This window comes from Diceros bicornis, chromosome 2, assembly GCF_020826845.1.
Source record: "Diceros bicornis minor isolate mBicDic1 chromosome 2, mDicBic1.mat.cur, whole genome shotgun sequence".
NCBI classification, from domain to species: Eukaryota; Metazoa; Chordata; class Mammalia; order Perissodactyla; family Rhinocerotidae; genus Diceros; species Diceros bicornis.
This window is the reverse complement of record NC_080741.1, coordinates 22,103,594-22,391,951: the sequence shown is the minus strand read 5'-3', so window position 1 is coordinate 22,391,951 and position 288,358 is coordinate 22,103,594. Positions and strand designations below refer to the sequence as shown.

The following is a 288,358-nucleotide window of genomic DNA, read 5'->3' as shown; positions in this document are numbered from 1 at the left end:
TGTATACACATCAAATCCCATCAATCCTGGCTGTAAGCTACTCCCGAGGAAGGGTAGCATTAATGCCCTGATCCTTTTGGCCTGCAGTGTGGGCAGACAGAGAAGCTTCCCATAGTTTCAAAGAAAGCTCTCAGGCAAGAATTGCAGATACCGGCAGTTGGAATTCAGCCTGAGGCACAATGAAGGCCCTAAGGAGATGGTAGAGACACTCCCGTAGATTTTATTCTTGTCCAAACCAGCATCCCAATGGGCTGGTGAACCATGTTATTGAGAAAACTAAAGTTGAGCTTGAACAACAAATGATCCAGGAGTCCAGGATATCACAAGAGACACCACATTAAAATAAAAGCTTCTAGAAAACATTCATTCCTCATCAGCAGGTGCACTGCTGCCATAAAGGCAAATTCATCATCTGAACGGTCCAGGGAACTCCATATGGGATTAGGATCATTAATGTTAATAAATCTGGCACCAAAATGCAAGTGCCAGTTAGAGTGATGGCCCCTTACTCTCTGAAGGCAAATTTAAAGCTTGGTATTATGTCTGGGCTAAGGGTGCCTGGGCTAGTTACAGGCGGGTGGCCATCTTTATTGTTTCCGGCATCCAGAGAAACACTCTACTCACAAAATAAGCTCCTGGACTTATGTTCAGGACTCTTTCTTCAATCTCTGTGGTGCCTTTTGCCTGTCCAGGGCCAGGTCAAGTTCACCACTCCCTACCCATCAGCCCTGCAGAGGGCACTTCACCTGAACTTTCACTCAGAACACCATCTGCTCTGGCAGCTAACATCAGTGCGACACAGCACAGCAAGCAAGAGGCTGCTATGGAGCCCAGCTGAGACACACAAGTCCTTCACACCCGCCCTCCTTAAAATGAGGGTGGGCTGCATTAGAACTCTAAAGTCTTGGTCTCCCCTGAAATGTCTGCTCTTTCACTTATGTTATTATTGCCTTATATCTTTTCTTAACTCTCATTATTATTCAAATATCCCCGCATATGTTTTGTCTCTACAAAGCCATCATTAACTCCTTGAGGGCAGAGACCATTAATTCTATGGTTTGGGGTACCGGATAGCTATTCCCTCTTCTTCCTTGCCAACAGAGCTCTTTTGTTCAGGTGGCGATGTGTCCAGTTTTGCACAGTGAGACCTACAGGTAAGTCTGTTGTGAGGGCTTCTGGGAAAGCTTTTGCCTTCAATAAAAAGAGGCAGATAATAGTGTTGTTGTTCCCCCTTTCTACTTTGTTTTCTTCTGTTTTGCTTTAAATAGAGATACGATGGCTGGAGCTGAAACAATGGCTTTGTAACCATGAGGGCAAGTCTGAAAGAACTGCACACATGCTGATGCTGACATTGTTGAACTCATGAACCAACCCAGCAATTGCCCATATCCGAACTTCTTGCTACGTGAGAAAAATTAGCTCCTGTTTGTTTAAGCCACTCTAGATGGGTTCTTTTATCATTGGCAGCTTCACAACCATGCTTGCCAGAAGAAAGAGTGGAAACAGTAGGAACACAACCTCCACCTCACTATGTTCATTTCCGCTTCCCAAATCCCACGCATGTACATCCACTTGGCAAAACTTGTGTCTCATGTGAAACCTGCACTATAAATGGGTGTCTGGGAGATAAGGAAGTATCTTTGGCTTTCTACTATTTTGCTTACACAGTACAAAGGGGTTGGGATGGAGTTGAGCGAGCCAGTCTGCGACACCTGCCACACCGTCCACGACAAGTAGGGAAATGGAGGCCCCCAGGCAGCACCCCTAATCACCGCCTGTAACACGCTAGCTGATGTAATAGACAAACACCAAAATCTCAATGGCTTAGCACAAAAAAAGTTTATCACTTAACCCTGTAAATTCCAAAATGGGTCTCGGTAATTGTGGAAGGGGGATGGAAGTGCCCTGTACTATACAGTCATTCTGGGATCCAGGCTGACTTCTTCAATATTCACCTAGGAGATAGGAATAAAAAAAGTGAAGAGGGCATGACCACTTCTGAAAAGTCTTGACCTGGAAGAGACACATATCGCTTCCACTCATATTCCATTGATGAGAACTCACCACGTCACTCCTACCTTACAGGTGACAAGGGACATGGTCCCTGGCTTGGCAACGACTTCCCAGTAACAACTCTACTCTATGGACAGAGAGAACAAATCTTTGGTGGACACCTAGCTCTCTGCCATCAGCCACACTTGATAAAATCACTATGGATGGTTTCGTCCCTAACATAGTGTATCAGGGCTCAGTAAGTCCTTAACAGATAAATGGATGAATGAATGAATCTTTGTATCTCAACTCAATTATTAAATTTAAAGAGACATTATAATCTTTTAAACATCAATGTCCATAAGAATAATTCTTTTCCGTTAGAAAATATTCAATGTCCATAAGAATCACTTTAAATTGTTGCTGTCAAGTCTTTTGAAGCAAGGGAAACATTTATTAATAAACTTAAATATATCTTTTTAAATTCCATTTATGCCGTTGGGGTTCTTGACCCAGACAACCTGTGAAGAGAATTCAAGAAGTTTGTAAACTTGGATAGGAAAAAATTTACATCTTTATTTTCACTAAACTGTAACTGAAATTTCACATTTTCTTCAATTCTGGAGGTAGATAAAATACCATAAGAATGATAGCAGCACCCATGACTGTCACTGAGTGAAATTACAGATATTTCTATATTATATTACAGAATTGTAGATATCTTGAAATATTGCTTATGCTCATCATTGATTTAAAACTGCTGCAGACAGTGGATCTGCTTCTGGATCTTGATATTTTGTGTATAAGTAAAGAAGAACATTTGTTACCATATTAGATTTCAAATATTTTGTTAGTTGTACTTTAATATAATACTACGTATTATGTTTTATGCGTTCAAAAATTTATTCTGCAAAGGAGTCCAGAGGCTTCACTACATTGCCAGAAGGATCCATGGATCCGGTAAAATTAAGACCCCCTGCTTTAGAGTGTGCAAGACTATTAGTGCAAACAGCTTCCCACCGTCCTTTTAAGTAACAGTTCGTTTTCTTTTGCTCCTTCCCCCGAGCCTAGCCCCTTTCTTCCAGTTTTTAGGGGCCTTCGGATGTCCTGGGCTCTTCTCGGAGGCTGGTGGTAGGACCTGTGGTTATGCATTCAGAGCTCATTAGGGCCTGGACCAGGCGGTGCCCCTAGGGAACGGGAAGCAGGGAAACTTGCTCCTGTCTGACTCCTCCATCTCACATCCCATCACTTCACATGCCTGAACCACGTGGACTCGCTTCAGATGACTGACTTGAGGGCACTGGAGCAGCCTTCCAGTTTCAGCCTCATTCTTCCCTTCCAGCAAACCCAGCGTTTTTCACCTGATCAGACAGGCTTTTGCAATGAAGTGCACAAGGGTTGCTTTCCTGTAAGTGCTATTAATTGGGGCCTGATTTGCATGCCTTATGGATTATTTGTGGTATGTAGCTAATAGGGATCCAAGCTTGCACATATCACCGCACCCCACCCACCCCTGCAGGGGCCTGAGTACCCCAGTCTGCTCTTCTATGCTTGATGAGAACGAGGGAATAGCAGGTTTATCGTGCGAGGACCAGGATGCCCCTGGAAATGGAATTGACACACTCCCCCCAACTCCTGCGTGACACAAAGGAAGCCCTTCCACTGTGCATGCTTGGGAGGATGGCTGCCTGATGTAGGGCGCAGGGAACTCTGTGACTTAGTCTGTGGTAAGAGATTTTTGCTGGCACCCCTGCCCCCAAACCATGCAATCACAAGCATGCTGGCAACAGAATTCTGAAGAGGGTTTTTTCCTTTGGGTTTTTTTTCTTTAAATTGTAGCCTTTAAAGGCTCTTTGTGTTTATAATTAGTCGTAAGCCCCGGAATGGCTCAATTCACATCACTGTGCAGGCGCTCACCCCCCTTGCTTGCTCAAGTGCTGTTAATTAGCCCCGCAAAGATAGGCAAGCCTGATTGGCAGCAGCTTTTGCAAAAGGCGCCCAGCCCTCTCGGCAACAAAGAAAAACGTCTCAGCATCTCGGCATTATAGATGTCACCCGGATTCTTTGCTTTTTCAGTCTGCCTCTGATGATGATTTCATGGATGCATTTATTTATTTTGAAATGTTAGCACTAATGTTTTGGTAGAAAGTTGTAAATCTTGTATTTGAGAAATAATGCCGTGGATGAGACATGCCACAAGTCTAAGAAGGCATAGCGTGGGGGCAGGAGAATTCATTCTTAGATTAAGAGCAGGGCTAACCATTTGGAGAACTGCTTGGCAGTATCATGAAAGCTAAACATAGACATACCCTATGACCCAGCAAGTCCACTCCTAGGTAATTCCCGCAGCGGTCCACGGAGCAGCAGCATCAGCATCACCTGGGAGCTTGTTAGAAAACGCAGAATCTCATCCCCTAGGCACTCTAGGCATGGTGCCTAGGGCCTAGAAGGGTCTTAAAAATCCTATGAAAAAATTTGAGGGTTTCAAAAAACATATAATGACTCCAAAATGCAAAACAGAAAATTACATAATCAAAATCAATAAATGTTTAGTTAAATATCTACAAAACATAGCATATGTCAAGTAATTCAGTGCTTCTCAAACGTTAATGAGCATACAAAACATCTGGGGATCTTTGACTCCAGACTCCGATTCAGTACTTCTGGGTGGGGCCTGAGTTCTGCATTTCTAACAAGCTCCCAGGTGATGCTGATGCTGCTGGTCCATGGACCACACTTGGAACAGTAAAGAAACAGTTAACTGCAGCTCAACTCAACTCTTACATAGTTATAAATATAATAGGTACCAAAAATATAAAGTGAATATTTTATTTTACAAAACTCAAAATAATAATTTTTTATTGTGGTAAAATATACATCACATAAAATTTACCATTTTAACCATTTTTAAGGGTACAGTCCAGTGTCATTAAGTGCATCCACATTGTTGTGCAACCACCATTACTAACCATCTCCAAAACCTTTTCATCTTCCCAAACTGAAACTCCATACCCATTAAACAATAACTGCCCATAGCCTCTTCTCCCAGCCTCTGGTAAGCACTATTCTGCTTTCTGTCTCTATGAGTTTGACTACCTTAGGAACTGCATATAAGTAGAATCATACAATAATTGTCCTTCTGTGTCTCACTTATTTCAGTTAGCATAATGTCTTGAAGGTTCATCCATGTTGTAGCATGACCAGAATTTCACTCTTTTTTTTAGACTGAATGATATTCCATTGTATGTATAGACCATATTTTATTTGTCTGTTCATCCATTGATGGACATCTTGGTTGTTTCCCTTTGGCTATTGTGAATAATGCTGCTATGCACATGGGTTTACAAATATTCATATAAGTTCCTGCTTTCAATTCTTTTGATTATCTACCCTGAATTGGAATTGCTGGATCAGATGGTATTTCTATGCTTAATTTTTTTGAGATCCCAAAATAATAATCATTTTAAAATTTGTAGTAGACTGTCATGTTGATGACCGAGATGAACAAATCTCCCAGTATTTATGCCCTTGTGTAGTTCCCACCCTCATTAACTGTGGGTGGAGCCTGTTGCTGCTTTGCTTTGACCAATACAGAGGAAACAATGTTATGCCAATTCCAAGACTAGACTTCAATTGATCTGGCAGCCTTTGTTTCCTCCCTCTTGGAATGCTTACTCATAGGACAGTCCTTCTTGGAACTCAGCCACCATACTGTGAGGCTGCCCAAGTAGCCACATGGAGAGGCCCACATGGAAAAGAAGCAAGGCTCCCAGCTGCAGACATTTCAACTTCAGCTGAGCTCCTCATCAAGCCTTCAGATTATTGCAGCCACCTGCTGTCCCAAGCAGCCTCACTTGGGACAGAAGAAGCACCCCATGAAAGATGATACATTGTTTTAAGCCACTAAGTTTTGAGGTGATTTGTTACACAGCATTAGCTAACTGAAACAAAACTCTTTCAAATATTTTAGAGCAAGAGCAAAATGCATTATACCTAATGTGGGATTTGGGTTGAATTTAAGATATTTGATACAGAGTGAAATAAGTCCAGAGTCTTCAAAGACCTTAAATATCCCAGGTCCTAATAAAAGAAAAGATGCACAGCAGCTGGTGGGAGATGGACTCTGAAATAACCCCAGCCCCTGGAACTCACTGCTGCAGCAGGATTTTTGTAGCTGTTGTGGCCGTTGTTGTTTTGTTTAAGTTAAATGCCTGGCTGGCCCAGAGCAGGACTCCAGTTAGCTGCTATCATCCTTATACTAAAGAAGGCACAGGGGATTGCTCCACATATGTGGCTTGGCATATGGTTTCCGGGGGATTTGAGCTCTTAATTAGAAGCTTCCTTTTGCCCAGAAATTATTGTGCAGCTGAGTGACAAGAATGAATTCATCCAAGTCTGATCTCAGATTCCCATAAGCGCAGAAAATAAGCAGTCGGAACATGAAGCCTTGGAAGCAGTGGCTGAGATGTGATGCTCACTCACCCAGTCCCTGAGTCCCCGAGCCCTCTCTCACTGCCAGATACTACAAGGAAACCAGCTTCTGCCTCGCTCTGTTCTCCCGAGCTGGTGCCCCATGGCCCACACCTGCAGGGACTGCCCTGACCTTGGGAAGAGGAATGGTGAGCAGTGGTTCGCTCATTGTTCATAATACATCTTGAGGGCGTACTATGTGCCGAGCAGGCACTATGCTGGGCACTGGGCACGTGTTGGCAAATAAAATAGACATGGTCCCTCTTGTCATGGAGAATGCAGCTCAGTGGAGGAGACAGATGATGAACAGGTAAACACACAAGTACAATACAAATGCCACATTTGCTCCTGCCTCAGGGGTCCTCTGCATGATTTCATCTTCTTGAAGTTGCTCTTTATTCTAATATTTTTGTCATTAGGTGTCAGCTTAAACATAACCTCCTCACAAAGACCTTCCCTGCCACCCAGTCACTTTAGTACATCCCTCTGGTTTCATTCTGTGAGTAGCACTTACTATTATCAGATATTTTCTTATGTATTTATTGGTTTGTCATCATCTCTTTCTCATCTACAGACGGTAAACTCCAAGAGGACAGGATCTTATCTATCTGGTTCATTGCTGTGTCTGGAGCCCCTGAAATAGTGTCCAGCATGTAATCAGGTGCTAAAGAAATTTGGGTGAATAATTGAATGAATAATGGCATAAAGCTGGAACCTCACCTTTTCGCCATGAAAAAAATTTTTATTTTTTATCATGTGCAATTTAGCTGGTAATTTTACTTACTTACTCCTCCTTACCAAAAAAGAAATTGCACTCAAGTGATAATTTGCACATTTTTTTTGAAAAGGACAAGTATATACCAAAAGCCAATTATATCTTCTGTTCCTCATGAAAAAACTGGGGTCGTCAGAACGGATTGACAGAATTCCATCCAGAAACAATGCAAGTGGACATTTTTGTCAGGGAGGGTTTCTTAACCTTGGTGAATGTGTGATATCCAACGGGCATTTGGAAATCTTGAAAATAGTGCACAGGCCCGCATTATGATTGTCACAATCTCCAAGTGGGCATGATTGACTTGAGGAGTTCCAGCCATCATGCTAGAACTCATTATCAAGTATTTCAAAGTCGTCCGTCCAGCCATCCACTGAGCTCCTGCCTGCTTGATGTAGACCAGGCACTGTGCTAGACACGGGTGTGTAAAGATGAACAAGACACGGTCTCTGACTTCAAGGTGTTCAGACACCATGGAGGAGACTGAGACCAAAACCAACCAATATTATATATTTTGATACATGCAGTGTTGGAGCTGGGCAGAGGAACACACTGGAACGACACTGAACACAACCAGGGAGGGTCAGGGTGGGGGCTGCCTGGGAGAGGCGTTTCCCATGTTGAATGTTAATGGAGAGGGGAAAGGAATGGGGATAGCTGGCAGAAGGGACAGCAAGGGCACAGAGGGGAGAAACAGCCTGAGTAGTCAGAGAGCAATGAGCAGCTGAGGGTGCCGGAGCAGAAGAGGAGGAGGAGGAGGTGGAGGATGCGGTTAACCTTGTGGCAGGAACCGTTTGGTACGACACTGGCCCCCAGGTCTGATGATTAGAGCCTATCTTGTTCCTTCTATCCTCCCTGTCTTAGCATCCCACCTGGGACCTAATAACCTGCTGTGTGAGAAGCAGGATCCAGATTTATGAAGAACAGCGTGGGCATTTTTGTCATTGTTCTCCATCTCTTTAGGAAGAATTTTTTGCCTACGTTGGAGAGTCTGAAGGTAAGCATTTTTCCTTGTACTTCTTTTTGCCCCTGGTAACAGCTAGTTTTTTTTAAGTCAGCTATGTCCATTAACTTTGAAAAACTGCAGCAAAGAATCCAGGAAATTTCCATTGTTTGGGCAAGTGGCAAAGAGAATAGCTTTCTCCCAGGGGCCGGCAACAGTTTCCCCCATACTGCAATTAGATAGAAAGATAGAGAGAAAATTAGAGGAAACGATTAGCATTTAATGGAACCTGTTTTTTTCTGGTTTATTAGAAACCTTTGAGACCCAAATTTTGGTTTCCCCTTCCACCATGAAAACGTGAATATTTCCTGTGGTTTCATCTGCTTTGTTAATCAAGAAACTTGGCCACTCCAATAGGCTCCGTGACACTGTAAAACCTGAAAGAGGAATTTTGGGAGAAGCTCTTAAGGAGTAAACCTCCAGCTACCCTGCCAGGCTGCTCAATCCCTTTAGGGGCAAATTAAATCTCTTTTAACATGAACTGCTTAGCGAGAAATGTTTCGCCCGTGTTTAAACCCATACCTAGAGTCCCCTTTTAGTCTCAATATCTGTCTGTCACACTGGATTTACACACACTCACACCATGAGTGCTTAGAGACTTGGAGGCACAGCCTTCTGTATTGGGGGCTATTGAGCACATTGGGGATAGAGGGGCAGGGGACCTCAGATGAGTGTGTAGCATCTCCTGTGACATGTGGCCCTGCAGTTGCCTGGGGCTGGTGACACAGTGGCTTTGAGGCCTAGGGGACTGGGGGCAGGAGGAGGAGAGCAGGAGGAGAGGGCAGTATTAATGCCAGGATTGTGGCCATTAGAAAGGACCCCTTTGGGCCCACAACATGACCATCAGAGATGATGGCAAGTTCTGAGATGAAAAGAAAGTGTGAGAGGTTGATCTTGTAGCAGAGTTGCCAGATTTAGCAAATAAAAATACAGGATTCTCAGTTAAATTTTTAATATAAGTATATCCCAAGTATTGCATGGGATATACTTATATTAAAATTTTTTCCTGTTTATCTGGAATTCTAATTTAACCAGAAGTCCTGTATTTTATATGGCAGCCCTACCTCATAGGTCTCTGACTCACCAGCTCCTCCTCCCCTACGGCTGGTATTTTCTTTCCCCTTCCCTCCTCTCTGGCCCTCCTTCTGCATTCTTCCCCATCAATACAAGAAAGAATCTGACAACAGTTCTCAAATAACTGATGTTCATTCCATGTCAAGATGTTCTCTTGCGTCAGTTTGCATGCTTACTTCCTGGTGGTTGTCAAAAGTTTAAAGACTTTATTCCCTGCTAAAATTACCCCAAGCAATATGCAACTGGTGAGGGGAGAATTAGGGGCAACCTACTTTAACAATTCCAGTAGACAGCTCTCAAGTGCTAGGGGGTTTGAGCTGTTCTTACCAGGCCCTCTACTATGTCAGCACCTCCCTTAAGAAATTCCGTTCACAGCCTCCAGGTCCCATTGCTGCTACCTAAGCCTGCTGCTGCTGCTGCTTGTGTGGGGAGCGGGAGAAACGGAAACCACTGGGAAGAAGGAAGCAGAGACAAGGCACCCAACTATTGCATGCTAATATCTAGGATCTGTGTTGTTTATGTGAGTGTCAGAGTTTGCATGTGGGGTGATAATTAAGTGGTAGGTGGTATCAGAGAAAACTATCAACATGGAGGCTGATGATAGATACTGGCGACCTAAACAAATGAGAAGAGAAAAGTTAAATGGGTTTGGCTGTGTAGACATGGTACTAATTACAGTCATTTCGGTGAGCCTTCTACCATGGATGCCTAATTACCATATAGTGCCATGATACTTATGTGTATCATTATATATGCCTTAAATTAACTTTGTTATAAAGTATCATTCGATTAGGACAGGAGACTCAACATATAATGAATTGAGCCTTCATAGTTTGTGTCTCATGCAGAATGGATATCTGTCAAAAATTTAGTGCAACGGCCTGAGTCACAGTGAGAAAAGCGACTGTGGCAGGCAGCCTCTGACATGGCTCCCAATGATCCCTCACTTCCTGGTGGTCATGCCTTTGTGTCATCCTCTCCCCTCCATTGTAGACAGGACCTAGTGACTCACTTCTAACAAATAGAACACAGCAGAAGTGATGAGGGGGCCTGCCCGGTGGCATAGTGGTTAAGTTCGCATGCTCCGCTTCGGCTGCCCTGGCCTGGGGTTCACAGGTTCAGATCCCGGGCATGGACCTATGCACCACTTGTCCAGCCATGCTGTGGCAGGTGTCCCACATATAAAGTAGAGGAAGATGGGCACAAATGTTAGCCAAGAGCCAATCTTCCTCAGCAAAAAAGGAGGATTGGCAACAGATGTTAGCTCAGGGCTAATCTTCCTCACCAAAAAAAAAAAAGAAGTGATGGGATGTCACTTCTGAGATTGGGTTAAAAATGCCTGTGACTTCTGTCCTTCTTGCTGTCTTTCACTCTCTCTTGCTCTCTTGCTTGCTTGCTGTGGGAAAAGCAAGCTACCATGTTGTGAGCTGCCCTGTAGAGAGGCCCACGTGGCAAGGAACTGAGGGAGGCCTCTGGCCAACAGCCAGCAAGAACCTGAGGCTCGCCAACAGCCATGTGAGTGAGCTTGGTAGAGGATCCTCCCCTAAGTGAGCGTGGAGATGCAGGCAGCCCTGGTGGACACCTTACTGCAACCTTGTACGAAGCTCCGAACCAAAGGCAAACTGACCTAGAGAAACTGTGAGATAATAAATTATTATTATTATTATTATTAATTTGTTGATAATAAATGTTGGTTGTGTTATGCTGCTAAATTTTGGGATAATCTGTTACACAGCAATAGATAACAAATACAGTCACTTATTCAGGACTGTACTTATGTGGTATGTCATTGAGAGAGGCGGTTGAAAGTCTAACCATTGTATTACAATGCAGACACAGCAACGAAGGAGGAGTCTACAATGTGTGTGGTGGGCGGGAGCTAGGTAGGAAGAAAGACATGGAAACTGGTGGCTTATTGCATCAATATTGCCGGGTTCTTAGTAGCTCTAGCAGTGCTCCTGCGTGTCACTGAACGTTCTTGAAATCTTGCTGTGATAACTCCGAGTTGCTGATCCTATTTGCAAACTGAATTTCCAGTCACTGGCTGGGCCTGGAATTGTTGTCTTGCTTCTGCCTTTGACTTGTTTTCTTGGGTCACCCTCTGCTGGCCAGGTCACAGGCCATGTCTTTCTGTGACTCCATGGATATGGACCCTTTGGAAGGTATGCCAGTTATTCAAAGCTCTTTTCTCTCCACTGCAAACCTATCCCTCTGTACTCAGCTTTGTGACTCGGGGTGGGGCTGGGACTTACCAAACCAAACTCCAGCTTTGTCAGCTGCTCCCTGCCAGACCTTGCCAATAGGGGGCGTTCGAGGGCGATTGCTAGGCTGGAGGAGGAGGCAGGGACTTGCTCCCTCTCGTTTGCTTCCCTTTTCCTCCTGTGCCTGTAAGCATTGTTCCGGCTGCAGCGGGCGGGCCTGCATCAGCAGTTGAATACAATTTGTAGTGTCTTCAACACCTATAGAGCCAGCCTCACAGGGGCCCCCAGAGACACCAGCACCAGCTGAGTAGCACCCACTTCTCAGAGGTTTGGGTTCCAGCCGCCAGGACCTCCTCTGACTTTCTAAGTTCTAATGTCAATCTCTTCCTTTTGTGGCCCCAGCCCTAGGAGTGGCGGCTGCTTCCTGCAGTTGCTACCTCCAGGCTACCTCCTTAGAGTCCTGGTTTGCCATTTCACTTACCTAATTAACAATTATGCCTATTAAATTCTTTCTGTTATGAAAACAACCTGATTTCTGTCTCCTGACTTTACCCTGGCTGATACAGGGGTTACCCCGCTACTCCCAGCCTCTGGACAGGCTCAGTGCCAGCTTCCCATCTTACCCTCCAGAGACAGCGGCCCTGCCTGCACCTTCACGACCCTACAAGGGAATCCTCCTGAGGTTGTGTGCCCTAGGCTCCTGCTGGCCTCACCCTAGTCCCAGCCTGCCCTCAGGAGACAGCCAGGGAAGTGTGGATCAGAGACGCCAGCCATCCTCAGAGCCAGACACAGCGACAATGGGGAAGGAAGAGGGAGGGCAGTGCAAAGAAGCCAGAGCCCAGCTCAGGGATCACTGGTGCTGAATATGTCCAGCCTCAGCTGGAGTCACAGGTGAGAGCAGGTGGCGTTGAGGAGCTGTGCTGGGCCACTGGGTCTGAGGACCACGGGGGGTTATGGTTCACCTGCTGCTTGTTGGTTTTTCTTCTCATGCTGTACCTCCACGGTTGGTTCTGCCCTCTCTTTCAAAGGGCCCAATGTCACAAGTTTCCAACTGACAGGTGGCCCTGAGGCCAAGGAAAGGACTATATTTTTTAATATTTTTGTGTGACTTAGCTGGCCCTTTAACACGATTGCTTAGGAGGAGAGACCAGAATCTAAACTTAAATTTAGATGTGAAACTCAGTATATCAGGCAGAGTCTAACTGGGAAAACAGAACTTTAAGTATTTAAACAGATGGGAATGTAATGCGGTAAATTGGTTACACAGGTGATGCAAAATCTGAGTGTCCAAATGGGGCATGGCGAGGCCACCCAGAGATTAGCACTAAAGGAAGCCGCTAGCCTTTGAAGCAGGAAGGACAGAGGGAAGGAGTGGTGTTGCAGGTTGGGTTCTCCAGAAGCGCACACTGAAGCATAATGTGGGGTGCAGGACGTTTGTTAGCGGCCAGCCCCTGGGAAGGGAAAGGAGAAGCAGCAGGATGGCAGAGGAAGAAGGCGCACAGTGACGCAGACGAACTAAACCTCGGCCACGTATGGCGTGTTGCCCACCAGTGTCCACATCAGGCCAAAATGGCTGGGCCTTTAATACCCACTTCCTCACTCACTGGATGTGGGCTGCTTCAGGAAAGGCTGACCCTGGAGGAGCTGACAGCTGGAGGCTGGCTGCTGGCTGCACCCCCTGCCGTTGGGCAGCAAGCCCTTCCTTGAAGGAGACCAGAGCACCTCGTGTCTACCACAGTAGTGTCACCAGAGCCAAGGGCTGAGGGTCCCTGATGGAGGCTGGAACCATACTGGGACTGAACAAGGGAGTTGGAGCCAGGAAGAGACATAGCTGCTAATGGAGATCCAGTCCAAGGCAGAGAAGAAGGAAAGAAATACCTGGCCTCTCCCTTCCTCCTGCTTGTAGTGTCTGATCAGCTCCTACTGGCCAGACCTGGTCAGAAACAGCTGACAGGGAGCTTAAGAAGGAAAGAGCCAGTGAGGGGAAAGGACCCCATGAGCAATTAGGCCCAGGAAATCATCTGAGCAACTTTTCCTCTTATCTTCTCTCCAAAGCAACAGGGCTTAGAACCCGGGCCTACTGACCATCCACCCCCAGCCTATTGTGCTCCCCATCACGACAGGCTGCTTTGTCTCACCGTGATGAACACTGTGCTGACTCACCCAGCAACTCCCTCAGGAATGAAGGACTCACCCCCTCAGCAGCTGGGAGTACCGCTGGCAGATAGGCCTCAGCTGTGACCCGCTTCGGGGATGGCAATGGCTAAGGAGAGCCATTGCACCCAAGGTTGTACCCCTTCCCGCGGTGGCCAATGCCTGAGGTGAGGCAAAAAGGTCCAGCCCCCTCGCCCCAATTCAAGACCGCTCTGAAGTGTCATCCAGCTTCAGAAGTCCCCAAGGGTTGATGGACACCTCCACTAAGACTGCACCACAGCTCAGCTTTTTCCTCTGCCCAATCTCACTGTCCTCTTTTCCCCACAAGCACTCCCTCGCAATCCTCCTATACAGGAATCTTCATCTTGGAGTCTTCCTGGGGAACCTGAGCTGGCATTCACGTTAAATTCTGTCATTGAATGAACTTTGTTTCAATCCTTTTGGCCTTTGAGGAATCTTCCTGTCATACCAGGGAGTGGGGAGCCCTCTACCTGGCCTCCTTTTGGTCACTCATACATTCATACTGGGAATGCTCTTCCCCAGACAATCAGCAGCCTCAATCCTCCACCTCATTTAGGTCTTTGCTCAAATGTCACTCACCTGTGAACCATAGCTTTCTCTAGCGCCACCCTCTGCCTTATTTTTCTTTATAGCACTTATTATCATCTGATCAGTTATTTACAATTATTTGAAGTGTGTCTCCACCCACTCAAGAGCAGGGAGTTTGGTTTTGTTCATAGCTGTGTGTACACAGTGCCAGTGCTTAGTACACAGTGTGAGTTCAATTAAATTTACTAATGAATTCATTCATTCATTCATGTGTTGAGTGCCAAGCCCTGTGCCAGGCACTGATGATGCCTTTGGAAATTTCTGGTCTAGGGGAAATTAGACAAGTAGAAAAATCATGATAACACGATGTGGCAAGTGCTGTAATTGAAGCATAGTTGTCAACTGTTGAGAGCAACTTAGGCTGCCAGACAAAGCCTCAGAGAGCAGGTGATGAGGGATTGGCGCTACAAGGAGGAGCAGCAAAGACAGGCCCTGGAGTGGGTGGGACCATGGAGTGGTCTGGGCAGGCAGGCAGGTGACAGCAGAGGTCTCTAAGACATCAGTGTCAAGAGGATAATGAGACAGGGAAGGCCAGGCGTGCCCTAAGATCCAGCACTGCCTCTTCTGGAAACTTGTTCCTCAGAACCCTAGTGTGAATGTGCAGAGATTCACATATAAGGGAGATCACTGCCATGATGGTTACAATGGCAGAAAATAAGGAAAAACATAGATGTTGATCAAGAGGGAAACAGCTAAATAAAGAAAGAAACTTCCATACTATGGAGTATTGCAGCTATTAAAAAGAGTTACATCAGTCTATATGTACAGACTTGGGAAGACTATATGTACATAATATAATATTAAATGGAAAGGGAGATTACAGAACTATGTTGACATAGTCATACCCATTTTGTTCAAATATATACACACACGTGTGTGTGTTTATAGAAACGTAGAAGATCATCCGGAAGGAAATTCAACTGTTGACAGCGGGACTGTGTGATTGGAATAGACAAGGGGAGGCTTTCGCTTTTTGGTATTACCTGAGTTTGTTAAAACTGGCATGCATTAACTTTCAGATTAAATGAGAGAAAAGAAATTCTAAGGAGCTTATGGTCACCAGGTATCAGGGACAAACTGAAGGTTGACAAGTCCAAATAGGTCAAGATAATTGATCAAAGCAGGTCAGAGGGGTTAAAGCAAATGAGAGCCAGGACTCAGGAAGGTGAGCTAAGACCAAGATTAGGTCATGGCAGGGCAGTGGGGAGGGCATGAGACATAGGTGACCTGATCCAGGAGAGCCACTGTTGACCCTCTGGCCTCGAGGCCACTTCCTGCAGGCCTTACACGTGTGCGGTAGGCCTCAGCAATCAGAAAGAGCCACCTGCAGTTACACTGTGACTCTGATAGGGGCAGGAATAGCCCATCTCAGATGATGAGGAGGTTCTCATAAGGCAGGCCTTCTAGCTTTTCTAACCCAGCCCTCCTTTCATATATCCCTAGGAAAGAGAAGATGGAACATCTCCACCTTTTCTCTCCAAAAAAGTTCTTTCTTCTTTGCTCCTTCCAGGACCTCTCATAGCTTTTAGCAAGCTTATATTTTGCATTGCAAATCTCTAAGGGGGGATGCCATACACAGTATTTCCAAATAGTGTTTGACCACAGAGCACTCCTTCATTAGGTACTATATTTTAATTGCCATCAAGTTTTGTGTACGCAAGTGTTACGTAAGTGTTTTCCCCTGGTAAAGAACTCCAGGCTATCTTGCTGGAGGGAAAAGCCACATGGAAAAAGAGAACCTGGAGAGGATGAGACACCACATGGAGAGAGAAGCCATGCGGAAAAGGTCTGAGATGCCCTAGCCTTGAGGGTGGGGCCATCCTGACCCTCCAGCCCAGCCCAGCTGAATGCAGCCACATGAGTGAGCCAGATGGTCCTATGTGGAACAGAGGCAAGCCAGCCCTGCTGAACCCTGCCTGAAGTCTTGACCCAGAGAATCGGGTACAATATCGTTTTTTGCTTTAAGCCACTACGTTTTGTTGTGGTTTGTTATGCAGCAATAGATAACTGATACATTCTCCCATCTCATCCCCAAAGTGAATCTCCCCCTCCCCCAAGGAAATATTATCTTGAAATTTGTTTTTATCATTACTTTGCTTTTTTAAAATAATTCTATCAAGTATGTAAATTTTTTTGCAATCTATTTTGAGCTGTTTTTGAGCTTTATAAATATAGACTCATGCTACCTGTATTGTAGGGAGAATGGAATTGTGGAATACTCACCCAATGAAATATTACTACAGCAGTGAAAATGAATGTTGCCACACGAAATACCATAGATGGACAAAGCTTAGAGCCATAGTGTTGTATTGAAAACAGCAAGTTACAGAAGACAGCAGTGTAGATCATTTATCTTTTCATGTGATTATTGGGCAGTTCTTCTTTGAGGTTCTGGTTCATTTTTCTTTTTGGCCATTTTTCTTTTGGGCTGTCTTTTTCTTCTTTTTTTTTATAGGGGAAGATTTGCCCTAAGCTAACATCTGTTGCCAATCTTCCTTCTTTTTTCTTCCTTTTTCCCCCCCCAAAGCCCCAGTACACAGTTGTGTATAGTTGTAAATTCTTCTAGTTCTTCCGTGTGAGCCGCTGCCACAGCATGGCTACTGACAGACGAGTGATGTGGTTCTGCACTCGGGAACCGAACCCGGGCTGCCGAAGCGGAGCGCACCAAACTTGAACTGCTAGGCCCTCATGGCTGGCTCATCTTTTTATCACTGATTTGTTGGAATTCTTTATAAATTTTAAGAAATGTTCCTCCACAGTACAATACTAGGAATTACTTGAACCTTGAGAAACATTTCCAAGAATAGAGTTTAAAATTACCAAATCAAACAAACGAAAAAACACCCTGGAAGGTATTGAAAAAAAGAACGAACAAAATTAACAACAAATTAAACAGGCTCTTTGACTTCTTGGCTGAAAATGCCAAGGATCAGAGACCTAACAGAGCCTCTTTTGCTTGTGCTCTTAGAGGCTATTTACAGAAATCCACAGTGCACAGAGGTTCTAGTTCATATTTTCTTTGCTATCAGTAGGAAATGCATCATTTAACTTGAGATATGGCCCCCCTTTTAAGCATTTCCTAGGCTAGACCAATGAATTACTGTTCTTCCCAGCAATGAATTTATATTGCACTAAGGAAAATAGACTCCTTTAACTCCCGAAGAGTCACATTTCTTTCACTTAGGTCACTTGATAGGGCCATTATAGACTCAGATAAGACATGCGGGACTCTGTTTAATATCTGGCAATTTTCTTGTGCCTCTTCATTTATTAAAAGAATGTATCCATTAGCAGTCATTAGTACATTCTGTCAAGATGGGGGGCTAAATTATCCTCCATGGCTTGAGAGAAAATGCTTTTTCAAGAAAAATAATGGCATTAATTGCTCAGTGGGATAGATATAGCTTTCTTTGTCATAACCTCTCCCTCTTTCCCCCAGCGGAATTGGACGCTGCTCACTTCTGTCAAAGATCCAGGCCACTTTCTCCCTACGCTGTGAGTCAGCTCCGTCCTCCAGCCTGTGGCCTCTCCCGTGGCCAGCCACTCTCCACAGGGAATAAATAGAGCCCCTTAGTCCATCACAGCGAGGAACCCCGGATTGATTCCTCTTACTCTCTAATTTATCCAAGAGAGAAGCAGGAAGGAGACGCGTGACTTAGCATACAATCTCATTTGAAGGAACTCTGTTTTAGCAACAGGAAGCAAATGACATTAGAGAAATAATCATCCTCCTGTAGCTCCAAACTGAAACCGATCTCCTTTTTGACCTTTTGTCTGGGACATACACTCTCTGGAGAATGTGGTTCAAGGAGGGAGGTTGCAGGACTGTGCGTGTGTGTATGTGTGTGTGTGTGTGTGTGTGTGGTATGTTTTCATGATTAAAACAAGTTTTCTATGTAGCTTTTTTATTAAAAACCTTGAAGTTTGATATCATCTCCAAAATATGGGTATATCTTCAGGCTTTTTCTTTCTCTTATTCTCTCTCTTTCAGGTCACATGCATTCTCACAGGCATTAATAATTATATCTATAGCAGTAAGATATCTTCAGGTGAAAGTAATAAAATACTGACTCACAGTGACTTATATAACAAAGACATTTAATAAACTTATGTGTAACAAAAAGTCTGGAGGTAGGCCATTCCAGACTTTGTCCAGCAGATCGACAAGGGCACCAGTAACCAAAAGTTCGTACCATCTTTCTGCTTTGTGACCATCAGTGTGTCAGCACATCTCTCAAGATGTCAAGCCATATCTCTCAAGCCACATCTCTCCAACAATCCCATTCTCTCCTGACAGGGTCATGAACAGGAAAGGAGATAGAAACAAAACAGTCCCCCTCCTCATGGAGGTCTTTTTTATTAGGAAGATAATCCTTCCCAGAAGCCCGTTAGTCCCATTGGCCAGAACTGGATCGCATGCTCACCCCTTGACCAATCAAAGGGAAATGAGTTACCGCATTTGGACTTAGGCCCTTAGGCCCATCGTGATTTATCCTCTCCGCCTGGTCCAACCCAAACACAGGTGGTATTCTATTCAGAAGGAAAGAGGAATTGTTGAGGAGGCAACAGCTCCCAGATCCTTATTTTCGGCCCTGACTGTTCTTCTCACCTCCAGTTAACATCTTTCCAACTGCCTGCTGGGCAGCACTACCTCATTGTCCTGCTGTCACCTGGAACTCAGTCTGTCAGAGAACAAACTCCTTTTCTTATCTCCTAATACCAGCTCTCTTTTTTTTACATTTCCTGACTTTTCCAGTGGTAGTTTCATCCACTCATCATGGAGGCTGCAAACCTCAAAATCACTTTCGGTGCCTTCTCTGTCTGGACTTCTTTATCCAGTTGGGCCCCAAGAGGAGTCAGGTTTTTGTCTTTCTAACATCTCCCACTCGGGCTTATCATCTCCACTCTTCTCACTACTCCTTCAGTCATGCTGTTCCAGCTGCACGTGGACCACTTCATTTCATCCGAAATGGGCCCCAGCCTCCAAGGTCACACACTCTGCAACCGGATTCACCTTCTTAAAGCCTACAGTCCTCATCTCTCCCTTGTCTAGAACTAGGCTCCCATATGTCTATAGGAGGAAAATCCAAACTTCTTAGTTTGTGTTTTAAGCTTTTCTACAACATTACCTTTTGAAAAGGACTGCCCCTTATTCTCTGCTCCAGCCAGACTGGTTGACTCATTGTCCCCTGAAACATGCTTTATGCATTCCCGTCACCACACGTTTGTCCACACCATTCCCCCAGGTAAGAAGACCTTTCTGCTTTCTCTCTCCTGTCTGAATCCTACCTGGCCTACTCATACCTCACTGTTGACATCTTCTTAAACATCCTAGGCTACAATGACTGTTTTCTCCTCTGAAATTCTACACGCTTGTGGAATTATAAGTCAGTTTTTAAAAAGAAAATTTAGGGTTAAATAATTAGGCAAGTGTAATTCTGTTATGGCTGTATTACCAGTGCTTTGCGATGCACCACAATAATTCTCTCACATGGTAAATAATGATAAAATACCACTGTTGAATGGAAACTCTTTCAACTATTCCATTCTAATTATTAAACTTCAGAAAATTCAAAACTCTTTTAAAAGATAAAAGCAGTAGCACTCTAAACCAGGGCTGCAACAGGTTCTTCAAAAGAGTACCAGTAAATCTATACAATCCGATGTCATCTATCAGTGGGGACACCATTCGTTCATTCTTTCATTTGTAGCCAAGAGGTTGAAATTTTATTGCCTGGTAACTGCCATCAGAATTCTTGGCAAGAGAACTCTCTATATTTAGGAAAATATCCTGACAAATTGCTTTGGGATAGAGAGTGAGGTTCAGACAGAATCTAACCACACTGTTTGTATCCGGGTGCCATGCTCATGTCTAGGTAAGTGGAGGACTTATCTTCTTAACCATTTCCTCATAAAGAAACACCAAACCACTTAAAGAAAAATGGCAAGGTTATCAAGACAGAACCTTGCATAGAAAACCAGAAGACACACAGAACTATTTTCTGTTCAGATATTTTCTAAGAACTATAGCAAAGAGTAGGAGGCCTTGGGTTGAGCTGTTAAGACTAGGTGGAGGTGGATCTGGGACCAAGTTGCCCACAGGGCTTCTCTGAAGGACCTTGTTAAAGTATAGCTTTTTGTTGATATCTAGGATTTATAAACCTAGCAGGAATTCTGGTTCTGCCCTTTAGAAACTTTGTCAAAACTCTTGGAATTTATTTCTTCATTTGGAAGATAGAAGAGGTGAGGCCTATACTACATCCAGGCTTGTGCTATATTATATTTTCCATATGTACTCACACATTTGTGTTTATCTTTTATAAGACTGAGTTCTCATTTTTTGATTCATATTTCTTTGATAAAATTGTCTATATCAGTAGTGACACTTTTGGCAGCAAATAACAGAAAACTCCATTACAACTGGCTCATTCCTTAAAGCGTCTTTATTGGTTCATGGAACTGAAGAAGTTCAGATGCTGGGTAGCCACCAGGTGTTGTTCCATCAGCCTCCAAATCTGCCTCTCTCTGATTTGTTGGGCCCCTCCCTCTTCTGTGGGTTAGCACTGTACTTAGGCTAACAGTAAGGTGACTGTAGCATTTCCTGGCCTTGCAGTCTGGCCAAAACAACATCCAAAAGAAGAGGGACCATCTCGTCCAGTAACACGGCTCCTAAGAGCAGGAACCCTCTTACTGAGAAATTCCTACCAAATCTTCCATTTCATCTCATTGGCCAGAATTCAGTCAGGTGCTCACTCCTGAACCAATCCCCTTGGCCTGAAGAACGCCATACACTGATTATTCTAAGATCTGGATTCCTAAACAAATCTCTGTGGCAAGGGGGCAGGATTACCCATAGACCAATCAAGCCCACACTGCAACTGGAGGTGGAGTCAGCTTCCCCAAACCTCAAGCCTGCGGGAGGGTGGAGGTACCCTGAGCAAAAATCAGGGTGCTGCCAGAAACAGGCAAGAGGAAATGGATGCTGGGTAGGCATCTTCAAAGTTCATTCCATACTAAATATTAGAATACCTATTTCATCCTGGAGACCACTGAACAGGATACAGCTATATCTGATAACCAAAGGCTGTAACGTTCACAGAGTTCAAGTCTGCCAGATCTTTATCTAACAATGTCTAAAAATTCCCACAAGGAAATGAGAAACATGTAAACAATTACAGCTCTGTGGGTCACTGTACACCAGCATATGTGAAACCAATTGTTTCCATGCCATATGGGATAGTAATCAGCTTAATTACATGGAAAAAAAACAACTCAAAAGAACCAAAACTGCTCCAATGTTTCATTAAAGGAAAATGAAAGAGGATGAAAAATATACTTTCTTCCAACAGAAAAACAGGCAAAATGTTGGAAAGGATCAATCAGAAGTGAAATGGTCTTTAATTGCTATTTTTTTCACCAGAAGAACACAAAAGAAGTTGGAAAATGTACTCTTCAGATAGAAAAAAAGAAATACTGTTGGAAAAGATCCATCAGAGGCTGAGCAGTTTTTAATTGTCAATCCTTAATATCCATTTTTATTCTGCCACCAAGTTAACATTCAGAATTTATTTAATGTTTTCAAAAGACTATGTTTATCAGTTTTGTGGGTGTGGTGAGCAGTCTGTCAACCCCTCCTTGCTTTAGGCTCAAATTGACTTAGAAGTACAGTTGATCCATTCTTCCAACAAAACATCTATTGAGGGCCTCTCATGTACCAGGCTGCCCTGTGCCCGTAGCATAGTCACGTGGTCAGACAGCTGCTTTCCTTCCCTTTCAGAGGAGAAGGGTGTCGTGGAGGCCATCATTCAATGGCCTAGGGACATTAGATCCTTCTTCTGAGCAGCCTTGATCCTTCCTCTGATGTCAGCTCAGACAGGTCACTAACTTATTGAGCTCCCTCTACCAAGAAAGAACAGTACAAAATGCTGTGTGGGAAGATAAGAGAGAAATCACTGACAGCTCTTTTTCCTGAGACCCTCACAACCTTCCTGGAGATATAACACCACCAGGAAAAAAAGAAGAGCACATACATTTCAAAGAGTTGATGAATCGAGACTCAAAAGGTAGGTAGTATAGAAGTGAAATATGTCTTCTAATTCCCAGGTTAACATGGTATGTGTGCAGGATGGGAAGAGAGACCACCATGAATGGAGAACTGTGGGAAGGAAAGAGTAAAGGAAAGGCTACATTGTGGAAGGCCTTGGAAGTCAGAGATAGAATTAGACCCAGTGGGCTAAGAAAAAGGGAAACAGTCTACATCTCAAAAGCAGGGGTGTTATACAGGTGTTTTCTTCCCACCTCCCAAAAATTTATGCCTGTTGAAGCAGCCAGTGTGGTGTAGTGGAAAGAGAAATACTTATGGTGTCCAACCAACATGGGGTTGAATCCTGGTTCAACAGCTTACCAGCTCTGTGGCCTTGGGAAAGCAGCTTATCCTCTCTGTGGCCTCAGTTTTCTTATGTAAATAAAGAAATGAAGTCTATATTCTAAAGTTGTGCTGTCCACTGTGGTAGCCACAAGCCCTTTGTGGCTATTGCACTTGAAATGTAGCTAGTCCAAATTCAGATGTGCTGTAAGTATGAAATATACACCAAGTTTGGAAAACTTAGCATGAAAAAAATAAAAGGAAGAAAAATATGTCATAATTCCTGATTGCATGCTGAAATGATAACATAGGATATATTGCGTTAAACAAAATACATTATGAAACTTAATTGTATCTGTTTCTTTTTACCTTTTTTAATGTAGTTACTAGAAAATTTGAAATTACCTAGCCATAGTTCTAGATAAAGCAGGAAACAGTTCTTTTTCTCTAATGGAAACTGGAAGTAGGATTTTGTACCCTTAATGTCTTTAAAATCAGTGAGCGTAGTAATTTGTGAACATGGCCACAAATTCTATCCATGCCCTTTGGCTGTGTCCTCCCACTGTGCCTCTGGGCTGGACTTGTTACTTGCCTTGCAAATGGGAATTAACAACATGACCCAAGCAGAGGCTGTCAAACTGCTTATGCATCAGAGCTTGCTCTCTTGGGACCCTTGCTACCACCACTAAGTGAATAAACCCAAGCTAGCCTTCTGGATGAGAAAGATACATGGCCAAGTTTTCCCCATTGCCCCAGCTGACATGGAGTCAACCACCAGATATGCAAATGAGGCCATTCTAGACCATCCAGCCCCAAGTGAGCTGGTCCAGCTGACCCACAGAATCCCAAGAAATAATAAATGTCTATTGTTTTAACACAAGTTTTGGGGTGTCTTGTGCAGCAAAAATTAACCAGTAGAGTGTGGGTGGGTCCATGAGAACCATGATATTAGTAGAATCTTCACCAGAGTCTGGGGAAGAATGGAGACTAGTAAAATCCAGTTAATCTGTCTCTATTAAGGGATGAGCTTGCAACTTCATCATACACACACATACACACAGATACACTGACATACACCCCCCTACACACACACGCCACACCACACACACATACACACACCACACAACTCATGAGAATTGGAAATGTTGGTCCAGACAAATTGAAGATTGCACACAGGATTTTCCACCCCTTTGGGGCATAAAGATCTCTTTTTCTGATGGCCACTTGGACACCGGTACTCTGGTAGTTATTTATTAATATCTATCTGTTGATTGAGAACATATATAATGTCCATAGAGCCCCTGCTAGTATTTACATGCCTTTATGAAACTGAGGTAAAAGAGGGCTTCTAGATGGATCAATTAGAAAATAGTGCCACTTCTTCTCAGGGACGACTCAGCCCCAAAGTAGGACAGATGGCTCATGGGGCTGGTTTTCAGCCCTCGTATGAGCCCCTCAGCTGGGTGCCCTTGGCCAAAGGACAATGGATGCAACCATAGGGAGGACCTGATGTCCCCAAAACTCTGTCGATTCAGTAAGGCTTTGAAATAAAATTGTATTTGGTTCATAAAAACAGTGTCTGGATGAATTTGAAAAATAGTCGTTCTTTATTCTACAGACAAGGCAAAAGAAAAAAAGCTTTGAGGGTTGAAATGGAATCAGAGACTTCTTACTATCACTTGACCCCTCTCCAAGGGTCTGTACCCCACGGCCGGGTTCAGACCACTCAAGGCCACAAGGGGGCAGGAATCAAGAGTAGATATTGCCTCTCTCTGGCCCAAACTCAGTTCACAACTGTAGATCAAGTGTGAGAATTGGGGAAGGCAGGAACATGGCACCTTACCACTTTGCCCCAACAAGTAAATCACAGGATTTGGTGCTAAATGTATCCTTTTACATTTTGTTCACATGTATTTTTCTGTGAAAAAAAAAAAGGCCTACAAATGAATAATCTTAACATAAAATTCTGAGTTATTAATAACACTTAGTTTTAGCCATGAGTTAATTTAGCCACTCAAGTATCCCAGCATAACCAAAATGTGCCACCTTAAAAACTGCATCAGGGGCCAGCCCAGTGGCTCAGTGGTTAGGTTCCTATGCTCCACTTCGGCAGTCCTGGGGTTCGCAGGTTCGGATCCCAGGCATGGACATACGCACCGCTTAGCAAGCCATGCTGTGTCAGGCGTGCCACATATAAAGTAGAGGAAAATGGGCACAGATGTTAGCCCAGGGCCAATCTTCCTCACCAAATCAAACAAACAAATAAACAACAACCCCAACAGTGTGCGGAGTTTTCCCCCAAAAGGGCACAGATTCCAGATATGGGCATTGGAACACTATCCTCTCACTCCTCACATCCAGCCAAATACTAGGTTAAAGGAAAATAGCAAAATCGGCCTTCATGTCTGTTGACTGTTCTCTTGAGACTCTATGAGGCTTTGTAACAATGCCTTGCGTTTATATAAGGTATTCACTTTTTTGAAGCCCTTTCATTAAACCATAAATGATAAACCATAGAACTATTTTTAAGAGTTAAAATAAGTTTTTGTTTTCACAACAATCTTATGAGACAACAAGGGCAAGCATTATACTTTTGCCTGCTTCAGAGATGGGGGAAATTGAGGGACAGAGGTGGTATTCTCAAATTATTTTCAGAACTAGTCAATGCAGAGCTCTCTCCACTACATGAAGCTGCTTTATGTAGGGCAAGGCTAAATCATGAGTACCATATTTTTCAACTTTTGAGTTAACCCAAGCCAGTGGTGTAAGGGTAAATGTTTAACAACTGGATCTTCAAGTGAAAAAGCTCTGATTTGTAACATTTGCCAATTTCCATGGTGTAAATACTCCCACTGTGGCTGATTTCCAGCTGCCACATGATGTCATGGAACGTAGAGATGGGAAGAGATGTGCAGTAGCACACCATTATTTAGTATTTAACCATACAGATACAATAGATATAAACCTCAAGAACATGATAATAGTAAAATGTAGTAAAATAATTGGGAAGTTAAGAATTTTGAGTATTTATTACCTTTATTTTTAAATATAATTTATTTAATTGTGAGTTTATATGATTTAATTTTTAATGATGGCTGTATTTAATAAGCAATGAATCAAATTCCTGAAAATTTAACAATTGACTCTCACCAGTCAGTAGGAGCCAACTCTGCATGCCACTGACCCAAGCCCTCCTTTCAAGTTATTTAAAATTTAAAATAAAATAAATATGACCCCCTAGGGGGCACAACTAGTTGTACACTTTAACACCAGCCTCCCCAGCCAACACACATTTTGAGAATTTTTGGATTGCACTGGTGAATATATCATCATGAGGCAAGAGAAGGCACAGCACTTTGTGGATGGCCTGGGCTAAAACTCAAAGAAAAGCACTGGAGCCGGCGGGCTGAAGACTGTTGACATAACTAAGGTAGAAGGTGATTGAGCATTATTTATACAAGCTTTCTGAAGTGCAGAACAAAGAAAATCCACCCTCCTGTTGCAGAAAAAAAGAGCACTTTTGGTCTGAATTAGTCAACGTGGCTATTCACCAAACTCAACTGGATAATTAGAGTCTTATTTTGACTGGTTCTATTTTGGTCTAAGCTTTAGGTTTGGGACATAAAGTGTTAGCAGTGGGAAAAATAGTAGACAGGCAAGCCCATCTTGTCATTTTACAGATGAGAAAACTGAGCAGATCAGGGACTAGAGGAAGACAAGTGAGATACCTGGAGGATAAAATTTAAGGAGGCACGTATTCTCAGGATCAAGCGCAGTCAGCTTTGAGAGTGTCTCCTTAAATTTTGCACCCTAGCCGCCTCCCTCATCTCACCCTTGTCTTGGTCCTGAAACTAATGCCCAAAGAGGCCAAGTTCATCTGGCTAGTTGGCATCAGAGCTGGAACTAATACAGGACCTCTAACTCCTGCTCTGGAATCTTCCTCCTACAGTAAGCTACTTCCAGCTTTGCCCACCCTTCTGAGGAAAGACCTTCAAAACTAAGCAGGAAGCTTTATGCACAGCTAGAAGAGTGGTTCTTAATCTAGGTGGCACGTTAGGAGGGAATCTTAAACATTTCTAATTCCTGGTTCCTACTCTCTCAGATTTTAATTCAGTTGTTCTGGGATGGGCCCTGACATCATCTTTGTTTATTTGTTTTTAAAGTTCCTCTATAATTACATGCAGCCAACATTGAGAACCATTGCATAATAACAATAACAATAATAATAACTGTGCTAGTAAAAGACCATAGTAGTTAAGGAGGGGCAGGTTTTGTTTATGCCCCTCCTTATGATGTTATGTTGAGCATTAGTGTTTGTGTCTTTTTCCATTGTTATTGTTAATTCACTGTATTGTCTGCATCCATAAAGAACTATCTTGTTCAAGAAAAAAACAAAAATAAAAATGAGCAGGGAGCACATTAGCCTAGATAAAGACCCTGGGCCCAATTTGCTCATGGCACTGTGACCATAAGAGGATGGCAAGACCTTACCCACCGCAAGGTAATCAGTGTTCCAGTAACTGGACTTTTGTACTCTCAGTGGGAAAAATGCTTGTAAGGCAAATCAATGTGTAAACAAGGGAAATGTTTATTATTCTTAAAAAGGAAAGCCAACAAACTATTTTTAAGTACTTGTAAAATTATTTTGAATAGACCCGGTTGACCAAATGATGACTTTCCTAATTTACAAATCACTCCTCCTATTGATTGAAACACAGAAGATCCTCCAAGGTATAGAGTGATTCCAGCTTTTACATCAGTGTTAGTCAGGGATTTGAGAGGAAGAGTTCTGCATTTATTCAACAATATTCTAAAATATAGGCTTTCCAATAACACAGGTATACCCAGAAATCCCCATTTTACTCCAGAGAAATGTAAAGTCTATTGATAATTTGTGGTGGTGGTTACCTGATTGTATACACTTGTCAAAACTCATAGAACTGTACACTAAACAGGAGTGAATTTCACTATACGTAAATTATACCACAATTTTTAAAAAATGAACACAGATATGGGTGCAGATATTGAATAAATGTTTGGTAAGGAAAAAAGGACAGGGAGACTTTCTTTTTCATTTTGCTAAATTGGAAAGTTTTCACTCTCTAAATAAAACAACTAAGTTAGTCTCAGTTATTAAAATAGATTTTCCCAGGGCATCATTTGTATTGCAGTCCAGCATCTCCTCAGCTCTGAAACTAAAAACCTACTCAGCTACAATCATGGGTGTCCTGTTCTAAGCACAAGATATTTGTCATTGAGAACCAACAAAATCTAATGTTAGAAATCATGGCATCACATAGCAGAATAAATACCTTGTGAATTTAAATGCAACAATAATAGTTAACAAAAAACAAATGCTTGCCATGTACCAGACACTGTAATACACACAACAATCCTATGAGGTGAATGAAATGATCTAACTTATTTTTCAACAGGTCCACTCTGGCTACTATGTTGAGAAGAGACTATAGGTGGTGGTGGGGGTGGGGGGGTGGACAAGGATGGAAGCAGGGAGACTTATTAGGAGGCTATTGCAATATCAGGTGAGAGATGATGATGGCTTAGTCTGTAGCAAAGGTGGTGGTGGCGGTAAGACATGGTTGCATTTTGGATGTTTTGAAGATTGAGTCCACAACCTTTGCCAATGGATTGGATTTGGGGTGTCAGAGAGGAATCAAGAATGCCTTATAGGTTTTGAGCCCCTGAACAACTAGACGGATAGAGTTGCTGCTTCCTGGGATGGGGAAGATGGAGAAGGAGCGATTTCAGAGGACAAAACGTCAGGGATTCAGCATGTTAAGTTTGAGATGTCCACTAGCCATCCAGTAGGGTTTTCAAGTGGGCAATTGGAAAGACGCGTCTGGAGTTCAGAGGAGGGGTCAGAGCCAAAGGCTGGTGATCTACAACCAAGACACTGAATAAATTACCATCCGGTGAGGGAGGTAGGAGAGAGAAGAGGCTCAAGGACTGGAATCTGAGACACTGTAATATTTGGAGGTCATGGGGGTCAGGAGGAACCAGCACAGGAGACTGAGAAGGAACAGCTAACAGGTAGGAGGAGAGGGTGTTGCCCTGGAAGCTGCAGGAAGAGAGAGTATCATTAAAGGGAAAGATCTGCTGTGTTAAAAAGGTCTCAGAGGTCACACCTCTAGTGAAGCAGCCAGAGGGTTGAGTGGCCAGATCTCCCCGGGGCCCCGGTCCAAGAGGCCACTCTTCCTTCCTCCGTGTCACCTTGCCTGTTTCTATCTCTGTCATATATCTTATTACACTCCCCAGTAATCAGCTGCCTGTCTATCTCGAGCTCCTCTTGGTCATTGCAGTATTTTCAGTGCCCAGCGGATGCTCAATAAATGTTTGTTGAATAAATAAAAGATGAATGAGTGAGTGGTTATTGCACAGGTTAAGGATGGGGGGTGGACCTAAGAGAAGTTTAAATGCCTCTCATCCCTACCTCCCATCCCCAATACCCCAGGAAAATGTGGTCTTTTGTCTTCAAGTGCCGCAAAGGTCAGGGGTAAGCTGCTTGTATTGGCCTAAATGAACTACTTGTCAAATTTTCAGGAATTCTGAGAGCTGGCTGTTAAACACAGCCATAATTCAAAATTAAACTTACACCTAAATAAATTATATTTTTAAACAGTAATAAATACTCAAAATCCTCCACTTCCCAATTATTTTACTACATTTTTCTAATATCTACCCTCTTGAGTTTATTTCCATCTGTTGTATGTGGATGGTGGAAACACAGTAACATGGTGTGGGCACCTCTTCCCAACATCTCGTTCAGTGACCTCATGTTGGCAGCTTGAAACAGGCTGTGGTGAGAGTGTTTACGCCATGGAAAAGAGCAGTTTCTACAAATCAGGGCTCCCTCCTCCCCCGAGTCTGCTGTGACATTTGCCATCTCACCACTGGTTATTCTGTATCTCCCACAAAAACCTCCAGTAATCAACCTTTCTTCAATGGGGAAAAAAATTCACTCAATTCTCTAGAAAGCAGCATTTTCTTCTCTTAGTTTCTATCTTTCACTTGTGTGGATTCCAAGTGGACAAAACAACCAGTGGATTAACTGAGTTTTTCTTTCTTTCCCATCAGTGGTTTGACGGTGTGCAGACAGCTAGCGTTTAGCGCCATCAATCAAATGGGTTTCGACATCGCCACTGATGACTTCTCCCCCATTACCACTGCCCTGCAGCCTCTTCCGCTGGGTTCTTCTGAGAGAAAAAGTTTAGATTTATGAAAATCATTCACTATTATTTAACTGGGTCGGCAGTTGAGTTGGTTATGAAACATGTGTCTGGATCAGAAATGTGGGTATTAACTGCCAGACTTTAAAAATTAAAGAAAAACGTATATGGTAAATGTGGAGGAGAGGAGGATTATTCCCTTTAAAAGCTACGACTCCAGCCTGATTCCTCTCGGGGTTCCTTTCCAGCTCCCGAACGATGAATTCGTCTCCCCACTGGAGTGCATTATGCTCTCTTTAAAGACCTGGAGCTAATGCAATGCCAAGAAAATCCATCCCTTCTTATTATGCAGGCCTGCTGTTTGGTAAATGGAAAGCAAATTCTTTCTCCTAAGTAGGCAGAAATAAGCCCTGGGAGACACCTTGGTTATATCCTCCACATGTCCTGAATGAGAGTCCACATACCATATTTGTGCCTAACACACACTTAATTCGAAAAGGCCAGGTGCATATCTTCTCATAACTCAAAGGGAAGACAACTTTTTCCCTTTCTGTCTCTTTCTCCTTCTGTCCTATGCAAAGGGCACATATCATAATGTAATGCTTTTTGAAGAGATGTATTCAATTGACATAGAACATCTATACTATTATCTACCATTTATAAAGCATTTACCATGTGCCAGGCATCGTGTTTTAAGCATATTTTTTTAACAACAACCTTACAAAGTAGACTGTATTTTTATCCCCATTTTACAGTTCAGCAAACTAGGTGAGGTAAACAGACCGAGGTCACTACAAGGAGCAGAGTCTGGATTTGAACCCAGCTCTGTTTGAGTCAAACATTAAACTCTTTCTTCCATGCTAATGATCATGTCTCAGTTAGAACTAGAACCAAGTGAAAGATATGAGCAGTTTCAGGCTTAATATAAGGATCTCTGCTCAGAGGGAGAATACATCACCTTGTAATAAGTTAATGAGCCCCCCGATGTTGGAGGAATTCAAGGAGAAGTTGAAAGAAAACTTCCCAGCAAAGGCTTCCTAGTACAGTAGGGTTCTTATTCTGGGAGGAATGTTTGATCAAATCTGCTGCTTCCCAAAGTTGATTGTTCACCAGGGAAACAGAGAACATATTTTTGGTAAGAAAGCAGGCTCGTTCTACAAAACTAGATTAGAAATGAAGGACAAAATGCAATGATTTGGGCCCTGGTGAGAAAGGACTTCTTTTAAGTCCATGCTGTGGACTAGGCTCCTCTGGGAATAATGACCTTCTCACCATGAGGCTGTTTATGAAAGAGCTGATGACCACACACAGAGTTCTTTTTGCCTCTACTCTTGTCCAGGACTTCATCTCTCACGTGGAATTTTGCCCCAGTTTCTTAACTGATCTCTCCTCCAGTCTCTCCCCAGCCTCGCCCATCCTTACAAACTCATCTGAGTTTTCACTACCACCACCCAAACCAATCTGACTTTGCATTCTCTTGCTTAAAGACCTCTTAGCTCATATTGGCAGGTTGAGTTCCCAGGGAAGCAGAATGAGACAGAGATTAGCATGCAGGATGTCTATTAGGGAGGACCCTTGAAATTAACGCCTGTGGAAGGGAGGGAAGGAGGCAGGACTGGACACACAGAGAAGTCATTGCAACAAGGCTTCAGCTAACCCCAAGAGGAGTTCTGAAGCCAGGATGACCCTTCAGAGTTCTCCTGAATTGGAGTGAGATGACAGAGCCTTTATACTCCTGTGGAGACCAGTCATTGGATGTGAGCTGCCCCAGAAAGCTGCCATGAGCTTGGGCACGGTGGTTATCTTCAGAAAGAGAATGGAAGAGGGCTGAGAGTAATGGCTATCTGCCAGCAGCAATCCCTGAGTCCAGGAGAATCCGCCCTTCAATCCTGAAAGGGAATCTGGACGGCACAACCTGGCGTTCACCACACTCCCCTACACCAACAGAATACTACCCAACTCCTTTGCATGACTTGTACGGCCCTTCACAATCTAGCACCTGCTAACTCTCCCATCTCACCTCTCTCCATTCCCTGTCCCCTAACCCAGACGCACTAAACTTCTCAGGGAATTCTTGAATGTGCTGCCACTTCCATGATTTGTACACACTATTCCCTCTTACTAGGATCCCCTCACCTGCTGTATTAGTTTCCTATGGCTGCTGTAACAAATTATCACCAACTTGGTGGCTTGAAACAACACACATTTATTCTCTTACAGTCCTGGAGATCAGAAGGCCAACATCAGTTTCACTAAACTGAAATAAATGTGTCAGCAGGGCCATGCTCCCTCAGAAAGCTCTGGGGAAGAATCAGTTTGTCTTTTCCAACCTCTAGAGTTGCATTCTTTGCATTTCTTGTCTCCTTCCTCCATCTTCAAAGCCAGCAGCCTCAAAGCATCTTGCTTCATTATCACCTTGACTTCTGCTGCTGCTAAATTTACCTTTGTTTGCCTCTTATAAGGATATTTGTGATTGCATTTAAGATCCACCTGGATAATACAAGATACTCTCCCCATCTCAAAATACTTAAATCACATCTGTAAGTCTCTTGTATAAGGTAACATTCGCAGGACCTGGATATCTTTGGGGGCCATTATTCAGACTACCACATCTGCCTTGAGCCACCTCTCTCTCTTTCAAGTCTCAGCTCAGTTGCCACCTCTTCTGTGAAACTTTCCCTGACGCTTTCAGGTGGGTTGAATTGGCACCCCCCTTTTTTATTCCTCAGCACTGCGTCCATGTCTTTATTCTATCGGTTGTCCTATTATGCTATAATTCATTCATGAAACAATGAGTTCATTCATTCATTGAGCACCTTCTTTGTGCCAGGCACTGTCCTTAATTCTTGGGGTCAGAGCAGTGAACAGATGGGCCAAAGAGCCTTGCCCTTACCTAGCTTGTATTCCAATGAAGGGAGACAGACAACTGAAAAACAAAAATGAATACTGTGTTAAAAAGAAAAAAGGACTAAAGCAAAGAAAAAAAAACAGGGTATAGGAGTTTAGGATTGTAGTAGGGGAAGATGGAGGTAGTTGCAATTTAAAACAGGTGGTCAAGGAAGCCCTCATTGAAATGATGACGTTTGAGTAAAGCCTTGAAGGACGTTTGGATGGAGATCTAGCAGAAGAGGCTTCTAAGTGGAGGGAGGTGCCAGTGCCAAGGTTCTGGAGTTTAAGCACAGCTTACGAGTTCAGAGAACAGAGACATGAGATCCTGGAGAGTTTTGAACAGAGGAGTGATGTGATCTGAATTTAGTAGAATCGCTTTCCCAGGGCTGTCACGTACAGTGATACCGGGTGTGCATTCCACAGCACAATCTAGAGGGTTCCATTTACATAGACTATACGTGTAACATAGCAACTCCAATGGCTACTGTCTGAGAAAAAAATGGAGGAGATGCCAGGGTGAAAGCAGGGAGACCAGCTAGGAGATCTTTGTAATAATCCAGGCCTGTTTCTTCCCCAGCGCCTGGAATAGTGTCTGGAGCATAGTTGGTATGCAAAGAATGAATGACGACATTTTGCACCACGGTGTAAGCTAGTCTTGAGGAACCAAATCTTCTTTGTATTCCCAGGGCACTCACTGGTTACTTCCTGGATTCGTGGATCTTGAATGAAGATGATTTTTCCGATCTAAAATTCTGTCAACACAACTGCCATCCGGGCCTTTCCATTAGGAGGTTCCACGGTCATCTCCAACTCTATACGTTTAAAGCTGAATTCCCTTTCTCCCCTCCGCACCTGAAACAGCTTCCTCCTGGCTTCCTTCATCTGTTCGTGGAGGCATTATTTTCCTACCTAGGTTTGAAACCTGTCATCTTGACCAATCTTGTCCAGGTCCAAGTCCTCGGATACCTTCTCTTTCAATTCTGCTGCCCAAACTCCAATCCTGCCCTCAGCACATCTCCTACAACAGCCTCTTGTTCTCACCCCCATTCTCTATCTGCTACCAAGTTTCTGCATCTTTCCATCTTTCTGCACTCCTGGGATGCTCTCATGTCCTTTACTTCACCTCCAGGACCTACCTCCAAGCCCAACTCCTTTGTTAGTCTTTACTGGCCCCATCTCTCTACGATCTCATCCTCCTCAGAATTCCTCTGCCCTTTATGATCTGGCTTTGGCATAGAGGGGAGGTAATGTGCAGGCAAAAGAATGCAAGCTTTGGAGGCAAACAGATAGGATTCAAACCCCAGCTCAGCCACTTCTTAGTGCATGATCTTGGGAATTCCCTCACCCTCTCCGGACCTTCGTTTCTTCATATTAAAACTTTTTTAAAAGATTAAAATTTAAAAGTCTACTTCATAGACCTGTGAAATAATCCCAAGATAATGTTTACAAAGTATCTGGTATGCATTAGGCACTCAATAAATGTGATTCCTTCTTCCCTGTCTGCTTGTCCCTTGCCGGCAGTTCCACTACCTGTAGTTGACATTTTGATTCCTTTCTCTACTGCCTTATTATATTGAGTTAAATTTTTATTTATAAATATATGTTAATAACACATTTATTCCAGGCCATAGCAGCCCGGGTTAGACCACAAGATTATGGGAAATCCTTTCTCAGTAATTACCTACCTGGATGTGATCAAAATAACCTGTATAATTGTCCATGTCAATTTTAACTTATTTGAATATTTTCAACCATACTCTACAGTAGAAGAGAATGGTATAATGAACCTCCGTGTGCCTGATACCCAGCTCCGATAATTGTCAACTCTTAGCTAGTCTTATTACATCTATCCCCTACTATCAATCTTTATTTCTGGAGTATTTTAAGGAAGTCTTATATTGTCTCATTCATAAATAATTCAGTAGGTATCTCTACTGTCTATGTAAGGACTTGTCTTAGTTTGCTAGGGCTGCCATAAAAAAAAAACCATAGGCTCCGTGGCTTAAAAAAGAGAAATTTAGTTTCTAAGAGTTCTGGAGTCTGGAAGTCAAAGATCAAGGTGTCAGCAGGTTTGGTTTCTCCTGAGGCCTCTCTCCTTGGCTTGCAGATAGCCACCTTTTCTCTGTGTCCTCACATGGCCTTTTCTCTGTGTCCATTTGCCCGTGGTGTCTCTTCCTCTTCCTGTAAGGGCACCAGTCCTATTGGATTCAGACCCTACCCTTATGACCTCATTTAACCTTAGTTATCTCTTTAAAGGTCCTATATCCAAATATAGTCACATTGGGGGGTTAGGGCTTCAATATATGAATCTGGGGGTAACACAATTCGGTCCATAACAGGACTTTTAAAAAACATAACATCATTATTATACCTAAAAATAATAATAATACTTGCTTAATACTATCTAATATTCTGTCCATGTTCAAATTTTCCTAGTTGCCCCCAAAACATTTTTTTAATAGTTAGTTTGTTTAAATTAAAGTTCAAAGGGTGGAACATTCTTTTAGAAATACAGATTCTCAGGCCCTGCCCTGGAGTTGTGATTTACCTTCCTCGTTGCTGCCTCTTCAGCAGGCAGTCTCTGTGGGGTCATGATATATTTTACCCCAGTGGAAGTTTGACCATGAACATTTTAATCAGAATTATGCCAACATTGATATATTTCCATCAAGAAAGTAATTTCTAGAAGTGTCATAAACAATTAAATTTGTTGATCAATTGTCCCTAGAGCACAATTAGTTTCCAGTTTTTACCATTTTTATTATAGTTTATCAGAATTATTCTCATTGGCATCAATTCTTTTTCTGTTTCAATTTTACAATGAAATTTGATTCAGTATCAGGTTTTTGTACATGTCATATTTTACCAATTATAACATCTGCCTTTGCGAGTTTGATTTTGTGACCATTATTTCTCCCAAATCCGATTTTTTCCAATCAGATCTGGATATCTGCAGTTTGTCAAGATTTGATTCTTCAGGGAATTTTTAGTCAATAACCTTTTTTTCCTGTATGTAGTTTTAGCTGTTGTTAACCTTATTTTGTGTTGATTATTTCTATCGGTAATATTCATTATTACTTTGATAAGAGGCTGAGAGCTTGGATTTATTTCTTTACTTAACCACGAAAAAATGTTATGTATCTAAGACATAGCAAGGAAGATAAAGCGTGGGAGTCAGAAAATGACAGAAAGACACAGGCAGAGGGAGATGGAGACAGATTGAGAAAGAAGCTGCAGCTGTCTCAGGATAGTGTTTGCTAAGCTCTCTGAGCAGTCTGAATGTCTTGGGGGTCAAAATGACAAGATTAAAACACTATGGAGGCTGCAATATGGTTGGTGGGCATGGGCTGGGCAAATAGTTCCAGGACTTTAAATCCTCGGAAGTTAAACACACAGTTGCCATCTTGCCACCCCTTTCTCTCCCCCCTTTTATGACTTTTTATTTTCTTCCTATCCCTGCCCAGTCAGGAACTGAATTTCAGTCTGCTCTTGTTGAACTTCAGACTGACTACTGCCCCCCGGAACCTTGAGTCTCCCCTTCCATTACCCATAGCGGAGATGACCTCCCACTTGGTTTTATCAGTGCCTAGCACAGAGCCCTGCGTGCCATGAGTGTTCCATAGTTCCCTGTTGACCGGTTTGTCTTAAAGTATCACCTTATGATTTAAATTCCCATCAGCGAGGCCACTGTTAACAAATCGAAACACATCTCACTCGACCTACCACTTCCTGGGGGTAAGTGGGTGGATGGAGCCCGATTCGGCAATTCTGAACTGTTGGGAGGCCTCTCAATCTGTCTACAGAATTGAAGCTTGAAAAGTTTTATTTTTTGCCGACGTTCCCTAGCAAATGCCTGCTGCACACCCACACACTTAGCCAGCGAGAAAAAAAAGAAGAGCTGCTGCAAGAATTATTCCCTCTGGGACCAATAATCACAGGAGCAGCCCTCCCTGGAACTTCCGTCCAGCCTCACAGCAGCCATAGGCTGAGGCCCAGGAGGAGGCAGGCTTTGGGAGAAGGTGCAGGGAAGTTGTAGCCCCTCTGGGGAGAGTGAGGCCTTGTGGGGGTGACCCAGTGAGGCCAGGAGGAGGGACGCAGAGACCCAGCCTCCTGAGACAGAGACAAGTGGGTGAGGAGGGGACTATAAGGCTAAGTTTTTGCTGATGTCTTAAATGGCTTGGAAGGGCAGCACCCTAAATGTGCACTCTGCGATTACAGTGTTAAAACCCAAGGATTAGCAAAAAGAAAACAGAAGAAAAAGGAAGATTCTGCCTTCAAGAGAATAGGAGAAATGAGAGGGAGAAGGATTTGACCCAATGTTTCTCAAACTTGGCTGCAGGTTGGAATCACACAGGGAGCCTTAAAAAGACTAAGGCCTGCCCCCCTCCACCTCCCTAGACTGATTTAATTGGTCTAGCGTGGGTTCTGGGCATCCAGATTTTTTAAAAGCTCCCCAGGGAGTTCTAATGTGCAGCCAGTCAAGACCAACTGGGCTGGGTTGAAGATGGAAAAGGAAATAGGATCTTCCCGTGTCTTCTGTGCAAGAGAGAAGGACATTGGGCCTGACCACCCACTGGTGTCTTATGGCAGGCTGTGTGGCTCAGTGGAAAGAGGTGGGCATGTGCATCTCAAGGTCTGAGTTCTGATTTTGGATTGACCACTAACTAGCCACTGTGTGACCTTGGACAATGATGGTGCTGGCCAGAGGAGACCTGAGTTCACTCATTTACCATGTGCTGGGCTGGTCACTTCCTCTCCCTGCTTTCGGTTCTCTCATGTAACCTCCAGCTCTAAACCATTCCAGATCTCTACTTTCATTAAAATAGCCCAGTCACTTCTAGTTCAACAGATTTTTTTCCATGAATTATTCAAACTTGAGAGTTGAATGTTGAAAATAACATGTTCAAGTTGTCCTCATTAGGAAGCTTTTAGCTGTGAATCTCCTGTCTTCCACTATATTTACAAAGCCTGATTTCTGCAGAGTTTTGAACACAGTCAATCATTTACAAAGTCTCTAGAGAATGCTACGTGGAACTAAAGTAAGTAATAAACACCTACACAATAAACAGAGATGGTATAATGAAGGGAGCAATAGAGAGCAGCTGTGGACACTCAGAAGCGTTGGGCTGGGCTTCCATTTCAGTCATGTGCATGATCATCTATTTCATGCCTGCCTCCTAGAAGAGGACTTAGATGACTCTTGCCCTTGAGGTGCCCAGTCTGGGGGATTGAGGCAGACGCTTAAACAGCCAATGATGACAGAGAATATGAACATAAGACAAAATGTGGCAGAGGCTTTTAACTTCTGGCTTTCTCTTTGACTTTTAACCATGAAACAGGAAATTCAGAATAAGCAGAAAGTAAGACCAAGTGATGACACCCTTTGGAGGGGACCAGAGTCTCTGCCTGTGGGACATCACAACACCATCACGGATGTTGCCACGTTCCAGACAACACAGGGCTTCATCATAACTGCTTCTAGAGATGGGATTGTTAAGGTGTGGAAATGAAAACCTAGTGATTTCTATAAATTTTTTGTGTGTGTGAGGAAGATCAACCCTGAGCTAACATCCATGCCAATCCTCCTCTTTTTGCTGAGGAAGACTGGCCCTGGGCTAACATCTGTGCCCATCTTCCTCCACTTTACATGGGACGCCGCCACAGCATGGCCTGACAAGCGGTGCATCAGTGCACACCCGGGATCCAAACCCAGGCTGCCAGCAGTGGAGCATACGCACTTAACTGCTACGCCACCGGGCTGGCCCCAATTTCTATAATTTGTAAGAAAATTATAAATATATTGTAACTCCAGAGGAAAGGTATTTCTACAGAATTGAAGTGAGATCAGATTCATTTACCTAATTTTCAAAATCATTCTCCTTATTACTGCTTCATGATTAAACAAATCCCACCCAAGGCCGTGGGGAGAGTTATACCTGGTGACTGTGCTCACGCATATCTCTGCAAGAATCAGCAGACAAAAATGTCTGGGCGTATTCACAGTATATGTCAAGGAGGTGAGGAATTTTAAATGCTAAGACATTTACGTTTTCATTTTACTTTGTGTTGGAAAAGATGATTGTAAGCTGTTATAATGTAAACCAGTAATTCCCAGACTCTAGTGTGCCTTTGAATCACAGGTAACATGGATTGCTGGTCCCAACCCCAAGGTTTCTGATTCAGTGGGGCTGGACTGGGGCCAGAGAATTTGCATTTCTAACAAGTTCCTAGGTGATGCTGATGCTGATGCTGAAGCTGCTGATTAGGGACTACACTTTGAGGACCACTGATATTAACACATAATTTCACTATTCAAAACGCTGTTCAAAGCAGCAAATAAAGTGCATTTGAGGACTCTCAGGCTAGTGCTCCTTCTGCTCTACTGTAGTGTCTCTCTTCATGTCTATTTGTGTTCTGACTTAGTTCTCATAACCCATAGCATTGATCCGTGGCTGAGCAGCCATAAGAAATGTGTCCCTCCTTGGCCACCGTCACCTGAAATTGTCATTGGTACATAGCCACTATTGTAAAATCTGAAACTCGGCTCATCCATGCAGATTATTTTTCCTTCCAATTTCTTTAGCAGCAAATGAGATGATTTTTAAAAACTTGCCCCAGCCTGAGATCCCATGATTTTGTGAAGCAATGATTTTAAGAAGCACTGTCCATTTGTTTTGGAAGGAGGAAAATCACTTTTCTACCATATCTGCTTATGTACTGTCTCATTTAATTCTCCTATAGCCATATGAGTTAATGGGCATTTTAGAGATAGAAGTTCAGAGCGTCTAGGTAACTTGCTCACATGGCCCAGCTAACACGTGATGGAGCAAGGTTGGAACTCTGAGCCCTCCTTGTTCTGTCCAGCATACTTCAGGCTTTCCTGCTGCCGGGGGCAAAGTGAGAATGATGTCAGGGAAATGCTTCCTCCCACAGACTGCTCTTCTGCCTCCAAACACCACTGACACGTGGGTGTTTCCACGTAAGAGGGAGGCTTTGGCACCAGGCCCCCTTGTTTACAGATCTGGAATCCCACACATATGAAAAGTGAATGCAGAGCCAAGAGGGAGTGCAGAGGGCTAGGCCAAGCTTGGATGACACAAGTGTCAACACAGCAAAAATACAGGGAAAGGCAAAAACATTTCAAAAATACAATCACAGCCATTTTCTTCTTGCTAGAGCCGGTAGCTTTGACCCTCTATTTGAATAGGCTTTTATTTTCCTTGAAAAAAAAAAAGAAAGAAACTGCTATTTGCAGCTCTCCTACTGACAAGGTCGCAATGTTCACAGGGCTGATAGGAGGAAACCTCTCTGTGACACAAGTGGACCTTGCCAATCTTAACATCCAGTGATTCAAAATCACAGGCCCGAGTGAAAACTCTGGGAGGAAAACGGATCTCTTCCCCAACTCTGACCGTGAGGGAAAAGGAAGTGAGAGCTGTCAGCTCCCACTTACCAAGGGTCCCTTAGGGACCATCTAGTTTTGCATAAGCAGTCTTCCAATTATTTGCAGAGACACAAAGGTCAGCTCAGTCAGTCTCAGAGGCTGCTGGAAACTGAAACAGGTGACTTCTTGGAGAATTGAAGCAGGAGCAGCAGATGCTGAAGAGGAATTTAAATGTTTGCCTACACTGTGAAGGAAGCAACACCAGAGCCAATACATGAACTATAAGGTTTTGGGGGAGGGGAGTGGCAGTGGTCTAGCCCAGTGCTTCTCAAACTTGAATGTGCTTATGAATGACCCTGAGATTCTGTTAAATGCAGATTCTGATTCAATAGGCCTGGAGTGGGGCTGAGATTCTGCAGTTCTAACAAGCTCCCAGGTGATGCCAATGTTGCAGGTCCACAGACCACACTCAACCACATTTTCACACTCAGTTCTTTGATTTACCTAGAATTTATTGTTGTGTACAGTGTGAGGTAGGAACCCAATTTTTTCCTGTATGTACATCCAATTACACCATCTATTGAATGGTCTATACTTTTCTCACCAATCTATAATGCCAGCTCTGTTGTATATAAAGTTTCTATCCATGCGTAGGACTACTTCTGGGATCTATTCTGTTCCACTGGGTTCATTTTTTTAAATCCTTTTTTCCTATGGCTTCTTTCCAACTATGCCAGTGTAGGGAAGTCATACCATTATCCTTATCTTGGCTAAAGGTTTTGGGGGATATCTGGTAACTCTGTATCTACCTCATAGCATTAGTGTAAAGTAATCAAACAGGATATTACATACAAAGTGCTTAGTAAAATGCCTGGCACAGAGCAAGCCCTCATTAAACTGTAATTATCATTACTATGGTACCTTATAGTGTCCAGAATTTACTTTCTTTAGCATCACAGTAGGTAGATTCCCCAAAAAGTAAATTATTTGAGCATCTTTAGGGAGAAGCCAGGCCATTTAGCATAAATTGCCTGATTTATGCCAATAAAACTAATTAAAGGAAAAGAGGCGTTAAGTTATGAAAAAAATATATGTGTGTATCATGAGGAAGGATATGAAAAGTAGAAATGGGCTCCTTTGCCAGTGACAAGCCATGCCAGATCTGAGAGTGTTTGAAAATTTCGTCAAGATTTAAGTTTTAAAGCATCTTATGGGTTGTGATGGTTTTAAAATATGTCCACAAATCCTTTAACACTCCTCTCTTCAAAAGGTGGAAAATAATTCCCCTCCCCTTCAGTGTGGGCTAGACTCAGTGGCTTACTCCTACTAATTAATAGAATGTGGTGGAAGTGATGTTGGTGTGACTTCCAAGATTAGGATCTAAGGTGTTATGGCTTCCTTCTTGCTCTCTTTTGACTCACTCGCACTAGAAGAATCCAATTGGTGTGTTGTGAGGACACTCAGGTAGCCCTGAGGAGAGGTCTGAGGTGAGGAACAGAGACTCCCTCCAACAGCCATGAGAGGGAGCCATCTTGGCAGCAGATCATCCAGCCCCAGTCAAGCCTTCAGATGACTGCAGCCCCAGCAAAACCTTGACTGCAACTTCATGAGAGACTCTGAGCCAGAACCACTCAGTTAAGCTGCTTCCAAATTTCTGACCCCCCAGAATCTGTGAGGTAATAAATATTTGTTGTTTTAAGCCACTAAGTTTTGAATTAATTTATGACACAGCAATAGATAATTAATACATGAGTTCTCCACAAGAACGAGGAGCTGGGATGGAGAAGACAGTGATGAATATTCAGTGAGGAAATGACTTGGTGTTTGAATCCTGAATGGCCAGGGAGGATAGAGGTTTCTTTAGTCAAATGATATTTGCTTAAAAGTAGAAGAGATACTCTCTCATTTGTTTATTTTGCTTATTTTAATGAGGAAGGAAGACCAATGACTTGGAATTAACAAGAGAGTGATAAAATGCTTCTGGACTCTGTGGCAAATAGAAAAAGGGAAAATGAGTGGATTGCACTCCCACTTCTGTACAGCAGTATGTACAGAAACGGAGATCTGCCTGAATTTCGATTAAGGTGAAGAACAATTGTTGTATACCAGGCACATTTAAAGCATTTTAAGTACATAATGTCATTTCATCTTTATCAACAAATATCTCCATTTTACAGATGAAGAAACTAAAACTCAGAATTACACAACTAGTAAGTCGGGGGAGTCTGCTCAACTCCACAGCCCATACTCTTAAAATTTATGTTATACTGGAATCTTCTATGATACCATAGTCAATTTGATCATAGAATATTTAATTTCTACCATCTAATTTTATGAACACTTATTGAACACCCACAGTGTAGCCACCTCACTACCCATTGTGATCCCAAATTGAAATCTGGGCCAGTCCCTGCCTTTGAGTTGTGCATAATCTCAAAATATACCTAAAAGCTGTCCACTTGTCTCCACCTCTGCTGGCACACCTTAGTCCAAGGCACCACCTTTCCTCACCCAGACCTCTATAAAGAGCATCTCCTGACTAGTTGCCTTGCTGTGTTCGTGCCCCGCTACCATCTGTTTTCCATGTAACCAAAATGATTCTTGTTAAAATACCATTTCAATCATGCCACTTACCTGTTAATACCCACCAATGGCTTTCCGTGGCTCTCAGAATAAAATCCAATCCCCTCATCATGGCCTGCAAAGCCCCACAAACTGTCCCTGATCCCTCTTTCTGCCCCACTGGCCTCATTCTCCAGCCACACAGGCCACTTCTCCGGTCCTCAGTCCTATCAAGCTCCCTTCTTCCTGAAAAACTTCTCCCACTCTTCCCCTCCTTCAGGTCTCAGCTTAAACGTCACCTCCTCAAGGCAGACTTTTCCAACCACCCTATCTCAGTTGGGCCCCCCTTACTCCACACACCTTTCTGTCTCACAGCACATCCTGGGTTTCCTTACAGCACTTAGCACAATTTTATGCATTGATACATTTATTTGTTTGTTTTCTGTCTTCCTCACTGGAATGTAAACTCCTTGAGGGCAAAAACCGTGTTTATCTGGATCTCACTATTTTATGTCCCACCTAGCTCTGTGCCTGCATAGAGTGGTGCTGAATAAATATTTATTGAATCAATCAATCCATCAGTCAATCAAGAGGGGGAGAGAATCAACAAATATTTACAACACAAGTGTCAGTCATTATGGTTACCATTTCTCAAATGCTCCTGATGAGCCAAGCAATGTATTCATGCATTAAAAATCTTGGTTGATTGAGTTCCTATACTGTTCCAAGCCCTTACAAATACCATTTCTTATTTCCACAAAAACTCTGCAAGGCAAATACTATCATCCTTATTATTACAGATGAGGAAACTGAGGCTCAGAGACGTAACACAATTTGTAAAAGGCTACTAGACCAGAAAGTGGCAAAGTCAAGATGTGAGCAGAGCAGCCTTGCTTCAAAGGCTGCATCTTTGCCTTATATCAAATCGTCTCTCTAAAACTTGGTAACTTACAAGAAACATGGACTAAGATCAAATCCTTGCATCACTCTCACCCTATGCTAACCAAAGGATAAAGAACCAGCTATAACCAAGGGATGTACAAAGTGCTATAGAACTTCCTACACTCAATGAAATAAGATTATATACATTAATGCATTTATATATATGAAGTGCTTAGCATAGTGCTGGCACAAAATATTCCCTCAACTAATGGTTACTATAACTGGGAGATAGATTCTCAAGGTGGTTAATGGCATGGACTTTGGAGCCAGACTAGACCTGAATTTGAATCAGGTCTCTTCAAATTACTAGTTATATGACTTCGAGTATGTGACTTACTGGCCATGTGACCTCTCAACTCTGCACCCTAGTTTCTTCACAGGTTTGTTGTAAGAATTAAATGCATTTCAAATGCTTGGCACACTACCTGACACATGGTAAACAGCTAATAATCAATAATTTTCCTTGTGTTGGCTACTGAAGTATCACAGAGGAAGGTCAAAATGTGTTTAACTCTCCTTGAGGCAGCTATGTGCTATGTTACCTGATGTTAGCACCTCTGCATCTCAGGGGGTCACACAAGCCTGGAGCCCATTGACGCTGCCCCATTTATCTGGCTGTAGGGCTGACCCTGTCTTCTTTCAGAATGTCTCTTGGTAATATGTTGTATTTATTTCTCCTGGAATTCTTTAACTTGTGTTGTGTACCAAATAACACAAAAAAAATGGTTTACAGTTAGAGTGACAGAAAAATTTTAATTGCAGAAAAAGGAGACATTGATGAATTTAATAATGTGATAGTTTTAGTGAAAAAGAAGAATGTTGAAGTAAAAGAAAACTGACTTCTAATATCAGCTGTGCCTAGCTGTGCGTGCTTGGGTCAATTAACTTCTCTGAGTTTCTGCTTCTTCACCTATAAAAAGAAAACGAAAATGAAAATGAAATCTACTTTGTTAGATTATGAGGATTGTTTGAATGTGTGCAAGTCACCTGGAACAGTGTCTTGTGTACAGTAGGTCCTCGATCCATGGCAAATAAACACATTTGCTGATCCAAAAAAGACCCAGACTCTAAGTTAGATATCAAAACTAAAAAAAATAAAATAAAATAAGGTATCTCCTTCATCGTCATGGATTCTAGAGTATGGACTGCAAATTGATGGTTTCATTTGGATCACATGAGTATTAAAATATTTTGAATCTGTTGCCAACATTTAAAAATTGGCAGATATGTTAACACTGTTGGGTGACTTCCACCCTCTTCAAGGTATGTTTCACTAGAAGCAACAGAAGAGGCAAGTAGGTATTGTCTCCTATAAATTAAACATTATTGTAATAATTTACTAATTTACAATGAAAAATGTTAACTTCAGGAATCAAGACTCAAGTCTTCCCTCATCTGCACATTCTCTTCTAGGAGGAAATGTGCTTGGATGGCCAGATTGTAGATAGAGGATTTCTCAGGGGAGAGGAAATCAGAACAAGGGGAATTTTGAACAATCCCAGTGGCCATGACACCAGTCTATGATGAGCTCAACCACTCATATCCTTCACTAGGGGCTCCCAGGGGCAATAATTTTGAGTCTGTTCCTCTCTCCAAGGGACAGCCCTGAAAAACACCATTAACTTTTTACTCTCCTGTACCCTTGACTCTTTTGTTTAGGCCCCATGCAGATATAGTTCAGTACAAGCCCTCTTATTTATCAAAATTGAGAAATATAGTTTGTTAGTAGAATATTTTGAAAAAGTAAATTGAAAAATAGTTCATTGGAAAAAATGAGGAAATTATAAAAAAGAATGCATTTAAATTTTATTCTAAAACATTTAAATGCACCTTTCTGTGCCAATCTTTTGATATATGGCTAAGGCCTTTTACTTAAAATCGACCTCCTTTCCCTTGCATAAAGCCCACCCATAAGGCATCATCTACAACTTCCAGTCTAGGTTTCTTTAAAGTGGAGCAAGAATATAAAGACCCCTATGAAGCAATATGAGGGCAGAATCCTTCTAGATTTTTACAGTTTTCATCACCAAGTTGTCTCATTTACGTATCATTCAATAGCAACTTTATTTTAATAAAAACACCTTTGTCAAGTTTTTCCACAGCACCCAACTTAATTTTCATAAAAACAAGAACTCGATATTTTCTTGGACTCATTATTTTACTGGTTAACATAATATTTTATTTAGCCGTATAATTACAAATTAGCACAACTTGCATAAACAGGTTTGAGAACAAACCCAACTGACACTAGGAAAGCCTATAATGTAATTGATAAGCATACAAGAGACTGGACTACTAGCCAGAAGTTTTTAGCGAGATGTGGGCATTCGTCTGGATGTCTTACAGAGAAAACAGCACATCAGCCAATCTGGCTAGTCTATCAAGCAGGGGTCAGTTAAAAAAACACATTCTATAAACATATTTTTCAGATCATATCTTTTATAACGGTTTGGATCTATGCTCTCTTGGACATAATCACAATCCGTTGTTGCCCACCTGAGACTATACCCACCTATTTAGCCACCCAAGGAATGATTATAAGTCAGGGAGATTCCCGTCTAGTTTATCACAAGCTCATTTTGTAGCTCCAAATTCGGGATTTACCTTGCTATAGCCACTATGTGCTGCTTCCAGGATCTGTTGTAAGGATCAAACAAAAGTGTCTCTGTGAAAACACTTTGTAAATTGAAAAGTCCTAATCCAAAGGGTAAGTCCTTCATTCTGTGTATATTCATCCTACTAGTTTGTGGGTTCCTTGAGGACAGGAATAAAATCCAACTATATCTCGTACAAAGCCAGCATAGTATTGAGCACATAGTGAGGACCAATGTTACTTGGGGATTGATTCTGTATGGATATATGCAAATCTGCCTTGTTGTTCTTATCTGCCAAGTACAAACACACAGACTGGAGAGAAGATCCTGTCAATTCTGCCTGTCGCATAAGTACTGAAGCATTGTCAGTGATTGAGAAAATAATGAATTTTACAGGGTCCTCCACTCAAGAAGGAATCAATTGGTGGCAGCTCCTAGGAATTATCAGGGATGACAATGGAGATTGACAAGGAGGATGAGCGGGTGGTTTTGTGTGAAAGGAGTGGCGGTTTCACATAAAAGCACAGCTCAATTTTTTGTGACATTTTTCTTTGCTCTCTTCCTATTCTATAAAAAGTCTGTTTTTGAAATCATTGAATGTATTTTTAACAGGCAAAGTTTATGTTTTTTCAGGAAGGGTAACAACCTGCCATTACTGATTTATATTTTTCTGGTCACTGATAAATATCTTTGTGGTGTTTCTGTTCTTTTCTTTTTTTTTTTTTTTTTGGCAGAGGGGGTGGGTGGTAGCAGAAGAGTATAAAGATGTGTCTGTTGTAGATAAAAAGCATGAGTTCTTGATGTCCCAAAGGAAGCCAGAGCAAGTCTTCTAGGCTCAAATATCTTACCACAATGGTTCTCAAGCTGTAACCTGCATCAGAATCTCCTGGAGGGCTTGTTAAAACACAGATTTCTGGACTCCACCTCCAGAGTTTCTGATTCAGTAGGTCTAGGGTGATGCCCCAAGAGTCTGCATTTCCACCAAGTCCCCAGCTGATGCTGACACTACAACTCCAGAGACCAGGCATTGAGAATCACTGAACACTAGTTCAGCTACTATATATTGAACACCTACAGTGTGCCAGACCCTGTGCTGGGGACGCCAAGATGGGCGAGACTCAGCTCATGCCCATGAGGAGCTCATTGTCAAAGTGGGGCAACAAACAAACATATACATTAATTCGTTTATTCATTGAGCGCTGCTAAGAGAATACAGCATCAACGTTCTTTCTTCGGGCCTCAGTTTCCCTCCCCACATCCCAGGCATCTGGTAGTACCATCCTAGTGCTCTTTTCAACACTAGCTCTTCCCTTCTCTGATTTGGAGAGCTGTTCCCAGAAGGTCACATTTGAAAGAAAAAGAACCTTGGTTTCTTCAGGGGTGGGTAGAGAAGCCTGAGGCTAGTTTCTTTTTATTAACATGTCAATGCAGCTCCCTTCTGGGCCAGGAAAGCCTGAGGAAGGATCCAGAAGGGCCTGGACACAGGTCAGCAGCACTTTGATGTGGAAGGCAGAGAGGGTACCTCAGAAATTACTCCCTTACCCAATCTCTAACCCCCAAATCCTTATCTCTTTATGTCCAGATGTCACCATTAATTTAAGGCTTGGCTTAGATGCCACCATTTCTATGAGCCTTTCTCAACCCTCTACCCTCCACTGTCCCCACTGAGACCCCATCTTTGAACAGTTACAGTATTTTATTTTTGTCTCCTCTGTGGCAGCTGCTTCTTCCTGCCTCTTAGAATAGTCTAGTCTTACCTCGCTGGCTGGCTGTGAATTCCATCTTTTCTCAGAATTCTCCATCATACATGGCCCTGTGCCTGACACAGCATTCAATACACGTCAGAGAATTAAAGAATGAATAAACAGAGAGTTCATGGTACAGAAATCACTTCAATCCCCAAACCCACAATGTGAAGGAAAAGAACGCAGAAGGAAAGTTTGGATAGAAAGAGATAGGAAATGGAGCAGGCCAGTTGGCCGGTCCAGAATTCAGCTGGAGGCTGAATTGAAATGATTCCAGGCCTTGCCAGGGATGATGATTAGCTACTAGAGGATCGCAGGAGCTCCAAGATTCACTCACTCTTTCATTCATTTATTTACTTAGTTTTCCCTTTGTTCTTTAGTAATCCTAGAGTGGCCAGGCTCCCTTGGGCAGCATCTGCTCTTATCCTGAGCCCTCCTTGAAACAGAACTTAGCATTTGATGTGTTCCTCAAAACAGATCCACAATGCACTAACAGAAGAAATAAGTTACTGAAGATTTTGTTGGAGGAAAGGGAGAGGGGATTGACTTCACACACCATAAAGCAAAAATTTCTTAAATTCCTCACTGAATATTTTGGTTCCCTTCAGAATCCTCTTCCAGTCAGCCCCCTCACCTCTCCCTTTTGTCTTCCCCAAACAGCCTCTAAAACCTTCTTTGCTGCCCCAAGTACTTCAGATCTTCTCAAATGCAATACTTCACTCTGCAAAAAGGAAGCGTAAGAGTTAGCCAACCACAATTACCTGTGGCTCTCCTGAGCAAGCCCCTTGGGGGCCCCAGAGCATCTGTCTCTCACGTTCAGTCTACACAAATCTATGAGCTCTTATTAGCCAGCCTCTAAGCTGCTCCCCCTCAATGATCATGCCCTTATGTAATCCCCTCCCAAAAAGAATTAGAGCTGGCTATGTGACAAATAGAATCTGGTGGTAGTAGACTGTGTAACTTCAGGACCTAGATCAAAATGGCCTCAAAACTTCCACTTGATTCTTTGGAACACCGGCTCCTGGAGTCTTGAACTGCAATGTAAGATGTCCAACTATCCTGAGGCCACATGCTGGAAATATCACAGGAAAAGTCTCATAGAGAGGCCTTGAGACTACATGAAGAGTGAGATCCCAGTCAGCCCTCGGCTGTTCCAGCCCCAGCCATTTGAGTCAGTCCAGCTGAGGCCCCAGATACGCAGAGAACAGAGACAAGTCATCCCCTCAAGCTCTGCCCAAATTACAGATTCCTGAGAAATTTCTGTTGCTTTAAGCCACTAAATCTGTAGATAGTTTGTTATATAGCAACAGATAACAAGAATACCCTCCTCCTTAACAGCCAGCTCACTGGGCACTGGGAAAGCCAGGAAGACACCATCTCTCGAGGCTATTGACACAGGATACACCTTGGGAGATCCTCCTGCTGTCCCCTGAATACCAAGTCAGCTCCAGGGGCCCAGACTGAAGACAGCCCTATTTGCCTGCTTGTCGTAACCCTCTTTGCCCCATCACCCCTCCCCAAACTTCCACTCTAGTCCTGTGGCAAGTCAAACTCCCTGCTTAGAATCCCCAGTGGGTTCCACAGCTCTCAGAATAAAATCCAGACTCCTTACAGTGGCCTAAAAGGCTTTGCATGATTTAGTCCCCGCCTCGGTCTCTAACCTCATCACAAGTACTCCATGTTTTCTCACTCACCACACTGGCTTTCTTCAGTTCCTCCAACAAACCACACTCTCTTCCACCACAGGGCCTTTGCCCACACTGTTCCCGCACCTGACTGCCCTTCTACACTGTCCCCAGGGCTGGCTCTTTCTCTCATCTTATTGGTCTCTCTCAGCTTAAATGACACCTCTTTCAGAGAAGTTTTTTCTGAGTCTCCATCTAAACAAGTTTCTCAGTATCTCAGTCCTCATTATTGTTATAGCACTTATCGTAGCTCAAAACACATTTTAAAAGTCTACCTATCATCTTACCTGCTTTTCGTCAATCAACCCCACTAGAATGTAAGCTCCAAGAGGTCAGGGACTGTACCCATCTTGTTGGCAGCACCCAGGAGCATGCCTCACTCATAGTAGGTGCTTAATAAACATTTATTGAACGTTAATGCCAAGAACTATTCTTGCACACGCACACACGGAAGAACAGAACATTCTTGCCAAGATCCCCCTTGCTTGTAAAGTCATGTTGCTGTCAAAAACTATAAATACAGTAGGTTGGATTCCTAGATACTACTAAGTCTAAGAGAAAAAGATTTTTCTAGTTCTTATAAAACCATTATTAATTTTTTAAACTTTTTATTATAGACAATTTCAAGTATTCACAAAAATAAAGAGAATAGTACAAAGAAGCCATGCAAACCCATCACCAGCTTCACCAACTATCAGCTCAGACCAGTCTTGTTTCATTTATTCTATCACCCACTACCCCTCATATTATTTTGAAGCAAATCCCAGACATCATATCATTTCATCTGTAAATATTTCAGTATGTATCTGAATAAATGCTCTTTTTTAAGGAAAAAACATAGTCACAATAACTTGATCACATCTAAAAGAAATAATAAAAATTCCTTAATATCATAAAATATCCAGTCAGTGTTCAAATTTCCAATTGTCTCATAAATGTCATAAATAATGTAGTTGTCTCTCTCGGGCTCTCTTTTTCTTCTTTCCAGTTTGTTTAAATCAAGATCCAAATAAGGCCCATGCATACGATTGGTGGATGTGTCTTTTAAGTCTCTTTAATCTTTAGAGTCTCCTTCTATCTCTGTCTCTCTCTTTCTTTTTTTCTTTTTCTTGTTGCAATTTATTTGTTGAAGAAACCAGGTTGGTTGGCTGTCCTGTAGAGTTTCCTACTGTATTAGTCTGCTTGGGCTGCCATAACCAAATACCTCGGACTAGATGACTTAAACAACAGGCATTTATTTTCTCACTGTTTTGGAGGCTCCAAGTCCAAGATCAGGTGCCAGCAGGTTGGTTTCTGGTAAGGCATCTCTTCCTGACTTGTCGACAGCCACCTTCTCACTGTGTCATCAGATGGCCTTTTGTCTGTGTGTGCATGCAGGAAAAGAGAGAGATATCTCTGGTGTCTCTTCCTCTTCTTATAAGGACACCAGTCCTATCGGATTAGGGCCCCTCCTTTATGATCTCATTTAACCCCAATTACTCCCTTTCAGGGCCTATCTCCAAACACAGTTACATTTAGGGTTAGGGCTTCAATATACGAATTTGGGGGTGGTGGGAGGAACACAATTCAGTTCATAACACCTATAGTCTAGATTTGGTTGATTGCATCTGCAGGGTGTCATTTACCATGTTCTTACATTCTCTGTATTTTCTGCATCTTGACAGTTGGATCCAGAGACTTAATCAGATTAAGATTTAAGTTTTTGATAAGATATTTCATAGTAGGACTGTATACCTCCATCTATAGTAGTTGTTTATATAAATGAATCCAATATTCATTAATAGGCTTATAGTTTCATTATCCAAAAATAGAATCCAATTCCACAAGGTAGTCAAAATACAGAGTATATTTTCTTATATAACCCTATCAAATTTTTCCAAGATGAAATCATAAAACTCAATAATGAGAGCTAATATTTAATGACCACCACATGCCAGACACTTTGTGTTTATTCTTCAAAACAATCTTGTCATGCAGGAATATTGTTTCCTAATTTTACCAATGGAGAAAATAAGATTTTAGGAAATCTTCTTAAACTGGGTTTTTAAAACATCTTGTAAATATCTAGTTAAACACCAAGTGAATTTAATTCTCTTTTGGAAAAGCTTTAGATGGGAATTGGATGGGGCATTAAATCATAGAGATTCTCCCCGGGAGAACTAGAGCAAGTTGTCAATAAATATTCACCAATTTAGTGATGTCAAGTTTCACCACAGCAGTTTGATTCATAGTGACACCAAAATGCAAAAATACATGCAGATAGATACACTCCCCCTCAAACTGATTCATTATATTTTCTGTTATTTGTTTGAGTTCCCCCTACCTGCCTATGATTCCTTCTACTTTTACATATTTTCATCAATTTTTGGTAAAAATCTTCGTTTGATTGGACACTAGCCCTGCAGTTTTTAAATTTTGTTTTTATATGGTGATTACTGTATATTGGGTTCTAAAGTCCACTTTGTGGATTAACTCAATTAACTCTCACAACAACCATATCAGGTAGGTACTATTATTTTGTAGATGAGAAAAACGAGGGTCAGAGAAGTAGAATAACTTGCCCAAGCTCACCCAGCCAGTGAGTGGTGGTGTCTGGATTTGAATCCAAGCAATCTGGCTCCAGAGTCTGTTCTCACAATGTCAAAGGCTTCACATGCTTAGAGCCTCCTTTGACATTCAGATGCCCAAGGCGTGGACCTCACAGACTGTTGTTCTTCAGAAGGCAACATCAGTCTCACCACTGCCTCTCAGAATCTTTAACTTCTTGTCCTCCATCACCCAGGCCTGGTTCACACTCAGTTTCACACCAGAGCAACACGAATTCCTGAAAATCAGCTTACACATCCAGAAAGTTGACTCTCAAACACACCAGGATCCTCCTGTTGGCGAGTCTTTCACTTTCCTCATAGCTGAGAAGCCTCTTTGGAAAAAGAACTTTGGGTCAGAAAACTCAAAGCCAAGGGAGTGAATGCTGCAGGATTGGAAACCGCAGCCTGGCGCGTGGAATTGAAGTGGGGAGGACAGAAGAGTGTGCCTAGTGTTGGTGGTGTGGAAGAAAAGAACCAACATGATGCTGTGCTGGCTGTTCTCTGCCACCACCCGCACCCCCCGCCCCCGCCACTCTCCACCTTTCTCTGCCATGCTCTGTGCTCAGGGAGGCTGATCCCAGCAGACTACATCAGCCAGGATCCCTGGTCGGCTGGCTTCTGAACAGATGCCGCAAAGAGAGGCACTGGCAGGAAACTGGAAGGTGGGCGGAGAGAGAATCCAGAGCATTTCTTCCCCCCTCTTCCTCTTTGCAGCATTTCTCTGGCCTTGGCTGTGCCCCTCCACAGCTACAGCTCCTCAGTGGCTCCAGTTCACACAAGCTCTGGTGCTACTCTCTTCCCCTTGCTCCTTCCAAGCCCGAAAGTGTGGTAACAACTTCCCACTGTTGCTAGTCTCTGGGTGCCTCAACATCCCATTTGTTCCCTTGACCTACCTCACACCTCTATAAGCAGTTCCTTCATGAAACTCTCTTCAGTTGTACCCTTGCTTTCATGCTGGGACTGATTCAGGCACCAAAGTGATGCACATGGGCTAGGCCAGGGTGAGGCAGAAGACCTAGTAAGGGGCAGACTGGGGAAGGATTGTTTGGGAGCTGGCCCTGCACCAAAGTGTGTCAGATACTCTCCAGACATGGTGCCGGCTGGGCCCAATAGATGATTTTAAAAGGACTTTTTTATCATCCACCTGTTCTGATAGCCTGGCAAAACCTCTCTTCCTATATGAGAATGATAATCCCAAGCCTCTTACAGTCTTCACTGTGGCTGGCCAGGACACCATTATTCTAGGACAGGGCTGGAGAAATCCTCACAAATACTTGTGCTGTGGCCCCAAACATTGCAACACGCCCTTTCTACTGTAGAAGTTAGATGCACCTGTGCCTCAGTTCAGACCCTGGCTCTACCCCTTGCTAGCTCTGTAAAATGGGGAAAAGAATGGGGCTGAGGAAAGGACTAAATGACCTACTACATATAGAGCTCTTAGCACAGTGCCTGACATCAGCAAATACTCAAAAAATGTTAATATCTCCACCCCTTGTGTAGCCACGTGACCTTGGGCAATTTACTTCACCTATCTGTGCCTCCATTTCCTCCTCTATAAACTGGAATAATAACACTGACCTCCTGGGTTGTGTGGAGACCAAAAGGAAGAAAATGTCAATGAAAGTATTCTAGAAACTGTAAAACATCTTATGCATGTGAGGTCTTTTGAAAAATACATAACAATAATTTTCACAATTGAAAAACTAGCAGGGGCCCCTAAGAAATGTTTCAATAAGTCTTCACACCAATATCCATAATGAGATAGAGGAGGAAATTTAATAATAAGGCACATAAGAAGGTTTTAGATAAAAAACTAAAAGGGGCACATATGTATGGTGACAGATAAAAACTAGACTATTGGCGGTGAACACCATGCAGTCCATACAGAAACTGACATGTAATAATGTACACCTGAAATTTATACAAATATATAAGCCAATATGATCTTAATAAAATAATTTTTTTTAAATCACTTTTTAAAAAAAAGTCAAGAGAACTTTGAAGAAGTGGATTTGATTCGTTCTGAGGCTAACAACTTAAAAGTAGCTGCTGAAAAGTAATTTCTACCTCAATATATTATCCAAATTAACCGATCGTTAAGCCAAGTCTGAACAATGACTAAAATACATTGGATCAGATGTATTAAAATGAGTAAGTCACCCCAGGAGAACTGTCAGAAGGCACTCTCCACCCCCCAAGATCCAGAGTGGGCCACTCCCCTCTTCAAGGCAGCATACCTCCCTGCCCACACCTGCCCACACCTGCCCACACCCAGGAGGGCAGACAGCCACAGTCCAGGGTCCATGGCTATGACTGTGGAAGACTAGACTCTCAAACTAGACTATTTTTGTTTTCCTGCGCTTCATTCTCTGTCTTTTCCTTCACAATAATAAAAGCATTGACTCTGTGGTGAGGGTTTTAACCTCTTAATATTCAAAGTATGGCCTGTAGACCAGCAGTATCAGCATCACCAGGAGCTTGCTAAAAATGTACAGTCTTGGGCCCCACCCCAGACCTGCTGAATCAGAATCTGCATTTTAACACCATCTCCAGGTGATTCATACGCTCTTTAAAGTTTGAGAAGCACTATTTTAATCTTTCTGAACCTCATACTTATCTTGCAAGGTTATTGTGAGGATTAAACGTATTCAAATACATACTTGCCTGGCAAGTAGTAGGTGCTAAATACATTGTTATCATCTTCCTTCACCCGGCACCTGGCACTGCCGTGCCTCTGTGCCTAGTCTCCATCTGCCTGAGCCCTTCTCCCTGGCCTGGACTTCTGAACGCTGACTTAACTTGCTTATTCAAGACCCTACCACTTGGCCGGTGCCCCAGACTGACCTCCGCTCTTTCCCTGGAGTCCCCGGCAGGCTTGCTGGGGCCTGTTGCTATACTTCTCAGAACTCCTCGCTGACCTAGATTGTCCCGAAGCCCCACCTCCCTTGGCCTGTCCCTTCTTGTGGACACCAAAAGCGCTGCAGCAGCACTTATTTTAGTCATGTTGCCACGGCTCAAAACGGCCTTAGAACTGGTCCTTGGAATTCGCCTTCACAGCCTCGCACGGTGCCTGGCCCAGCATAGGCAGTCAACTAAATATTCCTTAAGGGAATGAATGAAGAACAAGGATTTGCTTCACACTTCATGGTATTAGGATTTATATCTCCTTTTGGGGATTCAGTCTCTTTGCTTTTCATTTTTCTCAATTTTCTTTGCCATACAAGAAGTGTGATGCAGAAGGCAGAGATTTCATGTCGCTCCAGGAAGAAAGGGCCAAGGAGAATGCACGACACGTTAGGATTTTAGACCTCAAAGTTCTATGCAAGGGAGCCCTCCTGGCCCCAGAGGGTCCAGCTCTGCTCACTATGATTTCATATTGAGGCTTGAGGCCAAACTCAAGCCTATTGCAGAAGGTAATAAAGTGTTCTGGTCCTGGCCTGGTCCTCTATACTTAGGTTGCTACAGGCTGTGAGTGTCCTGTTCAAATGTCCTTCCCTAGCCAGTACGCCATCTCCCAGCTACTGCGAGTGCTCTGGCTAAAAGCTTCCACCTGTGACCATCTTCGGACAATTGCTATTGGATGAGCTGTACCACTAGAAAATTTTGGGATGTGTCACCTCCACTCTCTCCCAAGCAGCCAATGATTGATGGATACAGGGGCACAAAGGACTGGTCCCCTTGCCTCGAAGCAGGACTACTCTGTAGCACAATTTACATTCCAGAGTCCCCATGGATCGGGCCAAGGCAAGAACTGCCCTGAGGGGCCGGCCCTGTGGCGCAAGCAGTTAAGTGCACGCGCTCCGCTGCGGGGGCCCGGGGTTCGCAGGTTTGTATCCAGGGCGCGCACCAACACACCACTCTTCAAGCCATGCTGTGGCGCCGTCCCATATAAAGTGGAGGAAGATGGGCATGGATGTTAGCCCAGGGCCAGTCTTCCTCAGCTTAAAGAGGAGGATTGGTAGATGTTAGCTCAGGGCCGATCTTCCTCACCAAAAAAAATAAAAATAAAAAAGAACTGACCTGAGCCCACGTCTCTGCTGGGCTTGTTCTCCTGCCTATCCTGCTTCCCTCACTCCCTTACAGGTTTCTTTCCAGGTCATCCCTCAATAAACTGTGTGCAGCTGAAACTCTGTCTCAGGCTCTGCTTCCAGGGAACCTGACCTAAGACAGTGCTCTAGGGATTTAGTGGATAAGTGGCAGGACAGTGCTCCCGTGTTCAGGATCCCCAGTGCTCACCAAACACCATCTCGACACCAGCTCAACATGACTTACACTGGAGTCTCCTGCCCACTCCCATCAGCCCACAGGGGCCCCAGAGCCAAGTCCAAGGGAGAAGGATGAGAGTCTAGAGCTGCGCTGTCTAAAATGGCAGCCTCTAGCCACAGGCGGCTGCTGAGCACTTGAAGTGTGGCTAGTGCAACTGAGAAACTGAATAGTTGATTTCACTTAATTTTAATTTAAAAAACGAATACTCAATTCAGTTATTGGAAAACTATTACACGTGTGGAACAACTTGGGTGTGGAAATCTACTTCTTTTCCAATTGTAAATTTTATAAAATCTAAATATGGGTCAAGAATTTCCAATGAAAATTTAGTTTTCAAATTGAGATGTGCTGTATGTATAAAAAATGTACACTGGATTCCAAAGATCTGCTATTTAAAAATAATGTAAAAGATATCATTAGTACTTTTAGTATTGGTTACATGTTGAAGTAATATTTTTATTTATTTTGTTAAATAAAATTTTATTAAGATTAATTTAATCATTCTTCTTTTTACAAGTATGGCTACTAGAAAATTTAAAATTACATATGTAATAAAAATCAATGCAAGGACCACAGGGGTCAGGTAGGGCACTGGAGCCCAGAAGGAAATGTGGCTAACAAGGGACTTGGAAACACTGAGCCCCAGAGATGTTGAGATGTCTTAGTTGCCCATATATCCTCTCAGGAAACCCCCATGTCTCAAGTGGGGTTCCCCAGAAACAGACACTGAAATGAGGATGAATGTGCAAAGCAATTATTAAGGAAGTGCTCCGAGGAGAAGCTGGTGGGAAGTGGGGGAGGCAGGACAGGGAAGGGGGAAAGCCAAGCGTGGTGTGATTCCAGCAGTCCTGCAGAGGGTAGCTTCGGCCTGATCCAGATGGAAAATTCTGGAATATAAGTTGTACTTCAGAGGCTGTCCCAAGTCAAGGTGAGAGAGGTTAGTTTTCACAGTCACCCACCAATCAGTCCTTGGTCAAAGGCCTGCTCAGTAGGGGACATATACTCCTAGGTACCTCCTACTTGCTATACTAGGTAAAGCAGCTCTAGTAGCCCAAAGAGATTTCTCAGAAGAAGAGTTATTGGTACAGACAAAAAGCACAGTGAAGCCAGGTGTAGGGTGACCAGAAACAGTAAAGAAATTTGAGAATTCTGGGCAGTGCATCAACAGTGTCCACTGTCCTCCACCATGGAAGGTCACCTGGGTACATCTCTTCCCTGCAGCCTGGAGACTATATCTGGATCAATGATCTTATGTTCTGTCTTCAATTGATCTTATGGTTTTCAGACTGTTCTCTACAGAGTTTCTTCTTGGGCTGCCATAAATTCAGGAGAAGCCAGCCAGTAAGTGTTCCATGCCCTCTACCCAGCTACAAATGAAGCAGTTCTACCTTTATTTGTTTTATACATTAGGCTTCCACATGTGCTTTTGCTTAAATATAGGTCTCCACAGCTAAAAGAAAGGCTTGAAAACTACTTGGATAGACCATGATCAAAATGAGTGTATTAGTTATCTTTCGCTGCATAACAAATTACCAAAAACTTAGAAGCTTCAAACAACACACATTTTTATCTCATGGTTTCTGTAGGTCATAAGTCAGAGCTCTGCCTCTGCTCAGGGTCTCACAAGGCTGTGATCCAGGTGTTGGCTGAGGCTGTGGTCTCATCAGAGGCTTGAGTGGGGAAAGATCTGCTTCCCAGCTCCTTCAGGTCACTGGCAGAATTCATCTCCTTGTAGTTGTAGAACTGATGGCCTGTTTTCTTGCTGGCTGTCAGTGGGGGCTGCTCTCAGCAAATACAGGCCGCCCAAAGTTCCTTGCCATATGGCCCCCTCCATAGGCCCTCTCACGACATGGTAGCTTACTTCTTTGAGGCAGTAATGGAAAGAGTCTCTCTAGTGGATGCCAGCAAGACAGAGCTATATATGCATACAATAACACAATCATGAGAGTGACATCCCATCACCCTTGCCCCATTCTAGAGCAAGTCCCTGGTCCCACCCACATTCAAAGGGAGGAGATTGTACAGGGCATGAAAATGGGCCCATACTAGGGTCTCTCTACTACAATGATTATGGAGGAAGGATGTTTAAGAAGAGGACACTCAATAAAAGATGCAAAAGCCTTCTTGTGGTATAGGAGAGAGAACTGCTTCATTCCTAATTCTTCCATTCATACCAACCTGGTCTTAAGCAAGCAAGGTCTTTCCTGTGCTTACTCTGAATGATTTTGATCTACTTCTTGCTTTCTAACCAGTCAGATCTGTGTGCATTTTGACAACACAGTCTCACCTGTCTCTGGACCACTGGTTCAGTCTTGGCCTCTCCCTGGCTTGTTATGTGGCCTTGCCCTATCTCTGCATTCTTACAGCTATTGCCTCCGCTAATAACCTTTTCCCAGTCAATTTCCTGCTTCAGTTTTCATATATTTGATCATAACTCTCATAAGGGAAAAGGTTAAAGCTTACTGGATCAAACATAATACATTATAATTATTAGGGGCCAGCCCGGTGGCGCAAGCGGTCGGGTGCGCATGCTCCGCTGTGGCGGCCCGGGGTTTGCGGGTTCGGATCCCGGGCGCACACCCACGCACTGCTTGGCAAGCCATGCTGTGGTGGCGTCCCATATAAAGTGGAGGAAGATGGTACGGATGTTAGCCCAGGGCCAGTCTTCCTCAGCAAAAAAATAGAGGTGGATTGGCAGATGTTAGCACAGGGCTGATCTCCTAACAAAAAAAAAAAAAAAGAAAATACATTATAATTCTTAAACAAGTAAATTTTGGTTAAATCTCTTTAGATAAAAAGCTATTTTAGATTAATTATGCTGACTGCCTTGACAAATTTGACATCATTTAGATTGCTTTTTTTAGCCTTGTGATAATTTTTTTTCAAAACCTATAGGACACCAGCTTTAGGAAATTTGGCTGGCATTACTAAAAATCACATTTTGCTGAAAGCTTGTTGGATTTAGAGCTCACGTTTTGTGTAAAATTGGAGACTTTGATGCTTAATAGCTCCAATCTATTATCTATCTTTTTAAGGTCTTAAAGTGTCATTGTATTTTATTCCACCAATGAAAACAGTTTATAGTAAACATCAGGGAATAAACAATAACATGTTATTCATCCAGCATTATCAGGAAGAAAAAACAAGAATTCTCCAGAGAAACAAAAGGAATTTGAGAGCTGAAGACCATTTCAGAGACTGAATAATCAGGGATGGCAAATATTTAGCACAGACGTCTCAACTCCTCCAACCTTGCCCATGACAGACATCATCAATCAAACACTATATTCTTCTGCTGAGTCTGAATAGAGCTTTAGAGTTCTTCTCAACTCCTGGAAACTACTACTGATTTAAACAAGGCTCTTCAGTAATAAGTAATAGAAACCAACTTGAGCAAATAGGAGAAATTTCATACAAACATACAAGGGTGTCCCAAAAAAGCCAAGCACAAGAATTCAGCTAGGTCTCAGGAACCAGGAAACAGAAAGCCATCAGGTCTGTTACTTATCTCTGCATGTTTCTGCCTGCTTGTTTCATGTTTTCTTTCTGTAGTCAGGCTTTCTCTACATCTCCAAAGTGCTGGAGGTCATGTGGCCACTCATAGCATGCATGTTTGTTTATTCCAGTTACAGCCTCCTACAGAGACTGTATCTGAATCTCAGCACCAAATTCCTGAGGGAGAGACTCTGACTGACTGCGCCTGCGGTCAGGTGACCACTCCTGGCCCAATCAGTCATAATCAAAAAGGAAGTGAGAGCACTCAAAATGGCTACCTGATGCCCACTCCTGTGGAATGAGGAGCAGTTCTTGGAGAGGGTAAGGATGGCTCACAGCCTGAGCAGACAACCCAGAGATGTTTTCCATTAGTATTATCAATCAATAGGCAGTGGCACAAGAGATGAAACCTATTTTCCCATCAGGATCTAGATCAGTGCCGACCGATAGAACTTCTGTTGATAATGGAAATGTTCTATATCTGCACTCTCCAATGGGACAGCCATCCACCATATGTGAGCTATTGAGCACTTGACATGTGTATGAGGAACTGAATTTTTAATCTTATTTATTTTTAATTAATTTAAATTTAAATAGCGGTACATAGCAAGTGGCTACCTTATTAGACAGTGTAAATTTAGGCCTTTCCAGTTTAAAGATAACGAAACTGAGCTCCCAGACCACCTAGCTAGTTAATGACACAACTGGAACTAAAAGCTTGGTCTCTCTCTCTTTTTAATTTTCCATCCTATTAATTGGCATTGAGGAATCTGCATAAATGATTTTCCCAGATAATTCAAATTTGTCATTTTAAACGTCCATACCTAACCATTCTTTGATGTAAAGCTTTCTGAAATGTATTGCACACATCCCTGACTTGGAAAAAAGCCATGTGGTCATAATTGTAGACTTTTCTTAATAACACAAAGTTATAATTGTGAACCTCACTTGTCATTCTGGGCTATAATAATAAGACTCTCAGAACAGGGACTAGGGAGACTTACAGGGCTGTCTTCCCCACACTTACGTCTCTACAGCTGGGAGTGATTCGGCTGCTTCCTCCCTCCTTGACATGTCTTGATGTGGTAGCTTCTGAGAGCATCCCACCTCTCTTCACAAGCTTAGCAATGAACCAAGTACAGGAAGTTGATCCATCAGTGGCTTAATTTTACCCACAGTTCTAAACCATAAGGCCTGGGGGAGGTACACAGGATTTTGTACAAAATTTTCCACGATACATAGCTTTTTCTTAAAGGTCTATAATGATGCAAGTCTCATAAAAGCTGATTGTGGGATAAATTAGTATGGTGTTTTATTCTACTTTGTGCCACTCTAGATGTGTCAATATTGTGATGTCTAGGGTACAAAGGCATGATATGATTGTGCACAAAATATTTTGAGAAATGAGACTGAAACTAGGTATGGATTATTTTAGATTACTTTGTCCATAGTGTATTCTCAGGTCATGGAATAGAAACAGTTTTATGAGTCTTCTGGAAATATTCAAAAGCCAAAGTGAATTTTAAGAGCACTAAGAGAAATAGTAATAAATTACTGTCAGTACTTTCTACTCATATAGAGGCCAGACTTGCAGTAATTGTATCTATGCAAAATATATTTGAGTGCGTGGGAGCCAGAAAGGGCTCAAAGCAAGGGGAAAAGTTGTCACAAAGCCCATGCATTAGAGCCCGTGGCCTGTAGCCAGGGAAACTAGACACTGATGGCCTACAGCCTAGGCCTCATGCTCCGCTCCTGGAGCCTGGACTGAGGGTGCGTGAGAGGGTGGTTCAGAAGGAAATCTGGGTTCTGCTTGCTGGACCACCAAAAGCCAGTAAATGACTAGGCACTCTGTTCACAACCTCTGGGAAGAATACAATCCATTTTAGAAAGATTTCTCTTACATAATTAAAATGTTGGGGTTTTGGCATCTATGAGAGTAGCTTTCAGTTATCTGGAAAAATTGTTTATGTAAAGGCACCACCACCAAACAGGTGTTCTATATTTTTACTTGGCCTTCTGGGACAGCTTGATGATTTGCTCAAGGGAAGCACTCATATTGCCTATATGCTGCTGTAGAAAATTAACTTCACTAACACGTTTATGGTCCCATTAGTTATTTATAGTCAAGTTTTGATTATCCACGAAGCAGGTTCCTGGCACAGTTTGCAGCTCTCTGTTTGCCTTTCTCACCTCCCACCAACACACGCTTGCTGCAGCTTGTAGCAACTAGAATTTCCCCTGAGTCACAGCCCCCCTGCCCCCAGTGCCAGCTCAGCCGCACCCCCCAAGATGTCTACAAACCAAAACAACAGCTACTTATCTCTCCCCAAACCTTTCCCAAGAATGGTATGAAGTCACCAGAGAGAACTCGGGGGACCCATGGACTGGGGCTGCTGGGCAGCAGGCAGAGAGCCCCAGAGTTTATGTGTGCCAGCAGCCCAAATGCTCGAGAGGGGTCACTACCCAGGGCCGGGCCAGGATATTCAATAGCTTCCCATCTCATTTCACAGCGTGACATTGTTTTGTTGTTTGAAGTGTTATGTATTCCCAGGACACGTAACGTACCCTCCTCTCCTCAAATTCCAGAGGAGTACGAAAACAAATTCCTAAGTGCCATCAGAACTCTTTCTATTCTGTCTGCACTTTGGGCCTCAGTGACAGTGGCACCGGCACTTTTTTGTACTGAGGAATATCTTCTAGGGCTCCTAATTCCCCAGCCAGAGCAGTTTCCACGCCAGCTTAGAGCAGCAGTTCTCAATCTTGGAGCTCTGATGCCTAGGCCTTAGCTCCAGAGATTCCGATTGTAACTAGTCTGAGTTAAGGCCTGAACAATGGGATTTTCAAACAACCCTCGAGTGATGCTAATGTGCAGCCAAGGTTGAGAACCACTGGCTTAGAGCCTCACTTGTCTAATAGTGATTTCGAGTGCAGCTCTTAAATTGGATGGCCGTGGCTCCACTGCTTTAGAATAAATGTTTGAAAAGGAAGGGGAGAAGATGTGCATACACATAGAACAATTCAGGAGCTATGGTGCATTGCCAGGGTCAACATTTCATTCACTCATTCATTCAACAAACATTTACTGAGTGCTGCTACTAGGATGGGTGGATGCAAAAATGCATGATGAAGTCACTGACCTCAAGGACATAACAACACTCTGGGAGAAGCATTCAGACATGTCTCTGGACCCCCAGTGTCCCTCTAGCCCTCCCTCCTTCCTTGTTTATGCCCAGTTAGGGACTCATAATTCCCCTACACTTGCACATGATTTGACTGAACATATATAATCCTGATGCCTCTGGTCTCTGGTTGCTCTACAGAGTGCAGTTGCTTGAATTATAACAGTTATCTCTGCTAATAAAGTGCACTTTTTTACCGCAGAGTTATAAATACATATGTAGCTTGTATATTCGAGGAGGCATGTGGGAGGAAACGCTGAGCTGTGGGGCCCTTGCAGAACAGAAGCCACTCCCTGGCACCTGCACATACATAACTTTCCTGATACACCCAAAAAAGGCTCGTCTTCAGGGCTTTCTTATAAAAAGGATTTACCATAAACAGCCCCGGTGAGAAAAACAGAAATTAGCATCCTTGACATTTGCATTCTTTCCTTGGGCTCCCAAATGTATTCCCAGCCCTCAGCTTTCCTTTTCCCAGGAGAAACTGGTCCTACAGTCTCTGAGGAAACTGGAGTGGCATTAACTGGGATGTAAAACAACAGAAAAATGGAGATAAGGAAGATGAGCAGCAGAAAGGGGGGATGGCCGATCTTGTAAATTTGAGCCGTGCAAATAAGTTCATTAAATCTAAGAGGTGCTCGGGATGCTGGTAAGGAATATAAAGAAGCAGCAGAAAAATGAATTCAGGCCAATTATCTGGAGGAGAAGAGCTAATGGAGGAATTTTCTAAAAGGAGCTTTAACTTTTAACTACATGCAGTAACACTGTAAATTGCCAATCAGCTGACTGTAATTTTACAATTTAGCCTAGAATTTGAACTGCTTGCAGGGAATTGTACCTTGTGGGTAATAACAGGTATGCACGGTGAATGTTATATAGCATATTTCCTTAAAATACATAGCTAGCTACTTTGGTAACAAATATGTTTATTTGCAAAGAAAATTACGATTATGGTGTGAAACAGCATGTAGCAGGCACAGCTGGTTGTCTAACCAACAGCTTTTTCCTCATTTTCCTTGCTAGTCAAGCACTGATTTGGGAGGGGGGTAATGGGTTTCAATCCTCCCCCATGTGACATAGTTGAGAGTGATTTTACCCTACCCCCAGGATCAAAGAGAAATCCTATGGGCCTAAGCCAATCCCCATGGCCTGTTCCCCTTTGCTGGGGCTGGTTTAAGGGTAGGTGTGCTGGATTGTCTGCTGCCAGTGTTGTACCACCACCATTCCTTTCTAAGTCTGGGAACCATTCCTCCCAGAATCACCATCTCTGTCCCGTTCCAGATTATTGCTCACAAGAGGAACTCAGGGCAAGATTTGCAAAGAGGCTGGTGTTTTTCCTCTAGAGATGGTTGGAGCTGTATAGGTGGGCAGATGAGAGATTCCCAGCAGCTTCCTGGCACAAACTTGAGGAATTATACACTTAGGTGTTTCAGGCTAAGATCTTTCAGGGTCAACTCCTCTGATCTTCAAGGATAGAGTTTCTAAACTCTGTTCCCCTGGCTCTCCCAAAAGTCGTGTATGCCCTAAATTCTGTGTTAAGTCTTTTATATCCAGAAGGCATAGATTGGCTTCAGTTTTCCATTCTGAACCCACGTGGCCCAGTTCTGGCCAATAGGCTGGAGGGCTACTCCTTACTCCTGAGAAGGAGACTCTGGAAGAGACAGCCACGGTCTGCCTCTGGATGACGTGGCATTTCAATGTGATGCCTGGTACAGCTGTCACAATTTGCTGCCAGCCTGAAATCGAGCCAATATGCAAGCAGAAGGCAGAGCCAAGAGAAATGCCCAGCAAGAGGAGCTGGAGTCCTGATGCACTTGCAGCCAATGGCCTTCTAATTGGTGCAGACTCATTCCTTAGGGAAGCAAAAGTTAAGATAGTTTGACATTGGCTGCCACGTTTTCTGAGGATGAGACATTATATAGTGATTCACATCTGTTATCCATCCTCTCCTTTTTATATTCTCACCCTCCAGGCAAACGACTGGCAAGACCCAGATAATCTCTGTCTTGAATGTATCACACACCTTTGAAATAGCTATGGGAGTTATTGGTTTTCATTGGCAGATGTGTCTACAATATTATAGCACCTTTTATCTTTTTTCAAGCTCCAATTATACTTTAAAAATACACTTACATTGCCAAAGCATTAGTACAGTTCTATCATTTTGTATTTCTTATTTTACTCATATACAGGCAGTCCTCACTTTCCATGGTAGTGCAGGAGCATAAAAATGATCATGCAAGCTGAAACTGTGCAAAGCAATCTTAATAACCAATAGGAAAAATAACAACTGTTCCATAAAAATGTTTGCCAAAATATTAAAAACTCTTACTGTCATTTATAAATGTATAGGGATAGTTTAAAATTGGTAAAACTAATATTTATTTGGTAGATTGTTATTTAAAACATTAGAAATGTTGATAAAATGTTTTCTTTGTAAAAATTTTATGAGTAGTTTGAACAGTGCTTACCTTCAGAGCATCTTTTCTAATGCCTTCGCAAATTGTCATAGCCTTTCTAAGTTTAGATCAGCTTCCAACATTTTATCCTTTGCACTTCCAGTGAAATATCTTGAGAGTTCCTTTAATGTGAAATTTTTGCCAATGTCACTTCCTCTGAGACACCATCCTTTTTGTCATGCCACTCATTTATGTTGCTAAATTTGCCTTCTGGCTGTGTCAAGTTTCTTGAGTAGCAGCAGTGTCAACATCCTCAATATAGAAACATATATAATATTTGCAGCAAAAATAATCCTGATACAGGAATTATTATTACTATCATCGTTGTAAATTCCATACAGAAACTTCCTGGTGAGCTCTAAATCAGATATAGTAGTAGAAATTGAAGAGAACTGTATACAAACCTCTGGAGCTTGCCTCTGGAAAAGTAGAAAAACATCCTATGAATTCTCCCATCTTATTAAATATTGACTTCCTAATATGCCATTGCTCTTCCCCAGCTCCCTCTTGTGCACCACAAACCTTCTGGATTGGTATTGGAACCTATCTACTCTTCTGGGAAAAAGAAAAGAGGGTTGTGAGGTCAGGGTTTCACCTGAGGAAAGGCAGCGGGACAGGGAGAAAGGGCAGTTTTGTTAGGCCACTATCATCCAGACCAGCAAATCATCAGACTCTCACAGGTCAAGTGGCAGTAGCTTCCTGGAGCACAGTGTTGAAAGGACTTTGAGGCTATGTCTAGAAAAGAGCACTGCAATTGATTAGCAATATCGGTCATAGTTAAGGGACAAGAGAGTGAGCACATGGGCTCTGTACAGGCCATTCCTGATCCAGAGCCCGGTTCTTAGTTGGTAAGGTCAGATATTCAAGGTTGCCAGCATATCAAAAGGTATTTGATTTCTCAGGGATGAACTTGTGCCAACCAAATTCATAAGACACTGATTTATAAATCAGAAGGACAGTTTATTGATGAATTAGAAATGAAACTATGAATGGGCACCTGTTATTAAGTGGGAATCTGCATGGTATAATGAAGAAAATCAGTCTTTGGAGTCAGGCAAACCTAGTTTTGCACCATGGCTGCATCTCTCACTAGCTACATAGCTTCTCAGAGCACTCTGTTGATAGGGACATTGATGCCACGTCTGGGATCAGTAGGAAGAAATTTCCTGATTAGTTAACTGTGTCTGAAACAGTCAAGGTGAGGGAAGTGGGAGTGGCTATCATTGGTTTGTATTGTTATGTGTTCTAGTTTGCACTAATCAATGCATTTTCTCTCAATAGGAAGGTCTATTTTCTAGAATTGAAACATTGCTTTGTGAATACGGATAAAAAAAAAGTTTGCTGCATGATTTTTATGGCTGGTATCAGTGAGCTATCTTCACAATATAAACACAAATGACACACAAATAAGAAATGACAATTTGTGGTTCTGGACAGCCACTCTCTTTGGAGGAAAAAATGGTCAAATTTTGTCTCCTACCCACCCTCCATTTTACCTTATAGATCAGTGCTGTCTAATAGAAATATAATGCAAGCCATAAATGTGAGCTACATAGGTTATTTAAAATTTTCTAGTAGCCATATGAAAAAAGTGAAAAGAAATAGACAAATTTTTATAAAAATTTCATCACACAGTTTTATTACCTATTATGCCTTGTACTACATGCCCTCACTCTCAGAGCATAATCTTTATATTTAGCTATTGGCCTCAGGTATCTGTGGTCAAGGATTGGTATTTCAGATGAGACAGGGGGCTTGGTCCCCCCAAGCCTTAGATCTCTCTAGTCTGCTCTAGTGGCAGTGTAGTGGCAGACAGCAGCTGCCCAGCCTGGCGTCCATGGTTCTCTTTGTGGAGCACTGGTCTCTCCACAACCACTGCTTTGTCAGGCACTCAGCCAAGCTAAACTATTTTTCTGCCTTAGATCTCTCTAAGTTTGCCCCATAATTAGAATTTCTTTTTATTTGGACAAAAGACAAGCTTCTTTCTTCTTTAAACTGCATTTATAGAACACTTACTGGTTTTCTCTAAACCAGTGACTCTCAAACTCAAGTGAGCATCAGCGTCCCCGGGAAGGCTTGTTAAAACACAGGTGACGGGCCCACCTCCAGAGTCTCAGATTCAGTAGGTCTGGGGTGGGGCTTGAGTATTTGCATTACTAAAAGTTCCCAGGGGATGGTGAGGCTGCTGGTCCATGGATCACACATTGAGAACCACTGATATATGTCATTCATTTCAGTGGAGGAAGGAGACGAGAAGCGTCAGCTATTTGAAAGTGAAAGAATTTTGTAAAGTGAAAAGCATCAGGTTACATCTTTCATCCAAAATAAGCCAAATCCAATTCTGTGGTTATTCCTTCCCCAGAACCAACATCTTAGCATGCTCCAATACCTCCTCTTCCAAGATTTCTCCCTCAATCTCCTGCTAGAGGCAGAGGAACCAGGCCCCTCCTCTGTCCTTTCATAGACTTTGTTACAGCCCTCGATTGTTCCATGGTGGTGTAAGCATCTGGCCATACACGTTGATCGTCGTGTGCAGCAGGGCTGGAGACCTCTTCCGGCTAGCAGAACCCTCTCCGTAACACCATGACCCCTCATAGTAGTCACTTGACCAAAGAGTGCTGAATGATCGAGTGACTGAATGATACATGTTTGGAAGAGAAGGAGACTATTCACGTTAGTTAAAACTTTTCCTAAGTGTAAGAGACAACAATGACGCAAGAAATTATTAAAAAACAAAAATATTTGCCTTGAGAGCTCATTATAACTTTAAAATCACATGGTGTCAATCACACACAGTTCTAAATATTCAACATGGTTTTACAGATACGATTTCCGTTTGACATAGATGCTGTTACTTAGAGTGATGGACCTAAAGTGTGTTATTATGAAGAAAATGGAATCAGTGCCCTTAAAATACTGGATCACAGAGGCCCTTCTTTTTTATTTTGGAAAATTTCAAGTATATACAAAGGGAAAGAAGACAATATAATTAACCTTCATGAACCAATCGTCCAGATTCAATAATTATCAACTCACAGCCAATCTTATTTAATCTATAACTTCACTCACTTCACCAATCTATATAATTCTTTTTTTTTTTTTTGGTGAGGAAGATCAGCCCTGAGCTAACATCTGTGCCCATCCTCCTCTACTTTATACGTGAGATGCCTGCCACAGCATGGCTTGATAAGTGGTGCATAGGTCTGCACCCAGGATCTGAACCCATGAACCCCGGGCCACCGAAGTAGAGTGCATGAACTTAACCACTATGCCACCAGGCCGGCCTCTATGTAATTCTTTTGAAACAACTCCCAGTGTCATATGATTTCATCTATAAAAAATTTCAGTGTGTATTTCTAATATATGAAGACTTTTAAGAATAAAACCACACTATCATTATCACACCTAAATCATTAATATCATCGAATATTCAACCAGTGTTTAAATTTTTCCATTGTCTCATAAACTTTTTCAGTTTATTTATTCAAATCAGAATACAAATAGGTTCATAAATTGCAATTGGTTGATATGCCCCAAGTTCCTCTTTTTAATCACTACGTTCCCATTCCATCTCTTTTTGTTTTCTTTAAATTTTATTTGTTAAAGAAACCGGGTTGATTGGTCTATAAAGTTTCCCACAATCTGGAGTTTGCAGATTATATTCCTGTGCTATCATTTACCCCATTCCCTCCCTCCACTTATAGGTAACAATTTATTTTGAAAATTTTATATTTTATCCTTTAATTAAAAAAAGTTAAATAGTAGCATACCATACACACTTTTCTCTGCCTTGCTTTTTTCACTCAACCTTACATCCTGGTGATCACTCCATGGTAGTTTACAGAGATTCCTCATTGCTTTTTCACAGCTGCATATCACTCCATCATGTGGATGTGACATAGCTTGTTCAACCAGTCCCCTGCTTCCCCTGTTTCTATTATAAATAGTGCTGCAATGAATAACCAATACATCTCCGTATTTTTGCCAGGGTATCTTTCAGATAGACTCCTAGAAGGGAAACTGCTGAGACAAAGGATAATTGCATCTATACTTTTGCTAGAAATTGCAGAAGTTCTGTTTTTGGTTTTGTTTTTTTTTTTTTGGTGAGGAAGATTGGCCCTGAGCTAACGTCTGTTGCCAATCTTCCTCTTTTTGCTTAAGATTGTCCCTGAGCTAATGTCCATGCCAATCTTCCTCTATTTTGTACGTGGGATGCCACCACAGCATGGCTTGATGAGCGGTGTGTAGGTCCGTGCCCAGGATCCAACTCGTGAATACAGGGTCGCCGAAGCCGAATGCGTGAACCTAACCACCATGACGCTGGGCCAGCCCCAGCAGCTCTGTTTTTAAATGCAATGTATTTCTAGAAGTTTTGTCAAAAATGGATCCTGAAACAGATTCTATTTTAGTTATCTATTGCTATATAACAAATCACCCCTAAAAGTAGTGGCTTAAAACAACAACAATTTATTATTTCTCATGATTGTGCAATTAGGGTGGGGCTCCCCAGGGTTGCTCCATGTGGTTGGCTAGAACAGCTTGGCTGAGGCTGGAGAAACCAAGATGGCTTTATTCATGTTTCATACCTCAGCTGCAGTGGCTGGAATAGTTGGGTGTTGGCTGGGCTTCTCTCTCTCCATATGGTCTTACATCATCCAGAAGTCCAAGCTTCTTAAACACGGTATCTAGATCCCAAGGCAGTAAAACTGGAAGTTGCAAGGCCTCTTAAGGCCCAGACCCAAAAGTCACTTGACGTCACTTTTACTGCCTTCTATTGGCCAAGGCAAGTCTCAAGGCCATGCAGATTCAAGGGGAAGAGAAACAAACTCCATCTCCTGTTGGGGGAGCAACATGCACATATAGAGAAAAAAGAAATTGTTGATGGCCATCTTTGCAGACAGTCTACCACAGATCCCAACTGCATATATGCATATTATACAGACCATAAGTGCATGCCCTCTTCTTATCTACTTCAGCATCAGCAGAATCTGCAGAAAGAGTCCATAAAAGTGATGAGAAGTGAAACACCTCTTTATATTGCAGTGTTAACTGTGTGTAGTGGTAAAGGTCAAGGAGACCAAAGTGGAGATAACACCTACCAAGGAAAAGAGAGAGAGTCTTGCTTTGAGCAGGGTACTGGATCACCTATCTAGAACATAAATCTATAACAGCTATTGAATTCATTCATTCTATTTGTGTCTATTTAAGAGCACTGTTCCAGGCTCAAAGAGTATGGTGATGAACATAACAGACAAGGTCCTAGCTCTTGTGGTACTTACATTTTAAAAGGGGAAATGCAGAGCAAGATAAGGGAGAAAGATAAATAAGAGAATATCCTGCCCTCAAAGAAGTTACAATGTAGTTGAAAGTGGGGATGATAAGCAATCATGACCTAGCTAGAAGCAAACAGAGATAATGGAAAACAAACACACTTTGTATAAGTGGAGGGAAACAAACACAGATGAGAGAACCTGCTCGGCATAAATAGCTACAACATCACAGGAATGTCTGCAGAGGTACAGACAATAATGAGGAATAGAGCAGTTCAGAGGAAAATGGAGGAAAAGCAGATCACTGCGGTTGGGGGAGGCAGGGAAGACTTCGTGACGGGAGAAAGGTATGGTGGGGACCAGAGGCTTTCCCTCTGTATCTGATGACATATTGGCGAGTCCCAGGGGATGCTGTGCGATTAAAGTTTCTCACCAACATGGCTTCCCTGCAAGCTGGCCACCCACTACTTGCTGAGAGAGGGAGAAAGACAAAATGGGATTTTAAAACCGACTGATTGACCTGGTAGGTAATGCAGTTCTACATAAAATATCATATTGTTTGAAGAACCAAAACTGGAGTCTTATGACAGACATTCAAGGCTTAGTCCTTGGCTCTCATACCTACATGCTCTCCCTTGGTGGTTTCACTCAGTCTTGTGGCTTTACATAGCATCTAAAAGCCAATGACTCAGCTCTGACATCTTGCCATACTCATATACCAGCCATTTAATCTCCCTATCCACTTGGAAGTCTAATAGACACCAGGAGCTTCACATGGCCAAAACTAAATCCTTGGTTTTCCCTGGAAAAACTCTGCTCCTCTTCCAATTTCCCTTTCAGTTAGTGGCACCGCTGGCATCAAGTTACTCAAGCCAAAAAACTGGAGTCTTTCTTGACTCCTCTCTTTTTCTAACACCCCACATCCAACCAATCAGTTTGTCCTATTGTTCTACCTTTAGAATCTATCTCAAATTCAACGACTTCTCAATACTTCTTCCTCTGCGCCAAGCCACCATCACCTCTCACCTCCTAACTGATCTCTTGCTTCCACTCACCCTCCCCTCAGTCCTCTACCCACACAAATGCCAGAGTAAACTCTTAAAAATAAAAATAAGATCATGTAACGTCCCTCATTTAAACCCTTCAATGGCTTACCACAGCAATTAAACTTAAATTCAAACTTCTAACCTTGGCTTACAAGGCCCTACATTATTCTAGCCCCTGACTCGTGCTTCAACCTCACCTTAAGTTATACTCTTCCGCCCTTACAATTTTTCAGCCACAATGGCCTTCTTTATGTTTCTTAAACATGCTGAACTTGCTGCTTCCTTGGAACTTGACACTGCTCTTTCCTCCCCATCTTTGCAAGGCTGAAAACTCCTCATTTTTTAGGTCTCAGTTCAGATGGCACCTCCTTAAAGACACCTTTCCTGACAACCCTATCTAAAGAAGCTCATAGCTAAAATTCACTAACCAAGGCACAGAGGGTACAGTGATGAATATACCAAGTCCTAGCTCTTGTGGTACTTACATTCTAAATGGAGGGAATGCAGACCATGGTAAGGGACATACCGTCACCCTGTTTTTTATTCTTCATAGCATTGATCATACTCTGAAAAATATCTTACTTATTCATTTTCTTATTTATGTCCATCTCCCCCATTCAGTATACATTAGCAAAGGGAGATAGGACAGGGCCCTTAGCTATCTTGCTTTCCACAATACTTCCAGCCCCCACAGTGGTGCCTAGCATATAATTAGATCTCTAGTATTTGTTACCTGTATGACTGAATGTGCTTGCAAATATTCAAAAATACAGGAGTAACATTACAGTTATAAAGAATTTGTTTATTCTTCAGAGGAAAAACTGTTTATATGCCCTTTACCCCACTTATATCCTTGTAAACTTTGACTTCCAATCCCACCCCAACATTACGCTGATGTCAAGGGTTATTGGACCCATTCATTACATTTGCCACCAGGGAAATGCATGTCAGCCTAATTACTCCAGAGTGACATACACTTCCTAGAGGGCAACATATCTCTTTGCTTCCTGTAAAAATTTATTTTTTCAGGGCTATGTTAAACATCAGTGTTCCAGTTACGGGTTCTGATGGTATTTTCTTTGCTCTTTGACATCAGCAATCAGGACCTAACCAGAACCAAACAGAGATAATGGAAAAATAAATATAACTTTGTATAAGTGGAGGGAAACAAACAGATTAGGGCACCTACTCTGTACTCTATGATTTAACACAAACAACAATGAACTTGACTTAGTCTAATGCTGGACAAATTATGTGGTTCTTCATGGTTCAATTTCCTCTTTCAATAACATCTGGAAAATTGTGCTTATTCTTCCTAACTTCTTTGTGAAGTGTATTATTTTATATCATAGAATTAAGGAATGTTAGACCCTGAGGTATGCTGGGAATCATCTAATCCATATCGAAATGTGGAAACTGAGGCCTGGTGAGGTTAAGTGATTTACCCAAGCTCTATATAATAATAACTAATTATTGCCAGGGCTGGAACTAGAACTCAGATCTTCTGACCCTTAGGCCAGTGTTCTTTCTGCTTCACCATACAGCAATGTTTGCTTTGCTGTTTAGCTTTTCATGGGTGTATGTATTATCTTCGAGTTAGCTCATACACTTCTTGAGGAAGGTGATAATAATTTCTCTCTCCCACAGTGCTTAGCTGGTCATATATAATATATATATTATTAAATGAAGGAATAATCTGCCATCAGTCCATAGCACCCTCAACCCCTCCCTGTTGCAATTATCTGTAACTTTCCAGTTATTTCTCCCCATTTGTTGAAAATTTTAGCAGCTGGCTCACTATCTCTTTCCACGTGACTCCAGTTATTCTTGGTGACTTCGACAAGCTCATAAATGATATATCTGACACTCTGGCCACCCAGTTTCCTGAACTCCTCACCTCTGCTGATCTTTTTCTCCTCCCCACCTCAGCTACCCATATCCATGCTCATATACCTTAACTCTAAATCTTGATTTTAAGCATTCCATTGACTACCACCTCTTGTCTTCTAGTTCACCTGTTCTAATACCCCCACTCCACATTCTTCAACCACATCAGGAACTCTCTGATCCTTTGGCCCCATCAATTTTTCACTGTCCTTCCCCTCCTCACTCTCTTCTTCATCTAGCCTAGATTCCTTGGTCCATCACTGTACATTTTTGTGTACATTCACAACTCCCTTGCCACTTTCTTTCTCCATCATACTTGCCTGAAAAAACTCCAATCCTGGTTAAAGCCAACTCTCTGCCTACCCTGTCACTACCCTCAAGCAGTGGAACAAACCTGGTTAAAACAGTCATAACTGTGCTGTTTAAACTTATGATCATAAATTATAGGAAGGTCCTCAGCAGTGCCCAGTAATTCATTTCCTTAGTCAACCCTGTCTCACTCTTCTACACTTTATCTCTCTTTAAACCCCACACTCTTGATGTCTGGTCCTTCCTTACTCTTATCTGATACTCTCATCTACTGATACACTGGAGAAAAAATAAAATTAAGCAAAACAGAGCTACCAGCATCTTTTCCAATAATCTTATCTTCCTCATTCCTCCAACCTCCATGCCTTAAAACAGATGAAGTGTCCATGCTCTTAATTAAGGCTAAATTCTCTGTTGAGACAATTCTCCACGTGTCTCTCACATTTCTTTTGTTTTAGGCTATCTTATCAAGGAGATTTGTATGGTGAACAGCCTTGGAAGATATAGTGTCTCCCTTTGGAACAAACAGCAGTGATGCTTACTGTCCACTAAAATAATGTCTCTCTCTCTGGAGCAAAGGACAGGCACATTTATTGCCCAATATAAAAGATTCAGGTTCACTAAGCTCAGATTTCCTCACTTGTAATGCAACCCACTGCATGTGCAGGTGTCACCTGGCCCTCTTCACATTGCTCTGTGGGAAGTGAGGTTCAGGAAACTGATGCAAGAAAATTCTGATACTTTGGCTACTGCTATTGCTATGAGAAATGAAATCCTTTGTCTCTGACCCAGGAGTCTCATGTTTTCTGCCAGCATCCATGAAATTGTGGCAGGCTAACTTGCTAACATGCAAGTAGGATAAAAATCACAGACACTTCAGAGTTCTTACACTGTACTTCTGAACTGCATCTCATTTCCTCTTGCCTTCTCAAGGACTTTGCTCCTGCAGACATGTGCTCTCTCTTTTGCATCGTCAACTTTCCCCTTTCAACTGTATCACTCCTCAGCCTATATGTATCATGTAATAACTCCCAGCTTAAAAAACAAAAACAACTTCCCCTAGGCCTCTCATTCCTATCTACTGCCCCATTTCTCTGCTGCCCTTTATACTAAGACTCCTTGAAAAAGTTGTCTGTATTTCTTTTCTCCACTTCTTTACTTCTCATTCCAATCAGATTTTTAATTATACCATTTTCCTGAAACCCTTCCCAAGGTTGTGAGCAACCTCCATATGGTCTAATCCAATGGTCAATTCTTGTTTCTCTTTTTATTGGATTTAGCAGCACTCAACTAGTTGGCCACTCTCTTTTCTGGAAATACATTCTCTCTCGGTTTCTGGTTTTTCTTATCCCACTCAATCTTCTTTGCTGGCTCTTCCTATTCTACTGAGAAGATTATGTGGTTTTTGTCCTTTATTCCATTAATATGGAATATTACATTAATTGACTTTCAGATGTTAAACTAACCTTGCATTCCTGAAATAAATCCAACTTGGTCATGGTATAAAATTCTTTTGTTATATTGCCGAATTTGATTTGATTACATTTTGTTATGGATTTTTTGAATATTTGTTCATGAGTGATATTGGTCTGTAGTTTTCTTTTCTTCTGATATTTTTCCCTGGTTTTGGTATCAGGGTAATACTGGCTTCATAAAATGAATTGGAAAATGTTCTCTTTGATTTCTGAAAGAATTTGTGAAGGGTTGGTAACATTTCTTCTTTAAACATTTGATAGAATTCACCAGTGAAGCCATCTGGGCCAGGGCTTTTGTTTGTAAGATTTTAAATTACTAATTCAATATCTTCAATTATTATAAGTTTATTCAGGTATTTTGTTTCTTCTTGAGTCAGTTTTGATCCTTTGTGTACCTCTAGAAATTTTTCTGTTTCATCTAAGTTGTTTAATTGGTTGGCATTAAACTGTTGATAATATTCTCTTATAATCCTTTTAATTTCTGTAGGGTTGGTATCAATAACCTTTTTTTCTGATTTTGGTAATTGGTGCCTTTTTTCTTGGTCAGTCTAGTTAAGGGTTTGTCAATTTTGTTAATCTCTTCAAAGAACCACTTCAAAAAAATTTTTTCTCTATTATTCTTCTGCTATAATATTTATTATCTCATTCCTTCTGCTTGCTTTGGGTTTAGCATGCTCTTTGTTTTCTAGTTTCTTAAGGTGGAAGCTTAGGTTTTTAAGACCTTTCTTCCTTTCTGATATAGGCATCTAAAGTTATACATTTCTCTCTAAGCACTGCTGTAGACACATCCCATAAATTTTAATGTTGTATTTTTGTTTTCATTCAGTCCAACTTATTTAATTTCCCTTGTGATTTCTTCCTTAAGTCATGGGTTATTTAGAAGTACGTTGCTTAATTTCCAAATATTTGATGTTTTCACAGATTTCTTTCTATTATGGATCTCTAATTTAATTCCATTGTGGTCAGAGGACATACTTTGTATAATCTCAATCTTCTTTATTTTATTGGGACTTGTTTTGAGCTACAGCACATGGTCTATCCTGCAGAATGTTCCATGTGAACTTGAAAGGAAAGGTGTATTCTGCAGTTATTAGGTGGAGTGTTCTATAAATATTAGTTGGTTGAGAGTGTTGTTCAAGTCTTCTATAGTTGTTCTATCAATTATTGAAAGTGGAGTATTGAAATCTCTATTTTTGTCTGTTTTTCCTTTCATTTCTGCCAGTTTTTGCTTCATATACTTTGAGGGTTGGTTCTTAGATGTATATATATTTATAATTGTTATATTTTCTCAATGTATTGACCTTTCATCAAAAATGTCTCCAGTAATATTTCTTGACTTAAAGTTTGTCTGATATTAATATAGCTACTCTAGGTCTCTTATGGTTACTGTTGGCATACTGTATCTTTGCCATCCTTTACTTTCAATCTACTTATATCTTTGAATCTCAGGTGTGTCACTTGTAGGCCTGTGACAAAGACTTGGGTCTTGCTGTTTTATTCAGTTTGATAATATCTGCCTTTTGAGTAGGGCGTTTAGTCCAACCACATTCAGTGTACTTATTGTTACAGAATTCCTTTTACCATTTTGACAGTTGTTTTCTAGATGTCTCATGTCATTTTTATTCCAAAGTAATGGAATCATGAAGTGCCAATATTTGGAAGCTATGTAAACAGTTTCTCACTAAACAAAATATGCAAAATACATAAAAATAGAAAAAATGACTCATACTTCTGTCATTCAAACATAACTTTAATTGCAGTATATTTTCTTCCAGTCTTTAAAAATTTTTTTCTATTCAGATGTTTGCTTGCTTTTTTGTTTTTTTACAGTTTATATCATACTGTGAATACAATTGTTGTATATTTTTATCTTAGCAGTTCATAATATGTATTTTCCATGTATATTAACCACAGAAGAGCTGTCACCAGCAGATACTTGAAGCAGCTAAGCAGAGATCCTATCAGAAGAGCTTTTGACTAAATGAAACGGTTCTGAATGGCCCTGTTGTTGAAATCATCGCACTCGTCAGAAAAAGTGGATATGTCAGAGGGTTAGTTTGGAAGACAGGGTGTCTGAGAAGCACCTGGTTAATCAAGTCTTGGTTATACACTTGGCTTTTAGCTTTCTACTTTGTGAAACAAAACAAAGGAAAGGCATTTTCTCCTGTATGTTTGGTAAAATTCACCTGTAAAATGCTGTACTTAGTGTCTTGGAAGAGTGGTGTGGACTATTTTTTATTATTGATTATGTTTGGGTATGTGTGTGTGTACACATACATAATCTCACATAATATCAAGCTTATTAGTTTTATGGTATTCTAACCTTTTACTTGCTTGTCTATTAGTTTTTGATGGTGCCCTTACCAATTTCTCTATGTAGTTCCACTTTATATGGTTAAGTGCACACAAGTTCACGATTGTACAGTCAAGTTCATGACTGTATGTCATGATACAATAGATAATTGGTAGCAAGTTCCTTTTATAATTGCTACATATTACCTCTTTATCAATCCTTCTTGCCTTAAATTCTTATGTCTGACATTAATGTTATAAGATGAACAATTTTTAAGCTAGTATTTTCTTGGTATATAGTTTTTTTAAATCACCTTTCCCCAAATGTTCTGGTAATATGTACTAGCCATATATTTGCAAACAGCTCATAGCTGGGTTTCTGCCATGGGGCTGGCCCCTGGGTTTCTTTTTTTTTTTTTTTTTAATTTTTATTTATTTATTTTTTCCCCCAAAGCCCCAGTAGATAGTTGTATGTCATAGCTGCACATCCTTCTAGTTGCTGTACGTGGGATGCAGCCTCAGCATGGCTGGAGAAGTGGTGCGTGGGTGCACGCCCGGGATCCGAACCCAGGCCGCCAGTAGCGGAGCGCACGCACTTAACCGCTAAGCCACGGGGCCGGCCCTGGGTTTCTTTTTTTAACATCCAGTCTAAGTGTGTTTGTTGTATTGTTGATGTTTTTTAATAGACAGGCCTAAACCATTTATGTTTATTGTAATTAATAATATACTTGGACTTCTCCCTACAATCTTGAGTTTTCTATTTATCATACTTTCAATTTGCTTTTCTTTTTCTTCTTTATTGCCTGCTAATCCAGTAATTAAATTTTTCCTAGGTCATTTTTTTCCTCTTTAGGTTTGGAAGTTATGAATTCTATTTCTCTTATTTTGGTGAATACTCTTCATGTTTAATAAGCATATCAGTAACAGACTGTCATATTCAAGGCTGCCATAATCTTTTTAAATAGCCTTTCTATATTTGGGATAATTCCCTGGTTATAGATCTCAATTCTCTAATATAAAATACACAACTCAAATTTCCTGCCCCCTCCTTGCAGTTAGGATGCAGGCCTATGACACAGGTTCTGCTAAACAGAAGCACCCATAGACTTGTGAGGAATATGCGGATACAAGCTCTGCATATAGCTTCCATTTTCCTGGTGCAGGTAGAGGCAGAGGCATCCAGTTTGTGGAGGTGGCAGTGGTTGCACGGTCAAGTTTCTGATACAGAACTGGGATTGATGCTGACGGCAGTAGCAGATGAAGAAAAGTTGAGCTCCTGGCATTTGGTGCTTGATGGGAGCAGCAGCAGTTTCTTTACCATGCCAGTTTCTTGAGTGGTTTAGGGTACTTTGTTTTTTTTAGCTCTCTCAATGACTCTGGGAGCTGATGAATATCAATTCAAGAAATTCTTGCGTGGATTCTGTTGTTTGCCACAAAGACCCTTAACCAATATAAATTGTCAAAGTCTAGGGTTGAGGAATATTTCACTCCTTCTGAATACAAGTCTAGTTTTTGACTCAGAACTCCCTTCTGCCATCATCTACCATATTTTTAAGGGCTAATATTTTAATTTCACCTGGTTTTAAATTTCCAAAATCTGGCACTTAAAGTAAATACCACTGATATAGATTAACCAAGATATTTGCTAACTTGTTTATCCTTCCTTTTCCCATCTTGCTTATTCCTTTTGGGTTCAGCTTTTTTCTTATTAGAGTATATTCTTCAGCATTTCTTTCAATAAGCATCTGTGATTCCTAAATTTTGAAAATGTGTTTATTTTGTTCTTTCTCTTGAAAGATGGGTTAGCAAGGCATAGAATTCTAGGTTCTCAGTCATGGACTCTCAATACTTTGAAGATATTTTCCATTGTCTGCTGTAACGTGTTGCTGATAAATCTGCTGACAGGATGATCATTCCTTTTAGGATAATTTGACTTTTCTCAACGGTAACTTTTAACATTTTCTTATTGTACTTGGTATTCTGTAATTTCACTACTATGTACAGGTCTTAATTTTAGAAATTTATTCTGCTTGAGCCTTAGCATCTTCCAAGGAATCAGGATTTTCTTCAAGTCTGAAAAATGCTCACACATTATCTCTATGGATATTGCCTCTCCCTTATACTATATTTTCCTCCAGAAACTCTTCTAGATGTGTATTGGATCTTCTAATTCTATCCTCTAGGTCTTGGAACTTGTCTTGCCTCCTTTGGCAGTTTCTTATACGCATTTTCCACATATTTCAGGCTCTTCATAAAAATCACTTTTATAATATAGGGATTACCTGGCTGGAAAATCATTAATAGTTGTCTATTTCCTACCACATAAGCTACTCTTCTGGCTTTCAAGGCCCTCATGGATTCAGGTCCTGCCATTGATTAGTTGGGTAACTATGGGCACATATCTTCTTTGGGCCCCAGTTTCCCAACACAAAGACATTATTGAGGTTACTGAAAAACTTAAATGAGGTAAAAGATACAAGGTGCTGACAAGTGCTCAACACATAGTAGCACAGCAAATAAAACTTGATTTGGTTGCCTAGCTCACAGCAATTTCCCTGGTGGTCACATCTGTATGACACCTTTCTTCCCACTATTTTAGACATGATTCTGAATGGAAGCTGTCATCAATTCTAAGACCTTGCTTTGGTTGTAGTGATTGGCTGAGGTATGGGCACATGAGTATAGCCCAACTGATTAGTCACTCCTTGAGACTTTTAAACTTTGAGGTGTCCTTTACGACTGCAGAGTACTTAAAATGTGAGTAGAGCTGCTGGCTGTAGTAAGGGAAAATGAAAGTGACATTTAGATAGGGTGGGAGAGAAAGAGATTGCTGACAACATTTAAGTTCCTGGCCTCACTGGCTTTGATGATACAGGACTTTTCAATACTACAGATTCCTTTAATATTGGAATATTTTATAGTAGGTAGGAAAAAACCTTATAATAAAGATTTAAAAAATATTATCAGAATTTGAATAGGAATCTTATTTCATTTTATTGCTCAATTATATAGATTTTTTATTCCTATTTTTCAGAATACTTGTTACCTTCTCTCCACCTATGGAAATTTAGTTGTTGTAATAATTGAATGGTCCTGCAGAGTTCCTACAGCCTTTCATATCATTATCTTGACTGTGTGACATGAGTAGGTCAGGTAATGTTAAGCTTAGTTTTTACAAATGATGAAATTAAGACTCAAGTTAGGGGCCGGCCCTGTGGCTTAGCGGTTAAGTGCGCGTGCTCCGCTACAGGCAGCCTGGGTTCGGATCCTGGGCGCGCACCAACGCACCGCTTCTCCGGCCATGCTGAGGCCATGTCCCACATACAGTAACTAGACAGATGTGCAACTATGACATACAACTATCTACTGGGGCTTTGGGGATCAAAAAAAAAAAGGAGGAAGATTGGCAATAGATGTTAGCTCAGATCCAGTCTTCCTCAGCAAAAAGAGGAGGAGTAGTATGGATGTTAGCTCAGGGCTGATCTTCCTCACAAAAAAAAAAAAAAAGACTCAAGTTAAATGGTGCTCAGGGTGGAGAAGGATGAGAACTAAGCTAGGTGTTAAGCATCTTCTAGTAGGAGAGCTTGGAGCCTACTATTTGCAAGGTTGTCAAAGACGGTGCATTACAAAATATTTTCATTAATTATTGTTAATTAAAAAATTTCAGAAGAGCCCTGAAAAGTTTCATTAGCTCAATCATAAAACATTGAAATGCATACTCGATGTACAATTTAAATTCATACTCTCAAATGCACTTGTGTTTTCCTAAAAGTTAATTTTCGCCATGTCCCTAATCAAGTTCTTGTGTTTTTAAATTCTAGAATTTTAACCTATAGAAAATATAATTGGGGGTGGGGTGCGGGAGAAGGGGATGTATTAATTCCTGGCTAGACATCCACCGTGCTTAACAGGCTCATGTATGAATGAGGGTAAATTCTTATACCCCTTGACTAAGATAGAACTCCGTATTGGAGATAGCACATGGGTAACTACTTACAAAGGTGACTTGTAATCACAAAGACCCCCTAGTAATATTATCACAGCTCCTCTGCTTTGAAGAACTCAAATGCTTTCACATTAACTCATTCACCCTCACTGAACAGACAAGGAGAGGCTGGGTGACAAACAGAATTAGCTGGAGTTGATGACGTAAAGGGGAGTGAGGTACTGAAGATAAATGCAAAGCAAGAGTAGTTTGACTTCCTTTTTAGCCTCAGCATGATTGTTACTTCGCAGTTATGAGAATCCCTCCATTTTAAGTAGAAAATATAATTTATGATGAGGAATGTAATTTTAGATAAGAAACTGTTTTTATAGAATCAAGGCATTGATGTGTCAAAGAATATTGGAACGATCACACTATTGGCTAATTGGCAGTGGTTTTCATTTTGTACTCTGATATTTTCATTTTTTATGGGGCTAAAAGATAAGCTTTTGTTATAAGTGCAGCATTGTGATAAACTGACAGTCCTGGCACAGGTCCCCTTTTCCCCTGACTGTCATTAGACTCAAATCGATCCTCTAAATAAAGTCTGTCCCAAGAGACACAACTGATGCAGAGAAAAGGGGACTTTTAAAAATTGAGCCTGACGTCACACATTTGCGTTCTAACCATCTGTACCTTTTATTAACCAGAGGCTGGAGCCGCCCAGGCGGATAGACACAGGCGCACCACAGTCTTCTCCCACACAAGACTGGAATGGTAACAGTGTGCGGCTGCCGAAGAAAGAAAAGCCGTTTCAGAGCTGTGGGGTGGCGTGGGGGCGTGTGTAGCAGGGTGAGGGAGTCATTCCTCTTCTCTTCCATCCAAGGATGCTATTTATTGGAAATCCAGCAAGTCTTTTTTTTTTTTTTTTAATTGATTTCTCTCGAGTGGGAGGCCAGATGCGAAAGAAGAAAGGAAAAAAAAATATGCAAGCCTCGGAGGAGAATTTTGCAGAGAAGAACCACAGCCTTGCTTCGGATTGAGACTGCGGGCCGAGAAAAGCTCGGGCGTCCACAACCTGTTTGGCTGCAAAGATGCCGCCTTTCCGCCCCGAGTGCCAGCATCGGCCCCCTCCCCCACGGCTGCTGCCCCCGGAGGGCTGCAACCCCCAAACTTCAGCTCTCACACCCTTCGGTGCCTCCTCCAACCTACCCAAGTCCAGAGGGGCGTGTGCCGGGGAAGGGCACTCATTTTTCTACGACGTGCAAAACCCGGCCAGTTCACGCTCCCCCTCTCCGCCTTCCTTTGGCCCTGCCCGCCATCCCCGGGAGGGCAGCAGCCTCCGGGTGACCACCTCTCACCCCATTCCCTTGGCTCCTTCATCCTTCTCAAACCCAGGGGCGCATTCTCACTCTCCCTCCACGTGCGAGGCCGGTTCGCCCCTCTCCCCTCGCCGCTCCCAGGAAGGCAGCAGCCCCCAGGTGCCCACCTCTGACGCCCCTTCCGGCCCCTCACCCCGTTCCTTCATCCTTCCCTGGCTTTGGGGAGCGTCTGCACGCTACCTCCACGTGCGAGCTGGGGACAACTGCTCCCCCCTTCCCGGTACCCACCACCTCCACCCCCGGGCTCCGCCCACCGCGCCCGGGGCGCGCGCCCGGGAGCACCTGGCCGCCCCTCCCCCGGCTCTGGCCCCTCCCGACTCCTCCGCCCCCCGTGCGCCGCGGCTCCGCGCCCACCCCTCGCAGCTTCCTCCTCCCCGCCCCCTCCTCTCCGGGGGGCGGGGGGCCCGCGGACGAGCGCGGCGGCGTGGCCAATGGGCGCTCGGCTTACTCTGGCCTCTCCCCCGCGCGGCCGCCAATCGCGGCGGGCGGTGGTGGTAATATTGTAGAGTGGAGTTTGGATGCCGCCGCTGCCGCGGGCTGGAACAGCTCGACCGCGGGGGCTGCCAGGGTGTTTCGAGAAGGGGGCGTGAGGAGGCGGCGGCGGTGCGGCGGTGGCGGCGGCAGCGCGTGGAGGCAGCCGAAGGAAAGAGAGAAAGAAAGGAAGGAAGAGGGCGGGGAGTCCTCAGAGGAGGAGGCGGGACCGGCCGGGCTCCTCACCTCTCGGTAGCGGCGGCGGGCGGCCCGGGAGGCGGCGCCGCCCCCCGCCCGCGGACTTCTCAGCGCAGCCGGCCGCCGACCCGCCGGCCCCGGGCAGCGGCCGAGGCTACAGGGGCGGGAGCTGTGGGCCGGGGCGGCGGCGGAGGCGACCGCCATGGCGTTCCTCAAACTCCGTGACCAGGTAGGTGAGGGGCGGCGGGGAGGGATCGCGCCGAGCAGGGAGGACGGGAAGGAGGGCGGGCGGGCCAGCGGTGTGGGCCGCCTGGGCGCCCGCTCGGCGGGGCGGGTGCGAGGGAGGCGGGGTGACTCCACCGGGACGGGCGCGGGGCGGCCGGGCCGGGGGCCGCCGGCGAGCCGCCTGTCAGCGCAGCCCCAGCCGGGTGAAGCCCACGTGCGGCTGGGGGGCTCGCCGCCACCTCCGGCCGCCGCCGCGAGAGGGGCGGGTCCCGCGCTCGCCGCCTGGGCATCCGCGTCCGCCGCGCTGCCGGGTCTGCGCCTCCGCTCTCCTGCCAGGTGAGGCTCGGGCCTAACAGGTGGCTTCCCGCTGCCGAGCCGGGAGCGGGGCTGGCGGCCGTGACCTCGGGTCACGACCTTGCACGCCTCTTTGCTTCGCCGGATAGTTGGAGGCACGCTCTCTCTAGGTTCACGGCGGTGGATTCTGTTTAGGGACTAGTTATTCAACGTGCAAGTTCCCAGATTTCTTTTGACGTTTGTGCACCATCTTGGTTACTTTTTTTGACTTAGGAAGAGCTGGTCAAAGAATACCTGAAGTGCCGCAAAGAGTCGTGACTCTTCTTGGATTGAAAAAATACTGTGTGTTCAGAAACGAAGTCGCACCTATAGCAGAATGATTTGTAAACCTGAAAACATGGGAAGATGAGTAACAAGGCTTTCAGGCACTGCAGAGGGTTCCAAACATTTGTGTCTCTCCTTGAAGGAAAAGGGAGATTAACGTGTGAAATTTACCGAATTTCAGTAGACTTCTCAGTGCTGAGAATTTATTTTTGCCATTTTTTTTTTTTTTTCTGAACAGAGGATACTGAACAGATTTGAAAGGAAAGGAACGTGTGTCCACTGGGAAACTATTCCGAAAGTGAGCACCCCTTTTGCAAAAGCAATGGGGAAAACTTGAGATGTATTTTTTGATGTTGTCTCTTAGTGAATTGTGTACTTTAAATTCTGAATCTAAGTAGTATCGTGAATTCTCATTTCATAAGAGAGTTTTGTTGTGTATCATTTGGTATCCGGAAGGTTTTAGCGGTGTTAACGTCATCAGGACATGATACTTTGAAAAACACTACTGTTTAGTCAGGTTTATACATTGTATTTCAAATTTTAGAACTGCATTGCCCATTATGATAGCCCCTAGCCACATGTGGCAACTTAATTAAAATTAGATTAAAAAATTCACTTCCAGGGCCGGCCCCGTGGCTTAGCGGTTAGGTACGCGCGCTCCGCTGCTGGCGGCCCCGGTTCGGATCCCGGGGGAGCACCGACCCACCGCATCTCCGGCCATGCTGGGGCTGCGTCCCGCATACAGCAACTGGAGGGATGTGCAGCTATGACATGCGGCTGTCTGCTGGGGCTTTGGGGGGAAAAAATAAACAAATAAATTCTTAAAAAAAAAAAAAAATTCACTTCCTGCTAGTCACATTTCAAGTGCTCAGTAGCCACATGTGGCTATTAACTGTGGTAATGGACAGCACAGAAACAGAACATTTATATCAGAAAGTTCTATGGGACAGCACTGTTAATAACAGTTAAAGCAGAAACCAATTCCTGCTAATTCCTGTACAGTTAACTGGATGTTATACTCTTAATGGTGTGAAACTCAAAATCTAAGTTCTCCACTAATCTTTACCAATCTAATGGCGCTTTGTGCTTCCGTAAGTTATAATTGAGGTAACGATTGATGTTTGTTTTGTTTCTTGTACTACACTTTTGAAAAAGTTATTTTTGCAACTTGGATCATTGTGTGCGTTAGGTATTTGGTGAACTTTTAGGAGAGCATCCCATTTTGTTCACCATCAGGTTTAAACAGGATTGTGTTTTCATTCGGACATAAAATCCAACTGCACCTTTGCATTTGTGTGTTTAGGAATTGCAATTATGAAGCAATTGGGATGCTACTCCAGTTTTATGTAGTATCTATTCATACTCAGTGGTAGTGATGATAATGTAAAATGTCACCTGTAAACTTGAGGCTACTTAGACAAGTTAATGAGGTGGCATGGCTCAGAGTGAGGAAAGAACGTTGAGGTTTACCTCTAAACTACTAATTGGCTCGTCTGGTCCCTCTTTTGGGAGACTGAGAAATGAGTTTGTTTTTTGCCTAGTTTAAAGGGAATAACTGCCTTTAGAAGTCATCTTATATGTTGATATTTTATTAGCTATTAGAAATGATGGTAAAATTGAAATGGAATGCAAATACTATTTTAACCTTGCCTATCTACAGGAAAAGCAGTTCAGCTAGATGAATTATTTTATTTGGAGGAAAGGAGAAGATCTGGATAAGTACACAGAATTCTAAAGCTGGAAGTTACTTGACATAGCATTTAGCTCAAACCTCATTTACACTTGAGATAGGAAGTAGTAGAATCTACTTTTCTATGTTATTTCCATATTCACCTTGTATTTTGTTTTCTTCTAGCTTTGTAGATACCATCTAATATGTAGAAGCTATAGTGGATAGGGGTTGTTTTTCTTTGTGCGCGTAAGCATCAGGGGGTTCTAGATGGTTTAAACATAAAATCAGTGATAAAATATAAAGCAAATTTGTTTTCATATGCAATCAATGAGCTGAATAAGACAGCTTTCTCTCATTTTGTGCCAACACCTTATATGGGGGTGAGAAGTTACTACTGTACTGCTTTCTATTAGTAGATGAAAAGTTTTAATTGTAAATGAAATGAAAATTTGTTTTCTGTTTGTAGGATTAGAAACATGAACTTTTCCCTTGATGTTTTTCACCTTAAAGTGTTTATACATGGGGGCCGGCCTGGTGGCGCAAGTGGTTAAGTGTGCGTGCTCCGCTGCGTCGGCCCGGGGTTCGCTGGTGTAGATCCCAGGCGCGCACCAACACACTGCTTGGCAAACCATGCTGTGGCGGTGTCCCATGTAAAGTGGAGGAAGATGGGCACGGATGTTAGCCCAGGGCCAGTCTTCCTCAGCAAAAAAAGAGGAGGATTGGCAGATGTTAGCACAGGGCTGATCTTCCTCTCACACACGCACGCACGCACACACACACACGTTTATACAACATAAATCTGTAACAGTTGCAGGGTTTTATTCAGCAGGTGTCACTGTCAGGATCTTATCTTCGCAGTTAGTAAAATGTAATCATACGTCATTGTGTTTAAAATTTTTTAATTTTATTTCCCAGCTTTATTGAGATATTATTGGCATATATGTAAGGTGTACAACGTGATGATTTGATACATGTATATATTGCCAAATGATTACCACAATTAGGTTAGTTAACACCTCTATCCCCTCACATAATTAATTACCTTTGTGTGTGTGTGGAGGTAACATTTAAGATCTACTTACTTAACTTTCAAGTATATATATAATACAAAATTGATAATTATAGTCACCATGCTGTACATTTGATCCCCAGAACTTATTCATCTTATAGCTGGAAATCTGTACCCTCTGATCAATTACATTACATTTTAATTTATCAGCAGTGATTCATAGTATACCCCAATAAGAAAGGTAGACAGTCTCTGTTTAGATCAGGAGTAACAGCTCACAACTGGGAGGCTTAAATGGCAACTGACACTTGGCTTCAGTATCTAGAAGGCCATAGGGAGTGATGGGAGATCATGGCAAATAGGAGCAGGTATCTTAGTGCTGCTCAGGTCTGGGCCATTGTTGCTGTGCAGGTGTGCCTAGTATTTTTAGAAGTCCAGTATTTTTTAGGAAGCCAGAAATCCAGATTCTTACAAAAAATCTCTCTTTTTATAAATGTTGGCAAGTCGATAGTTACCATTGATAAAAATTGAAAGTTGTGGCTTTAAAAAAGGACTAGTAGGGGACCAGTTTGTAACTGCTAGTTTAGATCAACTTGAGAAAACAAACTACAAAATAAGATTCCCCAAAAAACAATTTTCTTTGAGATAAAATAGCCAAAATGGTCATAACCTTTAAAAAATTGAGATATAATTTCAATACCATAAAATTCACCCTTGTAAAGTGTACAATTCAGTAGTTTTTAGTATATTCACAAAGTTGTGCTACCATTACCACTATCTAATTCCAGAACATTTTCATCACTCCCAAAAGCCATTAGCAGTCACTCCCTATTTTCCCCTCCCCCCAGCAGCCACTAATCTACTTTCTGTCTCCATGAGTTTACCTATTCTAGATATTTCATATAAATAGGATCATATAATATGTGGCCTTTTAGGTCTGACTTCTTTCACTTAGCATAAGATTTTTAAGGTTCATCCATGTTGGAGCATGAATCAATTGGTCATAAACTTTTCTATCATGTTTTAAGAGTTTCTAAAAAAAAAAGTTCCTATACTTTCATGCCATTTTACTGCCTTCTGTAGTGTGCATGTGTATAATCTGGGATGTTGTTTGTTTCTATTTTCTGAGTTTGTTTTATAACTGGAGTTAAACTTTGTTTGCAGTAATACTAGAGGATAATAGCTTTTACATTTGGATTATTTTTGTATAGAGGCCATCTTTTTTCTCCATTCTGGGTTAATGGTCATTAGGTACAGATCCTTGGTATGTTGAAGGTTTTTTTTTTTTTTAACGGGGTTGGCATATATCAGTGAGTAGGTATTGGATGGATGAGAATAACTTAACCACTATTTTGGATAGTTGGAAAGTTCTCAATTTATCAAGTGTCCACTAAAGGCAGAGCATTATTTGACCTTTCAGTAGGAAAAAAATAGGTGATCCATGGAAAATCTTATAATTGGGGGTACAGAATGTATGAAATGCCCAAAGAACACGAATGCCCAGATATTCAAGTATTCTGTATCGAGTGTCCCCTTGCTTTGTGTTGGAGACTACACAAAGGTGTAGTAGCTACCGTCTCTGCCCTTGAGAATCTTATTGGCTAGAAAAGAAGAAAAGACACATAAATGCACAGTGTCTGAGATACTTCACTTGAAAAGATTTAGAGAAGTTGAAGAAAACCATGGAGCATATTATTTGGAAATGTAACTAACATATAATTCAAAACTAAGTGTGTCTTATGTTTCCTGATTGTTTTGGATACCTTTTATAATACAGTGTAGAACATGGAGAGCTCCATAAGAGATGCAGAAAACATGTTTCAGAATTCAGAAAAGATCAGATGATCTGATTGTAGGCAGAGAGAAACCATCATGGCAAGGGAGGTATTTTAGGTTCACAGGAAGGCTTTATTGAAAGCAAACAGTTATGCAGGAAAGCAACAAGAGGGAACTGCGAAACCAAGCCCGAAAAAGAGGATGGTCTCTCTGTGTCGCAGTAGTGAGGAGATAGTCCTGATTGGTATGTGTAGTTGGAAAGCTGGGAGGAGACAGTTTAGCTAAATTAACAGTGACTATATTATGAAGTACTTTGATTGGTAGGTGATGGGAAGTCATAGCTGGGCTTTCTTAACCTAGGGTCTGTGAAGGGCTTCAGGAGAAAAATGTGTATATGTACTTTTCTCAAGAGAATTCATAACTTTTATTAGATCAGAGCCTCTGAAGGGCTCATGACACCCAAAAGTTAAATAACCACTACATTATAGATTTAAGAAGAGTAGATTACAAAAGACAGATGGGAACACTGAAGACCAGTTAGGTGGCTACTGCTGTAATTCAGAACATATGTAAAACATTTTAGTACAAACTGAGCACATTAAGTACTAAGCAACAGTTTGAATGGTAATGAGAACATCTTTAAAGGATCCTCATAGCTATGTGAATGGCTCACTTATGTGTACAATTGAGAGGGTCTTATATTCATATGACAATTGATAATTTTTTTGTTGCATAGTCCCACTAGGGTAAATCAAACATGAAAATGCAATTAAATGTTGATTATGGTAGTAAAAATAAAGAGCAGATAATCTAAATAGATTTGAGTTGCATTAGGTTTTTCAGCATATTATCTTATTTCCTTTTTATTTTTCTAGTCTAATGTAAAATTTATAGTTAGTGAATACACTGTACCTGAACTAGAGTGAGATGCCCCTGGAAAATATTCTGTGCCTGGAGAAAATAGTTTAGGATCAAGTCTTTTTCTTCTGGATAACGTATCCTATGGACAGTTCACATCAAACCAATCACACAGTAATACTTCTAATTTAAAGCAAAAATTAATAAATCTCCAGTTACTTAAGCCAGTAATGTTTTAAAGTGTTATAGTACATTGTACACAAGGATTAAAGTCCTCAAGTACTTTAGGTTTATTTTCCACTCCTATTCCCCAATCTCAGGTCTTAGTTATACTATTTGGTGATTCATCCATCTTCCTTATGTGATACTGATTAGTATTCTTCTGTGTGTATACCAATTGGTATACAAAGCAAAGTCTGGATAGAATTACTTCTCTTACAGCTTTAGTGAGAAGTTCACTTTTGCCTAGTAAATTTAAGTTCAGATTCTTAATTGGTGATGGTTTACTCATTTAAATTTATTTATTATAAATTTAAAGGTATACCTTTTCTACTTTTAAGGATTTAAGGCCACAGTTAATATTAAAACGTACAGCACAGGCCAGTTAAAATATTTAAAAGGGGAAATTAGGAAGCAGTTGCTTCTGAAACAGATTATTTGTTCCAGAAGCCTAGAATGAGAGTTATTACGGTTGAGCACTATGTTTAACTTTATTTCCTGTTACCTAAGGTACCAAAAAGACCCCACAAACTTTATATCTTGTAATAGGAGGTATAAATTAGTCTGGAGAGGCAGCCTTTTCTCTTGCATCAATTTCTGGATTAAAACGTTTGATAGCTCTTTCTTTTTTGAACAGCTTTACTGAGATATAATTCACACACCAATTTAAATTGTACAGTTCAATGATTTTTAGTATATTCACAGAGCTGTGTAAGTATCACCAGGATCGATTTAGAACATTTTATCACACCAAAAAGAAATTTCTTACCCCTGAACTTGTCACTTCCCCAAACCCCCGTCCTCATCAGCCCTAGACAACTACTAATCTATTTTCTGTCTCTATGTATTTTCATATTTCACTTAACATGTTTTCAAGGCTTATCCATATTGTAGCATGTATCAGTGTTTTTATTGCTGAATAATATTCCATTTTTTCATATACCACATTTTATTTAGCCACTCAACGGTTGATGGACATTTGGGTTATTTCCACTTTTTGGCTAGTATGAATAATGCTGCTATGAACATTTGTATACAAGTTTTTGATGGACATAAGTTCTCATTTCTCTTGAATATACACTTAGGAGTGAACCAGCTGGGTCATATGGTAGCTCTGTATTTAGTCTTTTAAGGAACTGCCAGTCTGTTTTCCAGAGTGGCTGCACCATTTTGCATTTTCACCAGCAGTGTATGAGGGTTCCAATTTCTCCACATCCTCAATAACAGTTATTATTGTCTTCTTTTATATATGTTATATATATGTATGTATATACACACACACACACACACATAATAGCCATCCTAGTGTGTGTGAAGTGGTATCTCCTTATGGTTTGATTTGCATTTGCCTGATGGCTAATGATGTTGAGCCTCTCTTCATCAGATCCTTTGCCCATTTTTTAATTGAGCTATTTGTCTTTTTATTATTGAGTTTTAGGAGTTCTTTATATATTTTAAATACAAGTCTATTATCAGATATATGATTTGCAAAAATTTTCTCCCATTCTGTAGTTTGTCTTTCTGCTTTCTTGGTGGAACTCCTTGAAGCATAAAAACTTTTAATTATGAAGTCTGGTTTATCATCGACTCCTAGGGTTTTGACTAGGGGGCCTAGGTGGATAGGGCATGCAAGAAGAGAAGTTGGTTTGAGGGTAAGATGAATTCAGTTCTGGATATATTGAGGTCTTAGCAGGATATTTAAACGGAGAAGTGTTGTTATAGTAGGCAGTTAAATGTGAGGCTAGGCTCAGAGAAAAGCATTTTCAGCGGTAATTGAAGTGAATGAGATCACTCAAGGAATGAGAAGAACTCATGGCCAAGGAGAGTATAATGGAGACTATGGAATGAGTTGGAAAGTGAGCCATGCGAGACTGCTGTCTCGGGCCGAAGGAGGGAAGAATTCCCCAAGTTGCATCTGTATTCCCTTAGGCACAAAGGCTTAATTTTTTCATCACCTTTTAGCTTTCTTTTTATCCAGCGCATTGTTTTAAAGGTTTTCATGGTAATGTTTTTCCTATTTGCTCCAAGCTCTTTACTTTCTTAGCCAGTAATTCTTAGTTTGGGCATATGTCAGAATCACTTGGCCAGCCTCATACAGGTTCTTGGGGTCCTGTTAGACCTGCTGAATGAGGATCACCTGGGGTAATGCCCCAGAATCTGTATTTTAAAACCTCTTGTGGTAAAGACTGGCTTGCTTTACACCAAGCTTGTTTCCTTTTCTCTCGGATCCCAACTAACTTATATTTACCAGCCCCTCTTGCATTTGCTGATGACCGTATGATTGAGATCTAGCCATATAGAAAATGAAGCAGAAGTGTTGAATGTTTCCTCAGCCCTGCAAATACAAACCTCCCTTGAACAATCCTCTCTTTTCTCCACCTCCTGGCTGGGTGTTGTCTGCCAGAGCAACTTTGGAAATGATGGATCAAAGAGGGCTGAACTTCTGTCAGCCTGGGTCATCTCCAGCCTCTTCACACCTCCAGCTGATCACTAACATGGATTTTTGGACTTCGTGTAAACATGAAATAAAAATAAACTTATGTTATGCCACAGTTTTGGGATTTATGTGTTATAACATCCACTATTAGTTTAATCAATATAACTTCTTAGATTATTATCCAAATTCTGATTTGGGCATCATTGTTCTTGGTTTGTACTATTTTGTATTTTTAAACTCATTTATATGGTAAGTTAATCTTCAACTGTTGACTTCTAGAACTTATGTAGTATATAAATACTGTGTTTTCTTTGTAATAATTTCCATGGAAATGGTTATACTTAATATGCTGATTATTTTGTTAGAGAAACATTTGTATGCCTGCTATCTGTTGGTCCTTGATACTGGGGATGCTAGTATGGGATAAGATGGAATTAGATAAGGGCAATTATCTTACATGTGCTTTGAGAGCATCAAGGGAGAAATGGCTAATTGAACCCAATGGTAGAGTTGGGGGTCCTTTAAGTTTATTTTAATGGGATTTTATTAACCCATGTTCCTCTTATATTATTTTTCTCTCTCATCCTTAGTAGACAAGAGCCATACGTAGCCTGTATAAAATATCCTTTTAGAGGAGCAAAAACTACAGGTACATTTTTGGTAGATTTGTGTTACATGGGAGTATTTCCTTTGAGTGTACATTTTTTCTTAATCTCTACCACCAAGAAAGAATGGAATACTGTATTTAGGAGAACTGCAAATCTTAGTCTTGGTGCAGATTATATTGTTAAACTTTTCCTGCAGTTAACTAAGTTTTTTTTTTTTTTTTAAAGAAATATCCTATTGATTGCATTTCCTTTTCCCCTTTTCCTTTTGAGGGAACTTTCAAATTGAAAATAGTGAAAGTCAGAAAGCAACTACTTGCTATCTTTAGTATTTATTGTATTCTTATTAGTGTAAATTAATTAGGATAAAATCAGATAATTCAAACAGGACTTTGAAAGATTTTGTGTGTGTGTGTGTGTGTGTATGTAGATGGGTAAACAAGAGGCTTCCATATTGGATAGTTCTCTGAATGGTGAGAGGTTTCCCTCACTTTTTTGAAAGCTTACATGCTAGGCTGTGTGTAGTTCCAGAATGTCAGACTGGGTCATGCCAAGAGTGAGAAGACTGTCCCTGGGAGAACTATAAACAACTGGGCAAGTGACAACCACATTCTGGAGAAATGGGATTAGTTGGTCTTGAGGGTTAACAACAGTTGGCTTTTAAGGGATGTAAAAGCAAACTGCAGCATCAGGGGTGAGCAATGGAGTTGAAACCAGGAGAATAGATGAGAAGGGCAAGTGTAGTATTAGTCAGGTAGGTTCGGTAAGTGCCCTAATCCAAGGTAGAGGCAGGTAGTTAGAAACTAGCATATCTGTGAGAGCTTGAGTGATTCAAATAGAGATGTCTGGAATCAAGAGACTTCAATACATGAGGACACAGGGCTGTAACCTTTCAAACATTCTCATTTGTTACTGTAGCGGGGACAATGAGAGGGAACCTGGTAGGAGTATTTCCCAATTGAGAAGCTAGTCAAGAGGTGTAAATGAAAAATGGTATAGATGTACTGTAGAAATGTTCTGGAAGATTGTGTCCATGTTAAATAATGATTAAACCACTCATTTAACAATGAGTGACCTTGCTATTTTAGAGAAACCTGTTGTGAATTATTTTAAATACAGTCTCTCAATAAAACAAATTATTTTTCAGCTTATCTTCTATCATAAGGCTGAATTTCTATATATCACCTTCACTTAAATTTAGGTGTACTGACTGCTTAACTAGTACAGTGATTAATAATACATAGATTATTTTGCATGTCCTGGTGCATTATTGGTTTTAGAACCTCCTGTGTTTTGGCTATTGAATTATTGCTTTTGAAATCTCACTAATCCGCCTGTTTGTATTTTCTTTTCCTTACTAGCAGTGTTCCACCTTCTAAGGCTTCCAGATTCTATTATAAAGTCAAGTGAACTCCGTACTTGGCTCACCTTCTAGTTTCTTCAGTATCTCGGAGCCACAGTTTTGTTGATCTGGTGTTTTTTGTTTTTTGTTTTTTTTTTTTTTGGTGAGGAAGATTGGCCCTGAGCTAGCATCTGTTGCCAGTCATCATCTTTTTGCTTGAGGAAGATTGTTGCTAAGTTAATGTCTGTGCCAGTCTTCCTTAATTTTGTATGTGGGACGCCACCACCGTGTGGCTTGATCAGTGGTGTGTAGGTCCACGCCTGGGATCTGAACCCACGAACCCAGGCCAAAGTGGAGTGCGTGAACTTAACCACTACACTACCGGGCTGGTCCCGCGGAGCCAGAGTTTTGAACTTGGAATTTCTTTTCTCTGACCACAGCTTCTTTCATTGTTGGTGTCGCCCACTTCTTCACCCACAGTGAACCTGAGTTTTGATGTATTGGAACCTAGTCTGCTAGGTTCAATTTGGCCACAGACTGACCTTAGAAGCCTTGAACTCCGCATTTGAACAGTAGTGATTAAAGTTTTGTTTTCTGAAGCGTGGGACAGCTTTTACTACTAGTGTGTTTCTTGAGATTTTATGTGAGTGACTGTCTGCTTCAATTACCACATGTTGACCGACACTTCTTGATTCTAAGCCCAGACTTGAGCATGGCCTGGTATCCTGCTTCATTCTCACTTTCCTCTGGCCTATTTGGGAGTCTCCCAGCTCACTGCATTGCAACTTTTCATATTAACCATTCTGTAGGTTTATTCTTCATTTTGTCTTCTTCAGTACCCAGCCCTCCTCCAACTATCACCCCATCCGTACCCATCTTTCAGCTTTCATTTCTGCTTTTCCACCTCAGCCTCCTTTCTTTTAGTACTTTTGGCCCAACCTCTTGAACCTCAACTCCTAACTTATACACTGAGACCTTCAATCTCTTCTCCTTCATCTTAGTCTTCTGCCTCTTGCAACTTGTCCATTCTTTCCGTTCCCATCCCCTTATCAGGCTGTACCCTTTTCTCAGCAAGCCTTGTTTCTCAGTGGGAGCTTTGCCTGCACTTCCTCCCCTTGGTGCTGTTATGTCAGTCTTGTATCCTCATCCTCTACCTTTTCTACTCCTGTCCTTAGTCCCAATATTACCCTCTCAGGTTGTAGCTCCATTCTTTTCTGTGGCTTTGTCAGGCAAGAGAAGCCTTAATGACTTAAAGAAAAATGTTAAGTAAATAATAGTGGATGTTATACATGGATGTGGCAAACGATGACAGTCTTAATTGAATGTCTGAAATGATAGAGCACATGCTTTTAATTCTGGCTCATTCATTTATCACTTCTGTGACCGTGGACAAGTTATTTCACTTAAGTTTGAGTTTCCTCACCTAGGGAAGGAAGGTATATTCTGTGTCCCAGAATTGTTGAATTAAATGTGTGTGTGTAAAACCTCAGGCACAGAGTTGGGACTTGTTAAATGGTAGCTACTATTGTATAGAAAAGGACTTTGATTGGGGAGATTTGGGCAGCTCTGCCTTTTTCTTATTGTGTGACCTTGGGCAAAGAACTAAATCTGAGCCTCAGTTTGTTTTTTTAGCATCTTCATTGATAAATAATTTGCATACCACAAAATCTACCCTTTTAAAATATACAATTCTATGGGTTTTTTTAGTAAATTTACAGGGTGGTACAACCATCACCACAATCTAATTTTGGAACAGTTTTATCACCTCGAAAAGAAGCCCTGTACCCATTAGCAGTCACTCCTCTTCCTCCTAACCTCCCCTCCCCTCTCTCAGCCTTAGGCAACCGCTAATTTACTTTCTGTCTCTATGCATTTGCCTATTCTGGACACTTCATATAAATGGAATCGTATAGTATGTGGTCTTTTGTGACTGGCTTTTTTTACTTATAAAGTTTTCAAAGTTCACTCATATTGTAGCATGTATTAGAACTTCATTTATTGTCAGAAAATATTACATTTTATGGATATACCACATTTGGTTTATCCATTCATCACATGATAGATATCGGATTGTTTCCACTTTCTGAATATTTTTAATCTGTAAAATGGGCATGGCAATATCTTCATTGGATTGTGAGAATGTTGATGAAGTGTCTAGTATATAGTAGTTGCTCAGTAAATGATCACTTACCCAAACAATTTAAACTCCTATATACCCTTGACTTTCTCAGTCAACGTGTAGATTACTTCTACTGCGTGTATTCTCTGTTTCAGCTCTGCCACCACTGAAAATTGGTGAAGAAAGTAATGAAACCAAGCTGAGTATACTGTAGTTTTCTGATGTCGGACTTCAGTTGCACCTTTCTGGCTATTTAACAATCCTTATCATATCTTTTTTATATCCATTAATCTTTAATTTCTGCCTTTCTCCATTTTAACATGTTATTGTATCTCCTAATTTACTGAGAAAAGAGAAGTCTACCTATCCATCTAAGCTTTCTTGTTGATCCCCTTCCTTATTGCAAATCATTTATTTCTACACTTTGCTTTCTGCCTCTAATCTTTTTTTTTTCTTACTTTGACTCAGAGGCATAAATATGCGTTTTTCTTTCTCACACTATTCTTCTACTATATTCCTAATCATATCCTCATCTGAGATTTGGCTGTATTATTTCTTATTTTTATTTTTTCTTCTTTTTGCATTTCTCTTCCTGCTCCCACATGTTGTTATATATTGGTGTCTAGATGGACACTACCTATTAATCAAGATTCTAATACTCAGATTGGGTAAAACCAGGTAAGCAACACTCACCACAGAATTCAACATTAACAAGCCTGTTTCTCTTTAGGTAAGCCATATATTACAATATAACTTTTAAAATATTGCTTACTTCACATCAGTGTAAAGTAGTGAATCAAGGTCATTTGAGTTGCATTTCTTTGATTAAAATAGTGAAAACATTTTCCTTTTCCATTGTCATTTGTTAAGGCTAAGTATATATAATATTTAAAAAAATTTTTTTTTTCACGTATCCTTTTATTATCCCTAGAAACAAATCTGACCCACCGTTAAGGTAACTTTTCTCTCTGAACCACATTGATTCTAAAATGTGCTGAATTTGTATAGCTTTCATTGGTTCCACGTTCCTATGTGGCTAACCACCCTGTCAGAAAATGCTTTTTACCCAATTCAGCTCTCTTCATCTAAAATTCAGTCGTTTTCTGTTGTGTTGTCTGTGAGGAAGATCCTGTATAGCTGATCAACCTTTCAAGATGGATTTAGGGAGCTGGTGATTGATTAGACCAGTGGCTCCTTTTTTTTTTTTTTTTGACAGTTTATTGAGATATAATTTACATACCATAAAATATACCTGTTTTAAGAGTACAATTCAGCTATTTTGGTAAATTTAAAGAGTTGGGCACCCATCACCACAATCCAGTTTTAGAACATTTCCATCACCCAAAAAATGATACCATTGGAAAACCTCAGTTCTCCTCCTGTGTGTTTCTCCTTTATTCTCACACTGCTACCGCGCTCACCACACTTCTGATACCGGATGGGTATCCTACAATTCAACTCAATTCTGAATCTACCTACCTGGAGATAGCGTCAGATCCCGGAGGTTAAGGGCTTAGTCCTACAAAACTGTACACCCCCCGCCCCCACCCTGCTGCCAGGTTATCACCTGAGCTTCTGACTGACCAGCTATAAATCGAAGGTTCCAGATTAATTTGCTAGAGTGGCTCACAGAACCCAGAGAAACATTTTACTTACTAGATTACTGGTTTGTTATCAAAGGATATAATTCAGGAACAGCCAGATGGAAGAGATGCATAGGGCAAGGTATGTGAGAAGGGGCACAGAGCTTCCACGTTCTCTGGGTATGGCACTCTCCCCGAGTCTCCATGTGTTCACCAACCCGGAAGCTCTCCAAACCTCATCCTTTTGGGTTTTTATGGAAGCCTCATTACATACATGTGATTGATTAAATCATTGGCTGTTGGCGATTGGACTCAATCTCCAGCCTCTCTCCCTTCCCTGAGGGGCGTGGGGTGGGACTGAAAGTTCCAGCCTTCTGATCACGGGTTGATTCTCCTGGCAACCAGGCCCCATCCTCAGTGGTCAGCAAAAGCAAGTTCATTAACGTAACAAAAGACACCTTTATTGCTCTCTTCACGGGAAATTCCAAGGGTTTTAGGAGCTCTGTGCCAGGAAGAGAGACGAAGACCAAATGTATATTTCTTATTAAAAATCACAATATCACAGTACCTCATCCCCGTTTTGCAGTCACTCCTGATCCCACCTTCAGCCCCAGGCAACCACTGATGAATGATCTGCCTCTATAAATTTACCTTTTCTGGACATTTCATAGAAATGGAATCATATAATACGTGATCTTTTTGTCTGGCATTTTTCATTAGTATAAATGTTTTTGAGGTTCATTCATGTCGTAACGTGAATTAATTCTTCGTTGCTGAACAGTATTCCATTGTATGGATATACGACATTTTGTTTATCCATTCACCAGTTGATAGAAATTTGAATTGTTTACTAGTTTTGGCAATTATGAATAATACTGCTGTGAGTATTCATATATAAATCTTCGTGTAGACGTGTTTTAATTTCTCTTGGGAAGATTCACAGGAGTGGGATTGCGGGGTCGTTTGGTAAGTTTAATGTTTGAAAAATAGCTGAACTATAATCCGTATTGTTTGTTGCTGGATTTGGCTCGCTAATACTTTGTTGAGGATTTTTATATCTTTGTTCTTGTGATGTCTTTGTTTGGCTTTGGTCTGAGGGTAATGTTGGCCTCATAGAATGAATTGGGAAGTATTCTCTCGTTTCTAGAAGAGTTTGTGAAGGATTATTATTATTTCTTCTTTAAATGTTTGGTAGAATTCATCCGTGAAGCTGTGTGGGCCAGGACTTTTCTTTGTGGTAAGCTTTTAAATTACTAATTCAGTTTCTTTGCTTGTTGTAGGTCTATTCAGATTTTCTATTTCCTCTTGAGTCAATTTCAGTAATTTGTATCTCTCAGGGAATTTGTTTATTTTGTCTAAATTGTCTAACTTGTTGGCATAAAGTTTTCATAGTATTCCCTTATACAGTCATCTGCTGCATAATGACATTTTGGTCAATGTCTGACTACGTATACAATGGTGGTCCCATAAGACTAGTACCATATAGCCTGTACCATATATACGTAGATGTGCAGTAGGATATACCATCTAGATTTGTGTAAGTATACTCTATAATATTCGCACAATGATGAAATCGCCCAACAGTGCATTTCTCGGAACGGATCCCCGTTCTTAAGTGGCATATGTCTGTAATCCATTTAATTTCTCTAGGGTGATTAGTGGTATACCTCTTTGCGTTCCTGATTTTGGTAATTTGTCCTCATTCTTTTTTTCCTGGTCAGTCTAGTTAAAGGTTTGTCAATTTTATTGGTCTTTTCAAAGAACCAAATTTGGTTTTATTGATTTTTCACTATTTTTTTCTCTTTTCTATGGTATTGATTTCCCCTCTATAATTTCTTTCCTTCTCCTTGCTTTGGGTTTATTTTGCTTTTTTTTTGTGTGTGTGTGTGAGGAAGATCAACCCTGAGCTAACATACATGCCAATCCTCCTCTTTTTGCTGAGGAAGACTGGCCCTGGGCTAACATCTGTGCCCATCTTCCTCCACTTTATATGGGACACAGCCACAGCATGGCCTGACAAGCCGTGACATTGGTGCACACCCGGGATCCGAACCCCGGGCCGCCAGCAGCGGAGCACATGGACTTAACCGCTACGCCACTGGGCCAACCCCCTGTTTTGCTTTTTTTCCCTAATTTCTTAAGATGGAAGCTTACCTGAGGTCTTTCTTCTCTAACATTGATGTGTACAGCTATAAATTTGCCTTTAGGTACTGTGTTAACTGTCCTATACATTTTGATATATATATATTTATTCATATTTATAATCTTTTATATCAACCAACATATTTACCGTATCCCATACTCTGTGTTTTTCTTGTGGATTCAAGTTACCATCTAATGTCATTTCCTTCAGTATAGCTTCATTCCCTCCTCTCTTTTTTGTGCTATTATTGTCATATATATTACATCTTTATATGTTATAAGCCTAACAATATAATTTTATAATTATTTTATGCAGTTACCTTTTAAATCAAGAGAAGAAAAGAGTAAAAAATATATTTATACTTTTATTTTATATTGTCGTTTTTCGTTTACTTATGATGACCTTTGCCAGTGTTCTTTATTTCTTCATAGGGATTCCACTTACTATCTGCTATCACTTCCTTTCATCCTGAAGAACTCCCTTTAGTATTTGATTCTCATCTATAGCTCCTGAAGAATACATGTTAGAGTTAGTGAGCCCCCTCCCATCTCCTCAATTGGGGATCATATATGCCTTATGATCTTATACATGCTATTAAGTTGAGTGAGGATTGAGAAGAGATGGCAAGAGATAAGGCTGGGGGAAGTACGTTGGGGCCAATTCCTGGAGTAACTTGTGTTCTGAGTTATGAGACTTGAACCTTACAGTTGTGGGGAGCAACCATGGAAGATTTTATATAGAGTTTTGTCATCAGATTTGCGCTTCCAGGAAAGGATTTTCTAAGACTGGGTTCTGAATGCTTGTTTAGAGATGGCAGTGACAAACCACAGACTCGAAGAGGAAGGTGAATTTGCCTTTTTCTCTGGAATTCCTTCTTTGTTCTTTTGGGCGATTAAAAGCTGTTTATATCCAAGTAGCTACTTCATTGCAGACATAAAATATTTACAGATTTGTGATAGACTGATATATAGTTTGTACAGTAGGAACCATGGGAGCCGTCAGTGAAGTTTGTGAAACAACAATTTGAGAACTACTGTTACAGGATGGACAAGATTGCTTATGGTTGGTCTATATGGAATGAAGTGTGTATTGAAACATTAGATAAACATCTTCTAGCATCTGACCTTCCCCCCCCCCCCAATTCTTAAAGACTGGCTGTATATGAACGGTACCTTTTAGTAGTTTTGATATGACAGAGAAGTGTTTGATCTTTTTCTTATTTGACGCTCAACTTAAACTATAGAAAAGATATATAAGAGGTTTTGATTTTGCTTCTTAGGAAAAATTGAAGAGCAAAAGACGTACATATTTCAGATTTTTGCTGCCAGTTCTTCATAGAAGTATAAAATGAAAGGAAAAAAATCCCCTCCCCCTGTCGTGCCAGATTCTGTTGTAAACAATCCTTGTGATTGTCGGCTTGTCAATGGATGTTTTTTCCTTTGAGTAACTTCTACAGGAGATGATCTTGTTTCTGGACTACTCTCCCTTGCCTTTAGGAGTGCAGGAGCTCTTCTTTCCTTATTCATAAAAATCTTTAAACTCTACCATTTTCGGGAGTTTAACATAATATTTTCATTGAACTAATGGAAGTTAGAATTACAACTGTGAGAGAATTTACCTAATTAGTCTTGAGCTTAAAATTTCCCAAGGAGTAAGGGCCACAGTTTTGGCCAGCACCAAACACATAGAAGGAATTTAGGCATATAATTGTGTCACAGGCTTTCTAAATACTAGCATGCAAAATAACATTTTCACCTACCACATTCAGTACTTTGATAATATCTCTACTGATATTGGTGAGAATGCAAGAAATTGGTCCCATTATACTATTTTATTTGCCTAGAGCACTATCTGAAGTAATTCTGTTTATTTGTCTACGTGTTTATGGTCTGTCTCCCTCTACTGGAATATGAGATCAAAGAGGGCAGGGACCGTGTCTGTTATTTACTACTGTATCCCTATCGCGTAAAATAATGCTTTGCATATAGTGGACATTCAAATAATTGTTGGATGAATAATGAATTCTGATTAGGTCTATCTAAGATGGGACCCTGGTGCCTATATTTTTTACAAAAGCATCTCAGGTTATTTGGATGTGCACTTCCAAGGTTGAGAAACACTGGCCTGTCTTCCTTCTCTGATGTGCAGTAATGTGCATCAAATACAGAAGATATATATGCATCCTTCCTGAAAGATCATTATTACATGTTTCCTCCGCTCCTGAAATTGGTAACCTGACTGAGACCTCTAGAAGGAAGAGTTTAGTTCAGTACTGTTTTTCAAGTATTGTTTGTAGGTAAGACTCAGAATGGACAATTGCTTTCCATGATCAAATAATTAAATTTAGGAAAGGTGAGAAGATAGAGCTAAAATGGAATTTATTCCTTTTTTTTTTTGTAACAACAGCAACAGAAAGGGCATGTCAGGCTTCCTAGATGATTTTCCTCCAAAAGAGTTATTCTCAGTGACAGGAGGCAGGGAGTATTTTGCAATGACTGGGGACATTTTTGATTGTTATAACTGGGGAAAGGGAAAGGATACCACAGTCACACACCACATAATGATGTTTCGGTCAGTGATAGATCACATATCGGATGGTGGTCCCGTAAGATTAGTACCATATAAGCGAGGTCTGTAGTAGGCTATACCATCTAAGTTTGTATAAGTACACTGTATGATGTTCGCACAATGACGAAACCGCCTAACCACACATTTCTCAGAACATGTCCATATCATTAAGTGACGCATGACTGTATTGGCATCTGTTGGGTAGAGGCCAGAGATGCTGCTACACATCCTACAGTGAACAGGACATCTGTCCCCAACAAAGAATCATCTGCTCTAAAATATCAATATTGTGGAGGTTGAGAAACTCTGATTTAAACAAGCAGCTTGGAGAAAGCATTGGTAGTTGATTTGGAATTTGGCAGTTATGGATCCATGGAGCCTGCATGTGTGCACACAGACACACACACACACACACCATTTTTTGGCCCTGAACAAAACTGAATATCTTGTGTAGAGAAACTTATAGGTGGGGAATTGGCTTTAATATACTCAGGAGTTGGATTGTAACTAACTTTGCACAGCTCGGGAGGTCCTCAAGACCTCTCTCAGGTTCAGTAATTTGCTAGAAGGACTCAAAGAACTCAGCAAACCTTTTATATTCATGGTTATGGTTTATTACAGTGAAAGGATACGGATGAAAACCAGCAATGGGAAAAGGCACATAGAGTAAGGTCCAGGAGAGTTCCAGGTACGAACTCTCAGTTGTCCTCTCCCAGTGGAGTTGTGTGGACAGTGCTTATTTCTCCTGGCAACAATGTATGACAACCTGCATGGAGTATTGCCAACCGGGAGCCCATCTGAACCTTGGTGTCCAAGGTTTTTATTGGGTGTCAGTCACATACGTTTGGCTGGCTACCTCTGAGGCTGATTTTAGTCTCAAGCCCCTCCAGAGATCAAGCTGATACTGCATGGCCCAAAGCCCTCACCCTAAATCACCTTATTAAACTATCTGTTGTGGCCCAAAGTCCCTAGGTAAACAAAGACTCTTTTGTCAAACAGGACATTCCAGGAGCTTAGAGGTTACCTCCTAGGAGCTGAGTAAAGGCCAAACCTTTCTTTGCCAAGGTTAATCCTTTACTGAACACTTTGGGCCCTCTGTTTTTTCTTTCTTTGGAAATGACAGCTATCTGAGTGATTCTTAGAGGCTAGTTTAGGATGTTCTGTTATTGAATTTAGGATCAGTAGTTTATAGTATCTTAGAGACTTGGTACATATAAACCAATAGTTCTCAAGGTGTGCTCCATGAACCTGGGAGTCCCTGAGGTCAAAACTGTTCTCATAATAACAATAAAATGTTATATGCTCTTTTTACTTGGCTGACCTTCGCACTAATTACACAAAAGTAATGGTGAGTAAAACTGTTGATATCTTATTAGGAATCACAGCAGTGGCACCAAACTGTCTAGTAGTGTGTGTTATTTACCTCTGTGCACTGCTGGTTTTTTTTTTTTTTTTTAAAAAAAGACCTATTTCCTTAAGACTTTTTAAATATAAATTAATTTTATTAATCTTGACCCTGAGCATCTGTATGATAAAATGGGTATGTGCTGCACAGGAAAAGCACTTATGTGATGGAATTGCTAGCTGAACTAGGCATCTTTTTCATGGAATACCTTTTTACTGGAAAGACCAAGTAACAAACTATGGTTATCCATACTTGGATGTTTGGCAGACAGTTTTTTGAAAAGGAACAAAGTGAACTTGTCACTTCAAGTAAAGCAGCTATCAATATTTGTTACTATTGATAAAATTTGAGCTTTCCAGAAAAAATTAGATTTTGAGAAAATCTGTATTGTCCACCTTGAGCATGGCAGCTTCACAGTACTTAAAAGACTTTTCTGATAATATTGGTAGTGATATTAATAAAGGTGACTTTTTAAATTTTGTATATAATGAAATGTGTCAGTAGTTGGAAGACCTTAATAACTTGAACCAGCATTTTCCAAATGACTGATTCATGATGTTATAAAGTCACTCATGGGTAAAAGATACATTCAAAGTACATGGATTTCAGTGTGAAAAAGAATGAAAAGTTCGTTGTCAAGTTTCATATTTCACATTGCAACTAATGTTTGAGAGATACCATTAGTCAAGTTTTGATGTAGTATCAAAGAAGAATATCCACAATTATCTGAAAAGGCTTTTTAAATGTGCTGCTGTTTTCTATCTAGTTATGAGTAGAGATTTTCTTTATGTACTTGAACCAGGATAACTTAGATTGAATGCAGAAGTGGCTGTGAGACTCCAGCTGTCTTCTAAGCCAGACATGAAAGAGATTTATAAAAATGTAAAACAGTACCGCTCTTTTCATTAATTTTTTAAAAATAATTATTTTCATAAAGTTATTTATATTGATAAGTAACATACATTAAGTGAATTAAAAATAAATATTTCAATAATTTCTCAGTTTTAATTTTGAATACAGTAGACATCAACATAAATAACTCCCATGAACAAAAACTCTTTTGGAGTCTTCAGTTCTTCAATAATTTAAAAGTGTGAAGGGGTCCTGAGACCAACATTTTTTTGAACAGATTGGCTTCCTGTGGTTGGTCTCTCAGATATTGTTGAACCTGTTTATGTCTCTTGTTGGAATAGGTACCCTAGGCTAGAAGATTTAATTCCTTGGTCTTTGATGGAAAGTTATGGCTTTATATTTCAAACTGAGTGTATTTTTAATGTATAAAATAGCAAAATTCATGATGGTTAAATTTTGACTTCATATGGCTAAAAAAAGCGTTATTTGTAGATCACATGAGTGGAGAGTTATATCTGGAAGAATGACAAAAAGAATTACAGGAAATGCTAAATAAATTATCTTCTAAAGGTTACACTAGGCAAATAATTGTGAAAAAGCATTATCTTATGAGAGTCTTAGAGAAATAAGATGAGATTTAGGAAACACCTTAAGTGTAAGATTTCATACTCTTAAAAAGGGGATATGATAGGAGCATTTTAAATATTGACACACTATAGCTTTATCTAACCATAAAGAAATAATAGGTTTCTTTTTTCTGTAAACACTGAAAATAAGCTCTGTAAGTTTGAGTGAATTATTGGTAGGTTACTATGGAAGTAATTTCAGGCAACATTTAGGAAAACCTTACTGAAGGTGATTTAGAAGAAAAGAGATTTTCCACAGATGTTTTCTTATCTATATAAAATTAATCAGGATTACCTTGATTTAGAGTCCTGGTCTTGGTTAAACCTTTGTAAAGGGTAAGTTGAGCTTGTGGTTAGGTAAGGCTTTGAGAAATATCTGTGAAGTCAATGAACAAGTGCAGTGTGGTGTGCAAAGCTGTGGAAGATCCAGAAGAAATCAGGAAGGAAAATTTGTCAGGAGTTGAGTTAAAAACTTAAAGGCAATGATTTTTCCCCCTAAATATTAATATGTTTGTAAATATAATTTTTTATGTGTAGTACTTTAATCCATGGGAAACATATAACTCTTTAATCCATGGGAAGCATGAATCACTGCATAGTGGGGATTAAGAACCAGAATATTAGGAAAAGACCATAATTTGTTTTTTCTCAAGTGCTAGTACAAATAATACTTAGATATTTGTATACTTAGGATGTTGTCACTAGTTAAATGTGAGGAACTTCTGTCTTTAAAAACTTACCTTGAAAAAAGATTTTTTCTAATCACCAATGTACTTTTTTTTTTTTTTTTGGTGAGGAAGATTGGCCCTGAGCTAACATCCCTTGCCAATCTTCCTCTTTTTGCTGAGGAAGATTAGCCCTGAGCTAACATTTGTGCCCATCTTCCTCTATTTTGTGTATGGGATGCTGCCACAGCATGGCTTGATGAATGGTGCGCAGGTCTGTGCCCAGGATTCGAACCCACGGACCCCGGGCCACCAAAGCAGAGCGCACAAACTTAACCACTACGCCACTGGACCAGCCCCTCACCAATGTACTTTTTTGAAACATTTAAGTAGATATAGTTATCTTTTTAAATTCCATGTTAATTTTTTTTCTTGTTAACTCTGCTTTCCTTATTTTAGATCAAATGATTTATACTTACTTTCCTATTCTATCTTCAGTGACATGAAATATTTATGGGCATACGTCTTCATAAATGTTTTTTTGTGTGCCATAGAATCCATCAGAATTCTGTTTACCTCAAGTGTTAAAAAAATTTCTCATCTTAAACTTAATCAAAGAAAAATATATATTATCCTAAATTCTAAATTATTTATTTGTGTAAAACCAAGAAGTTATTTTTCTATTAGTTTTTTTATTGTGGTAAAATATACATACATAAAATTTATCATTTTAACCATTTTGAGGCGTACAATTCAGTGACATTAAATACGTTCACATCGTTGTGCAACCATCACCACCGTCAATCTCCAGAATTTTTTTTATCTTCACAAAATGGAACTCCGTACCCATTAAACATTAACTTCCCATTACCTTCATCCCCCAACCCCTGACAAACACCATTCTGCTTCATATAAGTGGAGTCATACAATATTTGTCCTTTTGTGATTAACTTATTTCACTTAGCATAATGTCTTCAAGATTCATCCATGTTGTAGCATGTGTCAAAACATCCTTCCTTTTTAAGGCTAATTCTCCAGTGTATGTATATGCCACATTTGTTTATCCATTACTCCATTCATGGACACTTGGGTTGCTTCCGAAGTGTCCTTTTGGCTCTTGTGAATAATTCTGCTGTGAACAGGGGTATATAAATGTCTATTTGAGTCCCTGCTTTCAGTTGTTTTGAGTATATCTCTAGAAGTGGAATTGCTGGATCATATAGTAATTATGTTTTAATTTTTTGAGGAAACCCCATACTGTAATCTCTGCACTAATGGCTGTACCATTTTACATGCTCACCAGCAATGCACAAGAGTTTCGATTTTTCTGTATATATCCTCACTAACATTTATTTTGTGTTTTGTTTTTTTATAACAGCCATTCTAATGTATATGAAGTGATATTTTGTTGTTTTGATTTACATTTCCCTAATGATTAGTGATGTTGAACATCTTTTCATGTGCTTATTGCCATTTGTATATCTTTGGAGAAATGTCTATTCAAGTCCTTTGCCCATTTTTTTAATTGACTTGTTTTCTTTTGTTACTGTTCTTGAATTGTAGGAGTTCTTTATATATTCTGGATATTAATCCCTTATCAGATACATGATTTGCAAATATTTCTCCCAGTCTGTAGGTTGGTTTTTTACTCCATTGGTACTGTCCTTTCATACACAAAAGTTTTGATTTTAAGTTCAGTTTATCTATTTTTTTCATTTGTTGCCTCTGCTCTTGGTGTCATATCCAAGAAAGCATTGCCAAATTCAGTGTCATCAAGGTTTTCTCCTGTTTTCTTCTAAGAGTTTTATCATTTTAGCTCTTGCATTTAGGTCTTTGATCCATTTTTAGTTAATTTTTGTATATGGTGTAAGGTAAGGGTCCAGCTTCATTCTTTTGTGTGTGGATATCCAATTTTCCCAGCATCATTTGTTGAAAAGACTGTCCTTTCCACTATTGAATGAATGGTCTTGGCACTGTTGTCAAAATCATTTGGATATATATATATATATATGCACGAGGGTTCATTTCTGGGTTCTGTTCTGTTCCATTGGTCTATATGTCTGTCTTTATGCCAGTTCCACACTGTTTTGAATGCTGTAGCTTTGTAGTAAGTTTTGAAATTAGGAAATGTGAAACTGCTAAGTTTGTTCTTTTTTTCCAAGATTGTTTTGGCTATTCAGAGTCCCTTGAGATTCCATATGAATTTTAGGATGGATTTTTTAATCTGTAAAATGTGTTGTTGGGATTTTGATAGGGATTATGTTGAATCTGTAGATTGCTCTATATAGTATGGACATTTTAACAATATTAAGTCTTCCAGTCCATGAACACAGGATGTCTTTTCATTTATTTGTGTCATCTTTAATTTCTTTCAGCTGTGTTTTGTAGTTTTCAGTCTACAGTACAAGTCTTTCGCCTCCTTGGTTTAGTTTATTACTAAGTATTTCATTCTTTTTGATGCTGTTGTAAATGGAATTGTTTTCTTAATTTCCTTTTTGGATTGTTGGTTGTGTATTAAAAAAACAACTGATTTTTGTGTATTGACTTGGTATCCTGCAACTTTGCTGAATTCGTTTATTAGTTCTAACGTATTTTTTTTTTGGTGGAATCTTTAGGGTTTTCTATGTATAATATCATGTTGTCTGTGAACAGACATAATTTTACTTCTTCCTTTCCAGTTTGGATGCCTTTTCTTTTTCTTGTCTATTAGTTTTAACTGATGGAGAAATTAAATAGGAAATGGTATTAGATCATTTAGAAATTTGTTTATCCAAAGATTTACTATGGAAAATATATCTTGAAAGTTTTTCATGCTATTCCATGGAAACTGTGCGGTTTTATTTACAAAGTGGTAAAGACAGTCTGTATTGCAAAGAAAATTTAACTCACAATTTCTAGATTTATGAAGTTTGGGGTTTTTTTGCTGTCCCAGAGAAAGCTAACCACAGATGCAGTTTTCTTCTAGTCCCTGATACTGTTCATGCTTTTTGTGTTTTTTGCTTGCTTTTGAAAGTAATTATTAGCATAAATGTGTTGTTGTTGTTAAAGATATTTGTAAGAGATGCCTATAACTGACATAGATAGATAAAATGTGAAGTCATTAAAAACAGGTGGTACACTGGAAATAAACTTTAATCATCTAGATCAAATCTTAGATGAGAGAACTGAAGCCTGGAGAGGATGTTAACTTGTACAAGATTATACAGTTATTGTCAGAGCCAGGACTAAACCTTTTTGGTGATTTTTCTCTCATTTTTTGTCTACCTGAACCATTCATTCTGTCATGTCACTTCAACTCACATTTAATTGATCAAAGCAGGTTATATGACCACACCCAACCTGAGTGTTGGGTCGGTAAGGAAGTGTCATCCTATCATAAACTTGGAAGGAAGAGACCCAGAAATACTGCTGAACATCAGTATTGACTATCTAAATACATAGTGGAGACTTTGGATAACAGATTAAGAAACTGAGGATTGATCTTGATAGGCTGATGTGATTAGCTAAATCAGACAAAGGGAAATTGAATAGGGAGAAATGTAAGGTCTGTCCTTCCATCCAAAAACTAACTCCAATAACATATTGTTGGTGGAAGGTGGGGTCAGGGCTATATCTTGCTGGCTTTATCACCACATGTGACAAAAAGAAGTGTTGTGGTTGGTGCAAGGGAAATAAGGAGGCCTCGTTTCTGACTGTTCCACACCTAAATTATCACATTTCTGGCTATAGGTGCATGTTCAGTGGGAGATACACTTGAAATCATGTTTTATGGAATAATTAAGGCAAATAGGAATGTATAGCTGGGAAAATTAACCTGAGCAGGGGAATGGGAGGCATCATGGCTGCCTCCAATATTTGGAGGCCTGCCGTGGGGAAGCAGGAATGGACTTTTATCGTATGTCAGACTAAGAACTAGTGGATGAAAACTACAGGAAGTGATTTCAGCTCAGCGTAAGGAAGAACTTTTCTGGTGTAGAGGTGGCATTGAATACTTCTTCTTGGAGATAATCAAGCATCAGGTTGATTCCCCTGAAATTCTGTGATTCTGAATGACAGAGGAATGCCTGTTATATGCCAGGAATTTTTATAAACACTTAATACAATGAGTGTGTAAACATTTAAGTAATTATTTCCAACTATACTGGTGAAAGAAGTGAGATTTAATAAATTAGTGATCTAATAAAACATTTCTGTCTTTATGCTTATTATGTACTGGAACTATACTAGGAACTTAATGAATTTTTTTTCTAAATCTTACTTGAGTCTCATTTTATAGATGAAGAAACAAATTGAGGGATGATAATTTACCCAGGGTTTGTTGTTGGCTACCTAAACAAGTAAGAATTTTAACCAAGACCTCTTTGATTCCAAAAACTGCTTTTTCCTACTGTCCCACTATAGTAATTATGTTGGTTTCCTTTCCTCCCCTCTGGGAACAGTACTCCCTTACTTTTGGGTTCTCTCTCTCCATCTCTCTCTCCCTTACTCTGTGGTTCTAATGGGAGTTCCCAGAGTCTTCCACTACTTGGTCACTCCCCTACCTCCCTTCACATGGGCTGATCAGAACTCCCTGGAAGTTTTAAGCTGAAACCGAGGAAGAGAATCATCCCTCTATGGTGATAGGTGTAGTAAGGTGTAGTACTTGAGAGCTGTCCATGTTCATATTTGCCACTCTTTGAAGGAAGCTGGTCTGCATTGAGAGAGAACCATGCCTGTTGTCTGACAAGCAAGTGTCTTGGCTATTTGAGTGCCTGGTTCCAGTTGTTCCTCATGCTCATGTGCATTCCTTCCCTTGCCATGATTTAGTTATTCCACCCTTCGCCTGTGTGAGACATCTCCAGTAGCTTTCCAAAAATTTCCCTTTTTGCAGAAACACATAGAATTGGGCCTTGAACAGTACTGGTTGCTTTTGACGGATGAGATGTGGCTGCGGGGGCTGTGTGCTAGGCAAACCCTCTGACAGGGAACAAATGAACCATTGAAAAAGACAGTTAACCTCAGTGGCTCTCGAAGGTGCAGTTTTTGTGTATCTGTATCCGTGTTGGGGAAAGGTGGATTTGTCAACACTGATTATTTTTTCAGAATTCATTTTTAAAAGCCACCGGATCCATTTTAACAAATGCAGCCTGTGGTGTATACCAGTATCTTATGACAAAGGCAGAGCTCTTCTAGTTGAGTAGTGTTTGCAGCCCTGGCTGCTGCTTTTTACCCCTTTTCTGGCCCCTTCTTGCTTACCATCTGAGGCACCTTGATGTGATCTAGAAAATTTTTTTTTTACCTCCTAAGTTCTACTCTTCTGTATTGGGCCTTAAAGACAAGAGACACAGCAGCTGCTCTGGGGATGGATGGAGGAAAGGAGGAGAAAGATGGGGAAGGGATTTATGTTTATTAGGTATTTAAAGTGTACTGAATGCTTTATATGAATTTGAGGTAAGTGGCATTGTTCTTATTACAGTTAAGGAGTTTGGGGCTCAGAGATTAAGTGACTTGACCAAGGTCACAGGACTAATCCTAGATCTGTTGTAACTCTAAAGCTTGACAATTTCTTGTAACTACTAGAGAGTGATTACCTGTGCAGTAGTTCATATTCGTTAAGTCAGAGATCAGAGTTAGTTGCATCTGATTTCATCTAATAAAAGACAAAGGCAGGGCAAAGGTTAGGAGCAGGAACAAAAGAGGAAAAATGTAGAGCACAGGGTAAAGCGAGTACATTACATTTTTTTCTTCCTTTCTTTTTTTTTTCCCCAAGTGAAGTCTTTCTTAGGCAGTTTATGCTGATAAGCAGACAACCCTGAAAGATACTAGTGTTCAGTTCTAAAAGTTGCATTACCTCAATATTTAAACAAAAAAAAATCACACATACAAATGGCTGCCGGGGCTTAGCATATATTTGGTAATTGTCTGAGAGCAGTACGTTTCATATGGTGCTTTTCAGGGTCCTAGGGTCTTAGTGCAGTGCTTTGTGATAGGAAGTAGAGTGGAGACCTCTTGACCTCTGGGCCTACATTCTCTCCTTAATCAGAGCTGGTCTGTTTGGGTTGTCATCTGTCTGTGCATTCTCATGAATGTGTGTGAATGCATATGCATGAACACATATATGAGATGGAATCGTCTGAAATACTAGTTTTGATGAAAGGATACTCTAAGATTCAAATTATATGTATCCAGGACATTGTTGTTCAGTGGGGTTGACTCATTGTCTCGGTGTTCTTACATATCTTTTTGGAATTTGCAACATTTTTGCCTGTAATTCTGTTTGGATCCAATGTTAATAACGATTGAGGCCCATGTCTGTAGAATTATTTTCAGGTGATGATTAGAGGTAATGAATTTTAGACTTTATTTATAAGCTACCAGCTTTCATGTGATACACAAATAATGAAAGTGACAAGTTTTGGTGCAGGTTGACAAGGATGTGTCTTTGGTACGTTGTGTTCATAGTACATACATGATGATAATACTGTGAATCAGATTTCATAATAGTAGTGCAGAGTTTCTGGATAGAGGCTCCTGAGGGTTTGATTTTTAGTACATAATTTTGTAGAAAGGCAGCCTAAGTTCACTACCTAGTGGTGATATAATTCAACTTGAATTTTATAAGACAACTCCCAAATCAAGCTGACATTGGCAGACTTTTTTTTTTTTTTTTTACTTTGGTTTAGTGTATATGCATAAACATTTCAGCAGTATAGGAGATCTTAAAGAAAAGAAAATGACTCCCTGGCATACTAGGGTTGCATAACTGTATGAAGAACTCTCTAGTCCTAATTCATATATGTATATATGTAATATAGATCTCTCTCCTTCCCACTTTCATGGTCTTAGTTCATGCTGCTGTCATTTCTTACTTGCATTAATGTAGTTCTCTGACCAGTCTACCCTTTTCCAGTCTTGCCCCCATTTCAGTTCATCTTCTACACTGAAATCAGGCAGAATGATCTTTCTTGAAAAATATTTTTAATTAGATTGAAATTTTGAGAGACACAGGATAAAATAAAATTCAGTAGAAACTTAAGTACATATCACCAGGAATAAATAGATGTTAATACTGTGCCGTATTTGCTTTGTGTCTCTTAAAGAATAAAATAGTTATATACAGCTAGAGCCCCACTCCCATCCTTCCTTAGGTAACTATCTTGAAAGTTGACTTATATCATTCAGTTTTTTTGCACTTATGCAGTATTTACATATCCATAAAGAATATCATAAACAATATGTACCATCATTATTGTTTTCTAAACTTTTAAATGGTATACTATATGTGTCTTTTGCAACATTGTTTTTAAAATTCATCCATGTTTATACATTTATGATAGTTGCTATGTGTCTCACACAAATAAACCTCAGGTTATTCTTCTAGCATACTGCAGTTAAATAGTTTCCAGTTTTGTGCTGTTACAAATGGTGCTGCAGTAGATGTTCTGGTGTGTTGCCTTGTGTACATATCACAGTTTCTCTCAGGTTGATGAAGTAGACTTGCTGGATCTGAGAATACATACATGTTCACCTTTACTGTGTAATTTTTTTTTTCTCCAAAGTGGTTGTACCAAGTATATTGCCTCTTTACTTTCAAACTTATTGATAATTGTTTTAGTTTGATTTCAGTTTTTACCCTCTGATGGGTGTGAAGTATTATCTTGTTTTAATTTGTGTTTCGCAGGTTCCTAGTGAGATTGAATATGTATTCATATGTTTTCATATGTTTTGACCAATTGGAATTTTTTGTGTGAAGTGTTTGTTTCCTTTCTTACAATGCAGTCGTGTGTGTGTGCTATGAATTTTTTGTTGGTTTTGTTATATATACATCTCAATATGTTGCTAGTCTTTTCACTTTTTTTATGGAGTTTTGTTCAGAAATTTTAAATTGTAATGTAATCATACTTATCGATCTTTTATGTTCTTTTTTCCTTTCTTGTGTAAGAAACCCATAAAGGTCCTAAAAGTATTCTGTTTCTTCTAAAATTTTGCAGTTACTTAGTTTTTTAACCCACCTGGAATTTTATGTTTGTATATGGTGTGGAGTTCAATTTTTTTTTTCAAAATTGACGCTTCCTTACACTTTGGTTTTCTGTATACATTTTTTAAAATTTCAAATTGCCATGAAAAATCTTGAGCTTACCTAGTATTTCATTGAAATTATGGATTTAATTTGGAAAATTGTCATTGTACAATATTAAGTCTAGAAAAAGCAGATGATTCTCATACAGCAGCCACTTCAAACCTTACACCTGTTGTCTGCCCATGCATTTACTCACAGTTGCCATGAGCAAATTATAGCTGCTTCTTCTCTTCGTTAAATTTGGCGTAAGTGTCCCTCATTGGCAAATGCTATCCTTGAATCACTTGGGAAAAGGGATTCTGGGAAATGTAGTTCCAGACTTCTGCCATCTGATGCAGAGGAGACGTAGAAAGGGGGTATTGATGATGCAGATTTTATAATAGACAAGCCAAGCATATGCAAATCTGTTCTTATTTTCCTCCCCCTTTTTAACACACAAGGTGGCTTACTTGATTGTTGTGTACTTCGCCCCCCAAATTGATATATTTTAGAGATCTTTTTCAGTGGGTTTTACATTCATAATTTTGCTACCTATTGTCAGTTGCCCCGCACAGAGGCTGTATCAATTTCTATTTCTACTTGTAGTGTGCCACTTTCTGTTGTTTTGCATCGTGGCCAACTTTGCATCCTGCCCTCTTTATTACAAATGCCTTTTTACCTTTATTTGGCCAACTCCTTGTTGTTTAAAGACTAAGTCATCCTGGCAGAAATGATATCTGACTACACACGTGCGCACACACTCAATTCACACTATTCCACTAGATTGGTTAGTTACACTTTTGCTATGACTGTATAATGTGTTTCATTAATTAAGTATTTATAAACATTTTCTCTGCCCCCCCCCTTTTTTCTTATTGAGGTAAAATTTACGTAACATAAACTTCACTGTTTTAACTATTTTAAAATGTACAAGTTGGTGGCACTAAATACATGCACAGTTTTTTGCAACCATTACCACTAACTAGTTCAGAACATTTTCATCACCCCAGAAGGAAACTCCGTACCTGTTAAGCAATTACTCCCCATTTCCCCCTCCCTCAGCTCTTAGCATCTAATCTGCTTTCTGCCTGATGGATTTGCCTATTCTGGATAGTTCATATAAACAGAATCATAGAATATGTGGCTTTTGTGTCTGTCCTCTTTCATTTAGCATAATATTTTCAAGGTTCATCTATGTTGTAGCCTATATCAGTACTTTATTCTTTTTTATTGCAGAATAATATTCCATTGTATGGATATACCACATTTTGTTTATCCATTCATCAGTTGATAAACTTTTGGGTTGTTTGTATCTTTTGGCTATTGTAAATAGTGCTGCTGTGAACATTCCTTTACATTTTTGTTTGAACACCTCTTTTTAATTCTTTTGGGTATATACCTTGGAGTGGAATTGCTAGTTCATACGGTAATTTCTATGTTTAACTTTTGAGGAACCACCAAACTGTTTTCCACAGCAGTTACACCATTTTTTATTCCCACAAGGGTTCCAGTTTCTCCACATCCTCACCAACACTTATTTTCCTTTTTGTTTCTGTTATAGCCATCCTTGTAGGTATGAAGTATCATCTCATTGTGTTGGTTTTTTTGTGAGGAAGATTATCCCTGAGCTAACATCCGTTGCCAATCCTCCTCTATTTTGCTGAGGAAGATTGGCCCTGGGCTAACATCCGTGCCCATCTTCCTCTACTTTATATGGGACACTGCCACAGCGTGGCTTGACAAGCGGTATGTCGGTGTGCGCCCAGGATCCGAACCTGCGAACCCCAGGCCGCTAAAGTGGAGCACGGGAACTTAACCGATAGGCCACCAGGCCAGCCCCTCATTGTGGTTTTGATTTGCATTTCCCGGATGACTAATAATATTAAGTATCTTTTCATGTGCTTGTTGGCCATTTGAGTATCTTTGGAGACGTTCGTTCAAGTCCTTTGCCCATTGTTTGGTCTTTTTGCTGTTGAGTTGTATGAGTGCTGCTTCATATAGTCTGGGTACTAGGCTCTTATCGGATATGTAATTTGCAAGTATTTTCTCATTTGTTGGGTTGTCTTTTCACTTTTTTAATAGTGTTCTTTGCACAAAAGTTTTTAGTTTTGATAAAGTCCAATTTATCAATTTTTTGTTGTTGATTCTTGTTTGCTTATTATGCTTTCAGTGCCATATCTGAGAAATCATTGTCAAATCCAAGATGATCAAGATTTGCCTTAGAAGAAACTACAGTTTTCTATATACTATATACTATAGTATTATAGTTTTAACTCTTACATTTAGGTCTTTGATCTATTTTAAATATGTCAAGAGGTAAGGCTCCAATTTCATTCTTTTGCAGGTGGATATCTATTTGTCTCAGCACTAGTTCTTGAAGAAACTCTTCTTTCCCATTGAATGGTCTTAGCCCCCCTGTCCAAACTCAATGGGCTGTTGATGTATGGGTTTATTTTTGGACTCTCAATTATATTCCGTTGTTCTATGTATCTGACCTTATGCTGGTACCACATTGTCTTGATTACTGTAGCTTTGTAATAAGGTTTGAAATCAGGAAGTGTGAGGCCTGTAACTATGTTCTTGTTTTTCAAGAATGTTTTGGGGGCCAGCCCGGTGACGTAGCGGTTAAGTGTGCATGTTCCGCTGCCATGGCCCAGGGTTTGCAGGTTCGGATCCTGGGCATGCACGGACACACTGCTTGTCAAGCCGTGCTGTGGCGGCATCCATATAAAGTAGAGGAAGATGGGCACGGATGTTAGCCCACTGCCAATCTTCCTCAGCAAAAAGAGGAAGATTGGCATTGGATGTTAGCTCAGGGCTGATCTTCCTCACACACACAAAATATATATATATATTTTGACTATTCTCTGTCCCATGCATGTCTATATGAATTTTATGATGAGCTTTTCCATTTCTGCAAAAAAAGGCCATTGTGATTTTGATAGTAATTACATTGGATCTCTAGATCTCTTGGGGGAGTATTTCCGTCTTAATGATATTGTCTTCCAATCCATGATCATATGAGGTCATCCCATTTATTTAGTATTTCTTTAATTTCTTTCAACACTATTTTGTAGTTTTCTATTTAGAAGTCTTACACATCCTTGGTTAAATTTATTCCGAAGTAACTTTATTCTTTTTGATGCTATTGTAAATGGAATTGTGTTCTTAATTTCAGATCATTGATTGCTAGTGTATAGAAAGAAAACTGATTTTGTGAGTTGATCTTATATTCTACAACTTTGCTGAAGTTGTTCATTAGTTTTGACCTTTTTTTTTGAGATTCTTTAGGATTTTCTGTATATAAGATCATATCATCTATGAATAGAGATAGTTATACTTCTTCCTTTCCAATTTGGATGTCTTCTCTTACTTTTTCTTGCCTAGTTAATTTGGTTAGAACTTTAGTACAATGTTGAATAGAAGTGAAGAAAGTGGGAGTCCTTATCTTTTTCCTCATCTTAGGAGGGAAGCATTGAGTCTTTCAGCATTAACTGTGGTGTTAGCTATGCGTTTTCCTAAGTGCCGTTTATCATGGCAAGGAAGCTCCCTTCTAGTTTATTGAGTACTTTTATGGTGAAAGAATGTTGGATTTTGTCAAATGCTTTTTCTCTGCATTAATTGAGATTATCATTTGGCTTTTTCCCTTCATTCTTTTAACTTGGTATATTATATTGGGTTTGTTTTTCTTTTTAATGTTTATCATGCTCACATTTCTGAGAGGAATCCCACTTGGTTATGGCTTATAATCCTTTTAATATGCTGCTGAATTTGGTTTGTTAGTATTTTATTGAGGATTTTTGCATCTGTATTCATAAGGAATATTGGCCTATAGTTTGTTTTTGCCCTTATGGTATCTAGCTTTGGTATCAGGACAATGCTGGCCTCAAAGAATGTGGATATCCAATTGTCCCAGCACTGTGTGTTGAAGAGAGTATTCACATGTTCCCTCCCCTGCTATTTTGAGAAGAATTGATGTTAATTCTTCTTTAAATGTTTGGTAAACTTCACCAATGAAGCCCTTCTAGTCCTGGGCTTTTCTTTGTTGGGAGGTTTTCAACTACTGATACAATCTCTGTTATAGGTCTGTCTAGATTTTCTAATTCTTTTTGAGTTTGTTTTGGTAGTTTGTATGTTTCTAGGAATTTGTCCATTTCAGGTAGGTTATCCAATTTGTTGGCATGCAATTTTTCATGATAACCTTTTTTTTTTTTCCCCTCTAAGAATGGTAGTAATGTGCCCACTTTCATTTTTGATTTTAGTAATTTTAGTCTTCTCTTTTTTTCTGGGTTAGTCTAGCTAATGATTTGTGAATGTTGTTGCTTTTTGCAAAGAACCAACTATTTTTTGTTTCGGTTATTGTACTTTACAGCTCCAGAATTTCTATTTGGTTCCTTTTTATAATTTCCATCTTTTTATTGATATTCTTTACTTGTGAGGCATCATGGTTCCTTTAGTCTTTGTCCATGGTTTCCTTTCGTTCTTTGAGCATATTTAAGACACTTGATTTAAAGTCTTTGTCTAGTAAGTCCAATGTGTGGCCTTACTTAGGGACATTTTCTATTTCTTTTCTTTTTTCTTTTTTTCTTGAGAAAGATTGGCCCTGAACTAACATCTGTTGCCAATCTTCTTCTTTTTCCTTTTTCTCCCCAAAGCCCGGGTACATAGTTGCATGTCCTAGTTGTAGGTCCTTCTAGTTCTTCTGTGTGGGGTGCCCCCTCAGCATGGCGTGATAAGCGGTGAGTAGGCCTGCGCCCAGGATCCAAACGGATGAACTGCAGGCTCCCGAAGCAGAACGTGTGAACTTAACCGCTATGCCACCGGGCCGGCCCCTTCTGTTTCTTCTTTTCCTATGAATAGGACATACTTTCTTGTTTCTTTGTATGGCTCACATTTTCTTTGTTGAAAACTGGACATTTTGAGTATTATAATGTGGTAGCTGGAAATTTGATTCTTCTCCCTCCGCACAGTTTGTTGTTGCTGGTTGTTATGTGTTATTATTTGTTTCCATAATGACTCTTCTAAACTATTTTTTTAAAATCTGTATTTTGTGTTATGTGTGCCCACTAAATTCTCTGTTCCGTTATCTTAGTGGTCAACTATGATTTGGCAGAGATGTTCTGGATAGAAAAAAAACAACTCTCCTCGTCTTTGCAAATTGCCTCTGTGTTGCAGAGTACTGAAGATTTAGCCATATCGCTTACAACTGTGCCTTGGCCTTCAGTTCCTGCTTTTACAGAGCTGAAAGGTCAGCTAGAGGTGAAATCTTAGCGTCTTCTTGAGTCTTTTCTGAGCATGTGTTCATCCCTAGGCATGCATGTGATCTTCTAGATTTCCCAGTATACTCAGGAGCTTTTCAAAGGCTTTATTCTCATAAGTATCTCCTTGCCCAGCCACTTCTTTCCCAGGCCTTTTGTTCTGTCTCTTGCTTGCTCTGTTATCTCTTAACTGCAGGTAGCTATGGCTAAACATTTGCTTTAAATGCCTTTGACAGACACTGCCCAGTAAGCTGCTTCAGCCCTAGGAATCTCCAAGGCTCGTGGAACAAAGGCGTGCTCTTGAGCCAATCTTTCAGGAACCCACCAGCTAGTTCACAACATACAACCACAGTTCTTTGAGAAGAAGGTCTGCCGTGTTGGTCCTTCTAGTATCAACAACCTGCACCATTGTGGGCTGCTATCTTTGTGTCTGTGGCCAGGTATGGGCGTTGGGGATGGTAAGCAGGTAAGTTAAAATGCGATAGGGCTTTCTTACCAAAATTCAGCAGCTTCTTTCTTCTTTAAGCATTCTCTTGGTTGTTGTAAGGTTCTGATTAGATTTCGGACTTCTGAAAATGTTGATTCTGCCAGTTTTTGCCAGCTAATCATTGCTTTTGTGGAGGGATGGAGTTTTGGAGTTTTCTACTCCACCATATTTTGTGATGTCACTCCTATTTTTTTGAATAAGCTGATATAAATAGATATCATGTTCATTATCTTGAATCATTAAAAAAGCCTAATTTGTATAGCATGTGTTTAAAAGCGTGTTTATGTGTTTAAAAGTAAGGAATTATACATATTTACATTTTAAAAAAGATTAAATTTCTATTCAGATATTTGAGTATTTGTATTAAGATGGAGAAAATATCTTGTCTGATGCTGGCTAGTCTAATGCTGCTTTACTCAAATTGTTTTTGGCAGATTTTGAGGAATATACTACTAAATTCCTTTTGCTTTTTGTAGTAAGCTCACCATTCTAAGAAATCATCAGGGGGCCGGCCCCGTGGCATAGCGGTTAAGTGCGTGCGCTCCGCTGCTGGCGGCCCGGGTTCGGATCCCGGGCGCGCACCGACACACCGCTTGTCAGGCCATGCTGTGGCGGTGTCCCACATAAAGTGGAGGAAGACCGGCACGAATGTTAGCCCAGGGCCAGTCTTCCTTACAAAAAGAGGAGGACTGGCAGATGTTAGCTGAGGGCTGGTCTTCCTCACACACACACACAAAAAAGAAATCATTAGTTTAGATCAGTGTTTAGATCAGGGGACATTTGGCAATATCTGGACATGTTTCTGGCTGTCACAACTTGGAGAGCGGGTATGCTACAGGCCAGAGATGCTGCTAAATGTCCTACAGTGGACAGAACAGGACTCCATAACACATAATTATCCAGCTTAAAATATTGGTAGTGCCGGCTTTGAGAAACCCTGATTTAGATCTATTAGATCTCCTAGATTCCATAAATTGGCTGATATACATGTTGCTATAAAGTTTAAAGACTAAGTTTGGACTGAACCACTAACTTTTTTTAACTTCTGCTTCTGAAATGGTGTTATGTGTGAATAGAATCACAGGGAGGTGTCGATATAATATTGCATTATTCTTTTTTTTTTTTGAAATATCACTATATAATTGATTTTCTTTAATTTTTAAATTTTTAATATAATTTAATTCTTAAATTTTGTCACACAGCGAAGACATTAATGAAACCCTGTGAATTGATTACCTAGCTTTAACAGTTACCAAGATTTTACCATTCCTTAATGTTTTTGGAGTGTTTTGAAGCAAATTCAGTGTGTATTACATTTTCTCTGATTGTGTCACATGTCTTTTTGAACTTAGAATAATTCTAAACAAAGTTTAAATGTTGAATATGATTGGTGCTTAAGTTTTTCTGTAACAGTATCTCCCTCCCTTTTAAAAAAATCCATGTATTTGTTAAAGAAACAGTCTCATTTGTTCTGGAGACTTTCTCACATACTAGCTTGGTTGATTGTATCCTCGTGGTGTCCTTTAGCATGTTTCTCTATCCCCTATTTTCTTTATAAATTGGTAGCTTTAGAGGTTTGATTAGATTCAGGTTTTTTTAAAGCAGGAATATGTCTAGTATAATAAAGCAGGTATCTACATACATGTAGCCACCTATCACCTTATTTTATATGTCATGTATATTATAGGTTGGTATATATGCATATATACACTTAACGTACGCATGCACGAACATGAACACATAAATTTATATTGCTCCACAGTAGGTGGGCACTTGATAACAGGCTATCCATTCTTAGTGATAATACCAAACTGTGTACATGTTGTCAGATTGATCCATCATGTTTCCCTTTCAACGTTTCACCTAATGTTTTCATTGCAGGTTAGCAAAAATAATGATTGGTCTTAAATTATTTCCTCTGCAATACCATGTGACCAAGTTAATGTTTCATTTACAAACCAGTATGTCTTGATTACTTGCTTTGTGCCTTTCAGGGCAGGGAATATTTTTGTTGTGTCAACTCGGTTTGGCTAGCACAATGCTTTGCACATAGTAATCATGTCCTATCAGTGGTTCTACACCTTGGCTCTGAATTAGACTCACTATTTAAAAGTATACCTGCCTGGTGGCATAGCAGTGAAGTTTGCGTGCTCTGCTTCAGTGGCCCAGGGTTCACAGGTTCAGAGCCTGGGCGCGGATTGACGTGCCGCTTGTCGAGCCATGCTGTGGCGGCATCCCATATAAAGTAGAGGATGATGGGCACAGATGTTAGCCCAGGGCCAATCTTACTCAGCAAAAAGAGGAGGGTTGGCAACAGATGTTAGCTCAGGGCTAATCTTCCTCACACACACAAAAAATAAAAAGTGTAGATCTCCAGGTTCCACCTCCAGAAATTTGTAATTTGATTAATCTGTCAACCTTTGAGTTGGAAGAAAACAGGCTGGCAGAGAAAAATGAATCTGTCTTCATACACTTTAGATATTTTTTGAGCAAAGCATTGTTTTAAGTAATTTTTATATTGGTATGCATTTGATTCATTTGTGTAGCTTTTCAAATTTAATTTTAACAGACAATCCTATGGTTTACAGTTTAAAAGGAAAAAAAGAGTATAACAAAAATTGTCACTTCCACCTCTAGCCACATCACCCCCAAGTCATCTGGTTTCCCTTACTATAGCTGACCAATATTATTTTCTTATTTATCCCCAGAGATTTTCTGATTATATAAACAAATATCTCTGTTACTCCCCACCCTTTACTCAATAGATAGATAGTACTTTAACTAGACACACTGTTGTGAATCTTACTTGCTGTCTCTACCTCCAGTATCTTGAGTTCATTCCCCATCGGTAGTTAAAGAATTTTTTCATTACTTAATGGCTGTTCAGTATTTTATTGTTATATACCCAGTTCTCCATTGATACCTAGGTTGTTCTTTTGCTAATGCAAACAATGCTGCAGTGAATTGCCACTTAACTGCAGTGCAGTTCTGCAGACTTCACAAGTTAAGGGCTCGGTCCTCCACCAGACTCTCCTCCCTTCGGACACCAGCTACAGCTCTGGGGTTCCCAGGCCACCCACACTTCTGACCAACTGGCTATAAGTTTGGGGCTTCCTACCACCACTTCAGGTTCGATAATTTGTTAGAACGACTCCCAGAACTCAGGAAAGTGCAGTACTTATGATTACAGTTTTCTTATAGCAAGAGGGTAGAAATCCAAACCAGCGAAAGGGAAAGACACGTAAGGTGAGGTCTGAGGGAGTCCCACAAAAGTTTCCATGTCCTCAGGACATGTCACCCTCCTAGCATATTGATGCTCAACCAAGCTTCAGTGTCAAGATTATTTATTGGGGATTCAATTTATATGTATGATGAGTTGAGTCATTGGCCACATGATTAAGCTCATTTTCTAGCCCCTCTCCCCTCCCCAGACGTCAGGAGGTCAGGAAGTCAGGAAGTCAGGCTAATATCACATGGCTCACAGTCCCAACCCTCTTATCACATGGTTATTCTTTGCAGCATGACCATCCCCAATCTGGAACAATCTAGGGGCCTACCATGACTCACGTCATTAGCATAAACCCAGATACGGTTTTAGGGGCTCACCATGAATAGCAAAGACACTTCTGTTACTCAGGAAATTCCAAGGATATAGAAGCTCTCAGGTACCCAGGACAGAGACCAGACAAATTCTTTATTACATAACACCTACATATATCGCTTAGTTCATGTGCAAATATATCAACTGTAGGGGAAATTCCTCTCCTCCTCCCCCTTTTTTTCCCAATTTCACATGATTTAATAATCAAAACCAGATAAAGCTATGCTTGAGTAGTCTTTCTCCCACTTTGTGTCCCATAAGTAAAATTTGTGCAGCCCACTCCAAATGAATAAAATGTTTGTTTTCCCTGTATTGTTAATGTTTCTATATGCAAATAAAAACAAATACAAATATGTCTTCTGTTTCTCTCTTTGTTACACAAAAGGTAGCATACTGTATAGTGTAATATAACTTGCTGTTTTCACTTAAAAAATGTATATATTTTTACTGGAAGTGTATTTCCATATCAGAATATGCATTCACAATTTGCTAGATATTGACAAATTGCTCTCCTACAAAGATAATATTAATATTTCATTCACTCTAGGACCTACACAGTTTCAGACCACTTGATCTTTGCCAATTTGAGAGACGAATATTGGTTTATCCATGTAATTTTAATTTGATTTCTCTTACGAGGTTGATTATCTCTTTATATGTTTAAGATACCTTCGTATTTCCTTTTCTATGAATTGTTTGTTTCTATTCTTTGCCTGTTTTTTTTTGTTTTTGGTGAGGAAGATCAGCCCTGAGCTAACATCCAATGCCAATCCTCCTCTTTTTTGCTGAGGGAGCTTGGCTCTGGGCTGACATCTGTGCGCATCTTCCTCTACTTAATATGGGACGCTGCCACAGCATGGCTTGACAAGCGGTGCATCGGTGCGTGCCCAGGATCTGAACCTGTGAACCCCAGGCCGCCACAGCGGAGCACGTGCACTTAACCGCTACGCCGCCAGACCGGCCCTCTTTGCCTGTTTTTATAGTGGATTATGTTGTTTGTTTCACTTTGTAGTTAGTCTTTTCAGTGTAGAAATTTAATATTTTAAGTGGTTAAATTTATGAATGTTTTTGTCTTCTTTATAGTTTTCTTTATTTTTATTAAAGTATAATTTAGATATAGTAAAATTTACTCTTTAGTGTACAGTTTTGTGGGTTTTTACAGATGCATGCAACCATGTAATGACTACCACAATCAAGGTATAGAATACGTCCATCACCCCTAAAACTTCCTTTGTGCCCCTTTCTTTTCATCCCCTCCCCAGGTCTCCACCTTTTAGCAACTAACCTCTTTTCTGTCCTTACGATTTTGCCTTTTGCAGAATGTCATAAGAAATAGAATCATTCAGTATGTAGCCTTTCATTTAGCATAATGCATTTAAGATTTGTCTATGTTGGTGTGTTCAGTCATGGATTGTTTCTTTTTCTATTACTGAGTCGTATTCTGTTATATGGATTTACCACAGTTCATTTATCTGTTCTCTAGTTGAGTGAGGGATGTTGGGGTTATTTTCAGGTTTTGGAGATTATGAATAAAGCCAGTATAAATAGTCACATGCAGATTTTTTTTGAGCGTAAGTTTTTATTTTTTTGGGTTAATATCTAGGAGTAGGATTGTTGGGTTATATGTTAACTGTATATATAAGCAACTGCCAAATTGTTTTCCAAAGTGGCCATACCATTTTGCATTCTCACCAGCAATGTATGAGAATTCCAATTGCTCTGAATCCTCTCCAGCATTCGGTATTATTAATTTTTTTAAAAAAGTCATTCTAGTAGGTACATAATAGTATCTCATTGTGCTTTAATTTGCGTTTTCCTAATGATTGATGTCTATATATTTTCACATTTGTATACTTTCTTTGGTGAAGTGTCAAACTGTTGACATCTCTTGCCTACTTAAAAAATTGTGCTTTCCTATTATTGAGTTATACAAGTTCTTTGTTTATTCTGGACATAAATCCTTTGTCAGATATCTGATTTGTAAGTATTTTCTCTCAGTCTGTAGCCTGTATTTTCATTCTCTTAATGATTTCTTTCAAAGAGCAGAAATTCTTTATTTTGATAAATTTTAATAAATCAGTGTTTTTATCTATGAATTGTACTTTTGATATCATCTGTAAGAGATCTTTGCCTACTCAGCGGTCACAAAGGTTTCCTTCTATATTTTCTTCTAGAAAAAAAATTTTTCTTTTCAGCCTGAGAAAGATTAGCCCTGAGCTAACATCTTTGCCAGTCTTCCTCTATTTGTAGGTGGGATGCCTCCACAGCATGGCTGATCAGTGGTGTAGGTCCGTGCCCGGGATCTGAACCCGCAAACCTGGGCCATTGAAGCAGAGCATGCAGAACTTTAGCCACTCAGCCATGGGGCCAGCCCCTTCTAGAAATTTTATAGTTTCAGATTGTACATTTAGGTCTGTGATCCATTTTGAACTAATTATTGTGTGTGATATTAGGTAGAGGTCTGTTTTTTTTTTTTCCCCCCCAAATGGATTATCCAGTTGTTCCAGATCGTTTGTTGGAAAGATTATATTTTCTCTGTTGAATTGACTTTGCATATCTGTCAAAAATCAATTGACTATGTATGTGTGGATCTATTTCTAGACTCTTCTGTTCCAGTCCATCAGATCTCTATGTCTATCCTGCTTCCAATATCATATTATCTTGATTACTGTAGCTTTCTAGTAGTGTGAATCCTCCAACTTCATTCTTTTTAAAAATTGTTTTGGCTGTTCTAGTTCCTTTGCCTTTTCATATAAATTTTTGAATCAGCTTATTCATTTCTGCAAATACCACTGGAACTTTGATTGGACTGCATTGAATCTATGGATTAAATGAGGAAAAATTGACATTTTAACAATATTGAGTCTTCCATGAATCCATGAATGTGGTATTTTTCTTCATTTATTTAGATCTTTGATTTCCTTTATCAGTATTTTATAGTTTTTAGCATACAGATTCTGCACATATTTCATTAAGTTTATACCTTAGTATTTCTCTTTGGGGGATGCTAATATAAATGGTACTGCTTTTAAAATTTTGATTTCCAGTTCATTGGTAGTATATAGAAATATAATTGTATTCTATGACTTTGCTGTAAACTTACTTATTAGTTCTTGCAACTTTTTTGGAGATTCCATGGGATTTTCTACATAGACAATCATGTTGTCTGCTAATACAGGCAGTTTTCTTTCTTTCCAAATTGTGTGCCTTTTACTTCTTCTTATAACCTTATTGCAGTGACTAGGCCTTCCAATATGATACTGAATAGGAGTGGTGAGAATAGATATCCCTACCTTGTTTCCTATCTTAGAGAGAAATTAGTCAGTAGTTTCCTGAGAATTTTATAGTTTAAACACATACATCTCAGTACTATGGTGATCACTTAGCAAACGAATCCTATTTAATTTCATTTTCCAAATGGCCTCCAGTTTTCTTGATATCGTTAATGTACCATATGTATTTATGTCTGTGTCCCTCTCTCACAGACACATACACTAATATCAAAGCACTATTGCACTGCTTTGCAGTTTACTTTTTACTTATCTTTCTCCCTTTTTAGAAGACGAGCATTTTGAGGAGAATAACAAGTGGTGTCTATCCTCAAGGAACTTACGTTATGAATAATTGGTGTTAGGTTGGATCTATGAAATTGCCGATGTTAATTTTTAACCTGTAAAATCTTGTATCTAGTTGGAACAAAAACAGAAAAACAAGAAAAGAAAATGAAAATTCTCTTCTGCCGGCAAGATCCAGTCATCAGTGTGAGAAATGTCCATGCATGACAAATTATTCCTCACTGTTGGGTGCTAATAATAAGCACAACCATAGAGCTGGATATTCTGAGGTAAATGAGATACAACCCCTGCCCTTGAAGGAGATGCTCACGCTGTGAAAGACTGGTCTTTTACAGTATTCGGATGTGTTTCCTCTATGGTTAATCTGTCAATGTATGCACAAATTTAGTCTCAGTTTGAATCCATTCGTGATCCTAGCCTCATGCTCCTTGATGTCTTAGACTATAAGACACTTTGGCAGTGATTTCTACAAATAAGTTACTGAGAGGTTTGACATACTTTGCAGTGTAATAATTTTGTGGTGAAAAGATACTCTACGTACATTTTTCAGTTTGATAGAACTTTTAGTTATTTCAGTCACTTAGTATCTTGTGGGTTGAATAAGCAGAGTAGTAAATTTGAGGGCACCAAACATTTTTCCTTTTGAAATAACTTGATGTTTCAAAAGAAGAGAAAGACATTAAGGCAATCATAATACAAAAAATAAAACTCGGTTGCATTTCCTTACTCTGATGTTTTTGTGTATTTTTTTTAATTGTAAATTATATGTGGAGGGAAACTATATTTTTGTGTTATATTTATTTGTATGATATTTAGACTCTGAAGCTGGTCTTTACTACCCTGTCTTACAAGTCTGGGAAAAGGAATGTATGAGAGATTTTGTGTAAGCTTCATGAAGCCAGAAACTATTTCTCTGTTTATTGCTGTATTCCTTGTACTTATTAGCACATAAGTAGTTATTAAATAATTATTGAATAAATATTCATGGGGGTGGGAGGCTAGGCTAGCTGGATTTGGTTACAGTAAGAAAATAATTTTTACATGAGATATATAAATAGTAGTTAGTACAAATGAAAAAGTTATTGCAATTACATGTTGCTTGATAAGCATCAAAAGTGTCACATAGTTTTTGAGGCAATTAAATTGTATTGGTAAATGCTATAGTAACAGAAGGCTCTTATTTTCAATCAGGAATTTGCTCATGATATTGTTTTGAGCTTGACTATTAACAAGATTAAAATATAGCTATTAAAACCTATAAAGCATCATCTTTCATTTGAAACTGTTGTTTAAAATACATGACTGAGGGAAGACTACCTTTATATTGGTAATAATACAATAGATAGCAGTACTTAGGAAATTAACTTTCTTTTGTATTTGCTGCCACCAAATGGCAAATTAATAATATTACTATGGCTGTTGCATTAATATAGTAGAAGACATAGTAAAAGTAATGCCCCTTTAATATTTTTTTAACGAGGTTAATTTGTTCATAAAGAGTTTTGACGAGAGGAGAAATAAGAAATTTTAATATGTTTAGAACTGTAGCTAACTTTCTTCTACTGGAGTGGATAGGATGGTTTCTATCTTCTAACATACTGGAAAGCCATATTAGAACATAGCAGTAATCATTATGACAAAGATGATAAAAACTGATGATTCTTTCAGACTAATAAAATGTGGTTGACAGCATACTTTTATACAGGAAATTTAATTCTGGCGTTTGTTCTTTCTAGGTAATTGCACCTGAGAATTATGACTCTAAAATATTTTAGGCTTAATTTTATTTGAAGATAAGCCATTTCACTAAAAATAACTGTTGGGATATGATCCTGGAAAAATTATTATATAAGAGTAAAATAATGGAAGCAACCCAAATGTTCAATCTTAGGAAATTGATTAAATACATTAAGGTATTACTTTTTGAATGTAATGTTATATAGGCACTGAAAGTGTTATAGAAGAATATTTAAGAACATGGGTAAAGGTCCACATTGTTAAGTGGAGGGAGGTGGGGAGAAGCAAGCTACTAAACAGTATATGTTTTATCACAATTTTTTTTAAAAGTACATATATAGAAAAAAATTATCAGTGTTTATCTTTGAAAGATATTATTGTGATTTCTTAAATTTATGTATTTCTAAAATGAACATGTTTTAAATATTCAGAAATTATATAGATCGAAGATTTTCTACTTTATAGACAGTTTCCTGGGTTAAGACATCACCATAGAATTATTTGATTATGTTATAGTGAGTATATTTGAATATTTTTTTTTTTTTTTTGGATTAATGAGAATATCTTGTTGCTAGCAATTTTAAGAATCAAACTCTACTTTCTGAGTCTCTTCTGAGAATCCAACAAGGATTGGTTCATATATAAAGAAAACCTTAAAAAAACTCTGTCTTGTTACACAGATTAATAATTTTCTTTCTTGTTTGAGGATAAAACTAAGTTCTGAATAAGTAAGATTTTGAATATTATCCAATAATTCAATGTTTTATTAAGGTACTAGTTATTTTTATAACATAGCCCTTCATTTCTAGGGTCAGCATATTCTTGCTTTTGATATCTGTTTTCTGCTACAGGCCTGAGATTGGAATTGAAACAATACAACTACTGCTTCCACCAGAGGAAAATAGTATGGGAATTCCTATTATGGTAGGTTATTTTCCGGTAGTCTCTCTGCAGTGATATAGGCAGCTCTTGTAATTTGTTAGTTTGTTGCTATTTATGCCTCCTCATAACTTAAACTTAGCTTTTATGCATAACTGGTTTCTGACTTGGTGTCAGCCAAAATCCTTTGTTGTAGACATTTTGTTTATAAGTGTGGTGGGCCCTCTATTGGTGGAACGCTTAGTATAGCAACTTAATAATTCAAATAGATTTTCAGTGGAGGGATCTTACAAGTCTAATTTAAGATCTCTATGTTGTAGCTTGGAGAAGAGAACATTAAAGAGCTGAAAATAATAGTACTGCAAATAGTTTTAGTTTATCCTGAAAAACTAACAAATTACTAAATGTTGTCATCTTTCTCTTCTTGTCCAGCTGTATGCATCACCTTGCTCATAGCTTATAGCTCATTCTCTTACATGTTACATGTTTGTGATGCACACAGTAAGCGTTATCAGCCATTTAGTAATCACTGGGGAACCTCAATTATGTGAGTGACTCCTGTGTTTTTAGTGAAAGAGTTAAAAAATCCCATTAAACCTAGAGATGTTAGACTGGGGCACTAGTGAAGACAATATAAGGTAGCTTAATATCATTGTCATTGTTTGTTAGTCTTCTTGTGTGAAATTCAAACATAGTGAAAGGTAATGTGGAAAGGAAGAAACTGTAGCCTAGTAATTGGTTTCTTTACCATTTACAAGCTGTAACTTGCTGTACTTTTTGTTAAATATTTTATGATCCAAACAGTAATACTGTTTGATATTAAGTAGACTTGATGCACAGTTGTTTTAAAACAAAAAAATCACTCTTATTGTATTTTTGTTATAATTTGTTCGTAGTTAAATTGAACTTTTTTTTTTTTAAAAGAAAAGGAGATGATTAGAAAGCTGTTATGTTGGAAGCTGAAAGTTTTTATCCGTCTATATTCTGGTAGGAGGGGAGCAAATTATTGGGAAAACATTATTTATTAGGTCGTGTTCTTCAAATTGCAATAATTTCAATCACATGTAAGATTCATATTCTCTTTAGGAATTCTGTATGAATTAACCAATTGTGAATCTTTACCTGAGCTTTCAAGATTATCTACCAAGTTATCACTTACAAAAAATATACATAAGATAACTCTCATTTGTATTACCTGGAGTGGCTCTTGCTGACTAGAATTCCACTGGACATTCTACCCCTCACATACCTTATTTCTGTTCATTATAAACCATTTTATGACCTCTGGCTTAATAAAGGCTTTAGATAAATCTTGAAATACTGTTATCATAATTCAGTCAAGCATTTGGGTAATGGATAGGCAAGTCAGAAAAAGAAAAAAACGTCAAACGTTAAGATAGTAAGGATAAGATCTGATTGGGAAAATGGTAACAATAGCAGACACCATCAGTATCACATAGCCCATTTATTTTTTCTTTCCTGGTAATGTATGTTGGAGACCATGCAGAGTCACAAATTTAACTACTTTTGCTACATGATCACTGTATAAGTTGTAATTTTCATCTTTTACCACTGGGTGGTGCTTTTGCATTGGTTTCTGCAAACTTTCTAAATGTACATAAGGAACTATTTTAAAATTCAGCATAAAGAACAATGAAATTAAGATAGTGATATAGTTTGTAATATAGATGGGCAAATTAAAACTAGTGAAACATAACTGTCATTTGTGATATAATATGCAATTTAATTATTTTTAAAAGATAAATTCTTTTGTATGAAATGGTTAAGAGCTATGCCTGACTGTGTTTTCTAATCTTCAATCCACCACATTAGAAATATTTTAGATGCACTGATTTTTTAGATGGTACTATAATTTAAATGACATTTAAATAAAACACAGTTTCTTAATTTGTAATGTTAAAAAAATGTATAGATAGCTCAGGCTTTTAAAATTGTCCTTGATGATTATTTCATCTTTTTCTCCTATCCAGTAGCCATCCAGACTCCTTTCATTGAAGGCTTTTATTTCACAAATATTATATTCAGATTCTTTTATTAGTTACCAAATGACTTTTTGATAGTTATCCTGCTTGAATGAATTGAATACTTAGATCTATAAAATTTACTTGAGATTATAACAAGATTGTGGAGATCTCAATTCAGGGGAATAAAACTCTCATGTAATAAAGCATTCATTTATATTTTAAAAAGCAGAGTAAGTACAGGTTCTAGAACACCAGTGTCTATAAACACCTTTCTTTGAGGCCTTCTTTCTCCGGTCCAGTCTGTCATTTTTTCCTTTCCTTCCTTGAAGGATTATTTATATAAACACAAAGTTCTAAAAACAAGCATCTTAAATTACCCCTTCTTGTAGCCTGCTCTTCACTAGCTATTTGATAGCTTTTGAGGTATGAATTTAGAGATTGTTGTAGCTCAGCAAGTTTAAAGTCTCAGCAGCCTTGGTCTGCATTCACTGCCCAACTATTCTAGGTTCTCTGGCGTTGTGGCTTAAATGGCTTTAGCTTTGCAGGTTTGTTTCTTAACAACCTAAGCAGTGCTCAAGTTTTGGTCCTAACTCTTATTACTTATTGGAATGTGAACTTGTGTCATTTAACCCCTCTAGAACTTATTTTTCTTACCTCTAAAGTGGTTATTGAGTTTAGGAAGTCATAACTAAGGAGGAATGTTACTCAGAAAAAAACAAATATGTGAACATAGGAAGGAAAGGACAAATTACCCATAATCCTGCTACTGATCTAACTGATGTATTGTTGTTGCTTTAAAAAAAATCCTTCTGATCTTCATTATTTAACATAATTAGAATCATATTGTTTATAGTGTTGTGTTCCACTTAACATTTTTATGAGTACTGTCCCATGTTTTTAAAAATTCTTTAAAAATTTGGTTTCTAAATATCTTTGTTTCGTTCTATGATATATACTATATTTTAAATCATTGTTCATCATTTAGGTTGTTTTTAATGTTTTGTTATCAATGATGCTTCAGTAAAAATTTGAACTGTACATGGGGCACTATACGTGGGGCAAGGAGTGGGTGGTACTTTGGCCAGTCATGAGTCTCTTGTATATCTCTGGACCAAATGCACTCCATAAAGGAAGGGATTATTGTGAAAGAACCTGTGTCTGCTCTAAGGATGAATAGAGCTGGAGAAAGAAGAGCCAAGAGTTGAGAGACTAGTTAGGAGATGGTTTTGATAACTTAGGTGAGGACTGAAGTAGGTCTGAATTAGGTCATTATGAGGGAAGACAGTTCAGGAAAATTTTAGATAAAATGCCTAGAACTTAGTGACTAACTAGAAGTGGGAGGTGAAGTAAGAGAAGGCTTCTAGATAATTCTTTTTGTATTCTGGGCTACTGTGTATATGATGATGCTGTTCCTATTAACCCACCTGGGAGTTTCAGAAGAAGAACACTTTGGGGGAGTAGACTAGAGATGATAAGTTGAAGTTTGATAAGCTGAGTCTGAATAAGGAATATACAAGTAAAATGGCCCAGTGAGCATTTGGAAGTTGTATCTGGAGGTTAGGAATGGAAATAAAGACTTGAAAGTATCACATAGGTGATGGCTGATATTATAGAAATAGATGAGATTGTCCAGGAAGACATTGTAGACTGGGAGGAAGAAAAGTAGCCTGAAAGGAAAGCCAATATTTAAATATGGCTGGTGGAAGAGAAGCCAAGTAAAAGGGGCCAGAAAAGAAGGTTTAGAAAAATAGGAGAAAATTTTATGGAAGTAGCAAGGAGAGAGTTTAATAAAGATCATTGGTATCTAGTATTGTAGAGTAGTTGGGGAAAAAATGAAGATTTTGCAATAGGTTATCTTTGTGACTTTCGAGCAATTCAATTCAGTGGTGAGTACGGAAGTCAGATTGCATGCAGTAGAGTGAAACAAGTAAGAAATGGAGTGGTACCTTGTTAAGGAGGCAGAGAAGTTTTCTGTAGGCCAGGAGGAAGGAACACAGACAGCAATGAGGGATAAATCGAAGTGATATAAGAAAGATATAAGACTACGAACTCATTGAGGTTTGGTACCTGGCATGTAAGAAGTCTTTAATAAATGACTACTGAATGAATGAAAGATCAGAGGGAAAAAATTGAAAATACAAATATGTTTGGAGGTAAATTAGAAGGAAATTGAAAGAATTCATCTTGGTCGTCCTCTTCCTCTCAGAGCTAGAATGATAGATAATGCCTCCCCAGTTTACTTACCTTAAAGCATTGCTGTGAGGAACCAGTGTGAGAATAGATGTGAAAGCATTCTTAAACTAGGAAGTACTGATACAAGTGGAAGGGAGTAATGCTTTTCCTTTCTAGCACCTTAACTTTGAAAGGGACTTCAAATCAGATGATATTGGGTTCTCACCAATCAGAAATCCCGTTTGCTTCCTTAACAACTGCCAATTTAACTTCTCTTAGGTCTGTGATGTGTAAGAAGAGCCAGGCTTTGGAGACAGATGGGCCAGAGTTAGAATCCAGCTTTCTCCACTTCTTAGCCACACAATTTCCAGTCTAGACCATATTTTTATCTGTGAAATTGGAATTAAAAACTACTTTGCAGGCATGTTGTTAAAACTGAGTACACATAAAGTGCCTAGAACCATCACAGGTATTCAAGTTACCTGGGATGTTCATCCCTGCCCCATATGAGCAGCCAGTCTTGTTTCATCTTCAGATAAAATAATGCTATAAAAAGTACTATATCGGGCCGGCCCCATGGCTTAGCAGTTAGGTGAACGCACTCCACTGCTGGCGGCCCTGGTTCGGATCCCGGGCGCTAACCGACGCACCGGCTTCTCTGGCCATGCTGAGGCCGCATCCCACATACAGCAACTAGAATGATGTTCAGCTATGACATATAACTATCTACTGGACCTTTGGGGGAAACAAATAAATAAATAAAATTAAAAAAAAAAGTACTATTTATATTGAACCAGATTTTATCTTCCTGCTTGTTATTATTCATTGATCCTGGTTCTTATCTCTAGAACTATGCAATTTGGTATCTCTTCACAATGACAGCACTTCACATATTTTAAAGCTATTGTATTCTCCCTGGCTCCTTTTCAGACAAAACACCTTTAGCTTCATTGACACTTAGGAAATGGTTTTAGATCCACCAGCATCTTGGCTACCTCTTTGAATGTCTTCTAGTCTCATTACTCTAGATGCGGTTTGACCTATATCTAGTAGTTAGCCTTACTTTTCCTAGAGGAGAAAAGTGAAATTAGTAGGAAACATTTTTGAGATAAAACTTTCATTTTAGTTGGTCAAAATTAAAGTGTAATTTTACTATTTCGTAAAGTATACTGTTCTCTTTTGTCAATGGCAGTTATAAAATGATGCCTTATTAAGGTAAATTACTGATGACTAATTTTTTTCCCTTTTAAAAATAAATCTCTAGTGCCCTCAAAGTATCATCCAGTGTGTTGTGATTAATTCATAATGGTGGGGAAATTAAACTATTGAAAAAAAATGCTAAGATTTAATTTTTATATGTAGTACATAGCGTACTGTTGGTTGTCCACTCACTGGCCATTACTCGCCTCCTTCCCTGCAGGCCCCCAGTTTTGTTTGGATGCCTACCTCTATCCTACATGACTTGGAGAAATCTCTAATAGTGTAAGCTAATCATGGTAATCCTACTCTGCCTACTAGTGATTTGTTTAGGAAGGGACATGTGAGCCAAGTTTGGTCACATGTCAGAGAAAGTCAGCTTAGGTAGCTCCTAGGAAAGTCTTCCTTGCACCTAAAATGAGACATAGAAGGAAACTCCCCCTTCTGCTGGACAATATGTGTCTGATATGATGCCTTGAAGTATGGCAGGTATCTTGTGATTATGAAGGGAATTATCCTAAGGTCCATGATGAGTCTGACAGAAAAGTTGGAAGGAGCCTAGGTGTTCTATGTGATAGCATTTGAATAACTGAATCAATCACCTTAAAGCCACCTTATTTCATTTCTTGTTGTTAATGATGATAAGTCTCTTTATTGTTTAAGCCAGTTGTGTGTAACATGCTATTTTATTTAATTTTAGGCTAGTCCTAATATTAAGATAGTCTGTTATGTAGAAAAGTAGACACACTTTGTAGAAGGCCCATTAAGATGTAATGATGAGCCTTATAATTATAAGATCACAGAATTATATTGGGGTCAAAAGTTTCATAGGTATTCTCACAATACTGAATGTTCTGATTGTGAACAAGACAGACAAAAATTTTCTGTAATACAATAACTTATAGCAGGTTTAACTACGCAGTCAGTCAAGAATGAGCCAGTTATCAATTCTGATAAGAGCCCCTTCTTTCCATTTAAGAAGTTAAAAATTGACTACATCTAAAAAAATTGACGTTGTTTTACTCTGTAGTACAATTAAGTATAATCATGGCTTTTTACAGGTTTATCAAGGGTGTGAAAATCGATTTATGCAAAAAGAATTCCATGCCTGAAACACATTAGAAACACCCTTTCCTTCTTTAAACAATAGAAGCTGCTTTATAAAATTTTAGATAGCACTCTAATAAAGGGAACTAAAGAATATGAAAAATGTTCTAAACTGTCTGAGTCATCACTTGGATTTTAAAATAGTTACGTTCAGTATTTTTGTCTCCACCCTTCTACGGTTTAGAACGTTGTGAGTCATTTTCTTTAGTATTTCCCAAATGATAGCTACTTTGAAATGGAAGTGGCATATGCAGTCCCAGTTTGTGTGTGAAGTAACTAGCGTACACTTCAGCTACTGTTCTTACTGTACTTGTGGGAATTCCTTGGACGTCTCATGTAATTATTGCTTATAAAGGTAAACATTGGGTAACCATAGCAACTTATTTTTAAATTGAACATTTTCTCCCTTCAGCTTTTAAAGTGCAGTAACTTGATACTATGTCTACCCCCTTGTTACCACATTGTAGAAACTAGAATGAATTGCAGATAACTTTTCTTCAGTCTTTTTTAAAGAAAGGCAGGAATTCAGCCTGAATAAAACAAAAATTTTACACTCTACTAATTTGTAATATTGGGCCTAAGTTGTCTTTGATACAGTTGCTGAAAGAGTATTAATTATGCAAATAATAATGTAATTACATTTCAGAGCATGTGTTTATTCTGAGCCTGGTAGGACATAAATCATATGCCAGAGGTGCTGCTAGTTAACATAAATCCCAGCCAAAAATTATACTAATAAGAGACAGATCAAATAGGATATTTGAAAGTAACACAGCTTAAAAAACTGATTCAGTCAAGCCTTCAATCCAGTCTGAGTGATGAATACTTTTTCTTAAATTTCAAACTTCTTGAGATAATCAAATTATGAAGAAAATAATCTAACTTTTTAAAATATTTCTTAAATACAGTACTACATACTTGACAGCAAAGGAGGTTTTTTCCCTTTCTCCCTTAGTTTTGGCATATTGGCTATATTCTAGAAAACTACTTGTATAGTCGTTTACATATATTTGGCTTGTTAAAATTTTTTCCTTGCATACTTTTCAAAGGAAATAATTATTTCTCTCAAGACTCAAGTCTGGAAACAGTCATTTAAATATTGATTTAGGCGTTAGGTTCTAAAATCTAAGTCTTAAATCTATACTCTTCCCAGAAGCCCATTCTGTCTCCTGTCTTAACTGAAACTAAATGTTTTTATAAGTACATGCTTCTCCAGAGGTCTTCTCAAGTGTTAACTGTTCCTTTGCTCAAAGCCAGTTATCTTAGGAATGTGTGTGTGTGTGTGTGTGCACGTGTTGGGAGGAGGAAGGAAAACAGAGTCATCATTCTTCTAGTCTTCCATTATAGCTATTAAAATGTCATTAGTCTACCTACCTATAAAAACCTTCCTTCTTTTGAGGCACATGCCATCTGGCTAGGTGACCCTTCTATTTCGTGTTGCTGTTGTCTGTCAAATCTCACTCCCAGCTTCTACGTCTGGATCATAGTTGTCTCAGTCATCTAAGTGATTTCATTTGTTTATAGATGACATTTTGAACATCGTACCTCACAATTGAACAGCTTCCACACCAGGTGATCCTCTCCACTTGGCTCTAACCACATATTCCAGTGACCACATTCCACAGCTTGTCTCCTGTACTGAAATACCTTCAGTTCTGTATTTTTGTTATTATCCGGCTTAGACCTCACAACCCGATACTTTGAATTGCTAAACACTCGCTCCTACCCCTTTTCAACTTTATCCTTTCTCTCCCACTTTTTAACTTAACCGACATCAACCCTTCCCTCCTGTTTCAGAGGACAAAGATCCTCTCTTCATAACTTAAGATAATTTTTCCACATCCATTCTAGAGTCGTCGCCCACCCCCGCCTTTTCTACATCTGTGTGATCTTCCTTCACCAATTATTTATTTTTTTTAGTTATTCCCTTTTCCTATGTCTTTTCTTATTTTTTTGACGATATGAAGTCTTCCAATCCATGAACACAGCATCTCTTTCTATATGTCGTTTTTAATTTCTTTCATCTATGTTTTGTAATTTTCAGTTTACAAATCTTTAACTCCTTAGTTAGGTTTATTCCTAAGTATTTTATTGTTTCTCATGCTGTTGTAAATGAAATTGTTTTCTTAATTTCCTTTTCAGATAGTTCATTCTTAGTGTATAGAAACACAACTGATTTTTGTGCATTTTGATTCCTGCACCTTTACTGAGTTCGTTAATTAGTTCTAATAGTTTTTTTTGTGGAGTCTTAAGGATTTTCTACATAAGATCATGTCATCTGCAAACAGAAATAGTTTCACTTCTTCCTTTCTGATTTGGATGCCATTTATTACTTTTTCTTGCCTAATTGATCTGGCTAAGAATCCCAGTACTATGTTAAATGGAAGTAGTGAGAATGAGCATCCTTGCCGTGTTCCTCATCTTCTAAGAAGGAGTTTTAAGTCTTGCACCATTGAATTTGTGGCCTTTTCATATATAGCCTGTATTATGTTAAGGTAGTTTCTTTCTATTCCTAGTTTGTTTTGAATTTTTATCATGAAAGGGTGTTGAATTTTGTCAGATGTTTTTTCTGTATCTATTGAGATGATCATGTGATTTTTTTTTTTTTAATTTTTATCCTTCATTCTGTTAATGTTGTGTGTTACATTAATTGATTTTTGTAAGATGAACCTTAATTGCATGCTAGAGATAAGTCTCACTTGGTCATGGTGTATGATCTTTTTAATGTGCTGTTGAATTTTGTTTGCTAGTATTTTGTTGAGGATTTTTGCATCTGTGTTTGTAGGAATGTTGACCTGTACTTTTCTTTTCTTGTAATGTCTTTATCTGGCTTTAGTATCAGGGTAATGGTGACCTCATAAAATGAGTTTGGAAGTGTTCCTTCCTCTTCAATTTTTTGGAAGAGTTTAATTAAGATTGACGTTAATTCTTTAAATGTTTGGTAGAATTCACCAGTAAACCTATCTGGTCCTGAGCTTTTCTTTGGAGGTTTTTGATTACTGATTCAGCTTCCTTCCTAGTTATAGGTCTGCTCAGATTTTCTATTCATGATTCAGTCTTGGTAGGTTTTATGTTTCTAGGAATTTATCCATTTATTCTAGGTTGCCCAACTTATTGGCATGTAATTGTTTATAGTAGTCTCTTAGGATCCTTTTTTTCCCCATGGCATCAGTTGTGATGTCTCTTCTTGCATTTCTCAGTTTATTTATTTGAGTTCTCTTTTTTTCTTAGTATAGCTAAAGGTTTGTCAATTTTATCTTTTCAAAAAACCTACTCTTAGTTTTGCTGATTTTTTTTTCCTATTATTCTGTTCTCTATTTTGTTTATTTCTACTCTAATCTATATTATTTCCTTCTCTCTGCTAACTTTGGGCTTAGTTTGTTCTTTTTCTTGTTTGCTTGTACCTTGAGGTAACCTAACCTCAAGTTAGGTTGAGATCTTTTTTTTTTAATGTAGGTGTTTATCACTGTAAACTTCCCTCTTAGTACTGCTTTTGCTGTATCCCGTAAGTTTTGGTATGTTGTATTTTCGTTTTATTTGTCTCAGGATATTTTCTAATTTCCGTTTTGATTTCTTCTTTGACCCATTGGTTGTTCAAGAGTATATTGTTTAATTTTCACATATTTATTAATTTTTCAGTATTCTGTGGATTACTAATTTCATTCCTTTGTGGTCAGAAGAGACATTTGGTATATTTCAATCTTCTTAAAATGGTTAAAATTTGTATTACAACCTCAGATGTCATCTATCCTGGAGAATGTTCTGCGTGTGCTTGAGGAGAGTGTATATTCTGCTGCTGTTGGGTAGAATTTTCTGTATATGTGTGTTAGGTCCATTTAGTCTATAGTGTGTTCAAGCCCACTGTTTCCTTGTTGATTTTCTGTCTGGATGCTCTATCCTTTGTTGAAAGTGGGATATTGAAGTCAGCTACCATTATTTTATTGCTGTCTGTTTCTCCCTTCAGTTGTGTCAATGTTTGCTTTACATATTTAGGTGCTCTGATGTTGGGTGCATATATATATTTATAATTGTTATATCTTCCTGGTGAATTGACCCTTTTGTCATTGTATAATGTTCTTCTCTGTGTCTTGTGACAGTTTTTGACTTAAAGTACTTTGTCTGTTATAAGTTTAGCCACCTCTGCTTTCTTTTCATTACTATTTGCATGGAATATCTTTTTCTGTTGCTTCACTTTCAGCCTATGTGGGTCCTCAAATCTAAAGTGAGTCTCTTATAGAGAGCATATAGTTGGATCTTGTTTTTTTTAACTACTCAGCCACTCTGTGTCTTTTGATTGGCTAGTTTAATCCATTTACATTTCAAGTAATTATTGATAGGGAGGGAGTTACTGTTGCCATTTTGTTTATTGTTTTCTATCTTATAATTCTTTTGTCTCTCTTTTCCTGTCATACTGTCTTTTTTTTTTTCATTGATTTTTGTGTATTGATATGCTTTGATATCTTTTTCTTTTGTGTTTCTTCTATTGGTATTTTCTTCTTGCTGATTATATGACACTGTGCTAGGGGTAGAGATTATAGTGAGAGGGGGTCTCAAGTTTTACCATGGACTTCAGTGTGACTGGTTTTGCACTCTCCCAGGATATAGAAGCCTCTCAGCTAGTTTCTGGATTTCTTACAAAGGGAATTGGTCCATGTGTTGTTGATGGATCATTTTGTCCATGGGCTTCCTATTCCACCATCCTGCTGAGATCACTCTCCCTATATCTTTCCTTTTTGAAAATCAAGTTCTTTAGCCTTCAACGTGTTTATCTTCATCTTTATCTTTTTTGCTTAATCCTTTTTGAGTTAAATATTGCTCAATTTATTCTTCTTCACAGCCAGACTTATTGAAAAAACCTAATCAACACCACCACTTTTGGTACTTCCCTTTCACGAATCAACCTACTCTTATTAGAAAAGGGACATAAAATCATGAAGTGTTAGAACTGAAAACAGCTATCAAAATCATTTGATCAGTTTCATTTTCTTCAGCAGTAAAATGAAGGTACCTAAAGAAATGAATGTGCTGACAGATAGCTAACTGACTTTTGTTAACTTCAACTTATGAAATCTATATGGAATCTTAACGTATAGAAAGAGGCCTCTGAATAATGAAGAAAATGGCACCTATGAAGTTCATATACTTTGTGTCATAAGGAAATATGTTGTTGCCCTCAAGCCAGGGTTAATATTGTGATAAAATTAGAAAAGCATGTATGTCTTTTGAGGGAAGAGCCAAAGAGAAAAGAGAGAGAACTAATGAACTGTTCAAGTTACGACAGAAATATTTAGGAAAAGTCGGCTAAGGCCTCTAGGTCCTAATGTGGCTTTTTTACTATAGAACAGACTAACAATGTATATTTGTATAAATGAGTCAGAGCCACCATAAAAATTTAAACTATGTTCTTTTCCTTAAGACAGTAATGTAGATATTTTAGGTTTCTGTGTAGAACCGTTAAATTGTTAAAAAGTTAGTCCTTATAGGTCTAAGTCAATGTTGTGCAATATGATAGTCATTTCCCAAATGTGGCTGGCTAATGTAACTGAGAAACTGAATTCTTAATTGAGTTTAATTTTAATTTAAATAAAAAGCACCTGACTTTGTTATTGGAAAACTTTTAAGTATATTTGGAACAACTTGAGCACATGTGTTTACATCCTCAACTGTAAATTTTATGAAATCTAATATAAATCTGTTACTTCCAAGGAAAATTTAATCTTTGCATTGAGATATGTTCTAAGTATGAAATACACAACAAATTTTAAAGATTTAATGAATGTAAAATATCTGATAACTTTATATTGATTACAAGCTCAAATAATATTTTGGATATATTCCATCATATAAAATATTGTTATAATTAATTTTTCCTATTTCACCATTTTAAAATGTGTTTACTAGAGAATTTAAAATTACATATGTGACTCAGTTTATGTTTCTATAAGATAGCACTTGTCTACCCTTTGGGTAGCAAAACTATTGTTCTTTCATTGTAAATAGTTTTAGTGTTAAATAGATATAGTGTTTCAACCATTTTCTCAGAAATGTGATCATCAACAGTAAGTTTTGATGTTAAATGTTCTAACTAAGTAGACCATCAATTTCATTGAGAAAGTACCCTTCCAGTAAATTAAAAGAGGAAAAAGTAGCAACAATGAAGTTTATGGATAGCTTTATAAAAGTCATTGTTTTTTTTAGAGAATGGACGATTGGAAGATATCTTCATATATCAGTTACAATTAATAAATTCATATGCTGCACTCTTACTAGTAAGTGAATTAGAGGCAGGTATAATCTGTACCTCTTCTCTAGGTCTTCTATATATACTGCGTTTTACTGTCTTTCGTATTCTTACCCTCATACTGGTTAGTTTTTCTTGTTATGATATAGTACCTTATTTAGTCTACATAAGTTCTTTTTTCCCCCAGCTTTATTGTGGTCATAATTGACAAGTAAAAATTGTATATATTTAAGGTGTACAACGTGATGATTTGATGTATATATACATTATGAAACCTTGCAGGACATTTGGTCCTGTCCAGAACATCCATGAGCGTATTTAGTCCATGCCAAATGGTTTTGGACAGGGTCAAATATCAAAGACCTTTTGGCATAGACCAAATGTCTCCGTGGACATTTTGGATAGGACCAGAGATGACAAGATATCAAGGACCTTTTGGCATGGACCAAATGTCTGATGGATGTTTTAGACAGGACCAAATGTCAAGGACCTTTTGGAGTGGACCAAATGTCTTATGGATGTTTTGGACAGGACCAAATGTCCGCTAATCATTGTGAAATGGTTACTACAATCAAGCTAATGTGTGTTAATTAACACATCTATCACTTCACATAGTCACCTCTTTTTTTGTGGTAAGAACGCAAGATCTACTCTCAGCAGAGTTCAAGTGCAAAGTGCTGTATTGTTAACCGTAGTCACCATGCTGTATGTTAGACCCCCAGAACTTATTCATCTTAAAACTAAAAGTTTGTACCCTTTCACCAACATCTCCCCGTTTCCCTCACCCCCAAGGCCCTGGTAATCACCATTGTACTCTCTGCTTCTATGAGTTTGACTTTTTTAGATTCCACATTCAAGTGGAATCATACAGTATTTGTCTTTCTGTGTCTGGTTTATTTTACTTAGTGTAATGCCCTCCAGATTCATCTATGTTATGGGAAATAGCAGGATTTGCTTCATTTTTATGGCTGAAAAATATTCTGTCTATACATATACCACATTTTCCTTGTGCGTTCATCTGTCAGTAGACAGGTTGTGTCTGTATCTTGGCTTTGTGAATAATGTTGCAAAGAACACAGGAATGCAGACATCTCTTTAAGATGCTGATTTCATTTCCTTTGGATATATATCCAGAAGTGAGATTGCAGGTTCTTATGGTAGTTTTATATTTAATTTTTTGAGGAACCTCGATACCGTTTTCCGTGGTGGCTGTACCAATTTACATTCCCACGAACAGTGTACAAGGATTCCCTTTTTTTCCACATCCTTGTCAATGCTTATCTCATCTTTTTAATACCAGCCATCCTGACAGGTGTGCGGTGAAATCTCATTGTGGTTTTGCTTTGCATTTCCCTAATGATTAGTGATGTTGAGCACCTTTTCATGTACCTGTTGGCTGTTTGTATTCTTCTTTAGAAAAATATCTATTTAGGTCATTTGCCCATTTTTAAAATCAGATTACTTGGTTTTTTTGCTATTGAGTTGTGTGAGTTCCTTATGTATTTTGGATATTAACCCCTTATCAGATAATATGGGTTGCAAATATTTTCTCGCATTCCATAGTTTGTCTTTTCATTTTGTTGATGGTTTCTTTTGCTGGGCAGAAGCTTTTTAGTTTGTTGTAGTCCCACTTTTTTTTTTAATTCTTTTTTTGCTGAGGAAGCTTGGCCCTGAGCTAACATATGTTGCCAATCTTCCTCTTTTTGCTTGAGGAAGATTGTCCCAGAGCTGACATCTGTGCCGGTCTTCCTCTATTTTGTATGTGGGATGCTGCCACAACATGGCTTGATGAGCACTGTGTAGGTCCGTGCCCAGGATCCGAACCCACAAACCCTGGGCTGCCGAAGCAGAACGTGCAAACTTAACCACTATGCCACTTGGGTGGCCCCCACTTTTTAATATTTGCTTTTGTTGCCTGTGCTTTTGGTGTCATATCCAAAAAATCATTAGTTGCGTAAGGTCTTTGAAGGTGGAGATGATACGTGACATTTTGTAATCTCGTATAGTAGAGTGGAAATAACATTAAATATTTGTTCAGTCAGTTCTATTGTAATTTTGGTGAACGTTTTAAAAATAAGGTATTCTTGCCAGAAGGCTTTTAGATTATTTCAATGTACTGAACTTTGAATAAGATTGAATGAGAGCCAGCCCTGATGGCCTGGTGGTCAAAGTTCAGCACTCTCCACTTCCGCGCCCCGGGTTTGGTTCCCAGCTGCGGAACCACACCACTCTTCTGTTAGTAGCCATGCTGTGGCAGCGGCTCACATGGAAAAACTAGAAGGACTTACAACTAGAATATACAACTATATACTAGGGCTTTGGGGAGGGGAAAAAAAAAAAGAGGAAGATTGGCAACAGGTGTTAACTTGGGGTGAATCTTTCCCAGCCCAAAAAAAACAAAAGCTTGAGCCAAATCTCACCATCCTTTTGGAACTTTTTTATACCCACCTGGAATTAGACAATTTCAGGATTGTTAACACCTCATTTTCAAATCATGAGGATAGATGCTAAGGTACAGACTTGGGATTAAGATTTGAAACCAATTTAGAGCTTGAAGGGACCTTAGATATGATATAACAAATCATATTCCTCATTTTATAAATTTGGAAACTGAAGAAGGCCCAAATTGCTTAAACTCTAGTAAGCACTAGTTGCTTAAGTCAAAAAACTGGGAGTTGTTTGTGATTACCACCTTCCTCACCCCTACATCCAGTCTTTTTGCGTGTATGTCCTATAAATCCTATTTCTAAAATATATATGAGTCTTTCCATTTACATGCCCAGCATCCTAGCTCAAATTACCCACTCTTTTGGATGACTGCAGTCATTTCCTAACTAGTCCTTTGGCTTCCATCTTCTACTCCTTCAATCCATTCTCCACACCGAAGCCACATAATCTTTTTAAAGAAAGTCACGTTGACTACATTGTTTAGAAATATTTAATGGCTTTTCAATCATTAATAAAAAATACAAACTTTATAACTTGGCTTACAAGGCCCTACATAATCTGTTTACCTATTTATCCAACTACATCTGCCATTGTCCCTCATGATTGCTCGCTCCAGCCACATGGACCTTCCTTTAGTTCCTTCCCATCCCCAACTTTTTCCTTGTATTGTTTAACACAGTTATATAATGTTTGTTTGTGTGCAGACTCCATTAGAACAAGGATTGACTGTTTATATATAATTTTTTTCCTTAGCCTAGTGGAAAGCCTGGCACGTAGTAGATGATGAATAAATACAGATGAATGGGTGAGTCATTGACTGACTGGGTGTTACTGAGCCTTTGTTTCTCATGTATAAATTGGATAATAGTAACCAGCCATGGTGATTGAGGATTCAGTGAGAATATTTTTGATTAATGTTTGTTTCCTTCTCCCTCTGCTGATTTTCCTTTCCTTACCCAGGATAATATAGTGGGTTGTTCTTCGAGCTGTTTTCTGGTCAGTTATTGTTTCTGTTACAGTTTGTTGCAGCTAGTGTTTGTAATTCATTTTATTTATTGAAAATTTAAGTATCTATACTGTACTAGGGTATGGGTGGTGGAAGAACAGGGCTGGAAGGATATATGCCCACTACTTGATAATTAAAGAAAGAGTAAGATTATCACTTGGAGTTAGGTTCAGCTCCCAGTAAAAGAAACTCAAAATCACAGTGACTGAAACAAGGCAGAACTTCTTATTTCTCTCTAACGGAAAAGTTGAGAAGTAGGCAACCTGGGGCTTTTATGGCAGTTCTGTCCTTCAAAGTCCTCAGGGACCCAGATCCCTTCTAGTCTACCGTTCCACTACCCTAGACTCTGGTCATTGTTTGGTTTAAGATGGTGGCCAGTCATCCGTGTTCCAGGAAGCAGGATGGATATACCATTTGTCCTTTTATGAAGTATTCTGAAAGCCCCATAACACCTCTACTTAACATGCTGGTAAGAACTTTGTCATGTGGCTCCTTGCTTTAAGGGAGGCTGAGAAGGTAGTCTTTGTTCCGTGAGGCTCTGTACTTACTCAAAAACTGAATGTTTTAGTTGAGTAGAAGATGGGAAGTATGGATATAGAAGGTCTTTGCAAAGAACACATCAGATTAATATGTAATATTAATGTGTTAACAATATGCAGTCTATAATAATGCTAATAATGGAAGGGTTCACAATTTATTTATTGTCATTGTAGCATGCCAGTGGGGTCAAACCACTTGAGATCTTCAGATAACGTTAGTTCTCAGCCATTTTGGAAGTATGATTGGGTAAACATTTAAAAAATGGCCTAGTTCATAAATACATTACATACAGAGAATTAAATCCGATCTGTTGTAAGGATTTTGAATTCATCATTTTTTTAAATAAATAGTGACATTTTTGCAGTAGCTGTACTAATCACAAGGAACTCTGACCAGTAGCCTAGAGAGCAGCTATTTCTTGATTTTCTTTTTTTCCCCTCTCCTTCCACCTCATTTTCTCTTAAATCTGTTCATGAGACTTTTTCTAAAGTCTCAGGGACAGATGAGGCATAGCTCAAGATGATTGTTCGGGATTCTTGAACTACGAGAAAGGTTTCTGAAATGTGATTTGAACTCACTTCCGTACCATCTTTCACCACAAGCTTTTTATTGGTTAGTACTCAGACTACCTTGGCACAGAGTAGCCACTTAATAAAACCCTGAGTAAAATATTTTATTCTATGATAATCAATATGGAGTTCACAGATTTGTAAGAGATAAGATGAGCTTTGGGTTGAATTTCTATGCAGAAAGAAAAAATTATTTGTGTCAAAAAAAGAAATTCTGGTCTAACGAAATTAGTAACTTAAAAATAATCTTTCAGGACGTTTAACTTTTTTATCAGTAAAATGCATGTTTAAACCAGCTTTACCATTATGTGATTCTGTGAAGAGTAGGAGTAAGCTTTTGATAGGATACATGTTAGCATAAAGAATGGAAAGATTATGAAGTTGTCAGGGTTGAAACTGTTGGCTTATTAAGAATTTAATCAGGGCCGGCCTCGTGGCTTAGCAGTGCTCGCGCTCTGCTGCTGGCGGCCCGGGGTTCGGACCCGGGCATGCACCGACGCACCGCTTCTCCGGCCATGCTGAGGACGCGTCCAACGTACAGCAACTAGAAGCATGTGCAGCTATGACATACAACTACCTACTGGGGCTTTGGGGGAAAATAAATAAATAAAATTATTTTTAAAAATGGTGTAAAAAATGTAATCTAATTTGGCCTAAAATTTAAGTGCCTCAAGGAAAACCCACATCCCCTTGCCATTGGTCAACTGAAAGAAAAAAAAATGTTGAACTTAAGTTTACACAATCTTTGTCAATAGTTTTTCATCATATGTACTGTCTCCATTCCTGATTTCTTAAATACTTGTTTACCTGTCTCCTTTTCCTTTAAGATGTGAGTTCCTTGAGGTTAGGGGACTGTCTTATTCAGTAGAAGATATAAAACAGTGCTATATGGTGCTGTTAACTTAAATAATAAAAAATATTGGGCCAACCTCGTGGTGTAGTGGTTAAGTTCAGCGCGCTCCGCTTTGGCAGCCTGGGTTCGAGGGTTAGGATCCCGGGTGTGGACCTACAACATGTCAGCCATGCTGTGGAGGTGACCCACATACAGAATTGAGGAAGATTGGCACAGATGTTAGCTCAGGGCGAATTTTCCTCAGGAAAAAAAAAAAAAATTGAAGTATTTCTCTCTTTGTATCTTTGATTATATAGTATATCGTGGGCCAGTACTTGTTACCCTTTCTGTTTCCCTAGACTATAAAATACAGTGAATGTGGAACAATGGAAAAACCTGTAGTCCTACTTCTCACCTAAGTTTACTGCTCCCTCCCCCTAATAATACTTAGTAAACTCTTGTCTGGTTACTGGAGTGTAAGACAAATTTCTAGCAGTCTCTCGAGACCTGAAAAGGGTAGAGACTTAGCAACTGAATGGGATCTCCAGTCTGAATCACCTCACCAGTAGGGAGGATGTTGTCAAGCTCTGTCTTTACAAGGGATATCATTCAACTATCCTAAATATCCATAATAATAATATTATTTTATTTTAAACTTTATTTAAACTATGAGTAACACTATAAAGTAGTTAATGTCACTTTAATAGATGTTGAAATGATTTACAGAGAGGTTAAGTAACTTGCTGAAGGGCACACAGTTATGTTTGTTAGTGGGAAGCTGGATTTAGAATACCAGCAGTTTGGCTACAAAGGCTACATTCTCTCTCACTGTGCTATTACAGTATTTCTCCTAGGTAAAAAATCTCTGGAGATTATTATTATAAAAGTGTGAAGAAATTTAAACTCAGAGGTTTTAAGTAGCTTGCCTGAGGACCCAGCTAATAAATAATGGAATCAGAATGTGAACTTCAGGTAGGCTGACTCCTGAGCCCTTAGTTTTAGCTGTCATCCTATATTATTGTTTTATATCCTGTCAACTTCTGCATTTAAGTTGTTCACCTGCTGGAGGTACAAAACTCATTCAGTTACACTTTAATGCCTCCTCTGCTTTCTGATTAAAATGTGTGTATTAATCCCCCCCATTGTCCTTTATAATTTTGCCATTCTATTCCAGAGTCTTGTGACATAATAGAGTTTATTTCAATGAAATGATTTACAGGTAGAAGAAAGTAGAAGGAAACAATACATATATAACACAGGTCGCTGCCTTCAAGGAGTTTGCTTTCTGGTTGGGAAAGACCTAAGTATGAAAGTTGACCTAGAACAATAAACAGGATGTACCTGCTTACATCTGAGTAGCTGAACTTATACACTGGATACTTTGGAACAAGTTAAAATTGTCTATGTAAAAAGAGATTTCGTTTTGGGGGGAGGGGGAACCCTGAAGATAGAATATAGGATGTTGTTATTATAGTGGTTTCATTTTCAGATATCAAGATGATATTTTTGATTTAGCCGTGTGGAGATAGTTAACATCATTTTTGTATGTCAAAATATTTGCATGCCTTTAATTGGGCTTAAAACCATTTTATATATTTTAAAATACAACTATGTGAATTGTGAGCATATTTTAATATCTTGGTACAGTTATGTTAGGGTTACAGGTTTTTTTGATATTTAATAGTTTTTGTTCTTAAATTCTGGCATTCTTAAATTATCTCTATCATGCTAGGTTTTTTTTTGTCTTGATAAGTAAACCGGCTTAAACGAGTGAGGTAACACTAGCCCTGAAATACCCATTTAAAAATAACTTGTTTGGGAATATTATCCCAGTAAATAGTATATTCCTTTGTTACCTAAACTTTTCACAACTGTTATAGGTTACCTGTCTTTTAAGATCACTTTTACAGTCTAGTAGTATGGGTTGCCAAGATCTTGAGACTGTGTGTGTGTTTGTGTGTGTGTACGTACTCATTGGAAGCAGAATAGATTAGAAAGAGCGTATGTTTGGAATTAGGTACAATTTTATTAATTTACATGATTTTGGATAAGATAATTTGAGTCTTTTTTCCTCTATAATAGGGGAATGTAGCAAGGTTATTGTATGAAATGAGAATGTATACCACCTAGTACATCATAAATGTTCAGAAATAACTATTATGTGTATTAATAAAAATTCTGGTTGATAGAAGAAAGAAGATGATTGAAGGAGAACCATGGTTTTTTCTTTTGGGAAATATCCCCATCGGTGAGTAAACAGAGAAAGAGGAGAAAAGCCAACTGCTAAAAATTGGTTGTTTCTGGCGCTTCTTTATTGCTTTGGGAAAGTTAATTTTATAGAGGAGGGAGATTCTTTGCTTTCTTTGTATTATCCTATGCCTTTTTGACATATAGATAATTCAGTACCAAGGACTTTAAACAATAGCTTTATGTAGCTATATAACAGATTTTAAGGCTTTATTCCGTTTCTGGATGGGAAGGTAGAAATATTTAATTTCTTTGGTGAAAATTCAAAGATCCATAGAATTTTAGAGTTAGGATTTCTATAAAAATTATGAAATTTTTATTTTTTCCCTTTAAAAATATGACTTGATTAAATTCAACAATTTAGAAATTGTTAGTAAATCTTAAATTTCTTTTGTGTAAACTTGGCATCTTGAAAATAACATACATCTAGTAGATTAAAAATGGTCTTGGTATAAAATAAGAATAAAATCTTAGGTTTGTGGTTTTTGTATTCTCATAAAATATTTCTCCATCTCTAGTTCTCTTTTATGGGTTCACTGCAAGCATTATTACTGCAGCTGTCGTTACAGGGTTAAACATTTGCTGTATTGTAACATACGAAAGCAGTTAAACTGTTTGGAATTGTTTACTTGCTAAAACCAGTGTTAGTCAGCAGAGGCAGTACACCAGATTTCCTTGTGGCTTTTAGTGGAAAATGTTAAAAGCGCACTCATTTTTCAGTTATAGAATTTTTCGGTTTGATCTGGATTAGTCACAGAACTGGCATGAACCTTCTAATTGTGAAGGCTGTCCAAAAGCACTATTTTTTTCTTGAGCTAGAGGAAGTTACATCCTGAGCAGTAGCTCAGATCTCTGGTAAGTGTAACATGTGAGCATTACTAGGCATTTCATCCTGCGGTTCTGCAGTCTTTGCTATTCAGACTGTTGCTCAGTCGGAATGCTTCTGTGGGGCCGATCCTGAGGTTCAATAGATATTTTTTAAGGACCTACTCAATTGGTGGTGTCGGTGGGGTTTTACAAGATCATCTGAGGAACAGGAAAGCATCTGAAATCTACTGAAAAGGATAACTGTAGCGGTTTTCACCGTGGAAGGAAACTATATTGGCACAGAGGCAGATGATTGAATAAAGTAGTTGGCTCAAAGAAGATGCACAGTCTGCTGTTTTTTCCCTGAATGAAGTCTATTTAATGGAAGCTGTATTCATGTGGAGATCAAAGGAAACACTGGAGTGATAAACTACTGGTTTTTTTCCTCTCTCTCTTTTTAAAATGAAAAACCTGAAGCAGTAATTTGAGCTCAAATGCCTTCTAATTCCTTCGTACCCTGCGTGTTCAGCTAGGATTCTCCACTAACACCATTTCTGCCTGGTGCCTGTGCCCTTTTGCTGGAGCAGCCACAGACAACTGCCTGATGGAGAAAGAGTGAACGTTTTGCCTTGCTCATGCTATCGATGGGAATAAAGCTATCTGTGTTTCTTCTATTATATGGGGTATCTGGATTACTCAAGCTGTATTCTAGTACCAAGAGTCCTATTGTCTTTTGTGGTCTGACTCATCGCATGTAAATGTACTGCAGCTTTGCTATTAATGCAGAGTGTTGTTTTTTTCCTTTCCCAAACACAGAAAGAATTGTCAACCTCTGAGCTTCATTTTAAGAATTTGTACTGAGCTCTAGATGTATTTTTTTTCTGGATAGTATCTGCATTAAACCAGTGAAGCTGAAGAAATGAAGACAAATTAGAAGTGGAAACAGAATAGTGAGATTTTTATTTTTTATTTTCGGTTATTGGCAAACCAGCTACTGGTAACTATATGACCTTGCAGGCAAGAGTGGGTATAGCTGTAATCATCTCTGTCACAGCAGTTGTTTCTCATTTCATTCTGCATCGTGCGATATCACCCAAAACAGTGATCTTTTTATGCAAGTAAATTTCTGTGGGACAGAGAGCAATATGACTATTTTGGTAGGGTAAAAATATTTTTAAATGAGCTTGTATTGGACTCAGTTTTAGTTATTGACATGTTGATGTGAAATTTCTTTTAAGTTATTGCAGTAACCCAACAAAAAATAATAGAATTTTGTTGTTTTTAGGAAGTTAAAAGTTATGTAGTCAGAATTTTAAACTTAAGTTTTTCCGATAGTACTTATTAACTTGAAAACAGCTGCGCTGTTCAGAGGATGATTCTAAGCGTTGTGCAGAAGAGGAGGAAAAACTACTTGTGCTCGTCCAACTGTGACTTTTATCACATAGCTTAAAATTTAGTATTTTAAAAGAGCGAATGAGTCGAGTGTGTATTGTTGTTTTGGAGGAGGTAGAAGATGAATCTCCTGCATTCATTTCTAAATTGCCACAGGAAAATAAATCCCTACATTCTCCACCTTCTGGAAATGCATTGGTAAGATATGAGAGTTAATATGTTTACTATATTCTGAACTAGTAAATTTTATTTTTTAAGAATAAACATAAGTTAATTTTCACTGGTTTTATTAAAAACCCAAATTAAAGCAATATAGGTGTGTAAATATGATGCAATATTACTTGTGTATAAAATGCACACATTTCTGATTTTTACTTTTTCAGATGTTTAACATTTTAAACTTACTATCTCTTAACCGCTTAAAAAGATTTTTTTTAAAAAATAATTTGAGAATAGTAGTTATGGCAATCACGTTTCTGTTTTCATTTTGTGGTTTTAAAAACTGATGTAACAAGAATGAGGAGCTGTATGTTTTAGGAAAGGTTGACTACTGCCAGCAACACCACTGCCTTTTCTGTAATGAATTTTATGTATTTACGTGCAAGACTTATATTTGAAAAAGAATCAGAGTTCATTCTTAACCTTATTTTTAATGCTTTTGTCGGTTGGCTTCTTGTTTGACTAGTATAATATGATACCTTATCATAGAGGCTGTGTCGTTGATTAAGAAATTGTTATATTTAGATATGCACGTGTTTGCCTCTTCAGGTTATTCAGGTATACAGTACTTTTTGGTGTTTGAATAGTAGTGATTTTCATCAATTGCCAGATTTTCTTTTTTGGATTTATACGTTTATACATGCAGTGCTAACCTATGCTAGTTATTTTGATGGTCCAAACAGAACTTTTCAAAGAGGCCTTCCTTCATGAACCTCAGCGTGGGCTGAGAACTGCTAATGTTTGACAAGTTGTGTCCCACAAGTAAATGTTGAGATGTCACACTTGTGTTTGGAAGAGATTTTCTTTTTACCATATATATAAACAAAGTCTTCCACGCATAAAAAGTAAAATCTGATTGTGTTTATTATGCTACCTAATTTTGGTCATGCTGAATTGATTTTTTCTTTTTTTAATTAGGCCTTCTTTTTTTTTCCAAGGAAGAATCCTGTACTTGCATACGATTTGACTTCATAAAACTTTTGGTTAATGTCAAAAACCAAATGATTATTGTTGCTATAGGGAAGAAAAGTTTTAGACTTAAAAATTATGTGGAAATATCTTTAGAATCATCCATGTGGTGTGATTAATATTTTTATTACTCTCTTGTATTTTAGCCTTCACTGGTGCAAGCTATATTTAATGGAGATCCTGATGAAGTTCGAGCACTAATATTTAAGAAGGAAGATGTTAACTTTCAGGTAAAACAGTTTACTCATACCAGTCTTTAAACCTGCTTTTAAAAACCTCTTTCCTAGAGTTATGATTTTTCTTATAAAGATATAACACAATTCTGTAACAGTGGTTTTAATGAGGGCGGAAGGGTCTTGAGGCAAAAAAGAAGGGACTGGACATATATTCAAGGGTAATAACTAAAACACAAGAGAACTAGGAGCTAATGAAGGTCCTTTGTTTCCCAACTTTTTACTTTGAAATTTTTCACAGAAAAGTTGAAAAAATACTCTGAATACCCATATACCCTCGACTTAGATCTAGCATTGATAACATTTTGCCACATTTGCTTTCTCTCTCATATTTACACAGATTTTATATATATATATATATGCATATATCTTTTTCTTTTGCTTTTACTGAATTCCATTTGAAAATAAGTTGTACACATCATAACATTTCACTGTTAAATACTTCCGTACATTTCAGATGAGAGTTCTTTTTTGTGAACTCAAAATAAAAGACATTTCTATTAAGTTTATAATGTATCTAAGTTGATTATGAGATTAAATTTCTTTCTATAAGTAATCATGGTAAGCATTATATACAAAGATTCATCTGTTTGAGAGTCTCAGAAAAGAAAGACATACTGTTTGAAAAGTCTCCAAACTTAAAGATTTAGTGGATTAAACATTCAGGACTGACATGAGGTGCAATTTTAGAGTGAGTTTGTGGATAATTTCTTCTCTGTATATGATTCTCCAGTGGCCAGTAGTTTCTTTAATTTACTAAGTTGAGGCTGAAAATATATAATTTACTATAATAAGATAAAATTCATTAATGTATGTATTTTTACTGGAAATGTTTTCAGTACATTTTTCATACATAATTCAGTCCTCTGAATTATGGAGAGTGGGGAGGAAAGGTCATGATTCATGAAGTCACTATAGCAACACCAAAACAGGTGACCTAGAAATGATTGGTAGTTCTAAGAAAGGCATACCCTGCAAGCTCATCTCAAACTCTCGTTTTTTCTCCATTCTTTAGTAAAATACTACTGTGACCACTTAATGTTAAGTAGATGTAAAAAGTATTTATCTTATTTTTAAAAGTTAGATTATCTGAATAGATGTGAATCTTTAGCTAAAATGTTTCATTCTAACATTGGGTAGTGATAGTGATCAGGATGCTATCCTTACATTTGTTTCTTAAACCTTCCTAAGTGAATTGCATATAAGTTTATATGTATTGGAAACATGCGCCTAGTTCAGGATTTCTTTCTTTATTTTAAATGGAGTGCCTGGTCACTTCACCTAGTTGGAGTGTCCTGAAGAGTCTCCTTTTCGTAGGATGGAAATAGTTATAGGGTATAGACTTATGAAAAGGAGGAAAATGGCTTTTTGTTTTAACTCTTTTGGGTTTTTTTTTTTTTTTTAATAGTACTCATAAATCTTGTCTTGGTGAGCAGGTTTGGACTGTAATCCTACCTACCCTGGTTAATTTCTTCATCATTACAAAGTCTCACTATAGCCAACAGAGCTTTTCTGCTATATTAATCAAAATATCCTAAATTAAAAATTTATTCAGAATCATTTTTGAGGATCAATTTATTCTGCTGGTTTATGAGCCCCTAACTTTTTATGATTTTTAGCCTCTACTTTTCTACTTTTGGATTCCTTTCTTTACTTAACTTTTTTTTTTTTTTTTTTTTTTTTTTGTGAGGAGATCAGCCCTGAGCTAACATCCGCCAATCCTCCTCCTTTTTTTTGCTGAGGAAGACGGCCCTGGGCTAACATCGGTGCCCATCTTCCTCCACTTTATATGGGACGCCGCCACAGCATGGCTTACCAAGCAGTGCGTCGGTGCGCGCCCGGGATCCGAACCCGCGAACCCCGGGCCGCCGCAGCGGAGCGCGTGCACTTAACCGCTTGCGCCACCGGGCCGGCCCCTCTTTACTTAACTTTTAACCATCATTTCTTAACATCTCCTAGCCTCTTCCCTTTCTCTGAAACTTAGGGTTGAACTGAAAGCTAGGTTAGTACGTCAGATCAGTAAGTCCCTCTTGAGGATGACTCTTCAGTTGTCTTTAGTGATTCATAGGTTTTTGACAAATTTTTTATGGTTGCTTTTAGGTCTTTTCTTATGACTCTTAGTAGTTGAGAGTATTGTCATAATTATAAGATTTGTTAACTCTGTGGCCATTCTTTTAATTCCAGATGGTAAATTATTTTCTTTTTTTTATTTTTGTCCTCTGTGATAAGGAGTCACATAGAGTTTCAAGAGGCGTGTGTATGTGTAATAAAAATTATACTGTTTCGTCATATAAAATCCACTGTCTCTTGATAGGTAATAAGATATTTTGAAGCTTTATGTCATTGTGACAGTGATGTTTTTCCAAAATAAATTTGTTTAAATAAGTATTTGAGAATAACATCTGACTTTTTGAAACTTACATTTTTTTGAAGTTATTTCTGTAAATTTTTAGAATGGGTATAAGAGTTCAGATTTGTTTCTATACTGTTAAAAAAACATTGTTATGGGCCGGCCTCGTGGCTTAGCGGTTAAGTGTGCGCACTCCGCTGCTGGCAGCCCGGGTTCGGATCCCCGGCGGGCACCGAGGAACCGCTTCTCTGGCCATGCTGAGGCCGTGTCCCACGTACAGCAACTAGAAGGATGTGCAACCATGACATACAACTATCTACTGGGGCTTTGGGGGGAAAATAAATAAATAAATAAATAAAAATTTTAAAAAACATTGTTATTATTTTAGATTAGTTTATTCAGCCATATCCTAAATTTTTGAGTACTGTTGACCACTAAAGAGCATCTTTCTTAGTAACACACCTAATTGATTTTTAACAAGACTCTAATTTAAAATATTACGCATTAATGTTATTTGGTCTGAGAAGGAAATCTTCTATTGTAGAAGCTGGGTAAGATGATTTCATTAGAAAATGCTAGAGTTTTATATTTGGAGGCTTTGGGCCCCAAGTATTTGACTAATTGACTAAATACAGGTTTATTGCTTATATAATAATTTAATTGGGGGTTGGTTAAAATAGTAATGTCAGAGCTCTGAGTGAGTTTCTCTGTGAGACTCTTGGCTTTTTCCTCAATATAAAGAGATGACTGCTACAGGATGTACTCATGACAAACAACCAAAGAAAGTGGAAGGGGGACTCTCCCTATACATATCCTTTTTTTTTTTCTTTTTTTAATCAAGCAAAAACATCTTTTCCAGAATTTCCACAGAACTCCCCTTTAAGTTCCATGGGTTTAAGCCCACTCTAAACCAATCCACCAGCAAAGGTAGAATGAGATTAGCTTTTTGCTTAGATAATCATTGTTCATCTCCTGGTTCATCCCCTGGGGCGAGAATAGAGGCTTGTCATCACTGATTATGTTGCCCTTCCATATCTGGAGAAAATCAGCATTTTCATAGAAAGGATTAAAGGGGAAACAGTTGTTTGGATAGGTAACCTAATAGAAAAAATTTTTGATTGCCTAAAAACAGTTGAAATAGCAGACTTCTGGATAAATAAAAGTCCTTGGTTGTGGAAGAGGCACTGTAAACCAAAAAGGTGAAACATAGTCAAAAAATTTTAGAGGCAGAATAGTATATATAGTGTAAAGAACAATTGGAATGTAAGTTGAAAGACCTAAGTACTCATATCTTCTTAGCCTTATTAGCTCTACTACTTGAGCAAATCCATTTAACTTCCTCAGGACTCACTTTTCTTTTTGTAAAATGCGTGGTGTTACATTAATGGTCTTTGGAGTGTTTTTCCACCCCAAATTTAGGATGCTCTAAAAATTCTGAATGACCTTGAATGACCTCCTGCTTTTGCCCAGAAGGTTTCATTTGTATTCTAGATTTATGTAGCCAAAATAATAATAATAATTAAATGCCTTTCCCTAGGATTTACTAGAACTTAATGCCATGTTGTGGAGCCCAAATAATTTAATCTAAATATTAATAACATTTCAGAGGAAAGGTCTGACTTTACAAGAAAATTATTTTCTACAAGTAGAAATTGTTTTTCTCTATCCACAGTGATAGAAATTGGTGTTAATCATAGAATTTTATTTCAGAGACAGTGATATGCCTAAACTTTGTTACTTGATTTTAATCACACAACAATCTTGTAAAGTTTGTAGGTTAACATTTCCATTCCACCGATAGGTGACAAAACTGAAACTCAGAAAGGTTAAACACCTCCAGGATCAGTAAGTACAGCAGAACAGGAATTTGAAGCCATGCCAGACTTGACAGTAACTGGGGAAATAAAACAAGTAAATTGGAGAGAGAGAAATATTTTCTCTTTTGCCAAATAGTGCCATAAGGCAATATTGGTTCAAAAATGGAATTTTCCCCCTTAAAAAATTATGTCCATGTTTTGTGGACTCCTACCTTTTAAACTGTAATACAAATGTGATCCTAATTTTCATGATGCCAAGTGCTATTAAATTTTAGCATTGCAAATGAGTGAATACACAAGCCTCCCTTAGTGTCATATTTTTTGGCTGGATAAAAATGTCATTCAAAGTAGTATCAAACTAGCGGTAATTATAATCCAGCCAACTCTGTTTTTAGTGTTTAAATCAGAGGAAGGCTTAGATCACAAGTGACCCTTTTTAAACTGAGAAGAGTTGATTTAAGAGCTAGTCGTTAGATCTTGTCTGTATCATATAACTTAATATTTTTGAAAATGCTACCTTGTGTATTTTACTTATTGGCTTCTGAATTTAGATGTACTTTGTCATTCAAAATATTTTGGGATTGGTTTTGCCAAAGTTGTCTTCCAAATTATTAAAACTTTTTAATCTTTCAGAAATACTTTCTGGGATCATTCAAATGATGGTGATTTTACTTTGTCAGATGAAGTGTTCAGCAAATATATACATAGACATATATATGTATGTGTGTATCACACAAGCAGATCATTGATTTTCATTATTATTGTAATACTATTGTTGACAGTTAACCTAAGTTTACACAGGTTGCCTGACTTTCACCCACCCCCATCCTTCACAGTGTCCTCTTAGTCTTTTCTGGAAATTAGCAAGAAGTGCTCTAATCTTTAAAAAATCTTTCTTGTGGACACATGTCATTTCTGTTGACTGTCAGTACACCAAGCTGTTGATGTTCCTGAGCTCTTAAAACTTCCTCATTCAGTTATTTGAGGTTATGTGTACTGTCTGTCCTAAAATAGTGTGTGTGTGTATGTGGTCTTCTAGCTACTCACAGTAGTTGGTGTTGGAGCCCACAACCCTCCATCTTCATCACACATGTGCCCACCCAGCTTCCAGCTGGCTTTCATGGAACAAGGGGTAGAAAAGAGGGGTGAAGAAGAGAGAAGAACCAACTCAGCTTCCACCCAGGAGAGAATTCCCCTATGATATCTCCATGCCTCCAAACGGCACCTCTCCTCTGTTCTTGCCAGTGCCTAGATTCCAGCCTCAGGTTTTTAAATTTTCTTCACCAATGTTCAGGTTTCCTCCAAGATCCATAAATGAGTGTATGTTCTATGTCGTTGTAACTAAATGGCTGTTACAGTGGTCCTGAAACAAGGAAGGTATCGTCCAGTGAAAACAGCTCTTTTTGCAGCTAGAAACTGATGATGACTTATTTTTGTATTCCAGTCATATATTGTTTTTTATTTAGCATATACATGATCTGCATCTTCCTTTTTTCATCCCCAGTATAGTTTGGGAATCAGTCCATATTAGTATTTACAGAGCTTCCTCATTCTCTTTATAGCCACATAGTTTTACATTATGTGTTTATAACATAATTTATTTGATCAGTCCCCCTCTAAGAGGGCATTTGGGTTATTTTCAGTCTTGCTAATTGGTAATAAATGGGATCTTTTAACCAAGTAAACAAAAATTCTGCTTCAGTGGACAAGAAAAGATTTTAGAATGTTTGTATTTATTATGAGTTATTAAATATATTTTCAGCTTCCCAAATAATCTACGTGTCCTCTAAATTCTTTGAAGCAATTTTAGTGGATGTGTATATATACATTGATGGTGAGAAAATAATGGTATTTTTTTATAGAGATCAAGTATCTTTACTTGTATACTCAGAAATAATGCTGATAATTTCTTTTTCCCTTGGGGATTGGTCTTTTATATATTATTATTATTATTTTATTGAGGTAACATTGATTTGTATGTTGTATATATTTCAGGTGTACATCATTATATTTTTCACCTTCTGTATAGACTACATTGTGTTTCCCACCAAAAGTCTAGTTGCTGTCCATCACCATACACATGTGCCTCTTTACCCTTTTGACTTGCCTCCCACCCACTCTTCTGTAACTACCAGTCTGTTCTCTATATCTGTATGTTTGTTTATCTTCCACATGAGTGAAATCATACAGCCTCAAGGTTCATCCATGTTGTCACAAATGGCAAGATTTCATCTTTTTAATGGCCGAATAGTATTCCATTATATAAACATACCACATCTTCTTTATCCATTCATCCATCAGTGGGCTCTTAGGTTGTTTCCAAGTCTTGGCTGTTGTGAATAATGCTGCAGTGAACATAGGGGTGCATATAGTTTTTCAAATTAGTGGATAAATATCCAGAAGTGGAATAGCTGGAGCATGTGGTAGTTCTATGTTTAATTTTTAAAGGAATCTCCATACTGTCTTCCGTAGTGGCTGCACCAGTTTACATTCCCACCTGCAGTATACAAGGGTTCCCTTTTCTCCACATCCACTTGTTATTTCTTGTCTTTTATAATAATAGCCATTCTGATGGACATGAGGTAATATCTCATTGTAGTTTTGATTTGCATTTCCCTAATAATTAGTAATTTTGAACATCTTTTCATGTGCCTATTGGCCATCTGTATATCTTCTTTGGAAAACTGTCTGTTCAGATCCTCTGCTCATTTTTTAATCGGATTGTTTTGTTGTTGATTTGTATGAGTTTATATATTTTGGATATTAACCCCTTATCAGATATATGATTTGCAGATATCTTCTCCCATTTGGTAGGTTGTTTTTTCATTTTGTTGATAGTTTCCTTTGCCGTGCAGAAGCTTTTTAGTTTGATGTAGTCCCATTTGTTTATTTTTCTTTTGTTTTCCTTGCCTGAGGAGATGTCAGAGTGCGTACTGCCTGTATTTTCTTCTAGGAGTTTTATGGTTTCAGGGCTTACATTCAAGTCTTTAATCCATTTGGAGTTAATTTTTGTTTATGGTGTAAGATAGTGGTCTACTTTTCATTCTTTTGCATGTGACTGTCCAGTTTTCCCAGCACCATTTGTTGAAGAGACTTTCTTTTCTCCATTGTATGTTTTTGGCTCCTTTGTCAAAAATTAGCTACCCGTGAATGTGTGGGTTTATTTCTGGGCTCTCAGTTCTGTTCCATTGATCTATGTGTCTCTTTTTCTGCCAGTATCATGCTGTTTTGATTACTGTCGTGTTATAGTGTATGTTGAAATCAGGGAGTGATACCTCCAGCTTTGTTTTTTTTCGTCAGGATTGCTTTGGTCATTTTGTGTCTTTTGTTGTTCCATATAAATTTTAGGATTCTTTGTTCTATTTTTGTGAAAAATGTCATTGAGATTTTGATAGGAATTGCGTTGAATCTGTATATTGCTTTAGGTAATACAGACATTTTTACCTATGTTAATTTTTCTAATCCATGAGCATGGAATATCTTTCCATTTCTTTGCGTCTTTGATTTTTTTCAAAGTTTTCAGTGCACAGATCTTTCACCTCCTTGGTTAAATTTATTCCTAGGTGTATTATTCTTTTTGTTGCGATTGTAAATGGGATTGTATTCTTAATTTCTCATTCCGCTAGTTTGTTGTTAGTGTGTAGAAACATAACTGATTTTTGTATGTTGATTTTGTACCCTGCAACTTTACTGTATTTATTATTTCTAATAGTTTTGTGTGGGTTCCTAAGGGTTTTCTATATATAGAATCATGTCATCCACAAATAATGACAGTTTTACTTCTTCCTTTCCAATTTGGATACCTTTTATATCTTTTTCTTGCCTAATTGCTCTGGCTAGGACTTCCAGTGCTGTGTTGAGTAAGAGTGGTGAAAGTGGGCATCCTTGTCTTCTTCCCATTCTTAGGGGGATAGCTTTCAGTTTTTCACCCAGTATAATGTTAGCTGTCAGTGTCACATATGGCCTTTATTATGTTGAAGTATTTTTCTTCTATACCCATTTTATTGAGAGTTTCTACCATAAATGGATGCTGCATATTGTCAGGTGCTTTTTCTGCATCTATTGAGATGATTATGTGATTTTTATTTTTCATTTTGTTAATGTAGCGTTCCACATTGATTTGTGGATGTTGAACCATCCTTGCACCCCTGGAATAAATCCCACTTGATTGTGGTATATGATCCTTTTAATGTGTTGTTGTATTCAGTTTGCTAATATTTTGTTGAGGATTTTTGCATCTATGTTTATCAGTGATATTGGCCTGTAATTTTCTTTTTTTGTCTTGTCCTTGTCTGGTTTTGGTATAAGGATAGTGTTGGCCTCATAACATGAGTAAGGAAGTATCTCCTCCTCTTCAATTTTTTGGGAGAGTCGGAGAAGGATAAGTATTAAATCTTCTTTGAATATTTGGTAGAATTCCCCAGAGAAGTTATCTGGTTCTGAACTTTTGTTTTTTGGGAGGTTTTTGATTACTGTTTCAATCTCCTTACTGCTGATTAGTCTGTTCAGATTCTCTGTTTCTTCTTGATTCAGTTTTGGAAGGTCGTATGATTCTAGGAACTTACCCATTTCTTCTAGGTTATCCAGTTTGTTGGCATATAGCTTTTCATAATATTCTCTTATAATCCTTTGTATTTTTGTGTGGTTGTTGTAATTTCTCCTCTTTTATTTCTAATTTTATTTATTTGAGCCTTCTTTTTTTCTTAGTCTAGCTAAAGGTCTGTCAGTTTTGTTTATCTTTTCAAGGAACCAGCTCTTAGTTCCGTTGATCCTTTCTATTTCTTTTTAGTCATTGTTTTACTTCTGCTCTAATTTTTATTATTTCCTTCCTTCTACTGATTTTGGGCTTCATTTGTTCTCTTCTTTCTAGTTTCTTTAGCTGTACTAGTAGATTGTTTATTTGAGGTTTTTCTTGTTTCTTGAGGTAGGCCTGTATTACTATAAACTTCCCTCTTAGTACTGCTTTTGCTGCATCCCATAGATATTGGTATGTTGTGTTTTCGTTTTCATTTTTCTCTGGATACTTTTTTTTTTTTTTTTTTTTTTTTTGTGAGGAGATCAGCCCTGTGCTAACATCCGCCAATCCTCCTCTTTTTTTGCTGAGGAAGACGGCCCTGGGCTAACATCTGTGCCCATCTTCCTCCACTTTATATGGGACGCCGCCACAGCATGGCTTGCCAAGCAGTGCGTCGGTGCGCGCCCGGGATCCGAACCAGCGAACCCCGGGCCGCCGCAGCGGAGCGCGCGCACCCAACCGCTTGCGCCACCGGGCCGGCCCCTCTCTGGATACTTTTTGATTTCTTCATTGATCCAATAGTTGTTCAGTAGCATATTGTTGAGGTTCCACATCTTTGTGACTTTTCATTAAAAAGATGATGCTTGATATGATTTCAGTCTTCTTCAGTTTGTTGAGACTTGTTTTATTTCCCAACATATGGTCTGTGTACTTTAAAAGAATATGTATTCTGCTGCTTTTGGACGGAATGTTCTATATATATCTAATAAGTTCATCTCCTCTGATGTTTCATTTAAGGCTGATGTTGCCTTATTGACTTTCTGTCTGGATGATCTGTCCATTGATGTAAGTGGGATATTAAAGTTTCCTACTATTATTGTGTTGATGTCAGTTTCTCCCTTTAAGTCCATTAATTGCTTTATATACTTTGGTACTCCTGTGTTAGGTGCATGTATGTTAATAAATGTTATGTCTTTTTGATGGATTGTCCCCTTTATCATTATATAATGTCCATCTTTGTCTCTTGTTATCTTTTTTGGCTTGAAATCTATTTTGTCTGGTATAAGTATGGCTACTCCCACTTTCTTTTGATTGCTGTTTGCTTTGAGTATCATCTTCCATCCCTCCACTCTGAGCCTGTTTGCCTTTAGAGCTGAGATGGGTCTCCTGGAGGCAGCATATTGTTGAGTCTTGTTTTTTAATCCATCCATCCCCTCTGTATCTTTTGAATGGTGAATTCAACCCATTTACATTTAGGGTGATTATTGATATATGAGGATTTAATACTGCCATTTTATCTTTTGTTTTCTGGTTGCTCTATATTTCCACTGTTTCTTTTTCCTTGTGTTTCTGTCTGCCATTTCAGTTAGGTGGTTTTCTGTGAGGTGTTTCTCAGTTTTTTTTTTTTTTAATGTTTTGTGACTGCTCTGAATTTTTATTTTGTGGTTACCATGAGGTTTGTATAAAAGATCTCATAGATGAAAGAGTTCTTTTTCTGCTGATAGCATTTTATCTCCATTAGCCTATGCAGGTTCTCTCCTTTTTCTCTTCCCCTTCTGTGTTTTTATTGTCACAAATTATTCCTTTTTTTATTGTGAGTTTGTTACCAAATTGAAATGATTATAGTTATTTTTAATGCTTCCTTTCCCTTTAACCTTTATGTTATAATTAAGTGTATACTGTCTTGTTCTAATACAGAGTCACAATTTTCTGATTCTGTCTATCTGTGCCTTGTTCAAAGCTTTGTATACCTTTGCCTTTTTGTTTCAGGAAGGAGAGCTCATTTCAGCATTTTTTTAAGGGAATTCTTGTGGCAGTGAACTCCCTCTGCTTTTCTTTGTTTGGGAAAGCCTTTATTTCTCCTTCATATCTGAACGATAACTTTGCTGGATAGAGTATTCTTGGCTGACAGTTTTTATCTTTCAATATTTTGAATATATCTCTCAAACCTTTCCTGGCCTGTAGGGTTTCTGCTGAGAAATCTGCTGATAGCCTAATGAGGATCCGTTTGTAGGTTATTGACTTTTTCTCCCTAGCTGTTTTTAATATTCTTTCCTTCTTGTTGAGTTTTGATGGTTTTATTATCATGTGTCTTAGAGGAGGTCTTTTTATGTTGAGATACTTGGGTATTCTGTTAGCTTCATGGATTTGTGTATCTAGCTCCTTCCCCAGGTTTGGGAAGTTCTCAGCTATTATATCTTTAATAAGCTCTCAGCTCCTTTCTCTCTTTCTTCTCCTCCTAGGATACCCATTACGCTTATGTTGCCCTTTCTAATGGAGTTGGATAATTCTTGGAGAATTTCTACATTTTTTGTAAAGTATTAGTTCTCTCTCCTTCTACCTGCATCATTTCTAGGTTTTTATATTCAAGTTTGCTAATTCTCTCTTCCATATGGTCTCCTCTGTCTTCACTGCTTTTTAATGCTTTCTTCATCTCATTTATTGAGTTCTTCAGCTTCGGAATTTCTGTTTTGTTCTTTTTTAGAGTTTCAGTCTCTTTAGTATTATTCTGTTCATTGGTTTTATTCCTGAGCTTATTGAACTGCCTTTCTGAGTTTTCTTGAGCTTGTTGAGTTTTTTCATGGCAGCTGTGTCAAATTCTTTATCAGTTAGATCACAATCTTCCGTGACTTTATCTTTGGTTTCTGGAGAATTGTTTTCTTTTTGTGATTCCATGGTACTGTGGCTTTTTGTGGTGCTTGTTGAGTTATACGTCTGCCAGCGCATTTGTGGTAGCAAACACATTTGTTATTTATGTGTATAGTGTTGTTTTGATTAAAACTTTTCCACTGCTTGGAGATTTGAAGACTTTCTTTTGTTTTTGAGTTAGGTGGTACTATAGCGCTAGTTTTTGGTTTCTCTTACCTGAGCTACCTCTGGCCATATTTGAGGATCTGCACATTCCACCCTCTGTCGCCTCTATTTGAGGTGACATCGGTACTCTTGTAGCCACTGCCGGCACTTCTGGGGGTCACTGATGCCTTGATGTTGCTGCAGTAGCTGGCTTTGCCACCAGGGACATGGGAGTTGCTGATGCAGCAGCGGTATCCCGGATCACCTGGATCAGAAGCTCTGCTGCCACTGGTGGGGGAAGGGGGGGAGGAGGGTGGGAAGGGAGCCTGGTATGCACAGCACTTTCTCAGCTGTTGCTTGTTACCTTGTGGCCACAGGTGCTGCTGTGGCTGGCTAGCTTGGGGCAGCTGGCTCAGCCACCATGGCTGGGGATCCAGGATCCTGGATGATGCCTCTGCTGTTCCCCCTTTAGCCTCTTCTGTGTGCTTCAGTCCACCCACCTTTGTACATACTGATGTGTGGATCTCCCCGGCGTCCTGGGGTGTTGTGCAGTGTAGCCTTTGTTGGATTATGGATCACACCGCCATGATGATGATGTCTGCTGCTGATGACTTTATACTTATAATTATATATAAATTAATAATGGTAGTTTTATAGTATAGCAAAAATGTCATAAATTATGTCCTAAATTTCAGCCTGAATTGAAGTTACTAATTGGTCTAATGGTCTCAGCTAGCACCTCAGCTTATTTTTTTAAGTTTTATTGAGGTGTAATTGACATAACAAATTGCATATATTTAAAGTGTACAATTTCATAAATTTTGACATGTGTACGCTTATGAAACCATCACCACAATCAAGATAGTTAACATTCCCATCACTCCCAGAAGATTCCATTTATGCCTAACCTCTGATCTCCTTTGTGTTACTATAGATTAAGTTTGTATTTTCTGGAGCCTTATATAAATGGAATAATACAGTATATCCTCCTTTTGTCTAGCTTTTTTCACTCAGCATAATTGTTTTGAGACTCATCCATGTTGTGGCATGTATTAATAGTTCATTTCTCTTTTTGCTGGGTAGTATTCCATTGTATTGATATACAGAATTTGTTTATCCACTCACCTATGAATGGACATTTTTGTTGTTTTCTTTTGCCATCTATTACAAATAAAGGTACTATGAACATTTGTGTACAAGTTGTTCACATATGCCTTTCTTTCTCTTGGGTAAATATCTAGTGGTGGAATGGTCGTGTATGGTAGGTGTATGTTTAAATTTTTAAGAACTGCCAGCTGTTTCTGAACTGGTTGTGCCATTATACATTCCTACCAACAGGATGAGAATTCTGGTTTTTCCACATCTTCACCAATATTTGGTGTGATCAGTCTTTTCTAATCTTAAACATTCTAATGGGTGAGTATCTCATTGTGGTTTTAATTTTCATTTCTGTGATAACTAATGAGCATCTTTTCATGTGCTTTTTGGCAATCTATATCTTTTGGTGAAACGTCTTTTCAGGTGTTTTTGCTAGTTTTTTTCCTTATTGAATTGTTTTCTTACTTTTGAGTTTTGAGAGTTCTTTATATGTTCTGGGTAGAAGTCCTCAATCTGTGGCTGTGTTTTCATTCTCTTAAGAGTTTTAAGAAATTGTAAATTTTGATGATGTCCAATTTATCAATTTATTCTTTTATGGATCTTGATTTTAGTGTTGTATCTAAAAAAATCTATCTTAATGTCACATAGATTTTCTCATATCTTCTAGAAGTTATATAGTTTTAAGTTTCACATTTAAATCTGCAATCTGAGTTAATATTTGTATATGGTGCAAGGTACATGTCAAAGTTCAGTTTTTTATATATGGATATATCCAAGTGTTAAAATACTTGTTCAAAAGACTATACTTTCTTCACTGAATTGCCTTTGCATCTTTATCAAAAGTCAGTTGTCCGTATATGTGTGGATCTATTTATGGACTCTTACGTTTCATTGATGTGTTTGTCTAGCTTAATGCCGGTACCACCCTGTTATGATACTGTAGCTTTATAATAAGTCTTGAAATCACCAACTTTTTTCTTCTTTTTCAAAACTGTTTTGGCTATTCTAGATCTTTTGCATTGCCATATGAATTTTAGAATCAGCTTGTCAATTTCTAGAAAAAAGAGAAATTGGGATTGTATTGATCCTATAGATAAACTTCACAAAAATTAATATCCTTAACAATATTGAGTCTTCTGACCCATGAACAAGTTATATCTCTCCATTTATTTAGTTCATTTTTAATTTCTCTCAGCAAATTTTATAATTTTACTGTGCATGACCTTTTGCATCTTTTGTCAGATTTATCCATATTTTATAAATTTTGTTCCTACTGTAAACATTATTTTATTTAATTTCAAAATATGTTAATTATTCTCCACTACTGACATGAGTTTTTCCAGCCTAGCTGGTGGGGACAGGACACTGTTCCCTGTGTGTGAACTGGGCACTGTTCCCTCTAATCCATGCATTTTCATTGGGGGTGATGTCACCTCCAACTTGGCAAAAATTGTTTTTTTGTTGGGGAGGAGGTTGTGAAAAATCTTACATATTACAATGATTTGTGGCCCTCCAAAGGGCCAAAGTGTATAAATTAGGTACACAGTAGTATTGAAATTTCATAGGGGTAATTAGGAAAAAACATGTCTAAAAAGACTCCTGGATCAAGGTGATAAGGAATAAAAGGTTGAGAAACACTAATTATTTTGGATGGTTCTTTTTGTCAGTCTGAGGTAGTATTCTTACATACATGTGCTGCTCACTACTTAGCTGAGTCCACAGGGGGATATTCTGCAGTTCTCTGGGATTCTCTCCTTGTACCACCTTCTTCTCTCTGTTACTCTCTCTTGAGAATTCTAGCCCTTGTATTCTCCTCAGACCATCATCTCTGTCTCCTCAACTCAGGGAAATAATGCCTGTTAAAAATACATAGCTCGGGGCCGGCCCCGTGGCTTAGCAGTTAAGTGCACGGGCTCCACTACTGGCGGCCCGGGTTTGGATCCGGGGCGCGCACCGACACACCACTTGTCTGGCCACGCTGAGGCGGCGTCCCACATACAGCAACTAGAAGGATGTGCAACTGTGACGTACAACTATCTACTGAGGGTTTGGGGAGAAAAGGGGAAAAAAAAGGTGGAGGATTGGCAATAGATGTTAGCTCAGGGCTGGTCTTCCTAAGCAAAAAGGAGAGGATTGTCATGGATGTTAGCTCAGGGCTGATCTTCCTCACCAAAAAAAAAAATATATATATATATACACACACACACACACACACACACACACACACACACAGCTCTGTAAAAGCCATTGAGAAGCATTTTATTGATTGAAACAGCTGACTGACATTCCACTGAATGTTTTCAGACTTACACTTTACGTATTTTGTGAAATGGGCAGTTTTCTATTATAGTCCAGCAGTATTTTTGAAATAGAAATTCTATACATTAGTGTTTTAAACAGTTGTATTGCATTTGGTAATTAAAATTGCCCAATCATGGATGGCATCTCCTCTACTTCCTCTTATTCTTATAGGCCCTGATATTGATATGTAATTTTGGTGTTTTATTTTTCTGCTATGAAAAGCAAGTAAACCTTATCCTAGGAGTATCTGAAAATTTGTGGAAGAGAGTAAATTCAATATTTAGAATAGGGTATTCTGTGGATTTGTCTTTTTTATGTGTGTGTGTGTGTGAGGAAGATCAGCCCTGAGCTAACATCCAATGCCAGTCCTCCTGTTTTTTTTGCTGAGGAAGATTGGCCCTGGGCTAATATCCACGCCCATCTTCCTCCACTTTATATGGGACGCCGCCACAGCATGGCTTAACAAGCGATGTGTTGGTGCGCACCCGAGATCCGAACCTGCAAACCCCGGGCCGCCGAAGCAGAGCGCACGCACTTAACCGCTGTGCCACCGGGCTGACCCCTGTGGATTTGTCTTTTTAATATTACTACTGGTAGAGCAATGTTTAGATTACAACATAAATTAATGCTTAGATTATAAACTTCTTAAATAGAATTTGCCCCAGGCCAAGAACCATAGCTTCCATTTTTTTAAGATAGTCAGCAATGGAAAGGGACCTTAGAGATTGAGTAGTTAAATTATCTCTTATAGATGAGGCAAAACTAAGGCTCTTGGAGTTTATTTGATTTGGTCATTTACATTTAGCAGAAGTAGCATAAGACCTTGGTTTTCTTAATGTCCAGTTTGATTTTCTGTCCATGTTGTCTCCCCTGGGTTGTTACCCCTCAATTCTGCCTAGGGGCTTCATGAGAGCTGAAAAGACTGCCTGTGAGCAGAGGACCTCTGCCCTACAGAACTGTGAAATAATAAATGACTGTTGTTTTAAGCTGCTGAGCTCGTGGTAATTTGATATTCAGCAATAGAAGACTAATACAAGGCTTAAATATCTGTTTTTCTGGAACACCTTTCCTGGTCCTGCAGGTAGTATTACTTCAGCCTAATAGATGCCATAGTACTACGAACTTCCCCTTTTTTAACACTCATATTAATTGACTTGTGTCATGTTCAGTAACTTTCTCTGGAGATAGGGACCTTGTTTGAATCATTCCGTCTATTTATACCCAGTATATGGTAAGTAGTAGCCATTTAAGAAGTGTTAAAACTGAATAAATAAGAACCAGACATAGTTCCTGACTTGAGCAAGTTTGTAATCTAAAGGTATTTGGCTTTGTTGTGTGTGGGTGTTTTTGTTTTTGTTTTTGTGTGGAGTTCTGTTTGTTTTGGTGGGTGAGAGCAGTGATGAACTGTCCAAGTGCAGTTAAGCTAAGCATAACTGGCTTCTTTCCACGGTCATTTTACTTTGCATCCTTGTCACTTGTTCAGACCATTCAAAACACTTTGACATAAGAAGGATGAGTTCTTAAAAAGAAAGAAAGAAAGAAAGAAAAAACATGTGCACTTGAGATGCGTGTGGACAAAGGCAGTCTTCTCTTATGAAATAACAACTTTATCATTTGCGGCATTCTCTTGATGGTCTGTCAGAGCATTGACTTTAAAGGGACAGCTGGAGGTGGACCTTTTCTACTCTAGGCTCTGGCGAGGGGACTGAATCCCATCTTGCTGTCAGTGCTCAGGAACCAGAAGTTGGTTGAAGGGAAGACATTAGTAAAGGTCTTAGCATTAGAGTTTCCCTGACAAACTAGAAAATGGCTTTATTATTGTATTACAGGTCTAAATCATTACCAGTAAATAAAAGTCTTAAGTTTGCAGGACTGCTGAACACATAACATAAAGCAACACAGGAAATAATGGAAACCTCACAAGTGAAGAGGGGATACTGGGAGCTGCCATTCATTGTTAAGAACTGCCTAATAAGTCAAATGTATAGTTTTTGATAACATGGGGTTTGCTTTTCAGATCATGCTGCCAAAACAGTGGCACATAAAACAAGTCTAAATAGCTGGTACATTGGTAATTGTGTGTAAACCAAAGTACTTGTAATAGCCCGAGTCAGATTTGGGAAAGGAAACTTCTTGTTCCATCCCACTCCAAATCATGTATTCACAAAGAAAATATTTTGGATTTCATTTGAATTACGTAATTTTAGATTATCTACTATGAAAGTGAATGATTTAATTAATAGTAAATTAGCTGTTAAATAAAAATACATTTTCCATAAAATTACAGTGACAGAACCTTGAGATATATTTTTTTATATCTTATTGTAATTACTTGTTGAGTAAAACATGTAAATTACATGAATATTTTAAACTAATTACCATTTTTTTCTTTGGTAGTTTTTATAGAGAAACAGTGATTTGAATATTACTTACCAAAGTGATTTGCAACATGTTCTCTTGTACAAGCTCAAAAAATAATAATCATTTTAGAATACATTTGTCTTTGTATATAAGAAAAAAATCAGTTACAAAATGCTATATGTCAAGTTTTTATCATTAGTTTGGGAGATAAATATGTAAATTAGGGTTTTGGTTTTTGTTAAGATAGAAACTAGATTACATTAATTTGTTTGTTTGGGTTTTTAAAGATTGCTTTGCACAGACTTCCAGTAATAAAACTTCTACTTCTATTCTTAATTCCTTTGTAGACCCAAATTGGTGGTTGGGGAAAGGGCATGGGTGCAAGGATGAGTGGCTTTCTTTTTCAATTTTCAGGTGACTTTTTCATTTTCATCTTTAACATTAGTTCAGGAGAACAAAACTTGCCAAACCAACAAAGGAAGCTACTATTCTTAAGCTGAAATATCACGTCAGAGCCTGTGTCTTCTGCCAGTTTTTTGATTTGCTTTTCCTCTTCGTTCAGATGTGTTTTATTGATTCTTTTGAAAGAATAATTAAGCACTCATGTCCAACATTGTCCTCCTTTCTTTTAATCTTTTTAAAATAGTGAAATATAATGCACTTAAAATAAGTGAAACAAATGTAGAATATAATGAATTATTTAAATGTAACCACTACCCAGATCAAGAAACAGAACGTTGCTAGTACCTCAGAAGTGCCCTTTGTGCCCACTTTGTGATCAGAACCATTTCCTCCCACCCCACAGTGTAACCAATAATCTTTTATCATAGTCTCTTTCTTAGTCATTTATAATTTTGCCACCTAACTGTTCTTGCCTAACCAGTATAATTTAATTTTGCATATTTGTTAATTAAATGAATCATACAACATATTCTTTGGGATAGTGCATGACACTATCCCATTTTAAAAATTTACCTGTGTTGTGTGTAGCTAAAGATTATTCATAGTATTCCACTGAATGCGTACAGTACACCACAGTTTATCCATATTCTACTGTTGATGGATAGTTGGGTTGTTTCCCGTTTTTGCCTATTATGAACGATGCAGCTATTTGTAAACATGTCTTCTGTTATACATGAGCATGCATTTCTATGGGGTATATACCTAGGCTTAGAATTTCTGGCATATAGGCTATGCATATATTCAACTTAACTGGAGAATGCCATATTATTAAACAATTTACATTCCTGTGAGCACTGTATGAGAATTCTTGTTGGTCCACATCCTTGGACCACATTTTTGGTTTTTATCATGCTTCTTTATTTAACCATTCTGTTTAGTATGTAGTAGTATCTCATTATTTGTAAAGTGTGAGTTTTTTTGATGACAGTGTCAAGTACTTTTTTTATGTGTGTGTGAGGAAGATCAGCCGTGAGCCAACATCCATGCCAGTCTTCTTCTTTTTGCTTAGGAAGACCGGCCCTGAGCTAATATCTATTGCCAATCCTCCTCCTTTTTTCTCCCCAAAGCCCCAGTAGATAGGTGTATGTCGTAGTTGCACATCCTTCTAGTTGCTGTATGTGGGATGCCGCCACAGCATGGCCGGACAAGCGGTGCGTCGGTGCGCGCCCGGGATCTGAACCCCGGGCCGCCAGCAGCGGAGCTCATGCACTTAACCACTCAGCCATGGGGCCGGCCCCCTCAAGTACTTTTTTATATGTTTATTAGACATTAGACATAGCCTCTTTTATGAAGTGCCTATTAAATCTCTTGCCCATTTTTCTTTTGCGTTCTCTCTCTTTTCTTATTAATTTGCAGTAGGTCTTTATATATTCTGGATATGAACCCTTTGTGAGCCATATATATTGCAATTATCCTCTCCCATTCCGACTTGCCTTTTCACTCTTTATTGTGTCATTGAACATGAGGTCTTAATTTTAATGTCAAATTTTTTGGTATTTTTCTTTATGGTTAATGCTTTTGAGCATTTGCTGTCCTGTTTAAGAAGACTTTTCCTAACCTGAGTCATAAAGATAATATTCTGTATTTGTTTCTTAATCATTTTGTTCTTTACGTTTAGCTTTATAATATACTTGCAGTTAAATTAAGCATATAAAGTGAAGTAGTGGTTTGCTTTTTGTTCTTTTCTTTTCCAAATGGGTACTAAATTGTCCCAACACAATTTAATTGCCCATATTTTGTTGGGCTATTTTCTTATTTTTGTTTTGAGAGTTCTTTATGTATTGTGAATGCAGGTTCTCTGTCAGATATGTGATTTGCAAGTGTTTTCTCCTAGTGTATGCCTTGTCTTTTTACCCTCTTAACTGTGCCTTCCTCAGAGCAAAGGTTGTTCATTTTCATGAAGTTTAATTTATCACATTTATGGATTGTGCTTTTGCTGGTGTATCCAAGAACTCTTTGCCCAGCCTACATATTTTCTCCTATCTTTTCTTTTAGAAGTTTTAAAATTTTAGATTTCACAATTAGGTCTATGATACTTTTGAGTTAATTTTTGTATTAGATGTTAAGTGTATATTGATGTTCATTTTTTGGCATGTAGATATCCAGGACCATTTGTTGAAAAGATTATATCTCCATTTAATTGCTTTTGTGCTTTTGTACTTTTGTCAAAAATCAATTGATCATATTTGTGTGGGTTTATCTCCGACTCTATTCTGGATGTGTCTTTCCTTTTTCCCATACCACGCTACAGCTTTATAGTAATTCTTTAAGTCATGCAGTTTAAGACCCCCAACTATGTTCTATTCTTTCAGAATTGCTTTGACTATTCTAATATCTTTGCCTTTCCACATAAACTTTATGTTGTTAATGTCTATGAGGAATCCTGCTGGGATTTGATTAGGATTGCATTGAATCTGTAGATCAAATTGACATCTTAGCAATAATGAGTCTTCCAATCCATGAACATGGTATCTCTCTCTATTTATTTATGTTTTCTTTATTTCTTTCATGAGTGTTTGTAGTTTTCAGCATACAAATCCTGCACGTTTTTGTTAGGTTTATATCTAAGCATTTCTTTTTTTTGTCTCTCTCTTTCTTTCATTTTTTTGTATTGTGAATACACAGTTTTTTAAATTTTGATTTTCATTAGTTAATTGCTAGTATGCAGAAATACAACTGCTTTTTGTATACTGACTCTGCATTCAGCAACTTTTTAAAACTCATTCTAAGATTTTTTTTTAAATAGATTCCTTGGGATTTTCTCCATAAACAATACACCATCTGTGAATGGAGACAGTTTTATTTCTTCCTATATACTTTCATTTCTTTTTCTTGACTTATTTTACTGAGTGGGACTTCCAGTATGAGAATGAATAGGAGTGACGAGAGTAGACAACCTTGCCTTGTTCCTAATCTTAGAAGGAAAGCATTCTGTCTTTCACCGTTAAATAGGATATTAGCTGTAACTTTTGTAAAAACCCTTTATCAGGTTAAGGAAGTTCCCTTCTATTTCTAGTCTGCTGAGAGTTTTTTGAATCATGAAAAGATAACTGTTTTGTTAAATGCAATGATCATATATTTTTTTTTACTTAATCTGATAATATGTTGAATTACATGGGTTGGTTCTACTTGAAGGAGAATTGTGATCCCAGAATAAACCTCACTTGGTTGTAATATATTATTCTTTTCATGTATTGCTGGATTCAATTTGCTAATATTTAGTTGAGGATATTTATGTCTGTGTTGATGAGCGATATTAGTCTGGAGGTCTTGTAATATCTTTGCCTGGTTTTGGTATCAGGATAATAACATGTTGGCTTTAGAAAGTGGGAAGTGTTCTCTTCTCTCTTCTGCTTTCAAGAAGATGTGAAAATTGGTATTATTTCTTCCTTAAATGTTTGGTAGAATTCACCATTGAAACTATCTGGGTTTGGAGTTTCTTTCTTGGAACGTTTTAACCTATGAATTCAGTTTCTTTAATAACTGTAGGAGTATTTGGGTTACCTTTTTCTCTTTTTGTTGTGAGTAATTTTTTTGTGTCTTTTAAGGACTTGGTCTTCTCATCCAAATTGTGGAATTTATATGCATAAAATTTTTTATAATATTTGCTTAATCTTTTTAATGTCTTTCAGGTTTGTACTGATAATGCCCTCTTTGCTTCCTGATACTGGTTCTTTTTTCTTTTTATATTCTGGCTAGTGGGTTGTCAATTTGTTGATCTTTTCAGAGAATCAGCTTTGGGATTCATTAGTTTACTCTCTTGTTTTTCTGTTTTCACGTTCACTGATTTCTGCTCTTTATCATTTGTAGCCTTCTGCTTGCTTTGTGGTTATTTTATTCTTTTTCTACTTTTCTTAAGTGAAAGCTTAGATTATTGAGAACTTGGTTTGTGATAGAAACATTTGATAGATAAATTACCCTCTACTGCTTTAACTTGATCCCACAAGTTTTGATATATTGTATTTTTATTTTCATTTGATTCAAAATATATATTTTTTTATTTTATTGAGATCATAATGGTTTATAACATTGTGAAATTTCAGGTGTACATTATTATTTATCAGTATTCTATATAAACTGCATCATGCTTACACTAATAGTCTAATTTTTATCCATCACCCTATATATGTGCCGTTTTACCCCTTTCGCCCACTCTGCAATCCCCTTCCCCCCTGGTAACCACTAATCTGTTCTCTTTGTCCATGTGTTTGTTTATCTTCCATGGAAAATCTTGTGGTATTTGTCTTTGTCTGTCTGGCTCATTTTGTTTAACATAATACGCTCAAGATCCATCCATGTTGTTGCAAATGGGACAATTTTGTCTTTTTTTTATGGCCGAGTAGTATTCCATTGTGTATATATATACCACATCTTCTTTATCCATTCATCAGTTGATGGACGCTTGGGTTGCCTCCATGTCTTGGCTATTGTGAATAATGCTGCAGTGAACATAGGGGTGCATAAATCTCTTTGAATTGTTAATTTCATGTTCTTTGGATAAAGACCCAGTAGTGGTATAGCTGGATCATATGATATCTCTATTTTTAATTTTTTGAGAAATCTCCATACTGTTTTCCATAGTGGCTGAACCAGTTTGCATTCCCACCAGCAGTATATAAGGGTTCCCTTTCTCCATATCCTCTCCAACATTTATTTTTTGTCTTGGTAATTATAACCATTCTTACAGGTATAAGGTGATATCATTTTAGTTTTGATTTGCATTTCCCTAATAATTAGTGATGTTGAACATCTTTTCATGTGCCTCTTGGCCATCTGTATATCTCCTTTGGATAAATATATCATATTCTCTGCCCATTTTTTGATTGGGTTGTTTGTTTTTTCGTTTTTGAGTTGTGTGAGTTCTTTATATATTTTGGAGATTAACCCCTTGTGGGATATGTGGTTTACAAATATTTTCTCCTAGGTGATAGGTTGTCTTTTTGCTTTGTTCATGGTTTCCTTTGCCTTGCAGAAGCTCTTTAGTCTGATGTAGTCCCATTTGTTTATTTTTTCTTGTGTTTCCCATGCCTGAGTAGACATGGTACTCAAAAAGATGCTTCTAAGACCGATGTCAAAGAGTGACTGCCTATATTTTTTTCTAGACGTTTTATGGTTTCAGGTCTTGCCTTCAAGTTTTTAATCCATTTTGAGTTAATTTTTGTGTATGGCGTAAGATAATGGTATGCTTTCATTCTTTTGCATGTGGCTGTTCAGTTTTCCCAGCACCATTTATTTAAGAAACTTTCTTTCCTCCATTGTATGTTCTTGGCTCCTTTGTTGAAGATTAGCTGTCCAGAGATATGTGGTTTTATTTCTGGGCTTTCAGTTCTGTTCCATGGATCTGTGTGTCTGTTTTTGTGCCAGTACCATGCTGTTTTGATTACTACAGCTTTAAAGTATATGTTGAAGTCAGGGATTGTGGCGCCTCCAGCTTTGTTCTTTTTTCTCAAGATTGCCTTTGCTATTTGGCGTCTTTGGTTGTTCCATATAAATGTTAGGATTCTTTGTTCTCTTTCCATGAAGAAAGTCATTGGGATTCTGATTGGGATTGCATTGAATCTGTAGATTGCTTTAGGTAATATGGACATTTTAACTGTTTATTCTTCCAATCCATGTGCATGGAATATCTTTCCATTTCTTTATGTCATCTTTGATTTCTTTCAATAACATCTTATAGTTTTCAGTGTATAGGTTCTTAACCTCCTTGATTAAATTTATTCCTGAATATTTTATTCTTTTTGTTGCAATTGTAAATGGGATAATATTCTTGACTTCTCTTTCTGCTGGTTCATTATTAAAGTATAGAAATGGAACTGATTTTTGTAAGTTGATTTTGTACCCTGCAACTTTGCTGTAGTGGTTGATTATTTCTAATAGTTTCCTGGTAGATTCTTTAGGGTTTTCTGTATAGAGAGTCATGTCATCTGCAAACAGCGAGAGTTTCACTTCTTCCTTTCCCATTGGGATACCTTTTATTTCATTTTCTTGCCTGATTGCTCTGGCCAAAACCTCTAGTACCGTGTTGAATAAGAGTGGAGAGAGTGGGCACCCTTGTCTTGTTCCTGTTCTCGGAGGGATGGCTTTCAGTTTTTCACCATTAAGTATGATGTTGGCTGTGGGTTTGTCATATATGGCCTTTATTATTTTGAGGTACTTTTCTTCTAAACCCATTTTAGTAAGGGTTTTTATCATAAATGGATGTTGAATCTTGTCAAATGCTTTCTCTGCATCTATTGAGATTATCGTGTGTTTTTTATTTCTCATTTTGTTAATGTGGTGTATCACATTGATTGATTTGCAGATGTTGAACCATCCTTGCGTCCCTGGTAGAAATCCTGCTTTTAATGATCCTTTTAATTTATTGCTGTATTCTGTTTGCCAATATTTTGTTGAGGATTTTTGCATCTATGTTCATCAGCGATATTGGTCTGTAATTTTCCTTCTTTGTGTTGTCCTTGTCTGGTTTTGGGATCAGGGTGACGTGGGCCTCATAGAATGAGTTAGGAAGCATTCCATCTAATTCACTTTTTTGGAATAATTTGAGAAGGATAGGTATTAAATTTTCTTTGAATGTCTTAGAATTCTCCAGGGAGACCATCTGGTCCTGGACTTTTGTTTTTTGGGAGGTTTTGATTACTGTTTCAATCTCTTTACTTTTTTTTTTTTTTTTTTGGTGAGGAAAATTAGCCCTGAGCTAATATCTGCTGCCAATCCTCCTCTTTTTGCTGAGAAAGATTGGCCCTGGGCTAACATCTGTGCCATGTTCCTCTCCTTTATATGTGGAACATCTGCCACAGCATGGCTTGATAATGTATGGGTCTGTGCCCAGGATCCAAACCTGCGAACCCTGGGCCACCAAAGTGGAGCATGTGAAGTTAACCACTACCCCACGAGGCCAGCCCTCAATCTCTTTACTTTTGATTGGTCTATTCATAGTCTCTATTTCTTCTTGATTCAGTTTTGGGAGGTTGTATCAGTCCAAGAATTTATCCTTTTCTTCTAGGTTATCCAGTTTGTTGGCATATAATTTTTTGTAGTATTCTCTTAAAATTCTTTGTATTTCTGTGTTATCTGTTGTAATTTCTCCTCTTTCATTTCTCATTTTATTTATTTGAGCCTTCTCTCTTTTTTTCTTAGTGAGTCTGGCTAAGGGTTTGTCAATTTTGTTTATCTTCTCAAAGTACCAGCTCTTAGTATCATTGATCCTTTCTACTGTTTTTTTGGTTTCAGTTTCATTGATTTCTGCTCTAATTTTTATTATTTCCCTCCTTTTGCTGACTTTGGGCTTTGTTTATTCTTCTTTTTCTAGTTCTGTTAGGTGTAGTTTAAGATTACTTATTTGAGATTTTTATTGTTTGTTGAGGTGGGCCTGTATTCCTATGCTCTCCCTCTTAGAACCACTTCCGTTACATCCCTTAAGAGTTGGTATAATGTATTTTTATTTTCATTTGTCTCCAGATATTTTTTGATTTCTTCATTAATCCATTGGTTGTTCAGTAGCATCTTGTTTAGTCTCCCCATATTTGTGACTTTCCCAGATTTTTTCTTACAGTTCATTTCTAGTTTCATAGCATTGTGGTCAAAAAAGATGCTTGATATGATTTCAGTCTTAAATTTATTGAGGCTTGCCTTGTTTCCCAAAATGTGGTCTTTCAGAATGTTCCATGTGTACTTAAGAGGAATGTGTATTCTGCTGATGTTGGATGGAGTGTTCTATATATATCTGTTAAGTCCATCTGGTCTAGTTTTTCGTTTAATTCCACTGTTTCCTTGTTGACTTTCTATCTGGATGATCTATCCATTGATGTAAGTGGGGTGTTGAGATCCCCTGCTATTATTGTGTTGCTGTTAATTTCTCCCTTTAGGTCTGTTTATAGTTGCTTTATGTAGTTTGGTGCTCCTGTGTTAGGTGCATTATATATTCATAAGTGTCGTGTCTTCTTGGTGGAATGTCCCTCTTCTCAATATATACTGCCACTGTTTGTCTCTCATTGTCTTTTTTTATCTTGAAGTTTGCTTTGTCTGACATAAGTATGGCAATACCTGCTTTCTTTTGTTTGCAATTTGCTTGGAGTATTGTCTTCCATCCCTTCACTATGAGCCTGTGTTTGTCTTTAGAGCTAAGATGTGTTTCATGGAGGCAGCAGATTGTTGAGTCTTGTTCTTTGTGGGGGTTTTGTGTTTTTTTTTTTTGGTGAGGAAGATTGACCCTGATCTAATATCTATTGCCAGTCTTCCTCTTTTTGCTTGAGGAAGATTGTCCCTGAGCTAACATCCGTGCCATTCTTCCTCTATTTTGTGTGTGGGACACCACCACACCATGGCTTGATGAGCAGTGTGTAGGTACGTGCCTGGGATCTGAACCTGCAAACCCTGGGCCACCAAAGCAGAGTGCGCAATCTTAACCACTACATCACTGGGCCAGCCCCAGGTCTTGTTTTTTGATCCATCCAGCCACTCTGTGTCTTTCGATTGGAGAATTCAATCCATTTACATTTAGAGTGATTATTGATAGATGACAGCTTAATACTGCCATTTTTATCTCTTGTTTTCCAGTTCTATATTTTCCTTGTTTCTCTCTGTGTGTATTTCTGACATCCATTTGAGTTTGGTGATTTTCTATGATGGTTCTCTCGGTTTTCTTTTCGTTTATCATTTGTGTCTCTTCTGATTTTTAGTTCAGTGGTTACCATGAGGTTTCTATAAAAGATCTCATAGATGAGATAGTCCATTTTCTGATAGCCTCTTATCACCATTAGCCTAATCAGGTTCCATCTCTTTCCTCTTCCCTGTCTAAGTTATTGTCACAAATTATTCCATTTTGTGTTGTGAGTTTGTGATTAAAATGAAGTGTTTATATATTTTTGATGCTTTCCTTCCCTTTATCTTTAGTGTTATAATTAAATTGTTTGCTAACCTGTTCTGGTAGAGACCTGCAATTTTCTGATTTTGTCTGTCTATTTATCCCCTTGCTCAGGGCTTTGTAAACCTTTTCCTTTTGGTTTCAGGTATGAGTGCATTCTTGATCATCTCTTGTAGAGGAGTCTGGTGGAAATGAACTCCCTCAGCTTTTGTTTATCTGGGAAAGTTTTTATTTCTCAGTCATATCTGAAGGATAGTTTCTCTGGATAGAGTATTCTTGGCTGAAAATTTTTGTCTTTCAGTATTTTGAATATATCATTCCACTCTTTCCTGGTCTGTATGGTTTCTGCTGAGAAGTCCACTGAAAGCCTGATAGGGGTTCCTTTTTATTTATTTTTTTTATAATTTTATTTATTTATTTTTTTCCCCCCAAAGCCCCAGTAGATAGTTGTATGTCATAGCTGCACATCCTTCTAGTTGATGTATGTGGGACACCGCCTTAGCATGGCCGGGGAAGTGGTGCGTCCATGCGTGCCCGGGATCCGAACCCGGGCCGCCAGCAGCGGAGTGTGCGCACTTAACCACTAAGCCACGGGGCTGGCCCTTAGGGGTTCCTTTTTAGATTATTCTCTTCTGCCTTGCTGCCCTTAATATTTTTTCTTTGTCATTGACTTTTGCCAGTTTTACTAATATATGCCTTGGAGAAGGTCTTTTTAAGTTGATGTATTTAGGAGTTCTGTTGGCTTCATTTACTTGTAATTCCAGTTTCTTCCCCAGGTTTGGAAAGTTCTCAGCTATTATTTCTGTGAACAAGCTCTGTGCTCGTTTCTTCCTCTCTTCTCCCTCTGGAATACCTATAATCCTTATGTCACATTTCCTAATTGAGTCAGATACTTCTAGAAGAATTTCTTCATTTTTTTTTTTAGTCTTAGTTCTCTCTCCTCCACCTGAAGAATTTGTATATTTCCGTCTTTTAAATTGCTAATTCTGTCCTCCATAATGTCAGCTCTGTTTAGGATTCTAGATTGCTTTTTATCTCATTCATTGTGTTTTTCATCTCCATCATTTCTGTTTGGTTTTTGTTTAGAGTTTCAGTCTCTTTTGTGAAGAAGTCCTTGTGCTCATTAATTTTATTCCTGAGTTCATTGAACTGTCTGTCTGAGTTTTCTTGTAACTTGTGGAGTTTCTTTATGATAACTATTTTGAATTCTTTGTCATTTAGACTGTAAATTTCTTGTCTTCAGGATTTGTTTCTGTCTTGTCATTTTCCTTCTCATCTGGAGTGTTAACATATTTCTTCATGGTGTTTGGTGAAGTGGACTTTTGCCAGTGCATAGTGGTAGTGACTGGTTGCAGATTCCCCCTGTCACCACTGGGGCGGGGGGAAGTAGCTGTGTTTTCTGAACCTGCTGTGTCTGCAGGAAGTTGTGCTGGGAGGGCTCATCTACGTTTGCTGGCCGCCACTGCTTGGCAGGTTCCACACGCAGGTGCAGGCACTCTGGTGTGGGTTCGCTGCCCTGACAGACTGGCTCAGATAGTGCACCAGGCCAGAGGGGAGTTGGGAGGCGCTTTCTTTCACATGCACACTCGCTCTGCACTCACTGGCGACTTGCCTGAGCTGCTGGGCTTGGTTGGAGCACCCATGTGGTGGCCTAGCCGCCTCTGTGTGGAGTGTTCCTGTGAGCTAGGCTGCAACTTCAAAAGTGAAAGTGTTCCTGGGGAGGCCTGCCTGCTCCCCAGACCATCCAGAGTCACGTGCCAGCTGCTGCATGAGGTCCCACACCACAGATCACTGCTACTGGGGAGTGGGAGGAGATCAGCTTATCTCCTTCCGCTGCTTCTTGGGGATTCACCATCCCCACCTTCAGATGTTTGGCTGCGTGTCTCTCTCAGACATCTGGTCCTGTTCCATGGGTGTCCTCTGTTGGCTGGTGAATGTCCATTTGGTTGTATCTTAGGGGGAGAGGCTATGGGAACAGCTCACTCTGCCATGATGCTCATGTTACTCTCTCAAAATATTTTTTAATGTCCCTTGAGATTTCCTCTTTACATGAATTATTTAGAATTAGTTTTCTACTTTTATTCTACTTTACTATTAAAATATCTACTTTGATTTTCATATACTTGGGAATTTTGCAAGCATCTTTCTGTTATTGATTTCCAGTTTAATTCTATTATGACCAGACTACATTGTTGTATGACTTAAGTTTATTTTAATGTTACAGTGTAGTTTTTGGCCCAGAATATGATCTATCTTGATGAATGTTTCAAGTGCAGTTGAAAATAATCTATGTTCTTTTGTTGTTAGGTAGAGTGTTCTGTAAATGTCACTTAGGTTCAGTTGATTGAAGGTGTTGTTCAGGTCATCTGTATCTTTGCTAATTTTTCTGTCTGTTTATTTGTTCTATTAGTTACTGGGAGAGGCATGCTGAAGTTTATTGTAATTGTGTATTGTCTATCTCTCCCTTCATTTTTATCGGTTTTTGCTTCCATATACTTTAAAGCTGATATTAGGTGCATATACATTAGGATTGTCATGTGTTTGGATGAATTTGACCCTTTTACCATTATGTAATGTCCATCTTCATCTAAATTTTCCTTGTTCTGAATTCTTTGTCTCGTCTTATTCATATAGCCTCTTTAGCTGTCTTTTCATTGCTGTTTGCGTGATATATCCTTTAACATCTTTTTAACTTTTAGCATATCTATATCATTATATTTAAAATAGTTTCTTGTAGGTAGTATATAATTAGGTATTGTTTTTATATCCAGAATGACCATCTCTGTCTTTTTTTGTGTGTGTGTGAGGAAGATCAGCCCTGAGCTAACATCCATGCTAATCCTCCTCTTTTTGCTGAGGAAGACCGGCTCTGAGCTAACATCTATTGCCAATCCTCCTCCCTTTTTTTTTCTTCCCCCAAAGCCCCAGTAGATAGTTGTATGTCATAGTTGCACATCCTTCTAGTTGCTGTATGTGGGAAGCGGCCTCAGCATGGCTGGAGAAGCGGTGCGTCGGTGCGCGCCCGGGATCTGAACCCGGGCCGCCAGTAACAGAGCACCCGCACTTAACCGCTAAGCCACGGGGCCAGCCCCCATCTCTGTCTTTTGATTGATGTGTTTAGATCTTTACATAACTTTGTATAATAAGTTAACAACACATACCTTGGAGCCCAACAACACATACCCTGGAGCCCAACTGCCTGTGCTTGAATCCTGATTCTGCTACTTCCATATGATCCTGAGTAAGTTCCTTAAACCTTTCTGTGCCTTGATTTCCTTATCTGTAAAATAAGAAATACATTCAGTTCTTAACCCTGTGAGGTAAAGTACTTAGAGCAGTCCTAGCATAAAGTAAGCACTAGATAAGTGTTAGTTGTTGTGATTGCTAGTATTACTATTCTTCCTAAGGAGTTACAGCTAATACACATGAACACTTTCAGTACCTGGACAAGGGCAGAATTATAGAATTGAGTCATTGCTATGAAGTTTATAGTTGAATCCATGTAAGTGGATGAATTCTCAAAGTCTCTTTAAGTATTTCTCCTTGTACAAATGTTCTGTCTTACTTTCTTTCACTTTATCGTTTCCAACTTTTCACTTCTCCATTTTCCTACCCTGTATATTTCCCCTAATTCCAACCTGATCCTGAAATCTGCTTTAAATTAAAGCTTTCACAGAAAACGTTGAGAATGTACAAGTGCGGTTTCACTTCCCCAATTTGACTTAAGGCACTTCCTCTTAGATCTAATCCTATTCCTGGCCTGTGCTTGGGATCCACCATAGATTCTCTTCTTTCTCACAGCCTCATTCCCTAGCTTGTCAAACCTTGCTTGCCTGTGTTTTGTAGACTGCTTCTGGAGTTCATCGTAACACAACATATAAACTAAAGTATAATTCAGGATGTTTCTGAACACTTTTTTTAAAGTTTTATTTTGAAGAAATTATAGATACACCAGAAATTGCAGAAATGGTACAGAGAAGGTCCTGTGTTTCCATCAACCAGATTCCTCAGTGGCAACATCTTATAGTGCATTATCAAAAGCAAGAAATTGATATTGACACGATACAACTAATGAGACTGCAGACCTTTCTTGGGTTTCACCAGTTTTTGCATGCACTCACTTGGGGGAGGAGGGGATGTGGTAATGGTGGTGTAATGTCTTTGTGTATAATTCTATGACCTTTTGTCACATGTATAGATTTGTATAACCATCAACATGTTCAAGATACAGAACTGTTACATCACCACAAAGGAATTCCCTCATGTTCTCATCACTTGTGTAGCTCCTCTGTAAGGCACTAGCCCAGCATATGCCTGTGGCCCAACCCCAAAGTGGTTGGCAATCACTGGTCTCCTTTTTTACCCATCTAATGTGTGTCATCATCCGTCTTTTGGGATAATTGCTTAGAAGAGCTAAAGCTATTTTTTGTTTTTATTTGGAGAGGATGAGCAATTAATTTTTTGTAGTCCTAATCATATGCACAAAATATCTTTTCAGAGCACTTACATAGCTGTAATAAAAATGTATTTACTTCAAAGTATATGATCAAAAACTATGTAATCAAGTGAGTTAAAATTTTTTATTTGAGTATGGTGTGTGTATTTACTAATTCTAGTTGGGGGGCCTGCCCCATGGCCTAGTGGTTAAGTTTGACACACTCCGCTTTGGTGGCCCGGGTTCAGCAGATCTACACCACTCATCAGCGCCCATGTTGTGACAGCCACCCACATACAAAATAGAGGAAGATTAGCACAGATTTTAGCTCAGGGCGAGCCTTCCTCAAGCTAAAAAAGGAAGATTAGCAACAGATGTTAGCTCAGGGCAAATCTTCCTCAGCAAAAATAATAATAATGATAATTCTAGTTGGGATTATTTTGGAATACTACATTGAGATGTAATGGTTTCCTAAAAACTGACTTAACAGCTAAGAAACGTTTTCTTTTTTTAATGGGCACTTGGTACTTCTGAAATGCCTTGTATAGGTAATTAATTTTAGGATTTTTATTAAGATGCTTTTCAGGGGCCGGCCCCATGGCTTAGCGGTTAAGTGCGCGCGCTCCGCTACTGGCGGCCCGGGTTCGGATCCCGGGCACGCACTGACACACTGCTTCTCCGGCCATGCTGAGGCCGCGTCCCACATACAGCAACTAGAAGGATGTGCAGCTATGACATACAACTGTCTACTGGGGCTTTGGGGGGAAAATAAATAAATAAATAAAATCTTAAAAAAAAAAATATATGCTTTTCAGTTGACTGAAATGTTATTTTTAATTTTTTTCTTTTTTCCTTTACTTTTTGAAACACGTACATGATGATAATTCCAAACAGTGCCAAAGGCCACAAATAGTGAAAAAGAATTCTTTCTCACACTTCAAACCCTAATCTGCCAGCTTTCTTTACCCAGAGTCAATCACTGTATTAGTTTGAGTATCCTTCCTGAGATATTTTATGCGTGTTCAAGCCTAAGTGTGTAGAACCTTTAACATGCAGTTGTTCCAAACCTGCATTTTTGTGTGTGTTTGTGTGTGAGGAAGATGAGCCTTGAGTTAACATCTGTTGTCAGTCTTCCTCTTTTTTTGCTGAGGAAGATTGACCCTGAGCTAACATCAGTGCCAGGCTTCCTCTATTTTTTGTATGTGGGACGCCTGCCACAGCAGAGCTTCATGAGCGGTGCATAGGTCCACGCCCGGGATCTGAACCTGCAGACCCCGGGCCGCTGAAGCAGAGCTCACAAACTCAACCACTGCGCCACCAGGCCGGCCCCCAGAGCCTGCATTTTTCATTTAACGCTGTGCTTTAGAGATTGTTCCATCGATAAGGAACATTGAGGTCTGCTTGTTCTTTTAAATTGGAAGCGTAATGTGATATTGTGATTTATAATAAATGTATGTTAAGTCTTCCTCCCTATTTCTGGCACAGAGGTCCTAAAATCCTCTGCTGTGAGGAGAGCAGTAAAGGTGTCTTTTTTTAATGTTAATCAGGTGACTTTTGGAAAGCCCCTAAGAATGGGGACTGCTTGCCAGTGGAGCCAACCATGCGATTAGGGGGTTGGAACTTTCGGGTTCACCCACCACCCCCACCTCTGGGGAGGGAAGAGGGGCTGGAGGTTGAGTTCATTTGCCAATAGCCAGTGACTTAATCAATCATGCCTACTTAACAAAACCTCCATAAAAACCCCAAAGGAGGAGGTTCGGAAGCTTCCAAGTTGGTAAACCAGAAAAGCTTACAGGTGCCATCATGCCAGTCCCCAAACTCCATAAGGACAGAAGCTCCTTTGTTAGGGATCTGGCCCTGTGTTTCTCTTCATCTGGCTATTGATTCATATCCTCTAATATCCTTTGTAATAAACTGGTAATCTAGTGAGTAAACTAATTTCCAGAGTCCGGTGAGCTGCTTTAGCAGATAATTGAACCCAAGGAGGGGGTCAGGGGAACCTCTGATTTATAGCCGTTCAGTCAGAAGTACAGGTATACAACCTGGACTTGCTATTGATGTCTGAAGGGGTGAGGTGAGGTGGCAGTCTTGTAGGACTGAACCCTTAACCTGTGGGATCTGATGCTATCTCCTGGTAGATAGTGTCAGAATTGAGTTGAATTGTAGGACACCCAACTGGTGTTGGAGCATTGCTTGGATGTGTGGGGAAGACCCTACACACATTGGAATTGGATGCAGAACTCTGTAACATGGTATTTCATTATATGGATATACAATTAGAAGACCTCCCATCTGATAACTTTCATAACTGGTAGTTGATAAGCTAATCAAAGTCTGACTGAGGGAATCAAAACGTGATCTTTAAGCATTTCACTATAACAATGTTTATTTACTAGCCATTTTATTTTAAATTGGGCCAGAACTTTTTCATTGACAATGTGGTGTCCACTGACAGGAGTTCAATGTTATCTTCCTTGCATAAACCATACCCCCAATGCAATATCTGTAACTCCCATTTTGGCTTTAAGTGATGTGAGAATTTAGACACTTAAGACTCAAACTTAGGGCAAAACCTCTCCATGTGTTTGCTGTTTGCCTTAGTTTCAGTTGTCTCGGCCATACCTAATTCTATAGCGCTTTTTTTGGAGTAGCTGCCTTTGTTGAGTCTTTTTATAGTATTCAACCTAGTGATCACAGAAACAATTTGTTTTTCTTCATTCCTATTTCATCAGTTTAAATAATATTTAAATAAATCACGTAGTTATGATTAAAGGTACAATTAGCACAAACAATTGTGGTAACAAACACCTCAGCCTTGACAAACATACATCTGGTGGTGGGAACCAAAGTGCATGATGGGCTTATTATATAGTGGTAGCCTGATAGTCAAAATACATGGTGTGCCAAAGTCACCATTAGTTGTACTTAGGAAGCAGAGAATATTGATTAATTATGTGAATCAGTTAAATGAAGGTTGGTTAAGAGCTTTGTGTGTTTATAATTTTAGATAATCATTCCCCTGTGGGTGGGCATTTAAATTGTTTCCAGCATTTTGTTTCCTACAATGATCAATAAATATACTTAATCATTTTGTTTGCGTACACGTAAGAATATCTCCATCTAAAAAGAATTCCTTGAAATGGAATTAATATATATAAGGGGATAGTCATTTTGTCATTTTAGTAAATTTTGCTGAAGGGAATCTTAAATATTTTATTGCCTAATTTTCAATGTTTAACTATAGTAAAGTACAACGTGGCAGGTAAAATTTTTTCTTTTAAAATTAACCAGTTTGTTTTTTTTCCTTCAACTTGATTTGTAGAGAGGAAAACCTATGTTCATTAGTCATAAAATACATTAATAGAATTCAAAGTATTGAGTCATAGAATTCCAGACATCACACATAAATGACTCACTTTGCGTGTATGTTGTGTGTGTGGTTTATCCTGTGTAATAGATATGTTTCTCAGTTTGAGTAGGTCTGATCATATTTAAGCACTGAGGAAGTTTGCTGTGTTCATGATTAACACTGAAAAGCCTTAAGCCAAGGGTCTTTTTATTGAAATGACTAAATTAGGACTCAGCTTTGAATAAAGCATGATATTTTAGTGATTCTGTGTTAGCTTTTTCAACGACTATTTGTTCAGTAATTTCCATGGAAAGCATTCTGTTTGCTGGGATATATATTGGAATAAAAAACATGGTCTTGGGTCCCACCCCATGGCTTAGTGGTTAAGTGCGCACGCTCAGCTACTGGCGGCCGGGTTCGGATCCTGGGCGCACACCGACGCCCCACTTGTCTGGCCGTGCTGAGGCAGTGTTCCGCATACAGCAACTAGAAGGATGTGCAGCTATGACATACAACTATCTACTGGGGCTTTGGGGAGAAAAAGGAGGGGAAAAAAAAAAGGAGGAGGATTGGCAATAGAAGTTAGCTCAGGGCCAGTCTTCCTCAGCAAAAAAAGGAGGATTGGCATGGATGTTAGCTCAGGGCTGATATTCCTCACACACACACACAAAAAACATGGTCTTGTGGAAATTAATCATGGTTAGCAAGACAAGAGGTCTAAGCTTACTAAACAGCATTAATAGGCACTATACCAACCTCCTTTTACTGGAGCACCTGTTTCTATTATTATAAGGACAAAAATGGTATCACAAATATATTAACAGTATATGAAGAAATATATGAAGACCCTGTGATAATTATATGTTATACACATCCTTATAATACCTTTATATACTACAGCTAAGCCTTTTTTGGATTGCCTGTGAATATTTTTAACCCTTCTTTGACTAGCAGTTTTTTTCCTAATTTACTCTCAGTGATCTAACTATCCTTTCTTAGAGTAATTGGGGTATTGCCAAACTAGAAAATTATTACAGTGTGAAATAAATGTTTTTCTTTTTTTAACTCTTGAAAGCCATAATATTATTATAATATAATAAGACACCCTAAAATAGAATACCTATTTAAATAAGAAGTTTATTTCGAGGCCTGCCTGGTGCGTAGCGGTTACATGCGCGTTCTCCGTTTTGGCGGCCCGGGGTTCACAGGCCTGAATCCCGGGCACACACTGACGCACTGCTTGTCAAGCCATGCTGTGGCGGCATCCCATATAAAATAGAGGAAGATGGGCACAGATGTTAGCCCATGGCCAATCTTCCTCAGCAAAAAGAGAAGGATTGGCATCAGATGTTAGCTCAAGGCTAATCTTCCTCACCAAAAAAAAAAAGTTTCTCTCTCTTAATTATGGGGAGAAATTAGTGGCTCAGGTTGATGGCCAACTCTGCTCTATAAGATCATTCCAAATCTTGTTGCTTGACAGTCTTCTAGGATGTTGGGCTACCTCTGCATGGTCAAAGCTGGCTCGGTTTCGCGTTTGCTTTCTAGCCTGTGGGAAGTGGGAAAATAATAGTCCAGCTCTAAGGTGGTTTCTCTTAAGTTGAAGATGACCTGAAAGTTGTGCCTTTACTTCCACTCACAGACCATTGAACCACACTAAGTAACAAAACAAGGCAGACTAGGAATGTATTCTCTCACTGGGTGGGTAAATAACCAGCTAAAACTTGATTCCTACGGACAAAGGGAAAAACGGATAGTGGAAAACAACTAACAATCTGTCACAAAGGCCTTTATCAAAAAAATTGGATGTAAATTTCAAAATAAGTATTTCTAAATGACTAGCTTTCTCAGATGCAGCCAGGTCAGTGACACTCTGTTGTAACTTTAGACGAGGTGTAAATATGAATTTTAAAAAATCCCCGAACGTGACTTTACCCTAAGATTTTGCTTCTCAAACTGAAAAACATTGCTGTTTGAAGGGAGGAGGTGCACAAAGCCATGCGTTAGATGTAGCTTCTCTTCCTGGAGGAAGATTTGGAAGAATATGTTGTTTTTTTATTTGTTTGTTTGTTTGTTTGTTTTTGATATTTACAAAGATAGGAGTATATTTTAGAGCCAAAAACGAAATTGGCAGTAACCTTAAGAAAAACCTTAAGATTGTTTTAAGGGATCATTTCAAATCCCCAGAGATATTTTTCTCTTTTTGCCACTATGGGTACTCCTGTGCAAACATTTTGATAAACGAACTTGTTGGTTTGTTAAGGTTGTTTTATTTAGTTAGGTCAGTAATTCTAAAGTGTGTAAAATTGTGGAAATATTTTGGGGGGAAAAGTAGTATGAAGTAAAGGAAATTTGCCTGTGTGTATTAGCACAGGCATCTTTATTCAAAGAAAGTATAAAAAGCTATTTCTTGGTCACTTTGGATTTTTATTTTACTCTTTGCTGCACTTTGTACTATTCTTTTAAGGCCAAAATTTTTTTTTTAGGTTTTTCTTCTAGCAGGGAGATACTCTGTTAATGGGACTTGCAGACTAGACTAGAGTTGTGCAAGTAGTAAGTTGGTAGTTAATAATGGTTTTTCTTTATTTGAAGTATATTAAAATTAACTTTATATTAAAATCTATGTTTCACCTTTCCTCCTTGTCACAGGACAATGAAAAGAGAACTCCACTGCACGCTGCTGCCTATCTGGGAGATGCAGAAATCATTGAACTGCTTATTTTATCTGGTATAGTAAGCTCTGTATAATAAGAGCACATCATGCATAATTTTGTCATAATTAATATTTATCAAACTTGACTATTTATTAATATTTGTTTCATAAGCTGAAACTTACTTTTTCGTTCTGAGAATACTGATCTCATATCATGTGCCAGGTACTGTTCCAGTGCTTAGAGTACATTAGAGAGCAGAACAGAGATCACTGCCCTTGTGGAGCATATACTCTAGTAAGGAAAAACAGTCTACAAATACAAGTAAATTTTACAGTATGTTAGAAGGGGATAAGTGCTATGGGAAAATGAAAAAGTAGAATAATGAGATGGGATGAGCATTATAAAACGTAGGATCATTATATAGAGTATTCATATAAGGGCTCATTGACCACAGTTACTAGTAGACAATAAGTTCTTCAAGGGGGAAGTGATGATAGCTCAGACCAAGTGCAGCAGTGGAGGTGGTAAGAAATGGTATGATTGTGGATATATTTTGAAAGGGATGCCAGCAAGATTTCTTTCTTTAAATAGCTTTTATCTAATTCTGTTTGAGGGCCTGTAAAATACATTTTAAGAAATTGTACTTTATTTTTTAATTTCTTCTAAATTCTTTAAGACTTTACAATATGAAGTAATGGTAGAACTGTTTCTTATAGAATAACTTCTATTGTGGTCAAACTGCCTGCAGTCCTAAAACAGACAGTCAAACAGAGCTTAGAAATATTTTTGTTATAGCCAGATTATTGTAAGTGATATTTTTTGGGAGAGGATATACGTGTTTGAATTGTGCTTGTGTTGCCAGATTACATAGATATATGCGTAATACAATTGGAGAAATAGCATCATTCCTTTGATATTTGGGAGAAGGAGCACTGAGAGAAATTTCGAATGAAGATCCCATTAAATACTAGCCTACATAGAATTTTGCCATTATAAATACGTAAAATTTGTAAAATCTGGTTTTTATGACAAATTGCAAGATCATATAGAATTAAATATAGTTAAATATGGACCCAGCTAATATTGTTATATTAGTTTCTTCATGAATAACTTCATCACTGATGCACTTCCTTGAAGATGTCTGTTCCTCTATGGATGCTTGCTCACTAGTTTTTTTTTTTTATGTATAATTTTATTTATTCATTTATTTTTTCCCCCAAAGCCCCAGTAGATAGTTGTATGTCATAGCTGCACATCCTTCTAGTTGCTGTATGTGGGACATGGCCTCAGCATGGTCAGAGAAGCAGTTCGTCGGTGCGTGCCTGGGATCCGAACCCGGGCTGCCAGCAGCGGAGCGCGTGCACTTAACCGCTAAGCCACGGGGCCGGCCCTGCTTGCTCACTAGTTTTTGTCTGAAATTTACTAGAGATAAGAACTGAGGAGGTTCAAGAGAAAAACCATATTTCCTCTTAAGTGAGGCTTCTTCTTTAATAATATGAATTGATAGGATATGGGTTTATTATGGAATTTCCTTTACAACCATTGTCCAAGAAACAGTTTATTTTTTTATGTTAAATAGTTATGCTAGAAACAATACAATTTCAATTATTTTAATGTCTAGGACTTTGAGTAACAGTTCTGTGCATTTTTTACTTTAACACAGAATTCTGTTCATTTCATTTTAACATAAAGATTGTATGACTGTATATACTCAAGAAAGAGTGTATACAGTCCATTTTCTTTCAAGCTTTGTCTTTCTAGATTGAGGACATTAACTCTTTTCCATTTTTCCCCCATACTTAAGTCATTCCTTTCAGTTTATCATTTCAGAATGTGACTGAATTTCAAAATGGGGAGGGAAGAATTTTTAAGAAAGTATATCTAAAAGTCACAAAAAAGGTAATCCATGACATCAAGAATTTATTTGGCTGGACCCATTTTTTTCCCATTTTTAATTTTTTTATACCTGGGAGAAACTTTTCAAATGCTCAAAGTTTGACTTAATCCCTTCCTTTTAAAGTAAATGTTTGTGTCATGGATTCTTAGTTACTTATAGAAAGTTGACTTCCTGGTCTTTCTAACTATGATAGTCAGATGAGCCTTATGAGTGTGATAGTATCAGATGTCAGCTTTGAAATAGCATTTGACAGAATGCTTAATTTCTTCTGAATGGTTCAAAATGAAAATCATGTATAAAATTAACCATCATAAGTGTATAAAAAGCTATTTCAACTTGTCTTTGAAAAATACTTTTAATATGATATTGTATTTCGTCAGTTTCATGAGGTATAGCTTATGTAGCTATTTTTAAAAGGAAAAATAATGTTCCAAATTAATTTAGTTATTCACAGTTTTCAGAATAAAAAATTGTTTTTACATTGGCCTCAAACTGCTCTAAACATTACCTCAAGCATTACCTCCCTGCTCCAAATTTCTTCTGACTTCAGTTTCTTCTCCTCTCCCATTGGCGCTCTCTGCTGTAATGCCACTGTCCTCCTTCCATTTCTGGGTGTTTGAACTGTCCTTTCCTCAGCCTCAAACTCTCTTTCCTCAGATAAGCTACATGACTTACTTCCTTACTCACCTTTGTCATGTCCTTGCTCAAATGTGACCTCATCAGTAGGCTGTCCCTGATCACTGCCACCACCACCACCATCCTTTCCCCCTCTTCTGTGTTATCTTTTTTTGTAGTACTTATTGCTATCTGACATCGTTTTAGAACTTGTTTCCTGTAATTCTCTCTCTCCCAGAGTGTAAACTCCAAGAAGACAAGGATTTAGTCTGCTTTGTTCCCTAACATATTTATTCCCAGTGCCTAGAACAGTGTTGAATACATAATAGGTGCTGAGTGAATACTAGCTAAATGAATGTATGATTATAGCAATATAAGTTTAGGCTTTATTTCCTTTTCAGAAATTTATTCACATTTTGGTCTCAGTTTCCCAAGTCTTTAGTGGAAGTGAGAATGGGAGAGGTGGGAATGGGGTCAGAGTGTTGGCTCGAAGGGGATCAGGTAAGTGGAAGAGGAAAGAAGGTAAATGATTTGTTTCCTATGGATGCAATTCAAGCTCTTCCTTAGACTTTGTTTCTCTTCATACTATCAGCTAGGCTCTAATTTAAGAAAAATAAAATAAATAAAAACTTACTTAGATTTGGAATAAAATGAACTAGAATGAAATCCAAAGCTAAATTGCTACCAAACTAGAACCTCAGTTTTCTACTTAGAAAAGAAAAAGATAAACCAGGCTCTATGTCGCCGTGATAGGCACTGCAGATAGTGTAAAGAGCACAGGCTCTGTGGCCAGACACATTTTGGGTGCAAATCCTGGCCCCACCTCTTACCACCTCCATGATCTTTGGAAAGTTATTCAGTCTCTCAGCCTTGACTTCGTCATCTGAAAAGTGGGAATAATATAAATTTTATAAGCTTGAAGAAGCAAATGAGATGTGATAGTCAAGATACCTAGAAAAGTACCCGGTACATAATAGATAATCAAAATATGGGCTATTATTTTTTTAAGCAGCCTTTCTCTTTTCCTCAACTTTATTTGGTCCTGCCCAATAAATTCTTGATGTCAGGAATTACCTTTTTTGTGACTCTTAGATATGCTTTCTTAAAAATTCTCCCCTCCCCATTTTGAAACCCAGTCACATTCTGAAACGATAAACTGAAAGGAATGACTTAAGCATGGGGGAAAAATGGAAAAGAGTTAATGTCCTCAATCTAGAAAGACAAAGGTTGAAAGAAAATGGACTGTATATACTCTTTCTGGATGGAGCAAGTGTATTCTTACTCAACAAATTCTAGAATCAAAAAACAGCCTTTAAAGCTATATATAAGCAGCTTACCAAACAGGGCCTCCAGTAGCTGAGCAAGTAATGAGGGCTCATGTAATTTTTGAATAACAGAGCTCTAACACATAAGAAGATAAGGAGTAATCATGAATGTGTTCCTGACTTTTAAAATTGATACTATACAGAATGACTGCCATGGCCTTCTATAAAAATACTCCTTTACATAGTTGAGGAAGATTGAAACCTGAATCAGAGGGAATTTTAGTTTCGTGGATTATGCCATTTGCTATAATTTTGTGTATATGAAATGGCTCATACTGATTTTTCTAAAAATAACAATTTTTAAAAATACTTCTTCAGTTTATTTGTGTTATGTCAATTTAAAATTCCCATGAACTCTTTGAAACTTGATTAGAACAGTTTTATAGAGGATGTAGTAGATAATTTAGAAGTCACCAAGTATAAACTGTTGAATTCTAAGTATTAGAAATAGATTTCCAGAATAACAAGCTAGTAAAAAACTAATTATATTCAAATTTTAGTTAAGAATTTTCAGCGGCCAGCCCTGTGGTTTAGCGGTTAAGAGCATGCACTCCGCTACTGGTGGTTGGGGTTCAGATCCTGGGCGCACACCGACACACCACTTGTCAGGCCATGCTGAGGTGGCATCCCACATACAGCAACTAGAAGGCTGTGCAGTGATGACATACAACTATCTACTGGGGCTTTGGGGAGGAAAAAAAAAAAGGAGGAGGATTGGCAATAGATGTTAGCTCAGGGCCAGTCTTCCTCAGCAAAAAAAAGAGGAGGATTGGCATGGATGTTAGCTCAGGGCTGATCTTCCTCAAAAAAAAAAGAATTTTCAATAATGGATAGATCATCCAGACAGAAAATCAGGAAGGAAACATTGGACTTCAATTACACATTAGAGCAGATGGTCTTAACAGACATTTACAGAACATTCCATCCAACCACAGTAGAATACACATACTTCTCAAGCACACATGGAACATTCTCCAGGATAGAACATGTTAGGCCACAAAACAAGTCTTTATAAATAAGATCAAAATCCTATCAAGCATCTTTTCCGACAACATTGATATGAAACTAGAAATTAATTCAAGAATAAAAGTGGAAAAATTCCCAAATATGGGGATTAAACATGCTACTGAACAACCAGTGGGTTGAAGAAGAAATCAGAAGAGGAAGCAAAAAATATCTTGAGACAAATGAAAATGGAAATACAACATACCAAAACTTATGGAATGCAACAAACACAATTCTAAGAGGGAAGTTCATAGTGTTAAATGCCTACATTAAGAAAAAAGAAAGAACTCAAACAACCTAACTTTTCGCCTCAAAGAACTAGAAGAAGGACAAACTAAGCCCAAAGTTAGTAGAAGGAAGGAAGTTAGAGATCAGAGTAGACATAAATAAAAGACAGTAGAAAGATTAGTGAAACTAAGAGCTCCTTTTTTGAAAAGATAAACAAACCTTTAGCTAGACTTACCAAGAAAAAAAGAGAGAGAACTCAAGTAAATAAAATCGGAAATGAAAGAGGAGACGTTACAACTGATACACAAATACAAACTATCATAAGAGACACCTATGAATATTTATATGCCAACACATTGGACAGACCAGAAGAAGTGGGTAAATTTCCTGAATGGAAATACAACTTACCAAGACTGAATCGTGAAGAAATAGGAAATCTGAACAAACCAGTCACTAGTAAGGAGATTGAAATCTGTGGTCAAAAATCTTCCAACAAAGAAAAGTCTAGGACAGATGGCTTCACTGGTGAACTCTCTCAAATTTTACAGAATTAATACCAATTCTTCTCAGACTCTTCCAAAAAATAGAAGAGGAAGGAACATTTCCAGACTTCTTTTTGAGGTCAGCATTGCCCTGATAACAAAACCAGACAAGGACACTTCCAGAAAAGAAAATCGTAGACCAGTATTCTTGAAGAACATAGATGCAGAAATCCTCAACAAAATATTAGCAAACCGAATTCAACAATACATTAAAAGGATCATACACCATGATCAAGTGAGATTTATTCCAGGGATGCAAGAATGGTTTAACATTATAAAAGCAATATACCACATTAACAAAATGAAGGATAAAAATCATGTGGTCATTACAATAGATTCAGAAAAAGCATTTGACAAAATTCAACCTCCATTCATGATAAAAACTCTCAACAAAGTAAGTGTAGAGCGAATGTACCTCAACATAATAAAGGCCATATATGACAAGTCCATAGCTAACATCATACTGAAAGGTGAAAAGGTGAAAGCTTTTCCTCTAAAATCAGGAACAAGACAAGGATGCCCACTCGCATCACTTTTATTCAACATAGTCCTGGAAGTCCTAGCCAGGGAAATTAGGCAAGAAGAATTAAAAGCGTCCAAATTGGAAAAGAAGAAGTAAAACTATCTCTATTTGCAGATGACATCATATTATGTATAGAAAACCATAAAGGCTCCACCAGAAAACTGTTAGAAATAATAAATTCAGTAAAATTGCAGGATACAATATCAATATACAAGAATCTGTTGAGTTTCCATACACTAGTAATTAACTATCAGAAAGAGAAATTTAGAAAACAACCCCATTTACAATTGCATCAAGAAGAGTAAAATACCTAGGAATAAATTTAACCAAGGAGGTGAAAAATCTGTACACTGAAAACTGTAAGACACTGATGAAAGAAATTGAAGAAGACATGAATAAATGGAAAGATATTCAGTGCTCATAGATGGAAAGAATATTGTTAAAAGGTCTAAACTACCCAAAGCAATATACAGATTCAATGTAATCCCTATCAAAATTCCAGTGGCATTTTTCACAGAAGTAGAAAAAACAATCCTAAAATTCTTAGGGATACGCAAAGACACTGAATAGCCAAAGCATCTTGAGAAAGAACAACAAAGCTGGAGGTATCATGCTTCCTGATTTCAAACTATGTTACAGAGCTTTAGTAATCAGTAATCAAAACAGTATGGTATTGACGTGATAATAGACACATAGATCAATGAAACCAAAAGAGAACCCAGAAATAAACCCATGCATATATAGTCAATTAATTTATGACAAAGGAGCCAAGAATATACAATGGGGAAAGGACAGTCTCTTCGATAAATGGTGTTGGGAAAACGGAACAGTCACGTGCAAAATAATGAAACTGGACCACTATCTTACACCATACACAAAAAATCAACTCAAAATAGATTAAAGACTTGAACATAAGACCTGAAACCCATAAAACTTCTAGAAGAAAACATAGGGGATAGTAATCTCCTTGACATCAGTCTTGGCAGTGATTTTTTGGATTTGACACCAAAAGCAAAGGCAACAAAAGCAGAAATAATAAGCTACATGAAACTGAAAGCTTCTGCACAGCAAAGGAAACCAACAAAATGAAAAGGCAATCTACCAAATGGGAGAAAATACTTGCAAATCATATGTCTGATAAGGAGTTGATATCCAGTGTATATAAGGAACTCATACAACTCAATAGCAAAGAAAAAAAAAACCTGATTAAAAATTCGGCAGAGGAACTGAATAGACATTTTTCCTTAGAAGACATACAGATGGACAACAGGTACATGAAAAGGTGCTCAGCATCACTAATCATCAAGGAAATGCAAAGCAAAAGCACAATGAGATACCACCTTATACTTGTTAGGGTGGCTGTCATAAAAAAGACAAGAGATAACAAGTATTGGTGAGGATGTGGAGAAAAGGGAATCCTTGTGCACTGTTGGTGGTAATGTAAATTGGTACAGCCACCATGGAAAACAGTATGGAGAGTCCTCAAAAAATTAAAAATGGAATTATCATATGATGCAGCAATTCCACTTCTGGGTATATATTTAAATTTGTGAAATTACTATCGAGTTATCTGCACTCCCATGTTCATTGCAGCATTATTCACAATAGCCAAAACATGGAGACAACCTAAGTGTCTTATCCATGGATAAAGAAGATGTTGTATATACAAACAATGGAATATTATTCAGCCATAAAAAAGAAGGAAATCCTGCCAATTGCAGCAATGTGGATGGACCTTCAGGGCATTATGCTAAAGGAAATAAGTGAGAGAAAGGCAGATAACACATGATTTCACTTACATAGTTATTCATCGCTTAACGACGGGGACACATACCAAGAAATATGATGTTAGGTGATTCCATCATTGTGGGAACATCATAGAGTGTACTTATAGAAACCTAGATGGTATAGCTTACCACATACCTAGGATGTATGATACTAATCATGGGACCACCGTTGTCTATGCAGTCTGTCATTGACCAAACATTGTTTTGTGGTGCATGACTATATGTGGAATCTAAAAATACTGAACTCATAGAAACAGAGAGCAGATTGGTGGTTGCCAGAGGTGGGGAGTGGAGGATGGAGGAAATGGGGACAGGCAGTCAAAAGGTACAAACTTATAAGATAAATAAGTTCTGGGGATGTAATGTTCAGCATGGTGACTAGAGTTAACAATATTGTATATTTTAAAATTACTAAGAGAGTAGATCTTAAAAGTTCTCGTCTCAAGGAAAAAAAATTTTTTAACTGTTTGAGGTGATGGATGTTAAATATACTTATGTAGTAATCATTTTGCAATACAGATCTTCCTCGACTTTCGATGGGGTTGTGTCCCAATAAACACGTCCTAAGTTGAAAACATTGTAAGTCAAAAATGTATTTACTACACCTAACCTGCCAAACATCATAGCTTAGCCTAGCCTACCTTAAACATGCTCAGAACACTTACATTAGCCTACAGTTGGGCAAAATAATCTAATACAAAGACTATTTTATAATAAGACGTTGAATATCTCATGTAATTTATTGAATACTGTACTGAAAGTGAAAAACGGAATAGTTGTATGTGTATCAGTTGTTTACCTTCATGATCGCATGGCTGACTGGGAGCTGCAGCTCACTGCCCCTGCCCAGCTTCATGAGAGTATCGTACAACGTATCACTAGCTTGAGGAAAGTTCACAATTCGAAGTACGGTTTCTATTGAGTGTGCATCATTTTCACACCGTCATAAAGCCAATAAATTTTAAATTGAACCATTGTAAGTCAGGAACTGTCTATCTACATTTCAGATGATTACATTGTACACATTAAATTAATACAATGTTATATGCCAATTATGTCTCAATAAAACTGGAAAAAAAAGAATAAATATCACTCAGAACAACAGTCTTCAAACAGTATATGTAGAATCTTAAGGTTCTGCAGTGGTGCCTCAGAGATTCTACTTTAAATTTGGTTTGAATGCTGTGGTTGTTGAGATTCAAGTTAGATACTGATTTTCATACTCTTGATTTCAAATTCCACATCAATCAAAACAACCTTATAGTTGTATTGAATGAATTTTTAATTAAGTTTAGTTATAAATTAGAGTTGAAACTAGATGGTTGACCTGATCAATTCCCTAGATACTAAAGAAGAAAATTAAATACATGGAAAGAAAGGGAGACAACAAAATTAGGCTAATTTTGTCATAGTTAGTAATGAAAACTGTTAGTGTAGAAAAGTTTAGAGTAGATTGCTCTTGCCCTTCATGTTAATTGCCAATGACATGTTACAATAGTGATTAGGTTAACCTTAACTGGTATAATCTTAAAAAAATTTAGGCAATGGGAAATAATCCCCATTTAGCCCTTGAATTATACAGAAGACATGCTTTAATAAGAACACACAATAAAGTATATTACTGTAGTTTTATATTATAAAAAACTACTTGATATCCACAGCAAGGTTATTTTTTCCTAAAATATTTTTCTAAAATGAAAAATGAAGAATATAAAAAGGTTGAGATTCTGTAGAGCCATGTCTTCCCACGTTCAGGTTTTGATTGTTTTCCGTCTTCCTGCTGTTTTCCCATTCACATACCCTGTCGTTATCTACAGCTTCTCTATGTCCAAGATTTTTATTGTGATGTATTTCTTGGTTGAATAGATGTCATCAAATTGTTTTTGTTTTTATGTTTTCAATAAGAGCTCATGGGCGTCATATTTCCTGGTATCTTATTTATTTGGGACTATTGCCTTTTTTATTTAACTGAAGGGTAGATTGTCTAGTTACAGAATTTGTCGTTCATGCTTTTTCCTCTGAATTTTATAGATCTTACTCTAGTGTCTTCTAGCATTGAGCGAAAGTCTTGGATCAAGCTCTTCTCTGCTTACCATTTCCATCCCCCCATACCACCCTCCACTACCGTGATCACTTCTCTTCTGCCTGGATGCCTGCAGGATTTAATTCCTTATCCCTGAAATTCACTACTAACTTCCCTGGGCTAAATCTGTTGATTATTTTTGCTGGGACATAATGTGAATGTGCACTTTTAGTTCTGAAATTCAGATTTTTATTTCGCTTATATCTTCCAGTAAATCTTTTAATATTTTATTTCCACGTGTTTTTCTATCAGTAAGTTTTTCTACCATGTGTTTTTCTACTAAGCTGGATCTCTTTCGTCTGTCTTTATCAGCTTTTCTCTGATTGTAATTTTGTCTTTTCCATTAGTTTTAGGTTATTTGCCTATCCCTGCTAGGGCTGCCATAACAAAGTACCACAGATTGAGTGACTTAAATAACAGAAATTTATTTTCTCACACTTATGTAGCTAGAAATCTGACATCAAGATGTTAGCAGGTTCAGTTCCTTCTGAAGGCTGTGAGGAAAGGATCTGTTCTAGGCCCTTCTGGGCTTGTAGGTGATCACCTACCTTCTTGTACCTTCCATCTGTACATGTCTGTGTCCAAATTTCTTCTACTTATAAGGATACCAGTTATACTGGATTAGGGCCCACCCTAAATAAGCTTATTTTCCTCTGTAAAGACCCTGTCTCCAAACAGGGTCCCATTCTGAGGTACCTGGGTTAGGACTTCACATATGAATTGCCGGCGGGGGGGTGTGGTAGGGACACAGTTTAACCCACAATATCTGGTGTCCATAACACCTTCTTAAATAATACAATACAGCAACCTTTTTTTCAGTATTTCAGCTGGAAAAGTGGAAATGTAATTGCCTTTTGCTCATTCCACTCCCAACCTGAAAACCGAATCTGAAGCTTTTGCCACTGCTTTTGGTGGGCAGCTGAAGGAAAGCATTATTTCCAGTTTGGGAAGAGGGAGGAAAGTACTTCGCTCTTGGCCCAGCTCAATGGATGTGGACTGTCGCCTTTGTGGCTTAGGAGCAGAGAAGAGAACTATTCTCTGCAAATAGAAGTTTTAGAAAATTGTTAGTGGAACTATTTATAAGTATTACAAATGCATATGAAAACAGAAATAACTTAATTGTATCTACTATCAAGTACTTAGCCTAGATCAGAAATGAACAGACTTTTTCTGTAAAGGACCGTTCAGACACTCTGGCATCTACTCTACTCTACTCCTGTAGTGTGAAAGCTACATATTTAACACTTAAGTGAATAGGTGTAGCTATGTTGCAGTAAAACTTTATTTATAAAATAGATGTCTGGCAACCTGTTTCCTGTAATTTAAAGACGCCCTGTCATAGATTATAAAAATACGACCTCATCTATTTAATGGTAAAAGATTTAATAAGTATGGAATAATTTATTCTGACTATTTTAAAATAGGATAGAATGTTATAACTGGCAATAGGTCATAGAGATCATTTAGCACAACCCTTATTTTACTAATAACTGAGGTTCAGAAATCAAAGAATTGGCAAATCTTGGTAACTGATTAGATTAGGAAGTAAGCAGGTGAATTGATTATCTTCCGAAAAGAGACCTAGAGTCAAACAGGATACTCCTGATTTGAGTAACTGACTTATAGAAATCACTTTGCAGAAACAGGAGCTCCCTATGTTGTTGTGAGGTAGGGTCCATCCTCCCTCACCCCCACCCCCACCCCCATACACACAGAAGGCATAGGAGGCAGGGAATATGATCAACAAAATCAAAGACCTAGGCTATGTGGAACAGCCCCAGGTCACACAGCCTACTGGTTACAGAGTCATTATTAGATCACAGGTCGTGTTCCTCGTTCCTTCCGCTAACCCCTGACAGCCTCCCCACACGTCCCAACCTCTCTTCAGCTGCATTGTTATCTAGAGCCCAGAACAGACTGATGTAAGTAAATCAGATTTTTTATTTTTTAAAATTACTTTCTGATTTATCTCCAAATGAGCTAGACATTTATCTAATTCTGGAAATCTTATCTTAAATAACTTTTTTCTTTTAAAAACTATCATTTCAGAGTTTTGAATTTTAAATGAAAAGATTGGGTGAGCAGAAGCTGGTATCAAATGAATGCAACCTGTTTGGGTGACCCTGTAGTTGATTTTTGCTTGTTTGTTTTCTTTCTACTTTTAACATATCCTAAATCTAATCACATCTCTACTCTGGAAAGATGAATCGAATAATTCAGATATTGGATGTGGCATACATTCTGGCTGCTTATTTATCCTAAGGAAAAGCTTAATTGATATACATGGATTTGTGAGAGAAGGGGAGTCTAGTAAAGAAAGTATTTGATTATACAATTGGGCATAACCATCTTGAATTTAATGAGTTATGCTCCTCCCACTTAGGAGGTTTTCTGTAAATGTTGATTTGCAATAGTCATCAATGACATCCTTAAATTGCTATCTTGATTGTCTTCAGTTTCTCAGCAGTGCTTTCTCATGGTCTCCCAGTAACCTAACTTCAACAATTGAGATGGGACTACTATTTATATTCTTCTCTGTTTTAATGACTAGGAAATAGTAAAAAAATTAATCTTTTTTTGGTGACTTAAGGTCATCCGTATAAACCACAAATATTATACCCTGCCGTGTATAGAGCATGTGATGCTGCCACCCGAGCTGTTGTATTTGGTTTGATTTTCCTCTATGAAGACTATTTTGTGTTTTAAATGGATATGATTTCTTTCTTTTTTTTTTTTTCCCCTGTCTCCGTCTTCATTGTTAGCCATTGTGGCTAGTTTTCAGCTGTTGGACTAGTTAATTAACTTCACTCTGGAAATGTCTTTTCCATCACTGAAATGACTGTAGTTTGTGTATATGAATATATAGCTAATTTTGGAGCTCTCTGTGTAGCACGGAAGTCTGGTTACCTTCAGAGAGTTCACGTGAGATGAGCTCTGGGAGCCTGGGCATCTGAAGTGTGCTGCCGTGTTTGTTGCTCTTACGCCATTTTTCATTTTACAGCCAACTGCTGCTCATGTGATACACATTGCTATGCCATATTTGTGTGTAATATGTAAAGCACATACTAGTTAACCGATGTGGCAGGAAAGATATTTTTTCTCTTGGTGCCCTTAGATATAGTCCAACCATCTCTCCCGTACTTGACCTTTAATTTCCAAGGAATTAAAACATTTGATTAGTGCTATTAGAAGAAACACATGATTTAACAAAAGATAAGATGAGTGTCTTCTGAGAAAGATTATGATCAGATGTCTAAAATCCCGTTGTGCTGATCTTGCTGCAGATAAGTATCTTTAGAATCTGCAAAGAACAAGCCAAATTTTTAATCAAATTGTCTATTAGTAGCAAGTAGCAGTATGATGTATCCTCAATAAACCGTTAGTGGATTCTTAGTTGTAGTCGCTCATGTTTTTGGATAAATTAACTTTGATTTTGTTATAAAAGTAAAGAGAAAGAAAGACTAATAAATTAATTATTATAACTTAAAATGGAAGAATGAAGCCAGCAGAGTTTTTTACTTTGGGCTGGGCTGCCAAACATGCCATGTAAAGGAGGTTTTCTTCCTTCAATTGTATATCTGATAACCCACATCCAAAAGAAAGACAAAACTATCTTTACCCTCTTCTTAATTACTTTACAATTTTTTCTTTGCACTTGAAGCCAAATTCTTAGAATGTATTTTATGACCACTCCTTTTATTCCCTCTTAGATACATTTCATTTTTTGAATAGATAGTATTTTTGTTTCATTTAAAAATTAAAATATGTATATATTTTAAAAGTATACAGTATGCAGTGAAATTGCCTTTTAACTCCAGCCCCCCATCACCCAATTCTCATTGCACCCTACCAACAACACAAACACATAGGCAACCACTGTTATTATTAATGTCTTAGCATTTCTCCGGGGTTTCCTTATGCATTTGAAGCAAATATGAATATGGATACTTGTCTCTTCTGTTTTCTACATAAAAGTAAAGAATAGTATTCATATAGTTCTCACTGCTTTTTTCACTTTTTATTTCTCAGGTCTTTATCAGCACATAAAGATCCTCCTCATTTTTTGGGACAGCCACATTGTATTTCCTTGTTAATTAATGTCTCAAATCAGGCTTATGACCCTTACCATTTGCTGAAGGCCCATTATCACGCCTCACTGTTCTCTAGCTTTGTCTGTCTAGGGTACTTGTCTCTTCTGAGTGTCTGTGTCACTACCCTACAGGCCTTAATGCCAGGACTTGCCCTTCTCCTGTGCACATAAGTACAAAATTATAGAAAGACATACAGGGATTATAGAGAAACATTGAAGATCCAAGCAGATAAATGGGAGAATGAAGGAGTCTAGCTTCTATATTACCCCTTCGCTGTCTCGAGGGCTCCAACTTTCTAACCTATAAACATTTCAAATGTTTGTGCTATCTACATTCTACTTGTTAGCCAAAACAAATGCTGATCTTATTATGGTCAGGCAGTCTCTGTTTTAACCATCTTGGTCTCCACAGAGCCTGGCAGATAGTTGTTCAGATGTTTATTACATGAATATACCACTCTCTGGCTAGTTCTTTATTTTGCTGACTCCCTTTTTTTCTCCCAAAGCCTAATAGAGCAATCTTGAAAGCTGTCATATTGGTTCTTGATTCTTTCACTGTCCTCACTGTCACTGCCCACAGGGAGTTCAGCTGCTCTCAGAATTTCAGCTGCTGCATTTGTGGACAGTTTCCTACAGCTGCATTTCATTTCATTTTCTCTCACATTCAAGACTTTTAAATTTACTTCTAATGTATCTGTGCTATGTGTACTAGGTACGTTTGTTATATGTTCATCTTTGTAACAAGGTATTAGGAAAACTGTTTTATAGATGAAGAAACGTAGATTCAGAGGGATCACACAACTAGTTAGGGACCCATAGCTCATAGTTATTAGACCCATAACTTGGAGTCACTGCACTTGATTATTCCCTGGAACTTCACACTCAAAACATAGAATGTAAACATTAGGATGTCTGGATTCTAGCTTTGGTTCTGCTATAGTTGACTCTGATGTGGAGCTATTTGCTGTATCTGCATTTCATCTTCTAGAAAATAAGGAGGTTGGACTAGATATCTAAAGCTCCTTCTCACTAGCTAGCTATGATTTTGGATATAAATCTAGGATTGCTTCTGGTGCAGGACCTTTTGCCAGTTCCTCTACACTTTTAAGAGCCAGGGCTGTTTCTCTCTACTTATAGAGTGATCCTGCAATGTGCTACTTCTATTTAGTTGGGACTTAGGTACCAAATTAGTAGATTTCATGTAAGTGATAGATTTTTTTCCCCCCTCAAATTATGTAATACGCTTTTTGTCTTACTAAATGTATTTCCATTCTATTAAGGATGATTTTTGTCCATTGATTTAATGATTTTTGAACAACTGTACATAGCTGATTTGTTTTTTTTTTTTAATTATTACTACTTTAACCCTTTAGGTATAACCCGGAAACACGTGTGGGTTGGTTCATTTCTTTCTTTAATTGTTTTTCCTAAGTCTATGGCCATTGTATCCATTTTATACAATAACTTTATAGTACTAATGCATTTTTAATTGTCACTGGAGAACTATTTTGATATTATTATATTGCTTTATAATATGATACACTCGTTAGTAAAGAAATGTAATGAAGATTTTGTAATGGTCTATGTTTTATGTCTGAGCATTCTTATTCATTTATTTAAGTGTTTGAGTTTTTAGCACGCATTCTAAAGTGGGGTCTGATTTTGAATATGCTCTGTATAAAGGTGGCTTTTCTAGCCTATATATAAAATGATGTTTCTTTTATTTTTAATAAAAAGAGCAAATACCTTATTGGATAATTTTGTTCTGTAATTTATTAGCAGAAAGTATAAAAGATGAAGTACTACTTTTTCAATTGTTATTTATCCAATTTGGACCATATAAAACTATTATTTTAGGAGATTTATTTAAATTTTTTTATGCAAAATATTTCAATTTATTTTTTTCTTCTTGTTACAGGAGCTAGAGTTAATGCCAAAGACAGCAAATGGTTGACACCTTTACACAGAGCAGTTGCATCTTGTAGTGAGGTATGAAATTTCTCTTAGTAAATATGTTGTATATAAAAACATTAACTACATAGGCCTACCTATGAGTCCATATTCAAGTTCTGTGTTTTCAAAAGAGAGAAAAAGCGACTGAAAATACCTAGACTGGTCATTTTATTTTAGAATTTGTTCAAACTAAGTTAATTGTTCCCATTTCCCTTTTGTGACTGAGTAAGGCCTCTTGGAGAGTCTGAAGTAGCAGAGAGTAGGAAACCCTCCTTTTATACCTCCTACAAGAGAGAAATTATTTTTCTATCTTATAAAATCCTCCTCAAGGCTTTTCTCTACTGGTTCACCGTAGCCTAATAGACATTTTGCAAAGGTTCTGCTGATTGTGATCAAGAAAGAATCTCAGCAGTGTATAAAGATTAATTGAAATATTGTTTAGTTAAACACTGAAATTAGTTCGGAAACATTATTTGATCTCACATTTTACCAGTTCTAAGTGTATAACCTTAAAATATGTTAGGTGTCTTATGAGGAAGAACAGTTCCTTCTTTTTATAACCTTATATATTGTTTGCTCTTCAAGATAACTGACATTTTTGGAGAATGTTTATTTTTGTATTTTTCATATCTTCTGGTCCTTGTGACATCCCTGTAGGATAGATAATTTGAGGAAACTGTGTAGTTAATGATTTGCCAGATACCACTCAGCTCTTGAGTAGCAGAGGTGGGACAAAAACCTGGACCCTCTTTTTTTCTCTCATTTTACTGCCTGTCTAAAATGCATTGGGTGCTTTTTAAAAATGCATGGTGCCCAAAGCACCCCTTTTGCCTATCTTGTGCTAGTTGATGCTTTTGAAAATTTTTGAAATAATTTAAAATATAAAAATGTTTGATTGTATAAATTAATGTTAATCCAGTGTTTCTTCAGTTATTCAAATTGTGAGAGACAGGAAAGTAGCTATTGCTGCTTCTCCCCGTCATGGAACCGGATAGTTCTGGAGAAGGAAAGGGAACTCTAGTGCCTCAGGAGAGTGTTTCTTCAAGAGAAACTGGGGGAGCTACTGTCTCGTCATTCTTTGTATTTGTCATTGTGAACTACATCTTGAACCTAGAACAAGAGCTGGGCAAGTGAAAAATAGTAGAGGGGAAAAGTGACTGGGAAAGATTGCAAAGCCTGCTATATGACAGAGGCAGTCTGTTAGCTGTAGCCTCCTAGTTGGGAGAAGGGGGGAGGGACCATTGCATACACTGTTGCACACATCTTAACTCAGATCTGGATTCTTGGTGAGCTGTGGAACTTGGATTTGGAGAAACTGGCTTCAGATTTCACTTGCCACTTTCTAGCTGTGTGATCTGGGGCGAAGCTGGGGATTATCATGAAAACTAAGACATACTAACTAAGATACTTTGAACTCTGAAATTACATGGTAATGTTATTAAGTTTGTCGTTAGCCCTCTTGTAAAGAAGTTTCTTTAAATAAAGGCAGTTAAGGAAGATAAACATTACCATCATTGTAGCCTATTAATAAATTAGTTTATACCTATCTATTGTTTGGTATGACTCTTGGGAATATGACTATTAAAATTAGTGTTTTGCCTAATTAAATCATTAGAAAGAACACTTTGTATATTTGCAGAGATTGTAAAACAGACCAAAAATTCATGAAGAAAATAATTAATGTTAGAGGAAGATTGCAGGTTCCATCCAGAGACTTGACTGCTGATTTTTAAAAACTGTATACTTAGCCTGAACTTAAGGGCAAGGTATAGGTTAGAAAGTAATGATCCTAATAAGTTTCTTAAGTCTGCTTTTCAGCCTAAAAATTACTGGGCTATGTAGTATTATTACTCTTTTGGAGGATTATGGGAAACAGGTATAAAATGTGACCATCTTCTGTAAACCCTGAGAATCATCTTTCTTTTAAAAAGAAAATCTCATAATTAGCAAAACTGCTAGGAAACCTAGTCAAGATTATCAGTTTCACTGGTGTTCTTTTAATTATTCCCATTATATCCTAAGAGCAAAAGAAAGCTATACTTATTTCATTTAATAGGAAACATAGCCTATGTAAAAGGCAAAATTTTAGGTAGCTTTTGGTTTGTGTTTTTGAGATACCGTGAGAGAAGTAAGCACTACAGAAGAGATTGGAGTGACTATTTTCTCAGTTTTCCCGAGGACATACATAGCTAACACCATTGTGGATGCATAGTAGAAGTTAATTCACACACATAAAGTGGATGCCTTAGGGTTAATTCCCTCACTGAACCTGGATTGAGAAAGACTGCTTCAGGTTAAATATCCCGAACTCCTCAATTCTCCTTCAGAGACATGGTTTCCACACACCTGGTCTTATTGGCTGGCTGCCTCCTCTTGTCTCCACCACTGATTTGTGACTGTCATTCTTCAAATGTAGCATGCAATTCAGCTCTCTGTAACTGCTGAGTATTCTTCTGGATAAATGGATTTCTGAGTATTAGGGCTTTTATGTGTGTGTATTTTGTTTTTTTTTGTTTTTTTAAGAAGCCATATCACACTACTGGATCCTCTGGAGGATATACATTTATTTTTTAATCTAACTTCAGGAATTAAATTTTAGTTTTATCAAGATAACTGAATTTAGATTATATTGTCACATGAGATATTAGCAGTCCATCCAAACATTGTGTTTATTTGCAAATATGTTAGTCCTTCTTTTTCCTGTGCCTGACTTCAAATCAGTAGTAAGAGACTCTTCTAGATTGACCCCAAGCTATGAATACTCTTTGGATACAATTACTTAACCTTTTGTCATCTCCCCGTATTTCATAATCCTATTTAAATTGATGTCATAAAATATTTACTTAGCTGTTTCTTTTTTTTTTTCTTCCCATTTTCTCCTTTAGCTGTTTTTTTTTTTTTTTTAGGTCAAGGTACATCTGTAATATCTCTTACACATATATACCCTCTAATAATGGAAAAATTGGGGTTGAGGTTACAGTGGTAATATTTGTCATTAGTGAAACCATGTATAACCTTGATTATCACTGTTATTTTCTAAATGGTTATAATGTGCTGATAATATGATCTAGAGTTTTACTAGGATATGACATCAGGCTCATTAGTTTGTAGTTTCCAGAAATTCATCTGTTTTGTTACTTATTTTTTTTGATATCTCCATTCTTCAGAGATTTCTTTAGGTTTCTCTGACTTTTCAAAGATCACTGCTATTGTGATCTCATTTTTATTATTCTGAGTAGTAAATGGTGGGTATATTAGTTAATTTGGGCTGCCTTAACAAAATACCGTAGACTGGGTGGCTCAAACAACAGTATTTATTTTCTCACAGTCTGGAAGCTCAAAGTCCCAGATTAAGGTCCAGCAGAGTCAGTTTCTGATGAACGCTCTTCCTGGCTTGCAGACTTTCTCCTCGCTGTGTCCTTACGTGGTGGAGAGAAAGGGGAGGGATCTCTCTCTCTTCCTCTTCTTTTAAGGCCACCAGTCTTATCAGATTAGGGTCCCTCCCTTACGATCTTATTTAACTTTAGTTACCCCCTATAAAGATCCCATCTCCAAATACAGTCACCTTGGGGTTAGGGCTTCAACATATGGATTGTAGGGGAACACAATTCAGTCCATAGCAGTGGACTCAGGATTCAAACTTTGATCTGTTTTGATTCTAAAGTCTTAGTGACTGTGTTTACAGCCTTTCTTAGGTGCCATCTTACCTACCCTCACCTACCATAAACTGGGTTTATTTTTGCCTTTCAATGAAACAAAAGAATAGTTTTGGTTTTTCTGTTCTTGGTAATGGAACATAAATATTCCCCAGACTTTACAAAAGCTTTAAAGTATGCATTGTGAATTCCAGAGTGGGAGTGAATATGGCAAGCCTGGCATCCATAGTATGCTGTTTTTGCTCAATTTATCAATTAATAAATTCTTCATTTTGTTTTTAATTATTTTCTAGTACAATCATTTACATACCTACTAACATTTCCCAGTATAGTGTTAGTTTTATACTCCAAGTCACAATATACCCTTCTTGAGGATGAGGATGGAGAATCCTGATAGTGTTTGTACCTTGTTCTCTATAATTTTGAGTCCATATTCCTCTATGTATCCTTTCCCCCATATTCCTTTTTTTAGTTGAAGTATAGTTTAAAGTAAAATGTATAGATTTTAAGTGTGTAGTCTTGAGTTGGGGCTTATGTATACACCCGTGTAACCTTTTTCCCAATCAAGGTATAGAAGATTTCCATCACTCCAGCAAGTTCTCTCATGTCCCTCTTCAGTCAGTCCTCCCTGTCCCCAGAGGCAACCCCTGTTCTGATTTCTCTTACCATAGAGTAATTTTGCCTGTTGTAAAACTTTATAAACATGGAATCATACAGTGTGTACTCTTGCGTCTTGACGTCTTTTGTTCAACATAACATTTTTGAGATTTGTCCATATTATTGTGTGCATTAATGGTTCATTCCTTTTTATTGTTGAGTAGTATTTCATTGTATGGATGTACGACAGTTTGTTTATCCATTTTCCTATTGAAGGACATTTGTATTTCTGGTTTTCGGCTGTTGTGTAAAAAGCTACTATGAGCATTCTTGGGTGGATCTTTTAAAATTTCTCTTGAGTAAATAACTGGAGTGGAATTGTGGGGTCATAAGGTAGACCTCCATATGTATCTTTGATTAGCTGGCTGACTTCTTAGCAGGTTGACAGATTACTGGGCACCTCTCCAGTCTTTTGCCAGCCTTGTTAAATACTCGTGCTGTTTCCCATGTTTCAAACAGTTCTGATTACTGTTTATTTGAAAGGCTTAAAAAGCTATGTATGAATCATGGATGATAGTGTTTTATTCAGTATTCCTTGCTACTTTGCATATTTATAATTATTTTACACTTTCAAACACTTTTACGTACATTATTTTTTTTGCTTTATAGCAGACTTAAGAAGAGTAGTGGACAGCTGGCATTTCCCCTCTTTACAGATAAGAATACCAAGGGTCAGTTTTACTAGACTTTAATAGTTATACCTTGTAAATAACAGAACTGAGATGATTCTCTCCTGGTTCTGACCTTTTCATTTCTTATGTAGTTTGTCGTTCATCTGCCAAAGATAAGATTGTCACTATAAGGAGAAAATTTTTGCTAAGTTTAGTGCTGATTATATCACTTAACATTGATGGCTTGCCAGATTCTTTAGGATCTTGCCGTAATTGTAATTTATAGTTGTGTTGTGAAGTTTTCCTTGTGCTTCTGGGAGATAAATCCCTTTGGAGAGTAAACTCTTAAATTGCCTTGTTAACGCCAACTTTTCCACCAGGTAGCATCACAGCAAAGACTTTGTATCTCTCTCTCTTTCTCTAATGAACTAGGTCCTAGTGATTTTTCATTTTGTAAAATATAACGTGTATGATACTTTGGGAAATGGTATGTTTTAAATTTTTATACATTTAATGGCAAAGCAATAAATCTGCTCCTTGAAACTGTTCGTATAAATTCATTGTATCTCATCATCTAGAAAAACGAGAGAAGTATTGAATATTTTTGAAGAATATTTGTCAGTATTTCTTCTTGCACGTTTTGATAGAGATTGTTATGCCTTTAATTGGAGGCTAGAAAAAGAGAATGTTTTATCTTGATGCATCTTACATGGCTCTGAGTCCTGCCTTTAGTTCAAAATATTTTGTTTTCTTGGGTAAGTTCCTGCTTGTTTATAGCAGGTTCTACCAGAACTGTTTTTATTTTCTCAGGAAATTTTATTTCCTTAATATATGTAAAATTTCTAAAACCGTTAACTCATTTGTCTTTTATAATTTTTATCTTCATATGTTTTAGGAAGCAGTTCAGATACTTTTGAAGCATTCTGCAGATGTTAATGCTCGAGACAAAAATTGGCAAACGCCTTTACACATAGCTGCTGCTAATAAAGCTGTAAAGTGTGCTGAAGCTTTGGTACCTCTTCTCAGTAATGTAAACGTGTCTGATCGAGCAGGGAGAACTGCATTACATCATGCAGCTTTCAGTGGACATGGTGAGGTAGGTGGTATTCAATTAGATGATGATTCTCTCTCCCTACATTCTCTCACTGCCCCCCACTCCCACTTATTAATGAACTTGCCTTTTTTAGCCATTCGTTAGTCCATGATACAAAAATATCTATCTTGCTAATTTTTATCTAGTTTTTTGCCTTTAGCAAACCCTCAGACTTCTTTTCATCATAATTCCTGATATAACTTTCTCAAATTTAGAAATTTATTTATGAGATGCAGGCCATGCACTTGAATTTCATAGTCAACCTGGGGAGACAAAAGACAACACTGCCAACTCTAATACAATGTGAAAAGTATGTTCTGTCATCATAGAAAAAATAATCTAGGAGAACAGAGCAGTTTCATTTTGTTCCCAGAAAGATAGTAGCAAAGAAAAGCAGAGTTTAGAAAACATTTTCTTTTTTCTTTCTTTCTTTCTTTCTTTTTTTTTTTTTTTGTGAGGAAGATTAGCCCTGAGCTAACATCTGCTGCCAATCCTCCTCTTTTTGCTGAGGAAGGTTGGCCCTGGGCTAACATCCATGCCCATCTTCCTCTACTTTATATGGGATGCTGCCGCAGCATGGCTTGACAAACGGTGTGTCGGTGTGCGCCCAGGCTCTGAACTGGCGAACTCCGGGCCACCGCAGCAGAGCACGCACACTTAACCACTATGCCACCGGGCCAGCCCCAGAAAATATTTTCTTATAATTTATTATCAACATTTAATCAAGAATTCTTTGGTGACAGAGTGTCAAAACAATTTAAGAAAATTAGAGTTCCGTTATCTTATACAATAAACATCGCCTAATGTTAGATGTTGTCATAGCAAAGAGTGGGGTTTATATGTATATAGAAAACTTAGGAAAGAGTGAAACATAGAGTTAGAAGAACCTTTGAGACCGACTTGTCCAGTCTTTCATTTTTGTTGCAAACTCAGAAACTCAAAAAGGTAAAGTGAGTGACATTCCCAAGATTTCATGGCTGAGAGCTAGTGGCTGCAGTGTTGTTTTCTCTGTTCTTCTCCGCTTTTGCAAAATAAAGAATCCTTGCCTCCACTGCAGCTAAGGTCACAGGATGTGTCCCTTTTTTGAAATCTGGAATGTCCTTTCCAGTGGGGAAACTACTGTAAATATAGTTAGATGAAATAGAAATATTATTCTTGGTACATTATGAGGTAAGTAGACTATGTAGTGCCTTTGAGGTCTAATCATATTATGGATACTACATTTGTGTTTGAATTAAATTTAAGATATTTCTTGAATGAGAATGCATTTTGCATTTTAATAATATTTTGGTCTATAAAAAGGAATAAAACCTGTTGTTAAATATTCCACCTTTAAACTTTCCAGATTTATATTTAGTTGTTCATAAAATACCAAGACACAAAGTGGCATGTTTAAAAGATACTGATGCCTGACTTAGTAACACCCACAATGAACCCTATTTTCATGTTTTGTCCTGTTATTTATTATAGTATGTTAAAGGGTCTTCAGTATTTAGTCTAGCTCCTTGCTTTCTACAAATGCAGAAATTCAGTGCCAGAGATATTGAGATGAGCAGTTATGATAAGGGATATTCATGAACAGTTCTACTTCTGAATTTTGGTAAAAGTGTGTTTATCTTTATTCCAGATGGTCAAACTCCTCTTGTCTAGGGGTGCCAATATTAATGCCTTTGACAAGAAAGATAGACGTGCTATCCATTGGGCAGCATATATGGGTATGTACTTTTTAAATTTATTTTTTGACATTATATATTCAGGAAAAGTTGTACATTTTTAGTTCTTGTGTTTAGTATAACATCTGTCTTTTAGGATAGTACGAAGTTACACCATATCTGAGTTTGCTGCCCAAGTGGAACCAGCTTGGTGGGTCGGGGTGGTGGGGGGCGATTGCCAGAACAGGAATGCATTTGGGTCCAGTTCTCCTAAAAGCTATTTGAAATTAATTTTGTTTACCTTTAAAGGAAGAGATATCCTAGACACAAGCCTGGGATACATAATTTAGATTGGTGTTTACTAAAAGCTCATTCTCATACCCATCTTTTTTTTAATGGGAATATTTAGGTAGAGGTTATAAAGATGCTCTAAGAAGGCATTAATTTGGGCTGAGCACTGGGTTTAATAGGCATCGTCGTGTTTGATTTCTACAGTAGTAATTTCACAGAAAGAAACTGAGATTTAGAGTATAAGCTTTTCTGCTGTGACATGATAGATGTGTTCTTGAAAAATCTTAGGATCTACAGAATTGTGCTCTAAAACTAAGAGTTCATGGTAAAATAGGCCTGGGATAGATCACTCAAAACCTATGCAGCTTTTATTAGAGCACTAATAAAAACATTAATTGGTTCCTGAGGTAACTTGGATAGCCAGGGAGGAGGCAGATCAGCCTACCTCAGGATATTTTAAAATGCACAAAAAGAGCAGAGTAGAATTGCTGGTTTGTGGATGCTAAGATCATGCATGTGGAAGTAGATCTGCAAGCATGGAGGAAGTACAGCCTGCCACACACCTTGCAAGTCCTGCAAGGCTAGAGTTGTACCCCTGGGAGGAAGCCATGGATGGAGGTAGGCATTCATTTTTCCAAGTTTCTTAAAGTAGAACTGAAGGAACTCCTCACTTTGTAGGCGTGGAGCTCAGTGTTTTTTCTCTTCCTGCAAAAGGTTGTAATTCTGCTTCTGCTATTCTGGCTCCTCTGACTGAGGGAAAAATCACAGATGGACTGACGTATCTTCTGTGTAATACTGGTCTCAATCCCTGGTTTACCACTCACGCTACCTAATTACGAAGACATCTAGCTAGCCACCCTTCTTACAAGCATAGTTTATCCTCATTGCTCCTTGCTCTTGGTTTTGTCTTTTCCTATCTCTCACTTAAAAAGAAAAAATTAAAGACCGATGGAAAATTATTAATTTTAAAAACTATATAAAATTGTAAAATAGGAAAATGTAAGAAAACAAATGAATTGAAACGAGTTATAGATAACCTCAAGGTCCAGGAAAATCCTTTGCCTATAGTAGAAATAACCAAAAGCGGTAGAATCCATCTTGAACTGAAAGTCTGACCTTTAGCCTGGGTGTAAAGGAAGATCAAAAATGAAGGTTCCTGAAGGGTAGTATTCTTGTCAGATGTCCCTATTTTGAAAGCCAAAAGCTGAAAATCTTGGGCTTTGGCGTTTCTCTCACATCAAAGGTTTGTGCCTCTAGTTATGTCATGGGCAATTTTCTTTTGTTAATTGAAGGAAAACATTCAGAAGCAAGTCTCCTGTGGCATCCTAAAGTCCCCTCCTCCCAGCCTGTAGATTTTCCATATTTTAAGTCTTAGGGACTTTTCTGAATATTCTGGTGTAGCTTATTCTTCAAGACAGTTTAGGAACAGTTAATCTGTGTGATTTAAGACTATATACCTTATGTTAAAGGGTTTAGACATTAAGCAGAGTGCATTAGGCCTTTTACCTCCAAAAAATTAGACTTGCCTGAACAGCTGTTTTCATAAAATTGAAGGCCAGGGGATTTGGTGGTTTGCCTCTGATTGACCTCCCAAAATAGCTGGGTGTATGTATCTCAGGGCCCTTGGGTAGCTTTGTTTTCCCTGATCCACAGAGTATCTCTTTTCAGGTCAATTGTAGATTGAAAAAGATACTCTGTGTTTATTGGACCTCACTGTCCGTTTAATTTTTGAGCATAAACATTCAGAGATTCATAATTCTCCTTTCCCTTCTCTTCCTTGCTTTAGATGTGGAGAAAGAGGAGTATTGACACACAGCTTCTAAAACTGTTCAGCTGTTCTAGGCATTCATGATTAAAGAGAGCTAAACATGTGAAAGTGGGGAGCTATTGACTGGTCTAATAGACAAGCCTGAAGTCCAGGTCATTGTCACCTCTAGGTCATACTCAGAGAATCAGTCAATATTCGTGTAAGAGACATTAGGATTACAGTTTAGTCTTCTTATAATTTATTTCTCCCAGGCTATCTGCCCTGGCCTTCTGTCCCCTGGTTGAGGCTCTCCTTACTTTTCTTTCAGGCTCGACCTGTTATCCTTATGCTTTTATTGAATTCTCTGTCAGTATTCCCCAGCCCTACCTATCTCTAAATGAATTGATTATTTATCCCTCCCTACCCCATATTTGTTCCATGAACCTTCATTAAGATCCGTTTTACACATTCATCTTTTCTGTTGCTTTCAGTACTTTTAGCAATATCCAGCCAAGTTCTACCTCAAATTACCTTACCGTGATGATTTTGACATAGAAGGTACTGAATGAATATTAATTACCTTGATTAGCAACTTACTACATTATTTCTTCTTGAAGCAATGCATACATAATTTGAATGGATATGAAATGGTATTTTTTCTCCTTTCTTTTCATAAAAACTTACAAATTCTAAACATAGCTCATTTTACTTTTCCTATACATTCATGAACAAAAGAAAAATGTAGAGAATTTTTCAAATTCCTGACTGAAGGATGATGATTACATTTGTCAAGTTCACATTGCATGGATATAATGTTGTAAAAGGATCTTGTTATTGATTACAGAATTATGTATACCATGCATGTCTAATGGATGCCATCTTCTGAAAATACACCTAGATGAATTAACTGAAATCTAGTCCCATTGGTAGCATTATTTTATGAATTGACAAGGAAGAGAATTATATGTTCTGGCCAGGGTCCACCTAGCTAGAATAGTATCATGTTTTTCACTCGAGAACGTTCTTCCCTTTTTTCTTTTAAATAAATCACCCCCAAACTGACTATGGGAAGGCCCTTCTTCATGTTGTCAATGGTCCATTGAAGGAGTTGATCCATATTTCTGAAATGTTCTTAAGTAAATATTTGTCAATTTTAAGATTTTAAATTTGCCTATGCATAGCCCCTTTTTAAAATAGGGCTTTATTGGTGTTAAGAAAAGTTCATACTTCCTGGAATCTGCTAGTTTCTATGCACAATTAATATGATCTGCATCATTTAGAATGATGTGTTGGTTTTTAACAATTTTCCTAGTGTGTTTGTATTGTGGGCCTTCGAGTCTTAAACATCAAGAGAACTTAGTTTCTTTTTGGCATTTGGTGAATAATATGCATTTGCCTGTTAAAAAAGCTATATGTATGTGTGAGCCTCCTGGGTCTTATATGTCCTTATTTTCACTGGATTATGGTAAAACCCAAGTAGCTGTCTTTCTAGAGCCATAGATCAGAGAGTAATGTGTAGTGAGGGATCTTTTGTACAGTTAATACTCTTATATGGTAGTCGCATTTAATTTAGCACCCAGTCATTTGTTAAGTATTCTTTTGTTTTTTTCCTAAAAATATAGTAGATATTTCTTTTTCGTATTGAGATGGGAAAAGAACTAGCTGAAAGTGTCCACTTCAATTGATAATTTATATGTTAATACCTACATCTGCTTGATTCTTTGTGCATCTTGTATCTCGGCTTAATTTTGTTGAGGGAGGGGGGCCTGTGTTTGGAAGCCTCATTTTTATAGTTATTAACTTTATATACTTGCTCCCTATGAAGGGATATAAAAAAATAGCATCATGAGCAATTTATTTAATGTAACAAATATTTATTGGGTACCTATTTTGTATATAATGCTGGTCTTGGCCCTATGTAATACCAAGAAGTAGAACATAAGAGCATATGATATTTGCCTTTAAAGACATATATTTGGGAAGCTAATAGATAAAAGTAGCTAAAGAGTTAATTAAATAATGATTCGAGTTTAAGAAACCTCACAGGGTATTATATGCTTATTATATAGTACTTATAGGTACATGGTGCTTTTGGCTTATAAGGCTTCTAGGGAAGAGAGATGACTGGGTCAGGGAAGATAGGAACTGACATGGGCCTTCAAGGATTAGTAGCAATGGTTGGAAAGAGACGTCCAAGTAGAACATTCCATACAACGAAGGAATCCCATGAACAAAGGCACAGAGTTGACAAGGATGATAGAGGGAGGAGAAAGCACTGTATAATCTAATTGAATAAAAATCCTTCCAGATACGTGTTCCCCTTCCTGGCCTTCTTGTGTGGTTGGGTGGGGCCTGAGACTAGTTCTGACTAATGAATTGAAAGCAGCATCATCTGTGGGCCAGAGCATTTAACTGCTGTTGTGAGACTTTGGAGTCTAATCCTCCTTCTGGCACAGTGACCAGTCATATTCAAGATCTTATTAGCTACGTGAGCCTAGGTCCTTGAGTGACTGAGCAGAGCCGTCTTTCCAAGCTATCATAGTGTTAATGAGAAATAAAATGCGAATTTTTTAAGCCACTGAGATTTGGGAGTTGATTGTTAACCACAGCACATATAACTTAGCCTGTCCTGATTGATAAAAGGGTGAGTAGCGAACTAAGTTGATTAAGGACATTTGGTGGAAATAATTTGGAAAAAGAAGTTTTTAGCTGCATGTTCTAAACACCTAACATTTTTAAGAAACAAGCCCCAGCCACTCGCAGATTTTCAAGTAGAAAAAGATTCCACTGAGGCAGAGAAACAAACTAATGTCTTAGATTAGACCTTAAAAGCTAACTTCAGAACTTGAGAATGTATTAAAACAGCCTTGAAAACAAGATCTAGGTAAAAGGAAGATTATAGATTGCAAAGTTCTCACTGGATAAAATGATCAATTAAATGTATTATTTTCAATTATTAGTTACCTCTATCACCATTTACCAAAATTATCCTGAATTCTTTTTTTTTTTTTTCCCATTCTCTCTCTGGTTATAACGTGATTTATTGGTGACTTGTCATGCATTATCTAGTTAATTTGCATTTTTACCTTTCTTTGAAGATATTGAAGATTATATTTCTGTTTATTTTTTTCTTCATAAACACATTTTCAGGTCACATTGAAGTAGTGAAATTACTTGTGGCACACGGAGCTGAAGTGACATGCAAGGATAAGAAGTCTTATACACCTCTTCATGCAGCAGCCTCTAGTGGAATGATCAGCGTAGTCAAGTACCTTCTAGATCTTGGAGTTGATGTAAGTATATAGATTGAGCAGTATAAATGAATGGAGCATTTTATGTTTGTGATTTCATTGTTGGCAGAAGTTATTTCAAACGTTAAAGATGTTTTCACACAATAATGTTTTTGTGTTTTAACCAGATATTTATAGTCCTTTACATAATATATAGGGCACTGATATCTGATTAAGACATATAATCAATCAATGTATATTAAGAGGTAAAATATATTCCAAAGGTGAATGATTGATTGACAGAAGTTTTTTTCCTCCACGTTCCAGACCCTGTAGCTCCATTTCAGCTGTGGAAACCAGTAGATCAGACACACTTGGATTGTTTTTTTTTAAGTGACTAGGTTATTGTTAGTCTAATTTGCCCAGCTAGTCTGATATTCCCTTTAAATGACTGTAGCAGTTCACATTACAGAATATTGGCAGGAGCTAGACAGGAAAACTAGAAGCTCCTTGCCCATCAACTTAACTGTCCCTTACTATATAAATCTGTTTGGTTAGGAGAGATTGCTGCTTTATCTGAATATATTTGATTCTTGAATTGAGATAGCTAAGAATACCTGTAGCTTTCACAGGCCATCATTTAAGCCCATGTACTGTATGCCCACTCTCAGTATATTTACTCTTATTTTAGGTACAGTTCTGACAAATTCATCTGGTTCTTCAAAACACAGATTAAAAGCAGCAAATTAGAAGGAGAGAGGGTAAGGCTCTGCTAGAGGGAGGCAGTTTAGATCAGCTGCAAAAAACAAACAAGAAAAAGGTAGGTGGTAGTCTGGTTGGACAAAGAATACATGGCAGAACTGTACAGCAGAATAAACTCTTAATTTAAGGACTATGTGAAGCACTTTGTCTAAAGCAAGCAAGTAGTTATTAAAAGTATGGGGCTTGTGAGAAGAAGTTGCAAAAATCTAAACACCTTGTTAGGTAGGATCTTGTAGAGTGCAAACAGATAAAAGTTTTATTTCAACTCAAAGGTTCCTGTAGCTCTGATTCACCAGAGTAATATAATGCATTAAAAGACCCTGACCTAGATAAATGAGACGACCTTGTTTCTGATCACTGTTTCAAGTCCATTCTGGTGCAATTTTTTAAACTTATTTTATTGACAGTAAAATAACTTTTGTAAACTCTGGTGATAGAGTGTTCTTTGGAGAAAAGTGGTCAGACTTAGAGCCGTTTAGTGACATGTGGCCTCCATAACAAATGACCATAAAGTGAGTGACTTAAAACAACAAATTTAATTTCAGAGTTCTGGAGGCTCTGAGGGAGAATCTGTTCCATGTCTCCTAGCTTTTGCTGATGAAATTTTGGTACTTTGACTAAAATTAAATGTTACTTTTTCACTTCCTCCGATTTCTGTTACCAGGGATCTCAGAAAAGAAAATGTTAAAGTTGTGATAAGTTGGGGCCAACTACATGGTTAGAGGGCACACTCTCCACCAAGACTACCCTTACTTCTGACCACTACAAGTTTGGGGGTTTCCCAAAACCACCTTCCAGTTTGATAATTCACTAAAAAGACTCAAAACACTCACTGAAAACTATTAATTCTCAGAGTTATGGTTTGTTACACAGAAAATATAAAAATTAAGATCCGCCAAAGGAAGAGACACATAGGGTAGAGTCCAGGAGTATTCTAAACACAAGGCTTCCATTGTCCTCTCCCCAAGGAGTTAGGACTCCTTACTCTCCCAGTATCAGTGTGTGACAATATGCACGTAGTATTGCCAACCAGGAAAGCTCACCTGAGCTTTGTTTTCAGAGTTTTTGTTGGGGCTCCATTACATAGGCGTTATTGATCAACTGCCCGCGTGGTTGATTTTAGTCTCCAAGTCCACTGATACTGAGGGACTCAAAGCCCCCACCGGAATCACATGGTTGGTTTATGTGGCATGGTCAGCCCCTACCCTAAGACTATTGGCTGTGGTCAGTCCTACTCTAAGATCCAGTGTAGCCAGCTCCCACCCTAAACAAGGACACTGCCATAGGCATGCCATAGATTACCTCCCAGAAGACAAGAACGAAGGCCAGACGTACCTTCGGGCAAAGGTCAAATTCTTTACTGCACAAAAGTCATGTAAACTTTAAAGTATTCACACGCTTTATTTATTAGAAATAGAACGAATAAGAAACTTGAGTTGCATGAATTATTTCACAATGTTGAGCGTATTCTTTTGAGCATATTCATTTTGGTAAAATGTCAACATGTAAGGCTGGAAAATATCTAGAGCCTAAGTTTGTTGCAAAAATGAATTAAATAAATAGAAAAAGATGCCACTCTTTTTTAAAATCGTGATCTTTACTTCATTACCAACTTGAACCATTTGTCACTACAACCGAAAAGGCTGGAAATATGCATGTTATTCAATATATCTCAGGATTTTCAATTTGTGTTCATTTTTCATGATTCTTACAGTTAATTCTCTAATTATCCCTTACCTACAAGGCTTATAGGAATACATTATCTTAGTTTTCATTTTCCTAAAATATGTCTCTTGGAATTATTCAGTTTTGTCATGAAGTAGGCATTGTATATATGAATTATATTCCCTGAATGTACAAAATCCGTTTGACCACCAAAATGCTGTTGTTAATGTTCGTGATTTTAAAAGAACTTGAGAATTATAAACCTTATCTGTGTATTTATCCCTGTCTGTTTCTCACTTTAATAATTTGATTGCAACCACAGTGTTGCTAAAATAGCTCACAGCAATGATATTAGCAAGATACTTTAACGCTGACATTTTTTTTCTTCCAATAGATGAATGAACCAAATGCCTATGGAAATACACCTCTTCATGTAGCCTGCTATAATGGACAAGATGTTGTAGTGAATGAACTTATAGACTGTGGTGCTAATGTTAATCAAAAGAATGAAAAAGGATTTACTCCTTTGCACTTTGCTGCTGCATCAACACATGGAGCATTGTGTTTAGAGCTTCTAGTAGGCAATGGGGCCGATGTGAATATGAAGGTATGAAATAAAATCAGAATCCGTACTGTAGAATTGAGGAGTTCACTGTTTAAAACAGTATCAATAACAAATACCATTCAGCTATAAAAAGGAACAAATTATTGATGCACACAAGAACACAGATGAATCTTAAAAATATGCTGAGTAAAAGCCTTGCACAAGACTATATACACTATTTCCATTTATAAAAGGTTCTAGAACGGACGCAATTCCATTTGTATGGTGTTCCAGATTCTATAGTTGGAAAAAAAAAAAACAGTTGTTGCCTCTGGGAGGAGGGATTGATGAAAAAGGGGCATAGAGGAACCCTCTGGGGTGATGGTAATGTTCTGTATTTTGACAGGCTTTGTGTTATATAAGTAAGCATTTGTCAAAATTCATGAAGTGGTACATATAAGATTTGTACACTCCATTGCATGTAAATTTTCCCTTAGAAAATAACAAACCAAACAAATGTTAAACCCTAGTTAATGATGGTGCATACCAAAATACTTAGAGGTAATATATAGTGATAACTGCAGGTAACTTTGAAAAGCATCAAATAATTAGATGGATGGATGGATGGATGGATGGATGGATGGATGGAGAGATTGACATGTGATAATGCTCGTATAGTAAAATGTTAGTGGTATGTATATGGGTTTTCACTGTAATATTCTTTCAACTTTACTGTTTTGAAATTTTTCACAATGTTAAAGAAATTAAAAGACCAATATCAATGTGTTACAAATAAGGAATAGTTGTTTTTTGGTCATAATCACTTTCAGGAGTGATTATTTGAATTTTAGAAATATGTGAAAATTCTGGAGCCAAAATAAATGTACTTCAACTGTATTATTTTGTGGAAAAGCATATGCAACCACAATTTTGAACATCACTATAATGTGTAAGCATCATTTTAGATGTTCTAAGATGCTTTCCCTGATTGCTCTGTATTAATTTGTCAATTCATTCTTTGAGCACTTGCCAGACCGTATCTTGTGGTATGAAGAAAGAAAACCACAGATAAAATTGAACCATTTTACCATTAGCAAAAACATTTAAGCTTAAAATGTGGTCTTCAGAGCTTTAATTACATAAGATTTCAGCTGCTTTGGTAGGAATGATGAGCCAGTGTCTTTCAAACTGGTAGAGAAAAGAGTCCATTTTCTTACCTCTCCAACTTGAGAGAAGCCTTTAATGATTCCACTGACCCACTCTGACAGCTGTAGCAGCAGCAAGTCCATCTATAATTAGGTCATTGCTCTAAATTGCCATCTCCCAGCCAGAGGACAAAATTTATACATATCACACCCAAGGAAGGAAAGGGCATGATGTGTTATAAAGAACTCCTATTGTGCTTAAGGTTAAGTGTCTCTCTTAAGAAAATACATTTAAAGCTTTCAGTTCTCAATCAAATCACCTACTAAAGTTTTTTTGATAGTTTAAATAATTACTAAAAATGTATTGATAGTAAGTTTGAACTGCCTGTTTTCATTTAAAGAATTCCTTCTGTTTGGATAATCAGGGCCCAGAAAAATAAACTCTTGGGGGAGAGAAAAATTGTTACTTGTTTCCTCAAAGGCCTGGTAATATTTTTTAATGAAGATTAGGCTATCTAAAAAATAAGATTTTTGAAATTCTCTTAACATTTCTCAAAAGAAAAGATCACAACCAGATTTTTTTAGTCTCTGTGAGACCTGCTTATGATAAAGTGACTGTAGTTAAAATCATTTTTGTATGTTAAATATTAAGTATATGGAATAAGGGAGGCTTACATATATCATTAGCTGTTGCATGTTTTTTAGTTTATATATGCTGTCTTTAGAGGGTAAAAATTAGACTTTCTAATTCTTTTATACAGTGCCATTTAGACATGAATGTTTAATATAATTTGATGATAATGAATCACTTGATTCATATGTCATTGCTTACATAGCTGACTCTAGTATCTGTGATTATTTTTAAGTCTATATTTTCTTTTGAAATGTAGAAATGAGAATCTGTGCTAAAAGAGGCTCACTTACAGTATAATGGTCCTATTTGAAGTTACCTCCTTAATGATTTAGAAAATTCAGTGGTGAATTTTACACATGACAAGCGAGTTTTTAAGCAAAGCAGTTAAGATATGGTAGTTTAGATTGGAAGGCAACAAGCTATGGTGTTGGTTTAAAAATAAATTTCATAAAAGTTGCCTTAATCTCGTGTCAGGATGTATGACATCCCGTTTATATGCAATTGTCCGATTACCTTATTGCCAAGTTCCGTTGGATCACATTTACCGTGTTATTAATGACTTCTTAAGGTACCTTCTAGCTCTGAAATTATGTAAAAATTGTTGATAGCTGTAAGTTTTCAACCATTGAGAATGTGTTCGTTCGAGAATATATCTTCATTCCTGACACCTGTGTTTTCTGTATTTGTCAAATCAGTGCTTATGGAATTATCGTTTGACTAAGGAGCTAAGGCTTTGACACTTGCCTTATGTTATAAACAATTATATTTGCTAACCCTCATGTTCTCCTTATCAGGTCATCTCTTTCTCCTTGCTTCATCTTTTCCTCCTACCCCGTCCATTCTCCATTTTGATGTTTCTGTCCTTGATCAAGTTGCAGATGACTAGAAAATTAGAATGTGAATTTAGGTTTGTAATTAATTCAGTTTATAAGTTTTTAAGTTGGTTGTCTCACAGAATATACATAGAGGTAAAATGAATGGAGTTTAAAAAGGAATATGAGTCTCGTTATAACCTTGCTTAGCATGAGCCTCACTGCATTGATTGTATCACTTAGATGAATGTCTTTTCCCACCCCACCCTGTTCTTTAAGAATAAATTTGGGTCATATAAACAAAATACCCCCAAATACTTGATTTAAAATTTAAACCTAACAAGTACTGTGGCTTTTTTGTTGTTGTTGCTGTTTTTGGTCACATGTGAAACCAACTCTTAGAATTTTGGTGGGTCTTTTTTCATTTTTTGTTTAAAACTCCTAATTTGATTCTAAAATGATTTAAGGTGACTTAAGAAAAAAATCCACCCATTTTCTCCCCAATTCAGTGAGAAATAAATGTGTTCTCCCCCCTCCTAACATGTTTTAATGTGGACTTTTCAGTTGGTAATCTGAATCTCTTTTTCCTTTGTATATTTAGAGTACTTTTTATGATCAGTATGTAGAAAGTAAAAATGTTAATCAAATGCCAACTGTAGGCTTATAGTAAAGGACTCCACCACTTATTAGCTCTGAGACCTGCTTACATTGCTTAATCCAGGGCCTATAAAATAGGGTTAATTGTACCTATCTCATAGGATTGTGAGGAGTAAATGGCAAATATATATGAAGTGTTTTAAAACTGTCTGGAATCTAGTGCTTACTATATATATAAATGTTAGCTATAATTATATTTCAAATTTCTCATTTTATGAACTTAAATTTTTATTACACTTTAGTTTTTCATTTTTGCCTGTAAAAAAAATGCCTGTAAGTAAAAGATTGACATTAAAAACCAAGATATGTCAGGGCTGGCCCCTGTGGCCTAATGGTTAAGTTCAGTGCGCTTTGCTTTGGTGGCCCAGGTTCGGTTCCTGGGCACAGAACGTACATCACTGATTGGTGGCCATGCTGTGGCGGTGACCCACATACAAAGTAGAGGAAAATTGGCACAGATGTTAGCTCAGGGCAAATCTTCTTCAAGCAGAAAAGAGGAAGATTGGCAACAGATGTTAGCTCAGGGCAAATCTTCCTCAGCAAAAAAAAAAAAAAAAAAAATCAAGATATGTCATATAGGGAACATTTTGAAAAGACATACAGACTGGGATCCCTTTATTAAAATGCCTTTGTGATTTTTGTTTTCCTGGCTGAAAGAATAACAACTGGTACATAAATAAAAACACCAAATAGAAATAAAAGTCTGTATTGTAACATACACTGGTGTGTTATATGGGTGTTTTACAAAGATTATTATATTTATTCTGTATAACAAACCTATCAGGTATAGGTGGTATTATATCAATTTTCAGTTGAGGAAGTGAAGGCTCAAGAATTGAGGCAACTTCTCCAGAATCTTGGCTGTGGTAAGTGGCAGAGCTGGGATTCACGCTCAGGTTATTCTGACTCCAGAGCCAGAGTTTGCTTGCTTGCTTGGTTTTGGTTTCTTTTGTCACTCTCTGTGTACACACTGCCTCCAAAAGATTGAAAATTCTTTAAGATAACTTGCCAATTGGATGGCTTGTTTGCTTGAAAAAATTAGTATAAAATTATGGAATCAAACACCTATGTAGATATTTATGAAGTTGGTCTAATACTCCATTGTTATAATGACATGAGGATTTCTTAATGCAATTTTAGTGTAAACTTAGAACACTTCTCACTTTTCAATTTTGAATATATACACAGAAGGTTACTGAATCTTGCTGAGGGATTGGAAATTGCAAAACAGTTTCTTTCCTTTGTGATGGTCACATGTATATTTTGATTAACAAAACAATTTTAGGGAAGAAAAGACTTTACCTAACTCAGAATAAAAGATATCACCTAAATCTGGCATTGTTTTTCTTCATATTTAGCACTCCTTTAGAATTTCAGAATTTCTACATTATATACACACAGTGCACATCCAGTCTTATTTATTATTTGAAGCAATTTGAGAAAATAGCTAATGATATTTATTACAAATAAGTATAAACAAATTAATATATATAGTTTTTAAAGTGAATTATAGTGGCTGAAGTTAATTCTAACATTCACTTTTCCTTGGTCGAGGAGGCATTCAGCATTTCTTACAAAGAACTGTAGCAATGTGAAATTTTTGAAACATGGGAAACACATCCTGGCTGTACCAGTCCCGATTATGTGACCTTAGTTGAATCATTTAGTATCTTTGTGTTTCAGTTTCACCACCTATGAAATAGAAATGATATTAAGATTACATCATACCTACCACGCAGAGCTTTTTATGAACTGTAGGCATTGAGAATTTTTTATGTATTTGTGCTTTATGATGATATACATGCTAAAAAAATTAGTTTATAATTTTGAACAGCTGTTTTACCTCCATAGGCTTCAGTTAAACTTAATGCTTGAGTAATAGTTATACAAAATAAAGATGCAAGGGGATATTCAAAATGAAACTAAAGATTACTTATTATGGATATAACAATAGTTTTAGATCTCTTTTGTTTGATTATTTCAGAGCAAAGATGGGAAAACCCCCCTGCACATGACTGCCCTCCACGGTAGATTCTCCAGATCACAAACCATTATCCAGAGTGGTAAAAAGTATTTCTGTTTGTTTTTTTTCTTAAATGTAGTAAAAACATCCCCAAAATGAGTAGTATTAAGGAATTGTCATAGCAATCTATATATTTTTAATATTTGATTTCAGGTCTCATGAAAATCAAATAATAAAGAATATAAAATGCCATGTATATGTATCTTTTGTAATTTTGTCTTTCATTTATTTTTGTTTTGTTTCCCCCGGATTATAAATATAATTTCTCTAGCAGTTAGTGTTGGCTTTTTTTTTAAACATTGCTAAATAGAAAACTGCCTTCCCCCTGCACTTTGTGTTATATATTAACAAAGACTCTGTTGCCTTTATCTTTTTTCCACTTTTGAATATTTTGAACTATTTTTAGGATCTTCATTTATTTTTTGAACTTGTATTCTTTTGCGTTTGAATTAGTATTAGGCAAGCTAAACTTTTAAATAAAAAGAACTTTTAGGTGCATTACTTTAAAGCAGTGTTTGCCAAGCCTATGTTCCAAGGAACTGTTAGTAGTCCTCAAGATAATAGCTGTTATGGTTTTGCAGGGAGAAAGTAAGAATGAATAGGTTGGTGATCAAATAATTCATGAAACATTGCATGCAGTCTTCTTGATGACACATAGAATGTGCACATGAAAGCTCTGAAATGTCTTGCTCTAAAGAAATGTGTTTAATTTTGTTTTAATACAGTGGTTTCTAAACTTATTGGACCCCAGAACCCTTTTGTTATTTTTAAATCTGTTAAAATCTTATGCTCAATTCACAAAATTACTTGAAGTATAAAATTTGTAACCCCAGTTTCTGGCCCAATAAATGTACTGTGAGTAAAATCTAGTTAAATTGCTATATCTGTTAGTTTGTGCTTGAATAGCATTTTATGTTACTTTCCATGTAATAGATTTGACTTGATCTTTTTATAGTCTGGTGTCTGACAGTATGTCCTTTATTGCAGGAGCTGTAATTGACTGTGAGGATAAGAATGGAAACACGCCTTTGCACATAGCAGCAAGGTACGGCCATGAGCTGCTCATCAACACTCTTATTACAAGTGGTGCTGACACTGCAAAGTAAGTACTTCCCAGGGTGTTGATAGCTGCTGCAGGGAAACACAGAAGGAAGTGAATTGCGGTTTTCTAGATATTTCAAATAGAAATATGAATTTTGTCCTCGATGTTATCCTAATTGCTTGGGCTTTTTCCTTTTTGTGTTGACAATGTGATAGAATAGAATTAATATGATTTCATTTGGTAAGCCAGCAGAGTGTTTTTCTATTTTTTACCTCAGTTCTTTATAGATTATGAGTAATATGCAGTTTTGATCAGAGCTTTTCATTTTTGTGGTTTATTTTTGTTTTTCCTGAGGAAGATTCGCCCTGAGCTAACATCTGTTGCCCATCTTCCTCTTATTGTATGTGAGCCGGCACCACAGCGTGGCCACTGACACATGAGTGATGTAGGTCCACACCCAGGAACCGAACCTGGGCCACTGGAGCAGAGCACACCACGCTTAACCAGTAGGCCACTGGGGCTGGCCCTGTGGTTATTATTTTTAATCTAAAATAAAAGACTTGAAAAAGCGTATGTCCTGAATACTTTTCTTTTTCATCCAAATAATAGACGATGATTTTCAGACTTTGTGCTGCAGCTCAGGGATTCCTTGGTAGCTGCTGCAAAGGATCCCTTGCCCCCTACAGAACAGCTCACTTTTATCTATTTTATATATTAAAGTTTCCACGTAAGATTTTGTTTGAAAGGTGGATTCTCTTGCATGCTCTACAAAAGTAAACACCCTGCTTAAATTGATGTTTATCATTTCTATATATGTTTTTATTACATTTATATATATATTCATTAACATATTTTAAACCTTGTTTTAAACTTTCTGTAAATGGTATGCTACTATATACTTTTTTGCAACCTTTTTTTTTTTTTCACATGAGGTTGTTGATTTAGCAATGTAGGTATAAATTTGGGCTTTTTTCACATCTCTACACGTAACTCTAGTTTATTCATCTTATAAAATTTAATTATTGTATAAAGATTTCACAGTTTATTCATTCTCGTTTTTACACACACAAGTTGTTTCCAGTTTTTTACTTTTACAAAAATTACTGCGGTGAACATTGTTGAACATTTTGCCTTGTAATGATTCTCAATGGTGAGGCAAGGGGAATGGATTTTGCTCCCTAGACAAGTGTCCAGAGACATTTTTGGTTGTCATAACTTGGGGAGGAGGGTGTTACTGGCATCTAGTGTGGGTAGAGCCCAGGGATACTGCTGAGCATTCTGCATGCACAGGATAGCCGCTCACACACACACAACAAAGTCCGTAATGACAATAGTGCTGAGGTTGAAAAACCCTACTCCTGGAGGAAAACTGCTAGGTAATAAGTTATGCCCACCTTCAGCCTTTTGCCAAATTGCTCTCCAGCATGTTATAGATTTTGACTCATCTAATTATCTTTTCACTTTAAGTAGTTTCTTTATAGTTTATTTAAATGATTGTATTTTTCTTGTGTTTACTTTAGGCGTGGCATACATGGAATGTTCCCTCTCCATTTGGCAGCCTTAAGTGGTTTTTCAGATTGCTGCAGGAAACTTCTTTCTTCTGGTAAGTGGAACCATCGCAGACTGATTCTCCTTTTTTTGTCTCTCCAAACCCTCCCAAATTTTAATACAACCTCTTTATCCTGCTTTTCCAAATTACATATAGATATGTCCAAGTGTGGATCATTTATTAACCCCTCTGAGAAGATGTTGAGTCCTTTAATTTTAAGATTCGATGTTCTCTTCAGCTCTGGGAAAGGTTTTATTTTTCCTGTGATTTCCTGTCTCTGTTAGTTGGGGAATAGGGTGTAGAATATTTCTAGAGCAGCTTCTGTTCATTGAATGGTAGTCTTCTTGGATTGTCCCTTTATGTCTAGAAACAAGATATCTCTATTTGCCTGCTTCCTTTTTAAGAGCCGATAGCCATTCTACAGTATCTTCTAGGTTTGTGAAGTTATTTATGCCATATCTAACTACTATTTTAAAATTCCAGAATCATAGTCAGTCTTAAACAAAACAGGTTCAATAGCTTTCTGTAAATATTACTACAAAACTATGATCCTCACTGAATGCATAGAATTATTAAATATAAAAGATTTAATTGATTTTAAATGATACTCTTTCTCAGAGTGTTAAGAAAGTTGAACAAATTTTGTATATTAAAACTTGTGATTATTAAAAGAATTATGGGAAAGTTTCAGTGAAAATCAACATATTTCGAGACAGACATTTCTGAGTTTTTCCTAATGATATTTTTTAAGTGAGTTAATTCTGTTTTGAGTTTTTTAAAGTGTTTGTATGTCCACAAGTAGTCGCATACCCATTTATCTATGAAAGAGAATTCTGAAATCTCTTCTCATTGTTAGTAATAATCGATAGGTGGCAAAGCACCTGTATTTTTTTTAAAGAAATAACTTTATTAAGATGTAATTCACATACCGTAAAATTCACCCATTTACAATTTACAGTTCAGCGTTTTAGTATATTCACAGAGGTGTGTAACCATCACTGCAATCGATTTTCGAACATTTTCATCCCCCCTACAAGAAACCCCATTAGCAGTCATCCCCATTTCCTCCCTCCCCCAGCCCTAAGCAACCACTAATCTATTTTCTGTCTATAAATTTGCCTATTCTGGACAGTTCATGGAAGTGGAATCACCCAAGATGTGGTCTTTTGTGACTGGTTTCTTTCACTTAACAAAATGTTATCAAAGATCATCCATGTTGTAACATGTATCAGTACTTTATTTCTTCGTATTGCTGAATAATATTCATTATAGCCTATGGCTTTTAAACAGGTACGTTAGCATTTGTCCTAAAACCCCCAGTCCTTTAGAGGTAATTTTTTTGTAATATTATACATTATTAATCTATTTTCAATAATTTTGTACCTATATGTAATTCATAGTTTTGTTTGAGATGCGGGGTGTGATTCTTGACATTTCTTGACATAATACTTTAATATAAAGTGTCGTCTATAGTATTATATAATGTATAAGATGTATTCGTTCTTACAGGATTTGATATAGATACCCCAGATGATTTTGGCAGGACCTGTCTACATGCAGCTGCAGCTGGAGGGTATGTTAACAAAATTTTCACTTTTTTAAGAAAAAGGTAGCTGGTCATGGCAGTTTTTCTTGTCTTTGTTTCTCTTCTTTAATTCTGGGCTACCACAAAATAGAAAACAAAACCTAACAGGAGTGGTTTGAAAGAGGAAAGTCCAGATTGGTTGAAATTGCTTTTTTTTAATCTTCTTCCACCTAAGTCATAAGCTATGAGGGAGAGAGATAGAACAAACCTAGAAAAGGAAGTATTGCTTTCTATAAAAGAAAATCATTTCTGGATAAATGGAAAAATATATGTCCTCAAATGAGCGCATCAAAACATTGATGTTCTGAGTAATGTTCTGGGAATGTTCTGAGTAATACTAGTATTTGAGAAGGTGTTTGGGGTATTTTAATCATAATTTCAGGAAAAAAAAGTTGATGTTTATGTCTTGCCTCTACTCAGGATTAATATATAGGAAGAGGAAATTTTCAGATTGAAAGATTTTGGACTAAGTTTTAAATATTACTACTAGGGGAAACTGGGCAGTTGGTTTGAATGAACAAGAAACTTCAACTAAAACTCTTGGTCTCTGAAGCATGCTGCTAATAATCTAATGTTTCTTATCATTTAGATTCTAAATCTATGATAAGCCATTTAATTCGTGATGACTTATCAAAAGGACATTCGCAAGAATTTTCTTCCCATTGATAATTCCTTAAAAATTCCCAGTGATTTCAGAGGACAAGTTTGCTGAACCAAGACTACCACTAAGCCAGTCTCAGTTTTAGAGATGGATTGTGAACAAGTGACTGGGTCCTCTTATTCTTGCAAGGTCACCAAAGAACCTTCCAATTAAAACCTAGCTTCCATGTTACTTGCCTACAGAGAGAGGGACAACAGAAACATGAGTGTCTGATCACTTGGCAGTTAGTTTTCATTGTAATGTAGTAAGTTGGTGTTCAGGTTTATAAAAATTAAATTACAGAAATACTCATGCATGTAATTTACCTGTTTTAACTAAGGATACATCTAAGTAAGCAATCATAGTATAGGAAAGATAAGGGAAAGCTGACTTGGGACATTACCTGTGTTTTCAGGTTTGATTTTTTTTTAACCTATTTTAATTTAATTTAGTATTAAAAACCACTTAAATTTAAACCATTCAATTATAAGCACATTGTTTGAAGTTTGTTTTAAAGGTTCCTAAAAACTCTTCAGGAACTCTTTTACAAATGTGAACTTCCTTTTAAATAGTGACAACTTGATTCGTTTGTTATTTTCTATCAACGTGCCAGTGTATGTATATACATAACTTTTAAAATTCTAGATAAGATGCATTTTAATGTTTTTATTCTCAGAAAATATAAATCATGCCATTTTATTCACTGTACCCTCGTTTGAAAACGTACTTTTATACTTATTTAAATCTACCAGTTTCATTATGAAATTACTGACAGTTAAGTCTTCTAACTCAATTTTTCTCTGGATAGGAATTTGGAGTGCCTAAACCTTCTGCTGAATACTGGTGCAGACTTCAACAAAAAGGACAAATTTGGGAGGTAGGGTGTGATACAGTTCCTCTATAGAGCCCAATTAATGTTATTTACTTAATGAGTTGCTTGACCTTTTAACTGGCTTCTGAGAACTAACTGAACAATTTGGCATCTTTTGCATTGTGGTCATGATTCATTGGAGAGGACCCCTAAAAATCGATAACTTCTAAATATTCATTCTCACCCACAGTCTTCTTCCACCTGGAGCCTTGCCGCAGCCCCAGGCTACCAGCCACAGCTTTGCCATATAAGCACCTCTTGATATCATTCCTCCTCCTATCATAATTATAGCCGTGGAAATGTAAAACCCCATGGTACCTATGTTCCTTCAGGAAACGCACAGGACCCAGAACTCAGTAGTACAGTCTCCTAAGTCTCCCCCCAAGTCATTTGTTTGTCAGAGACTCTACTGCCCATATTTGGTTATAGAGCACCAGAAAGATGGAGGAAATAGGGTACAAATACATATGTAATTTTTCTTTCATCTCTTCTGTAACCCCACAAATACACATATACACATACCAACACATCCACACACACCCTGAGTATGATCTGCAGGAAAGGCAATCTTTGAAGTGACAAAGTCCCTTCGTAGCCACTAAACCAATCCTCATTTTCACTGTTCAGCCCCAGGTCTCATTATTACTGGCATTTGTGGTAGAGGTACTTAAAGCCGCCATTATCTACCAAGTTAATTAGAGTAGGAATTGACCCAGAGTGTGTTAGAACCATACAGGAAAGGATTGAAGACAGTTTAAATTGGTTTGAAAAATAGAGGTGAAAATATGAGCAAAATTGTGTGTGTCAGGAGTTTGAGAGTCATATCCAAGTGTATGACAAGAAAGGGTGTGTATGTCAAAAGGAAATGTGTGAATGTATGTCATTGCATGTGATTGGGCCAGTGCAGAAGTAAATAGACTTATGTGTGGTAGTGAATCAGAAATGCATGTAAGAAAAGAAGGAAAAAACTATTTGACCCCATAGTTACTTTGAGGAACAGACTGCTCTCATAAGCCTCCTAATGAAGGAACTAATGACCCACAAAATCAAAAATCACTTTATTTGGCTTTGTACTGCAATATTTTTATAGCTGTTTTGCTTTCATAATTATACTTTAATCCTGCATATGTTAGTTAATTTGTGGCACTTGAAGCATTCTATGCTACAAATAGCAGAGAGGGCTTCTGAAGTGTATTCTGAGTTTAGAAGCTTAAAAGTAATTCAGGCTTAATTGCATTTTTTAAAATACTATTACTATACTATACTGTTATCCAGTAAAGTAAAATAATGTTTTACTATCGTTTCACTGTGTAAATGTTTTAGAAAAAATTATACCATGAAGACCCTGGACTAAATTTACCTTCACTTTTCTGTTTTCTTTTTCTTCTTATTTTTTTTAATGAAAAGTCGTGGAATCATTATAGTTTTGTAATCCAGACAAAGGGACTCCTAAATTTTGTGACATTCTATTTCATTTCAGTAACTGGGAAGAAATTGACTACAAATATTCACTCTGTAGAAATTAAAACAGTGTTCTAACTCTTCTGCATAGTGAATAGTCTTCAAAACTACACATTTTTTCCTTGAGAAATCTGATATTACTGTATGGCTCCACCATATAGTTGATAGAACTGAGCAATCTTTTTTGTTTTTGTTTTTTTTGGTGAGGAAGATCAGCCCTGAGCTAACATCCATGCTGATCCTCCTCTTTTTTTTTTTGCTGAGGAAGACTGGCCCTGGGCTAACATCCACGCCCATCTTCCTCCACTTTATTTTATTTTATTTTTTGTGTGTGTGTGAGGAAGATCAGCTCTGAGCTAACATCCATGCCAATCCTCCTCTTTTTGCTGAGGAAGACTGGCCCTGAACTAACATCTGTGCCTATCTTCCTCCACTTTATATGGGACGCTGCCACAGCATGGCCTGACAAGTGGTGCCTCGATGCGCACCCGGGATCTGAACCCCGGGCCACCAGCAGCAGAGCGCGCACTTAACTGCTACGCCACGGGGCGGGCCCCCTGAGCAATCTTTTTAATGCTTCTGTATTTCTCTTACCCTTTTATCCTCTACTGAGACATGAACTGAAGCTGCTACCTGTGTATTATGGAACATTTTTATTAGCATAGGGGAAGCATGTTAAAATGAAAGTTTTCAAGTTTCTGAGCAGAATGTGAAGGGTATCTGTAATTCACTCAGAAGACTGGAATTGTTACTGTCTGGGGACCGTGAAATAATTTAACTCTGTTTCTATCTTATTTCCTATTCTTAGGGGTTCTCTGCCACCTTACTTTCTCCTCCTAGCTTTCTGTCTAGCCTTCCAAAAGACTTAGTATATGGCAGAAATTAATCTCAAGCTCACTGTAAATACAATACTTGTAACTGGGTGGATTAGGAGTCAACTGTGCTCTTGTTTACTGGTGTATACCCCTGGCTTTTATTTTTCTTATATTAACTTGGGCACAAAAGATCTCCACTGCACTATGCTGCTGCCAACTGCAATTACCAGTGCCTGTTTGCTCTTGTGGGATCAGGAGCAAGTGTGAATGACCTTGATGAAAGAGGATGCACACCCCTGCACTATGCAGCTACGTCAGACACAGATGGCAAGTAAGTATCATGTGGTGAGAGTGAAGGATTATTGTTTCTGTAAACCAGCATCTTCCATATAGATAGCTATTTTTATTGCAAGTTAATAGTTCCTTTTTGTACTTTTTGTTGTTAGCTTTCCCTGAGTCTCTAGTGTGGGAAATAAACTAGTTTCATAATTATTCCTAAATCATAGTTATTACTACCTATTTCTGCTCAGTAAGCTGCCTTAATGACTGATCTGGTAGAAGAAAGATACAGGTCCCTTCTCGTCTTCCCTGCCAAAAACACATCTTAATATCGCCTCCATGTTTTTTCCATTTGACTTCTCAGAGGCAGCAGCCTTGAGTATATCATAGGCAAAGGGAAAGAGGAGAGATATATGGACAATGCTATCAGAATATTGGGCAGAGATTAGAATACCAATACCCTTCAAAGGAAGAGAGTTTATGTTGGCAAGGGATCCTTGCAAAGTAGTATCCAAAAAGGGAGTAATTGAACTGGCAGAATCTGGCACATAGTTGGTACTAAATATTGTTTAAGTAAGTAAATTAGATAATGGAGGAAGTAAATGTTGACCAAGAGTGACTGAATAAGAACAAAAGAATAAGAGATGTTTAAATTCTTTCATAATTAATATTCACTGAAAGTTAATCAAACCCATTTATAGTACCTTAATATCTATTGCCTTCTTGGAGGAAAATAAACTCATTGGAGACAGAGAAGAGATCTTCAGTGTCTGTGGTATTCCCCATGTGTCTGGGTCAGTGAAGATTAAAAATATCCTTTGGAAAAACAAGTAATGGTTTCAGGGGAAAGATTTTATAAAATATACTTCAAGGAAGTTGCATTTAACACAGAACTATTTCTTTGGTTTTTTAATATTTACTTTTCGCCCTCAAAATAAAAAGCATGATTTGATGGTATTATTCACAAATGTTAATTTATTATAAATTCTGTAGCTAATTTCAAAGACACTTCTGTAAGTAACACTTTATGTTGGATTTGTGGCTAAAATTCCAATCTCGAGGTCACTAGTAAAATGTATTTTCTGTTTGCAGGAATATGTCACTTTATACAGTTTCATGTATACCAGAATAATTAGATATAGATACATTTTAGGAGAAGTTAAATTATTTGAAGTATGTCTTTGGATAGTAGCTCTGTAAAGAAAATCTGTAATAAAGACTTTGTAAATCAGAAAATATTTTGGTAAACTTGGATAAGTTTATTATTATCCTCTGATTTATAAATTTTGTAATTTTATGCTTTGATTTATAGATTTTCTTAAAATTATACCTAAAATGACTAGTATCACCCTTGATAGTCTTTTACCACTGTTCCCACAGACTGGTTATTGGGTGTTGCTTGGCATGGTCTACATACATTTCACTGAGTGGTCACACACACAAAAACACATGCATGCACATAGAGATTGCCCTATGGTCCTCCTGTCCTTAGACAATTACATTAAACCTGAATTCTTATGCAAAAACAGAAGAATATCAATGTTCAGCCCATACTGTTTGAGATTTGTGGTTTTATTTTAAGCCGATCTATTTTTTCTGTAGAGGTGTACTAGTTCTAAAGAGAATTAAATCATCAGTTTTCTCACTTAATATAAACTGTTTTGAGCAATAGGCTAGTGATATTTATTAAACACTTAATTCTCAGTAGCTATACCAAGCAGTCTGATATACTGGAAAGAATATGAGCTTTGGGATCTGAAAGACCCAGTTTAAATCTTGGGGTCTCCATATTGTACCTCTTTGAGCCTGAGCAAGTAATTGCTAAGCAAAAGCTTCTTTATGTGTAAAATTAGAATGAAACCTACTTCTTAGGATTGTAGAGAAAACTGAGATGTGTATAAAAGAATCTAGCACTCGTTCTTGGAGCTTCTGTTTCTTATCTTTAAAGTATCAGAATCCCAGAGGTTCTGTCTAAATGCCATCATTTATTGACTCAGTGATTCGTTCCCTGGGAACCTTCAGGAAGCTGTAAGCCACAGTAACCATTTTAGGATACCAGAAGTATTCTTTCAATTAGTGATTGTTTTGGAGGCTTAAATAGTAGCCTTAAAGTCTTGATCTATTTTTCTAAATGCCAAGGATTTAATTCCCAGGAATAGGTTAGATAGTAAGAGAATCTGGCATAATTAATTCATACTTCTGCCAAAGCAAGAGTGAAATATTTTCTAAAAGAAGAAACAAATTCCCTATAGCTTCAGATTACTGTTACTCAGTAATATTTACTTGTTGGTTTGGTTTTTTAATGATTGTTTACTAATCCCCTGTCAGCGTTCCCAGGGAAAGTTGTTTATATTTTGGAATTTTTGTGACATTGGTTTTCTGCTGTTCAGAAATGACATAAGTAATTATAATTCTCCTCTGCCTTATGTCCCTCTGTTCTCACTTCCAGTAAATATTGGAAAAATACTTGAAATCTTTCCTGATTCATTCTACTCATTCTGCTAGTCACCCCCATCATCCTGATGCCCGCATTCTCTATAGACAGTCATGACTCAGCAAACAAATATATAGTTGCTATCACAAGAAACATATTAAATGTATTAAACATTAATAAATAAAATTCTCTTTGCCAGTTGAAGAGAAATAGAGCTGGCTCTGTTTGACCAAGATGGTAAGAATCTCCCCCATGCCCATCTGGTGTGTATGAGAGAAGGGGAAGACTGGGAGGTTGTTTTTTCTGATTATATTTAAGAAAGAAATCCTCTTCATGGCAGGGGGAATTTTATCTCTATAAATAGAAGGAATTTTATCATCATAAATGAGTTCTTTGTTTTGTTACAGGAGACCAATCATCTGAGTAATGTGAATGTAAAAAATTAAATAATATGATTTGATAAGAACTACACATGTATAACAATTAGATTATTTCAAACCATTTTATGCTGTGTACTTGGAACCTAGTCACTGTAAATAATACTTTGAGAGACGCTCAACCTACTTTAGAAAGTAAACATGAACTTACCTACTTGTTTTGCTTTCCTTAAATAAATGTGTTTTTCAGTACTCATGTATCAGCAAGTTATCTTAAAATAGTTTGTTCCACTGATAGAATCTGTCTTGTATTCAGGTCTCAGTAGGGAGAACTGTTTCTGTTTTATCACTCACATGTAGAGAATTTGATTCAAGATAAAAAGATACACCTTTGGGTGAAATGGTCATACTTGTAAAGCAGTGAGACTGTCTTCCAGCCCTGCAGGTCTTTTCTCCATCCCATTGACCTCTGAGTTGGGCACCAAGAAAGGCTATATACCAACAGAGTTTACACACTCCGAAAACACTTCCTGAAGTGCCTTCAGAGCTAGTTTATGAACACCGAAAAACACCAGTCTTGTTACTTTAGAGTCAGATTTGGGTCTTTTTGATCATAGTGATACCCAGTTCACGATGTTTGACTAATAATTTTAGCTGTACGTAAATATCAAAGTCCCACTTAAAAGGATGAACATTTGCTACCATTGAAGATATTACAATGAGTATAGATTCTGCAAGTAATTCCTAAGAAATCTAAAGGATTTGAAGCAATTCTGCATTAAAGAAAAGTGTTGGCACTGAAGAGAATGGCCCTTATATATACATGGTAGAGTTACTGAAAGATCAGTTACATTGCTTCAGTTCTTTTTCATTTGTTTTTATATAACTTTAGTATGTTTTTGGAAACTTGCATTTTTAACAAGGAGTATTTGATGATAGATTTTTTTCCTCTAGTAGTAGAATTAATATTTAGTTAGACTTATTGCAATATTAGACGAAGTATCACTGAATAATTATGGACTTGCAATTTGAGCATGAATGGATTTTAGATTATTTGGTTGGAGTCCTACCCCCATCTATCAAATGAATAAACAGAGGCCATTTCATCATAAAGGTGAAATGATTTACCCAAATGACTGGTATCAAATGAGCTCTAGAGACAAATCTTTTAATTTCTGATTGAGTACTCTTTTTTTTGCTACAGTAATAATAAAATATATTGGAATTATAACAAATTGTGAAGCCTATAGTGCCTTTTAAAATTATTTTCTTCATATTTTAATAGCACAGGAATGAAGTACACCTCCCATGGGGAAGTCTTTCTTGTTACCTACATACTACTTTTATAGTGTTTACACTTTTACAATTTACATACTTCTCAGTCCTCTAATTCAAGATCATTAAATTCTGACCTTGCTATTGTGAGATTTTTTTACACCTTTCTTGAGCTGCCTGATGAGGTACTATACTCACTGTGTGTTCCAGATAGATAAGCAATAATATTGCCAACATTGGATGCTCACCACCACTAAGAGTTTAATCCTATCAGACATTGTTTGAGTGGAGTACATGGTGCCATAGATAGTGACTGTAAAAAACAGCCTTCTGGTATATTAAGCTTGTTGACAGACTTTGAGGGTGTCCTCTTTGAATGAAAAACATTCTGTTATGAACATTTTGTCTATATATATATGTATATATTTTTGTGAAGAAGATCGGCCCTGAGCTAACATCTGCCAATCCTCCTCTTTTTGATGAGGAAGACTGGTCCTGGGCTAACATCCATGCCCATCTTCCTCTACTTTATATGGGACGCCACAACAGCATGGCCTGATAAGTGGTGCGTCGATGCGCGCCCGGGATCCGAACCGGCGAACCCTGGGCCACCGCAGCGGAGTGCGCGCACTTAACCGCTTGTGCCACCGGGCTGGCCCCTTGTCTATATTTTTATGATGCTTACAGTCAGTGTCATTTAAATTACAAATTTATATAGTGTTGATATGTTTATGATTTTTACATTACTCAAGTGTAAGAAAAATTGTCAGTTTTTAGTTTCAGTCTCTGTTTTTATCATTGGTTAAAATGTAGGATTTAGAATTTTGAATATGTTGTTATTGTATGTAGGTGCCTGGAATACTTATTAAGAAATGATGCAAATCCAGGGATCCGGGACAAGCAAGGGTACAATGCAGTTCATTATTCAGCTGCTTATGGTCACCGTCTATGTCTTCAGCTGGTAAGATTCCTGAATTTTTGTGGAAGGACTAGTGTGAGTTTATATTCTAGTAATGTAATGAAAATGAGAATAAATGAATCAAGAAGTTCTATTGCTTTTTAACATTTTTAGAATCCTTACACTGCTTAAATTCATACTTGCCTCAGGAAGATGTCTCTCGTTCCCTTTTCCCTTTCAAAAAGGAAGGAGAAAGGAGAGAATTAGATCTCTGGAGAGGGCTAGTTATGTCCTTCCCTTGTATTACCCCATGTCTATGTAGCATTTGCTTCTTCGCGCCTTTAAATAAATGTTTTCCAGAAGTTTCTAAAGAACTGTAACCATATCTGATGTGAGAAGTAAATGTCCCTGTTAAAGGTAGGTTCCCCCCATATATTTAGGGAATTCTGAAAGGCCCATTCTTTTAACAGTCCCTCCTGATAAGAGACTCTACTTCTGCAAAGTCTTTTTTATTTCAACTGTGGTCTCATTCTTGAATGTACACACCATTCACCCCACTTTGCCAAATGAAATGGAAAGTAAGGGGACAAGTTAAAAGATTCTCAAGTGTGTAACAGTTGCTTCAAGTTTAGGGTTTCTTCATTTAGACATACCTTATAAATTATATTAAACATTGCCTCCTTTCAAGGGGAAATAAAATTCAAGGAGAGTGGGCATAAAAGATAGACAAAGGAGGTTGACATATTTAATATAGCATTTAGAACCCTGCTATAGAAATAACGAATATTTCCTTAGGTTATTATCGTATCTTTAGACTAAAATCTTAGACCTGTGTATATACATCTGTGGTCTATTATATTATACAGTTGTTTAAAAAACTTAATTTTTGGAGGCAAAGGAAGCACAGGTTCAGAATAGAATTTAACGAAGCCCTACATAAATAGAGACCTGTAGCTAACATTTATGTCTTTAATACATATGAATACTTCCTGAACTAATTATTTTTATTTTAAATTTTATTTCAGATTGCAAGTGAAACTCCCTTAGATGTTGTAAGTATTAGTCAGTTTCCCCCTGCTATTCAGAGTATTGCAGTTATTACTTTGCTCTCACTAGAGCTGAAGCCTCTTTTACACATTCCTGGGAACAAAGATAGTGATAGAAATCATGTATGCAAGGGGAGGGGAGGTTCTTACTTGGTGGTAGTTAAATAGCATTTCCCTCAAGCTCTTAGTTTATACTCCCTCAAAGTTCTTAGTCTGTGGTCCGGACACTCTCAGGATGATCTGTTCCATGAGCTTGCTGGGTTTAGGTTTCTTAATGTGATGGTCTGAGATTTTTAAATTCATAATCAAGTTTCAATTTATACTCTAAAATGGATTTGAACTTAGGGGAGGGGGAGTAGGAATAACGACTATAATGTATCTAAAAGTACCATTTCTGACATTTAAAATGCTTTTCTTTCTCAGTTAATGGAAACCTCAGGAACAGACATGCTGAGTGATTCAGACAATAGAGCAACAATAAGCCCTTTACACTTGGCTGTGAGTACTGCCTTCACAGCCAGCATGATGGCTGGTTTACTGAAAATATCTCATATCTGTTTGTGTTGACTCAAACTCGTACCCAGCACTTAAAGAACTTGTTTAATTTAGAGAATTCTTGAGTGTGCTTTTGTTGTGTTTTGTTTTTAAGAACAACAACAACAACAGATCTTTGGACTTCCCCTAAGACTTACTCTAAGGGAGAGAATATACCTGTGATGTGAATTTAAAAATACATTCCCCTGGTGGAATGGCTTCTAAGATGCTAAGCAAACGGTATAAGAACGATAATTTCTGTGGAATTTATACAACTTTTTGCTTACTTTGTGATCTTGGGGCTCTAACCAGGTATGCTTAGTTGATCCTTCAATTACTCATGCTCTAGGATTTGGCTACATGATCTGTAATGTCCCTTCTAGCTTAGGATGCCTCTGAACTTTTCCTCTTAATGTCAGTCACTAAGAGGAGAAGGTTAGGAGAAAGAGTGTGCCAATTACTTAAATCAAATATGGGAATGAATTACCTTAGGAAATTTCTAGCAGAGCCCAATCTAGTACTTTGTGTGTTGAAAGAAGAATCTATTTTTGAAACAAAGCATGTTACAGTTGTGGGCGGAGGAAACTTGGAGGATCAGGAGACTTGGGTATTATCACTAGCTGTTTGTGAAACCTCTGATTTTAAGTATAGTAAAATGCTCATAAAGGTATATACTTAAATTAATGTGGATGACTGCAAGTTCAGCTATCCGTTTAATTGTTTCTTCTCATGTATACTATTATTTTTTATCTTAATATTCTCCCTGCATATTTTCTAACGCTGACACATGTACAGTGAATTTTCTGCTTTGTCTTTCTGCCCCTTTCTCGCCACTAGTATTTCCTCCCGTGTTCTAAATAACTAAGAAGGCATGCTGAAGCTTTCTGCTTCCTTGCCCTTTGGGTCTTTGGAAGTACTATCTGCTCTTCCAGACTTGCATGGTAAATAAATCATCTGAAAGGGCAAAGCCAGCATGGAGAAAATAGCCATTTTACTACTGGTGGCAAGAAATGAAGTCTGAGCAGATGACTAGGCAATTCTTGCATCATCATCATCATCATTGTAATAATAGCACTGTCATTTCTTGAGCAATCTATTCTCTATCTTGTCACCACCACCACCTCCCACCATCCTCTCCTCCGGTGATCTGGCTCCCCATCAGGTAGATGCCAGACTCAGCACTTTGCCAAATTTTTGAATGCATTATCTCAAAAACTATAGTTTTTTACTCTATGGCTATTGTGAATAGTGCTTCTGTGAACATGGGTGTGCTGAATAGTGTTTTTAAGCTGACATGGAAATAATTTTGTAGTTTAGTTATTAGACTCCCTGAAATGTGAATATCCCACCACTTTTGCATTTTGTATCTATCTGTAGGAGGTTTTCAGAAATTACTTGAAGTCATTTTTTTTTTACTTCTAAACTCTCCCAATCTGGGACAGCTTGATGCAGTTAAAACACACTGGGTGGAAGTTTAAGGGAACTGATCTTGGTTTCTGTCTTTGCACATACTAGGCATACAAGTTCCTTGTCTCAGTCCTATACAAGGACATCATGAGGAAGAACCCTGTGGCAAATCATCATGGCTTGTAGTCATCCTTGTTTTCCTCTCTTCTTTTTATACTACCTTCTGCATATACTGTGTTTCTCAAAGTTCATTCTTTTAGTAGCATAATTTCGTTGACCTGGTATTGAGGAACAAGATTGGATGTGATCTTGGGACAGTAGAGTTCAGTGATCTCCAGTCACTTTAATCTTTGAGGTAGTCAAGCCTGTAGGTAGTCAGAAACATCAAAGAAATCAGTAAGGCCCAGACCAGCTTTACCCTCTGCTGGTACTTTCTGACATTTTCCACAAGAAATGGCTTTACAGCCCTTTGATTGCAGTGAGGGGCCCTCTTCTAGCTAAGTATCTTTTTTCAGATTAGGAGCAAGTGAGATTTAGCTCACATGTGGTAGAATTTTATGTTTTTCAATTCTCAGTGAAAAGTTCATGTGTGATAATTTACGAACCTGCTAAGCTGTCAGTGTGAATGGTATCAGAAAATGGCTTGTGCCCTTTGCTACAAAGTGTTGGTATAAGTGAACTAGAGAGAATACTTCTTTCATGCCAGAACTATGTCTCGTTATTGCTGTATGTCCTGCTCAGCATCTAGTCCAATAAGAATAATAGATGTTCAGTTGACATGTTGGTTTTTGAAATGAATTATTTAGAAAGCTCTTTAATGAGACTGTGTAAGGAAGGGGGTTTCAGTCTGACAAATCTTTCAGTCTTTTTGCTCTATTGTACAGCTAGGACAACGCCTGGCATATGGCAGTTATTCAAGCAGGGCCCAGTCTAAATATTTTTGTGCTAAGAGAAATGTTTATTTTTGAGATATGGCATGTTATGGGGTAGGGGTAGTTGTTTTAAGTTGAGAGAAGACTCAAGTACTAGCTTAACTTCAGTTGCTGGCTGTCTCTACAATTTAAGTATAGTAAAATTGTATCAGGGAGTTAAGTGGAGCACTGAACTGTGATTAAGAACACAGGTTTGGGGGGCGCAGCCAGGAGGTATAGTGGTTAAGTTCGTGCGCTCCACTTGGGTGGCCCAGCATTTGCAGGTTCGGATCCTGGGCATTGACCTGCACACCGCTTATCAAGCCATGCTGTGGCAGGCGTCCCACATATAAAGTGGAGAAAGATGGGCACGGATATTAGCCCAGGGGCAATCTTCCTCAGCAAAAAGAGGAGGATTGTCAACAGATGTTAGTTAGCTCAGGGCTAATCTTCCTCACCAAAGAAAAAAAAGAAGACACAGGTTTTGGAGTCATAGACTTAGAATGAAAGCTTTCATTGAATCCATGTCACACATCCCTTGACTGTCTGTCCTGAACCAGACATTGTATACTCATGAAAAGATCACCTGTCATTTGAACTTTTATTATTTGCAGAGTACCCATTTCCCAACACTGTACCTTACTATTTGATTATTTAAAAAATTTATAGTTAACTTTCTGAATTTTCAATACAGATGTTTGGATTATCTCAAATATAATAATAATATGAAGATAAGTTTGCTTCCTTTATGTTTTCTAAGGTATCTGGGAAGTCAGCTTAAGTATGTTTTTATTTTTTGGGGGGGTGAGGAAGATTGATGCTGAGCTAACATCTGTGCCAATCTTCCTCTATTTTTTGTATGTGGAACGCCACCACAGCATGGCTGGATGAGCAGCGTGTAGGTCCGCGCCCGGGGTCCAAACCCATGAATCCCGCACCGCTGAAGCGGAGGGCATGAACTTAACCACTACGCCACCAGGCCAGCCCCAAATATGTAATTTTTTTAATTTATATTTTTATTTATTCCTAGGCCTATCATGGTCACCATCAAGCACTGGAAGTGTTGGTACAGTCTTTGTTAGATCTTGATGTGAGAAATAGTAGTGGAAGAACACCCTTAGATCTTGCAGCATTTAAGGGCCATGTTGAATGTGTGGATGTACTCATTAATCAGGGAGCCTCAATCTTAGTAAAAGATTATATTTTGAAGAGAACACCTATACATGCAGCAGGTATGTCAAATATTATGCATGATTTTATTTACCACTTTCCATTAATACTCTTTTCTTTTTCAATTTCTTATATATTTCTGGTAATTGTTTTAACAAAAAACCAACAGCAAGATTTTAATTGCTTTAAACAGTTATCTACCTTAGAAATCGGATATATGTTAATAGTCTAACTTCTGAAGTACTTCATCAACAAAACAATGCAGTATTTCCTACTTCTTTTTGATGGAAGTTATTCTGGATTGGTATGTGCTTTCATTTAACAATTGATACAACATTTTGACTTACTGTACTACATTAAACATCGATTTAGAAAGGAGTTATAGAGCACCTACTTTATGCAAGAACTACTTCATGATGTGATTTTGTGATGTTGCGGATGTGTGAAAATGCAAAAATATGTAACCATGTCATTGTGGTGACGTGGTACCAGCTGTGTATCACTAGCAGATACAAATGCACAACTCTCTACAGGAATTACTACAAGGCAGTATTCATTTTAAATAACCATGACTGGTATACATGAAAAAATCCTAGCCAACTATTTTCCTCGTCCCCAGTAGGCCATCTTTATATGATTAGATTCATTTCATTTGGTCTGTTTTTATAGAGTGATCCTTAAGGACACATTTGAATATGGGTCTTGGGCTTTGCTTCTAGTCCTTTGGGAAACTTGTGTTTTCCATAGGTAACACCCACTGTTGCTCCAGAGCAGCCTTTCATAAACTGTCAGATATTGAGGCAGGACGCAAAGACAAAAATTTTAAAAATGGGTTAAAACTCCTAATAAATGTATAATAACTGCTATATGGTAAAAATAAGAAGTCAAAATGCTATTATTTTCTATTATCTTATTCTGGAAAAATGTGAAGTTAAATTCTCCAACTTGAAAAATTATGTTGTAAGCACAGATCATTTGCAGAGCTAATTTAAAACTTTCATGGAGTGTTTGCACTCTCACTAAATATTGAACCAAGACACTAGCCGGTCCCTTAGAAATGGCTAACCAATGCCATATAGTCTATAAGTCCTATCTGCTGAAAGAGCTCCAGGTTACTGTTAGCGCCTATGCAATAAATGCAAGCGTTGGTTCTATAGATGCCTTTCAGATTTGGAGATTTGCTAGGGAGCATCTTACTCATAAGTCATGAAAAGGACACTGAGATTTTTTTTCTGGAAGTGAACCAGTCTTTTCCCACAGTGATGTTATGCTTGATGTTTTGGGTTTTAAAGTTAGATGACACAAAAAGTCATCAGTAGCTGCTGTGTACTGAGTGTAAGTGAATCCATTAAAAAAGAATGATGAGCCAAACAGAATTTCTTTGAAGCATCCCCAAGTGAGATGCTTCAATGACACTGTTATTGGTTATTATGATAGCTGCTGGCAGAGTGCAGCATACAGATGGGGGGTGTAATTCTGAGCCACAAGTCTTAATTAATAACTATTAGAATTTAATATAGCTGTTAGAAGGTACTGTAGAATATTAGGCACCTAGCTTGCTTTCATTAGTTTTGTCACCTTTTAATTAAGAAGAATAGTGATAGATACTCCTTTCTGCATTATTATGTGGCTTATATATTTCTTTGAACTTCAAACTTTATTATATTATGGACAGCACCTGAATTTTGCAGAGGATTTAATTTATCTTAAAAGCTTTACTATTTTCTTTAGGGCATTTTTACTTATACCATTGCCCATTTTATATAATTGGACATACAAATCCATTCTATAAATAAATCATTTTTTCTTTTATTGTATATGTGTCAGTTGGAAATTTTTCATAGTACCCAACTGAATGATGGCTTATGTGACAGAGGTTTCATCCCTCACATGACATGTCCAGAGGTAGAGTCAGTTCCAGGGTTGCTTGATTCAGCAATGATGTCAGAGCTCTGAAAGAGTCTCTGTTATTCTCTTGCCTTTGCACTCATGTCACAGAATGGTTGCTGCTTCTTGACAGGATCACATCTAAAATCAGGAAAGAAGGAGTACTTTTCATTATCAGAGATAAAAATATTTCCCAGAAGCCTTCCGGACTTCTTAACATCTCAGTGGTCAGAACTGTACCGGTGCTCACCTTGAAACCAATCACTGGCAAAGGAGAATGACATTGTTGTGATTGATTTGGTCTAATCATGATTTCATCCCTTAGCTAGAGGCAGATCACCCTCCCTGACCACACTGCCACCACTAGAAAGTTAAATAAAATGAGCATTCTTTTAGCAGAGCAGATGATGAAGGATGGCTGTGGCCACTACTTAGATGAAGAATTTATATCTATTCACTTTTATCAACAAAGGCAATAGAAACTTTTGTATCTACAGCTATTTTTTTCTTGCCTATTAAATTCAACAAAACTATCCCAAAATTATATCTAGAAAATGTGCTCTAAGATGGACATTTTCTATTTTATCATAATATATTACTGAAATTTTTAAATATCACTTTACAGCAACAAATGGTCATTCAGAATGCCTACGGCTACTAATAGGAAATGCAGAACCTCAGAATGCAGTAGATATTCAAGATGGAAATGGACAGTAAGTTTTAATAATTTTTAAATTATTTTTAGGATATTTGTTAATCTTTGTACTTTTCTCCCTGTTTTACTAAGTCTGTCATGGAATGTAACTGAGTAATATCAAATATAGATTTTTAATTTAAGTATGCTTTATAGTTGCATCACAGAAAGACATGTTTAGAAAATAGACCAGCACACTGTTTGTTTTTCACGGAGTGGAGTCTTAAGTGGTAACACTGAACCTATTCCCCTATTGCTCAGGACTCCTCTGATGCTGTCTGTTCTCAACGGGCACACAGACTGTGTTTACTCCCTGCTGAACAAAGGAGCAAATGTAGATGCCAAAGATAAATGGGGAAGGACAGCTCTGCATCGAGGGGTAAGCAAAAATATTCCTACTTCCTTTCAAAAAGTCTTTATGACCTCATTTTACCTAAGAACTAGGCTAGGTTTATTTTTCTTCATTAAATTTTTACCAAATAATCTTTGCCGTTTCTTTCAGTATCTTAGTTTTTGAACATTAATTTTAAACAATTACAAAGCACAACTTAATCCAGAGAACAAATAATATTGGAACAAAATTTTAAAACACTAAAGCCTTGAACAGAATTAATGTCAATTTTACTTTTTTCCATTATCACAACTACTTTCTTACACATTTTTGTCTTAAATTTTTCACTTTTGAAATATTATTTTTATTGAATTTAAGTTCCTCTGTTCCTATTTTTCAAACTATTTATATTTTGATAAAGTTACTGCTTTAACTGAATTTTTAAACCATTTCCAATAAAAATACTGAATTACTCAAAAAATGATAAATGGAAGGACATGGGGAATAAGGACTTGAAACATTTTTAATTAGCTATAATTGGCATGTAGTGTCCAACATAATATATTCAACTACATGCAAATAATTTTTCTTTCAGGCAGTTACAGGCCATGAAGAATGTGTAGATGCATTACTTCAACATGGTGCTAAGTGCTTATTTCGGGATAGCAGGGGCCGGACACCTATACACTTGTCAGCTGCTTGTGGACACATTGGTGTTCTTGGAGCCCTTTTGCAGTCGGCAGCATCTGTGGATGCAAATCCAGCCATAGCAGACAATCATGGATATACGGCACTTCACTGGGCTTGCTACAACGGTTAAGTACACAGATACAAATGTACATTAAATGCCTATTATTTACCAAGCAGAGACAACTAACTGTAACACATTCTGGTATTCATGAAAATGACGTATTTATATTATTTCCAATGTCTTTTATATAACATATACTTGTATTTTGATTATGTTCTTTTACTTTCTAAATGTACTTGTATTAGGAAAAAAAATGACAAAAGTAGGAGAAACAATGAAAATACATTGCATTCTAAACTGAAATCTGTGTATGTTTTCTGAACACATTGCCAAATAAGATGCTTATATCAACAGTAACATGTATGCTCAACATTTTAAGGGAATAAAATCCTAGCAGATCAAAGAAGTAGAAACTTCAGAAAGTTAGAAACTCTCATGGTTAACTTTGCCGCATGGTTACAACAGACTGACTTTCAGCTTCCTAGAGGCTGACAGTCACAGTTAGTCGTTTTACAGGTAGGCTCACTAGAGGTCACTCAGAGAAGTATAAAGGTATTTTTAAGGTTGTAGATGTTAAAAATGGAATTTGGCTTATGAAAGTTACTAATTAAAATAATTTAAGTAAAGAAGCATGTTGAGAGAGATTAACTTTTTCTTGTGTAGCGCCATATATTTGGTCATCTTAGAAAACACTCAGGTATATTATATACAGTTAAACAGCAGTCCTGTCAAAGTTTGGGCTTACGGCTTTAGAAGGAATGTGAGGGTTTTTTTATTTGTTTTGAATTTTAGTGTAGCATTCAGATTAATATTAGTTGTGAGAGAATATCTTCAAAACTAGTTCTAACACAGTTCTAACAACCTTCCCGCCAAATGTAAAGAAAATATAAATTCCCTCTTTATATAAATATCCACTTGCTTAAAAAAATAAGTAGAGTATCTGTTCTAAAATTTAGCTGAGTGCCTTCCCACAGAGTTGAGGTTTCTGTCTTTGTGTAATATGCTGCTTCATGGTTTTTTCACTGGAAGCCTTTTTGACAAATAATGTTGAGTTACTGTGAAAGAGGAGAAATCTGAATCTTGCAAAATTATAGTTTAATTAAATGTTTTCATAAGTATTTTCTAGATGCAGTATTTCGATTTTCCTGTTAATCCTTGTGCCAGAATTGAGAGTTCTATTCTTTTGCTGTAAGAAAGTTTTGGCCTCTTCTTGACGATTGTCCTGTGATTACTATTAGTCATCCTTCAACTCTGAGTACTGATAGTGCCATAAAAACTTGAATAGTTTTAAATCTATTGCTAATCAAAAAGCTTAGTTTAGTCAGTTTCATTTTTACTACTTCAGATCCTTAGAACAGTTTTGAAAACTGTTAAGACCTTTGGATTTCAACTTCTTTTTTTTTCCCTTTTCAACTCACTAATGTTGGTATTTAATAAGTAGAGTGAAGTGGCCAAAGATTAGTCCTAAGTCAAAGAAGATACTGTATTTTGCCATTGAAATTTGATTTGTTTTTATAATGTAACAACATTTTACAAGTGTAAGAAAAACCAAAAACATCTAATATAGAGTGGGAAAACATCCACAGATGGGAATTTTGTTTATTTAAAAAGTCAGTGAGATAAAACTATTTGGAAGAAGACTTTATTGCTTGATTTTTTTTGTTTTTTTTTTTTTTAATGTATCAGTGAGAATTAACCGTTGGAAAAAATCACACAGTAAGGTAACTATCCTTTCGAGAGTTGCTGTGTATTACAACGTTCCTTATCAGGTCTTTATGGAGAACACTGTTTGCCTAAAGCGAGTTCCTACTCTGTCACTGCTGAATTTAGACTCTCTAAGCACATTGTGTACAAGAGACAAAATTTTGCACGAACTACATGCCTGGTTACCGTTTAAAGATCATAACAGATGTGTCTATTTCCAGACTGTAGAAAATTGTGATGATTCTGAATTGAGCTGGAAGGAATTAGAAGTGCGTTGGCTATATCCACTAAGAGAATATACAGGCAGTCTAAAATTAATGCCATATGTATAGCCAAAAGTCTATTTTATAATTTAGCATTCTGAGTAGAATATGTAAAGTGGTTTTACTTTGACTAGTAATTATTGTACGACTGAAAAGAGAATTGGAAGCACTCCAGCAGAACAGAAAACAACCTTTCTCTCAAAATTAAAATGGAATGATGGCAAAGTTTTAGAAAAGAACTGGGTATACATACTAAACATTAAAGTTCAAATTTTCAGTTTATATAGTCTTTCAGTCACGGAACTTAAAAGTAAGTACTTACTTTATCTCACGTATTCCTTTTAAAAATTTATCAGGTTTTATGAAGCTCTAAGCATCCTCAGTGTATCCTTCTAAAACATGAAGAGACTGGTTTTATCATTCTTTCATAAACTAGGACACAAAGTGATGACTTTTTTAGCTTGATATGACTCAATAATTGGTTGCTGGAGGTAATCAAGAGCCCCAGGACTCCCTTTTTGCAGTCTGCAGTCTGCTCGGACATGAATTCTCAAACCTTTCAGTCTTAGGACCTGTGGGTTATAGCTATTAATACTTACTATATTGGAAATTAGAACTGAGAAATTTAAGGTTATTTATTAATTTAACATAACATAATCTACTACATGTCCATACTTTTCATATACATTTCATATAAATAGCATTTTTATGAAAAATAACTATTTTCCAAAAAAAAATTTTAGTGAGACAAGTAGCAGATTTCTTTAATAAGCTAGTTTAAGAAAAGACTGGTTTGCAGTACCACCCCAGAGTTCCCCAGACCACACCTTGAGAACTGTTACACCAGGAAAATAGGAGACTCTTAATACTGGACAACTTTCCATAGTTATTTCTTGGTAAGGAGTTAACATTTGGAGAGAGAGAGAATTAAGAGTTTCTCAACCTCAACACCATTGACATTTTGGGCCAGATAATTCTTTGTTGTGAGAGACTGCTGTGTGCATGGTAAGATGTGTAGCAGCATCCCTGGCTTCTACCCACCAGATGCCAATAGCACTCTTCCCCCATCCCCAGTTGTGATAATAAAAATTTCTCCAGACATGGCCAGATGTCTCCTGAGGGGCAAAATTGCTCCAATTGAGAACCACTGGATTAGAAAAAAGAACCGACAAAAGATGGAACACAATTATAAGTTTCCTAAAGCTTACTTCCTTTTCCTGGTAAACGATTATAGGGTAAAGATTAAGTTGAGCTGTTGTTTTAAAATATTAGAGTAATTAAAAAAGAAAAGAAATATAGCATCACTTTGTTAGCCAAATGTTAAGTCATGGAAATAAATAAAGAAGCTGTGTAAGAATCTAATTTATTCCTAAAACCAATCCCAAATGACTAAAGAAATAAAAGAAGCAACATTTCATTTGCAATCATCAGTACAGCAGTTGGGCTATTTTTACTAAAACCCTGGCTTTGAAAATTAGGTTAAGAAAATCTGGGTTATTCCCTGTTTTCAAAGTTGCTGTTAAAAACTGGGCTTGATATCTATCAGTAATCAATATATTTGTTCTTTAACCCAGCAGTATCATTTCTAGAAAATTGTTCTACAAAAACACTTGTTTTCAAAAAAGTCCTGGAATGTTTCATACAACATCGTTGATAATATCACAAAGAACAACAAACTAGTAATCACCTCGAAATCCATAATTGGAGATTAAATCATTTATGACACAGTCAGTACCAGGAAGTTCTTCAAACACTCAAGAATAAGGTTTCTATGTATGCTATTATGGAAGAATATAGAAATTTATTAAGTGAAAAACAAGTTGCAGGACTAAACATCCTATTTGCATAAAAATTTTAAAAAGGAAGTATGTGTTTGCATGCCTGCTGTTGTATATGCCTAGAAATTTTCTGAAACTATTAGGGTAAGAGTGGTTATAATCTGGAGTAGAACTGGGAGATGCGGTGGGAACAGGGACATGTACTTTTTTCCTCTAAACACTTCTATAGTATTTGAGATTTTACCATTAGCTCATTACTATCATCAGAAAATATTTAAATTTTGAAATTAATTCTGTATAAATATGTATATTATTTTGAAAGTTATATTGTGCTATATAAATATGACATTTTCAAAAATAATGACCAAATTTCTTTAACTGGTCACCGTGGAAAAGAATAAGGAGACTAATTTTTGTCTACCACAAAAAAAAAATTTGTTGTGTCAGTAATAAACTGCTATAAAATTGTCATAAGAAGCTACTGTACTTTAGGTCTTGAGGTGTACTTGGATTCCAAAGCTCCTAAAAATGGAGTGTTTAATGGGTTCAATGAAGTTATTTTTAATCCACATAAAGCTTTTTTTTATTTGTGCAGAGATAGGTGGGTGTATGTGGGCACTTCAGTATCTGTTTTGGATTTTAATATCTGATTCTCATTTACTTATTTATATATTTAGGTCATGAGACATGTGTAGAACTTCTTTTAGAACAGGAAGTTTTCCAGAAAATGGAAGGAAATGCTTTCAGTCCATTGCATTGTGCTGTGTAAGTAAAGGCAGAATGAATCAGATTTGGTTTGACTGTTTTAAGACATACACCATTGCTGCACGAGTGATCACCTTGTTACCTTACACAGGATAAATGACAACGAAGGCGCTGCTGAGATGTTAATTGATACGTTGGGTGCCAGCATTGTGAACACCATAGATTCAAAAGGAAGGTAGGACTTCAGCTATGTAAGAAATAGTTTTACGTTCAATAGGAAAAAAAATTTTTCTAGACTAGTGTGGAAGAATTTACAGAATTTACTTAATTTACAGAATTATTAATTAAAAGTTGATTTTTTTATTTGCAAGTGTAAATTTTTACAAAATCTTAATTATATTCTCATTATAAAAGGCTTTTCTATTATTTTTTTGTGGGTGTGAGGAAGATCAGCCCTGAGCTAATATCAGATGGTGATCCTCCTCTTTTTTTTTTTTTTTTTTTGCTGAGGAAGATTGGCCCTCAGCTACCATCTGTGCCCATTTTCCTCTACTTTATATGGGACGCCACCACAGCATGGCATGACAAGCGGTGCATCGGTGCGTGCCCGAGATCCGAACCCTCAAACCCCGGGCCGCCAAAGTGGAGCGTGTGCATTTAACCACTTGAGCCACTGGGCCGGCCCCAAGGCTTTTGTATTATGATATTTAGCCAGTATTCCTCTTTTTAAAACTTGTAAAATGTAAAGGTTTTCCTTTTTTTTTTTTAAGATCTTTGGTTTGTTACCCAAAGATCACTGTTAATAAGGTTAACAGTTTTCTAGATGGGAATAAAGGCCAGGATAGAGTCCAGCCATTGTAATAGACGGCAGTATTTGGGTCAGGATTTATTTCTTTCAAAATTTCCTTAAATGATGTAATTTTTTTAAACAATTTTATAATTTATCCTTATTTATACTAGCTTAATTAATGGCCTTTTATATTATCAGAAATACAAATTTCTGTGGCAGAAATTAGGAAGCTCCATTAAGCCTATTTGTATCCAGGTAATGCTTTTATAGCCCAATATAGAAACCCTTGAAAATTGCTTGTCATAAATTAAGGAATAATTTTTCTAAAGTATACAACATACAGATTTAATCAAGTCTTTCAATTTCTCTTATTGCAGAACTCCTCTCCACGCAGCCGCCTTCACAGACCATGTAGAGTGTTTACAGCTGCTGCTTAGCCATAATGCTCAAGTCAATTCTGTGGACTCTTCTGGGAAAACACCTCTCATGATGGCAGCAGAAAACGGACAAACTAATACAGTTGGTAAAGAAACTGGTTAAGGCTTTTACTATTCTAAGTATGTATATTGCTTATGTGTAACTTAGATCCCAAGTGTTCTGACTCTAGTTTACCAAACTTTCTACTAGTTGTCTCACCACTCCTGAGAATTAAATCCTTTTACCTTCCTACCACCCACATTTTCATCTCGGGCACAATGTTTTCCTTTGCCCTTACTGATTAAATAGTCTGCTTTAATAAGGCATGTAGTGTAGTGGTTAAGAGCACTGGCTCTGGAGTCAGACTGACTGACTGTGAGTCCTAGATCTGCCAACTAAGTGACCTTATGCCTCAGTTTTTTCATTCATAAAGTGAGGAAAATAATAGTACCTACTTTATAGGGTTGTTGTGAGAATTAAATAAGTTACTAGAAATCCAGAGCACTTAAAACAGTATTTGAAATTTAGTAAGCGCTCACAAAATAAGTGTTAGTTGCTGCTGTTAGTGTCTGTGACTTACACAATATGACAATGTAATATACATGGTTTATATTACAATATTTTTTTAGCACTTAAGTTTTTGCTAGTGGAATATTTTTGCTTTGTATCTTCATTTCTCTACAGTGAGTTACTAGTAATCTAAGACATATGTTCATAGATGTAAGAATTGATGCAATTTTTCCTCCCAGAGATGCTGGTTAGCAGTGCTAGTGCAGATCTGACTTTACAAGATAACAGTAAAAACACCGCACTCCATTTGGCTTGCAGCAAGGTATGTACACATTTTAAGGATATGCTTTCATTGTTAATATCAACAGTGGCATTTAAAGTTTTTCCACTTCACTAAAATGAACAGAGCTAGGGACCAAACCTCTCTAATGATCCCTGGCATTGGGTTTCTTGGGGAAAAAAATAACTTGTTAGACACCATAATATATGAAAGTCTCCAGTAAGCCAAGTAAATTTTGGAGCACAAGCCTAAACATAATTGTTGTCTTTCTTTAATCTCTCTAATCTTATATATTCTTGTCCTTTCCTCCTAACCTTACTCCACCAACACATGTTTGGACAGATATTTAAGGCATTAACCAAGAAGATTCATGGCATATGTATGGTGATATATTTATATTGTATGGACCAGGATGGGGGTGTGTTGAGTGTATAAATTTATCTTTAATGATGCCCAAGTTTTTAAGAGTTATTTGCCATAATTTTAGGGTCATGAAACTAGTGCCTTGTTAATACTGGAAAAGATAACAGATAGAAACCTCATCAATGCAACCAATGCAGCCTTGCAAACGTGAGTACTTTCGGTGTCCATTGTAAACCTTGTGACCTATAATATTATAAAAATAATTAATGGGTTTTTTCCTCTTACATGGAATCATTGGAATCAATCTCAGTCATAGAAGCAGTTAGAAAGTAAAGAACAGCTTTTATCGTTGACAAAATCTGTTTCTAAAATCATGGCAATTAAAAGGCATATTACTAAAAAAGCTTTTAAACTGAAACTTTATTAATGAAAATAATGTGTTTTTCCTCAATCCAATTATCCATAATTTTATGAATGAAATTAATACTAATCTGTGTGTTTTATGGAAACCAACTGGAATAATACATTATTTTGACGCTAGCAATAAATGAGGTAAAAAACTTTATATGTGTCTGTAAGCTAAAGAGGTTTCAGAAAGAATCAAGCAGCCAGCCTCCAGGTGACTGCTTAGATCTTAGATCAGTATCTCCCATTGTCTTCTCCAAATTTCTGTTTGCTATTCTACTTTGAAACTTGGTAAAGAGAAAAATCTTACAATACTGGTTTCCATTCACATATCAATCAGATCACTTGAGGGTCGAAAAATTAGTCATGCAACCTGTAAACAGTTTTCAAAGCCTGTTGGAATTTGTGCTATTGCAATTTACTGTTTTTACCGTATATTCTGTTATACATGTTTGCCAACCTCAGTTCTTAAAACAACTTAAGAATGTAGTTTAGTTGGTAAAATCTTTTAAACATTGAGTCTTAGAAGGAAACTAACAAGAGGGCTTGATGAAGGCAGGAACTTGCTGATGCGCAGCTTATGCACATTGACGACGTTTGACGGTACACTGCACATTGGTTCTGCTGTTCCCCACTCCCATCTTTATTGGTGTTAGGACTGGGTGCCTCAAGTTTGTCTCTCTGGGTCTTCACAACTTAGCAAAAATGCTCTTTGACAACCAGGATTGAGAAAGAGTGTGTGTATGTGTGTGCACACGCATGCGAGGGCATGCACATATATACATGTACATATATAATTTTTCCCCCCCAGACCTCTGCATGTTGCTGCCCGAAATGGGCTAACAATGGTGGTTCAGGAACTTTTGGGGAAAGGAGCAAGTGTGCTTGCAGTAGATGAAAACGGTAAGTAGGTTCTGGATTCTCTTTCCTTAACTTAAATCTTACTAGAAGCTTATATCTTTTGATGACCTATATTTGAAGTAAAGTTGGATATTTTTTATTAGTCAAAGAGGCAAGCTGAAATTTATATTGAATAATATTTACTTTGTGGCCAAGGGAATAAAGGTAAGAGAAACAGGAAAAGTCCATCTAACTGATGAACTTCTGAATTTCCCATATCTATTAAACCAGAGTTGGTGTGTACTAACTTTGGTTTAATGTTACCACCTTTGTTTATCTTAGTATTCAAAGAATTTGTTCTTTCAAATATTTATCAAGGCCCTTACTTAAGTGCCAGGTTCTTATCTAAAGCTAATCTTCCTGCTTATGCACTAGATCCTGTCCCCTTTTGCCCACTTGAGACTATCACTTTAGCAATCTTTTGCTTTTGCATCCTGTAATAATGATTTTTTATGGAATCTTCCTAGATTATTCCCATCAGTATATAAACATTATTTCTCTCATCTTAAAAAATCTTTCATTAATCCCACTACTCCTGCCAGCTACTGCCATATTTCTCTGTTCCCCTTTACAACAGAATTACTCAAGAGTTGGCTCTCTTGCTGTCCCCAATTCTTCTCTCTCATTCTCTCTTAGATCCCCTCCAGTCAGACCTTTGGCCCTACCCACACTGCAACACTGTTCTCATCGAGATCACCAATGACCTCCATGATGTTAAGAGTCAATTCTTAGTTCTCATTTTACCGGACATACCAGAATTTGATACAACTGATAATTCCTTTTTCCTTGATAAACTTTCTTTAGTTGGCTTTCGGGACCTCACACTTCCTTGGTTTTCCTTGTACATTACTAGTTATTCATTCTCACTTTCTTTTGCAAAGTTTCTCCCTCTTCTTCCCAACTTCTTAATATTGGAGGGCTCTAGGACTCAGTCCTTGGTTCTTTTTACTTTCCCTATCTACATTCATTCCCTAGGAGATCTCATTCAGTCCCTTGGTTCTAAATAATATCTATATGCTGAGAATTCCTAAATTTACATCTCCAGCCCAGACCTCTCATGATCTCCGTATTTATAGATCCAGTGCCTAATTGACAATACCACATGGATGTCTCATAAACAACTCAAACCTAACATGTCCATAACTGAACTGCTGATCCTTTCTCTCCTACTCTTAACTCTCCCCTCTACCCCACCAAGGCTGTTCTCCCCAAGGCCGTTCTCCTCACAGCCATCCTGATCTCAGTCGATAACCATTCCCATCCTGTACTTTCTCAGTTAAGTTGTCCTTGACTCCTCTTTCTCGTTGTACAATCCATCAGCATATACTATTGATCCACCTGCAAAGTGTATCCAAAATATGCCCACTTTTTTCTCCTCTACTCCTACCACCATGGCCTGAATCCTTTTAAAGTATGTGAGAAGATATTAGTTGTCTGAATCTCAGTTCACTTATAATCTTTATAATGATCTACAAGGCCTTTATTGGTCCACTGCCCCGTTACCTCTCTGACCTCATCTTCTACTCTCCTTCTCTCACTCCGTTGTGCCATTCCAGCCCCTCCACACCAGGGATGTACGTGCTTTGTGATCTTTGTTCTGGCTGTTTCCTCTGCCTGGAACACTCTGCCTTAAAACAGTCTTTGACTCAGTCCTTGACCTGTTTCAAATCTTAGCTCAAATTTCATCTTGTCGGTGAAGCCTATCCTGACTACCCTATTTATACTGTAACCTGCTGCATACTCTAGCACAGCATTCTCAGTCCTTATTAACCTTCTCTACTCTTTCCTCTTTCTTCTCTCCATAGAACTTATCTTTTTATATATTGTATATAATTTACTTTTTTATTATGTTGGTTTTGTGTCTCCTCCATTAGAATGAATATAAGCTCCATGTGGGCAGGGAATCTTTGTCAGCTGCGTTCACTGATATATTCTAAGTTATTATTATATTACATTATTTTATTATATTCTTAGAAGAGTGCCTGGATGTGGTGGGGGCTCAGTCAGTATTTTTTGGGTGAGTGTGCCAAGCACTGTGCTAGGTTCTGCAGCTACAATGTAGAATAAGTCAGTCTACTGCCTTGAATGGAGATGAATATAAACCTAGAATGCTATGAGAGCACATAAGAGAGTGTTCAAGCCCTTTCTTGCAGGATCAGGGAAGGCATCCCAAAAAGGTGGCTTCAAAGCCAAAATCCAAAGGACAAGTAAAAAGTGGTAAGAGACCTTTCTAAGCAGAGAGAGTGGCATATTTAGAGATATAACATAGGGCACTGTAAATACTGAGTTATGCCAGAGTGTCTTAGATCAAATGGCAAAGGGTCTGTGCATTAGGAAAATAGCAGTTAGTCTGAAAGGGGAGCAAGATTAAAATAGGAGACAAGTTAGCAGTTACAGCAGAGAGAAGATAGTAGCCAGAATTAAGGTAGAGGCGTTGGAGATGAAAAAATGTAGGTGTTTTTAGAGTTCTTAGGATGGGACTCATTGGAACTTGGTGATGGAAGAAGTCACACACCACCTAGCTTGGAGTGCTGTGTGGATGGAAGTGCCATTGTTTAAGATGGGAATGTAGGAGGAAGAGCTGGGTTCATTTAGGGATATGAGAAAAGGTCAGTGGAAACTCCAAGTAGGTAATTGGATAAATGGATCTGGAGCCCAAAGGCAAGATCTAGATAGGACATAGAGATTTGGGAATCATTAGTATATGTAGTCATGAAATCCACAGAAGTGAGTGATATCACATAGTAAGACTGGTTGAGACTTACCTAGCTTTAAAAGAAACTTTCGTTATCAGTATATTACATTTCTGGAAATACAGCTACTATGTAGATTAAAATGAGGAGAGAAATGCTAACCTATGTAAGATATTTGGCCACATTGTGGGGCTCTGAATCAATAGCTGATATGCAAGTTTTTGTTGATCCTTTTTTTTAAGATTTTGTATTTTTTTCATTATAAAGAAATGAAAAGGATAATATAAGAGATGATAATGAAGGTCACCTGTGATCTGGATATCTTCTAACACACTTTGCAATATGAAATAGTAATCGTGGTCCAAAGTTGACAAGCCATAGTAAATACCGATCTCATAATCGATTTTAAACTTCAAATTAATGATCTAGTTATAAATTGCTGCAATAACAACAGGGGTTGACTATTAATTAGGCTCTGTAGTCTAAGTAGAGATGACATGAAGGGCCCAGTACATGCTTTGCCTATATTTGCTCTAAGAATGGGGTTAAGAGATATTTCCATGAATTTTCTGGAGAAAGCAAAATATTTACTTGCATGGGGTGGATTAGACCCTTGTCCTCAAGCTTCTCTTACATTTCTCTTTAGTTGACCACACTAACTCCACACAAAGGAGAGGAGCCTGTTTTTAATCATATTCTTACTGGAAAACACTCCTGAGACACTCTTCTCTCCCCACCCCCACACTTATCCAAAGCACTGTGGCCTGTCTGGTGGGTTGCTGTGCCTACCAGCAGCAGCAGCACAGCAAGCACCTTCAGATCTTCAGAAGAGCCCTTGAAAGAAGTATAGGCATTGAAGCACTCTCCTAGTCACTTTGAACAAATAGGGTTTAATTAAAAATATGCACTCCATTCAACCATTCCTGCCAAGCTTGCAGGGGCATCGGTTGTTCTCTTTGACCCTTGAAAAGGGGGAAATTTATGAAGGGGGAAAAATTTTTTTTTCCTTCTCAAGGCCAGTATAACATGGATCAAAATATAGAGGAGAACTGGAAACAGCCAAATGCCCAATAGTTAGAATGGATGGCTAAACCATGGTATAATCAAACAAGGGAATATATAAGAATGAAAATGAACCAACTTACAACTACATACAAGAACATGGATAAATCTCACAGACGTAAGGTTTAGCCAAAGAAGCCAGGTGTAAAATAATACATACTGTCTGATTCTGTTTGGTTTAAAAAAAGTCAAAATTAAACTACAGTGTTTATGAATACAAGTAGAAAGGAAAACAGAAATGTTTACTACCCAAGTCAGGATAGTGGTTCCCTTTATGGAAGAGAAAAGAGGTAGTGATTAGGTAGGGAACATGGGGCTTCTGGGATGCTGTAATGTTCTCTTTCTTGATCTGGATGGTGGTTACATGAATGTTTGTTTTGTGATAAATCATTCAGCTATTTAAAAAACAATATGCATGTATGTGTGTAAAGGGTAAAACATGAGTAAATGTGTACTAATAGGGTAAACCTTGTCTAGATATATAACAACAAATGAAGCTGTAATCTAAAACTTTAAGACATTTGCTGCTAAATACCTATTGGCTCCAAGTGACTTAAAGTAGTAAGTATGAACTATTTTAAAGTTCCGTGTGGTATAATCTAAACTTGGCATCCCACAGTGTGCTCTCACCATCTTCTCTCCCAATCCATCCTCAAGACTGGGTCTTGTACCAACTGAGGTACTAAGTGTTTTCTTACTCAGTTTGTTGTATTGATACATGATGGTGCCTTAGGGGTAAGGTCAGTCTTCTGCTAAAGAAAAGAACAGTTACAAAGAAAACATTTCATTTGACTTAGGAGTTTTAAAACTTCACTTGTTTAGTTTATCTACGGTTTTTCTTCAATGGACTATGACCCTAAAAGAAAAGTGAATCGACAGCCAAATGTTATTCATTCAACACATATCTTTTGAGCACCTGCTCAGTGCCTCATTCAGGAATCTGTACACATTTAGATTTCTCAGCATGTAAGCACTTACAGTACTAAAAATTAACAGTAAGACTCTTCCACCATTCTGCAAGAAGATTTATCAATCTGATTTTTTTTTTCTTATTCTAGCCCAATATCTTCTGTGAATTCAGGTGGATATGGATAGGTTGTGAGATCTTGGGGAAATCATCCATCTCAGGGCCTCAGTTTCCTCTTCTATACTGTAGTCTATAAGATCTCCTCTCACCCTAGATTTCTATGACTTGTCTCTTTTTCTACTTACTGGAAAGTTCTGAATCATTCTAATTAAACCAGTTTATTATAAGCAAGGTAATTTAAAATATGCCTAAAGTTGAAGGACTTTAGGCTTATATCCTTATATTAGTGAAATGAGTCTCAGGATGTTTAATTTTTAAGTTTTATTTTTAATTCTAGGCTATACCCCAGCTTTGGCCTGTGCTCCCAATAAGGACGTGGCTGATTGCCTAGCTCTCATTTTGGCCACCATGATGCCTGTCTCATCAAGTAGCCCTTTATCATCCCTAACATTCAATGCCATCAACCGTTATACCAACACCTCAAAAACAGTCAGCTTTGAAGCCTTGCCCATCATGAGGAATGAACCTAGCTCCTACTGCAGCTTCAACAACGTTGGCGGGGAGCAGGAGTACTTATACACCGACGTGGACGAGCTCAATGACTCCGATTCTGAGACCTACTAAGAGGCTGAGCCAAAGGTCCAAGGAGGGAGTTCTGACACTTAACGCTTTAAACTGTGCTTTTTCAGGAAAAAGGCACTTTCCTATTTACATACAAATTCAACCTAAGAGGAAAGATGGCAGGGTGAGCAAATATAAGAAATGTGATGACATTAGGAAGAAGAGTTTTTAAAGGCAAGTTTTGCAAAAGGAACTTCTAGAATCTTGAAATAGACTTGACCAGAGGAAAATACTTTGATGTCAAATTGCTTTGTGGAATTGTTTAATTTGGTTTTGCAGTACCAGGAATAATTTGGGACACTGTGCACCCTAATCTGCTTAGATAAGCAACACTATTGTAAAAGAAGAGATAAGGACACTAGAGTTAAATTTTATCAATAAAACTACAATTAAATTTAAGGGCAATAAAAGTTTGGTACAGTCGGCATTATGTGCACAGTAAATTGCCAAAGGACCAAATAATTTAAAGATTTTTTAATAGAATGCCGTTTTGTGGAAACTTGGAGTAGGTGAAATGAGACATTATCTAAACCAAACTTCAATATTTCTGAAAATAAAGCTGAGATCTGGTTTTAAATGTTGATTTTTTTAAAAAGAAAACATCTGAAAGCCTTCTAATACTGTATTAAATCATGAGAGAAAGCAGATGTATTTTTACATTTTTTTCTTTTACATAAAAATTTAAAATTCCAACTTTTGTAATATTAGAATTGAAAACCAGCTGACTGGGTGCAGTCAGGGTGAAAATACTTGTGATGTAGACATGAGATAGATTGGGGTCGGGCTCTTGCTGCCCAGGGTTGAATGGTTTAGGTTTAAAATTGATCTATTTTTGTTTGAAAATGTAAAGAATTTCCTAGAAGAATAAAATTTCATGAAATCAAAAAGTACATTATTTTCACCCTATTGCAGCTAAGTGGTCCTGGGGAATGGAGTTTTCAACCTCTTTACTTTGGATGCTACACCTTCGTCACTTAATGTTACTTTTGTGCCTCTACAATGGATGGGGGATTTTTGTTGTCATTGCTTAGTGAAGAATCAGAAAGAAAAAATTCCTTGTTATTCATAAGTTATCATCATCAGGTCTCTTGGAAGGCATTTCTATATTGGGCAAGATTTCAAATATTACAGCCTTTAGGTCCTATTCATATTTAAAGTAGCATGTTTGTAATATGCTACTATTTGGGGAAAAAAGCAATTGCCTGTCAATTGGAAGACTGCCTTTCAAATAACAGAAAGAGAGAGAGAGAGGGAAAAAAAAGCCTGACGTTTAGGCTTTTAAATAACAATTCATATGATTCTGCTTTTACTGTAACTGTCACTTGCCTAGTGAGAATGATTTCACATATGTAGAGGCTCTTACAGGTCTGGGTAAAGTTCCATAAATTTTCACAAAATGATACCCAATTTCATTTTATCCTTTTTGTATTGTGAAACTGGAAACTTTATGACATTGTAAATTATCAGCTGGTTTTTCTGAATATAAAGTGTGAAAACACAGAACAGTATTTTGATCTATTTGATAATTTTGTGGGTTTTTTGAAGAATTAATGCGCATGTACATAGAAATAGTGACTGCTTGAATACTGTATTTACTTGCACTCTTTCAGTACATCAAGATTCCTGTATATTTTAGAGTATAATAAAACACAGATGTGAGTTGTATTTAATGAATAATGTATTTGTATCTGTGCATATTACCTAAAAATATATAAAGTTTCTAGGGCATTGACTACTAGATTTTAAGCATTTTTTCTAAAATATTTACGGAAATTATAAATGTAATCTTCCATCTTTTCTTTATAATATAAAGAAGTCATAATAGACCCTTCCTAATTATTAGTGGTAGGAAGGTGAATATGCATTTTAAAGACAGTGGACTACATTTTCTATTCTACCTTTTGAAAAAAAAAACTCAAGAGGATTCTAAAAGTATACATATGTGTGCTTTCTCTTTCCTTTTAGGAATTCTCTTCTGAATTCCCTGAGGGAATTTTGTAGAATCTCAGAATTGAAAGAGACCTGAGGTTCATCCAGTCTAACCTCTTAACAAATGCAGGAGTCCCTTCTACAAGGGTGATCTTTCCACCTTGAACACTTCTAGTGACTCTACCTCACCAAGCAGTCCATTCAATTGTTGAGCAGCTCTGTTAGAAAGGTCTTCCTTAGATGGAGTTGAAGCCTCCCTCCCAGTAACTTCTGTCCTTGGGCCTGGGTCTGTCCTCCAAGAGAACGCTGAGAACATTCGAAGGATGAATCTCACACCCTTTACCATGTCTTCTCTTTACAGGCTGTTTGACTCATCTGCTGAAGTGATTTCCAGAAGGACTCATTAGACACACTGTTGGATTTATCACATCGAATGAAATCCAAGGTGTAGCTATAAAGTAACAAGCTGTTTTTAATTTATCCTCACACATACCAGAACTTAGATCTTGCATCACTTTATGTAAATGAGACTATTACTGAAAATATTTGTGAGGTGGTTCTTTCGATTGCCCACTAGGAAGACTATTTCATTGCTTTGTGATTATATTTTGTGATAGTCTATCCCCCAGCTTGATCAACTACTTCTTTTGGTCTGCACCTGATGAGGGAAAATCCCAAAGTTCTGTCCCAAGTAGTATTTGGACAGCACTAGTATTGTTAGAGTAAGTACATGGGCTACTTAAATGAATGGACGCAGCACTACAGTAAGTTCCTTTATAGTTACACCTTGAATGTCAAAAGCATTCAGGCCCTGCTCTGTAGTGTTTTTTATCCTCACACAGAATAGGAAAGCCTGTTTGCTTTTTTAACTTCTGCATGAAAGATGACATCTGAGATATCTGATGTGTATAATAATACCAGCTTCTGCTCTAGAACTACTCTGAGGGAAATGGGTAATAGCAAATGACCTCCTTTTAAGAAGACATTCAAGTCCAACAGTGCCATTTAGTTTAGGAGATCTCTAAGTGTAGTGTCAATTTGGGGTTTAATTTGGCTTATATTGGACCTTTTAAATGAAATAAAGTTTTTTAATGCAATAAATTAAGTGTCTTTCTTTTTTACATGCAAAATTCTTTTCCTTTATCTTAAAATGTCTAATTAGCTTTCCATTATATCTAGTTTTTATCTTTCTTTAACAACTTAATGACTTTTCAATAAAGCTGTTTTAGAATTTAGATGAACCTATCTAAATGTGCTTTTCAAATATATTTATTTAACAAATATTTATTGCTTGCCTGCCGTATACTTGAGGATGGGAATGGGCACAAAGTAAGCCTAAAAATTGCGGTCTTGTCCTCTAGAAGCTTATAATTCATCATGGAAAGGTATCTACCTGAAAGTAGAAAGTATAAAAATATAATTGAGGTAGAGATGAATTGCTAATTGAGGTAGAGATGAATTGCTAAGGAAGGTCAGAGAACAAGATCACTTTGGGAAGAAAGATCAGAACAGACTTCATGGAAGAGGTGGCATTTACACTGGACATTGAGGAACAAATATGATTTGAGCAGGTGGAGAAGGGACAAACAATATCCTAGGTGAAAAGGACAAAAGCAGTAAACTGGTGATTTTGAAGTTGGCTTCAGCAGCCCGGGTTCACAGGTATAGATCCTGGGCACAGGCCTGCACCACTTGTCAGCCATGCTGCAATGCTGTGGCAGCGACCCACATACAAAATACAGGAAGATTGGCACAGACGTTCGCTCAGGGCTAATCTTCCTCAAGCAAAAAAAATGGAAGATTCAACAAATGTTAGCTCAGGGCGAGTCTTCCTCAACAACAACAACAACAAAATCGTGAAAACCTACAAAAGAGCTAGTTATAAATATGTACAGAGATTAGATAACAAAAGTGAGAACAAGTAGATATAAATAGGTGACTGGAGGAGCAGGCAAAGAGGACTTTAATAAACTTGCTCAAAATCATCTTTTGTTGGTAATAATAGAAAATGCCTATACGGTGTTTATCATGTACCAAGCAACATTGTAAGTACTTGAAATGTATCTTAATCCACACAACTGTTCATTGAGGTAGGTACTATTAATAGCACCATTTAACAGACAAGGAGTGAGGCAGAAAGGTGAAGTAACTTTTGCCCAAGATCCCTTAGCCAGTAATTTGTGAAGCCTGGATTCAGATCCAGGCAGGCATTTCCACAGTCAGTGCTCTTAACCAGCTAATGACCTCTAATATACTTTCTGGTTCTTGTTGAAACTGGTGGTTTTGAAGTTGGACCACATGCTTGATTACTGAATTATGTGAGTTCCTTTCAGTTTTATTATTCTAGGTCACTAATTTTAGAAGAAACAAATGTGACCACAATAGATGTTTATTGAAACGTACCAGGAACTGTGTGAGGCTCCCATTGTTCTCATGTGGGAGCCTAAGAGAAGGACATCTACTTATGTTTCAGTTGCTGTTGCTGCCCCAAATCTCATCAGCTTAATCATTCTCACTCATGCTTTTGCAGGTTGGCTGATAGGCTCAGCTGGGTGACTCAGCTTCAAGTTGGAGCTCTGGCTGGGCTTGACTACTTGCCATGAGTTGGGCTTGGGTCTGCTCCATCTTTGTTTCTCTTCAGACTTGGGCTAGAACAAGACAACAGAAGTTGTCCAGAAGTTCTCAGTGGTGATGACAGAAGCACAAGAAGGCAAGCCTGAATGCACGTTGTTTATTCCTCTGCGTACCTCACATCTGCTAATACTCCACTGGCTAAAGCAAATCACGTGGCCAAGCCCTACCTCAATGGGATGGGGCAGTTTGGAACTGCCCATTGGGGAAGGATAGTTTGAGTTCAGTTTCCGCAGTCCACTTAGCCCTGAAATGATGAGCTAACCAGTTGACCATTGTTTTCAGTTTGTCCATGGGTGTGCTTGGTAGTCTGCTTTCGACCTGTTCCTTCCATTCTTGTGTTGCCCCTTCTGCTGAAGGTGGTTAATATGTGAAACTGGGTAGCAAAAATGTATTTTGAATTGGCAAATTCTACCTTGGGACTGCAGAACTGATTGGGTAGGTGTTGGATTTGCTCTTTTCCAAAAGTGGAGAACCAACCTTTTGCCTACCTCAAACTCCAGAAAAATGTAGCACCAGTCCCCTCTCTCGTGTCTTACTGTGACCATCCCTGCCAAACCAGAGCCTAATCTAACAGAAAATAGAAAGTAAAACTTGGCTAGTAACTACTTTTAAGACAAAAAATGCTGGTGTATAAAGCACTGTACTCTGTCTAGATCGTTTTTCCATCTCGCCCTCTCCACCACTTGTATAAATCTCCATCTCTCTGCTTCATTCCTCTTTCATGTTATTTCTCATTTCCTTGTGGTGCTTTTACTCCTCTTGCCTTTCATACCTACGATTCTTACCTGTCTTCTCTTTTAGTTAGGATTGAAATACAGGTTGAATTGGTATTTGCTTAATTTGAAAAGCCAATAATTTAATCTTAAAATATTTCTGCCTCTTCACCCTTCTCTAAACTTTAAGAAAAATTGCATTTTCACATTTAAGGCCTATTTAGCCCTTCAGGAAACATTTTTTGAGTACATACTCTGCAGCAGGTACTACTTTAAATACTGGAGCTACACCAGAGATAGAACAATGAACCTGATAAAGTCCCTGCCCTCAGGAAGCTTGCATTTTGGTCAGGGAGACAAGTAAGAAAGATGTCAGATGGTGATTACTCTGTGGAGAAAGATTTGTGAAAATAACTGGATAGCTATTTGAGATTGGTGTTTGGGGAGGTCCTTGAGGATAAAAGAATGCCTTGCCCATTTATGTACTAAGGGATTACACAAAATTTGTGACGTGAGCCACCATAAAATTTTGCTGAGAAAGTGGAAGAATGTTGAAGTAACAAACTAGTAAAAGCAGGAAAGGCGAGAGAGAGACAGCTAATACACAAAAGCAAACCTGAGTATTCTGCTGAGGTTATCTAACCCAAAAGCATGTCGTAGGTGAACCCAAGGATCATTTGTCATTTGACTAGTGAGGGGATCTAGTTTGATTGAAAGTTTCTTAGATGCCTGCTGGCTTGGCCATCCGCAGTCCATGGCATGTAACTTGCTTCACCTCAGCTAGAAATGGAGATGGCACAATGCTTGGGGTTGGACAGGTTAGCACTAAGCTCTAGAACTTGGGCCAACGCCACCCAAAAAAAATGGGAATTTGATTCATTTCTGGTACCCAAAGTAACAGCAGGTACTGGAAGTAATACTGCCTCAGACCTAGTAGAAACAATTGAAATGTGTTTTTTACGTTGGCAGTAAATCTTTCACTTAATGTCTTGCTTCTTATGTAACCTTATGGTTTGAGCCTTCGTGTCTGCCACAATGATGGCAGGACCCAGCATGCATGAGAGAAAAAGTTACTTGTTCTGATACTCTTGGTAAGAAATGCCAAAATTTAAGAGAATGTGAATGAAGAGAATTCAAGGTAAAGGGGCTTCTGGAGAAGAGCTTTGTCTCTCCTCACATCTAGGTGCCAATAAGTGTGTAGGAGCATGGGAAGAAAGGCCATCGGTTGCCTGCGGTTAGGTGACTAATAGGAATAGGACCCAAATGGTCAATTAGTTTTTGCAAAGTGATGTCAGTGAAAATGGGAAAGCAAGGACCTCTGAATCCACCATAAGAACAGTGACCTTTGTGGCATTTTAACTTGCTCTAGTTGCATTCCTCATTCCAGCTCTGCAGTAGCCTTGACAACAAACAGCCCATATTCCTGGTGTGACCTAACAGCCACCAGAGGGAGCAAGACAAAGCTAGAACTCTTCAAAGCCTCATTCCCAAAGAATTGTAATTATTTGGCCTGTCTGTTCCCTTGGAAGACCCCACATGCAAAGGCTGTATGTAGTTGAGCTAACTCAGAGTTGAGCCAGTGTGAAAAATATTCTCCCTGGAGAGCTATTTGTTGAAAACAATTATAGGCAAGAGTTTTAATGTTGCACTTGCCTTAGGTGATGGATAAGAGCTAAGGCAAGCAATAGACTAACCAAAAAGCTTAAAAAGAAAAGCTAGGAGAAAAGATATCCATAGGATCTTTGAAAATCTCTGACATAGTTCTAGGAATCTAGAATGCCATGTACATACATAGAGCTGTGTGCATACTCAGGGAAGACTTGAGGCTGGCTACCCTAAGCTCTCGCCTCGTGGCTAATTTTGAGGCTTTACACAAACAGGAAGTGAAAGCTAATTTTAACTGCCAGCTTGAGTTTTGAAGGTGTGCCCTAACACATATACATACGCACACAGCTCTTTGCTCTTTGGCAGAGACTAGGAGATTTTTTTGGTTCCAGGCATTTAAGGAAATCTCTGTCCAATCATTAGCTGACTGCTAAGGTAACTGAGTAGAGACTTCATTGGCCACACATGACAAAGAATACAGACTTTACAGAATATGTTCAGAAAAGTCACTAAACAACAACTATAACAAGCAGCAATAACAACAAACCCTAGGGAGGGAGATGAATCTGATTTCAATAATTGCCATATATTATTTAAAATGTCCAGTTTTCAACAAAATATGAGCTATGCAAAGAAACAATGTATGGCCCATGCACAGGAAAAACAATAGAAACTGTCCTTGAAGAAGCTGAGGCATTGGGCTTACTAGACAAAGATTTTAAATCAGTTATTTTAAATATGTTCAAGGAGCTAAAGGAAACCATGTCTAAAGAATTAAAAGAAAGTATTAAAAAAAATGCCTCACCAAATAGAGAATATCAGTAAGTATATAGAAATTATATTTTAAAAAGCAAATGGAAATTCTGGATTTGAAAAGTACAATAACTAAAATAGAGGGCTTCAGTATTAGAATTGAGTAGGCGGAAGAAAGAATCAGTGAACTTGAAGGTAAGTCAGTTGTGATTATCCAGTCTGAGGAACGGGGAAAAAAATGAAAGATGATTGTAGCCTCAGAGCCCTGTGAGATCCATCAAATATACCAACATACACATAAGGGAAGTCCTAGAAGGAGAAGAGAAAGAAAAGAGGGGAGAAAATATTTGAAGAAATAATGGTTGAAAACTTACCAAGTTTGAAAAATGTTTATCTCCAAATTCAAAAAGCTCAAAGAACTCCAAGTAGAATCAACTCCAAGAGATCCAACCTACACATTATAATCAAACTGTCAAAAGACAAAACAAGAATCTTGAAAGCAGAAAGAGAAGCAACTAATCAAGTACAAGGAATCTTCAATAAGATTGTTAACTAGTTTCTCATCAGAATCGATGGAGGCCAGAAGGCAGTGAGATGACATATTCAAGATGCTGAAAGAAAAATGCTGTCAGTCAAGAATTTTATATCCAGCACAACTGTCCTTCAAAAATGAAGGCCAAATTAAGACATTCTCAGATAAACAAAAACAGAGAATTTGTCACTAGCAGACCTGCCCTACAAGAAATACTAAAGGGAGTCTTTCAGGATGAAATGAAAGAACATCAGACAATAACTCAAATTCACATGAAGAAATAGCAACAGTAAAGATAACAGCAAAGTAAATTTAAAAGACAGTATAAATGTATTTTTTGTAACCTTCTCATACCTGATTTAAAAGTCAACTGCATAAAACTGTAATTATAAATCTATGTTGATGACCACACAGTGTAGAAAAATGTAATTTGTGACAATAACACCACCAAGGGACAGGGGAAATGGAGCTACGTAGGAGAAAAGATTTTATATAGTACTGAAATTTAGTTTTATTAATCTGAATTAGATTGTAATAAATTAAAATGTTAATTGTAATCCCCAGGACAAACACTAAGAAAATAACTATAAAATATAAAAGAAATGACAGGAGAATTAAAATGGTACACTAGAAAATATCTAACACAAAAGAAGGCAGTAATGGAGGACTAGAGGAACAAAAAAGATGTAAGACAGAAAACAAACAGCAAAGTGGCAGATGTAAATCTTACCTTATCAGTAATTACATTAAATGTAAATAGATTAAACTCTGTAATTACTCTGTATTATCTCTATAATGAAGAAATTAACAGAATGAATACAAAGCGAGATCCAATTATATGCTGTCTACAAGAGACGTTCTTTAGATTCAAAGACACAAATAAGTTGACAGTAAGAGAATGAAAAAATAAATACCATGCAAACAGCAACCAAAACAGAGCTGTAGTGGCTGTACTCCTAAATAACCAATGGGTCAAAAAATAAACTAGAAAATACTTTGAGATGAATGAAAGCAAAAATAGAACCTTCCAAAATTTATAGGATGCAGTGAAAGCAGTAGTTAGAGGGAAATTTTGCTGTAAATACAGTAAAAAGGAAGAAAGATCTCAAATCTATAACCTAATCTTCCACCTTAAGAATCTGGAAAAAAGAAGTGCAGACTAAACCCAAAGCAAGCAGAACAGAGAAAATAATAGAGATTAGCGCTAAAATAACTGAAGTAGAGATTCAAAAAACAATAGAGAAAAATCAACAAAACAAAAGTTGTTCCTTTGAAAAGATTGACAAACCTGAAGCTAGAATAACCAAGAAAAAAATGACTGAAATCAAGAATGAGGAGAGGACATTCTACTCACCTCATAGAAATAAAAAGAATTATAATACTATGAATAATTATATATCAACAAATTCACTAACCTAGATGAAATGGACAAATTCCTAGAAAGACAAACTATCAAAACTGTTTCAAGAAGAAATAGAAAATCTGAGTTGACCTCTAACAAGTAAAGACATTGAATTAGTAATCAAAAACTCCCCAAAAAGAAAAGCTCAGAACCAGATGACCTCACTGGTGAATTCTACAAAACATTTAAAGAACTAACAGCAATCTTTCACAAACTCTTTTATAAAATAAAAGAGGTGGGAACACATCCCAGCTCACTCTGTGAGGCCAGTATTAACCTGATACCAAAACCAGACAAAGGCATCACAAGAAAAGAACACTACAGACCAATATCCTTTATGAATACAAAGGTAAAAATCATCAACAAAATACTATCAAACCAAACCCATCACCATCTAGAAATTATTATACACCGTGAATATCCCTTACGAATACAGATGCAAAAATCGTCAAAAAGATATACTATCAAACCAAATCCATCAACACATAAAAAGCATTATATACCATGACTAAGTGGGATTTATCCCAGGAATGCAAGATAGTTTCAACATACAAAAACGAATCAATGTAATACACTATATCAATACAATGAAGGAAAGAGACAGTTGACTATGTCTATTGATGAAGGAAAAGCATTTGACAAAAATCGAACACCTGAATTTCATGATAAAAACACTCAACAGTAGGAATAGAAGGAAATTTCCTCAACCTGATGAAGAACATCTGTGAAAAGCCCACAGCTAACATCATACTTAATGATAAACAACTGAAAGCTTTATCCCTAAGAGCAGGAACAAGACAAGGATGTCTACTCTTATCACATCTACTCAACATTGTACTAGAGGTTCTAGCCAGAACAGTTAGGCAGAGAAAAGAAAAGGCATCCACACTGAAAAAGAAGTTAAGCTATCTATTTGTAGATGATGTGATTTTGTATATAGAAAATCCTAAGGAATCCACCAAAAAGTATTAGTGCCAATAAGTTCAGGAAGGTTTCTGGATATAAGATCAATATACAAAAATCAGTTGTATTTTTATACACTTGCAATGAACAATCCAAAAATGAAATTAAGAAAATTCCATTTATAATAGCATCCAAAAAAAATACTTGGGAATAAATTTAACAAAAGAAGTATAAAACTCGTACACTGAAAACTACAAAACATCATTGAAAGACATTAAAGAATACCTAAATAAATGGAAAGACATCCTGTGTTCATGAATTGGGAGACATAATATTCTTAAAATGGCAATATTCCCCAAATCGATCTACAGATTTAATGCAGTCCCTATCAAAATTCCACTGCCTTTTTGTCCAGTTGACCCAAAAATTCATTTGAAACTGTAAAGGAGCCAGAATAGCCAAAACAATTTTGATGAAGAAGAACAAAGAGAACTCACACTTTCCAATTTTAAATGTTACTACAGGGGGCCAGCCCCATGGCATAGTGGTTAAGTGCACGTGCTCTGCTGCTGGTGGCCCGGGTTCGGATCCCGGGTGTGCACCGACGCACCACTTGTCAGGCCATGCTGTGGTGTCATCCCACATAAAGTGGAGGAAGATGGGCAAGGGTGTTAGCTCAAGGCCAGTCTTCCTCAGCAAAAAAGAGGAGGATTGGCATGAATGTTAGCTCAGGGCTGATCTTCCTCACAAAAAATTTAAAAAAAATAAAACTTACTACAAAGCTACAGTAATCAAGACAATGTGGTACTTGCTTAAGGATAGACATAAATCAATCGAATAGAATTGAAAGTCTAGAAATAAACCCATACATCTATGGTCAATAGATTTCAATAAGGGTACCCAGACAATACAATGGAGAAAGAATAATCTCTTTCAACAAATGGTGCTTGGACTCCACATGCAAAAGAATGAATTTGGACTCTTTTCTCACAACATATGCAAAAATTAACTTTAAATGGATCATAGACCTAAATGCAAGAGCTAAAACTATAAAACTCTTAGAAGAACACATAGCTGTAAATCTGTGACCTTGGATTAGGTATGGTTTCTTAGTTATGACACCTAAAGCACAAGCAACCAAAGAAAAAACAGGTATATTGGACTTCATCAAAATTAATAATTTGTACCAAAAGAAACTAACAAGAAAATGAAAAGACAACCAAGAGAATGGAGAAAATATTTGCAAATCATCTATCTAACGGTCTAATATCCAGAATATACAAAGAACTCCTACAACTCAATAATAAAAAGAAAAATAATCTGAATTTTCAAATAGGCACAGGGTTTTGATAATTTCTTCAAAGAAGATATACAGATGGGCAGTAAGCCCTTGAAAAGATGTTCAACGTCATTAGCCATTAGGGAAATGCAAATCAAAACCATGAATGTTTATGCTATGCTGGGTGCTGGTCCTCTAGATGAGAAAGGATGCTTTGTAATTGTGGCTCTTAAAAGGGTGAATAGAACAATGGCTAGAACAGTTTTCTAAAAACTCAAGAGTCATTATGTGGAAAAATTTTATGGGCATGTATTTTTTTAATTAGAAAAAAAGTTTCAAAATGGTAAATGTTAATTGGATCTAAAATTTTCAGCAATTCTTTTCTCATAGACCTACTCAGCAGCCTTCCCTATCTATACCTCTTTTGTTTTCCTCCTCACAAATGTTAAACAATTAGTTTAGATTTGTCTCCAAACTTAGATGGCTGAAAAAAAACAAGAAAATATAAAAGTAGATGTAAACATATTAGATATTGGTATACCAGGGTAGATGCTTCATTTCAAGGGAGGCCTGTGGAAAAATTCAGTTTTGTTTAAATGGCAATGTTTTGCTTATAGAATTGTATTTGATAAGATTTACAATCAAATGAAGAAAGCATACATATGTCAGTTTCACATCAAATATGTGCATTAACATTTTTCTTGTTACAAAGCAATACATTATAGTAGAAAATTTAGAAAGATAAGCACAAAGGAGAAAACAAAACCATCCATAATCTTACCAGTGAGACATCATAAGAAACACTAAAAGTGGTTTTCTTTTTCCAAATCCACAACTATGAATATGAGCCACATTTTTTTAAATGGAGCGAAAATATACATCATTTTTGTAACTTGCTATATTATAAATTTTTTTCAATGTCAACATATTGTGTATAAATACAAAATAATACAATAAATAGACATGGTGCTTAATGGCTTCCTAGTGTTCCATTTTAAGACAGTGGATACTGTATTAGGGTTTCCAGAGAAACAGAACCAATAAGATATATATATCATATACATATACATCATATATAATATAATTATATGAGAGGTTTATTATAGGAATTGACTCATGCGGTTATGGAGGCCACAAGGGCCGGCCCCATGGCTTAGCGGTTAAGTGCGTGCGCTCCACTCGCTACTGGCGGCCCGGGTTCAGATCCAGGGTGCGCACCGATGCACCGCTTGTCCCGCCATGCTGAGGCCGCATCCCACATACAGCAACTAGAAGGGTGTGCAACTATGACATGCAACTATCTACTGGGGCTTTGGAGAGAAAAGGGGAAAAAAAGGAGGATTGGCAATAGATGTTAGCTCAGGGCCAGTCTTCCTCAGCAAAAAGAGGAGGATGGGCATGGATGTTAGCTCAGGGCTGATCTTCCTCACAAAAAAAAAAAGTCCCACCTTGTGCCATCTGCAAGCTGGAGAACCAGGAAAGCCAGTGGTGTAAGTTAGTCTGAGACCTGAGAATTGGAGGGGCCAATGTGTAAGTCCTGGTGTGAGTCCAAAAGCCCAAGAACGAGGAACACTGATGTCTGAGGGCAGGAGAAGATGTATGTCCCAGCCAAGTAGAGAGAGCAAATTTGCCCTTCTGCCTTTTTTTTCTATCCAGGTCTTCAACGGATTGGATAAAGCCCATTTGCTTTGGTGAGAGTGATCTTATTTACTCAGTTTATAGATTTTAAATGCTAATCTCTTCCAGAGACATCCTCACAGACACAACCAGAAATATTTTACCAGTCAACTTGACACATAAAATTAACCATCACAGATACATAGGCTATTATGTTTTATGTGGATTCAAGTTATGGAAAAGCATAGGGAGCAGTGTTCAAAAGCAAGAATCCAACCATATCTGGCCTGGGAATCAGAAGAGGGAAAGGTCGGCTTTCGTGAGTTGGCATTCCCTTCATCAGTATACGGATGGAAGCAGAACTGCATGATGGCACCTTTCCAAATGGCTGGGACAGTATTGCCGTGAGTGGGAGGCGGGACAGAGGCCAGAACGTGGCTTCCGGACTGCCCAGCAGGAATTGTGGCTCTGCCACCTCCTAGCTGGGTGACCCTAGGCAAAAAAGTTCTCCTTGCCCCAGTTTTCTCATCTGTAAAATGAGGACAATAATAGTACCTTCCTCAGGGAGTGGTGGTGGGAATTAAATGAGAAAATACACGGAAGGTGCTTGGCACATAGTCAGCATGCAGAAGTGTTAGCCATCCTTGTTATTGCTTTTATATTCCATTGGCTAATGGGAAGGATTGAATGAGATCACGAACAGCCCAGAATCTCAGCTCTGCTACTTCCTGGCTGTCTGACCTTTGGGCAAGTAACTTAACCTGCCTAAACCTCAGATGTCCCTTCTGTGAAGTGGAAGTCATCCTACGGATCTCACAGGGTTGTTGGATCATGAAAGGAAGATTGCATGTGAAGGACTTAGCACAGTGCCTGGTATGTGGGAAGCACTCCAAAAAGGCAGCTTAGAAAAGAAGGCTTTGATTCTCTCCCTAATCTGTATGGTCTTCTTTTAGAGGAGCTAGAAACAGCTAAAGTCATTAATGGTAAAGAAGGGAATAAAAGATTGAAATATCAACTCTGTTAGTCTGGGTCCGTCAAGAAGTAGATATCAAGACAGTTTTAAACATGCAAGAATTGCACTAGGGGAGATGAAAGGAAATCGGGATGGAGCCACAGGTGGCTGGGAAGCTGTCAAACTACAATGCAAGTCTAACCCTAGTGAAGGAGAGAGGGGTCAAAGGTCGGGTGGGAGCATCCTAGACTGCCATGTAGTCTAACAAAGGTTTGACAAAGCATTTGGGGAGTTCTTGAGCCAAAGTTAGCTGACTGAGGGGTGCCCCCTTTTTCAGGAATGGCTCTGCCTTAGTATCCCCACCATCTTCTGGACCCACAGACCCACAGCAAAGGGCAGCTGAGACCATCCACACCTGAGAAGGGTGTTGACCTGAAATATGGAAAGGCCACACTCTTGCATAGTGCTTGCAATATGCTTTATCATTGCTGTTAATAATTATATAAAGTTATGATAAGTTGCAGCACCCTTAATTCATTAATTTAGTATGCACACTGCCCAGGTTCAAAACCTGCTCACATAGAGCTGAGTGGGCTTAGGCCAGTTATTTAGCCTTTCTGTGTCTCAGTTTCCTCACCTGTAAAATGGGGATAATAAAGATATCTATCTCATAGAGTTATGGGAAAGATTAAATGAGTCACTGTGCACAGCAATAGGAAGCACTCAATAAATAAAAACTGAGGGCCAGCCCCAGCGACCTAGTGGTTAAGTTTGGCACACTCCACTTCAGCAGCCCAGATTCTGTTTCCGGGTGTGGACCCACACCACTCGCCTGTCAGTAGCCATGCTGTGGCGGCGGCTCACATCCAAAAAGAGGAAGATTGGCAACAGATGTTAGCTCAGGGCAAATCTTCCTCAGCAAAAAAATTAAAAATAAAAATTAAAGAAACTGATATCAATATAGCAGCCTACTTTGAGGTAGATTTAAAAAGCTACAGATTCTTTTACACTCCTCCCACCAAGGGGCAGGGTCTTTGTTTCCTCCCCTTGTATGCAGGTGGGCTCTGCAGCAACTTTACCCCCAAGGATATGGCAGAAGTGCTGCTGTGCCCATTTGGGGCCCCAGCCTTCAGAACAGGCAGCTTCCGCTCCCCATCTCTCGTAACACTCTCTCTGGAAACCCTGAGATGTCCTGTTAGAAGTCTGACCATCCTGAGCCACCATGCTGGAGGACCTCACAGAGGAGCCCAGTAGAGCCTGCAGGCTGCCCTGTCAGTGCGTCAGGCACGTGAGTGGAGAAGCTCTGGGGAGTGAGTTCACAGCCCCAGCCACTCCAGCTGGAGAGAGATGATCTGCACAACTGAGCCCTTTCTGACCCACAAATCCGTGAGCAAATTAAAGTGGGTATTTCAAGTCGTTAAGTGTCATAGTAGTTCCATTACTCAGCAATAGATAATCACAACACTGATTATAAAAATCTAAACAGATTAAACAAATAAGTGAGCTGGGAAAAGGTGAGTAGCCTCCAGCCTGGGGGAGAGATGATTCATATTACAAATTCAGTCTTTGTTTTTGTTTAACAAAGTGTTCTATAATAAGAGCTTCCCTGTCAATGTGTGGGTGCTGTTTACTTCCTTATTTACTATTAGAAAGAATGGAGGGGAAAGAATGAGAGTCTCCAAGGGTGCTTGAGTTGAAATCACCTTGTTTAACTCCCTCCTTTACAGAGACAGGACCTTAGGCTTGGAGAAGTAAAGCAATGTGCCCAAGGTCACACAGCGAGTTAGGAGGAAGCTAGGCCTGGTCTCTGCACTCCCAAGCCAGCGCTTTAAAAATATTATTTAATTACTTGTTTTATTTTGTTGTTGTGCTGCTTTGCAGGAACAAGTCTGTTTTGTGACATATGTTCATTTTGCGTATTCAGCATAAATTGCCCGTCCCTAGGAAAGAATTTTACAGATTCTTTTTGATTCTTAGAGATTCAGATGCCTGAAACAGAATTTTACAGGAGCTCATAGAATACAGGGTCCAAACTGTGCTGTATTAATTGCACAACGATGAAATTCTTCATCCTTTTCAGATTCATTTATAATGCCAAAATAATGGCTCTTATTATATCTTTGTCTCTATGTTCCATCAACCCAATAATTATCCTTACACACGTCACGCTGCTTGTATGATCCACCCCCCCAATACTCAGCAATTTAAATGACATGCACATTATGATTCAGAGGACACATCCTTCTCTGTTTTTTTGATGGTTGCTGAAAAATTTGGAATGCAACCAGTCTTTGAAGATGTGTATTTTTCCTGAAAACAAATGCGTTTCTGTTATCCATGAACGTAGGGTTCTTTTCCCCCTTCTGTTGACGAGTCTAATAGTCTTAAAAACTGACGCAGGATTATATTAGAAAATGTTATACTTAAAATGGATAATCCCAAAGAATTACTGTCTTTTTCCCCTTAAGTTGCTATTTATTTATTTTATTATAAATTAGAAAAATAGTTTTTCTTTAAATTGCTGTTTATCACAGTCCCTTGGTGAGTCCTCGTGGCTGGTCATGGGGTGTGACTGCCTTGGGAGGGGGTGGGGCTCCTGGAAACCTTCCATCAGCAGCCAGAGGAATCATTTAATCGACCATGTCATTCCCCTGCCTAATACCCTCCAACTGCTTCCCGGCCTCAGTCCTGCACTCCCGGCCCTGCCTCCCTCCCCTGACTGCACGGCTCCCTCACTCACCACGGTGTAGCCATACTGGCCTCTTTTAGTTTTTAATTTTTTAGTTCTTCAAATATGACAAACTTCTATGGGTGGTTTAAATCAGTTCTAGCTATCAATTGCTGCATAACAAACCACCTCAAAATGCAATGGCTTCAAACAATGACATCACTTATTTTGCTCAATCTGCAATTTTGGCAGTGTGAGGCGGTGGAGGGGCTTGTCTCTGCTCTGCAGCGTCAGCTGGACCAGTCGTCTAAGGGCTGCGGGGTCTGCTTCCAAGAGGGCTGAGAAGCTGGCTCTGCTGTGGGTGGGGAGCTCTGCCAGGGCTGAGGGTTGGGGCCGTCCATCTCTCTCCTCATGAGGCTCCCCATGTGGCCTGCAATTCCTCAGAATATGGTGTTTGGGTTCCCAGGGCGAAGGCCCCAAGAGAGAGCCAGACAGGAGCGATATGGTTATCCATGGCCCAGCTTTGGGAGTCACGCAGTGCCACGCCTGCGCATTCTGGTCATTGAGCATCACAAAGTCCTGCCCAGGGTCAAAAGAAGGAGCATAGACCCCACCTCTTGATGGCGAGGGCGAAGCTCTGGAAGAGCAAGTAAGACCAGAAATACCACTGCAGCCATTTTTGGAGAATATAATCATCTGCCACAATATCCTTCATTGATTTGTTTTGGTGCATGTGTGTGTGTGTGTGTGTGAGTGTGTGTGTGTGTGTGTTTAAATTCTGTGTTCATATGAGCACTAGATAATAAGCTCTCTCTAAAGGTAACAGTCTTTTCTTACGTGACTTTGCATACTACACAATTTCTAGCCTGGTATTTTACACGGAGCTAATGCTTAATATTCACACCTGATTTTATAAGAGTTGCAAGATAGCCATAGTTGGATCAACAATTTTTAAAGAATTAGAATCCCCAGATATACCTTATCTTGAAATCACACTGTATATAATTTTATCTTTCTTTCTTTATTCAGGAATTGCTTTAGAACCCTACAGTTCTTCCAGACCAATGGTACAAATTTCAACTATCACATTCCAATACTCAGAGAAAATGTAAACTGCTGATCATTGACACGTTCTGTAGGTATATTTAGAGTGTGGAAATAAGAACGGTGGTGTCTTTGCTTTTAGTGTAGTGGTTTCTTTAGTTAACACAGCAGGACCCTCTGGCAATAGACTCGGGATTCATAAGACAAACTGCAAACCAAGTCTTGAAGTTAAAGGGCACAGCATCTAGGATTTCATTCTGTCAAATCAGGTGATAATATATCAGAAATTTTAAACACTTAAAGTATTGATAAAATTAATCATCTGACTTGCATGGAAGGTTCAATACAGACATGTCCAGTAAGCATAAAAACAAGCAACCATCCTACATATTTTATTGAAAATGTTGAAGCACCAGATTATAAGATTTCAAAAGCATTTCACTGCCAGTTTTCTCATGTTGCAACTGAATAAAGGGATTATTCTCAAAATAATTGCAAATAAATTGATTGGTTCAACAAGATTTCTGCATTCCCATGAAGCCTCCCATGAACTTTCAGAATTATGCAGAACCTGAGGAAAAGCAAGTACTCAACTACAGATAGGATCTTCCCACTAATTTGCCTTTGGTCAAACAAAACAAAAGTAGAGTAATACATTTGGATGACTAAAAGTTACCCAGAAGAGGTAATAATGGGTTGAAAACTTGCATGAGGAGAGAAGAGAAGTGAGTTCTGGGTTGGTAATCTGGAAACTTGAGCTATGCACTGGTCCCAGGGTGGGAATTCCAGGCCTCTGGCCTGGACAAGGCAATTTGCTTCCAAGCCTCAGCTCCCTCTTCTGTAAAATGGGCACACTGCTTGTTTCAGAGAACTGGTGTGAGGAGTTGATGATTACGGCCTGCATGCCTACTTTGGGAAATGCACAGTATTAGAGCAGTGGTCTCGCACTTGATCAGGAGTAGGATCACATGGAGCATTTATGAAACACAGCTTGAGGGGCCCTGCTCCAGAGTTTCTGATCCAGCAGATCTGGGGTGGAGCCCAAGAGTTCGTGTTTCTAACAAGTTCCCAGGTGCTGCTGGTACTGCTGGTTTGGGATCAACCTGTGGGAACCCCGGTCTACATCACACCAGGCTTGGTGGGTGACTCAGCCAGGGGCGGGTTAGTAAATTCTGGAGACAGGAGATTTTCCTGGCCGCTCTCGGAATGCCCCCTCTAGAACTTCCAATTTCAAAGCAACTGAGGTCTGTTCAGCATGGATCCGTCTTTGTGTTCTTGTCCCTCCACTGGAGAACATCTCCCTGGTGCACGTCACTCTTCAAAACCATGAGAAAAGAAAGATGATTTCTGACTTTGGGTAACCCAACAAATAACAGCCACTAGTAGCACTTAAGTCATGTGTAGTGGAGGAGAGACCTGTGTGGCAATTGGGACAGTTGGGAGACTGAGCATCAGATGGATTTGAACTTTGGCAGGGAACTAAGGTGCTGGCAGGAAGACTGTTGCATTAGTTATCTATTGCTGCATGATAAATGACCCCCAAACTTAAAAGCTTAAAATAACAAAGATTTATTACCTCACAGCTTCTGACGGTCAGGAATTCGAGAGTGGCTTAGCTGGGTTGTTCTGGCTCAGGGTCTGTCATGAGGTTGCTGTCAAGATATCGGCCAGGGTGGCAGTCATCGGAAGGCTTGACTGGGGCTGGAGGATCTAATTCCAACGTGGCTCACTTGTGTGGCTGGTGGCAGGAGGCTTCAGTTCCTTGCTAAACGGGCCTCTCCATAGGGATCCTTGGGACATGGCACCTGGCTTGCCCCTGAGCAAGTGATCCAAGGTAGAGAGCAAGTGGGAACCAAGACAGAAGCCACAGTATCTTTTATAACCTAATCTCAGAAATAACATGCCGTTACATCTGCCGTATTCTATTGGTCACACAGAACAACCCTGAAACAGCACTACACAGGGTGTACAAAGAGGCAGGGATCACTAGGGGCTATCTTGAGCCTAGCTACCATGGGTCCACTCATTAAGAAGTCCATCTGTCCACTGGGCTCTCTCTGCCCTAACTCCTCTAACTCTTCTCAAATGAACTGGTTCATGAGCTTCCAGCACACGCTGGGAGCATCATGCCTGTGCTGCTTTTCCCTTCCCTGCATGCTCCACCCTTCTCCATCCTGTTCTGTGACCATAACACTGACTCTATAGATGGTGACACCGACTAGACTTTCTTGCCCTCTGCCTTCCTACTGGGTCCAGCCAATGGGAAGCAGCAACAGGCAATGGGAGAGTAGGAGAACAGACAGAAGATAGGCTATTTATTGCCTAGCTTCCTCCCTGTCAGATCACCATGGTCGGCGTGGATCTCTCTTCTGAAGGCCGCAGCTCCTGCCAGGCTGCTCTCTCTCCATATGGCTTTTCTCTCCATAAAGCTTCCCTCTCTGCTCTCAGAGGTGGGTCTCCATAGTCGCTGTGGAGAAGATGCAAATCCTAGTATCAGCACTAATCAGCACATGGGTAATTCGCTGACATCTCCGTGTCGGTTTTCCTCATCTGCAAGGTGGCCATATCAAACCTTCTCTAGGGCTCATGGAGCAGGTTAAGGGAGGCATTTATGTGCTGCATCTAGCACAGAGCTGTCACTCACTGCAGGATGGCTACTCTAGGTGCGGCTCACGTTCCGGCAGAGAGAACCTGGATAAATATCATGGCCCAACAAGGAAGGGCTGTGGGAACTGGAAGCAGGAAAAGTGAGGTCAGTGGGAGAAGATTCACAAAGTGCTGATGATGGAGTGGACCTTGAAGGATGGACAAGTTTCCCCATCAGAAGAGGCCATTTCAAGCAAACACAACAGAGCTGAGACCAGATTGTCCTCAGCACATTGGGAAGTTGAGAGGACTTGGCCATGGTGGGACCAGAGAGCCGGATTCATGGTGAGGGGTCAGCATGAGGGCTCAGTGCAGGCAGGGGGCAGGTTGTGAGGCTATGAACTTCAGGGAGGTAAGAAACAGGAGAGATGGGATTTGGACTGAGGGGAGTGGTAGCCAACTCCAAGATGGTCCCCAGTGATGCTCACCTCCTGGCATCTATGCCTTGTGTCCCCTCCCTCAATGAGCAGGGCTGACCTGGACAATCCAATAGGATAGTACGGAAATGATGAAGGGTGACTTCTGAGGCTGGATCATAAAAGACACTGTGGCTTCCACCTTGCTCTCTCTTGGATCACTTGCTCCAGGGGAAGCCAGCTGCTGCACCATGAGGACACCTGAATAGGCCTATGGAAAGGTCCCCGTGGTGAGGAACTGAGCCTCCTGCCAGCAGCCAGCACCAACTTGCCAGTCAGGTGACTGAGCCATCCTGGAAATGATCCTCTGTATTAGTTTCCTATGGCTGCCGCAAGAAAGTACCACCAACTGTGTGGCTTAAAACATAGAAATTTATCATCTCACAGTGCTGGAGGCCAGAAGTCCAAGATCAGGTGTGGGCAGGGTCATGCTCCTTCTGAGACCTGTAGGAGGGGCTCCTTCCTGACTCTTCTAGCTTGTGGTGTTTGCCAGCAGTCCTTGGTGTTGCTTGGTTTATAGATGCATCCCTCCCATCTCTGCTCCATCATCACATGGCCGTCTTCTCCCTGTGTGTCTAAGTCTTCTCATCTAATAAGGACACCGTATATTGGATGAAGGGCCCACCCTACTCTAGTATGACCTCATCTTAACCTACATCTTAATCACACCTACAAAGACCCTATTTCCAAATAAGGTCACATTCTGAGGTAGTAGGTGTTAAGACTTCAACATACCTGTTGGGGGACACAATTACCAATAATGCCCTCCAACTCCAGTGAAGCCTTCAGCTGCCTACACACCGGGTGACACCTTGACTGCAGCTCATGAGAGACCCTGAGCCAGAACCACCCGGCTAAGCTACTCCCAGATTCCCAACCCACAGAGACTGTCAGTTGATCACGTTCAGGACTGTCTGAAGCCACTAAGTTTTAGGGTCATTTGTTATGTGGGAATAGGCAACCAACACGAGGAGTGAGGCTTGGCAATGAGAGACGGAAGGCCTCCACAGCAGTCCTGTTCACAGATCTTCATGTCACAGCAGCATTTGTTGTAAATCTGGGCCTTTTTACATGTTTCATACTATTAAAGCTTTTTAAAAAGTTTTGCGATATATAAACCCACTTTGTTGAGAAATCATTTGTTGATTTAGTGGGTAACTGGTGTTTGAGCAGTTCTGAATGTCACTGAGAACCTAAGCAGCTGACTCACCACGGTCCCTGTCGGGACAGCGCTTCTGTCCAGGCCACCTTGTAGGCTCCTGGCCAGCCCTCTGACTGGCTGGTCTTGGGGCAGTGCGTGATGGCCAGGGGGTGGGGCCCCAAGGTTCTGAGCAGGGCCACCTAGGGGCGAGGGGTGGCCCAGGTGGGTTTCCCTCAGCAGGGGCTGCAGCAAGGCCCTCCCTTTGGGAGAGGCTGTGGTGGGCGCAGCCTTGCCTTCTCTTGGAACAGGCCTTTTTAAGCCCAGTCTAAACACAGCTCGTGGTGCCTCTCACTTCCTCTGTGAGGAAAACCACAGCCAGGCACACAGCTGCACCTACATGAGAACCCACACGGACTAGCGACTTCCCCCGAGTCTGATTCGACCAAAAATACACTTGACTTCCTGCCTCTATGTGATAGTCAAGATTGCCATTTGCTTCCTGAATTTCAAGATCACAGTTGACAAAAGCATATCACAACCATTAGTCATCAGTGTATTTTTTTTCCTGAAAATGATTTCTTTTACTCATTTTCCCATCCTCTACTTTATTCTGCCATCTGGCAACTACTTTTTACTGTAAAAATCACTTTGTTTTACCACCATTATTTATGCCCCCCCACCCCCCCACCCCCACCCCGATTTCTACTACATGAGCAGTTAGTTCTAAACTGTCAGTAGAGAGTAACTCGGAAAGATCTAGGTGTTCTCCTCAGAAGGGCATCCAGCAGGTGTTTCATAAATGTTTATTGGGTGAAGTAGTTCCACCAAGTCTGTATTTAGGACTGGCCTGTCTCTCTCTTTCTCAGGCTGATTTGAATCATCTTGGCATGAAGCAACAATATGCATTTTTAAGATAATTTCTGTTTCCCTGAGGTTTGGTGCAGGGAAGTTGAGTGGGCGGCGGACAGCCACATCCGGAGCCACATGCTGCCTGCCAGCTTGCTCCTCCTCGGCCGGGTGTGCGCTGGGGAGGGCGGGCGAGCTCTGTCATTTGGTGGGAGAGGGCCCGCTCCCATTCTAGGGGCCTTCCCAGGGCTTCCTCAGGAATTCTGACTGTTCCTGCTTATTCCCTGGAGACGTGACTCACTCTGGGCCTCTGCGAGGGGGCAGTGAGTCAGCCGGGGCCCCACTTCTTTCCCACATGGGTTAGTCACCGCACGTTCTACAAATGAGAAAACTGGGGCCCGAGCGGTCTGTATAAACTGTCCAAAGTCTATGCAGTGGGAGAGTCAACAGTGAGACCAAGAAGTAAAACTGTTCGGTCTGACCCTGCAATCTCTGCTCTTTATTATCCTGCCTAAAAGCCAGAAAAGGGTCTGGAAGGCTACACTGCAGGTGGATGGGGAAGGAATTTCATTTTTTTCTGTATAAAATTATATATATGCACATACTGTTTTTAAAAACCTAATTTAAAAAAAGTATAAAACTAAACAGCCACAACATTGAAGAGACAAATCACAGAGGTTATCTATTCTCTTTAAAAATTATCCATTTTCCACTTTAAAAATTATCTGAGACAGTGACTAGGCATCAAGTCTAAACAACTTTGAAACGTAGGAGACAAATAATACAGAAACCAGTGACCTAAAAATGTCTTCCCACACTGAAAATGATTTTGCATCTGGAACTAATATTGCGGGAGGTCCTTGCTGTGTATCTGGTGGCTCTCTAGGCACAGCTGTTGATGGATTAAATAATGAATGACTAAGTGGGCCACCTCCACGGCAGTTTTTGCAACTTCTCTTCATAAGGCCCAGTGCCTTCTGCAAAGGGAGGGCCCTCCCGGGGGACTGTGACAGAGTTATGCCAGCATCATTCCGTCTGCACAGTTGGGCAACTGTAAGGCTCTTGCCCAAAGCCAGCGTGATTTATTAAGGTCCCTGGAATCCCTGATGAAACACGCTGTGCCGAAAGAATCCTATTACTCATACCTTCCCATTGCTGCCCTCTCCTCAGCACTTTTTTCCAGTCTCTCTCTCTGGGGCACCGCACTCCTTCTTCCCGGTTATTATG

The 288,358-nt window shown here is 38.3% G+C and overlaps 1 protein-coding gene across 7 annotated transcripts; it reads left to right on the top strand.

Moving 5' to 3' along the window:
• Window positions 1-83,714: 83,714 nt before the first annotated feature.
• On the top strand, window positions 83,715-265,010 carry ANKRD28 (ankyrin repeat domain 28). 7 transcript variants are annotated; one of them, XM_058553509.1, is made up of 31 exons: window positions 84,666-85,014; window positions 127,670-127,823; window positions 129,291-129,467; window positions 130,143-130,215; window positions 154,048-154,131; window positions 191,345-191,423; window positions 207,363-207,433; window positions 213,217-213,417; window positions 215,042-215,129; window positions 220,255-220,397; window positions 223,156-223,368; window positions 228,538-228,616; window positions 229,564-229,678; window positions 231,139-231,221; window positions 232,677-232,740; window positions 234,201-234,269; window positions 236,730-236,870; window positions 241,754-241,865; window positions 242,828-242,854; window positions 243,272-243,346; window positions 246,731-246,932; window positions 249,383-249,470; window positions 249,713-249,830; window positions 250,378-250,597; window positions 254,956-255,043; window positions 255,135-255,218; window positions 256,151-256,296; window positions 256,940-257,022; window positions 257,468-257,550; window positions 258,560-258,651; window positions 263,768-265,010. In XM_058553509.1, the coding sequence occupies exons 4-31, from the start codon at window positions 130,198-130,200 to the stop codon at window positions 264,052-264,054; spliced, it is 3,153 nt and encodes a 1,050-aa protein (XP_058409492.1). In that variant the 5' UTR covers window positions 84,666-85,014; window positions 127,670-127,823; window positions 129,291-129,467; window positions 130,143-130,197; the 3' UTR covers window positions 264,055-265,010. The 7 variants fall into 7 exon arrangements, with proteins under 7 accessions (XP_058409502.1, XP_058409511.1, XP_058409483.1 ...); XM_058553519.1 differs by lacking the exons at window positions 84,666-85,014; window positions 127,670-127,823 and adding an exon at window positions 83,715-84,102; XM_058553537.1 differs by lacking the exon at window positions 129,291-129,467.
• Window positions 265,011-288,358: the final 23,348 nt, after the last annotated feature.

Excerpts from the sequence above, each read along its gene's own strand:
- ANKRD28 (XM_058553493.1), top strand. The coding sequence starts at position 152,795 with ATGAGTCGAGTGTGTATTGTTGTTTTGGAGGAGGTAGAAGATGAATCT. Across the intron at positions 154,132-191,344 it reads AGGAAGATGTTAACTTTCAG|GACAATGAAAAGAGAACTCC; the intron begins GTAAAACAGTTT and ends TCCTTGTCACAG. Across the intron at positions 257,023-257,467 it reads TCCATTTGGCTTGCAGCAAG|GGTCATGAAACTAGTGCCTT; the intron begins GTATGTACACAT and ends CCATAATTTTAG.